The 288358-nt window shown below is 41.4% G+C and overlaps 2 protein-coding genes and 3 long non-coding RNA genes across 10 annotated transcripts in view; 3 read left to right on the forward strand and 2 right to left on the reverse strand.

Annotated features, from left to right (window-relative positions):
• Positions 1 to 27031: 27031 nt before the first annotated feature.
• LOC308353233 lies at positions 27032 to 52545 on the forward strand. Its single transcript, XR_013967771.1, has 3 exons — positions 27032 to 27125; positions 29380 to 29435; positions 50818 to 52545. It is a non-coding gene; the product is annotated as an uncharacterized lncRNA (long non-coding RNA).
• Positions 52546 to 66020: 13475 nt separating this feature from the next.
• On the reverse strand, positions 66021 to 78172 carry ZFAND5 (zinc finger AN1-type containing 5). Of its 3 annotated transcripts, none has more exons than XM_080820081.1 (6): positions 78015 to 78172; positions 72620 to 72779; positions 72100 to 72211; positions 71360 to 71463; positions 68381 to 68506; positions 66021 to 67662 (listed from the first exon to the last, which is right to left on the reverse strand). In XM_080820081.1, exons 2-6 carry the CDS (start codon positions 72768 to 72770, stop codon positions 67514 to 67516), a joined length of 642 nt encoding a protein of 213 aa, XP_080676207.1. In that variant the 5' UTR covers positions 72771 to 72779; positions 78015 to 78172; the 3' UTR covers positions 66021 to 67513. The 3 variants fall into 3 exon arrangements, with proteins under 3 accessions (XP_080676207.1, XP_080676206.1, XP_080676208.1); XM_080820080.1 differs by lacking the exon at positions 78015 to 78172 and adding an exon at positions 77013 to 77765; XM_080820082.1 differs by lacking the exon at positions 78015 to 78172 and adding an exon at positions 77013 to 77196 and having other exon boundaries at positions 72620 to 72776.
• Positions 78163 to 147689, forward strand: LOC308353232. Of its 4 annotated transcripts, none has more exons than XR_013967767.1 (5): positions 78163 to 78433; positions 110406 to 110524; positions 116797 to 117043; positions 145396 to 145578; positions 147149 to 147689. It is a non-coding gene; the product is annotated as an uncharacterized lncRNA (long non-coding RNA). The 4 variants fall into 4 exon arrangements; XR_013967768.1 differs by having other exon boundaries at positions 78173 to 78433; positions 145437 to 145578; XR_013967769.1 differs by lacking the exon at positions 78163 to 78433 and adding an exon at positions 102735 to 102990.
• Positions 147690 to 156860: 9171 nt separating this feature from the next.
• On the reverse strand, positions 156861 to 183944 carry LOC308353674. The gene is made up of 3 exons (XR_013967799.1): positions 183603 to 183944; positions 176125 to 176190; positions 156861 to 159862 (listed from the first exon to the last, which is right to left on the reverse strand). It is a non-coding gene; the product is annotated as an uncharacterized lncRNA (long non-coding RNA).
• Positions 183945 to 248903: 64959 nt separating this feature from the next.
• Positions 248904 to 288358, forward strand: part of TMC1 (transmembrane channel like 1) — a 206495-nt gene continuing 167040 nt past the window's right edge. Inside the window, exon 1 of the mRNA XM_080820083.1 lies at positions 248904 to 248992. The gene's annotated coding sequence lies outside the window, so the exon portion shown is untranslated. The remainder of the gene's footprint in view (positions 248993 to 288358) is intronic.

Consider the following 288358-nt stretch of genomic DNA (forward strand, 5'->3'; position numbering starts at 1 on the left):
TCAGAAAGGAATCATGCATGTGGAAATACTTCAGAATGACGAATTTCCATGGGTATGTTAAATGTGGCTTAAGAAGTGAGAATGCAGTGCAAACTGTCTTACATATTCACCAAGTATGAAATTCAACAATACCGCTTGTGGTTTGGTCAATTATTTTCAATTTCTGCAGATACATGCATGATTCAAATACGGCTTACTCTAGCTTATGCAAACCAATTACCAACTAGCAGGCACCGTGTCCTCTGCTAGGATTAGACAGTCCAGTGAAATCATTAGCAGGGAAATTGGGACGTTGGTGTTGTCATAGTCCAATGAAGAATGTCAAGTCTTAGAAATCTTGAATCTCAGCTTGGAAGGGCGTTCAGTCTGGCCAGCTGGCTGATGCTTGAATCCCTTCTTTAAAATCTCCACCAATGAATATTCAACCTCCTTTAAGCCTGTGGAGTGATAGGGAGCTCAAGGCTATGTCCCAAAGCTCTTTCCATTCTCAGACCACAATTTAAGAAGTCTGGCTAAAAAGACCTATTAAAGAGACCATGTGGAATGACCATATGGAGAAGGCACGTGGAGATGAAAAAGGTCTGAGGTTGTATGGAGACAGAGACTCAGCTTTTCCAGCATCTCAACTGAGTCTGGCCTTCTAGTCATCTCTGGGTGATGTAACATATGAAGGGAAACCACCTTGGCTCTTCTAGCCCAGCTGAGCCTCCAGAAGACCACAGCCCCAGAGGTCATAATGTGGAGTACAAGAATGGCCCAGCTGGCCCCAGGAATCCGCGGACCCATGAGAAAAAATTACACAGTGGTTATTTTAAAGCACTCAACTTAGGGATTTTTTTTTCTAGTCCAACAGTTAGACTCAAATGGTTGGAGCAATATGCACAGTGTTATGGAAGTTATTAATTTTTTTAAAAAGATTTTAACTTATTTATTATAACAAGAGTAAGAGCATGAGCTGGGGGAGAAGCAGAGGGAGAGGGACAAGCAGACTCCACACAGAATGCAGAGCCTGACCTGGGGCCCCATCCCCATCCCATGACCCTGAGATCATGACCTGAGCTGAGCAAGAGTCGGATGCTTAAATGACTGAGCCACCTAGGCACCCCAGCAGTTTTCAATTTATCACCTCTTAATTTCAAATTCATGCTTTGTTACCTTATCTATGAGAAAGTGACCCGGTCCCTTTAAATGTTCTTCCCTTTTCTGGCACAATGTTAAGCTTCATCCTTAGAGGGCGCTGGAAACACAGTCCGAGAGGAAGGGTTCCAGGGGGCTCTGCACTAGGTTGGGGAAAGCAACTCCTTTCCAGTGCTTGGATGATTGCTAGAGGCCTGTGGGACACAGCTTTCTTCACATTTGGGCACCGTATATATTAAATACATATGTAGAAATTACAAAATATATATAAAATATATATACTTAATATTTTCTTCAATATTGGAGGGAAGAAAGGTTGGTCATGGAATTGTACTTCTCTACTGTTTGAACTCCTGGTTGGCAACAGTGAATTCCCTATGATTTGGCCTTCAAACTGACCCACAATTTGCCTTTGACACTGACACACATTCCTGTAAATTTTTGTTTTGATGCTCATATATAAGTTGTTCACCAGGAGAACAAATAATCCACATCCTCTCACCGAATCAGACACATGCATAACCCTCCATAGATACTAGCCGAACAGTAGAGAGAGTGCGGAGTCAAACTTGATGATGCTGCTCAGATGCTGTTCCTTGGAAAGGAGGAGCAGCTAGAATAGCTGGGACCAACATTCTTTCAGCCAACCTAGGCAGACCACAGTTAAAAGGGTTTGATACTCAGTTGTCTAGGTTGATGGTGATTTGTTACTGCCCTTTGAATCAAGTCATTCAGCTGGTAATGAATGTGATTAATGTCCTTTCTAAGAAATGACTGACATGAGCGCCTGGGTGGCTCAGTTGGTTAAGCGACTGCCTTCAGCTCAGGTCATGATCCCGGGGTCCTGGGATCGAGCCCCACATCAGGCTCCCTGCTCAGTGGAGAACCTGCTTCTCCCTCTCCCTCTGCTTGTTGCTCTCCCTACTTGTGCTCTGTCAAATAAATAAATAATATCTTAAAAAAAAAAAAAAGAAATGACTGACACAATCACAGTGCTAAATAATGATGGGAAGAAGGCAGAATTGGAAAGTATGTTAATGGTCAAAAATGCAAACCAGAGCCCATCTGATGTTTTATTCAAATGAGATATAACCCAGTGCCCAACCCAGGAAGTGAATAAGGCATATTAAATTGATTTGCCTCTGTAAATTCTAACGTGTGTGACTGGATGTGTACATATCCAAAGAGTCATTAACAGTGCCACTCAATCCAATTACACGAATTTTATAGGCATCTTGCTGTGACAATAATTGAAAACAATGTCAACTGTTTTGCTTTTCTCAAATTGCTTTATCTTCAGGTCAGTAAAAATGTTTTCACGTTTGCTAATTAATTGATCTTTTTCCTATCCATCAAAAGAAGAGTTTGATACATATCCTATCCACTTACTATAATGGAAATGTTCATTACATTTTGAGGACTGATCATCTTGGAAACAATTTGTCTTTCAGGGGAAAAAAATGTGCTTGATCTTTGTTTTAAGACTTTGAGAACAGATCTGGACTAGCCTGGAGACATAGAAATCTACAACTTCTGGGTGGGAAAGAGGCCATAGCATTTGTATTGATCAGGTTTCTTGATTGTAAACAACAGAATGACCCCAACTAATTGAAGGATAGCTGTTGACAAATTCATCACAGAGCCTGTAGGATCAGCCTTAGAAATTAGGCATGATCCAATGTGAAGCTGACTGACTGGAACCACAGTGAAGATCGGGCTACAGGAATGGTGTGCTCAGGGCTCTGCGGACACCACTTTCAGGGGACACTGCCAGTGTGACCACCAGGGCCATCAGAGAACACCGCCTTGGGGAATGATTCTAATTGCCATTCCACTTTGGTTCCTGGCCATCTGATGACCCAGCGGGCATCCTGGGCCCCTGGATTCCATGAAACAGGAAGACCCCATCCAGACATTCCTCAGGGATGGGGTGGGGTACCACATTCTATGGACACCTCACAGAGTGGAGTATTCCTGAAAATTAAAAAAAGTGGTGTGTCAGAGGACAGTCAGGATAAAGATAACAACTGTTTACAATGTTCATCCCTAGGGTGCAGGTAGATTCTGACTTGTAGGTCCCATGACAGTTCCTCTCACGTCCCAGATCAACACTTGTGTTCCTTACATCCTCTCTGCACGCGTCCCATTATTTCGTCCCAGTGCTCCTGATCCATCAGTGGGGGATGCTCCCCACTGCCATCCCCCCCCTTCCCATTGGCTGTTTCCCTCCAAGTCTGAGAGCCAGGCATGGCTGGTGTTTGAAGAAGGAAGCCCAAGATGGGAGGAGGAGGAGGCAGAAGGCCATCAGCAGAGGAAACTTTTTGTTCTCACTGTCAAGGCTGCAGCAAGAGTGCTCTGTGTTCTGATACCCACGGTTAGAAGTCTGGATGCAGAGATGAGCTCTGTATATTGGACTGTTAGACCAGAGCCTGCCGACAAGAACCTCGAATCCTTACACAGCCAGTTGCTTTAAATACAGCCCAAACAAGTATATTTTTAGGATCTAGAGCCTGGCAGGTGTGCCTACCTCAGGGAACTGCACCCAGCAACAGCAAGCCATGTGCAAGATAAACCCCACAGGCTATGCAAGACCCCAAATTGCTGCTGCCCTCCAGGACTCTGAATCAGAGCCTCCCACCTTACAGCTGAATGGCATTGCCTAGGCACACAGCCGCTTCTCCCAGTTCCCTGCTTCCCTGAGAGTTCCCTGGCCTTAACTACCCTTGCGGGCGGCCCTTCCCCACAGTATCTGGAAGATCTGCAGAGAGGGACGTCCTTTCTCAAGCAAGCCCATCCTACCACTGCCCGAGAAGCATGCTGTGCCATACTGCCATCTCCTGGTCCATTTTTTTCCTGTATCAGCCCTGAAATTCTCCAATGCACCATGGCCCCTTGCCTTATCTCTTTCTTTTCTTTCCTTTTTATTAACATAATGTATTATTTGTTTCAGGGCTACAGGTTTGTGATTCATCAGTCTTACACAATTCGCAGCGCTCACCATAGCACATACCCTCCCGAACGGGCCATCACCCAGTCACGCCATCCCTCCCACCCCCACTCCCCAGCAACCCTCAGTTTGTTTTCTGAGATGAAAGGTATTAAGGAGGGCACGTATTGCATGGAGCACTGGGTGTGGTACATAAACAATCTTGCAACACTGAAAAAATAAATTAAAAAAAAGTCTCTTATGGTTTGTCTCCCTCTCTGGTTTCGTCTTATTTTTCCATCCCTTCCCCTATGATCCTCTGTCTTGTTTCTCAAACTCCTCGTATCAGTGAGATCATATGATAAATGTCTTTCTCTGATGACTTATTTCGCTCAGCATAATACCCTCTACTTCCATCCACATTGTTGCAAATGGCAAGAGTTCGGGATTTTTTGTTTGTTTGTTTGTTTGATGTGCCTTGCCTTATCTTGTCCATTATTCAGAACTTACTCACGATCAGGACTAAATTTCAGCCAGACCAAGGGTTGAACAGGCTTCTGTGAATGAACCCGAAACATAACCATCTGAAATAAGTAGGGTGACCTTCTGTCTTGGTTTGCCAGGTCTGTTGGTTTTCTGGGCTGAGGGTGTTTCTGGGATGTTGAACGATCAGTGCTGGAACTGGAAAAGTCCTCAGTAACCACGGTGAGTTGATTACATTAGGCATAACTGTTCTGTGGGGAAATAACATTCTTCACTCCAAACAATTGATTTCAAGTCAACTCAGGGATTACAATCTCTGGAGACATCCTGTTGGAAAGTATTTGACACACCTGCTCAGTGGGATCTGGCTTGTAAGTCGGCAGATGTAGGGATGTTAATATGATTTTCTGACGGCTTCACCGGACTCTTAATGTTCAGGAACATTTTATATAGACTAAACCTAGGATACCGAAGATATTAAGAGAATATGTGTGTCTTGGCTGAGTCAAAGAAATATTTTATAGTGGCCCACGAAAAGAGCCAAGCCGTGACTAGAGTTTTTCTTTAGAGATTTCTCATGAAACATTTGATGATTTCTGGTTCGTGGTCAAAATTCACTCCAGGCAGGCCGGTGAGACCATGCTGGCCAGGAGCCCGGTCGGCAGGGCAGCTGCCCTTGGAATCTTGTGGGAAATGTTGTCACCAACAACATTTCAAGGTCAGCTCTGCAGATGGGTAAGGCTCAGGGTTGAAAATTATGGACATTAATGAAACAAAACTCGAAGTCCTTTGAGTCCTGCAAGTCAATTTGAGCGAAGCTCTCTACTTTCAGGAATTCCTGAATCTATTTTCTTGGGAACCAGAAAAACAAAAAAACAATCTTTTGTGAGGGTGGCATGAACTTGTTCTTTAAACTCCTTTCCCAATACATTTTTAATAGAACATCATTTGGACTTGTGAAAAAGCCCACTTAGCATGATGTTTGTGTTCACTTGGGATCTCCCTAAAAACATAGCCTGAGAGAAGAACTTGAATGTAGGTAGTTTTTTGAAAAGTGGTCCCCACAGGCAAGAGTGAGGGGCCCAAGAGTGTGAGTGAGAGAGATGGAGAGGGAAGAAAAGCCAGTATAAAGGTATACTATCAAGGTTATGGCCGTGAGCTCATTCCTGCTGGGAACACTGAAAAGTATACAGTTTCTGTGGATCAGGAATTTGGGAAGAGCTTGGCTTGGCAGTTCTGGCTTGGGGGTCTTTCATAAGGTTGCCAGTAGACCTTCCCTTGAAGCGTAGTCATCCAAAGGCTTGTCTAGGGCTGGAGGATCTTTCTCTAAGGGGACTGACTCACTCTCAAGTGGCAAGTTAGCCTCAGCTCCCTTCATACAGCCCTCACAGCACGGAAGCTAGCTTCCCCAAATCAAGTGATCCAAAAGGCCAAGATGGAATGTGCGTTGCGTTTCATTATGTCGCCTTGAGAGTCAACACAGTTTCTTCCTCTGTGTGCTGTTGGTGCACAGACCAGTCCTGATTCAATGTAGGAAAGTCTGCATGAGGGGAATTCCAGGGGGAGGATTATTGGAGGTCATCTGGAAACCGACTTTCACTTAGCCTCAGTTTCTTTATCAATGGAAATCATTATAGGACTATCTCATAGGGTTGTTGAGAACAGTAAACTAGATAATGCGTATGAAGTTCTTAATATTTTGCCTGGAATAGTAAATGCTCAACAAATACTAGTTACTCCTATTATTATGAACTTCTTTCTTCCTTTTTCTTCCTTCTACTCAATAGCAGACCATCTTCATAGCAGCTGTGTACTTAAAAAAAAAGATTTTATTTATTTATTTGACAGAGAGAGAGGGAGAAGCAGACACCCCACTGAGCAGGAACCCCAATGTGGGACTCGATCCCAGGACCCCGGGATCATGACCTGAGCTAAAGGCAGACGCTTAACTGACTGAGCCACCCAGGCGCCCCCCGTAGCAGTTGTATACTTATAATTTATCTTTATTAGGGGCCGTGTTATGGAAAGAGTTTGAGACGGCTCTCTACCTGAATTGAATAACCAATGCAAAAGGTTACCTGAAACCCCGAGAGAGTTCTCCCAGCTTAAGAGCCATAAAGTATGATTATCACTCGGTTCATAGCCTGCCATCCAGTTCACACCACCCCTGCCCCCGAGGGCTTAGCTACACCTTCCGCCTCTCCTCGCATCCCCCTGGTCATGCTAAGTAGTGGGTCACCTGAGAGCTGCTGGAGCTTGTGAAAACTCGCCTGTGTCCATCATGCTGGGGGATGCATTTCCTTATGCGGCCTAAATTCCCCTCCCCACACCCCCAGCTGCTTCCTGGCTTTTTCCCAATCAGAATAGCATCCTGATGATCCGGCGTGTTTCCTTTCGATTTGTCTTGATTCCTATTCTTTGGGGACAGCTCTGTGGATAGATTTTACTACCTTATGTCCCCCAAAGCTGCTCTAATCCTCACCTGGGTCACATGTTAATGTATCCTCCTTTGTCCCATCCAGTGACACAGTGATCTATGAATAAACCCAACATCTTTGGCCAGAGAAAAACTCCGATGGGTAGAGAGAGGCTCACAATATCTCCCTTTCCTGTTGTTCTTTTGGGGGAGAAAACTCAATAGCTCTACTGTTTCCTGCTTTTCTTCCCCAGATTGCCTTTTGCGGATTGTATTTGCTTTTCTGTTACTGGGTCATGGCCAAGCTTGTTTCGACATCCAGTAAAAGCCTGAAGCTTAGAGCAGCAGTCCTCAACCTCTGCTGTTCGTTAGGATTGCCTGAGATCTTTTTAAATTCCCAATACCTTGGCCACACACCAGACTAATTGCATAAGGATTTCTGGGCATAGAACCCAGGCATCAATATTTGTTTCAAGCTTCCTAGGCTGATTCCAGCATACAGCCAAGGTTGAGAGCAGGGTTCCCAAGTGTTTCAACCTTAGAAGCTTATCATTCTTCAGAATTATTGGGGACCCCGAAGAGTTTCTGTTTACGTGCATCATCTCTATAGACACTTAGTAGATGAGCTGTCAAAACAGAAAAAGAATTATTAATTCACTTAAAAACAGTGGTAATAAACCCATTGTATATTAATATAAATAATTTTGTGAAAAACAGCTATATTTTTTCAAAATAAAAAATTTAGAAAAGTGGCATTGTTTTACATACATTTTCCAATCTCTTTAATGTCTGGCTTAATGAAAGACATTTGGATTCTTAAAGCTGCGTCTACAGGCGATCTCTTGTGATTCCAGCATGTCTTGTGGCTTCTGAAAATCTCTTCATAGCCATGCGAGAATGAGAATAAAAAGGGCAAATTTTTGTACTATTATGAAACTAGTTTTGACTTGGTAGACCCCCTGGGGGTCCCTGGGCCACACTTTGAGAACTGTTGTGGTAGAAGGCTGTAGAGGATGTGAGTGCCAGATGGGTTAGTTATGGTTAGTTATGAACCTCTCCAGGGTTTCGCCCTCTGTTGCAAGCTCTTTCAGTTACCTGTCTTCTCCCTGCCCTTATGCCAATTGGCCTCTAGAGGGAGCCGAGGCCCTTGATGCCAACCCAGACAGGTGTGCTGACCCTGGGTCAAGTTTAAGCAGTAAGATTAGGGCAGGGAGATCTTGGGCTATAAGAAAAAGAGTTTGAGGGACACCTGGGTGGCTCAGTGGGTTAAGCCGCTGCCTTTGGCTTGGGTCATGATCCCAGAGTCCTGGGATCGAGCCCTGCGTCAGGCTCCTTGCTCGGAAAGGAGCCTGCTTCTCTCTCTGCCTGCTTGTGCTCTCTCTCTCTCCTTCTCTCTGACAAATAAATAAATAAAATCTTAAAAAAAAAAAGGGAGTTCAAGTTTTGACTTCTGTCACAGTCTCTCCCAGTCTCTCTCTCAGAAGGCTTGTAGTGTTTGACCTTTTTCTTTGGAGACTTGCCCTTTGTTTTTTTCTGTCAGTTGGTGCAACAAAGAGCCATCAGGGTAGGGCCTGGAGCAATGGTTTTCAAACTTTCATGCTCATCAGAATCAGCTGGACAATTGGTTTAAAACGCAGCTTCCTGGGCCCCTACCCCAAAAACATTGATTTCGTAGGGCGCAGATGAGGCATATGAATCAGCATATTGAAACAGGCCCCTGAGAGGTCATTCTAATCCAGGTGTTCTGAGGACATTGCTTTGAGAAACCATGACCTGGTCTGGGCCCGAGTATTCCAGGCAAAAAGATCTCAGGCTAAACCTCCTACAGGAGAGGAGAGTGCGGACCCCAGCTCATTGCGCTGCTTGCTTTATTTATTCTGTGCTGTGGTTATGCTTTTGCTAAGGGCTCTCGCTCAGTGCCACCGTAGCCCTCTGGGGTTCAGCAGGGTATCACTCGTGGCTAGAAAATTGCCTTCAGTGGGGTGCCTGGCTGGCTCTGTCAGTTAAGTGGCTGCCTTTGGCTCAGGTCATGATCTCCAGGTCCTGGGATCAAGCCCCACGTCAGGCTCCCAGCTCAGTGGGGAGTCTGCTTCTCTGCCTCTGCCTCTCCCCCTGCTCATGCTCTCACTCTCTCTCTCTCAAATGAATAAATAAAATCTTTTTAAAAAATTGCCTTCTACTCTCACTTTTCTTCCCTCTTCCAGAATTTCTTCTTTTGTTATTTTACACGGACTCTGTCATTGTTTCCAAAAGGAAACACACTGGAGAATGTTCAGTGGAATCATCCAAGAATCAACTAAAATCAAACAGCATGGCCCAAAAGCACCAAGTGAAAAAACTGAATATGTTCTAACGCAGAGAAGGGGACATTTGACACAGATGAGGGAGCTGTCTCTGCATGTATGAAGACTTGTTTTAAATGACTTTACAAGTAAAATTCAGACAGTGGTTGGAAACTCAGAGACAAAATATTTTGGTTCATTCTGCAGAATTTTCTAAAATCAGAGCTGCCCTGAGGGGAAGTAGACTGTGTTGGAAGTGGTGAGCTTGCCATCACTAGAAGTATCCAAATATAGCTCAGACAGTAATTTGGTAGGGATGACATGGAGTGGGTTCGGCCACAGGTTGGGTGATTGGAGAGGACTGTGAAGGTCCTTGCCAACCTAGAGGTCTTGACTTAGGAACCGAACAAACAGAATGCTTTTGTTCTTGTAGTGCCCTGCTTACTTCTTAGTGAAGACCTCCTACATAAGAAACACACAAGACAAGACCAACCTGTACCTCTTCATAAGGAGCAAGAGCTATACATGTGCTTTGATTTGCAGGCAGTGAGGGCTTCTGAGAGTTCATGCACATGCTGGCTGCTCTGTGCTGTTTTCCATCTCTACACACGCCGAGTGCTTCAGAGCCTTGTGCTTTGGAGCACGGTCCCAGGACCAGCAGTAGTGACCTTACCTGGGATCTTCCTGCAAATCCAGACTCTCAAGCCTCATCTCAGACCTCCTGCATCGGCCTCTGAAATTTAACATCCACCATTGACATTAGAAGCAAAAAAACCATGTTTCTAACACCAAGTAATCTATACATGGAAGTCTCCATAAGGAGAGGGACAGTGGTTTGTTCATTTCTGAGGGCTTTGCACAGAGCCGACTCTCCGTATGTGCTGATTTGAGGTGGTTTATAAAACGAGATAGTGAAAGAAGGGTGGGAGCCGTGCTGCGGGGAGATGTCAGGATGGGGGTCCTGGAGGGGGAGTTATAAATCAGTAGGAAGATTCTAAAGATAGTTTTGGGAAAAAAACTGATCTACTTCCCTATTTTGTCCTGAGCTCATCAGGGTCTCCAATTAACTAATTAATTAATTAATTAATGTTGACAGTAATGTCAACATTACTGCTTACGGCTGGCTGTTGCAAGGCTGCCCCAGAAGAGGGCACTTCCTCAGTTTGCCTGGCTGTGGGCTGGGTCAGTAGCCACCATGTGGCAGGGAGAGAACGTGCTCCCTCTGCTGGCTGGTATCTCTCCTGTACCCAGAGCTACTGCCCGTTTTTTTGACTCTGTATTTGCTAGCTACTACAGCGTGACAAATTAACTCAAAATTTAGTGGCCTAAAACACTAATAAACACTTGTTCTCTCACATACTTTCTGTGGATCAGGAATCCAAGAGCAGCTTAGCTGAGTGATTTTAGTTTGGGTGACTTCAGAATGTCTGCCAGGGCTATCATTGTCTTGGCCGGAGCTGGAAGATCTGCTTTCAAGATGTTCCCCCTCATGCTGTTGCCCCCTTTTCAAGTGCCCTGAGCCTGGGCAGATGCAGCTTATTCCATATATGACTTGTGACTTTTTCAGGCCCCAGCATTTGCCCTAGCCTCCTGATGCTACAGACCTCCTTCTCCTGGCACTCCAATCAGAGAGGCCCAAGATGACCTTTTTCCAGCTCCACGTGCTACATGGCCCACCTCTGGCCTACAGAAGGCACCCATTTATCCACTGACCCAAGAAACTGAAAATGTTTGGCGTTCCCAACCAGAACTTCAGATTTCTCCCGGCATGGTCATCAAAGCAGTTAAGCAATTTTTCTCTCACCCACTGAATGACCCAGGCAAGAGTCAGACTCTCAACTCCCCAGAGAAGCATCTCAGACCTTCTGAGATTTTCCACTGAAGAATCCAGTCCCACACTAGATTGGTGAGGAAATGGGACTCCTAGTCCAGCTCTCTCCAAAGAGAGCATCTTCACCTAATCCCTTCCCCACTATCCTCGGGCCTTTTATATACCCTTTGCATCCTTAGAGTGGCGTGAGATTGTAATGATCATGCAGCAAGTTCCTACTCATTGCCTTTAAGATTCTGTACATGGTGATTTAGTGCCTCACACTGGACATTCAAAGCTACTACATCTTAACGTCTTTTGCAATTTGAATTTTAACCTCCCACTACACATGTGTGCATGAACTTCAGTTGTGGGAAAGTTCATGTCCTTCCCCTGGGACTGTTGGACCTCAGCCAAACAGGGGTATTTAAGTAGCCTCTTCGAGGGTTGGATGGGCAAGGAGAAGTAGAAGAGTAATGAACAGGAAAGGTCTTCCATGAACAAGGACTGTATTTTAAGGGGTTCCCCCAAACTTCCCCAGACTTAGAGAAGGTTTGATCAACCCAAGATACACATAACATCTTGGGAGAGCTGGGAATGGGGGAATGGGGTAGAGTTGCCCTTTCTGAGACTCAGCTTTACTCTAGCTAAGTCACATTCTAATGGGTGTCTCAGCATTCAAACCTCCCCCCACCCCCCACCCCCCAGCCAAACACTGAATGAGTCCTCACTAAATGCCAGGCATGTGTCTGATACTGGGGCTACCAAAGCATAGACTCCATTTCCAAGTGCAGCCCTCGGGCCAGGTGTGAGTTTAAACTACTTAGTGGAGGAGCCATGAACAAAATTCTTTCAACTATGCCTGACCTCCAGATTATTTTTCAAAGTAGCTGCACCATTTTACATTCCCACCAGCAATGTACAAAAGTTTCTGTTTCTCCACATCTTCACCAATGCTTGCTGTAGTCTTCTTCTTCTAGCTACCCTACAGGCATGAGATGGTATCTTGTGTGTCTTTCTCTCTCTCTCTCTTTTTTAAAACTAATCTCTACACCCAATGGGGGGCTCAAACTCAAAACCCTGAGATCAAGAGTCACATGCTCTACAGACTGAGTCAACCAGGTGCTCTTCATTGTGTTTTTTTTTTTTTTTAAAGATTTTACTTATTTATTTGACAGAGAGAGAGAGATCATAAGTAGGCAGTGAGGCAGGCAGAGAAAGAGGGGGAAGCAGGCTCCCTGCTGAGCAGAGAGCCTGATGCAGGGCTCGATCCCAGGACCCTGAGGTCATTAACTGAGCTGAAGGCAGAGGCTAAACCCACTGAGCCACCCAGGCGCCCCCCTCATTGTGGTTTTGATATGTATTTCCTTATTAACGAATGATGTTGAGTATTGTTTTATGTTCTTATTGGCCATTTGTATACCTTTTTTGGAGAAAGTCCTATTCAAATCCCTTGTCCCTTTTAAAACTGGTTATTTATGTTCTTATTGTTTAATTGTAAGTATATATTCTAAGTACAAATCCTTTATGATACATTCTAGATCTAAGCCCCTTATGACTTGTAAATATTTTCTCCCATTCTATGGATTGTCTTTTCACTTTTTTGATGGTGTCCTTTGAAACACAAGAAATTTTAATTTATACAAAGTCCACTTTGTTTATTTTTCTTTTATTACTTGTGATTTAGGCGTTGTAACTAAGAAACCATTGTGTAATCCAACAGCAATTTACTTCTATATTTTCTTCCTAAAGTTTTACAGTTTTAGCATTTTCATTTTGGTCCTGGATCCATTTTGAGTTAATTTTTGTATGTGGTGTAAAGTAGAGGCTCCAAATTCATTGTTTTGTGTGCGTTTATCCAGTTGTTCCAGGACCATTTGTTGAAGAGATTATCTTTTCTCCAGTGAATGGTCTTGGCACCCTGGTCAAAAAGCAATTGACCGTAAGTGGGATGGTTTATTTCTGGATTTTCAATCCTGTTCCATTGATCCGTTTTGTCAGCCCTTATGCTAGGCCCATACTGTAGTTTGATAGTGGGTTTTGAAACAACAAAGTCTGAGTTCTCCAGCTTTGTCCTTCTGTTGCAAGATCGTTTTGACTAGTGTGGGTCCCTTGAATATCCATATGAATTTTGGGATCAGTTTGCCAGTGTCTACAAAAAGAGGATCGTATTATTTTCTGACTTTCATTAGAGCAATATGGTATATTATGAGATTGATTTTCAGATGTTGAATCAATCATGCATTCCTAGAAAAAAATCACATTTAGTCATGATATATAATCCTTTTTATTTGTTGCTGGTTTCAGTTTGCTTGTATTTTGTTGAGGATCGCACGTAGTGTCTTTGACAAATATTTGTTGAATGAATGCATGAATTATGCATGCATGAATGTTTACAGAGGGAAGGCCTCTCTTCTACAGGCAGACCTTAAATATATGCATACAGATTTTGCACATAATTTTAGGAAATTCAAGGACATGAAATTAAGTACCCCTGAAGAGCTTGGCAGGATGTATTATTGTGGGATCATGTAGAGAGGCGGTGGTTGTGTTGAAGCAGAAAGAACACTGATTGGAATCAAAAGACAGGGATAATAGCTTTAATTTGCTAATTCCTGGGTGAGAGAATGGGTGTAGTTATCTTATTTTGATAGAATGATACTTGATAGACTCTGTTTCTTCATCTAGATAATGAAAATGGGAGGGAAAGCTTGGGGAAGATGTATATTTTAATGAGTAAACTCTCAGATACTTTCTCATTCTAATAATCCATAATTTTCTAAAATACTGCGTGAAATTCAGTTGTAAGGAGAACTCTTTATATAATTTTTGTAGTTCTTGTTTAATGTCTCTGGAGTTGCTTTGGGGAGAAAGATACATAAACGATTTCCCTCTAGTATGATAAATGCAAAATTTATTTATAGGAGCACAGAAAAGAAAATGGCTAATCCTCTTTAAGAGGGTACGATTAAGCTTACAAAGAAGACTACACGTGAGCTGGGTCTTGAGAGAGACATAGGAGTTCACGAGCTACAGAAGGCAGAGTAGGAAGATGATATTTTTCAATATTTCAGCTAGTAGGCTTTCTGTTTCTAAATGTTATTTAAAATTTTTCAAGAGGTAAATTTTTTATTTGCTTCTAAAGTGTTCTCATAAATAGTATGTGAAAGAAAAATCCCTTGGTCTAATACGGACTTTTCTATCTACAGAGGACTCAGCAGTGTGTTATCTTACTCTTGAACTTTGAATTTTCTGGACTGAGATTGTGACTGAGGTTTATTGGAACAGGCAGCAAGACTCTAATTTTAGGGGTCTTTAAATGATAGTGGAACCTTCTGGGTGTCTAATTAGATCTTCAATATGACTGCACGGTTCTTTGGTTCTTTCTAATTTTGTTCCTTTCCAGATGTCATGTCCCCACTTCTCCAGCAGGGGGCGTGCTTTTAAAATTCTGTTCCTTCACGAATAAGATGTCACATCCTTTTTACTTTTGGTTCGTGAACTTTCATTTTTGTGCATTTGTCTCTTCTGTAATTTGCTTAGGGTGCAGGAAATAGGAAATATTTAAAACGAGGTTCATTTCAGATCACAAACAAGAAGTCAAAAAACATTGTACTCATCAGAAAAAAACTAGGTGGTAATGAGCGCTTTGCTTTAAGGAAGTGCGACAAAGCCCATGTTCAAGCTTGTAAGGTCAAGTGAAGAGGAGGAGCTACCCAGAAAGCCGAGACGAAAGTAACGCGTTTTGAAAACATCTCTGGGATATTTATGTTCAATTGAAAGTGATTTGACTTAGTCCAAACAATTGTTTAAATTGGCTTTTTTTTTTTTTTTTTTTTTGCGTTTACACATCTTTCGGTTGTTAAACAATCAATGAGCCACCTGTTCGTTTTGACTACATGCATACATCTTGGGGAGGGCAGTAGGTCAGGAGACCAGGATTCAAGGGCCCAACTTCCAAAAAGATAGAGAAAATATCATTTGCCTGCCTCCCTGTGTTGTTGAGCTAATCAAGTGAGATATCCCATGTAAAAGAGGCTTTGAAAATAATTAAGCTGCAGACACCTAAGTTATTTTTTAAATGGGAGACACTTGGTCCTGCAGCTCTTCTCCCCCTGGTTGGAGACCCTATACTCAAAGGGCAAAGTCTTTGGTGAATCGTAGAGCATTACCTTTCTTGGAGGGAGGCCAGATTCACTCAAACCTCAAATGTAAGACACCTTAGTCATTAAGGCACAGAGTCTTAGACTAACAAAAGACTTCTCCTTGGAATAGAAAGCCGGGGCCTCATTCGTGATTCTCCTAAATACAAGTTTTCTGTGGAAACTAGCCCCCCAAATTACAGCAGTAATCTAGATATGCATATTAATTCGTTTTGTTCAACAAATAGTTGTTGAACATTTGCTCTGTGCCGGACACTGGGTATATACACAAGGGATATTTCAGTGAATAAAGTACACAAAAATCTGTCCCATTGGACCTTCCATTTTTGTGTGAGGCAGTAATTACTAGGGTTTTTTGTTTGTTCATTTAATAGGATATAGAAATGCTGCAGGGAAGTGTGCCTTTGCTACGCTAACATGTTTACTGAGAAATAATGAGCAAATCTCTGGGTCCTTAAATAAAAATATTGTCTTTTTAAATTCCATCTGACTCTTGAGGGGCATTTCATTAAGAATTCGGTTTTGCCCGTTGTCAATACTATTTATTCAGAATAGATAGAAGAAAGAGAAAGAGAATGGGATTGGTGATAGATACAGGTCTCATAGATCCCCATTCATGCCACGGACTTCCTAGCCCAGGGTTCAGGGACCCAGAATTTCTATGTTCTTTTCCTTTTTCTGCTTTCTGTAAGATTCCCTTGTATGTCCTGGGTCCATCACCAACATTTGTGGGGCCCAGGGCAAGGATACCAAGGTGATCCACATACCTTAAGTTATAAAAGAAGTAGACAATCTGAGAAGTGGTACACTTTGACATATGTACCATTATAATGACCTAGAGGGCTAGGTTTGAATTTAGAATTTTCAGACTGTCCCAAGTACCATGTTGGAACATGGTGGATAGGGAGACCTGAGCCCTAACTCTTGCTCACCCCTCTTACCCCAGCCCTGTTCTCAGTCATGAGGAGCTTTAATGCAAGGGGTATAAACACCCCAGACTGCCCCTATGAGCAGCAGATCTTTGGTCACTTTATGGCTGGAGATTATCACCCCACTGGTGAAGTCTACTGTCCTCGACCTTACGGACAAGGTCTGCAGAAGACCTCAAAAAGGAAGACATTTGGTTGAGATAGAGGAAGGGACTGCTGTATTCCACATCCCTTTGGCCCCATGACTTCCTTGCCCATAAGGAGGGATGTTGTTTGTAGAAGGCTGTAAAAGAACCCTTAAAACCATATGTCCCAGGACAGGAGCCCTCCTGCCTGGATCTAAAAGTAAGACCACTGTGTCCTGATGTCCACTCCAATTTTCTAATCATGCACAGTGCCTGGCATGTTCTCTTTCAAAAAGCCTTGGAGGCAGGAGCTGATGTGCTGTCACCCATGCATGTCCTGTCCTGCTGTCTCGGGTGGACTGTGCTAGGAAAGCATTTCATACATAAAACCCAGTTCCCAGCATTCTGTGTGGCCAGACATCACTAAATAAAATTGCTTTTTATTGTCATTATTACTCTTTGATTTTTGTGGTCAAATGTTGAAAATCAAGCACCATGAAGTCTTCATTTGTTTTCGTTCATCATAGCTGGCTTTCTTTTGTCTCAGTTTTAAGCCCTCAGTCTGGCTTCATCACTGGGTTTATGTCAAATTAATTGCACAATTTCTCTGTTTGCTTTGGTAACATGTAGCTTATCGTTTTTAGACACTTTTGGGTTATAATTACATAAAAACACACTGAGAAACATTGGTACATTTCTATTCTCCTCAAGTATTTTTTAAAGCTGTTTAGAACAGTGCTTGGAACCAAGATACTTATTTCTTTCAGTCCTCAGGCAGCTGGCGAGGCCTGGGTTGGCTCAGCTCTGTGGCTCCTGGATGATACTTTCTGGAAGCTTCATTTCTTTACCCCAATATGCCCTGAAGCTAAAGAGGTTAGGGAGCTTGGCAGAAGTAGTTTTGCTTCCAATGTCTTGGGGATCCACGCATTTAGGGTCATTCTAAGTTATGAATCTAAACAATATTGGTATTTCCTCCAATTTCGCAGTTTATTTGCTCCCCTCAATCTTCCAAAATGCCTTTCCTTCCTCCTCCTAATTTCTCCAGGTTCTACTTACTCTTTCAATGCCTGCCTAATTTTAGTCAACCATCAAACAGGTACAAAGCTCCTTTGTTCCAGACATCATGCCCACCTTCTTCATGAAGCCTCCCTTGACCATAGTGGTTGGCCATGGGCTCATAGTGTGTTTCATTCCCACCCCCCCTTTTTTTAAGATTGATTTATTTAATTTTATTAAAGATTTATGTATTTATTTTAGAGAGAGTGCATGCAAGCTGGGGGAGGGGCAGAGAGTGAGGGAGAGGGAGAGAGAAACTCAAGCAGACTCAGTGTGGAGCACGATGTGGGGCTCAATCTCACCACCCTGAGATCACAACTGGAGCCGAAATCAAGTGTGGGTTGCTTGACCGACTGAGCCACGCTTTTGTTCCCAGGTTTTGTCTGCACACAGTGCCATGTCATTTCAGTTCTGGTTTCACTAGAAACCATAGCTCAATGAGATTATAGATCCCAATGAAGTTATAAATCTTTGAAAGAAAATGCTGCTTCTTATAAACCCTTGTGTTTCTCACTCCACCTACTGAAGTGCACCTAACATCTATATAAAATCTGTTGACTAATTGATCATGACTGTAGTCACAATAAATACCATTTCCTGAGTACAGTGCTGAGAGCAGTCAGTCCGGAGTCACACCGAACTGGACTGAATCCTGACAGTGCAGCTGGTCAACCTGCTATCAGGGCCACTGATGTCACCAGTTCCTCACCTGTAAAATCGAGATCAGGATGGCAGCTCCCTCCTGGGATTCTTTGAGAATTCAGTGAGCGGATCACTGAAAGAACTAAGTGAAAGAGTCACCATTCAGAGAGTGTTAGGTGGGAATGATAATAAGCATGACGTCCCAGGCAAAGGAGGCGTTCTTTTCCGTGTATTACCATTAACTCTTACTACAGTTCTACAAAGTAGGAACTCTCCTTAGACATATTTTATAGACAAGTAAGCTGAAGCTTAAGGAAGGGAGGTCTCTGGCCCATGATCACAGAACAGGATTGGAGCCCTGGCAGGCCAGCTGCAGAGCACCCCCCCCTTTTATTCCATTTTATTTTATTTTATTTCTTTGCAGTGTTCCAAAATTCATTGTTTATGCACCACACCCAGTGCTCCTTGCAATACATGTCCTCCTTAATACCCACCACCAGGTCACCCAACCCCACCCCCTCCCTTCCAAAACCCTCAGGTTGCTTCTCAGAGTCCACAGTCTCTCATGGTTCATCTCCCCCTCCGATTTCCCCCAACCCACTTCTCCTCTCCATCTCCCCATGTCCTCCGTGTTATTCCTTATGCTCCACAAGTAAGTGAAATCATATGATAATTGACTTTCTCTGCTTGACTTATTTCACTCAGCATAATCTCTTCCAGTCCCGTTCATGTTGATAGAAAAGTTGGGTATTAATCCTTTCTGATGGAGACATAATACTCCATTGTATATGTGGACCACATCTTCTTTATCCATCCGTCCATCGAAGGGCATCTTGGTTCTTTCCACAGTTTGGTTACTGTGGCCATTGCTGCTATGAACATTGGGGTACAGATGGCCCTTCTTTTCACTACATCTGTATCCTTGGGGTAAATACCCAGTAGTGGTATAGAGTAGGGAAGCTCTTTATTTTTAATTTTTTGAGGACTCCCCACACTTTTCCAAAGTGGCTGCACCAACTTGCATTCCCACCAACAGTGTAAGAGGGTTCCCCTTTCTCCACTTCCTCTCCAGCACTTGTAGTTTACTGTCTTGTTGATTTTGGCCATTCTAACTGGTGTAAGATTGTATCTCCATGTGGTTTTGATTTGAATCTCCCTGATGGCTAATGATGATGAACATTTTTTCATGTGTCTGTTAGCCATTTATATGTCTTCATTGAGAAGTGTCTGTTCATGTCTTCTGCCCATTTTTTGACGTGATTATCTGTTTTGTGTGTGTTGAGTTTGAGGAGTTCTTTATAGATCTTGGATACCAGCCCTTTGTCTGTAGTGTCATTTGCGAATATCTTCTCCCTTTCCATGGGTTGCCTCTTTGTTTTGTTGACTGTTTCCTTTGCTGTACAGAAGCTTTTGATCTTGATGAAGTCCCAAAAGTTCATTTTCGCTTTTGTTTCCTTTGCCTTTGGAGACATATCTTGAAAGAAGTTGCTGTGGCCGATGTCGAAGAGGTTACTGCCTATGTTCTCCTCTAGGATTTTGATAGATTCCTGCCTCATGTTGAGGTCCTTTATCCATTTCAAGTTTATCTTTGTGTATGGTGTAAGAGAACGGTTGAGTTTCATTTCTCTACATGTAGCTGTCCAATTTTCCCAGCACCATTTATTGAGGAGACTTTTTTCCACTGTATATTTTTTCCTGCTTTGTGGAATATTATTTGACCATAGAGTTGAGGGTCCACATCTGGGCTCTCTACTCTGTTCCACTGGTCAGTGTGTCTGTTTTTGTGCCAGTACCATGATGTCTTGGTGATCACAGCTTTATAGTAAAGCTTGAAATCAGGCAACATGATGCCCCCAGTTTTGTTTTTCTTTTTCAACATTTCCTTAGCAATTCAGGGTCTCTTCTGATTCCATACAAATTTTAGGATTGTTTGTTCCAGCTCTTTGAAAAATGCTCTTGGAATTTTGATCGGGATGGCATTGAAAGTATAGATTGCTCTGGGCAGTATAGACATTTTAACAATATTTATTCTTCTGATCCATGAGCATGAGAATGCAGAGCCCCCCTTTTTAACCACTACAAGATGCCAAGTAGCAAAGAACCTGTCGAGACCCCTGTTAAAGAAACATGCAGGGAAGGTGCAGAGGTTTCTAGGTAAAGAAGACCTGCCCTAAACCGAAATGGGGGTTCTGATTTGTCTGAGCATGTGCACGACCTGGTAGCAAGTTTGGGGGAAGTCAATGAAGGGGGGTGGCACAGGGCGTGTCCTGGTGCCCGATGTGGAGAAAGGAAGGTAAGGAACAGAGTATGGCATTCGGTTCTATACTCTCGGAGTCCTCTAGGGCCAGAGGCGGCAGACAGATGATAAAGCAATTGTTTTCATGAGGGATGCTGAGACACAGAGGGAGAGGCAGCCTGGCTGGAGCCCCAGCAATGGACTGTGACGTGGAGCCCAGCGAGCAGCATCAGCTGGGCTTGCGTGATTGTGGTGCAGGGTAGGTGTGCCGCCATGCCTGGCCACCCTCCGCTCTAGGCAGGGCACCCTGGGTGCAGACGTTTGTGTTCTCACTGAGGACTCCAGCAGGAACAGTGAGGCAGGGGGGCCCCAAAGTGGCTTCCTGGGCAGAGCAAGAGTAGAAGCCCTTGAAAAGCCCTGGAGGCACCTGGAGGACACCTTCTGGGACTCATACTGAGCTGTGGTTGTGCATCATGCAAATGAACGCAAGAGTGAAGGTCAGGTGCTTACTTCTTATGGACCGAATTGTATCCCTCCAAATTCATATGTTGAGGTCTGACTCCCAGTTCGTCGGAATTCGGAGATGACGCCTTTAAAGAGGTGATTAAGTGAAAGTGGAGCTGTTAGGGTGGGCGCCAATCCAACACGACTGGTGGCCTTACAAGGAGAGGAAAAGATGCCAGGCGCAGGTGCACAGGGGGCGGGGCAGCCCATACGGAGGCAAGAAGACAGCCATCTGCGTGGCAAGGCCAGAGGCTTTTCCCAGGACTCTGATCTTGGACTTCTGGCTCCTGGAGCTCTAAGAAAATAAATTTTTACTGTTTAAACCACCTTATCTGTGGTATTTTTTATGGCAGCCCTAGCAAACTAGTACACTATTCTTTTTTTTTTTTTTAAAGATTTTATTTATTTATTTGGCAGACAGAGATGAGAAGTAGGCAGAGAGGCAGGCAGAGAGAGAGAGGGGGAAGCAGGCTCCCCGCTGAGCAGAGAGCCTGATGCGGGGCTCAATCCCAGGACTCTGGGATCATGACCTGAGCCGAAGGCAGAGGCTTTAACCCACTGAGCCACCCAGGCGTCCCTAGTACACCAATCTTAAAGAAGATCCTCTTCATGCCTCTAGGCTGGTGAGGCCTGGGGCAACTTGGGGGCGACTCACATTTAACTCTTACTCTCTGTGTTTTAAGGCAGGAAGGATTCATTTTACAGACTAGGAAAGCAAGGTCAGGGAAGGAAAATAGCTTGCCCAAGATCACACAGCAACTAAATAACGGAGGATTCAAATACAGGTCTTTGTGACTCCCCAGTTCATACTCCATGGGACACCGCGCACCTTCTCCCACACCACCGCCAGTGATGTATTTTATCCACATACTAATCAGTCATTCAGTGATTAACGAGACCAGCACATGTCCTTACTGCCCTGATGATCCAAGAAAGTGGTTCTTCATTTATGAATTGAGTACAATTGACTGTGAGGTAGCATCAAATCCACAAACACGGGCTGACAAGGGAAAATTCGATTTCTCTCTCTCTTTTTTTAAAGATTTTGTTCATATTTGAGAGAGAGAGAGAGAGAGAGCACGTGTGGGAGCACACAAGTTGGGGGGCAGGGGCAGAGAGAGAGGAAGCATGCTCCCCATTGAGCAGGGAGCCTGATGAGGGACTCGATCCCAGAACCCTGAGATCATGACCTGAGCCGAAGGCAGCCACTTAACCAACTGAGCCACCCAGGCGCCCCAGAAAATCCAGTTTCTTAAAATCATTTAAAAAATATTTCTAAACCCTTACTACTCAAGGCCATAACATGATCTTAGTAAGATGATGTATAGGGAGGCTCAGGTCTATGCCTGAGTAAATGTATATTGGAAAAGTAGGGGAAGGAAGGAAGAGGGGACAGGGAGGAGAGGAGACAGGGACTTCTCTCCATTTCGCAAAGTCAAAGTCTATGTTCTCATCATTGCTGTGTGCTCCCCGCCACCCACTCCCCCCCAGCTGGGGGCTTCGGGCACTGGGATCCATGGGCTTGCCATGTATACTTCTCGATTGGCCAACTGAGCAAACAATGGATTCCATCCTCTAATGAGAAGAAAAAAAAATCCTTGGGCCTTTTCAATGACCTAAATTCGTCAAAGTATTTTGGGCTTTTCCTAATTTGCTTTCTGTTTCATTTAAACAAATGAGGTGGAACTGAAGGGGAAGTAGAGAATGAACTGAAGAATTAAGCCACAGACCAGAGCAGAGCAGAAAGGGGTTCTTGCCTGAATATTTGAATAGGATTAATGAAAATGTGTCTCCCTTTACAGTTCTCATGGAAATCCGCTCCGTCCACTGCCTCAGGTGAGCTGGGAATGTATTTGTTTCAGGTGGCTAGGATATTCTTGACCTCTATATGGTGAGCCCCCAGCAGAAATGCTGACAGCTCAGAAGACAATAAACAACAGTGGTAAATATAGGCAGAAATCTAAATCTTGTGAGCTAGGTAGACTTTTTTTTTTTTTTTCAGGCTGCTGATTTTTAAGAACTGTCTTCAGAGCTCATCTGTTATTTTAATTATGCTCAAAATAATTATCTAAAGGCAGAGCACAGAGGATTTCTAGGGCAGTGACACTGTTCTGTATGATGCTAGAACAGTGGGTACGTGTCATTGTGCATTTGTCCAAACCCACAGCATGTACAGCACCAAGGGTGAACCTTAACGGAGAAGATGAACTTTAGGTGATAATGATCTGTCAGTGGAGGTTCATCAACTGTTACAAATGCGCCAGTCTGGTGGGAGATGGTGGTACGGGGGTTGGGGGGGCTCTCTGGGAAAGCTCTGTACTTTCGGCTCAATTTTGCCATGAACCTAAAAATGCTTTAAAAAACGAAGTCTACAAAAAAAAATTATCTACTGAAAAAAATAATGTAATAAGGCCCCTTCCTCATTAAGAAAAATGGCTCATCAGGTTATGAACAAGGCAAAACAGAGCAAGATGTCCGGATAGTTTTCAAGGACTATTCTAAAACCAATGCTCTACTGTAGTACACTTTACTATAATAAAATGTAAAAATTCCTCAGCACACTATTCAGATTTTGATAAAGCACTGTGGGAAAAAAGGGAGTATTTTCTCACTTTACCTTGGCTTATTACAATTATTAGTGTAGTAACTATGGTATCTTCATTTTCTTAGGTGCTACTTTTCAGTTAGTCTCAAGACTAATAAATTAGGGTGAGTTACTCTGTGTCGGTCTCCCAGTATTTCCTCGGGGACAGGCAAAGTTCTAACAGCTGAAGAATTTTTACAAATATTTTCCCATTTTTTCCCAATAAACTCATCGTTATTAATTTCTAACTCTATCTGTAGAAATTTTAATGGGCTTTCAATTACCATGTTTCCTTGCAAATGGAAGCTACCTCCATCCTACTGTCTGCTATTATTATAAACACAGCTTCGAGTCTGAACAATCCAATGCTGATTAGAGGTCTTCAGCATTAAACATTGGTCTCATTTCTAAAGTTTAACAAATAACACAATACATAATTCTCTGGCACGTCCAGTCCCTTTATGTCATGCCGTTGAAGCTCCCTCTACTCGTGTGACAAGCAACCAGAATGCATGCTATAATCAACTGAGCAGGCTATGATTAACTTTGCACAGAGCTGTCCCCAAACTCTGTACAAACGCCATGGTGCTTCTTAGATAAAAACATGTCAAGGCATATTTCTCTAATGAAGAGAAAATTTCCAATTAAGAGCATCTGATATGTCTTATATTTTTTAGGTGATGATGAATCAAATTAGCACAGGGCCTGGCCAAACCGTCTCTCGTATTATTTTCACTTGCTTCTGCTACACTAAGCCAATCATTTGCAAGGTGCTGGTCTTTATAATGTGGTTGGGACCATTATATGAATGAATTAATTGAACAATAATGCACTGAGCTCGTTCCCATTATCCTGAAATGGGGCATGTTCCAGCCACATCTGTGAAATAAGTAGATGCAGCGTTATTCCCATGTTTCTTAAGTGTCTGCACATAGTCCTGTCTGAATAATGAAGGAAAGAATTTGCATTTCTTTTTCTTCCATGTTACTGGACAATACTTAGCACAGCAGAAATTTACCTTTGGGATTCTTGTGGAACATTCTTGACAGGACAGGATCCTCAATTTCTTAGAGGATAATTTTATTATTTCTTTTTGGGTGAGAGCTCAGAAAGACCTCATTTGATTGTCCTGTGTCACTTCCCAGGCACTAATAATGTGCTTGAAAATAATGTGTAAAGTCAGAGCTGGTAGCTAATAGCTCTGAACTCGAGGCATCTCCACAAGCCTGATTTTTTGCTCTCTTTATGGACAGCAGAGGTTTAAGTTGCAAATAGTAAGAACTGAGCTGCGTCCCAGCTGCCTTCCCATGACAGACATTGTCAACCATCTGGTGCCCCCCATACAGACAAAGGTCTAAGTGAATTTATTTGCAAAGCACTCAGACCACTCCAGTGAAAGGACTGACATTCTGTCTGACTCCAGAACCAATTTGGAACCACTTTGCTCTAATATGAATAATTTCATTATTATCCCAAGTAAGGTGACTAACATCTTTCTCAGTCTGGGAAAATTTTCTCACCAACTAGGCTAATAAGGTGGCTATGTATGGAGAGAGTACCTGCTCACAGCCAATCTGTCTAGAAAAGTCACTCTGAACTCCCAAAAGACTCGGGGGGCTAATATGTCTAGAGCATCACTAGATTATATTGAATTCCAAAACCTTAAATAATTTCTGGGGGTGCCGATGGCAGGTGCCCTGCCACTCAGGTCCCTCTGTCAGGACTGGAGAATTTATTCCTCCAGCTGTTTCTGGGAAGGATGTCCACTGACTATCCTCAGAACTGTTCTAGCCAATGTCACAGCCCTTCCTGGGGCAGCCAGCTTCCAATAATTGGTCTGGGCTTCGCCCTCCCAACTAAGAGCAACCCCAAAAGGCCATCCCAGCTTCAGTGCTCCTCATCGGGCCACCTCAGGCCTTGATTTATGCCACTACTTTTTCCCCCTCTCTGCCCCACCCTGCTTTCTTCTCTCTCCTTCCTTCCCATCCATGGGTTTTCATCCCAAGGGCACTTCCTAATAAAGTATTTTCATCTCAGGGTCTGTTTCCTGGGGAACCCAACCTATAATCTCCCACTTCCTCTTTGCCTTAGCTTTTAAATACTACTGCTCTCTTGTAAGTGGAACAAGCCTGTGGAGAATGTCTTGAATGAATATATATATATATATACATATATATATATAAAATAATTTTTTTTTGGTCTGCATGAAATTTCTGAGGGTGTAAACTATGCCTACTTTATAGTCTATACCCACAGAACATCTAGTGCAGTTAGGATATAATAAATGTTAACTGAACAGACAAAGCCCCAGGGTGGGGTAGAGTGGTGAGTATCATTACTCTAAAGTGCTAAATATTTTATCTGGGGCTAACTAGTAACTTCAGAGGACTGCAAGTAAGTGAAGTTCACGTGGGCCTACCATTACCACTTGGGCAGCAACATTAAACACTGGAAAGTGCATGCATTTTGTTTTCCTTTGGATATATTTGAGGATGGGGAAACTGGCCTCTTGCAACGCAGTAAACTGAAATTGCTTGTTAACTGTCAAGTTTCTTATTTCGAGACACTTTTGGAAAACATCTTGCCATTGCTGTTTTTCTTTTCAGCTCTGCATATAGTTTTTTGTTGGCCTTTTTGTTTCCTTTAACGGATCTAAATTTAGGATTGATTGAGAGAATGCTTACTAGCAAGTAATGTCATTGTCGAACAAGTAGACTTAGAAATAACGTAAGCCATGGTTGGGATTATTCGACCCCCCCTTACGACCTACAGGAGATAGCCTCAATCCTCCATCCCATGATTTGTGGAAAGTTGAAGGAATTTCTTAATGATTCTATGAATTTCTAGAGGGCTTATATTCTTGTGGCCAGCTTTGACCCCAAGCTCCTATTCTGCTAAATTCGTTGAGTTTAGGGATGGTCTTTTCCTAACCTATTGCTTTCTTTATTCTGTATTATGTCAGTACAGCACAGAACCCAGTCTTCCTTCCCTGCCCCCCCCCCCTTACACAGACACATGCACACCCAGAAATGCACACCAGTCACAAGAGGTATTCTTAGATGAAGCCAGATTTACTAAAGTTTTGGGAAGGTGAAAGTTATGTAACACACAATACAAAAAGCATGATTACAATATTAATCATCTTTGTCCTCAAAAACCAAGGCTTTCGTCCTTATCTGCAACAATTTGACAGCTTCTCTCTATTCCTCCCTATGCGCCCACTTCTTAAAAAAAAAAAAAAAATCTCCCTCATTCTCTTAGAGAGAATGACTTAGCCCTTTCAGACACTTATCAGTCCGGTCATTTTGACAGCATGTGACAGAAAACCCAGTTCAAACTTGTTTCCGTTAAGAGTTTCCAGGAGTCTGATAACTGCAATATCGAGGGCTGGATCTTATTTCAGGAATGGTGGATAAGGGACTCCGCCGTGTCAGCAGATCAGCTTCCCTTCTCTCCGTCTGTTGGCTCTGCTCTCGCTGATACTGGCTCCCTCGCAAACGGCCTTTGCCCGCTTGACACACAACTTCCAGAGCTTCACACCAACTGAAGGAAGGGGCTGGGCCTGGTCTCAGTCTCGGCAGTCTGGCGGGATTGCATTGGCTGCAAGTGGGTCACATGCCTATGCCTCAGCCTATCGCGGTGCGCAAAGGAATGCAGCGTGTTCATTGGCTCAGGCCCAGTTCCTGTCCTCCGTGGCTGCAACTGATGGGGGTGGGATGAGGCTGAGTCAAACCACGTGGAAGGGTGGAGTGGCTACTCAGAGGGAAACCAGCTGGGAGTGGCGCAGGATGGTGACGTGTCACAGAGCAACAGCCCAGACCGGCAGTAGCAGGTACAAGCTTAACCAAGTCGCGTACTTACCGTGGGGCCTCCCTCTGAATAGTTAACTCCCTGAAGTCTTAATTGCTTGAACGTGTCTGTCCAATTAAGTCTGGAGCCAAAAACCATCTTCCTACACATTGACAGCTTAGAGAAGGGAAGTTTTTGTTTGTTTGTTTTTAAGATTTTATTCATTTCTCGGAGAGAGAGAGCACAAGCAGGACGAGTGGCAGGCAGAGGGAGAAGCAGGCTCGCCGCCGAGCCAAGGAGCCGGAGCGGGACTGGATCCCAGGACCTTGGGATCATGACCAGAGCTGAAGGCAGAGGCTTAAAGGACTGAGCCACCCAGGCATCCCTGGGAAGTTCATTTTTATAGATACTCGTGCGGGTGCCAAGAATGTTCCATAGCTTGGTAGTAGTGGTTATATGGGTTATATGGGTTATATGGGTGTATACATGTGTAAACATTCATCAAGCTGTACACTTTAAGATGTATGTATTTTACTCTGTGTTATTGTTTCAGTTAGTTTTATTTTTTTAATATCCTGCAAGATGACCAACACATGTCTCTGTGATTCTGAGTGTGATCATCAAGCCTGTTATCCTCAATCTGCTTTTCTACTAAGTCTTAGTTACCCAAAGTTGAAGTTAGAGCCTGGTTGAGGTCCTGAGGGTAGAAAACCCAATATGAGTTTGGGGTCAAGTCCTCATTGGTATTAATATGGGCGTATTTGGGGTGCCTGGGTGGCTCGGTGGTTTAGGTGTCTGCCTTCTCAGGTCATGATCCTGGAGTCCTGGGATGGAGCCGCCCTGTATCTGGCTGTCTGCTCAGTGGGGATCCTGCTTCTCCTTGTCTCTCTGTGCTCTCTCTCTCTCAAGTAATTAAAATCTTAAAAAAAAAAAAATATGGGTATATGTGCCTGAGGTGTCTTCTGGGACATATACATTCCTCAGAGACTTAGTATGTTGACATAAGAAACATTTAGAGACAGGATAACCTGAAAGACAGTGACTATAATCAAGGCTTCTAAACATTTCTCCATACTATTCAGGTGAACATAGTCAAGGCAGAAAGATAGTCCACCTTCTGTCATAAATAAAGCTAATGAAAGTCATTAGTCCTCAGTGGAACCGCCACATCTGATGTTCCTTTAGAGAAGGGTTATAATGAACTTAAAATTGGAGATCTGTGTTCAAGTTCTTTTACTCTGACTGGGGGGACGTCACTTACCCATGCCTGAGCTTCAGTTCCACATCTGTAAAATAATGATAGTGAGATTCCCCTCTTTCAGGGCTGCTCTGAGAAACAGATGACAGGCTCAAACAGCCTTTGGGACATGGTGAAGTTTCATTATTATTCTGGTCCCCCTCCTATTTCCTATTAATCACTTTTTCTTTCTTTCTTTCTTTCTTTCTTTTTTTTTTTTTTTGTATGCCTCTTTAGAACTTATCTCCTTAGACACCCTCCTGAGTGGATCTTTTTCTTTGTAATTACTTCCAAGGTTAACTGACTACCAGGAGTTGGTCCACCAGCCCCTTCCATTTTGCTAGTACATCAGAACAGCTTCATCTTAGATTTTTCCCAGTTCTGTAACCATATACAGCTTCTTCTTGTCTTTCTGGCTCTTTTGCCATTCAGTCTTCTAATTCAGTGTGTTTACAATATTATTCCTCTTTGAAATCTCATTATCAACTGTGGCCAACCTGGAGACAGGACAGAATTTCTTGATTTCTCTTCATCTTGTTCAATTATTGTATACTCCTTGGCTAGATAAGTAAGATGAATAAGAAGTCATTGTTGATGGTACAGAGAAAGCAAAGTTTTCTTTTTGAAAGGTACTATTATTCTTATGTAAGGAAAGTTTGATGTTTTTCTTTTTTTTTTTTTAAAGATTTATTTATTTATTTGACATAGAGAGAGAGAAATCACAAGTAGGCAGAGAGGCAGACAGAGAGAGAGGAGGAAGCGGGCTCCCCGCTGAGCAGAGAGCCCGATGTGGGGCTCGATCCCGGGACCCTGAGATCATGACCTGAGCCAAAGGCAGAGGCCTTAACCCACTAAGCCACCCAGGCGCCCCTGTTTTAGGTTTTTATATTTCTAATCTAATTTAATCCTTATCACCGTTCTACAGGTTAGCTATTGTTTTTTCCCTTTTACAAATGTTGAGACAGAGGTTAGCTTGTACAAAGTCACACAGTAGGTTACATGGAAGAGATGTATTGGATGCAGCTACATCTAAATATAAAACCTGTGCTTTTTCCAAAAGGTGTTCTTCAGTGGTCCATATCTTGTAGAATTTGGTGAATCTACAACCAGGTAAAGGTAAGAAATAAGCTTTGATAATAGAATACTGCCTTGCTAGCCAATGACTTGTGTCCAGGATATAGTTCCTTTTTATTAGAGTATAAATCAGGAAAGAAGGAGGGAAGGACGGAGGGAAGGAAGGTAGGGAAAAAATGGTCCTTTTTCTCTGCTTCTACTGAAGGCTCTTCCAAAATAATAATAATTAAAAAAAATACTGGTCTTACATTACTTTGGTAGAAAGTTCTATTACTTTTAAAGAAGGTATTTCAGAAAATGGGTCATTAAATGTAGGGATGGACCACCAAGCAATTAATAGAATTAATCTTAATGAAAATTATGATGTCTAAGGTGTACCTAAGACCAATGATCGCCAACTTCTAGGATAGTAGAGATCTCAACTCAGAAGCCTTTGGGGAAACTATAATTTTATAATGTGATTACTTCCTTTAGTATTAATTTAAATGTATCCAAATTGAAAGCTTTGAGAAGACCATCTAACTATGTCCCCATGGGGACACCTCTTTTTCATAAGTTTGCAGACCCAAATGGCTAGCATGATAGAGTTATCAGCATTTAAAGACACTAACATGAACATGAGGACTATTACTGAGATGTTGAGATATATACAGGTACTTGTTTATTAAATTGGTATATTGCTAGGAAAAATGTATAATTAAAAGTAAACAAGAGGACGATACAACTTTATTCATTCTTTTGGAAAAACAGACATTGTTATTCACTATGAAGCAGAAAATGATCCTTTTCCTAGAGTCAGGGGCTCTGATGGAGCATTACTAGGTCAGAGAGTGACTCAGATTTGTAGTCCAAACAAGTTCCTGTTCTGAGCGGCGCTATACAGTGACTTTTGGCCCTGCTGGTGAATCATAGCAGCTGCCACCACATTTCTGGCAGCGTTTTCAGCCCCTCTCAGCTGTAATTCCCCAGATCCATTGCTCAAGATTAACAAAATATAACACACAAAGATTAGAGGTCAGCTTTGAAATACAAAAGCATCATGCCCAAATGGTAAAAACAAGGTCAGCAATAAATCATGTTGGAAAGAAGCCGAATGTCATAAACACAAGACAAGAGATTATAAATCATAATTCACAGCATAGAGCTCCACCACCCTAAGAGAATGAACTAAAAAGTAGTGACAATAGCTAAGACAATGACAACAAATAATATAGGTCAGGAATCTGAAATTTAGAAGGAGAAGACCGCAAGTGTTCCAAGGATCCAGAGAGCAAGGTGAAGGGCACAAGCCTAGACAGACTAACTAGGTATCAAAACAGTGTTTGCTGGCTTGTTCATTGTTTTTCATCCTAGGAAGTGCCAAACTTACAATTATTGGACTTTGTGTTTGGTTGGAAAACTCATAATTAATAGAACTTCTTGTTTGGCTCTTAGAGGTCACTTTAGAAGTAGGGTATCAGTTATTTAGAGAACTCTGATTAAAATCTCATGTAATTAAAGACATCCCTAATATTTCAGAGGCAGAATTACTTAGGAAGAGTGAACTTAACATCACATTCTTCTGGTTATCACTTGGCAATGCTAAAATATCATCCAGACTTTTTTTTCAGTATGTAAGAGCATACCCCTGACACAAAAAGAAGAATGATTTATTGTAAGTTAGAGATAAATGAGAGCCACAAATCTTACTGTCAGCTTTCTTGGTCAGTTGCAAAGCTAACAATGGTTTAAAACTACTAATGACCATACATCATCTTTTTCTTGCGATGAAACATAATTACGATGTGTTAGTATTTATGAACCACATTGAGTTCTCTGGATGAAGTGAAGTGAAATGCAAATAAATAATATTACATAAACAACTAATTATATAAGCAATGAGTGCCTCTCAAATTGTGGATTATAAATTTGAAACACTAATTGCCTTAGAGGATGGAGACCCACAGATAACATGGAAGGGGCCACTGTTTAGAAAAAAATCAACTCTGATCTTTCAGACCAAGTGAAACAGAAGAAAACAAAGCTCCAATCTATTTAATTTTTTTACATACTGCTGGAGACATTCTGTATACGCAGTATTAGTTGAATATAGTTGATATAGGGACACAGGCAATAAATGGTATGATCTTTTTCATGGTCATATACAGTCAGTGCATGAAAACAACTTTTCAATAGATTTAAAATATCTGATGGCCGGAACAGTAAGAAAGAATAACTCAGTCTTTGAATCACGTTCAGATGAGATATAAATAGTGAATATTGCAGATAGCCTCATGAGATTATGGAAAACTCAATTTTTGTAATTTTCTTTTTTTAGATATAATATTTTAATCTTTCATGACTAGGAAGGAAAGTGGACAGAAATGGAGAGTGGGAAATCACATTTCTAGTTACTTAGGCTTTTAAAACCACAGCTTTGGAAACCCAAGACTCTAGATCAAAGAACCAGCTCCTAGTTTTGTTGATTTGTTCTATTGTTTTTTTTTAGTTTCTATTTCATTGATTTCTGCTCTGATCTTTATGATTTCTCTTCTCCTGCTGGGTTTAGGTTTTCTTTGTTGTTCTCTCTCCAGCTCCTTTAGGTGTAGGGTTAGGTTGTGTATTTGAGACCTTTCTTGTTTCTTGAGAAAGGCTTGCACCGCTATATATTTTCCTCTCAGGACTGCCTTTGTTGTGTCCCACAAATTTTGAACCGTTGTGTTTTCATTATCATTTGTTTCCATGAATTTTTTCAATTCTTCTTTAATTTCCTGGTTGACCCATTCATTTCCAAGACTCTAGATCATGTTGGAAGTTTTAAGTGTTAAGGCAAGAATCCAGTTTGCCGTGCAATACAAAGCATTTGGGAATGTCAGAAACTTACTGCTCCTCCATTCAACAATTCTCCAGAGACTCATCTGTAACAATTAGAAGCAGGGAAATTTTTCTTTTTTTCCACATTTGACTGCTTTAAAATGACTTAAGGTAAAATACCTTGAAATTGCCCTAGAATCAAAGAGGTTTTCTTCATAGATCTTCACAGAAATAACTGCACAGGTATTATTCAAAGCCAAACGAGCTTTGAATCTGGGCCCAGATCACACACTAAGAAATTCAGCCCTATTTTATTGGCTTCTTTAGACTCTACTCTATTTTCTGAATTTCCTACAATGGATGTATATCACTTTTATAATCAGAAAAAGAAAATCCCATAAAGAAGTTTAGTTCAGATCTAAAATATGCTCAGGGCCAATAGAAATGAGAAAATAGGCTGGAGCCCAGGGCGTGAGTGCTTACAAGCACCACCGTGGGAGTCTGTGCACAGTTTTCAAGAACTGTTCCTTATGTTTGGTAGCAAACATTTGGATAATGTAAATGGACACTGTTACTCCTACCTCCCCATCACACCCCCCACTGACTGATGAGCAATGAAGGATGTGTACACTTACATAATTTTCTTCTCCATGGAGGTTAAAAAATAAATGATCCAGTAGCATTACAAACAATGTGAAGACTGCTTTAAATAAATCAAGCTGAGTTTGCTCTGGACAGTGTTAAGCCATCTGAGATTTTTACTAGGGAGAGACTGTCAGGTCCTTCAAAGGGCGCAAGGATGAACTTCTCAACTGAAAATTATTGTTCTCAGGAGTGTAAAGAGCGGCCACACAGCCTCATAAAATTTTGGAGAGATCAAAGCAGCATCATGCAGGAGGCTCGAGATTTACCACCAGCTCCGATATTTACAAGCTCTGTAACCCCAGGCCATTTACCTAACCTCTCTGAGCCTCTGTTTTCATTTATAAACTGGCAGGGATAATAATAGTAACCTATCTGGAGGGTTATTGGAAGGATTAGACCAGGTAAATTGTTTATAGGACATCTACTAGCACATGGAAAGTGCTCCAATGAATGTTAACTTTTATGGAAACCTATATGGTCTGCCCCCCTGATAGGACAGTGGTATTAAAATAAAGAGCAGAGTCTGAATGTTTTAAAATACATTTATTACACAGTAACCTAGGTTGGGCACACCAGTTCCCTTACCTTCATGATAAGAGTATTATCTATGATTAGAACCTTCAACCTGGTCCCCAAACGATGCCACCTAAATAGTGGCTTATCCCAGATGTAGTGTGTAGAAATTCCTTGTACAAGATCAGAGAGAGTTTATGTTTGTATTCAAGGTCCCAGAAGGATTCCTAGAGGGAAATTGTGCCACTGGCAGATACGAATCTGTTTATATTATATATGACAAGCCATTCCCAAATGGTCACTTGGAGTGAGAGCGTTACTAACAAGCTGCCCCTCCTGGATTTCTCACGACCACTCTATGCCGCAGGTACTGTTTTAATCTCTAGGAAAAAGAACTGAAGCTCAGAGACGTTAATGACTTTCCCACTGTCACACAGTAAATAAACAGTAGCCTGGGCCCTCCAGTGTCTGACCATAAATGGGAACATCCATTTATCTGAGGAAAAAAAAAAACGTTAACCTCACCCCTTTTAGAGATGATAGTGGTGGGGAAGAAGAGAGAAGCAAGAACAAAAATTCCAGCCATCAGTCTCTTTTGTCGGAGGGCGGAACTAACCACAATTACCCCAGAAACAAAATCAGACACCGGGGTGAAAAGACAACCTTTCAGAGAATCTAAGGACAAGTTAAGCTTTCAACGGTGTGAACCTTGGCTGGTTGGTTTTTTTTTTTTTGGTTCGTATGTTTGTTTTTCTCCCTTCTCCATTCTAACCTGTTTGTCGCTGGGAAATGAAACAGTTTTGGTTTGCAAGCTGTCTCCAGGGAGTGGAGCAAGACTTTGTGTAATAAACAAGAGCCACTGCCAGAGCCCCCCGCTAGCCTCTCCAAGGCCACACTGCCAAGGAAACCTGGCATTGTGACAACAAGGTCCATTCAGCACGACCGGTGGTCACTGAGGAGCGACTCTGGGAAGGACGGCCAGGTGGGGCACCCCCAAGCTCGGCCCTGGAAGAGAGCAGCCTCCCGGGAGCGAGCTGTACAGTCTCTTAAAATCCCTCTGGCCTGGAATGCCAGCCATGTACAGTTGTGTGCATGGGTGTGTGTGTGTGTATGTGCACACACATGCACAGAGTTTTCTAGAAAAAAAGGTTTAGAACTTTCAGCAAATTCCTAAGAGCCTGCGACCCTCTCGGGAGAAACCACAATTGGGAGAAACACGTACTCTGATCTTCCAGAAAAGAACACCGAGCTCACCACTTTTATTTCTGGAGCAACTGAGCCCAGGCTGTCAGCCCACTTTCCTCTTACAAAACCCTAAGGCACTTAAAAGAGACCACAGGGGGAAAAAAAATAACTCAACCCCCTTTCTAATCTTAACCTAATCCTCCTTAAACCTCGCCTGACCCAGGCTACCAGGAACCCTGCCAGTGCCAAATGATACGATGTTTATTCAGCTCAGGTCTTAGCCTGCTGCTCCTGGGCCACAAAATCAAAGAGGAACATGTCAGCCACCACCTGCTGATGAATGAGTAAACAAAGGGCCAGTCAAGAAAGAGGAGGACCAGTGTTTGAGGACAATGCCTTTGTGTAGTTCTGGCTCAAATAAGGACACGGCTCATAAGGAACAGTCTTGAGACATGCACCAACGCGGTGCCAAGTGGTTCAGAAGCCCGGGTACAGCTGTTCCTCAGACGCCCTTTGGCCCCAGCTGCCCCCCTGAAACCACACTAGGGTGCCCATGACACGGTGCCCCCTTTCCCAGAAGAGGTTGGCAGAATGACAGTTTGTGAACCCGTTAGGTTTGTGTGGGAAGAGTGCTTTCCAAAGTGTTCTCAGAGAAGTAAGAGTGTCGTGGAGCTCAGAAGGCACGGCCTGACCCCCATTTTACCAGGGCAGCTGTTTTGATCTATTTTCTATCTGGGGGATCTGAATGAGATTTCAGGGCAGGGAGTTAGTCCTGTTACTAAAAACGGAATGCTCGCAAAATGCTCTTGAAATAGCAGCTTTGGCCTCTCCTTACCTGAGAGGGGCTTACGTGGAGTAAGTCTCCCAGATCCCGAGATGTAGCAAGCCAGGTTTATTCTCTATGTTCTCTGCTTCCCTTCTCTCAACAAATGCCTCCTCACAGCTCTTTCTGTGTGTGTTTGAATCGGCTTCGTCCCCTCGGGAATAACTGAGAGGGGTGGCTAACAGTTTTTCAGGTTCTTTTGTGTGCCGTGCGAGGCACTGGGTTTTAATGGACCCCTGGCAGCCCTTTGTGGACACTCTCCTCAGTTCAGGTGAAAACAATGAAACAGAAACACAACAACAACATCTACCAGGGCAGTGTGCCCGGCTTCTAAGTGACGGATGGGACAGACGGTCGCCCAGATAGGGGCTCAGAGCCCGTGTTCTTACTCAGTGTATAATGTCGCCTCTCATGTTAGAGCAAGATATGTGTGTGTGTGTGTAAATCAGCTATATGTTATTTTTACACGTTAAAAATAAATAGAATCTGATGGTAAAAATAGGAAGACAAAATCGCCCGTCATTCCACCATTCGAAGACCACCAACTGTTCCTGTTTGGGCATATTTCCTTCCAATCTATTTTTATGCATCATTTTTAGCTCTCCACATTTAAAACAGCTGTGATTATCGATGCATATTTTATTTCTTTTTTGTCACTTAATATGACAACATAACACGATGATGTCTTTAATAACATTGCAAATTCTCTATCATTTTTGCAGGCTAAATAATGGTCTCCTGGGTAGAGCAACTCAGTTTAACAAACATTATTGAGCATGTAATTATGTCCCAGACCCTACGCTAGTCCCTGGGAATGCTGTTTTCTTCAAGGAACTAGCAGTCTACTGTGGGGCCAATAAGATACGTAGATAACTGTATAGTTGTAATAATTGCTCACACTACACCACACTGCAGGCCCCATTCACATGAATGAACTCACTGGATGTTCACAGCAACCTTATGTGCAGGGATGATCTCTGCTCTTTTGACAGATGTCGAGGCTGAGGGGTATCTTGCTAACAAGATGGCGCTTCCAGATGGGGTAGGTGGAGGGTGCTCGAAGATGTCCACCTCCTGATCCCCAGAATTTGTGACTATTACTCTACATGGAAATTACCTGTAGGGTAAAATAGTGAAATGTAACATTACCTTAATTGTGAAAGGGACTTCGCCTCTGTGATTGTTAAGGATTTTGAGAGGGGAAGATCCTCCTGGATTATCTGGGTGGGTCCGATGTCCTCACAAGGGTCTTTGTAAGAGGGAGACTGACAATATCAGAGTCAGAGGAGATGTAACAATGAAACCAGAGGTGGGAGTGTGTGTGTATGTGTGTGTGTGTGTGTGAGAGAGAGAGAGAGAAGGAGGGATGGAGGGGGAGAGACAGACTGGAAGAGGCTACACCACCGATCCTGAAGATGAGGAAGGGGCCATGAACCAAGGAAGGCAGGAGGCTTTCAGAAGCTGGAAAGGCAAGGAAATAGATTCTTTCCTGGAACCTTCAGAAGGAACACAGCCCTGCTGAGACCTTGATTTTAGTACTTTTGACTTCTGCAGCTGTATGATAGAAAAATTTATGTTGTTTTAAGCCACCAAATCTGTGATAATTTGTTACAGCAGCTGTAGGAAACCCACACTCTAGGATTCAAACCCAAGCAGCTGGACTGCAGGGCCATTATTCTTAACTATGGTCATATGTGCTAGGCAAGCTAGTTAATATGCCCAGCATAGAGAAGGACACTCAGCAGAGCGTTAGGGAAGGACAGGAGGATGACAACCTGACTCTGAAACTGAGCATGAATTGTGAAGACAGGGAAGGCTGAGAAATTGAATTGATGTGGGAAGATATCTGTGATATCATAAGTGAAAACAATTCTAATACTATGTATAATAATTTTCCCATTTCTTTTTAAAAATAAATAGGAGCATATATTTATAATCATATGTGCCAATGATACAGTCCCATGGTTCTCTCTGGGGAGTGCATTTGTGGGTAAATGTAAGAGGGGATTTTCACCTTTTGCTTCCATATCTTCGTATTATTTGAAAATGTCACCAGACGTGTATTTTGGGTTATTTATTTATTTATTTTTTTGTAAAATAAAGTATATATAATATACCCTTTTTTTTAAGCCGAAGAGAATAATATGCCTCAGTGGGACATAAATCTTTTTTGCATAAAGCTTTGTGCTTTTCTAGGATAATTTCCTTAGTATGGAAAATTTCTGGAGGTAGAGTTGCTGAATCAATGGATAGAGACATTTGGAAAATACGTGTATTAAAAAATAACGGAAATGGTACTCGACCAGTCAGTGAACCAAAATGAAACATAGGAGAGGAGAGCGAATATTTAACCTGGTGAGCAGAAGATATGATGGTTTTCTACTCGTATGTGCAGGCTGATACGTTATATACTAGTTCCCTATGGCTGCCATAGCAAAATACCACAGACTAGGTGGCTGAAATAGCAAAACTTTATGTTCTCATAATTCTAGAAGCTAGATGTCCAAGATCAAGGCGTCAGCACGGTTGGTTCTTCTTGAGACTGCGCTCCTTGACTTGTAGATGCTCTTCTTCCTGTGTCTTCATAGGATGTTTTTTTCTCTGTATGTCTGTGTCCTAATTTCCTCTTCTTCTAAGGACATCAGACAGCTTGGATTAGGATCCACCCTAATGACCACATTTTAACCCAATTACCTCTTTAAAGACCCTATCTTCAAGAATGATACTGTACTCTGAGGGTGCCTGGGTGGCTTAGGTGGCTAAGCAACTGCCTTCAGCTCAGGTCGTGATCCCGGAGTCCCGGGATCCAATCCGGCATTGGGGTCCCAGCTCCATAGGGAATCTGCTTCTCCCTCTGACCTTCTCCCCTTTCATGCGCGCGCGCTCTCTCTCTCAAATAAATAAATAAAAGCTTAAAAAAAAAAGAATGATACTGTATTCTGAGATACAGGAAATTAAGACTTCAATTATTTGAATGGGGGGGGTGACATAATTAAGCCCATAACACATGGAAAAAAAAGTTCTAGAAGACTGCAACCCCAATGCATAGAATTTCTGTTCCGCGTGAGAAGCATTAGTTTGTAATATCTTAACATTTTCCATAATGGAATAGAGCTAAAGAGTGAACACCATGGTTATGCTGGTTTTGGCTCACTTTTCCCCCCAGTCCTGTCTCAGTGCCTGTCCTGGTCAGCTGGGCTGAATGCAAACTGATTAGACTCTTCTCCGACTTTTTCTCTTTGGAAACTGAATCTGCTCTGACAACTGCATGACTTTTTCTGAGTACCACTGTGGTACCACTTCGCCCCTGCAATCTATCTCCAAAGACAGCATGAGAAGGGGGAGAATAAATCATGAATAGGAAGAGAGTTTGGCTCCCTTCCCCCCCAACAAAATGTCACTGCAGCTTCTATATGCCCTTTGTCTGTCTTTGATTCAGATCATAAATATCTCCTCTTGGAGTGCGAAAAGAGGGTGAGGGTGGGATCCTGAGCTTTTTCATGAGGTTAGAGTACATCACCAGTAAAGAGGTTTGTAGAGTCTAGATCAGAAGTTAGAAACCATTTTAGTAAAAAGCCCAATAGAAAACGTTTTAGCATTGCAGGCCACAGGATTTGCTATTATTAATACTCAGCTCTGTCGTGTAGCACCAAAGCAGCCACAGGAAAACATTATTTAAAAAAAAGCATTGTCATGTTCTAATAAACTTTATTTATAAAATAAACAGTGGGCCAGTTTTAATCTATGGTTTGTAGTTTACTAGGTTGTAGTTTACTAAAGGCTGAACAAAAAGTGTGTAGTGAGCCCAGACTGATCGACTATGAATTGTAAACATTTATTTCTTGATGTATTTAATAAATTACATATTTCTGGGGTACCTGGGTGACTCATTCGGTTAAGCAGCTGCCTTCAGCTCAGGTCATGATCCCAAGGGTCCTGGGATGGAGCCCGCATTGGGCTCCCTGCTCAGTGGAGAGCCTGCTTCTCCCTCTCCCTGTCGCTCTGCCTACTTGTGCTCTCTATCTCTCTGTCAAATAAATAAATAAATAAATCTTTAAAAAAAATAGATTACATATTTCTGAGTATGAAGCATAGTCTGATTTTTGCTCAACACACTTTGTTCATTTTTTTAAAAAGATTTTATTTATTCATTAGATCACAAATAGGCAGAGAGGCAGGCAGAGAGCCCGATGCGGGGCTCGATCCCAGGACCCTGAGATCACGACCTGAGCCGAAGGCAGAGGCTTAATCCACTGAGCCACCTAGGCACCCCCACTTTGTTCAATTTTATTATAAAGCAGAAAGCTTTGAAAATTAGTTTAATAATAGCATATTTCTGAACCTGAAATGTAATTTTCTTTAAAGATTTTATTTATTTATTTGAGAGAAAGAGAAAGCACTCACAAGGAGAAGCAGATTCCCCACCTGAGCTCAATCCCAGGACCCTGGGATTGTGACTTGAGCTGAAGGCAGACCCTTACCTGACTGAGCTACCCAGGTGCCCTGAAATTTAATTTAAAAAGTTTTTTTTTTTTTTTTTTTGCCACATAATTCTTGGGTTAAACCTGACACAGTCACCATGCTATACTTACAAAACAAGGAGCAGAGATAAAGGTCAGAATAAGTGCCAATGACTTGGTGTTTCATTCAGTCTTTCATTGAAGCAATATTTGCATATAGGTTGTGTGCAAGTCACTAGAGTGAGTCCTCTGGAGAAGTCTTCAAAGTCACCAATGTTTCTCTCCAAGCCAAGTGAGAAAAGATCACTCTGGCCATGAGTGTGATTAGTCTGGGGGAGATCACGTGACCACATTAGAACAAGCAAACTATTCCTGTGGAATTTGAATCTAAAATGGAATACCATGGCTGGAAGAGCATAGAGCTATTTCATCAAGAAGATAGTTCATTTGTTCCTGCCACTGGGGCTACATGGGGGTGCTCCCTCTTCAAGGTTGTTTGGTTTGTAAAGGAGACTAATAAGAAACAATATTGAGGGATGCCTGGGGTGGCTCAGTCGGTTAAGCATTTGCCTTCAACTCAGGTCGTGATCCTGGGATCCTTGGATCAAGCCCCACATCAGGTTCCCTACTCCACCAGGAGCCTGCTTCTCCCTCTCCCTCTGCCTGCCTCCCTCCCTGCTTGTGCTCACGTGCACGCGTGCCCTCTCTTTCTCTGTCAAATAAATAAAATCTTAAAAAAAATATATTGAAAACATAGTTTGGGGTCAGCTGTGGTGAACCTTCAAACCCAGAGGGAGGAGCCTGAACTATACTCTATAGATAAAAAATGTCCTTTGATACCGTGACTGATTTGAGTGAGTTAACAATAAACCAGGCAAATACAACGTCCGCATCAAGGAAGTGCTCAGTATCTGGTTGAGTTGTGCTCGATGAATGGAAAACTCAAAATCAGAAATGTTTGCCGTTCCCTGAAGACCTACCAGTTCCAGTTGCTAAAGCAAGAATTCTCAGCCTCAGCACTAGTGACATTTGGGCTGAAGAGTTCCTTGTGCGTGTGTTGGGCTGGGGGTGGGGGGCGGGGGCTGTCCTGTGCATTGGATGGCATTTAGCAGCATCTCTGGCTTCTACCCACTAGATATTACCCAGTTGAGATAGAAATAATAGATAGAAATGTCATTTATCTAGACATTGCCGTATGTCCCCTGGAGGACTGTATTAGTTCCCTATTGCCGCTGTAACAAATTACAAGAAGATTAGTGGCTTAAAACAATTCAAATTTATTCTGTTACAATTCTGGAGAAGTCCAAAATGAGTCTTATAGGGCTAAAATCAAGTTGTTGGCAGGCCTAGTTCCTTCTGGGGCCTCTGAGGAGAGAATCTGTTTCTCTCCTTTTAAGATTAGTGGCTTAAAACAGTTGCCTATTGCCGCTGTAACAAATTACAAGAAGATTAGTGGCTTAAAACAATTCAAATTTATTCTGTTACAATTCTGGAGAAGTCCAAAATGAGTCTTATAGGGCTAAAATCAAGTTGTTGGCAGGCCTAGTTCCTTCTGGGGCCTCTGAGGAGAGAATCTGTTTCTTGGTCCTTTTTTGGCTTCTAGGGGCCATCTATATCCCTTGGCTAGTGGCCCCTTCCTCCAACTTCAAAACACAACACTCCAATCTTGGCTTCTGCCTTCCCATGACCTTCTCCTCCACTCTGACTCTCCTGTCTCCCTCTTAAAAGGATCTTGTAAGGATCCGTTGGGCAACCTGGATTATGTAAATTAATCTCCCCATCTCAGGATCCTTAATCTCATTTGCCAAGTCTCTCTTACCACATAAAGTAATGTTTGTAAGTTCTGGGGCTTAGGACATAGATGTATTTGGGGGCCCATTATTCAGCCTACCGGAGGAGCAAAATCGCTCTGTGTTGAGAACTACTTCTCCAAAAGAATAGGGTCATATGACCTTGATTTGAGTCCCAGGTCCTCCCTACCTACCAGCTATGTGGCATTGTCTCCTCATCTGTAAATGGGGCCGGTAGTAGTACTTAACCCATAAGTTTAGTAATACAAGAACTGAATCACATAAAGCAGTTATCAAAGTTTTGGGCATATGGTGCTCAGTACACATTAGTTATTAAAAGCAGAAGTAAGTTTCAACCTGAGATTTATAAATACGAGGATCATTTTCATGAACAGAAAGAAAATGAGGGTTGTCTCTAAGGAACACGTCCCTGCATAATTTGGAATGTGCTGGCATAATTATAACTCATTTGGGGCGCTTGGGCGGCTCAGTTGGTTAGGTGTCTGCTTTGGCTCAGGTCATGATCCTGGAGTCCTGGAATTGAGCCCCTCTTGGGGTTCCCAGCTCAGTGGGGAGTTTGCTTCTCCTCCTGCCCCTCACTCTACTCATGTTCTCTCTCAAATAAATAAAATCTTTAAACAGTATAACTCAGTTAAATATGACATTTCCTGATGCTCAGATCATTCTTAAGAGGTACATGAAGGCACATAGAATTTCTCCAACAAGTGCTTATATTTATTGAAATGTGCTGCAGGCCAGTCTCTGTTCTGTTTATTTAATGCTCACAACTACTCCAAGACGTAGGTAATGGTATTATTCCCATTTTACAGATGAAGAAACTAGGTTATGGAGAGATTAAGATCCCATCCAAGTTTACAGTGTTACTGAGAGAGGTGAGCTTCAGTCAAGCAGCCTCTGTCCAGAGTTCCCGTTTGAATCTCCATTTATACTGCCTGTGTGTGTGTGTGTGTGTGTGTTTTAATTGTGGTAAACACATGCACACACACATACACATACACACACGCAAGATCTGTCCTCTTAACAAATATTTACGTGAACAGTGCATTATGGTTAACTATAAGCACATCTCTAGAGCTTTTTCGTCTTCCATGACTGAAACTTTACACACTGAACAGCAACTCCCCATCTCTCCCTCTCGCTCCCCTCAACCACCACCGTTCTACTTTTGGATTTCTATGCGTTTGACTATGTTAGATATTACAGAAGTGGAATCATGCAGAATTTGTCTCCTGCGGCAGGCTTTTTCACTTAGTGTAATGTTTTGTTTGTTTGTTTTTAAAGATTTATTTATTTATTTTAGAGAGAGTGAGTGTGGGGGTGGTGGTGAGGGGGCAGAGGGAGAGAGAAACTAAAAGAGATTCCCTGCTGAGTGCAGAGGCAGACGTGGGGCTCGATCTCATGGTCCTGAGATCACCACCCAAGCTGAAACCGAGAGTCGGTCACTCAGCTAAGACTGCACTATCCCGGTGCCCCCACTCAGCGTAATGTTTTTAAGGTTCATCTCCGCTGTCACATATGGCAGAAATTCGCTCCTTTTAAGGCTGAGTAATACTCCATTGTATTGTATAAAGACCAGCCTTCAAAGACCAGCCCTTTTCCCAAATCTAGTTATTTCTTACTTAGATTAGGGACCAATAAAGGTAGTTAAACAGAACGTGAGAATAGGAAAGTTTTCAGAGCGATGTCCCTGTCTATATTCTTGTGTTATGCCCGAGTATATCTGTAACTATCATGACTGAGGGATTCTCGGACCAGGTGAAGAACAAAATATCCAAGATTCATTTGTGGGATGCAGTTTGGATCCTCCCATTTCCTCTTCCTTTTTAACTCATTGCTGCAGAGTCCTGAGTTCCGCTGAAGGCCCAAAGATTCCCTGGGGAAGACACGAGAGAAAATGCATTTTAACAGGCTCCCCTGGCAATTCTTCCCCATGCTGAAGTTTGAGAACGCTGCTTCTACCATTTCTAATCTCAGCTCCGGTTCATCAGGGAGCTGCTTTCTCCTTCATGGAAAAATCACCATCTTAATGATCGCTACCAGGGCTGCCTTATTAACTAAAGGGGGCACAGAGACACAACTCTCAATGGTTGACAATTACTGCATGGTAATTCCTGCCATTTTTGCTTCCCCCAAGGAGCAGTTAAGCAGCAAATGGCTATTACCTTAACCAATCGAAAAGAAAATAACAAAACTAACAGTCAACTAAATCTGTTTTTGGTTGGTAGAAGAATTGGCTGCCTATGTGGTGCATCATGAAGGGTCAAGAAAGACCCATGTTTGCAAATAAATCCCCTCTGTCCCACCAGTCTCCGGGGAGGGGGGCAGTTTTGCATTTTGGAGTCTCCCAAATTCCAAATACATTACCTAGAGGGTATAATAAGTTACGCATTAAACTGCTGTGATTCAACCACAGCTTAAAGAGGATTGCAAAATCAGCCATGAGGTAATTTAGCAAACAACCAAAGAAAGCCTTGAGAGAGTTAGAATAGTATATTTAGGTGAGCAGGAAAAAATGAGGCAAATTTGAGAACAGAGACTATTACAAAAGGCTGAGTGAGTAGAGGGAACCAGCACATTGTCTTTTCCCTTACTTGCCTTTATGCACCTTACACTTCTTCTAAAGAAAGAGCACACTTTTTCTGTGAGGACTCCCATACCAAATGGTCAGGCTCTTTAGCCTCTACTCAGCTCGGCCATTGTCATACAAAAGCAGCCATAGAGGATACGTAAATGAATGAGGGTAGTTGGATTGCAATAAACCTTTAGGTATGGTCCCTGAAATTTAAGTTTTGTATAACTTTCACATGTTCCAAACTTCTCGTTATCCTTTGGGTATTTTCCAACCGTTAAAAAATATGTAAAACATCATTCGTTCAGAGCCAGCCAAAAACAGAGGGATGGACAGGTCATAGTTTGCAGACCCTTGTTCTAAAGCAAAAACCCTTTGCTATTTTAAATACATACCCCATGCTCTTCCACTTCTCTGCGTCTGTTCTGCTGTTTCTTCTACGTGGAATGTTTATTTTCCCGTCCCTGTACCTTCACATGGTGCGCACCGCCTGGTTCAGTTACCGTCTCCCTTACAAAATGGCCTCTCCTCCTCCAGGGTCTCCATCTGCGCCTCTCTCACAGCTGCCGTTGTTTCTGATTTGCATTACTTTGTGGGTTAAGCTCTTTTATTTTTATATCTGCCATGGCCCAAGTGTTTCTTGGGTCAAGGCCAGCCCTTCAGCATTTAGGAAACAGTATAAGATAAGAATAAGAATAAAACTGAAAGAGACGTGGAACGACATGCCAGACACCTGTAGCCAATTGAATGGTGGCCCCTGAAAAGATGTGTCCACCTTCTAATACCCTGGCCTTGTGAATGGGAACTTACTTGGAAAAAGAGTCTTTGCAGGTGGAATTAAGTTAAAGATCTTTTTTTTTTTTTAATTTATTTGTCAGAGAGAGAGAGCACACATAAGCAGGCAGAGTGGCAGGCAGAGGCAGAGAGAGAAGCAGGCTCCCTGCGGGGCAAGGAGCCTGGTGCGGGACTTGATCCCAGGACGCTGGGATCATGGCCTGAGCCGAAGGCAGAGGCTTAACTGACTGAGCCACCCAGGCGTCCCTAAGTTAAAGATCTTGAGATGAGGTCATTCTGGATTACCCACATGGGCCTTAAGACCAATGACATGAGTCTTTATAAGAGACAGAGAAGAGGACACGTAGAGTAGTGGACCATTGAGGTCAACCCAGAGTTGGAGTGATGTAGCCAGAAGCTGGAAGAGACAAGCAAGGAGTCTACCTTAGAGCCCTCAGAGGAAGTAGAGCCCCGCTAACACCTTGATTTGGGATTTCTGACTCCGGAACCGTGAGAAAATCCCTATTGTTTTGGAACACTTGGTGTGTGCTAACTGCTGTGTTAAGGCTAAGAAACCATCCTGTAAGTTAAATATTAATATAGTAATCGCTGATATTTATTTAGCATTTATCTTGTGCAGCTTTACATAGATGATTGTATTAAATTTTCACAACAATCTAATGAATTTGGAACCATGCTTATGCCTCATTCGGACGGGGAAACCGACACTCAGAGGAGCTGAGTAACCTGCACAAAGATTCAATCCACTAGTAAGTGATGGAAGCAGAATTGAAGCCAGGTGATCTGACCGAAGAGTCCCCTGCTTTTAGTCAACGTTATCTGTTCAGAGTCTTTTTCATTATTCATCTGGCATTTTACATGCCCTAAAAAAGATGGGGAAAATGTTGGGCAATGACTTCCATCTTTGGGGGCTGAAATTCCTCGAATTGGATTTCTACTATTCTGACAGCCCTTCTTTCTTGTCTCCCTTTTTTGCCTGCATTAAATAATTTATCATCTCACTTGTGATAAGAAATTCCAGACACTTCCACGAAAATAAAATATATATTCTACTTTCACAAAAAATTTTTTTCTTGTTAAGAGTATTAAAAATTAAAGACATATTTATCCACTGAATTTCAAGAAAAAAATTCACCCACCAAATCTTAAGAAAAAATTTTTTAGTATTTCTAGCAACCTATTCTTGATGAACAAGGATAGATTAGTTTGCTGCTCAGATCAAGACAATAGAATCTCTCTCTCCTTTCTCTATCAGAAAAAAAAGAAAGAAAAGGTTTCTGATTGCTTTTTAAGCCTTCACAGAAGTCCGTTTCCCTGAGCAGCCCTAATATTTTTAAAAGATTTTATTTATGTATTTATTTAATTTTTTAAAAATTTGTTTGAAAGAGAGCACGGGCACAGAGGGACAGAGAGAAGCCAACTCCCTGCTGAGTAGAGAACCCAACATGGGGCTCGATCCCAGGACCCAGAGATCATGACCTGAGCAGAATGCAGATGCTTGACCAACTGAGCCACCCAGGCACCCCTGAGCAGCTCTAATTTGAATACATATAACAACCTTAGCTTCTAGTTTCCATTAAGGAAAATAAATAAGAATTGCAACTCCAGGCAGCAGCGGGCAGATGTCAGCAATGGAAACATGGCCTGTTGGTGGGTGAGTCATGGAGAACAAAGTGTCCAGTTGCCATTGGACCCCTCCATAGGGGAAGGCTCCGTGGACCAAATGCTGGTCATACAAAGCCACCCACAGTTAGGGCCCACCAGGAAGCCAGACAGCACAATATTAGGAGCGTGAATACACTGGGTCTAGGTTTGAATATGCTGGCTTTGCCATGTCCTATCTGGGTGTCCTGGGCCAGTTAACCTTGATGATAGTACCTATTTCATAGGATTATTTATGTAAAACACTGGCGTATGTTAGCGCTCAGTATGATCAAAGTGTCAGCTTTTAAATTGTTTATATTCAGGGCTTGAAGGACTGAAGGCTATCTTGACGTGCTCCTGTTCCTTCCACCTCCCACCCCTCTCTCAACGATTTCTTTGTTACTAGGAATAACTTTGCCACTTCATTAACTTTTGAGTAGCTATCTGAAGGCCAAAAATAAGTTGGAAAGAAATAAAAACGAGAATTCCCAAAGCTCACACAAACCCGCCTTTAAAAAGTAATTACAAAATAAAAGATGCTTTCAGGGAGGAGAGGTCTCACATGACCGACATAGGGATCTTTACCCAGTGTTCTAACCTGACCAATTCAGACTGTTGCATAACTCCATTACAGGAAAACCTAATTAGGGCCATTTTCATCACTTCATTCCTCTCCTCCCCCATGCTTGCTGCCTCATAGAAGCATTCATTATCTCGAGATAATCACTGATTATTGAGACATTATTATTCTGCTGCTTCTCCTGTGACCTCTTCATTTCTGAAATCACTCCTTTGCTTCCAAGATGACATGCTGGTAAGAGTACTGTGTTCCCCCTCTGCCTGCATTCACCAGGTCCCATAGTCCCAGCATTTGAACTCTGAAGACCAGAATGGATAATGTCATTAGTAGGCAGTGGCACGTAGTAGCAGTAGACGCAACACTCATTTTGCTAATAACACTCAGCATTTCCTGACTGCTGTCTTCATATCATTTACTTTCAAAGCATCTTCTTGATATAGGTTATGCATGTATGAATTGCTACACACATTTATTATTATTATTATTTGAGAGAGAGAGAGAGAGAGCATGAGAGGGAGAAGGTCAGAGGGAGCAGCAGACTCCCTGCAGAGCTGGGACCCTATGTGAGACTCGAGCCCAGGACTTTGGGATTATGACCTGAGCCAAAGGCAGTTTCTTAATCAACTGAGCCACCCAGGTGCCCTACACATGTATTTCTTTCTTTCTTCTTCTTCTTCTTTTTTTTTAAGATTTTATTTATTTATTTGACAGAGAGAGAGAGATCACAAGTAGGCAGAGAGGGGTGGGGAGGAAGCAGGCTCCCCGCTGAGCAGAGAGCCCGATGCGGGGCTCGATCCCAGGACCCTGAGATCATGACCTGAGCTGAAGGCAGAGACTTTAACCCACTGAGCCACCCAGGTGCCCCCACATGTATTTCTTGTGGCAATTGTTATGGAATATAATATTATACCCTCTTTATATGTGGTATTATTTGTTGATGGAGTGAGGCCCAAGGTCAAGTCCTTAACTGATAACCCAGCATAGTGAATTCATGGCAGAACTATAAATCCAGAGGCTAGGTCTGTAGTCCTCAGAAGCCCCAAGTTTGTGCGTTTTTGAGATAGTGGTAGAGCCATATGCCTTTACCCTTCCAACCAATGTTCGATACCGCAGTAACTGTGTTTCCCGAGTCTGCTGACTTCTGCCCCATCCTACAGAGCTTTACCTGGATCTGCCTTGTCCTTTCTCCTTCCTGAGGAACTTCCCTTCCTGCCTTCTTCATTCTTAGGTAGCTGGAACCTGATTCCAACCTCAGCCACTCTACTGACCATTGTATCTTCAAGGTCACTGATTTAGTTAACTTAGTTTTGGGCAAATGGGAAGATATTATGTGCCACTTCTGAGTTAGGCTGCACTGTTCCCTTTGTCACCAGCACCTAAAGGTAACTGTTAAATCTGAGTGCAGATAGCTCCTACTTTGGTGGGATCCAAAATTTGTGACTTAGTTATTTGGAGGGTTTTGTTTTGTTTTGTTTCTACTTTGGGGGCTGAAATTGTGGGAAATGGTGGTCCAGTCCTTGCAATAGCACTCAAAAGATAATTTTACATAACAAAATATACCCATGATATTATAAGTCCCAAACAGCACTTAGGAGTTTCTCTGTGAGAAACTTTCCTTTACAAAAACTTGAGAAATGTGTGGACGAGTAGATGGAGTTTATTTTCCATGTTAAGATGTTGTCCTTCATCACTTTTCTGCCTAGAGGTAAACACAGTCTTCTGAGCTTCAAGGACAAGCTCCTTTCTTAATGGGGAACTACATAATGAAAACTTAGGAGGGAGGTTGGAGTGTCCCCGGTCTTGGGTCACTACCCGGAAAAAGGGAGCACTCAAGAAAACCTTCAGGGATGTGATGATGGTCAGTACGTTGGAGAAAAATGCCATGCTATGGGTCTTAGAGCTCCTCTCTTTCCCGGCTAATCCTTTTTTGTCATTCTTTGCTACCTCAGTTGCCTTTCCCCTTTAACAATGATTGCAGTATCCCTCAGGCCCAGGAAGAGTCTCTTCCTTTGGAGCAGAAGTAGCAATTACTTTGTCAGAGCAATGGCGTGTGAGGCGAGAGAACCAGGTTTCAACCTTGGGCGCCTCTCCTTCCAGCTACTGCACACCCTCATTCCTTATGAAAGGATTATTCTTGCTCCTCAAGGTCTCTAGGGTCAGATGCTCAGTGTAGGAGAGCAATTCGAGGGAGGGAGAGAAAAAGAGAGAGAGAGAGAGAGAGAGGGAGGGAGGGAGATTATTAACTTATGCGGGCATGGCTTGCCCCTGTTCAGGATTCTAATGGAATCCAGGTTTCCCCACCCGGCTCTGTGTATGTATGTTCTCCATCATAACCATTCTGCAGAGCCATATGAAGGAGCATGGGCATCACTATTATTGAAAGCCACATGAAGAATTACTCTCCTTTTACAGCTTTTCCCTAAATCCAAGTGTGAGTGCTTATACCTGAGTGTGTTGTGACTTAGCTCAGACACCCGCCCAGGCAAGGTGTTTTCTTCCTTCTGAGCTAGACCTCTCTCTCCCACCATACCTGGAATCATCTTCACTCTCATTTTTCTTTCTTTTTTTTTTTTTATTTTTTAAAAATTTATTTATTTGTTAGAGAGCGAGCGAGCACAGGGCAGACAGAGTGGCAGGCAGAGGCAGAGGGAGAAACAGGCTCCCCGCTGAGCAAGGAGCCCGATGTGGGACTCGATCCCAGGACGCTGGGATCATGACCTGAGCCGAAGGCAGCCGCTTAACCAACTGAGCCACCCAGGCGTCCCTCATTTTTCTTTCTTTTTTTTCACTCTCATTTTTCTTAAATGATCATAAAACACCCAGGGTTTCTTGCCTTACTGGTAATTTGTCTTTTGACTTCTTTGTCATCTGTTGATTAAGGTTGGAAGCTATTGGTCTCAGTGATATTCTCCCTGCTTTGCTCTAACACTTAGCACAAACTCTCTTCACTCACAGAATCATAACCCCCTCTGGCCGAACTTGTTCTAGATACCAACCTGTGCTTTCTAGCCAGTGTAAGATCTAAAGACATGTTTTTAGTCACATGTATAGTCCCTGTTTATCAACTTTAAACAATTAATTTCAGTAATGTATTTCCTTTAGTTTTCCATCCTCTATAAAAATGTCAACAAATAATACGGGAAGACAGCTTTTCTGGAGTTTGTTTATTGGAATGTCCTTAGTAGCCCCATTTTCTTATATATCACTAAGCTTCAAATGCAGTCAAATCAGCATTGACTAAAACACGCAAGGCACTCCCGGAAGTGTAAATAAAATGAAATGGAGAGGGTCTTAGCATTTTGCAGGGTGGGCTCACTTAAAAGGAAAGGCATGTTCTCTGACTTGGAAATCAGAAAGGAGATGCTTTTTCTAGTTAAAAGCAAGGAAATATGAAACCACCGATTTTCCAAGAGAAAGCTTTTTCCAGCCCCTCTGAGGGTTAACTTTATGACAAAATGGAAGATTATCCTCTGCCATCTGTCACTGAAACCCAGTCTCCGTTCTATATCCAGGCCTCAGAGCAGAGGGGAAGCAAAGGGAATCAAGAGACTTCAATGCACCAGGCGCTATTTCATGACGAGCTTATTTCTCATTTGTCTTCATCAGGATTTCAAGATTGGAATGTTGAATGGACCGCTCACTGACGACTGATGGGAAGATTAGTGATCAAAGGTGGAAGCTATTTGGAAAGGGGATGTGCTCTGCTATGGGGGCTGGTGGAGAAATGAAGAGGGAACTCCAGGCCCTCAAAGAGATGTGATTTAAGCTAAAAGCTCAAGAAGCTGCTGGGGGGGAAGGAGAACAATGGCTTCCATCACCTTACGGAGGCTGCATCCCGCTTCCATCCGGGCAAGTGCAGGCGGCCCTCTTCAGAAATGTGGAGTAGCCAAGTGGTGCTCTTGAGTAGCCAAGTGGTGCCAGTTGCGGGAGGCTTCTCACGTTTTAGCTCAGCTCTGTCTGAGGAGAGAGAACATTTGTCAGCGAAACTAACCGTGTGAGGAAGTCATGGCCTTTGTGAAGAGACTGAGCGTTCAAAACGTGATTCCTCTGGTTCTGTCATCAACATTTGCCAGAAGTTTGTTTCGTGGACATGTTTTTCTAGCCTCAACGAATTCAGGCCTTTCTGTCGAGTTTCAGTCGAGAAGTGAGGATTATGGAGATTTTTGGCTTCTCAGTTCATACACTACGCACGAGGCCGATGAAGATATTAATTCCACTTACATGCATTTATCACTCCCTTGTCTTCTCAGCCTCCTCCCTCAGAGTCTACTGTTTCGTTCCAGAAACAAGAGTATAGACATTGTCAGATTCTATACTTGAATTTGAACTGTCCCACAGTTAGGCTTGAAGGAACCTGAAAGTCTCTTGTTGGTGGATAGTGCTGGAGAAGTCTAAACAGAGATGTCTGTGGCCAGGAAGAACGCCTCATGGGGACACTTTGGAAGACCAGCATATGTTCAGACAAAATGAGGAGCGCTTCACTGGAGAGAGCCACTGACTGAGCCTCTAACTTTGAGTTCTAATTCTGTCCTCCTATTTAAGATGAAATGAGGCTCTGAATAAGAATCCTCCTCTTCTGGAATCTCAAAATACTAAAGCAGATAAGAACCTGAATGCTGTCTAAAGCAGCCCTTTCATTGTACGGGTCAGGAACACGGAAGATCCCAGCGGTACAGTGACTTGCCTGCAGTCACAGAGCTGCGTTAGGACAGATGCGGAAGCAGCCTTAGATTCTGCTGACACCCAGGTCACTTCTATCTGGTGACAAAGATTCTCTCCTTGACCAAACTTTACACAGGCTCCTCTGACCTCTGTTCTCAAGTAGATCTTCACTTTTGGGCTTCCGTGTTTGTTTCTGCTTGTCCAGTTTTAGTGAGAAATCCTGCTAAGTTGGTTTGCACAGACTCCCCCACTCTCGATGTATGATCGCCCTTGATACCTGGTCAGATCACCTGCAGGTGCTGGCTGGTCAACCTGGCCTTCCTGTCTTCAGCAACACTCTTGTCAGGTTGGTTTTGCCAGTATCCTTCATGACCCCTCTTAGGGAGGTTTTTTCTTAGTAATTTTTTTTTCTTTTAAAGTAGGCTCTATGCCCAAGGTAGAATTCAACACAGAACTTGAACTCACGGCCCTGAGATCAAGACCTAAGTTGAGATCAGGAGTTGGACACTTGAGCGACTGACCCCACCAGGCACCCACCTTCTTAGTAATTTTCTACCCACTGACCCTTTCCCTGCTTCTTTGCTTTAAATTCCCACTTCTTGTTTTTTTGAGTTGAGTACATTGTGGTGGTCTATATGATGGTTCTGAATAAAGCCTGCCCTTCCATTCTTGAACAGGTGTTGCAAATACTTTTCTTCCTTAGCAGTGGTCTGGGAAGGCATTTATTTTCTAATCATGAAGGGGGGCAAAATAAGGATTTGCCACTCTTTGTTCATATTATTATAAGCAGGGGGGAAAGAGGACTGAAATCCTTAACTAAAATGAAGTAAGATTTTAGATTCCTTAAAAAAAAAATCTTGATTACTGACTGGAAAGTTTCCTTCTTTTTAAGAAAATTCTCTTATTTCTAGAAGATGGACCAACATGGTACCTAGACCTTTAGATGCTGCCCCCACTCCCGTGATCCACCCCCAGTTACCATTGAAATTTCCCAATTCTGGTAATACTATTTTTCAGTGCCAGGGACGTGCACATTAATTTTTTAAAATTTACACATTTAGTGAAATATTATTAAAGCCCAAATGATTAAAACTTCATCAGTTTGTTTAAATAGGAAAAAAGGCAAATCCAAGTTACGAATATTTTGAAAGAAGTTGACTTAATAGCAGTTTACTAAAGTAAAAAAAGAATACTCAATTTACTAAGATAAAAAAATAAGATGTTGGGGAGCTGGATAAGAATGGGCTATAATCTGTTAGTGAGAATGCAAACTTATGCAGTTACTCTGGAAAAGTGTGGAAGTTCCTCAGAAAGCTAAAAATAGAGCTATCCTATGACCCAGCAACTGCACTGCCAGGTATTTATCCAAAGGATATAAACATAGTGATTCAGAGGGACACCTGCACCCCAATTTTATAGCAGCAATGTCCTCAATAGCCAAACTGTGGAAAGAGCCCAGATGTCCACTGATAGGTGAATGGATAAAGAAGATGTGAGATATATATATATATATATGTATATATACACACACACACACACACACACACACACACACACAATGGACTATTACTCAGCCATCAAAAAGAATGAAATCTTACCGTTTGCAATGATGTGGATGGAACTAGAGGGTATTATGCTAAGTGAAATAAGTCAGGCAGAGAAAGACAAATAACATGACTTCACTCATATGTGGAATTTAAGAAACAAAATAGATGAACATAGGGGAAGGGAAGGAACAGTAAAATAAGAGGAAAACAGGGGGAGGCAAACCATAAGAGACTCTTAACTAAAGGGAACAAACTGAGGGTTACTGGAGGGGAGGTGGATGGGGGAATGGGGTAACTGGATGATGGACATTAAGGAGGACACGTGATGTTATGAGCACTGGGTGTTGTATGCAACTGATGAATCACTGATTCTACCTCTGAAACTAACAATTAACACTTTATGTTAATTGAATTGAAATAATTTTTTAAAAAAATGAGCCATAATCAGCATAGGAGTTCTTTTGTATATTTCCAAAGGAATTTGCAGAATTTGTTTGCAGAGGGAGCGGTCTCTAAAACCTTTGCCACACACTTAGCAAACAAACCATTCTCACCTCCACCAACTCTGGACTGACACTTGGGGGGATTTACCAAACTCTCTAAGCATCTTCACTTCAAGAATATGAACATGAAGTTTTATTTTTATCCTCAATTTATTGAAGCGTTTGAAAGGTAAAACATACATAAAACAATAATTTGCTAAATGCATGAACCCCCCGGGGGCCACATCAACAGTTGTGTTGATCTGGATGCCAGAAGCCTTCCTTTTGTTGTCACTTCCAGAATTCTTGTCAAAGTTGTCATCAGACTGAAGGTCTGACTCATTTTTAGCTTATCGGAGCAGGCTGTTCGGATCTGTTGTGATTGTTCTTCCTACTTTTCTAGTCATTTTGGTTAAAATTCCTCGGTCTGCACAGCCCACCAAACCTCCTCCCCCAGTTGTCCCGACTGTCGCAACTAGATTCGGTATTTGTGAACATGTCGGATTGTAAACTCTCCTGCTTCATTCTGGGTCTGGCTGGTCCTGGAACAGCCGCTGCTCTCCAGTGGGGGTAGGGCAACTGAAGCCTTTCCCTTTTAAGAATATTTATGAATTGCTGAGGTTTCGTAGGTGACTTTTTCTATATGTTGGTAAACTTTTTATGAATAAAATAAGTAACCGATTGGTAGATATTGCAGGCTGGTTTGATGTCTTTGTTGGCTGTTTCCCCAAATCTGGAGGGTACGATCATTATCTTTTCCTCTAAAGCCAATACTTTCTACCTGCTCAATAGCAGAGAGCTTGACCCATGGGAGACTCTCATTGTTTTTACTGTTGCTTATCTTTCTCTTTTATTTAGTTAAAAAATAAGAGGCAAAATAATGAGTTTTCATTATGAGGAGTATGACGGCTGAAAAAAAAATGGGGATACGGATTTTAGAAGGAACTCAGTTCCTGATATAAAGAAAAACATCACGAGGAACAAGACACTGGGAATCATGGTGCAGGGGCAAAGATCAATACATCACAGCCAGTCTTTGTATTCTAGGGACTTTAAATACACATAACGCTTTTTCCTTCCAGTTGGGTGATGTTACAAACGTGCGCGATGCAGAGCTTGTGTGAGTACGCTGGGCTCCGAGGCAGTAACACAAAGCACCTTCATTCCTCCCTCAGGTCACCTTGCAGGATGGCCAGGTAGCCCTTCTCCATTTGGTAATTACGCCACGGGAAAATGTGGTCCCAGAGTCACACTAGCAGGGAAGGGGGTGAAGGAGACTTAAGCAGAATGTTTCCAAGGGTCAAATTAGATGTGGTTTACATCAGTTCTGCCTACAGTTCATTGTTCAGAGTCTGGCACCTGGCTGAGTGCAAGGAACCCTGGGAATAGTTGTCTTCCTGTGTGTGTGTGGGGGCGGGGGGCAGGAGGATCTGGGCGGGGTGGTGAGTGAGTCCTCAGCATTGTTTCTGCCACATAGTCAGAGATCACTTTCCTCTGAATTTTTTCAAAACACATAACAACATTGGCGCGTCTGGGTGGCTCAGTGGGTTAAGCCGCTGCCTTCGGCTCAGGTCATGATCCCAGGGTCCTGGGATCGAGTCCCGCGTCAGGCTCTCTGCTCAGCAGGGAGCCTGCTTCCCCTCCTCTCTCTGTGCCTGCCTCTCTGCCTACTTGTGATCTCTCTCTCTGTGAAATAAATACATAAAATCTTAAAAAAAAACGAACACATAACAACATGAAAATAAATGCCCACATACATGTCTTAGAGTCATAAGAAAATAAATGTTTTTACAATCATCATGGTACCTCTCAGAGAACACTATGTGTTTCTTTACTGAATCTGTTTTATTAAGGAAATAGCATGCATCAACATAACTTTTATCTGTGGAAAGACTGTTAATAAAGCCTTGGTAACTATTCACGTAAAAACACATCTGGATTGTAATCAACATAACTGGTTTTTCTACATCATATTATAAAAGTTAAAGCAAGACTCCTTGGGCACATGATCCAGTCTTCATTATATCCTTTATGTAGTGAGTTGAATTATGTCTTCCAAAAAGATGCATTCAAGTCCTAATCCCTTGTGCCTGTGAATGTGACCTTATTTAGAAACAGGGCCTTTGCAAATGTAATCAATTAAGATGAGGTCATACTGGATTAGGATGGGCTCTAAATTCAATGCCTGTCATCTTAAGAGAAAGGAGAGGGCAGTGTGGATATAGAGACACATAGACGCATAGAAGGGAAAAAGCCATGTGAAGTCTGAGGCAGAGACTGGAGCGATGCAACTACAAGCCAAGGAATGTCAAGGATGTTTGGCAACTATCAGAAGCTAGAAGAGAAGCATGGAATGGATTTTCCTTCACCTCCAAAAGGAGTCAATCCTGTTGATACCTTGATTTCAGATTCCTCAAGAGCAGTGGGAGAATATACTTCTATTGTTTTAAGGCAGTGAGTTTGTGATGATTTGTTACAGTAGCCCTAGGAAACTGGTACACTTGACTTACAGAGAACCCGGACTTTAAGAGACGATACCATCTTTAGGCTTCTACTGTGTGCAAGGCACCACTAGACATGAGTGATACAAAGGAGGGCACAAGAGGCTTGCAAATGAATGGAGGTGGAAGACATGTAAATAGATATATTTGAATTCAACTGAGGGGGCATTCTGTCCTTTGACTCCCCAACTCAAAAAGAAAACAAATATTACATCAAAAATTATGTTTTATATTATCACTTCTTATTCTTCCTCTAATAATCAGTTCATTTCAACAAATAGGCTCAACAATGATCTTTCAAGACATTAAGATATCATTGATACTATATAACATTATGGTGCAGGAGACATCCCATTTGTTTTCCCCAACGTGTCAAGGAAAAGATCATTGATGTATTGGTATTTGTTAAGATCTAATTGTGTACGTGCTGCCGAAGCGAGCACTGTTAAGATCTAATTGTTTTAGAATGTTGCTACAGGCTCAAAAGCATACAACAGCCCCCAATTCTTGGAAATCACTACATACCAGGGAAACATGGGCAAGTCAAAACCAGTTCTCCATGATGCAAATTGGATTTTGAAATAAAAGGGTTATTTTGTGCTGGAGCTGGGATGTCCGACTTGGAATGCCACTAACTAGAAGCCATTTCATGAGGAACAGCAACTGTCAGCAGCTGGGTAGATGCAGGAAAATCCAATCAGATAAAGAATACTGATAATTGCCTGACTGTTTTCGGAATTGTCCCTTTGGTTACATCTGCTAAGTATGAGACCAGATCACTGTCAGCTCACTCCAGAAGAACCATGGTGATACTCCATGACTGTGTGACTCATGGCTTTTTAAAGTTTCATTATTGACCCAACTTTGTTAAGCAAATGACTAACTGCTGATTTCCAATCATAGGATTCTCATAATGGACAAATTCAGTGAAGCTCATTCACTCAATTTTTGCAGTACTGGTGGAAAATGCCACATTAAATTTGTCATGTTCAAATATTTATGCACTGTGATACATTTCCCTAACAGAGAAAAGATGAGGAATTTTTTTTTTAACAAATTGGTCCTGGTTTGGCACATAAAGTCAAATCTAGTTCAGTCCCATTCACGGGAGTATGGGAATCGTCTCCGGGTAATTTACAAAAACAGGTTACTCTGAAGTTGAATCATTGGTCACTATGGAGGGGCTGTGGCCAAATTACAAGATGGCCCAGCACATAGCAAATACTCAGGTCAAAAGGCACCAAGAAGAGAAAACTGTAACTCAGCTAATAGGCTACTATCTGAAGGCGGCCATGTCAGCTGTACATAGCTCATCCCCACCTAAGAAGGTCCCCCAAATCATTACATTTCCCATTTCAAGGAGAACTCTATTGCCTTGTGTGTGGTCATTCAGCCTACTCTGCATTTGCCACTATGTGCACCACTTCCCAAAGTCTGCTGCTCTCCATAGCAGGGACCTCATGGATCCTTCTAAACACCTACCAGAGGTCTGCATCTCCCCTGGACCCCCAACTCCACCCATCTGGAGCTGTAACCGATGACCTTCTTGCAACCAGGTAATCTGGCTTAGATAAATATTAATCTGAGGGTCTTCACTGCTAGCATTCGTGATTATAGCCCTTTCCCTTCCACAGGAGGGAGATGAACCATCCTATTTATTCAATAATTACTGAGAGTTCAACATCGATGTCTCCTCTACTTCCATCTAGCTCAGATCTTCCTTCACTTGGCCAGTGTGTGTGTTTGTGTGTGTGGAGGCAGGTGGGAGAGGTGAGGTGAGATGGCAAAGAGTGTGCAAGTATTTTTAAACATCAGCACCAACTCTGTGTTAAATGCTATAATCAGTTCTTTGGATGTTGTTTCATTTAATTGGGACAAGAATCCTGTAAAGTCATCTTGTTAGATCCACTTGAGAAAACAGAGGGACTAAATAACTCGCCTCAAACCACATTGCTAGGAAGAACTGAAGCAAAGACTTGAGCCCACATCTATCCATTCTCAAGGTCCTCCATATTTTCTACTATATTCCTTTTTGAGACACAGTTACTTAAGGATGCCATACTTTTTCATTTAAGGTCACCTCTGTCTCCCTTGGGCCATGGTTCCCTTCCTCTGTTCCTGGGAAGATGTTGAGGCCCACTTCTCTGAATGACTCAGTCCCATCTGTTTGGGGATCAAAAAGCCGTTCCAATAATTCTTCCACATTCCACAGCATAGTTCATGCAGCCCTGGGTCGCATTGGCAGAGATGAAACCAAGACTCGGTGACAACTGCATATTCACATCTATCTTTTCGTTATATGCTTACTTTTAAATAAATGGGTGTCTACTGTTCTGAAAATGCTTTTGAACGAGATTCTGACTTTGTGCCAGAAAACTGACAGTGGGTATACTGTTAGCTATCTGATTTCCTAGTCCTGGATTCTTGCTCACCTTTTCTAGATAATAAAGAGGAAGAAAGATCCTTTATTCCCACCACCTTTCCTTAACCCTCCTCCAGAGCTGGGGAAGTGTGACTACAGATTTAAATAGCTTCTTTTCAAGGCTGGTAAATAAAAAGGTATCAATGCATAAGTAAGTAAAATGGGTAGAGCACCCAGGCAGAGAAGCTGCAGAAAAGTGAGCAAGTGCCATGAATGAATTTGAAAGTGAGGTTGGAATAAGCTCTGAAGCTTAAAGGAACAGTATTTACTGTTTGGGTTTTATTGTCGAGTTCCACTGAATTCCAAAGAACAATGTTAAGTGGTTACTTTTTGGAAGGATTTTCCAGGTGAAATGTCTGAGTTATATATTGAGATACCATTAGATTACAACCAAAATGGCATTGCTCTTATGTTAGCATTCTGCAAATACTCTCGCATGGTATTAGAAGACATGGATACAAAACAATACATAAAAGAGTTCTAACAAGAGACCATGTATACTGGCACTTTAAAATGGGGATAATGCATAGATATAGAAAGCTACATTTACAATAATTCAAATAAGTGAGGCCCTGGACTGCCCAAGTTCACCCATATGCTGTATGGGGCTAGTTTGTGGGAGAGGAGTTGTATATTCTTTTTTTTTTTTTTTTTTAATTTGACACAGAGAAAGAGATCACAAGTAGGCAGGAGGTGGGGGGAAGCAGGCTCCCTGCTGAGCAGAGAGCCCGATGCGGGGCTCGATCCCAGGACCCTGAGATCATGACCTGAGCCGAAGGCAGAGGCTTAACCCACTGAGCCACCCAGGCGCCCCAGGAGGTGTATATTCTGAACAGTGTTTTCCATCTGGTTGACAAAATCTGTCAAAAAATACAGATTCTCTCAGATAGTCTCAGTGGAAATGAAATGAGACTCAAGAATGTGTAAATATATATATTTTTAACTTTCCAGTTGATTTTGGTGGTCCATAGGTTTGGGAATGATTCTGCTAAAAGATTTAGGCCACGTTGCCACTCTTAGGCATGAATTAGGCAAATCTCATCCATTTTTAGTGTCAGGATCAATGCACTGGTAAGGACTGTAAGCATTGGAAGAGGTTCAAAATGGATTCCAAGATATCCCTTCAGGAATAGCATACTGGACTACAAGTTCAGGGAGAAAGTTTGCGTCAGTAATAAAGTGATATTGTACTGAACTGACTTAGAGTAAAATTTCAAGCTCTGTTCTATTTTAGCCTTGGAAATAACACTGTAGACATGGTTTTGTTTCTCTTCACCACACAGAACAGTACCCTGACAATTCAGGCAGTGCTGTGAGAGGACATTTGGACTAAGGGGGTTAAGACAATCATTATGTAAGACAACACACTTGAAACTCACATTTCTTGGCTTGCAAGCATGTTTAGCATGCAAAGCATGATGTCTTAAGACCCTGGTCTGGCTTTGAGAGGGGTATCAGAGAAAAGCAAATTAAAATGGCAAGGCAAGATTATTTTTACAAGGACTGGAGGACTGTATTTGTGACTCACCAATTCATTTCCTCTCTCAGTCGATGGAAACATTGTTGATGCTTCTAACAGTAGGAGAAAAGGTACTGCTTTTCCTTGAAATACTGTCTGAGAGAGGCAGCAGGTGAACCAGGCAGATCTAGTATCTCTAGCTTGTAAACAGCTAGGTCCCTCTTAAAATACTCAAATATCTTCCCAGGAAGGCCATTTAGATCCAGAATCTTGAGTCATGGATCTGTTTGAAAATTCTACCAAGAGACACGGACACCAAGTTTTGCATGCAATTTCAGGAACTTATGGATCCTGGCTTAAGCGTTGTTGGCCTTGCAGAGAGGAACCAGCAGTGGGATTTCGTTTGCGCTCCACCAAATTAATTTTAATTGATTGCAAAATGACTGATGGTTATACTGCACAGATCAGAATCTGGCTGCTTAAACATCTGTGAGCATGGTCTCTGGCAGGGGTTATTAGCTGCATTGGTAATATTAAAACATTTACTCTATTGCTTTCCCACCTTGAAATGAAAAATTTACTCTCTCCTGCAATGGTGGCAAATTTTGTAAGGTGTATTATTCTTGGGAGAAGAGGCTTCAAGTAACTATCTATATCTGGTGATGTCCAACACTAATTCTGACCACACATCCTCCCAAAAATCAAATAAAAGAAATTTACTTTCTCAATTCTAGAATCCACATGGCCACTTAAGCAATTCAGAAGATCATTGTACTAGCTCATGATCTCCTTGAAAACCAGAACCATGTCTGCCTCACTTTTTGGGCTTAGACTCAGCATGCCCTGGCCACGGGGGAAGCTCAGGGTCAAATAGATAAATCTGTTCACTCCTCTCAGTTTTCAGTGGAGGCTAACATAACCTCAATAGATGCAAACCATGAGGAGCCTCTTGTATCAACTTTAATAGGCCTGTTTAATCTGGTTTCTCTTACATGTTATCCATCTAGCTTATTTTAAAAAGCAGCCATTGATCCTTAGCTCTACAAATGCATGCCACTGAACAAGTAACTTCAGTATAAAGTCTGAAATGCTGTAATTCAGTGCTACATTCAATCCAGTTTGGCTTTCTGTGTGAGGGCTGTACATTACCGGGAAGATTCGATCACTGGTTAGCTAGGACAACTGACTAGGGTCCTCAAAGATGCCTTTTTTAGTTCAAAAATTCTTGGTCCCAATTAACCAAGTAAAAAACTGTTACCTTGTTTAAAAGACTCAGTTTCTTTTAATCAAAGACCCAAAGAAACCTGCCTAGCGCTTGAATACTGAAGGGCGATGCCTGAATATAAACACGTATTTTGATACTTATTGATTGCACTTTTTTTTTAAAGACTTTATTTTATTTTATTTGACAGAGAGAGGTCACAAGTAGGCAGAGAGGCAGGCAGAGAGAGAGGGGGAAGCAGGCTCCCCGCCAAGCAGAGAGCCTGATTCGGGGCTCAATCCCAGGACCCTGAGATCATGACCTGAGCTGAAGGTAGAGGCTTAACCCACTGAGCCACCCACGTACTCCGATACTGCACTTTTTCTAACAAGAGTCATTATTTATGAAATCTCTGAAGTCTCGTTTTTGTAACCTGCAATTATCTAGCCCCTGAAAAAACTGGGTTATGCTGGTCCAGATATTCAAACCAATCTAATTTTCATGCCGACCAAATAGATAAACTGCAGAATAGCTGAAAATGAAACTTGTTTAAGCATATGTAATTTTAGCAGACATTTAAATATAACACAGATGGTAAAGGCTAATGGATGGGGTGGCAGATTAACTATTTGTATTTAAGTATTATAATATTTATAGCAGAATCACTTTTACAATGGCAATTATTAGTGCAAGACATTAGAGACCAAGTATTTTAATATGTGGGTGATACTGCTAAGCACATGGGGTACGTCTAGAGGAGGGGTACCTTAAGAAACAGCACCCAAGTAAGGAAATACTTTTCTCCTAATAGTGGATGTGGAACCGTAACACTAGGGCTAGTCTTCTGCAAAGAAATGCTTTTTTCTTTTTCTTTTCTTTTTTTTTTTTTTTTTTATTATCAGTCCTTGCATTTCTATAAAAGAGCAGATGTAGTGCCACACAACAGAAAATCTAAATCATATTTATTTGCATGGTATTCTAATTTGCATGCTTGAACACATTTTTAGTGACAGGGAGGAGAGAGGGCAGACACATATTACGTAGCAAGGATCAACTACCATTTGTTAATTTGCCATGGATTATACAAAGGGTCAATCTGAGAAATTTACACAAACACTAGTGTTTGAATTGAGCTCATCTGGGTTAGTTTATATTTTTTTCTAGCTGACTCTTGAGTTCTAACGCTATTTAGTGAACAGATCTACTCAACTAAAGTTTAAGAATGTGTTAGGTTTCCTGTTAACTTTTGAGTAAACTAATCCATTACCCTAATTCCTGAACAGCCAAGGTTACATTATCAATCATTTCAGATATATGCAACCTGAGGTTCTGTGATCATTTAAGTCAAAACCATCAGGAAAAAAATTTATTCACGACAGATTAACCAACCGGAAAGCAACCTCTAAATTCTATCATCTGCTGTTAATTTAAATATAACATGAGGTCTGACTTTGTAAAGTCTGTATCTAAGCTAATAAAGTAGTACTTTGTTGCGGACAAAATGGAGTCCTACAGTTATGTCACAAAATGGTCTAACTTTCACTTCTAGGGTAAGAACAGAAATGTGCTCTGCGGGGAAACACACTAACAGTGCTCTTCGGTTTTGTATGAATTTAAAGTTTGTATATGGAAATAGCTATGGGTATCAAGTGGCAATTTTGTAATATTGTTCATGTATGTTTGTTTTAAAGAAGACTACAGACACAAGAAACTGTCTTGTCAAATGTCAAGTTACTTTCCATACCAGCTGCTTCCCCCACAGACACCCTTCTATGAGTTTAAGACTACACAATCTTACTGTTAACAACCAGCAACTACACCCATCAGTATCTCCAAAATTATAAGCTAATATTAATGGACAAAAATCACTGTAAGAACTTTGCAAACAATTAAGCAAACAGGAGTTAAATTAAGTCTCTGCGCACAGTATTTACATGATGTGGAAGAGATAAAACAGCCTTTCCAAGTTTTGACAGTTACCTAAAATGTACATGTGTCTTTGAAGTGGCCAGTATGGGACAAGATGTGCAAGGCTTTGCAGTATTGATAAATCAGGTTCTGAACTATGTTACTAACTCCAAAAAATACAATTGTAACACTGTATTTTCACAATGCTTAACATGTTGCCATTACATTACTTAGTAGACCTCTACCCATTTTTAGTTACTTGCAAAGAATTTCAATTCAATTGACTTTCCAAGTTTTGGAAGTCATTATTCTAGGGCATTAAAACTAGTAATAGCTCAAGAAAATGAGAAGACAAGTTACAGACTGGGAGAAAATATTTGCAGAAGACATGTCTGATAAAGGACTGTTGTTCAAAACAGAGAAAGAACTCTTAAAATGTAACAGTAAAACTCATTAAAAATTGGCCAAAGACCTCAAGGAAGATACACAGATGTCAAAAAGCATACAGAAAGATGATCCACATCATACGTCGTCAGAGAAATACAAATTAAAATGAGATACTACTGCACTTGTTAGAACACGGACCAACACCAAGTATCGGTGAAGATGTGAAGCAGTGGGATCATTCACACTGCTGGTAGGAATGCAAAATGGTGCACCGCTTTGGAATTACAGAACTAAATATTCGTACCACACAACCCAGCAATCACACTTGGTATTTACCCGGAAGAGTTGAAAATTTATGTTCACACAAAACTTGCACACTGTAAAGCAGATTTATTCATAATTGCCAAAACTTAGAAGCAACCAAGATATCCTTCAGTAGATGAATGGATAAACTGTGGCATTTCCAGGCAACATGTTATTACTCAGCCCTAAAAAGAAATGAGCCACCAAACCATGAAAGGCATGGAGGGGACTTACGCATGTATTCCTAAGAAGTGAGAGAAGCCAATCTGAAAGGTTACATACTGCATGATTCCAACCATAGGACATTCTGGAAAAGGCAAAATTAAGAGTAAAGATCAGTAGTTGCCAGGGCTTAGGGTGAGGCTGAGGAATAGGCAGATTTTTAGGGCAGTGAAAATACTCCGTATACTATAGTGATGGATACAGTTGACCATACATTTGTCCAGGCTCATAAAGTGTGCAACGCCCAGGGTGAACTGTCAACTACTAATCATGTGTTAACGTAGGTTCAACAGTTTTAACAAATATAACACGCTGGTGACAAATGCCAGCAGAGGTGGCTATGCACAGGTTGGGGGCAGGGGAGACGGTATCTGGGGTTATGTCTGTACTTTCAATTTTTCTGTCCATCTAAAAGCCACTATAAAAAGATAGCCTTTAAAGTTTAATAGGGCATACTTACTTTGTGCCAGCCACTGTTACCATCCTTATTCACAGATCCTGATTCCAGATCCGTTATCTTAACCATTATGACATACTACTCAAAAAAGTTCTTTCCTTCACAAATTCTGCAAATTTTGCAGAAGTCCACCTTAGTTCAAACTGGAAACTCTAGTTTTACAGAAAAGGCCCACTGAATAGATTGGATGAAAGGACTAGCCTAAGGTCATAGTTAATTCTTACTATGATCTGTCCCAGCAAAACATTTTGGAGTGGGAGTGTGCAGACATGTATATTCTTCAAATGTTTAAGATCTCAATGTACATTCCAGTCAATGTCCACTCCGTCTTGCCCAAAGAACACTCGGGTCTGAATCAAGTCTAGGTGGCATTGAATCTTCCCAGCTGCCTTACACTTTCTCCGCCATCAGTTGATGCTCCTGACAAATTAACCTCAAGTCCAAATCTGTTCTAAATATTGCTTAAAAAAATTATGGAAACATTACCACCATCTCATGCTGCACAAAGTTACAGTCCAATGAAGGACCCATCATCTTACTAAGTCTTCTTTATCCCCCAGGTACCACCTTGATTCGGATTTAAAATATATCAAGCAAATGTTGACAAGAGTGAAGCACTGAGGGGAAATAAATGTTAAACTTTGAAAAAAAAATTACTGGCCTTCTTAATACTGTAATTTTCACCTCAATTGTGGTTCTTCAGTATGTTCTTATTTCTGGGTATTATCTCATGGATTTCCCCCACTTGAAGCAAAAGTACCAGCACCTAATGGACTGGTGCAGATGATCACAAACCAGGGTATTTCCATTTCAAAGTCCATCACTTGAAAGTCATGTTTCATGGGCCCATCTCTATATTGAAACCAAACCCAAAACACAACTATGCCTGTTTTTGTACACAAACTGTCATGTCTAAAGTGTCACCTGTAAAGCAAAAGAATGGAAAAGGGAGATAGGCAATGGTAACTAAAATACCATTCCTTTCTCCTAAGTTCTAAGATGGTTGTGATCCTAGAAAGTGCCTATTCATTTCTTCAAAAATAAACTGCCCACCACGTACCATACTTGATGTTTCACAAAATTCAATGTATGGTTCTCACTTGAACATATCCTATTCAGGGACAGCAATTCAAAAAATTCACAATATAGCCATGCAAAGTCTACAAATGCAACTACAAAGGCTGAAACAATTTCTGACTATTCCCCTTTATGACTTCTAACTATGGCTTAAAAACCCAATGGACAAGTGGAAGCTTCCCTCTGTACATGGCTTTTATTATTTACATAATACAATATAGCATCAATGCTGAATAGCATGATTATGTGCAATACATAAATATGAACTATCTGTACACATCTGCAGATCTAACTCAGAACTAAGGTACATAAAATTGAAAGCAAAACCGAATGCTTTAATTAAAGTAAAAACTAGGACCGAACACTGCAATAAATCAGAAGTAGTGCCTCGTGTACATACTTAACTATTTACAGATGAAAACAGGCATTACCACAATACTAATCTAACTATACTCATTTATATATAAAAAACACAAGTTTCATACATCACAAAAACCTTCCATTATAACACAGAAGTGATATTACCAGACAAGCATCAGTGAAGTATACTGCCTCTTCTAGTTGTTATTGTACAATGCTGTAGATAATGCAGCCCATGCAATACACCCAAGAACACTAGAGTCCTACACCCAAGTACAATTAATATGATAAAGCGGCCCTCTGCACGTGGTGCTGGATACCACTAAGAAGTCTACTGCAGCCGTGTTGGTTAGGGTTCTCCATGCAGAAGGGTACAATTACATTAAGAACTGAAGTCTTTAAAAAAGCTTTAAACATTCTTTCTTGAACCAAAACATTCAACAAAAGATGCACATGAAAAATTAACTTTTCAGATACCTTTGCAACTTAAAATTCAGATGCATGTTATTCAATAGAGCTGCTGTATGTAAAAACCAAATGTAGTTTTAATTTCTTCTTGTAAACAAATTAATCCCAGTGCAGTTCTGTGCTACACATTTTTAGCAATGAGAGTAATGCAGACATCTTCTGGTGCAGGCTAGCACAATAAGCTTCAAAGATCACTCAAGACCCTGTGGGCCTGATGGCTTTACTCATGATAACCAGTTGCGATGTTTACCTTTCACAGAATGTCTTATTTGACAGCTTTTAGAAGACAAATTAACCAGGTCTACATATGGCACCAAATACTGGTTTCATGGAAAAGGTCTGATCCTCTTTATAGTTTTCCTCCTGCTTCCAAAGAACATGTTGTGGAAATTAACAGGGTGAAGTTTAACTATGGTAGAAGTAGACTGCCAGTCCTTTTCTGGTGTACCATTTTTTAAAAAAATACAGGCACATAACACTAGCCAAAGATTATACCTTGATTACATTCCCAAAAGGCAGATATGCTGCAAACATGCAGAGATTTCATGTATTACGTTTGGCACATGGGAACTAAATTTTGTCCCTATCTGTGTATTTTCAATTTGCTGTGCAGATTTCCATCCAATTTTATTCAGGGGAGGGCATATACATTTTGTAGGGCTGTATCTATCCATTTCTGCCTGTAACAAACACCCAAACATCCTAAAATTTCAATTATAAGACAGACAAGTGTAAAGTAAAACTCTGGAGAACATCAAAGGAAAATGGCCATGCATCTGCTCTTTAATGTTTTCCTACGATATATTAAAATAAAAACAAAGTTTCAGTCTCTTCACAAGTAGTAATTTATATTCTCTGGATTTTTTCAGCCACAACAACTGGATTCTCTTTTCTGATTTTTGCTGCAGCTTCTGCTTTGTAATCATAAGGACAGTTGTGCTTGTCAGAATAACGGTGAAGTCCACAAAACAAATTTCCACATCGGCAGTCAAACCCTGTACACACAAGAGGAAGTAGAGTCACTTGGGAATTCGCAGTAATTAAAAGGAAAGGGGAAAAAAAGCCTCAGTCACTACAGAAAAGGAACCAGATTTTCATGGTTCTCTGCAATATTAAAGAGCCTGCCACTTTAGATTGTGAAAGAGCTTTCAGCCTCTTTTGACATAGTAAGAAATTCAAATAACTACCCTTCCATAAACTCCCATAGATACCACAGAGTAGAAATCACACAGGCTCTGGAGCCAGACTGACCTGGATGCAAATCCTCCTCCTACCACATATAAACTGGGTAAGGCATCCTCAAGAGAAAAACAGGGAAAGAGAACCATGGGGTTCTGAGATTTAAAGGGAACAGTTAAGTATTTTAACATTTTCTGGCTGGCTCAAAGATGATGCTTATTGTTTAGTTCAGCTACCTTCCCCCCAGGAGAACAAAGGAAGAATCAAAAAGGATGAATTTGTATCAGTCCAATAAAGCAAAATAATTCAGAAGGCCTCAAGCTAGTAACAGGTTTTAGAGAATTAGAGACACAAAATGGAAATCAAACACAACTTCTCCCCACTTTCCTGCCCCCTTTCTAGTCCACTCTGGAAACTTTCAGTTCCTGAAAGTCAGGCATTTTGTTATAGGTGTTAAGACCAACCAGTCTCTTAGGGAGCTCCCTGTTAAATCCTAGCAATAAAATACGCATTGTCTTCTATGTTCTGTAGTACCTGTAAGGCCAACTTTCTTTCTGCACATAAAACATCTGTTCTTCTTTGGTTTGGGCAACTCAGGAGCTTTTTCTTCACCTTGAGAAGTACTGGGCTGAGAAACTGATGGACTGGGCTGAGTGACAACTGAAAAACAAGGGTGAAAAATGAGGTATCCGTCAAGAGTTCACACTCACAATTATTTAAGTCAAAAAAAAAAAAAAGAGACAGCAAGATTTTTAGTGAAAACATTTACTAAGCCTTTCTTTAAAAATGTGCTCTATACAGAATCTTCTACTTTAATATCAGAACTTCTTTCCAATCTGAGAATTTCTTGCCAATCAACACATACTCACTCCTCTAAATGTTGTAAAATGATTACTACACTCAAATTCCTTTTAAGTCACTCTTAACAGCTAGTACTAGGGAACAATCCTAAGTTTTAAAGATCTGGGAGATGTTGGTCAAATGCCTAGTTTTTCCATACTGCACTTGCCTAAGGGCAAATTTCCTAATTAGGGCAGTTCACATTCATTATTACTGAGTAAATAAGGTTGCCAACTCCTAAGGTACTTGACTATAATAAAGTCAGTTTTATACTGATACAAAAGACAGACTATATAGATAAATCCAGCAAATTGCAACAAATAAAACCTAAATCATTAAACCTTAATTAACTTCAGATCCCAACATTTTACAATAATCATTTTGCCATTGTAATAAATGCTTTATATGGTAGAAGATCTGAACAGTTCTTAAAAAACTTTTCGAAAGATCAACAAAGTCTTTAGGACTGTTAAGTACTTGTGAAATTTTGACCATTAAGGAGTCCACAGGCAAAACAAGAATTTAAAAACAATAAAATTTTTTTTTTATTTACTTATTTGACAGACAGATCACAAGTAGGCAGAGAGGCAGGCAGAGAGAGAGGAGGAAGCAGGCTCCCCACTGAGCAGAGAGCCCGATGTGGGGCTCGATCCCAGGATGCTGGGATCATGACCCGAGCCGAAGGCAGAGGCTCAAACCACTGAGCCACCCAGGCGCCCCCAAAACAAGAATTTTTAAAGCACAGCTTTTATTTACTTTGTAATACTTATCTAAACCCGGTGTGGAACTTAGACAATGAGATAGACATTCTACTTTTTTTTTTTTTAAAGATTTTATTTGTTTATTAGTCAGAGAGAGAGAGCGAGCAAGCACAGGCAGAGTGGCAGGCAGAGGCAGAGGGCGAAGCAGGCTCCCCACCAAGCAAGAAGCCCGATGTGGGACTCGATCCCAGGTTGCTGGGATCATGACCTGAGCCAAAGGCAGCTGCCTAACCAACTGAGCCACCCAAGCGTCCCTACATTCTACTTTTAAAAAGTCTGTTTCTCCACCTAAAAGGGCTTTAAATTTTAATTCATACAGGACATAAATAAAACTTGTCAATATGAAGATAAAATTACAGTTCACCACATTACCACTAGTTATTTAAAACAAAATACCAAATTTAATTCTACTTTTATAAAATTCAACTATACCAGAAGCAATGAATTTTAGTATTAATCCAAACCCAAAGAATAGCAAAGTAATGTATGCAATGCTAAAATTACTGCTTAAACAAAAGACCAGCACTAATGGTATAAGCATAAATCCAAACTCTAGAGCAAGCTGATAGGTTTCAGGGCAGCTCACTCTAAAATTCTCCCCAAATGTATAACTCATTTGCATTAGTAACATACTCAGTTAGACTAATAGCTTAATATTAGACTAAAAGAATAATATTCTACCTACTATTTATCCTAATAATCTTCTAAGACAACCTTAATATAGTTTTCCCTGATGGTATGATGGTAAAGAATCTATGGGACTAGTTGGGGGTGGGTGGGTGACAGCCGTGGCTACATCAGAAAACTGAAGAGTGATTCCTGGGACAAGTTAACAAGGGGGAAATGATTCAGTAAAGGCAAGGAAGAACAAACTACAGAATGCTTACTAAGAATAATAGCAGAGACTAGCTACAAATATAAACCGTGAGTACTGTTCCAAGGTCAAAGTAATTTTGTGTTAAACCCAAACCGAAGAAAAGCCTCACAAACACACTAATGTGGTCAGCTTTTTCAGAAGGATTGAACTCATTTCAAAATATTAAATATGGATTCACCTGAACTTAAGAATTTTTACCTTAACTTTACAGATTTAACACTGCTATAATTCACATAAGCTTTGTGATGGGATGTTAGCAAAAGCCAGCCTCCAAAGCAGATTACAAATCCACAAATACTATTCCCTCACAATAAAATTTCATAATGTGCTCAGTCCACGCTGTGTACAGGAAAAAAAGAGCCGTGTGCCCTGAAGAGCACAGAGCTGCCTATTCCAGGGCCCAATACAGGTAAGTCAGAGCGAGCCAATCTCTGGCAGCACCAGTGCACTTCCCACTGTGCCACAGAAGCAGAGATGCGAAGCCACTCAATGAAACAAAATGCTCTTCCATAATGAGTTTTCAACTCCTACAAAATCTGACAGGGATCCTACTCTTCTTCAATTTCAAAGTTTCTTAGTGTTCAACATGTTCTTTGTCCTCAGTACTTTCTACAATATTGACAATATCAAGACTGATACTGCTTTTGATATAAAATTTTCTTCATGGCTTTGAAATTTAATCTATATAATTACCCGCTTATGAATAATACTTTCTTCAGTGATTTAAAGATCTTTAAAATATATTGGTAAACTACCTTTTAAGTTCATTACATTCTTAACAGCTCCAGTCCCCAGATTATAAATTTTGCTGATCTGTGGAGTGGGGTTAGGGAAGGGGCATGGGCAGAGAAGAAAGAAGAATAAAGAATGACCTGTTACACTTGAGGGACTTTCAAGATACTGGTTCTTGCTTGGCCTGTATTTTACAGCTTTCTCTCCAATTTAATCCTTCAACGGGAAGGAAATAATGCCCCCACCAACACTTCCTCATACTACTAAATCCAGAATGGAACTAGTATTAAACAAAAAGCATACCTGGCTCTGACACCTCTGTTTTCGGGGTAGTTATTTTGTCCTCTCTCGAAATGCTCATTTCTGTCATTTGCTGAGTTACAGGCAAGGCAGCCACAGGCACATTTCTATTTGAGTTCAAGCAAACATTTTTAAAGATGTTAAGGGTACTTCTTTGCAAGATAAGTTGTCAGTTCAACTTTAAATTATGTATTATTTCCAACATGATCAATGGAGCTAAATACTCTAAAAATTTTAAAGAGTGTTGATGCCCAGCACACATGGTTGAGAATAAAGAAAACAATTTGATAAATGGCTCATCGATTCAAGATTGCACACTTGGATGGGTTACAATGTTCTACTATAGCCAACTGGGAACTTTTAGCTATGCCTGTAATTTAAGGGCAAAAGGGGCGGCTTTGTCGGAATGTCACATGTAGCATTCGAATAGAGTCTGCAGAGCTGTACTCTCTACAATCTCTAAACCTCAATTACAAGAAAATAAAAGCACAGCATTCTCAACACAGAATCCTGAAAGAGTATCACAGAGTGTGTTACAATATACATCTTTATTCAATGACCTATAAGATCATGTATTAAAAGGATCCCGGAATCCCAGACTGTGCAACACAAGCAAAGCCAAGGGCATCTGATAAATTAACATCCTTATACAAGAACACTCATAATTAGCACAGTATGGATAGCAGAGATATCTTTAGTTCCTCCCTGCATTATTATAAAAAGCCTGAAATGGTCAATCTTACCTTGATTTTTCAGATGTGCTGCCAGCAGCACCTTCACAGTTGTTTAAACTAGTGTCTGCTCTCTGTACAGATGCAGAATCTGAGGTAGGACTGTTGGAACCACTAGCTGTTCCTATTTTAAAAAAGGATTTGTAAGAAAGAGCAAGACTACAAACACTCAGTATCAAGACTATTAATAAGTAACAAATACTTGCATTTAATTAGATTAGTGATTTAAGCACTTTCACTGCGCTGCAGAATCCTATAATTAAGTGAGTATCCAAACAAAAGCATATATGAAAAAGTCACATCCAGTGAACCTAAGTATGAAACAAAAAAGCTAGAAGATGCTTGCAGACAGATAGTCATTCATTCCTGATGCAGTCGTGGCAAGTACTTGGGCTGTTGCTTTAATTTCAAGCTTTTCTCAGGTCTTCTCCCCTTGGGCTCTCAGCACTGATTCTCAGTCTTAGGCCCCAATTCTTGGTTCTATATTTTCTGTCCACCAGTTCTTCAAATGGGTTTTTCCTTGGAAACTTACCCATTGGGCTCATTCTGCCACTATTCTGCTGCCTCTGAAGATGTTCTTTGTAGCAAACGGAACACATTCCATTTGTCCTAGGATTCCCATAAAAGCCACATCCTGTACTACACAGCATGGGCCCTGGAGTCTGGTTAGTCTCCTGAGCCATATTTTTCTGCTATAAACAAAACAAAAACAAAATTTTATTCATTAGCATGTTACCAAAGTAAAATCACTAAATTAGCATGATAGCCACCAGTGCACCTTTGTTACTTCTAAACACCAAGCGTTATTTCTAACAAAGGCCCAAATTATGTTAATCATTAAAGAGCAGTCCAAGAAAATTATGACTGTTTTGTTTTTAAAGAACAATGGGCATTAAATAAACTGTCTTTTAACATGATAAAACAGGAACTATAAGGACTTCACATTCTTTAGAACAAAATTTTTTTTTAGCATTAAAACATTAAAATGTATTACTTCACCTATCACCATGATCTTTGTTTCAATTTCTGAAAAGTACTCTGCCAGATCTTGGAATTACATTTAGACCAATCTGGGCAATTGGCATTCTTAAAGTCACTTTCTGCTTTCCTGTACTACAGACAGACCATATCAAATGATGTTTTTTGCTAAAAATATATAAAATGGAACTTTCAAATGAAAAAAATCTACAAAGATCATAAGTATCAACTCTTGATAGCTACTGGTGATTCTTTAAACTGGTCACATAGTGGATGCAGCTCTAAAGCATTCTTAAAATACCTTATAACATACTTGGGCCTCAGCATAATTCAACAATTCTGCTATAGGGCAGAACAACTGTACTTTAAAAAATGTTGCAACACCTTTACAGAACACTGGAAAGACAGCTGGTAGGTCACCTAGCCTTTCCTGTTACCTCAGCACCAACAAGCAAAGCTCTTTAAGAATTTAGAGGTCAGCCACTTATGAAATTCCTTTTAACTTCTGCATTTGAGGTGTGAAATCTGGGTCTGAACACTTTAAAGTCAGTGCCCAGAAACCTGCAAATGCACAAATTATCAGCTACAGATTTCTCCAGCCAAAGGCTCTATTAGAACTTTTCACAAGTGCTTGTCTTCCTCACATCAGGAAATGAAACCTTTGAAAGCTGTTTCAATATGGCAAAATAAAGCAATGTGAACACACAACCCTTGGTAATTAATATTCATTGATTGCTAGGTTACCAAAAAGAACTTTGTACAGCAAGCTACCTTGCTTTTCCAGAAGTTTTAGCACAAATATAGTAACGCCATGCTAAATTTAGTAGATTTTCCCAAGTGAAAACACACAATGAAAAATTTAAACTGTGGAGAAGTTTCCATATCACCTTAAAATATCTATGTACAAAAAGTGTATTTTAGAGCATTTTATCAAAGGGAGATTGTGTAACTTGTGGTCACTGTCATTTAAATATGCCTTAATGCTGACAATGGAGGATACTTATGATTTGTTAAGCTAAAAACATTTCAAATAAGTGCACGAAAATACTTCAAGCTGGAGCTTGTCATCTCCTAGAATTTCATATGGCTTTGCCCAACTATCACACACACTAGAATACATTCTTTAGTAAGTTACTAAAAGTAAGTTTTAACAAGTATTTAACACTTTTTACCAAGACTATAAAAAAGGATTGGAGGACTAATCAATAGTGACCTGGCCAGAATCCTGCCAATATTTCCCCAAGGGCTAAATGATAGTAATCTTTCCTTTTGTTAGCAAAAAGAAATATTTCAAGGCAATCAAGCTTATATGGAGGGTGATGGAGAACCACAACTTACTTCAAACAATAGTACTAATTTAGTAGACATGGTCTCTTTAAATAGTAAGTGGAATTTAGCTGACTCATTTTGGAGCACGGTAGTGTAAACATTTCAACATCACTTATGAAGTTTATTAATAAATATTTTTAGCTTGGTTTAAAAATTTTTAATATGTGCAAAAATGCTTCAAATAATAAATTATGTATTCATTTGCATGCCCCCCCATGTGTGGTTATCTGCCCTATGCAAAAAGTTCATTTCTGGAAGCCAGTTTAATTATGCTAGCTCAGTTTCTATACTAACTTCCAGGGTCACCTGACAGTGGCTTTTTAATAGCAAACTGGTCTAAATTTGAGTCAACCCACGTTAACATTAGCGAATCCAATTCTTAAAAATCTTTTCCTTTATATTAAAAAGGGGGGGGGGAATCTCATCAATGATTTTACCCACTTCGACTTGCAAAGTGTCCCACCTTTTCTTCTTCTGAAAACTACTTTGAATTCACTATAAATAGCTTGCAACTGAAACCCAAGAGACACCAGGACATTAGTCTTCCACACAGCTTCCCATCTTGTATATTTCCCCCCCCTAGAAAGCCAGCTTTTAAACGCCATCACATGTGCAAAGCTTGCCTTAATATTTCTCAGAAGCTTAGATCACATGGGCGGGCGCTTCAGCCTGTCACAAGGCTGCAATGTGACAGGCTGAGCTGGATGGAGGCTCTCACATAAAGCCTAGTCAACAGGGGCCTCTGAAATCAGCTTCTATTTATATCTTAGAGCCTGCCAACTCCTACACAACCCCAAGAACTAAGGATGCTGCGTTCATATATCTAATATAATGAGGAAACAAGACAAAAAGATGCGAGTAAGGCCTCTGCAATGTTTTTTCTTAACATAGGGAGGGCTAGCAAACAATCTCAATTTCAACTAAGATGCATCATTAATCACTCATGAAGCCAAAATGGTCAGGCTTGTTTATAAAAACCAAGCACAGTAGAGAGAGCACCGAGGCAGAAAGAATCCTCGTGTTTAAATCCTTCTGCTCAGCAGCAATTTGAGGGAGGGACGTTTGCCATTAAGTGCTGTTTCCCTCCTGCTTGGCACCATTTTAGAAAAATACAGTATCATTACTATTTAGTAACTTTAAAGTTTTGTTGTTAGAAACTTGTGCATTCCTGGGCCAGCTCTATCAGGTAGAGAGGAAATGTTTATTTTTATATTTTGTATAGCTTCTGAAATGTGTATTTTTACAGTTTGTGGCTTCCTCTAACTTGTAAAGAAAACTAAAACCTGGACATGTAACAGAAAAACTCACCAGCCTCAAATATGAATTAAAAAAAAAAGGCTTTTACACCTTCCTTATTTAGTTTTAGGTGCACATGTTAGAGGATGTTAAGAATGCCTACTCACCTGGACTTGAGATCTGAGTTCTAGTCTCTAATTTACTTCTGACTAAATCAGTGACCTTGGGCAAGTCCTTACTTTCCAGATCTCCCTTCTCTGTTTGCCAAGAGGAGACTACTCTGATTTTTAAAGTCTCCTTTCTAGGCTTAAACCGGGCCTGAGACAAAAAATAGGGGAAAACTACAATAAATTCTTTACTGGGAAACAGTAGGAAACAAAACAAAAAACATGTAAGATAAAAACTGCAATATTTTCATCCATTAAGTTCTGAAATCCTACTTTAAAAAGCTAAAGAATAAAATGAAATTTGTTTTAGTATTTTTTTTAAGTCTGTAAATTACCTGAATGCCAGGTTTAAAAACCAGGAGTTCTGTGACCTATATACACTACTTTACCCTAACGTCCTTAGACCAGATTCTTAGGAGGCATCAATAAACACAGGCCTTTCCTCAAAACACAGCTCCACGGAGAGCGTGGAAGCAAGAATTTCGTTCACCAGCCTAAATGCACGAAACAAAGGGGAAGGTGCTCCATTTCCTTCATGAAAGGGATCTTGGGCGAATAACGCGGCGACGCTGGCAAAACTAATACACGACGAGAGAAGAGCCCCCCTCACCCACGTTCCAGCGGATTTCCGAACAAGTCCGGGTCCCACTGGTTCCCCCCCCCCACCCTCCCCCCCCATGCCCCTACGCCGAGGCCTTGCTCAGGAGAGCCCAGCAGGGCCTTCTCCAAAAACCACTGAGTCATGCAGAACAGCAGCTCCGCAGGCCAAGCCGGCCCCGCGCCGACCCCCGGCCTTGACCGGCTCCCCCTCCGAGGCGGCAGCTAACTGGAGAAGGGGGGGGGGGGCGTGCGGCGAGCAGGGGTTGGGGGCGCGGCCGCCAAGGCGGCCCCTTTGTCTCTCCAGGTTCGGCTGCCCAAGCCGGGCGCCGCGCCGAAGGCTGCCGGGACGGACCCGAGGGAGGCCCGGAGCCCACACGCCAGGCATTGTTCTCCCGACCGTGCGAGTGCAGGAGAGCCGGGGGCGCGGGGTGCCGGACCTTGGGCCACGACGACAGGATGACGCCTCCGTCTTTGTGCTTCCTGAGCAGGCGGGCGGGCTCCCCTCCCCCGGAGGCCACCGCTCGGGCTCCGCCAGAGGCCCGCGGCGGCCCGGCCCCCCCCCCCCCGTCCGGGCACGAGCCGCCGGGCGCCCTCCCCCAGCTCCGCACCACTCACCCTGCGGGGGCAGGAGTGCAGGAGCCGGGCTCGCGCGCGACGCCGACGCGGTGGGGCCGGGCCCAGGCCTCCGGGAGGGGCGAGCCGGGCGCCCTGGAGCGGCCGCCGCGGGCCGGGAGCGGGTCGGTGGCGGAGGTGGCGCTGCCGCCGCCGCGGGGTCCTCCTTTGTTCCTGCAGTAGCACCGAGCGTGGCCGGGACACGCCGGAGCTCGGGAAGTGGGAGGAGGGAAGCGAGGGAGGGCAGAGGAGGAGGCGGAGGGAGGACCGGAGGCCGCGGCGGCTAACGCTGCTAGCGGCACTCGCCCGTCGTCACCTCACGCCTCCAGCGGCGGCGGGTTAGGCCGACTCCGAGGGCGACCGGGACGCGCGCAAGGAAGGCCTGGGCGCCGCGAGGGCCCGCCGGTGGTGTTCTCCGTCGCCTCAGCTACGGCCGCGAAAGTTGCGTGGCTCCCGGGAGCGAGCGAGCTAGCGAGCGAGCCCCAAGTCCAGGCGCACACAGGTCCGCGCTCCGGCCGACTGACGCTCTCTATCCGCCCGGCACTCGGGCAGTGAGGGAAAGAGGGAGGGGGGCGGGGTCTGTGCGTCAGCGAAAACCCCGACGGCGGCGACGAGGAGCGCGGTGACGTCGCGAGCCCGGCGCCCCGCCCCCGGGCCCAGTTCCCGGGTCCGGGAGGCGGGGTCGAGCTCGGCCCGGCTGCTGTCGCGCGGAGCCGAGTCACTGGCCCGCCTGTCGGCACCAGGGTGGAGCTGGAAGGAGCGAGTCCTGTGGAGACTGCGTTTCTATTTTTAACCCGATTGTCCGCCCTCAGCCTTCCTCCTTCCGATTTTCTCGCTCAAGCCCGCTTCTCGCCATCTGAGTTCTCACGCTTTGTCTCGAGCTCTTGGCAGACATTTCCCTTTCCTCCTTATTCCTCTAACCGCCGCCCTCCTCCGCCCCCCAACCACCCCCCCCGGGGGTTAGTAAGGGGGATTCGCCTAGAGAAAAAGAAAATAACTACTCGCCTGCTTGAGAAGCCTCCCCTGCCCCGTTTCCGTGAACCCCCTTTCCGTTCTAAAGTCCAGTCAGAGAGCATCGCCCGGACGCCGCCGAGAAGCAGCGGGGCAGGCGGCGCTCGCTCGCTCGCTCACCCGCCCGCCCGCCCGCCCGCTCGCCCAAGGTCAGGGGTGGTTGTGCAGAGTCAGGAAACTTGGGCCGATTGGCTGCCAGTCCCGGCCCCGGCGGCTCCGGCGTCGCTGTTCGGAACAAACTGTTTTGGCCAGCCTGTAAAATCCCTGGAAATCGACTATTCCAGCAAAGCGTCCTGAACTAGGAAAGCACCAAATGTTCTGCTCAAGACATGGAGTTGCGGGACAAACAAGCTAGACCTGAGGCCAAGACCAGAAAGAGGACACGTTGCAGGAGGAAGTTCATCAGAAGGGAGGTATGAGGCAATTGAGAAGTGAGGCCCAGGGCCTGACCAGTTAGCAACTGGCGGCGAGTGAACCCAAAACACCGAGAACCTTTCCAAAGCACCACCAGGCCCAGAATACCCTGCTTAGAGCTGACCTTTCCAGGTGACTTAAGTTCAATTCAATTAGCAATAATCGCGCCTCGGATAAACCTCATTGGCTACGATACTGCCACTGCGCAAAAGTTCAATTCAAAAGAACAAAACACTAAGACAAATTTTGTAGTAAACCGTGGCCTACTGAATAAACAGAAATGATGTTTAGGGCTTACACCGAGTCACCTTTAGAATGGAGTGAGAGGTCCTTTCAGTATTTCCCAAACTTCCTGGTCAGAGAAATCACCTGGGGTGATGATTTAAACCATTCCCAGGCCTCTCCCCTGGCGATGCTATGCGTTCTTCTGGGGTGGAGCTCGGGAATCGGTATTTTTAAGTAGCTCTCCAGGTGGTTCTTCTTTGTGATTTTTGTATAGTTCGCGAGACTGCTCTCCTGGTGCCCTGTGCCAAAATTTCCAAATCAAACACTTTTGTGCTCCAGTAAGCGCAATACCTAGAGCAACACTGAACATTCCTTTTACGAATTAGGGCTATTGTGTTAGAGATGGGTTGGTTTCAGTCACAGTTCCCCTGACCATTGGACTTTATTTCCTTGAATGAGTAAAGGAACTGGTAAAAACATAGCCACTACCGTTTACTCACTGTTGTCGGTGCTGAATTTTCTCCATTTAGGGTCTCATTTAATCTTCGCAGCAAGTCACTGAGATAGGTTCTATTTTATCCATTTTTACAGATAATGATTTAAAGGAATAAGTGAATTGCTTGAGGAGCTGAGGGACAGGGAAGCCAAAGAGAGGTGATTTTTACTGAGAACAAAAATAACTTCAAGATTTCTGCCCTCCACCCCCTGAATTTTAGTTATTAAAAAAATGAAACAAGATAATTCCTGAAGAAGCATAGCTAGGAAAAAAACAAACAACAACAACAAAAACCAACCAAAGAGTAATAAGGCAAGCTGGTTAATTAATAATGTATTGCCTAATATATGTTATGTAGCCCCTTCTGCTAATTCATCCTCTCCATCCACGCGTTTATAATTTTCTCTGCGAAAATGTTTCAACCAAGAATGTGGCTGGTATTGAACCTAATTTTAACAAGATTCCCTTCCAGCAACTACTCTAGTTGCTCTCGAAGTGTGATCTCCAGACCAGCAGCATCAGCAAAACCTGTGTAGGTGTGAGAAATGCAAATTCTCAGATCCCCACACCAGACCTATGGAATGAAAAACTCTGTGGATTTGTCTAGCGATCTGTGTTTTAAGTCCTCTGTGTGATTCTGAAGCACACTCAAGTTTGAGAACCACTTATCCCTATCAGATGACCTGTCTTTCAGATACTCATACCACGTGAAGAGAAAGGGTTCAAAAAAACCTGTTTTTTTCCCTCATATTATTAGCATAACAGATTAGGGGATATGCTTCTAAGAAGTTTTGTTGTTGTTGTTCTAAATGTTCAGGTGGACTTCTAAAGACAAATGACAAAACTCAAAATATTTAATAGAATCTTCCTAATATAAGTGTGCAAAAGGGCTATCACTCTGTGGTCATCAGAGAAGGCTGAAACCAGCCTCTGGAAACAAAATATCAGGGAAAATGGGCATGCTCAAAATGTGGTGTAATCAACTAATTGTTCAAAATGCCTTTTGTAGAATTTTGTTACATAGGACATACCAAGTGACTGATACTGATCCATTCCCAAGGACTCTTTGAAAATTATTTATTTAACTTATTTCTTTCCATAAAAGTGTTTTTTTTGTACATGTACTGCATTTTAGACATCCACTGACTGGGTGCTGAAATATACGCTGGTAGGAAAAGTTGATCTTACCCTTGTTCTCATGGACCTGTCATGTTGGGAAGAAAGACATTAACAATATTATCATATAAATACATAACTATGAACTGGTAAATATTGGGAAAGAAAGATACATAATGGTATAGGAGCATATAACCAATGACAACGAATACTGAAACTTCCTCTGGTCTGAATTTCATCACCGCTCATCCCCATCGCCAGTGGAGCCAGGCTTATTTCCTTAAAGGAGTTAACTATAGTAAACTGGTATGTCCTGTGAGAAAGTTAGAACATTTAGTATTCTGCTTAAGAATTCAGGTAAAGTCATTGTAAGTTCACTTAGATTTTTCTTTATAATATAGGCATGGACCAAAAGAGGGGATTGATGATGATTGGAGAAGAGCAAATGTAATTAAATTTCTTAAAAAGTAGAAAATGACATCCCTTAAAAACAGTAATAAAAGTTATTAGTCCTAAAATATAAAAGACATGGATATTTTAGCTTGACATGTAAGCTATTATGGAGACAGGAATTGCTTCTATGGCATTATTGTAATACCCTGTCATGGGTAACTTCGTTTTCTCTCTGTGCTTCAGTCGAGCTTGGTGAAGCACAAAGTCTTTGCTAGGGTTTTAAAAATTGGTGCGTATCATTTGATGTTCACATAGTGACCTTCCTCCCTTTCCTTCTGCAGCCCCTTCCAAAATCTCAAAGATCAAAGTAAAGAGACTCAATTTTATTTTTATTATTTTCAAAATGATTGGGGGAAAGGATTACAATATAGTATTTAGAGAAAATCAACTAATTAAAAAATTCAGAGTATAACACATTATTTAATTATGATTTTTCCTCTTTAATCATTGATAATTAAATCATAATTAAAATATTAGTGAATCCAATAATAGATGGGTTTTTAACCCAGACCAACAAATGGTTGGCTAACTTTTTCCCTTAAGGAATGGATAAAGCAAGTAGCAATTTAATTATTGTGAAGCACTTTTGGTAATTTAAAAACTGTACTTATTTTCAGTGAAAACAGCTAGATCAAAGAATCTTCAAATAAGTAGCATGGATATCTTACCTGATTAGAGAAGACTTTCAGACACAATCCAGATACTGTTAGCATAGTCATAAACAATTTTAAAACTATTTAAATAAACAGAAGTCTTTATTATTTAAGTAAATCAAGAACTGAAGGTGAAGGAAATTGATGAATTAATACATATATATATTTTGCTGTAGATACCACCTTTTAAGATACACACAAGGCGCTTTGGTCTCAAGATTTCAAGAAATCTTTTGTGAGTGAACAGACTATGGATGGATGTTAACTGTGAATCTCCGTAATAAACTCTGGGGTTGGCTTTGAAACAACACTTTGAAGCAGATCATAACTTGGGCTCATGGGTGGTAGGTGGGCCAGAAAGTCAGGAACAGGGTGGGTAATTTGGCGAGAGCCCAGCAACTGGGATGTGTAAAGTTCTGGCAATGGGCAGTTGGCGCTAAGGTCCTAGATATCACACAACAGGAGACGATCACAGAAAGCAGGTGGATATCATCAGAGAGGTCAGTCTTCAGGCAGAAGACTAACAAAAGAGATGTGGGTAGGGTGGGCTCTTGTCCTGGAGGAATTAAAGTACTAGGCAGAGAGCCAAGGCAAGTGTCTTATGTTTGTGTTATGTTTTTCCATGTATTTATAATGTATGTTCGAGTATATTAATATGATAAATTCTCACAAGAGTCCACTGATCTACGTATTCTTGTCTTTCCTTTTGCAAAGGAGTTCACTGAGGCTTAGGCCAAAGTCATGTGTCCTGTTCAATGTCATGTACCTAGTAACAGAGCTGGGGAATTTAATCCTTGCCTCTGTCTTCTGGTTCAGTGTTCTGTGGCCTCTCTAGGAGCATTTCCCCTTTTAATTTATGTCATAATTATATTTCCCCTTATAATGTGAACCACCCTTTTACATGTTGTACATCACTCATCTCAGAATTATGAGCTTAATAGAAACTCTGATTAGGTGGTGTCTTCCTACCTAACAGGCCACTCCCTCCAAATCTGTTTGGTTCCGTCTTCTCTAACCAACTTCTAAATGTGACATTCCTTAAGTCTACTTACTTCTTGAGCACTCTTTGTTTCTCTGTTGAACATACTCTTGGAGTGGTTTCACTCAGTTCCATAGATTTAAATGATATATGTACTCATTCCTTGGCTTACAGATGCTTGATTTATGAATTTTTTACTTATAAAGATATTTATATCTCCTTTTAAATTTTGTATGTAAACACTTCTCAATTTAACCAAGGACAGTTCTTTTTCCAAACTAAAGATATGCTATGTCATTGGAAGAGAAATTCATAACTAGCCACTACTATTGTTGAGTCATGAATAAATGGGAGGACCTAGGCATAGAGATGGGTGTGTATTTATTCCTTGTGAATCTTGTTTCCAGAGTGGCCAAGATAAAGTTAGATCCTTAGAGTCCCAGAGCAGGTGCTTTGGTTATTGATATATGTCTGATTTAAGTCCTTTCTGTACTGTATTTTACAACATAGTGATAAGCTTTAAATGTGAAACATATAAATATGTAGAGAAAAATCTTCTGTTTTATTGTAAAATTAAAAGTGATGAAACAAATTGAAGCAGGATAGAGAAATTTAAAAAACATTGCTTTTTTTGTCCATAATATAATAATATAAATAATTATATTTAATTATATATGCTAATTATATATAATAATATAAAATCAGAAAAGAATCTGAAATTGTTAATTCTTAATAGCACACTATCACCGAAATGTGTCTAAGGCTACATACAAATTGATTCCTGAAGCTTTTGATGCTGGATAAAATGCTGCTTTGAGCTTCCTAATTATATAGCAGAAGGTAATGTCTTTGAAGTCCTCAAGAAGGCTATTGAAGAGGGAGTCCAGGGGACAAAAGAATAGGAATAGAGTTCAGTGGGCATCCCAGAAGGTTTCAGAGATTTGAGAAAAGTTTAGTCTTAGAGTAAATTCTAGACTGCAACTATGGTCCAGGAGTTGGTTAGCAATGACACAGAGGAACTCCAGAAGAAACTCAGCACGCATTATTATTGTCATCTTTTAAGGAGGTTGAGCTCTCGGGAAAACGATTCCCCTAAAATCCAATGCTCTCTTGTACATTTCATTGACTGTAGAATGAGGTTCTAGATCTGTCTTCCTCAGCTCTCTGAAGATCAAAGAGTAGATTGCTTTGTAAGCAACCGCCTGCAGAGAGCTGAAGAGTGCCTGGGCAATGGTTCTGGTGGGAAGAGGTACTCCTACTCTAGGGGCACTTGTGGCTTCTCCTCTTGTCCAGTTCCTTCCTTTCTAAAAGACTTCTCTGGGGGCACCTGGGTGGCACAGTCAGTTAAGTGTCCAACTCTTCTTCCAGTTCAGGTCATGATCTTGAGTTCTTGATCAGGCTTCTTGCTTAGTATGAAGTCTGCCTGAGATTCTCTCTCCTTCTCCCTCTGCCCCTTCCCGCCAAATAAATTAATCAGTCTTAAACAAAAAAGACTTCTCTTCCCTCATCCTTTTCTAGCTCAGAGGTTAAGAAGAATGCTCCATTTTTAGCAGCCTTCAGAAGGAGAAGATGAAATGAGTTCCTACAGTAGGGGTTTAGATTCAACCAGATGACTTCTACAGCCCCTGGCAATGAAAAGACCCCATGATTTCTCTGAGTACATATTTGAATGAATAGGTTTCTGTTCATTAAATATTTTTAAAAGTTCTATTCTTTTGTAATTACTTGACCTTTACAGTTAAAGTAGAATTTTTAAAAAGAATAAAAAGCCAGAAATTCAAAATAAGTTAATTTTAAAAAATGAAAACCAATACAGCAAGGTAACTGCGTAAGGTTTAAAGGAACTATATAAGTTGCAGGCAAGTAATACTTAATATTTATTTTGTACTTACTTCGTGTTTTTCTATAACTTATATTTAATCCTTGTGATAATCCTTTGAAGTAGTGATGATTATGTTCTTAGAGACAGAGTGGGGAATAAGGAAGTAAGTAATATATCTAAAATCACATGTTTTATTGAGGAGTGAAGTCAAGTCTGCTCAGTCTGATTCCAAAATTTGAGTTCTTTCCAGTGCAGCAAGTGCCTTTCCTAACTAGTCATAGTTACTTGGAATGAAACCTAGAGGGTCCTGTTGAGCTCTCTACCCAGCATATTCTAGACAGCATTTTCACCATTCAGGTTCTGTGATTATATTGACAATAGAAAAGTCTCTATATATGTGCTCACAAGATAGCCCATTCCAACCTCCCTAGAATCGTGATACAGGATTTAAACCAGATTATTACCATTATCTAGTTTGCAAAGACCTCAAAAAAATGTAACTTTAGTGTTCTATTAAAACATATTCCCTAAAGAAAAAAAAAATCCCTGATTATTAAGATGACGTGGCTAAAAACCAAGTGATTAAAAACAGCTAACAACTTTTTTTTTTTTTTAAGAACTTATTGACAAATCATGTTCAACAGTGTGGCTATTTCTTTCATTTGTCCTCGGGTGCAACACTTTGGACTCTTTACCATAGTCAGCGCTCATGATCAGTTATTGAATTATTGCCATACACCTCACGTACAATAATCTGGGTATTTTGCCATGTGCAACAAATTTGTTTTCCTGTTTTGGAAGGATGTTGGTGATGAGGGAGAAGGAGGAGGGACAAAACAGTAGCAAAATAATTTGGGGGTGGAGTTTTTTCCTATAGCTGTTCATTATGCTATTTTTAAAAATTTGTAAGTATTAATAATATATGGATATATTCTCTTTGTATAAAGTTTAAGCAACATATGATTTTAATCTAAAAGTGAGTTTCCTATTCAAGTCACCCCAAACTGTTCTCTGCTTTCCAGAGATAATCCTTAGGTACTTATGCATTTACCCCTAAAAACCTTGTTTTTAATGCATGTATGTCCTTATGCCTATATAGAGACATATCTGTGATTTGTTTACATACATGGAATTATGCTATATATATGTATAGTATGCCTTGGGGATCTTTTCATGTCAGTGCATAAGAATCTACCTTATTCATTTTAACAAATTGCTGAGTAGGAGCGCAACCCAAGTATGTTAATCATTATCCCATTGGTGGATATTCAGGTCGTTTGCATTTCTTAACTATGATAAATAATGTCGATAAGAGCAGTAACTTATTTTGAAAATGCAGTATATTAATACTAATTACTTGCATTTTGAAGACATTTTTATATGAACTTTGACTATGATCAAATGTCAGTTCTTGTGGGTAGAATTAATTTTTAAGAAAGTAGATAAATCTTATTAACTGATGATCATGTGTCCTTTCTTTCTCTTTTTCTCCCTCCCTCCTGCTCTCCCTCCCTTTCTCTTTCCTTTTCTCTAACTTTGGGAAAGATAGGTGTAAGGTGTTAAGATTCACTAGGAGAGCAACTATGATGTGAAGTTCTGCATCATTTTCCCTTAAGCATTAGCTAACTATCATAATGATAATAGGTAACATTTCTTAGGCACTGATAAAGTACCAGGTTTTGTTGTAGGCACTTTATACACATTAATATTAACTTATCTGGTTCTCATAGAAGAAGTAAGAAGTAGGCACAATTATGCCCATTTTGCTAATATGGACACTGTTAGAGGTTATCCTGGTACCAGACAAATGAGAGAATATCTACATGGTCACTTCCAAGGCCTGGACAGGGAGGCCTTATCCCTGGTGGTAAAAGACAGCGGTGCAGTTCCTGTAGGCCCAGTGACCACAGCCACAGTCAAGAGCTGCTCCATACTCTCTGGGGGTCCAAGTTAAGGTGATCCATTCTTCTACTTTGCCTGACACTTTCCCCATTTTAGCATGAAAGTTCTATGTCCCAGTCAACCCCTCAGTGCCCTGGGCAAACCTAGATGGTTTAGTCACCCTAGTCTGAGTAGTATCTGTTTTGAGGAAAAGCTGAGGAGAATATACCTGGAGCAGGTAGAGTAGCCAGTACTGGAGTAGCCCAGTTTCTTCGTCAAACAGGAGTTTGACAGGACTTCCACTGTAAACCACGGACAGTGAACATCTTTTTATAAACTCAGGTGTGTAAATGGTAGAGTCAAGAAGCTTGCTAAGTTTCTCTCTCCATATGGTCCCTCCTGTGTCTCAAACAAAAGGATAAGAAAAGAGGAAGAGACTTACTACCTGGGTTGCATTCTAATATATGAGAGCACAAAGGATGCTGAAGAGGGACCAAACTACACAAACCCCCCAAGAGTAAAACAAAAACAAAAACAAAAACAAAATAGCAACCAGTAGAACTCCCTCTTCTTTTTGAGTTTTATTTATTTATTTTTTAAAGATTTTATTTATTTATTTGACAGACAGAGATCACAAATAGGTGGGGAGGCAGGCAGAGAGAGAGGAGGGAAGCAGGCTCCCTGCCGAGCAGAGAGCCCAATGCAAGGTTTGATCCCAGGACCTGGAGATCTCAACCTGAGCCGAAGGCAGAGGCCCAACCCACTGAGCCACCCAGGTGTCCCTCTTTTTGACTTTTAATATGAGGTGATATAAATGCAATATCCTGTCTTTACCCATACTAGGCCTACAAAATATCGTATTCTTCCTTGTTTCAACTGCAGTAAACAGTCTTAGCTACGGCATTACCTATGTTGCAAAGATTTAGGGCCTGTGTGTGTGTGTGTGTGTGTGTGTGAGAGAGACCTGGAATTAACCTCATCATAACAAAGATTAAATGTCCCTTTAAGAAAAGATTTTCAAAGCAAAGATTGCATTTTCCCCCCTTGAACAGTCTGACAATCTTGATATATTTAGAGTTGCAAACAGAATGACTTTTTTTGTTGTTAACTCAGTCACAAATTGCAAAGGGGATCAGAAAACCAGGAATCAGTCATGTTTCTTGGCAGATGGTGGGTGCCAAGAGAGGGAATGATGGGACTCTGGCCATTCTTACAAAAAGAAACACAAGACATAGGCCGATTTGGTAAGATTGTATAAAGTCTGCCATAAAAACCACCTCATTTGAAAATTGCTTTACCTAAGAAATTATGCTAAAAATGAGATACAAACAAAATACAAATAAAAGAGTCAGCCAATTTTCACCCTCTTAACACCAGTCTAGCTCTGGAATTGTGCTTAACACTGCATGAAGTGGCTGGGTAAGTGACATCATTGACCAAAACTGTACCTGACACAAACTCACAGGTACAGTGGGAGGCCATCAATTTTGCAACAATTTGTTTCTTTCCTGATTTAAAACAAAAAGTGGTTTTTATGCATCAAGGATTCTAACCTATTAACAACATTTCTCCTTTGCCAGTCACCACTCTCCTTTGAAAATGCCAAACTATGTAATCTGAGTAACGAGAACATCAGAAACAGACTTTGGGGGATGTGGTGAGAGATGTGGCCCTGAAAACACTGGGGACACTTTGTCCCCAAGGCCGGGGTCACTAGGGAGGGAAACGATGCTCTGCCTAAAGGCAGGATGTTCTGAACGCTTATCAAACAAAAAATTACAAAATTTGCCACCTCAGACTTTCTGATGGGAGAACGAAGAAATCATTCCCTTTAATGTGTTCTTTTTACTAAAACAGTGAACTTTCTGATCCTCTCCCACATATATTTATTGAACCTCTATCTCCTCCCCAACAGGCAGCTGGCCCCCACGGAACAAAGTGAAAGGCGAGCTGGTCTTGTCCCCAGAGGAGCAGGCATCTCCCTGACCTCGTCTTCTCCTGCTCTCGCTCTCATTACTGTTCGGGCTACTCTGGCTTCCTTGCTCTTCCTCAAGCATGGTGAGCACTGGCTTGCCCCAGAACCTTCCCACCTACTGCTTCTTCTGTCTGAACAGCTCTTGTCCCAGACATCTCACTTTATTCGCTCCCTGATTAAAAGTCATCCTCATGAGGAAGGGTCTCTGTGACCCAGCACATGAGAGAGCGTGCGTGCGCGTGCGCACGCGCACGCGCGCGCACACACGTATATATACCCTTTTACTATTTCCTTATCGTATCTTACTTTTCCTCAGACCCTTTTCTTATCCTATCAAAACTATACATATTTTTGTTTCTTTATGTCTTTATTAAGTGTCTTCCCTTGTTATCAGAGAAGCTCTGTGAAAGCAGAAATTAGTCTCTTTTGTTTACTGCTATAGCCCTGGCACTTCCCCCAGCATCTGGCATCTCCTAGATACGCAGTGAATAATTGTGGACTGATGATTGAGTGAGGTAGTCAAATAGGCTGCTCTATTATTCACACCCAGGAGCCTGGTCTAACTCAGTGGTTTTCTTATGCTTTGATATCCTGAAGATCATGAATCACATTCTGAGTTACTTCAGAGATCTTCAAGGTCAATAGTTTTATTCTGTGTCCAGCAAAAGACTGAGAGCAGGAGGGAGGGCAAATGATGAGGCCTCTGTGTCTCCCCCACCCCATCTCCTGTCTCCTTCAATTACGAACCTGCATTTAGCAGTTTTAGACAGTGAGCTTTCACAAATTTTTCTTGTAAAGATAGGATCTCCTAAGTGAAAAAATAGCAAACAAACACCAGAAAACAACAACAACAACAAAAGAAAACGGTCACTTGAGGGAATTAGGGTGAGGGATGTTCATTCTCTGCCTCTATACTTCTGTATGTATTCCTTAGGAACCCGGAAGAAGGGTCTAGGATCTTGGTGAGTGAGTCAGCTGGAGTCTTACGGAGGCTCCACTTACCCCAAGACAGAACCTGGAGAGGGCCCTAAAAGAAACGTGGAGTTTCATGTTTTAACTCTTTTAGAAAATAACCTTGAAAGGCAGTATGATGTTAGGTAATTTTTTCTCTTCGTTTTCTATTTCAGGGTTAGAGAAGTTAAATGCAAGTCTTTGTTAACACAGGCAAGGTCTTTCCTGAAGAATCCTTATTTTGAGAGAAGAATTTGCATCGTTCTCAGGGAAGCTGTTAGAAAAACAACAGTAAACAATAAAAAATTGTTTGGATTCTTACCAGTTGTCCACTGTTGACTGTTGAAATGGACAGCTGTGAGCTCCGTGCTCAGAGTTTTCACATGGCTTACAGGTCCTTGGGGGGAATCCTGCAGTTGTCATTTAAACAAACATATCTTTGTCGTGTTGAGAGAGGGATCTAATTTCATTCTGTTGGAGTGATGTGATCTTGGGTTTGTGCTAGGCCATTGGGAGTACTTAATAGAGTTCAGACACTGAGGGATGGAGATTCTCACTGTCTTTGGCAAGTAGTGTCCATAACTGGCTGAAGGGAAGTGAATGCATCCGCCACCTATTTGGCAACACCGTGTGCCTAGCACTGTGGGCTCAGTACTCTGGGGAGACTTCGAAGAATCCTGTTGCTGTTACCTTCATTACAGAATCAAACTTGCTAGAAGAGAGGCCTGTTCATTTGTTTTTAATTACTTTGCTAAACACTGATTCCTGAACTCCAACTCTGTCTCATAGATCGGTTTTCTCTAGGAGCTGCACTACTCCTTCAGAATCTCTCTTTAGTGTATTTTTAAAAGATTTTTTTTTATTTATGAGAGAGAGAGAGAGAGAGAGCGAGAGAGCGAGGGAGTGCACTAGCAGGGGGAGGGGCAAAGGGAGAGGGAGAAACAGACTCTCCACTGAGCAGGGAGCCTGATGCAGGGCTCAGTCCCAGGACTCCGGGATCATGACCTGAGCCAAAGGCAGATGCTTATGAGCCATCCAGGCATTCCTTTAGTGTATTTTTTTTAAAGATTTTATTTTGATTCATTTATTTGAGATGGGAAGGAGGGAAGAAAGGGGGAGAGAGAGAATCTCACGCAGACTCCCTGCTAAGGGCAGAGCCCGACATGGGACTCAGTCTTACAACCCTGAGATGATGACCTGAGTTGAAATCAGTCGCTTAACCGACTGAGCCACCCAGGTGCCCCTCTCTTTAGTGTATTTTGTGCACGCCATCAACCTACTCTTCCTACAATAGAAATAGATTTCCAGCTGACTGGACTGGACTCAAGGTCTGGTTTAGAGTTTATTCTACTGACAAATAGTACTAACACTTCTGCCATAGAATTGTGGTGGGGATCAAATTTTCTTATTTTACCTATTTTATTATGTACCCCTCTCAATAATGAAATAGATTTTCAATAATGAATACCTTTAAAGACTACCTCTTGCCTATGGAATAAAGCCCGCAGCATTCAGTCTCTTGTAAGAGGCCATCTCTTATGTGGCCTTTCCCCGCGTCTGCCGTGTAGAACCTCTTTTCAGGCAACCCAGCCTATTCACAATTCCTGGAACAAAGCCTTACTTTGCATATCTGTAACCTTCATGAAGGCAGTTGCCTTTTCTAGGAATGCCCTTCCACTTATCTTAGGCAGCTGAAACCCTACTCATTTTTCAAGACTCAACTGAGTACTGTTTCTCATTAGTTGGCATCAGGCTTGTCCCTGGTTATAGCCAATAGCATATTGTGGTTATATGGGTAGCTGTATGATCTCCAAACAGGAGCCTTCCGAGTGAAAGGACTAGATCTAATTGATGTTTTTTAATCCTTTAAAGTGCTTTGAATATCATCAGCATTGAATGTGTATTTGCTGAAGGCGAGGATAAGTGAATAAACTCAGAATTAGGAACTTGTCTTACCTACCTTTTTTGAAGTTTCATGATTTTGTTTCTCTATCTGGTGGAAGCCTTGGGAAATTCAGGTGATTTCGTGTGATTTTTTTTTTCCTTATCCTTGTCTGAAAAAAGATGGTCATGAGATGTAAGCTTCCCCCCAACCCTCCCTGAAGAATTCACAAGCCTCCCCTGGAGAATGTCATCATTTGGAGAAAGTATTTTATTTTCTATTTACTTTACAATCTAGAATGTTCTTTCATGACTGTTCTTTCTTTTCAGTCTCATGACAGTGGTGAGACACGTGTTTTCTTTCTGCTTATAGATGAGAGACTTATGACTCAGACAAGTTTAGTAACTCAATCAAGTTAGGGGGACAACAAAAGCAGAGCCAGCATCAAACCCAGGTCTTCTGATGCCAAAGCCAGTGTTCTTTCTTCTATACCACCGCTGCCATCTGGAATCTGGCAAGAGTTTGTACTTATTTCTATTGTTTCTCTTCAGAAAAGAACAGCTTTGAAAATACATTTTAAAAATAAAGTCACTGAAGTAATTTTTTTCTTTTCACTATGTCATAACTTGATACCTTGTGTATGTCATTTGGCAAAGGAAGGAGTGTCATAGAAGGCTCTATGTCTGTAATTCTCCTAAGATGCTCTTGTCTTAAATTATGTAATCGAGGGTCAGGAAATGCATGTATTGCTGGTTCTCGTGCCACTGATGTAGTGATGGGAAATATACTGTGACAATAAAGCCACCCGCCTTTAAACCTTTCAAATTCATAAAGGTAGCTTCAAGTTCAAGATATCAAGGCAAGCACACTTATTTCTTTCTCCTTCATAGGACTAACTTAAAATAATATTAGAAGAATAAAAAATATGCAGAGTCCACAAATGGAGAGAATTGTAGGTAGTCATGAGCAGATGAGAAGAGGGGAAACAGATGCTCTAAGAGGTTTATAAGTGGAGCAAAGAGGAGGAAACAGCATTCTAGACTATCAGAGAAGGGAACTGCGAGGATAGACGTCACCAAGTTGTCTTGAGAAGCTTTGGACTCAGAACTGGAGCATTAGTCCAAGATGTCCAACAGCCAAGGAGTAGGTGTTCTAGAAAGACAAAGCAGTCACGGTAGAGGGAAAGGCATTGTTAAAGAAATAACATCTCCAGAGCTAAAGGGAGATTTTCCAATTCAAAGGGTCCATTAGAACCAAGTCAGGTAAATGAAAAAAGGCCCATATTTATGGGTTTTGTGAAATGTCAGATCACTAAGATTTAAAGTGGGAATTTACACCCACGCATCTTGAGGATGTCTCCAGTAAAAAGAGGGTGAAAATCAAGAAAAAGGAAGATGTGGGATTGTGTGGTAAAGAATTTAACCTTGCCCCACAAGAGGTCTGGCCTTGGCCTTTAGTTTCTGAGAGATGAGCTGTAAGCTTCTGCAGTATCATACTTCTTAGGAGTGTCTTTGCCTGAGGGGCTTTGGGTCACTAGAGACTGGAAACTAAAATTAAGCATGGGGACAATCAGTCACACCTATGTAATGGAGCATCCATAAAAATTCTGAGTATCAAGGCTCTGCTGGCTTCCCTGATTGGTCTCTGCTTATTATCGCAAGTCAGTGTTGGAAAAGTAATGTGTCCTGGCTCTATAGGAAGAGGCCAAAGAAGTTCTGCATTGGGTACTTCCCTAGACTCTGGCCCACGTACTTCTTCCCTTGGCTGACTGTGATCTCTATTCTTTCTCAGCCCTAACTCTTAACCATGAGTATAATAGCTTTCAGTTGAGTTCTGTGAGGTCTTCTAGTGAATTATCAAACCTGGGCCTGGTATGTAGAACCCCTCAAACTTGCAATTGATGTCGCAAGTGAGGGTGGCCTTAGATGGGCTGTGTTCCCTCTATCCTTGCAGGCGTTCTGCCTCTTCCCAGGGGTACACAAACAGGACTTGTTTAGGGGAATAATGAAACAGATCCAAGGATGCCAATTATGTAGTAGGCCGAAGGAGGAAATCAGTGTAATTTACAACAGAGATAGGCAGGCTTGTAGAAAAATATTTCCAAGGAAAAGAATGAAATTTATTTCAGGTAATAGCTGCTGCTAATAAGAAGTTGCAAAGAATTGCACGGTGGGAAAACCTGTGAATCTTATCCTAACAAGGTAAAAAAAGAAGAACCAGAAAAATCTCAGTAGATTGAACACTTCACCAGGATGTCATGTTCCAAATACAAAACAATTTAACACCTAGTTATTTTTCAGTGATTGGTAAAACGTAAGAGAGGAGACTATATTGCACCTTGGTGCTAGTACATTTTCCTCTGAGTGGTGAAAGGACTGTGACATCAGAAATGTATGCAAGAAATGTAATTATTAACATTTTCTGACTCTGACGGATAATGTGATGAATAGTCATAATAATGTAAAATTTGCTTATTGGTTATCAGCTTTTATTTTATTTTATTTAGTTTTTTAAAGTTTTTATTTATTTATTTGACAGAGAGACAGAGATCACAAGTAGGCAGAGCAGCAGGCAGAGAGAGAGGGGGAAGCAGGCTCCCCGCTGAGCAGAGAGCCAAATGCAGGGCTTTATCCCAGGACCCTGAGATCATGACCTAAGCCAAAGGCAGAGTCTTAACTCACTGAGCCATCCAGGCGCCCCAGTTACCAGCTTTTAAAATAAACCTGTGCACAAAGCATAGACGAATTAATCATGATTAAGAACAGACAGGAACCCTCTCGCTTTGATGATGTTCAAGTAGAGCTGTAGGTGACAGATGTTAGGAGATGAAAGGTGGGCAGGAGAGGAGGAGGCAGTGGTAAGGGTACAAACACCCTCATTTTACAAAGTGAGGCATCAAGAAAATCTGCTGAAAATTGATGAAAAATGACATAGTGATGACAAAAGTGACAGAGCAGAGCATTGGGTTAGAGAACGTGCTACCTGGAAAAGTCCAACAACTCGACCCACTCACATCATCAACAAAAATACCAATTCTAGGTAAATTGTAGATGCTTTACTATGAAAGGCTAAACAATAAGGCTGTAGAAGATAATATAGGAAAATAAATTCATGATCTCAATAGGAAGGAATGATTTTTAAAAATACTGAACATGAAGATGCACCAGTCTTCGAGGTAAGGATTGATGAACTTGACCACAGTAAAATTAAGAATATTAAAAATAATTAAAATAGTAAAAAGGCAGGTCACAGATACAGAGCTATTAGGAGCATGCATAATTACCAAAGTGTCTATATCCAGAATATGTGAAGAACTATGACTCAATAAGAAAAGGCAGTCTAATTGAACAGAACAATGGGCAAATAGACTGAAAAGCCACTTTAAAACAGGATATATATAATTGGTCAATACATATAACAGAAGGTGTTCAATCTCATTGGTCCTCAGAGAAATGCAAGTTAAAAGTTCAAGGAGATGCTGCTACACATCCATCCAAATTTTTGATTGATGAAATTAAAAATTTAGACAAAAAATTAAAAATTTAGGCAAAATAGCAAGGATTTCCAGGGATATGGAGCACCTGGAACTCTCATCCAACTGCTGGTGGGAATGGAAACTAGTTTCAAACCAATTTGGAAAGCAGTTGACTTTATTTACTAAAATTAAAGACACTGTACCTCATGACCTAGCAATTTCTCTCTTAGGCATATATCCAAGGAAATCTGTGCCCATGTGTAACAGGAAACATGTATAAGAAAGCTTATAGAGTATGCTTTATTTATAAGTCTAAACATAGCAATAATCTAAATGTCCATCTACAGGAGAATGGATTAGTAAATGTAGATATAGTTACACTGTGGAATACTGCATAGCTATGGATATGAGCTACAACCGAATGCTATAATATGAATGAATCTTATAAATATAATATTGAGCTAGAAAAAGCTGATACAGAGGACTATATATTGCATGATTCCATTTACATAAAATTCAAAAACAGGCAAAACTGTAAGGTTGAGTGATGCATTCTTGGATGGCAAAAAGTATAAAGAAAAGCCAAGAGTTACAGTTAAGGAAAGGGAGTGATTTGACTCAGGCTGTAGGGAACTTCTGGGGGCTGGCACTGATCTATTTGGTCTGAGTTGCCCATCCAGGGATGTTTTTTCAGATATCTGTGTTTTATGTCCTTTCTGACATGTGATATATTTTATGCACCAACTCTAGCTAACTTCTGGAGTCACAGGGAGTCAATAAGAAAATCTCCAAATGATAGGGACGCCTGGGTGGCACAGTTGGTTAAGCGGCTGCCTTCAGCTCAGGTCATGATCCCAGCATCCTGGCATCGAGTCCCACATCGGGCTTCTTGCTTGGCAGGGAGCCTGCTTCTCCCTCTGCCTCTGCCTACCACTCTGTGTGCCTGTGCTCACTCTCTCTCTCTCTCTCTAACAAATAAATAAATTTAAAAAAAAAAGAAAAATCTCCAAATGATAAACATATTATTTAGAAATAAGAACCAAAGTAAACTGTGAAAGTATTGTATTTTTCTTGGTTAAATAATGCATACTTATTCATTTCATAACCAAGAAAAACCATCACACTGTATTTACATTTTTATATTTCAAAACATCTATATGAGTGGATACTCATTATAAACAAATAAATTTGTTGGCTGAATTAACTTAGTTTGAGGAGTTCTAATTTTGGGATGAGTTATTTTGCATTGCCCTATATATTTATGAAAATTCTTTTATGCATTCAATAATAATGTCAAAATCCTTTCTTTCTTCTGTGTAACTTTCCAGGCAACTTTTGAGTACTTTGAATAGGATAGAAATAAGGAGTAAAGGGTTTTTTGTTTCAGTAACAACATCTTTTTTTTTACAGTTATTGAGGACTGTGACCACAAGGAAAGTTTGTAGTCGTAAGTTGGCCTTTTATCTTTCCTGACTTCATTGCCTTTTAAAGGTTTTTATTTTTATTATTTTTTTAAGATTTTATTTATTTATTTGTCAGAGAGAGAGAGGGAGAGAGAGAGAGCGAGCACAGGCAGAGGCAGAGGGAGAAGCAGGCTCCCCGCCAAGCAAGGAGCACGATGTGGGACTCGATCCCAGGACGCCGGGATCATGACCTGGGCCGAAGGCAGCTGCTTAACCAACTGAGCCACCCAGGCGTCCCGCCTTTTAAAGGTTTTTATATTAAAAAATAGGAATGCTCGGGGCACTTGGGTGGCTCAGTGAGTTAAGACTCTGCCTTCAGCTCAGGTCATGATCTCAGGGTCTTGGGATCCAGTCCTGCATTGGGCTCCCTGCTCAGCAGGGAGCCTACTTCCCCCTCTCTCTGCCTACTTGTGATCTCTCTCTCTGTGTCAAATACATAAATAAAAATCTTAAAAAAAAAGAAAAAAGAAATAGCAATGCTCATACATAATGACCACTACCATCACCAGACAAAAAACCAACCAAACAAAAGAAAATATCTGACCCCCTACAAAAACCCAGCATTATGACGCTTTTTAAAAAAGGTTTTTCTTTTATTAACATATAATGTATTATTTGTTTCAGGGGTACAGGTCTGTCAATCATCAGTGTTACACAATTCGCAGTGCCTACCATAGCACGTACCCTCCTCAATGTCCGTCTCCCAGTCACTCTATCCCTCTCCTCAACACCCAGCAACCCTCAGTTTGTTTCCTGATATTGAGAGTCCCTTATGGTTTGTCTCCATCCCCAGACCCATCTTGTTTCATTTTTTCCCTCCCTTCCCCCAACGACCCCCTGCCCTGCCTCTCAAATTCCACATATCAGAGAGATCGTATGATAATTGTCGTTCTCTGATTGACTTATTTGGCTCAGCATAATACCCTTTGCTTCCATCCAACACATTGCAAATGGCAAGATTTCATTTTGTTGGCTGCATAGTATTCCATTATATATATACACCACATCTTCTTTATCCATTCATCTGTCGATGGACATCTAAGTTCTTTCCATTGTTTGGCTATTGTGGACATTGCTGCCATAAACATTCAGGTGCACGTGCCCCTTTGGATCACTACATTTGTATCTGTAGGGTGAATACCCAGTAGTGCAATTGCTGGGTCACCGGGTAGCTCTATTTTCAACTTTTTGAGAAATCCGCCTTACTGTTTTCCAGAGTGGCTGCACCAACTTGCATTCCCACCAACAGTGTATGAGGGTTCCCCTTTCTCCTCATCCTCACCAACATCTGTCATTTCTTAACTTGCTATTTTTAGCCATTCTGACTGGTGTGAGGTGGTATCTCACTGTGGTTTCGATTTGTATTTCCCTGATGGCGAGTGATGTGGAGCACTTTTTCATGTGTCTGTTGGCCATCTGGATGTCTTCTTTGGAAAAATGTCTGTTCATGTCTTCTGCCCATTTCTTGATTGGATTATGTGTTCTTTGGGTGTTGAGTTTGATAAGTTCTTTGTAGATTTTTGGATACTTTTCCATTTATCTGATATGTCATTTGCAAATATTTTTTCCCGTTCTGTCAGTTGTCTTTGGTTTTGTTGACTTGTTGACCGTTTCCTGTGCAAAAGTTTTTATCTTTTTTTTTTTTTAAGATTTTATTTATTTATTTGACAGACAGAGATCACAAGTAAGCAGAGAGGCAGGCGGTGGGGTGGGGAACAGGCTCCCCGCCAAGCAGAGGGCCCAATGTAGGGCTTGATCCCAGGACCCTGGGATCATGACCTGAACCGAAGGCAGAGGCCTTAACCCACTGACCCACCCAGACACCCCCAAAAGCTTTTTATCTTGATGAAGTCCCAATAGTTCATTTTTGCCCTTGCTTCCCTTGCTTTTGGTGATGTTTCTAGGAAGAAGTTGCTGTGGCTGAGGTTGAAGAGGTTGCTGCCTGTGTTCTCCTCAAGAATTTTGATAGATTTTTCTTTCACATTGAGGTCTTTCATCCATTTTGAGTCTATTTTTGTGCGCGGTGTAAGGAAATGGTCCAGTTCTTCTGCATGTGGCTGTCCAGTTTTCCCAACACCATTTGTTGAAGAGACTGTCTTTTTTCCATTGGACATTCTTTCCTGCTTTGTCGAAGATTGGTTGACCATAGAATTGAGGGTCCATTTCTGGGCTCTCTTCTATTCCATTGATCTGTGTGTCCATTTTTGTGCCAGTACCATACTGCCTTGATGATTATAACTTTGTGATAGAGCTTGAAGTCTGGAATTGTGATGCCACCAACTTTGGTTTTCTTTTTCAACATTCCTCTGACTATTTGGGGTCTTTTCTGGTTCCATATAAATTTTAGGATTATTTGTTCCATTTCTTTGAAAAAAATTGATGATATTTTGATAGGGGTTGCGTAAAATGTGTAGATTACTTTAGGTAGCATAGACTTTTTCACAATATTTGTTCTTCCAATCCATGAGCGTGGGACGTTTTTCCATTTCTTTGTGTCTTTCTCAATTTCTTTCAGGAATACTTTATAGTGTTCTAAGTACAGATTCTTTGCCTCTTTGGTTATATTTATTCCTAGGTATCTTACGGTTTTGGGTGCAGTTGTAAATGGGATCGACTCCTTGATTTTTCTTTCTTCTGTCTTGTTGTTGCTGTATAGAAATGCAACTGATTTCTGTGCATTGATTTTATATCCTGACATTTAGTGAATTCCTGTATGAGTGCTAGCAGTTTTGGAGTGCAGTCTTTTCTGTTTTCCACTTAAAGTATCTTATCACCTGCAAACAGCAAGAGTTTGACTACTTCTTTGCCAATTTGGATGCCTTTTATATCTTTTTGTTGTCTGATTGCTGAGGCTAGGACTTCTAGTGCTATGTTGAATAGCAGTGGTAATAGTAGACATCCCTGCCATGTTCCTGACCTTAAGGGAAAAGCTCACCATTTTCCCCCATTGAGGACGATACTCGCTGTGGGTTTTTCACAGGTGACTTTTATGATATTGAGGTATGTACCCTTTATGCCTACACTGTGAAGAGTTTTGATCAAGAAAGGATGCTGTACTTTGTCAAATGCTTTTTCAGCATCTATTGAGAGTATCATATGGTTCTTATTCTTTCTTTTATTAATGTATTGTATCACATTGATTGATATGCAGATGTTAAACCAAACTTGCAGCCCAGGAATAAATCCCTCTTGGTTGTGGTGAATAATCCTTTTAATGTACTGTTGGATCCTATTGGCTAGTATTTTGGTGAGAATTTTTGCATCTGTGTTCATCAAGGATATTGGTCTGTAATTCTCCTTTTTGATGGGGTCTTCATCTGGTTTTGGAATCAAGGTGATGCTGACCTCCTAAAATGAGTTTGGAAGTTTCCCTTCCATTTCTATTTTTTGGAACAGCTTCAGCACAATAGGTATTAATTCTTCTTTAAATGTTTGGTAGAATTCTCCTGGGAAGCCGTCTAGCCCTGAGCTCTTGTTTGTTGGGAGATTTTTGATTACTGCTTCAGTCTCCTTACTGGTTATGGTTCTGTTCAGTTTTGGTAGGTTTTTTGTCTCTAGGAATGCATCTATTTCTTCCAGATTATCAAATTTGCTGGTGTATAGTTGCTCATAATTATGTTCTTATAATTGTTTGTGTTTCTTTGGTATTGGTTGTGAAATCTCCTCTTTCCTTCATGATTATTAATTTAGGTCCTTTCTCTTTTCTTTTTGATAAGTCTGGCCTGGGTTTATCAATCTTATTGATTCTTTCAAAGAACTAGCTCCTAGTTTCGTTGATTTTTTCTACTGTTCTTTTGGTTTCTATCTCATTGATTTCTGCACTAATCTTTATTATTTCTCTTCTCCTGCTAGGGTTTGGCTTTCTTTGCTATTCTTTCTCCAGCTCCTTTAGGTGTATTGTTAGGTTGTATAATTGAGACCTTTCTTGTTTCTTGAGAAAGGCTTGAAATGCTATATACTTGCCTCTGGGGACTGCCTTTATTGTGTCCCAAAGATTTTGAAGAGTTGTGTTTTCATTTTCATTTGTTTCCATGAATTTCTTCAATTCTTCTTTACTTTCCTGGTTGACCCATTCATTCTTTAGTAGGATGCTCTTTAGCCTCCATGTGTTTGAGCTCTTTCTTTTTTTTTTTTTGTTTTATTTTTGTTTGAGCTCTTTCTATCTTTTCTCTTGTGATTGAGTTCTAGTTTCAAAGCACTGTGGTCTGAAAATATGCAGGGAATGATCCATGTGTTTTGGTACCAGTTGAGACCTGCTTTGTGACCCAGGATGTGATCTATTCTCCAGAGGGAATGTTCCATGTGCACTAGAGAAGAATGTTGCTTTGGGATGGAATGTTCTGAATATATCTGTGATGTCTATCTGGTCCAGTGTGTCATTTAAAGTCTTATTTCCTTGTTGATCTTTTGCTTAAATGATCTGTCCATTTCAGTGAGGAGGGTGTTTAAAGTCCCCTACTATTACTGTATTATTGTCGATGTGTTTCTTTGATTTTGTTATTAATTGGTTGATATAATTGGCTGTTCCCATGTTAGGGGCATAGATATTTAAAATTATTAGATCATCTTGTTGGGCAGACCCTTTAAATATGATATAGCATCCTTCCTCATTTCAGATTATAGTCTTCGGCATAAAATCTAATTTATCTGATATAAGGATTGCCACCCCAGCTTTCTTTTGATGTCCATTAGCATGGTAAATTGTTTTCCACCACCTCACTTTAAATCTGGAGGTGTCTTTGGGTCTAAAATGAGTTTCTTGCAGACAGCATATCAGTGGATCTTGTTTTTTAAAATCCATTCTGATACTGTGTGTCTTTTGTTTGTGGCATTTAGCCCATTTACATACAGGTCAACTACTGAAAGATATGAATTTAGTGCCATTGTATTGCCTTTAAGGGGACGGTTACTGTATACTGTCTGTATTCCTTTCTGGTCTGTTACTTTTAGACTCTCTCTTTGCTTAGAGGACCCCTTTTGATACATCCTGTAGGGATAGTTTGGTGCTTGCAAATTCTTTTAGTTTTTGTCCTGGAAGCTTTTTATCTCTCCTTCTATTTTCAATGGCAGCCAAGCTGGATATAATATTCTTGGCTGCATAATTTTCTCACTTAGTGCTCTGAATATATCATGATAGTCCTTTCTGGCCTGCCAGGTCCCTGTGGATAGGACTGCTGCCAATCTAATATTTCTGCTGTTGTATGTTATAGACCTCTTGGCCCAAGCTGCTTTCAGGATTTTCTCTTTGTCATTAAGACTCGTAAGTATTACTATTAGGTGATGCGGTGTGGACCTATTTTTATTATTTTTGAGGGAGGTTCTCTGTGCCTCCTGGATTTTGTTGCGTGTTCCCTTTGCCAAATTAAGGAAATCTCCTGGTATAATTTGTTCTAATACATCTTCTGCCCCTCTCTCTCTTTCTTATTCTTCTGGAATCCCAATTATTCTAATATTGTTTCATCTTATGGTATTACTTATCTTTCGAATTCTCTCCTCGTGGTCCAGTATCTTTCTTTTTCTCAGCTTCTTTATTCTCAATTATTTGGTCTTCTATATCACTAATTCTCTCTTCTGCCTCATGTGTCCTAGCAGTAAGAGCCTCCATTTTTAATTGTACCTCATTAATAGATTTTTTTATTTCAACTTGGTTAGATTTTAGTTCTTTTTTTTCTCCAGAAAGGGATTTTATTTGTCCAGAAAGGGATTGTCTAGTATCTTCCATGCTTTTTTTGAGCCCAGCTGGCACCTTGATAATTGTCATTCTAAACTCTAGTTCTGACATCTTACTAATCTCTGTATTGATTAGGTCCCTAGCCATTGGTACTACCTCTTGTTCTTCTTTTGAGGTGAGTCTTTCCTCCTTGTCATTTTATCCAGATAAGAATAGATGAATGAGAGAACAAAATACTAAAAGGGTAGCAATGACCCCAGAAAAATATACACTAACCAAATTGGAAACCCGGGGGGTTGGAGATAGATATCTGTCTATCTATCTATATGTATCTGTATGTGTATACATCTGTATAAATATACATTTATACATATATCTCTATCTATCTATCTATATATCTCTATCTATCTATCTATATAGATAGAGATAGATATGACTGGTGAATAGAACAGAGCCACAAACTTGATTTTGGTGTATTTTTGTCTATTAGAAGAAACTGTCTCCCAAAATTTTTAAAGAAATTAAAACATATATATACACAAAAATAAGGGTAAACACAATAAAGAGATGGAATATGACTGTAAAGATGAAAATTTTAAAAGATTCTAAAAAAGGAATTGATAAGATAAGAAGTTGGTTGAAAAAAGAGAAAAGAAAAAGAGGAAAGAATGTGATAAGGCTGGAGACTAGAACAAAGCCATGTGCTAGATTTAGGGTATATTTTGATTTGTTAGAAGAAAGTGTATCCCAGAATTTTAAGAAAGAAAAACATATATATATATATATATATATATATACACACACACACACACATACATACACACACACACACAAAATAAGATTAAATAAAATGAAAGGATAGAATATGACTATAACAATGAAAATTAAGATTTTTTTAAAAAGTATTGATAAGATAAAATAGTTTAAAAGCGTTAAAATAGGAAAGAGGAAAAATTTTTAAAATTGAATAAGAAAGAAAATTTTAAAAAGTTAATTTTGAAAGACTTAAGAATCATGGGAAAAAAGCCATGAATACTATGTGTTGCATTCCCCTAGCTCTGGAGGTCTGCAGTTCTCGTTGATTGGTGATCTTGATCTTGGTGGATGTTCTTGCTGATCTTCTGGGGGAGGGGCCTGTTGCAGTGATTCTCAAATGTCTTTGCCCGAGGCGGAATTGTACTGCCCTTGCCAGGGGCCAGGTTAAGTAATCTGCTTGGGTTCATGCTCGGGAGCTTTTGTTCCCTCAACGCTTTCCGTAGAGCTTTGGAGGACTGGAATGAAGATGGTGGCCTCCCAATCTCTGGCCCAAGGAGCCAAGAGTTCAGGGCCCCATTCCTCAGTGCACCCTCAGAGAAAAGCAGTGAATCCCTCCCGTCTCCCTGGTCTCTGGCCACAATCCAAGCTTACCCAGCCTGTGACTCAGCGTTTCTCTCTCTCTGGCGCATGGCTCTGTTTGGAGTCTCCAAACCCAGCAGATTCCTGCCGTGCACTTCTGTGCCACTTGTCCGAGGAAGGTGAGTCTCCCCGGATCTGCCAGTTGTGGGGTCCCTACTTGAAGCGCAGTGGCCCGACTCTGCCTCAGATCATGGTTTAAGGTAACCCCGAGCTGAGAGCACACTACTCAGCTCCGTCTCTGTAACCAGCTTCCTCACTCTGATACCTGGGAGCTCTGTCACACTCAGAAACCCCTGGTCTTTTTGTGACCCTGTGGGTCCTGTGACCACAGTGTCCCCGCAAGGGCTCCACCCCCCTGCTTAGCCTCTGGAGCGACGTCCCTCAGTGGAGCTGACTTCTAAAAGTTCCAATTTTGTGCTTCTCTGCTCTAGGACTTGTGGGGAGCCAGCCTTTCCCACCCCACCTACCCCCACAGTCTACCTTCCCAATATTGCCTCAGATTCACTTCTCTGCACATCCTACCTTCCAGAAAGTGGTCAATTTTCTGTTCCTAGAATTGCTGATCTTCTCTTTGATCTCCTGTTGAGTTTGTAGGTGTTCAGAATGGTTTGATAAGTACCTAGCTGAACTCCTGGGACCCAAGGATATTTCAGTCTCCTATTCCTCTGCCATCTTGCTCCTTCCCCCCTTTTTAAAGATTTTATTTATTTATTTGAGAGAGAGAGTGTGTGTGCAGAAGTGGGGGAAGGCGCAGAGGGAGAGGGAGAAGCAGATTCCCTACTAAGCAGGGAGCCTCATTCAGGGCTCTGTCCCTGGACCCCGAAGTCATGGCCTAAGCCAAAGTCAGACGCTTAACTGATTGAGCCACCCAGGTGTCCCTGAAGCTTCTAAGAGCTAACCTAAAGAAACAATGTCCTCAGTACCCACCATTTCAGGGATGTTGCAGTGTATCTAAGTGCAAAGCACAGCTTTTAATATCACACATTCTCATTGTATTTTATCCCAGGACTTCTCACCATCAAGGCAGGATGCTTATAGATCATTTTAATTGCCAATTTAAGTGCATTCTGAGTTCACTGATAAACCATACAAGAGAAATGTTGCTTTTCAAATACTGAAGGTATCTCCTTTTTAATTCTTTGTTTGCATTTACTTCTTTTGGATTAGTTTTTATTGAAAAGAGTTACATTTATTGTGGTGAGTATTTCATGATGTTTATAATTGTAGAATGACTTATATTGTATGCCTGAGAGTAATATGTCAGCTACACTCCAATTAAAAAGGAAAAAAAAGAAAAGAGAAGTATAGTTAGCCTGAAAAAGGTATGTGAAATATTCTTTCCAAAAAGGCTTCTTCAAAACAAGCAAACAAACTCTTAGAAATTAGTATAAAAAAGACAAATATTCTTCCAATATTAAAAGAAAGGAAATTTGAAAGTCAAGGTTTTACTCTATTAAATTAACTTCTAAAAATATGATGGATTAAACTCCCAGACTCTTGGACGGGGTTACCATAACATCTATGATGAAATCAGAAATTTTTATAAAGGGAAAAATAGTCCTGGTTCCAACTCGGTAGCTCTCTTTGACTTTCTAGCTAACATAGAGAAGTAAATATGACTGATTTCTCTGAGGAATCTGTTGTCTCAAGTCAGCTAAGAAGCACATCAATCAATTATTCTTGTATGTTTTAAAAAACATGTGCTTTAAACCCACTTTTTAAGGAAATATATTGAGACATCTGGATTCCTTCGCCTTTAGATTTGGCAACTATTTTGGTCTCTTTTCACTTGAAAAACTATTCATCTGATCATAATGTCTCAGTACTTTTGAGTGTTTACAATTAAAATAATTGACACCAATTGCACCCCTTTCTGACAGGGATGGGAGCCACCCAGATGGCCACCCCCAAGTCAGGCAGGTCACCTTGCCTCTGCCTTTGTGTTGTGTTGCAGCTGGGCGAGCTCAGTAGTGTCTATTTCCAAGGAATGGTCATCCTAATCCATCTATGCTAAAAGCATCGATTAGATCTTCCTTCTCTAAGAAGGTTGCCTTTCAGGTACAGGAGTGAGAAGATAAGTGGTTATAGGCATAAAGGTCAACAAATCTGTTTTTAAAACAGGACTGACAACCAGCTGCAAGCAGTAAGTTCAACCTACACGTGTGTACTCTAAAATCAGTTCTGACTCATTCGTTCTGTCTGCTTGGCACCCCTGTTTACAGGACGCCTTGAGCCTGCTTCTGGAGCAATGGTTTTGGTAAATAGCTTACCGTTTTCGACAGGGTGGATGAAAAAGGACGGCCTGATCCTCGTTGATAAAATGTGTACCGTACTAAAGGCATATTTTGTAAAGTCTTGAGCAATTATTTAATGTGTGTGTGTGTGTGTGTGTGTGTGTGTGTGTGTATGCGTGCGCGCGCGTGAGCTCACTTTCTGTGCTAGGTAATGATTCATGTTCTGAGGGTGTGTTTTTCTCTCTTAAAGAGCTGGCAGCCAGCCGCCCTCTCAGAAATGGGAAATTTCTTGAGCTAATTTGGACATGCAGGCTACGTTTTTTAACACCACAAAGCTGTAACTCTTTGTCCAGACAGCGCCGCCAATTATCTGTGCATATCCCTATTCAGGAGAGACTTAAAAAACCAAAGACACAAAAAAGCTGGATCTTTTTGCCTGTTTTGCATACAAACATTCAGGGTGATTGTATTTTAACATCTACTTCTGAAGCAGAAAGGAGTTATTTAAAGGGATGACCTGATTCTCTTAGTAAAGAAAATACAGCTATCATCCATTTTCTGAAAATTTGCCCTTGGGTTCAAGTGCAGGCTGGAAGGTGAGAACTTTTGGTTTAAACCCAGTGTAATAAGGTTTCTGCCAAAGAATCCATTCTTTCTATATCTTAGTTTTTCCAATCTGTCCAACAGGCATTTACTTCCTGCCTTACAGGAAAATAAAGCCTCGGTAATTGGTTTGGAGATACACACCCAGACACATGCATTTGTGCTGTTCAAGGGGCTAAGCTCTGGGGCACCATGTTGCTGTGGACCCTTTTCTTCGCCACCAATGTCCTTATTCCCTTGTGGTCCCCACACTTCTTACTGGCCCAAAAAAGATCCTGTCTCTGTGGTGAGCATCCAGGGGAAAATTGTATGGCACATCCAACTGATTTCACCAGGAAACAGGCAAAAATGAAGGCAGGTTTTGTGAAAGTTTCGTTCTGTATTTTCTGCACTACGAGAAGGCAGAATTTTCTCCGAGGGAAGAAAGATGCAGGATTGAGCCTAGAGTGACCTGTTAGAAGAATCTCAAATAGAAGAGGTAGAGAGGTGTTAGCATTCACTCTTCTGAGGGTCTTTAAAGCAGTCAGGCAAATAAAACAAGGAAAAAATGTGGCTCCCAAATAGAGGCTTGAGGATTGGTCTTGTCACTTTTTTAGAGGTCCTTTTAATTTACAGCATGCTGGCACGAGGTATTCGGTCTGCCACCAATTAACTTGGAGTGTCAACCTACATGCCAAGCTGTGTAGCATGTGTTGGGAACTCAAAAGTGTATAAGAAACAATTTTTGTTCTCAAGGTCTTCTTAACCTCCCCGGGGGAGAAATACATACAAATAATTACAATACTATGTGATAAGTGCTAGACTAGCAGCAAAAAAACAAAAAACAAAAAGCAGAAAACAAGCCCTGTGTGCTATGATTACAAATTTTGCCTGAGGTGGTTGGCACTGGAGAAATAATACCTGCACTTGACCTTGAAGACCGAGCAGGAGTGAGGCAGGGGAGGCCATTCTAGGCAGAGGGGAGAGAGCATGGACCAAAGCCTGAAAGAGAGGCTGTCAGTGGAGGATGAGGAGTATTTTAGAGAGGACAGAGTAACTTTTGAGGTTCAGACAGCCCCCGGTTTCTAACCCTGCTCGGTCTGTGGCTGTTAATTGGATGTGTGATTTGGGGCACGTTACTTAGCCTCTGTGAGCCTCACTTTCTAAATCTGTAATGTGGTGGCATGATGATCTCTCCTCTGGCAGGGCTGTTGTGAGAATTAGAACAACCAATCCAAAGGGCTTGGAACAGTGTGAGGACAGAGTAAATATGCAGTAAATGGTCACTGTTATCCTGTCTTCTTGAACAGGCTGCCATTGTGGCTTTGGACCTACAGATCATTCAGAATGTCATGATCTGATCCTGGGAGGGGTTTCTCAATATCAACCATCTGTAAAATGGAAGGAGCACCTACTTTCAGAGTTGTTTTGAGATTAGAGCTAATGTTAAACATAGGCACAATTAGGGGCCTTGATTCTGAAGCTGGGTGTATATAGAAGTGTACCTTCTGCTAAAGCAGAGGCTAAATCAGAAAATCACATTTGAAAGTATGGTATCTCTCCCCCCAAGGGTGATGTGTCACATTAATGAATGTGTTTTGGTGTGAGTTGGTATAAATAGTCACCCAAGCATGTTTGTTTTTCCACTTCTGTGTCCTGTGCCAAGCACCGTACTGGGCACCCAGGAGATGTTTAAAGAAATACTTGCCACGTGAATAAATGTGTAACTCTCTAGCTGGTTTGGTCAAACACATTTTTTTGTTTTTAAAGAAGGGAAACAATTTTAGATCCTGAAATTGCTTTTTTAAAAAAACCAAGTTCCTAAACCATTTGAACAATTGAACATGTACAGATTCATGTGGTATCAGCTTGTGGGGAGGATCATGCTGTTCTAAAAGCTTTGTTTGCTGGGAGGATGCATTGGTCCAACCAGTCATTATAATTGCAAACAGTTATTATGTCTATGATTATTATTATGGCATTTCTAATAAGTATTATTGTAGAGGTCAGCCTAATGTTATGTCAATAAACCAGGACTAGAATATCTTACATGTTCACTTCATACTTTTTCTTCCTGAACTATATTTAGATACTAGAAATGGTAGAAACTCCAGTATTTTTTATTTTCCCAAAGAAACCTCTTTACCTTTTACCCCTGCCCAATTGTATCATGCCTCTGAGAGGTCACATTGCCACTGTTTTTCCAGTTTTAATTATGCATAATAATAAGGAAAATAGTTACGTGTAGGCTGGTTCAAGCTTGTGAAAGTTGCACTCACTCTCTGACTGCAAAATGCTGGATGTCAGAGAGAAAAATCAGCCTGGATGCACTTGTACCTTCTTATCACATAATGCAGCCACAACCTCAGAGTAAACGTGCTCTCTCCCGTCTGCTTCCAAGCAGAACCGGACCCAAGGTATGCCACACAAAATCACTGCTTTCTTATTTTTGAAGTAGGGCAGGAAGAGAATTCACAACTTGGCTTGAGAATGTATCTGTTCTTCCTTTTTAAAAAAGATTATTTATTTATTTGAGAGAGAAAGAGAGAGAGTGGGAGAAAGAGAGAGAATGAGCAGGGGGAGGGACTGAGGGAGAGGGAGAAGCAGGCTCTGTGCTAAGCAAGGAGCCTGATGTGGGATTCTATCCCAGGACCCTGGGATCAGGGGCTGAGCCGAAGGCAGATGCTTAACCAACTGAGCCACCCAGGTGTCCCAAAAATGCATCTGTTTTTTAAGAACTTATTTTCTGGTTCACATTTTTTTTGAGAGATTTTATTTATTTATTTGAGAAAGAGAGAGAGTGTACATGAGTGGGAGTGGAAGGGCAGAGGGAGAGGGAGAAGCAGACTCCCTGCTGAGCAGGGAGCCCAACATTGGGCTCAATCCCAGGACCCTGAGATCATGACCAGAGCCAAAGGCAGACGTTTAACCAACTGAGCCACCTGCATGCCCCTCTGGTTCACATTTTAAGTAAAAATTTCTAATATGACACATTTAATTTAGTTCCTCTTATTTGTTTCTCAGGAGAAAAGGAAAGAAAATATACCCAACCAACACTCTTTTTGTTCTTACCAGTTATTTGGTCTAGATTTAGAATCCTTTAGTTAATGGAGACTTTGAAAACCCATTCCTTTATAGATTTGAAAACTAGGGAGGTTAGGGGGGAATTGACCCACTAAATTGAGTTTTGGTTTTTTTAAAAAAAAGTTTTTATTTATTTATTTGACAGAGAGAGACACAATGAGAGAGGGAACACAAGCAGGGGGAGAGGCAGGCAGAGGGAGAAGCAGGCTTCCCACAGAACAGGGAGCCTCATGTGGGGCGCAATCCCAGGACCCCGGGATCATGACCTGAGCTGAAGGCAGACGCTTAACGACTGAGCCACCCAGGCACCCCACTAAATTGAGTTTTAAGAGGCCCTTGGCTTATTCTCAAACTTGTACCTTCTTTTATTGAGACCTTTGATATTTTAGGTGCTGCCTTTCAGGTTCATAGTCATCACTGTTCCAAGCTGACATGCTCACTCATGCATTTCACCATTGTCATTGATTCACTGAGCACCTACAATTAGGTTGAACATATAAAAGTACTATTTTTGTGGATTTAAAAAAAAGGACAACTCAATGTTCAATCTCATAAATATTTATTGAGGACCTACCACGTGAGAAACGATTAAGGTTCAGTTTGTAGGGAACCTAATGCAAGAGACTCCAGTAGAATACCAAACAACAGCTTTTAGAGATTCACTCTACCGATTTGGTACAATTGTCTATTTGCAAACAGTGTTTTATATGGCACTTAATTTTTTTGAAAAATTGCCAGGTTTGCCAGTCTTGCAGTTAATTTGCCTGGTCAGCAGAATTGAACAAAATTATTCTTAAGTTTTTCTGGTTATAAAGGAAAAAAGGTGTACATGATTATTGAAAACAAATGGTTGAATAATATGGAAATCTATAAAATAAAAACTGAAAGTTCTTCCCTTACAGCCTGGAGTAAACTGTGCTAACAACTTCTATTTTATTCCAGATCACTCTCTCTCTTTTTTCTCTTTCTTTCTTTATTTTACATATGAAATGAAATCTGTAGCTTTTTTTTATCACTCCGAATGATATCATGACAGTTCTCCATACAGAGCACTTCACTTCTGAAATCAAGACAAGTCATCATGTCTGCTCAATAATCTTTTTAATAGTCACTTCCCACATTTAATTGCTTTTTAATTGAGTACTTTTCAAAATTCATTTTGATTGTGGTGATTGCTCAAAAACATTAAAAGAAGGCTTATAGTCTGCAAACACTTTCATTTAAAACCATCTTTTAAAGGAACATAAGGTACATGCAGCAACCACATGATTTTAGCACAGTGGGTTGAAAACAATACAAAAATAGTCATTCAAATGTCTTATCTCTAACCAACTTAGAATCCTCAAAAAAAAAAAAAAAAAGGAAAGAAAAGAAAAAGAAAGAAAGAAAGAAAAAAAAGCAATAACAACAACACCCAAAACCCAAAACGAAACTAGGCTTCCTTGGGGGGGTGGGGGTAGGGAGCGTGGGGTGGGGGTGGGAGGAGGGGAGGGGAGATGTGCCGGGGAAGACATAAAATGATGTTGGTGTTTTCATTTTTCTTTTATTGAGATATAGCTGATATATAACATTATATTAATTGCTAGTGTGCAACATAATGATTTGGCATTTGTATTGTCTCATCTTAATTTTAGAAATGAAGACAATGAACTTTGAATTTCTACATGGAAGTTCACAGTCTCCAAATTTTTCTTAAACCTCTGCCATCTTACACCACTTACTTGCTGATGAATGTGGGAGATCAAATGAGAAGGTAGTGTACAAATGTTAACAGAATATCTCTGAAATAATGTATTATGCTTAATTTAACCAACTTTTCCCCCTCTGGACATAGTTGTAGCTGAATATAACACGCATATATGGAATAGAATCATATTTTCTGTTAGTAAAAGTTCTGGCTCCTGGGGCAGGCATAAATATGTCAGCATTTTAATAGGTTTCTACAAAAAACATTGACTTCCACGGGTTCCACCAGCTAACCCGCTGGAGAATACTGGCACAGTTGCAAGGATTTTGTGCCACAGTCAAAAGGTTTGCTGTTTCCTCTGAAATGAAGAAAGAGATTGGACTGGGTGATCCTGAAGGGTTTCTTTTCAAGAACATTTAGTTCTTGGGCTTATTTGCAAAGCTTTCAGTATCCCATACCCCAGAGACAGAAAGAGCAAAATCTACCCCTACAAATACCAGTTTACTGAGATACCCAAGTATTGATGCCATTGCTAGTAAGGTGCTTTTTTGGGCATGGGGGACATATCTATTTTGCATCTTCCAAACTACAGATGTATTCCTACTTAAGGGAAAAATAGTGTGCACTTGTTCTTTTCAACTTGAACTACAAAAACATTTACTCCTTTATTTCTTTTATATTGCAAGCTCTACTAGTGAACCTAAAATGTTATGGAATTCGATTTAGTGAAACAATAACACAGATAAGGAGCTATGCATTTTGTACCAGATTTGCACCAAATCGTGCATCTGTACCAAAAATTACAAATTATGAATACTATCTGCCTAGAGAAAGGCAGGCTTTGTTTTCTTGGGGCATGGAACATGAACATGAAAGTCTCAGGAAAATACAGGGTTTTGTTCTTTCTCCACCTCCACATTGTATGTTAAAAGTGAAGTATAAATCATTCAGGACAGATCGATATGTGTGGAAATCTTACTTTCTTATCTATTGAAAATGATCAATGAAAATGCTTTAAAGTTACCTAAGACAAAATGATTTTTTTTAAATGCATAATTTCTTTGGCGGTATAATATTAGGAGCTGGCTGTAGCCCTATTCTGTTTTCCTGTCTTTTGGCTTTTTTTTTTTTTTCCTTTTTTTCTTTTATGTGCCTGGGAGAAGGAGAAGTTAAGAAATCATTACCCTTAACATTGCTAGAGTGGTCAAGTGTTGTCATGTTTTGCAGATAGAAATCTGAGTGGAAGATTCTAGGTGCTCAGCTTGAATTACTCTTAAGTCATTTTATACTGATGAGTGATTTTTATATGGGAGGGCCTCAGACTGCATTATGTCTGCATTTCTACCTCTGGAAAATATTTAGATGATTGCCTGAAATGGTTTAAAAAAAAAAAAAAAGGTCTTTTATTTGTAGATCTGAGAAAATTAAACCAAGACAGGATGATCAGACTATTTCTTTATAAAAGGTATGAGGCACATTCCTTTATTATTAGCACATAGCATTTCTTTGCAAAAAGAATGCCTGTATTTATTGTAGAAAAATCCCAAACCCCAAAATAACCCATAACCAACGGCTAGAGGCACTGGGAAAGATTACCATAATAACATTTTAGAATCTAGTCTTCCAGTCTTCTGAGTCCAAGTGAATGTATGCAGCAGAATGCTTAGAAAGTCAACTAGTGAAGAACCTCCTCTCCTGGGAGGGTTCATTGCCTTTAAGACCTGAAAAGAGAAGTTGCCAGGTCTGAGCTACCTGTGGGCAATTCCTAAACCCATCTACTGTGCTTAGAGGATTAGTTCAGTTTGCGCCTCCCTACTTTATGTCCCAGAAGGTAAAATCAACTGTTCCTTATTGGAGAGAGTAAAAGGAAGAGTGGCTGAGCCCTGAAGCGGAAAGAGGAGGCCGGGAAGTGGCTGTGTGCCCAAGGAAATCAGAAGAGCTCGGGTCTGGTCATCAGGAAGACTGAATTTAGATACTGAGCACTGTGTGACCCTGGTTGCATTGCCAACTTCTCTGGGTACCAGTTTTCCCATTTATGAAATGAAGGGATAGCAGCTAAGGGAGAATGGAATGTGGGAGAGAGACGATAGAAATATCTAAGGTAGGGGTGCCTGGGTGGCTCAGTTGGTAAAGCAGCTGACTCTTGACTTTGGCTCAGGTCATGATCTCAGGGTCCGGAAATTAAGCCCAGTCTCAGGCTCCACGCTCAGCAAGGAGTCTTCTTGAAGAGTCTCCCTCTCCCTCTACTTCTACCCCCATCCCCCTCATGCACACACACTTTCTCTGTCAAATAAATGAATAAATCTTTTTAAAAACTAAGGCGTATTTCCTAGTTAATTGGAAAGATTGGCCTGAGAAAGAACTATATTTCTAAGTTGATGTGGTGGCAGGTAAGTGGGAAGAGATGAGGAAGGAGAATATCTTAATAGAAGGTTTGGATAAAATTTGGATCTCATTTAATGTCTTCATTCAAGATCTAGATCTGGGCTGTCCAATATGGAGGCCTCTAGCCATGTGCAATGACTGAACACACAAAACATGACTAGTCTGAATTGAGATGGGCCGTAAGTGTAAAAGACATGCTGGACTTTGAAAATTTTGTACCAAAAATGTAAAATATACCCTTAACAATTTTAAAATATTGATCCAGTGTTGAAATGATAGTATTTTAGCTATATCATGTTAAAAAAAATACTAAGAAAATTTATTTTACCTGTTTCTTTTAAAAAATTTTTTAATGTGGCAACTGGGAAGTTTTAAATTACATATGGGGCTTGTATTCTATTTCTATTGGACAGTGCTCATCAAAGATGTTAAGCTAATGGAATGCACTTTGGGAAAATGTGCGATCGCTAACCTGTACGTGGATATAGGAGATGTTTCAGTTGTAAGAATGGTCTACTAGAGTGAGTGTCATTAGAAACCTAGATATTTTGGGATGCCTGGGTGGCTAGTCGTTGAAGGGGTTGCCTTTGGTTGGGGTCATGATCCCGATTAAGTCCTGCATCCGGGTCCTTGCTCCTCGGGGAGGCTGCTTCTCTCTCTGCCTGCTCTGCCTGCTGCTTCCCCTGCTTGTGCTCTATCTGACAAATAAATAGATAAATAAATAAAATCTTAAAAAAAGAAAAGAAAAGATACTTCACAGATAAGAGAAAAGCAGGAAAATGGGAATAAGTAAACACTTGAAGGGGAATAATGGTAACAGGTTTACAACTCTGAATGTAAACTCCTGAATAACAAAAAGCATTTGGAGGTAATCTGCAGGGAAACTTGCTGGAACTGCACCCCTTTTGTAGTGACTATTTTATCTGTGCCTTTTGTCGACTCTCTGAAATAGAGTTAGGCAAGAGGATGGGGTGTGAGAGGGGAAGAAATGGGAACTGGTTTACAAAGCAGGTTTATAGACTTCCACGCCGCAGAAAGGAGTTAGTATGTGTCAATAAGTGATTACAACTTCTCTGACAAGCTGAAGGCATTTGTTAAGTCACAACTCATATTCCTGGAAAATGTTCTTTACTTTGTACGGATGAATCATTTACTTCCAGAAAATAGTACACTTACTGTACATCCCCTCAGTTCAGTCCTACTAATTAATTCAGGTAGCCAAGTAGGGTCAGATTTCATGGTAACACGATGCCCTAAAAGGACACCAAAAATGTCCTAAAAACCATATCCAATGGCTTGTGGAGTCTTCATAAATTGCAGAGCCCCACTTGTCAGAAATAACCTTCCCTTTGACATTTTCTTCTCTATCCCCTCCTGGGTGCGACGTCAGAGTCTGGTCATGGTTCTGACCCGTCTTGGCAGGGAGGGAGCTCAGAGTCAGTTGAAGAGCCAAGGTTCAAGTGCATAGTAATAAGTGAGAGGTAGTGTGTCTTTTTCCTGAATATTTTCCTTCACCCAAAACCTAAATTAAAGCTTTCTCCTCTCCATGTGCCATAGGATCGTATCTACCGCTTTAGTGATAGAAAACCACGAGTGCCACACCTGAACTCTTCTTCGGAGGTACAGTGTAATCACTGTGGATGTTCTCCTGGCCTGGGATTCTGGATAACACACAGATGATTCTTTGTCCCATATCTTCCTCTGAGACCTCATGTCCCCTCTCCATTTTTGCCAGGCCAGCTTCACAGATGTGTGCCTGGGTCTTCATACCACCTGTCCTTACAGGCTTGCCCACCCCAGTGTTCCAGGAACACTCAGAGGCCACAACGCTAACAAATCCCAACTCTGGATTAGTTTGGGTTTGTCTGGGAGTTCTGGGAGACCACGAAAGTTTGATGACCAGATAAAGATAACTTTCCTTTTTTTTTTTTTTTTTTTTTTTAAAGAGATTGCTTTACTGGGCCCCCTGGGTGGCGTGGTAGGTTAAGTCAGACTCTTGGTCTCTGCACAGGTGGTGATGTCAGGGTCATGAGATTGAGCCCAGAGTTGGGCTCTGCACTCATCTTGGAGTCTGGTTGAGACTCTCTCTCTCTCTCCCTCTGTCCCTTCCCTACATGCTCTCTCTCTCACTGTCTCTAAAATAAATAAATAAATCTTAAAAATAAGTTAATAAATAAAGACTACTCTACTGAGGCATGATTGACCTACAAAGCTGCACATATTTGTTGTATACTACTTTCTGTAATCAACAAAAGAGCGAGAGAGGTTATGTTGATAGTCTTTAGCTTTGGGTCTTTTTGGAGGTCATGTCACCTCCATGACTCGGTTCCTTCATCTGTAGGATGAGTGATCTGGACTTGATCTCTAAACTTTCCAGCACTTAGATACTGAGCTTCTAGAATGCAATAGGCATGGAGAGGAAAGCATGGGCTCATAACATTCTTCTAAGTTTTCAAGTGGAACAGTGTTGCTTGAAACAGGATGGTGGGAATGGATTAGCTTTCTCAGAAAGTTCACATTAAGGGTAAATTTCAATAGCTGTAACAAATCGATACCAGGTGAGCAAAAGCTTGCCATCCCTGACACTTCTGTGTATTTGTTCCTATTTTTGCTACTGAACTGATTATTTATCATAAATCATGTGATTTATTAATCATAAAAATCTTGCTGATTTTAAATTTTATCTATTAACCAAAAAAGCTTTATCTGCTTGTTAAGAATTAAACAAATCCTTAATATATGCCCATCGTAAAAAAAAATTCAAACAATGGAGAAAATGAAAGGAATCCAGGAAGAACCAAATGACCCAAATCGTGATCCTCCAGAAATAATACTTTTTAGAATTTTGTTTAGGATCCTACTGTGTTTCACCTTCCCTAAATGAGACCAAACTATAATGTTCTTTTGTAACCTGCTCTAAAAAAAATCTTAAATATATTGTAGATATCTTTGTTCAATAATGACTGTTGATCTAGAATAATCTTTTGTAATGGCCATATTCCATTGTATTGCTATATTACAATACATTATTTATTCCTGTCATGATGGACATTTAAGCTATCTTTAATTTCCTACTATTATAGACAGGACTGTGATGAATGTCAAGCCATACCTAATCTTACAAACGTATTCAAACACACTCAGATACAAAGAACAGACTCATTTTTTTAAACAGGTAATTAGGAGGCAGCCTGTAAATACAATTTGATAATCAGCTTGTCACTGAAATGCCACAATTCCTGATTTGCAAAAGATTAATGCATTGTAACCATCATTTTCCTGAAGGGTGGAAACTTACCCTTAATCACTGGATCTAAAAATTCATTTCATGCTATTAGAGATCGGAAGGTAATCTACAGTATCCTTTCCCCAGCTGACATGATTATGGTTATTTCTAATTAAACCATCCCTGACGAACATGATAAAACATGTCCTAGCTTCTCATTTCATTTTATTTGAAGGTTCACTGTCATTCATGTTAAAAGCTCTTTGTTTTATTTAAGTCAAAAATACCTTTGACTTGGTCTGACACCATCTCTTCTTGATAATCATTGAAGGGCATGGGTTGGATGAGTAAAAACAAAAGCCAACCATTCCTACAAATTGAGAATTTTTAACTTAAAAAAAAATCTGACATCTCAAGCAGATTAAAGCAGTGTGTATGAAGTCATTTAAAAAGAATTTTTTGAGAACATTTCCTCTTCAACCCTGTACCTCATCCAGTGTCTGGGACATAATGTGCACTCATTTGTTGCTGAAGAAATGAATGTATGAACGAATGAAGCCACTTGTGGTTTGTAACTTAAATATTGGCAAATATCTGAACTGGTAGAGCCGCTTATATCTATAATTAGAATAATCCATATACATTACCATACAATTGTGTTTTCTATACTTACGCATGGGGCGAATGTTTTCCACTAAACATAACTCACTGGTTTTATCATTTTCAGGATCTGTGGTTTATGGAAAGCATGAGCAAGCTGTGTTCTCTGGGCCAAACCTAGTCTGCTGCCTGCATTAGTATAGCCCATGAGATGAGAATGACTTTAAAAACATTTTAAAATGTTTTAAGACAACCAAAGGAAGAATGATGCTTTATGACAGGTGAAAATCACCTAAGATTTGAATTTCATCGAAAGAAAATTTCACCGTGACATTTTGTAATGTATCATGGTTACTTTTGTGCTACCTATAAAGGTGAGTGGTCCATAAAGCCTAAAATAATTACTATTTGGCCCTTTACCAAAAATTTTGCTACTCCTAGTTTAGGTCTGTCTTAGGTTGGGCTGCTGCAAGAGAATATCATAAACTGGGTGGCTTATAACAATAGACATTGATTTTGCACAGTTCTGGAGGCTGGGATGTTCAGGAGACCCAGTTTGCAACTGCTCGAGCAGTTTCAATGTTTGGCGAGGGTGGGCTTTCTGGTTTGTAGATGGCTGTCTTGTCTCTGTGTCCTTACAAGGCAGAAGGGTGGAGGGAACGTTCTGGAAGCTCTTTTATAAGGGCACTAATCCCACTCATGAGTGCTCCACTATCAGGACCTGATCAGCTCCCCAAAACCCCACCTTCTAACACCTTCACACTGGAGGTTAGGACTTCATCATATGAAGCTTGGGACACAGGAACATTCAGTATAGAGCAAGGGTTACTAGCCTTATGGAATGTTAGGGCAATGTACTAAAATGACAGGTAACTAGGCAAAGACAAGTCATGAGGCAGTATGCCTATTTTGTCAACAATTTGAAAATAATGGTGGTAGCATGTTTTCTTTTCTCTTTAACCCTCTCTAATTGAGGAGGCCAATCTCATGCAGTGCAAAATGTTATTTGAGAATACATCAATACAACAGAGTTTCTAATGGCAGGATTGCTTAGAACGGCCTTAGATAGGGCCTAATGGTTCACTTGTGACTCTTCTGGCCTTCATCTGCCCCCCTGGTCTTACAGGCTAGGGACACTAATGGTTCTTCAAATAGCCTGAGGCGTGATTTTAACATTTGTACTCTCTTGAACTTCTGTGGAATATCAAAGGGGTTTAATCTGTACTCTAATGTAGGAAATTATTGAATTCTTCTACGTGTTTTAGGTTTGAGATTTTATTTTTATTACTTTCTTTTTCTTCTATAGCCAAAACACTCATTTGTATCAGGCTCCTGAGTGAAACCAAGGATTTCACTAGGAAGTGAATAGTTCAATTATTGTTATTGGCGTAACTCTGATTATAAAAGAAAGAGAGGGATGCCTGGGTGGCTCAGTCAATTAAGCCACTGCCTTTGGCTCAGGTCATGATCCCAGGGTCCTGGGATCGAGTCCTACATTGGGCTCCCTGCACAGCGGGGAGCCTGTTCTCCCTCTGCCTGCTGCTCCCCTGCTTGTGCTCGCTGGCTCTTTCTCTCTCTCTGACAAATAAATAAATACAATCTTTAAAAAATTTTTTTAAAAAATAAAAGAAAGAGAAATGATCTTATATTCACATATATCCTCTATCCTTGAGTTTCCTTCACTTATTTTTAATACAATATCAAGTTCCTCTCAACTTTAACATGGATCTTTTTTTTTAGAGAAACAACTAGTAAACTGATCAATGTATCTATGTATCTATGTATGCATCTATGTATGTATGTAGGTATGTATGTATCTATTATCTATTCATGATCTATCTCTTTATTTTAAGGACTTGACTTACGAGTTGTGGGGGCTGGCAAGGCTAGAAGTCCAGTAGAATTTGGTGTTAGAGTCTTTAATCTGAAGGGAGTCTGGAGACAGAATTCTCTTTTTCTTGGGGGACCTCAGTCCTTGCTTTTAAGGCCTTCAATTGTTTGGATGAGTCTTACCTACATTAGGAAGATAATTTGCTTTACTCAAAGTCTATTGATTTAAACAAGCATCTAAAAAAATACCTTCACCTCAATATCTAGACTGGTGTTTGACCAAAGAACTAGGTACTGTAACAGCCAAACTGACATGTAAAATTAACCATTACAACTATGTAAATGAAATAAATGGAAATAGATGTGTTATGCAAATATATATAAATAAGTATAAGTGTACATATGATACATGTAACACCTTTCTCTTTGATTAATTATGCCAATTTCAGTTTTAAATTTAAAGGCAGCTTGACTTTAAAATCCTGAGAGTGTACAGCACTCTGTGATACTGAATCTTGACTCCTTAGGTTTTTTTCCAGTTTGGGTTTATTTGCTTGTCCAGATTCTATAAATTTATGGTTGATATGGTAGTGTGGTGGACAGAATAATGATCCCTAAGGATGTCCACATTCTAATCCTGGAACCTGTGAATATGTTACCATCCAGGGCAAGAGAGAGTTGAGGTCACAGATGAAATTAAGGTTGTTTGTCAGCTGACCGTAGAATAAGGAGATCATCTATATTGTCTCAGTGAGTCCACTGTAATCACAAGCCCTTAAATGTGGGAGAGAGAAGCAGAAGAGGATGTCAGAGTGATAGGGTATACTGTGGACTAAAGCGAGTGCCCCCAAATTTATATGTTGGAACTCTACCCCACCCAGTGTGGTGGCATTTGGAGATGGGGCCTTTGGGAGGTAAGTAGGGTTAGAGTTCAGGAGGGTAGGGCCCTCATGATGGAATTAGTGTCCTTATGAGAAGAGACACCAGGGAGCTTGGTCTCTCTCTTTCCACCATGTATGGAAACATTGAGAAGGTGGTTATCTCCAAGCCAGGAAAAGAGCTCTCACCCATCCCTGCTGGTACTCTGATCTGGAATTTCCAATCTCCAGAACTGTGAACAAGTACACATATATTGTTAAGACACTCAGTGTAGTATTTCACTGTAGCACCTGAACTGACCAAGATGGGATGTGAGAAGAACTTGACCTGTTGTTGCTGCCTTTGAAGACAAAGGAAGGGGACCATGAGCTTAAAAAAAAAAAATCAGGCAGTTCTGGGAGCTGGAAAAGTCAAGGAAGCAGATTTTCCCCAGATCCTCCAGAAAGGAACTCAGTCCACTAGCCCCTTTATGTTCACCCTGGAAGACCCATTTCTGACTTCTGACCTAGAGACCTATACAATACTAGATTTGTGTTGTTTTAAGCCACTAAATTTGTAGTAATTTGATATAGCAGCCATAGAAAACTAATGTTGATACTAAGGATCAGATAGGCAGGGTTGAGTACTTAATATTTCAACAAGTTCAAGTATATCAAAATTCAGGCCATTGTTGGGGCGCCTGGGTGACTCAGTCAGTTAAGTGTCTGCCTTTGGCTCAGGTCATGATCCTGAGGTCCTGGGATTGAGCCCCACATTGGGTTCCCTGCTCAGCAGGGAGCCTGCTTCTCCCTCTCCCTCTGCAGCTCCCCCTGCTTGTGCACTGTCTCTCTCTGTCAAATAAATAAAATCTTAAAAAAAAAAAAAAAATCAGGCCATAGTTACTAGAACTAGAGGTAAAGATGCTTTAGGAATTTTGTAAGCAGGGCACCTGGGTGGTTCAGTCCGTTAAGTGTATGCCTTTGGCTCAGGTCATGGTGCAGGGTCCTGGGATCAAGTCCCCCATCAGCCTCCCTGCTCAATGGGGAGTCTGCTTCTCCCTCTACCCCTCCCCACTGCTCCTGATCTCTCTCTCTTTTGCTTTCTATCAAATAAATACATAAAATCTTAAAAAAAAAAAACACCAGAATTTTGCAAGCAAATATCTTATCAAAAGCACTTAAGACTCCCATGATTTTGTTCTGTTGTTCAGGACATGTATTTTAAATGTCATTAAGGGAATCTCATGGGGACTTTTATTTTAGTATTATCAAATAACTTACAAAGATAAGATCAAGAGTTTATTTGCAACTAATTTCCACCTGCAGATTTCAGAGAAATATATTGACTGCTGTGATCCTGATATAATTAATTTTTGAGAAGTCCTACCTTTGCCATAGTTTCTAAAAACAAAGGAAATAATTGTATACAACTCAGTTATTTGGTAACATTGTAATAACCATGCTTACTTTATGCTAAGGTTACATTATTTAATTTAATTCTTCTAATCACTCTGTGAAATAGGGATTCTGAAAGGGGGCACAGTGTCCCCAGTGTCCAAAGTGCCACAGGGTATGGTGGCATCTGAACACAGGCAATCAGAGTCCTCAGACTGTGATTTAAACCATTTTATACAGTTACAGGGACTGTAACTACACCCTACACTTAATTGTAGGCTTAGTATCTAGTACAGTAAAAAGTAAATAGGATTTTAAAACAGGTAAGATGGGGTTCTCAGCAGGATTCTAAAATTTATCTGTCTATCTATCATCTTTTTATCTATCAATCAGTCTTTTTTAGTCTGAGTTGGAGAAGAAGATTCTGAAATCAGATAGGCTGGGATTAGAAATCATAAAGGAAGGAGACAGAGACCTTGCTTTCCTTCTATAATATATCTTGCTTTTTCCCAGGGGAACCTTAAGAAAATGGGTTTTATTCACTGGCTTAAGGTATGCTTTTATTATTTACCTCCTCTCCTCCTGCTGTCCACAATGAAGAAACTGTGGTTAGTGACGACAGGCCCTTTGCCCCACCCCGGAAGGAGCATGCAGTATAAGGACAAATTCTCTGAAACAGGATTGAGAAGACTTGTGTTCTAATCCTGGCATGGACATACAATTAAATCTCTCCCCTCTCAGTTTTCTTGTCTACTTATACTCCACTTTTCTGGATGGTTTTAAGTATTAAATAACATAGTTAAAGCATTTAGCACAGAGTAGGTACTCAATAAACTTAGGAGAATGGTTTTTTGCCCTTCCTCTCCCCCTGCTATAGAGCCTTTCACCTCTTTCCCTGTGTTGGAGACCTAGAGCTGCCACATCCTAGTTTTGTGGTCTAGGGCAAGTTCGTTAATCTCTGTGACCTGTTAATTTCTTTTATCTATAAAATGAGGAACAAAAATATTGGCTCTGGCAGCCTAGAGCAGCTTTTCACCTCTTTCTTTCTTTCTTTCTTACTTTCTTTCTTTCTTTCTTTCTTTCTCTTCCTTCCTTCCTTCCTTCCTTCCTTCCTTCCTTCCTTCCTTTCTTGCTTTCTTTCACTTTCCTTTTTTCAAATCAGAAGAAAGTATATCTATAGATTCCTTGACTAAGTCACTCTTCAGTTATGAATGAGAATGCTAATAAACAACTTGGAAGTTGTTATAAAATTAATAGCAAAACACTGTACATATGTTGCCATGGGGCATATAAGAGTCCTAGATTTAAATTTCTTCTTGTCTTGCTCCTGATTAAAACCTATGAGTGGCTTCCCATTGACCTTAGAATGAACTCTAAATTCCTTAGCAAGCATTCACGTAAGTCCCACCTATGTCTACAGTGTCCTCCGAAATGCCTCTTTCTCTACTGTTGTTCTTCTTAGTATTTCATGTATATACACTGCATTTCTTTCTCTGCAAAGGTCTTGGCTTGTGCTATCAACCTTTCTTTCCTTTCCCACCTCTCCTGTCTTGACCATTTCTCCAGTCTTCAAATTTCATCTTAAAAGTCACTTCCTTTAGAGAAAGGCCTCTGTCCTTCTGATCATTTTCCATCCAACTAGATCAGTTACCATCTCATCTACACTTGATAGTTGTTCATTACTTTTTTCTTCATAGCATTTGAGTCAATTTCAATTAAATCCTCTTTTGGGGATGCCTGGGTGGCTCAGTTGGTTAAGCCGCTGCCTTCGCCTCAGGTCATGATCCCAGGGTCCTGAGATCGAGTCCCGCATCGGGCTCCTTGCTCAGCAGGGAGCCTGCTTCTCTCGCTGCCTCTGCCTGCCTCTCTGCCTGCTTGTGTGTACTCTCTCTCTCTCTCTGGAAAATAAATAAAATCTTAAAAAAAAAATCTTTAAATCCTCTTTTGTATAATTATTTGTTTGATTTTTATTCCCTTGAAAGGCGTAAGGCTTGTTCACCCACATACAGGCTTGGAACATATGATTTACTCAGTACATAGGTATTGAATGAACACCAAAGATGTTTTTATGGATGATAAAGCTAAGACATAGAGAGGTCAACTAATACATTCAGGCTCAAACAGATGACCAAGGGCAAAGGCAGCCCTTGGATCTAAGTTCATTTGATGCCTAGGCTCCTGCTTCAGTATCTTCCTTTTTGTTTGTGAGAAGAATTGATTTGTTTGAAAAGTCTAATAAAATGATAATTGAGACAAATGACATCTTTAAGCATTATCAAAAAGTGATTCCTGCCTATATCCTCTTATGAAACTGCCCCAACAAGGAGACTATATTAAAAAAAAACTTTTTTAGAAGGTTGCCAATATAGTGATGGTTCATAAACTGTTATCAGGGGGCGCCTGGGTGGCTCAGTGGGTTGGGGCCTCCACCTTCGGCTCAGGTCATGGTCCCAGGGTCCTGGGATCAAGCCCCGCATGGGGCCCTCTGCTCAGAAGGGAGCCTGCTTCCTCCTCTCTCTCTGCCTGTTTCTCTGTGATCTCCATCTGTCAAATAAATAAATAAAATCTTTGAAAAAAATAAATAAAATTAAAAAAAAAACTGTTATCAGAGGAATATGGACAAAAGAAAACAGAAAAAAATCCGATCTAATAAAATTGCCTAATAAAATTGAGGAGATCCATAACAGTTATTTCTGTTGTGGGAAGTAGATAAATGGGATCATTAAATAATTCCCTGATTATAAAACCAATATTGTAGTCAGCTATGGCTTCAAAGGCTTGTTCTTAGAAATTCTGTAGTAAGAATTTTGTATGGAGAATATTGCATTAGAATACGCATAATAAATCATCCTGGGAAATCAGTGGTGGCCTCTCCACCCGGATCCAGCTTCCAAGTTTCAGTTCTTACCTCATCAATTGTGATTGTGATCAAGGGTGATTACATTCATTTGTCAATAGGGCTGCCATAAACAAGTGTCACAGACTGCATGACTTAAATAAAATAAATTTATTTTATCATGGTCCTAGAGGCTAGAAGACTGAGATCAAGGTATTAGCAGGATTACACTTTTCTGAGACCTCTGCCCTTGGCTTGTAGATAACCATCTTTTCCCTGTATCTTCACATGGTCTTTCCTGTGTGTGTGAGCATGTGTGTGTGTGTGTGTGTGTGGCTTACTGTCCTTTTATTTTTTTAATAATGACTCCAGTCATACTGGAGTAGGACCTACTTACATGACCTCATTTTGCTTTAATTACCTTTTAAATTATAATTTAATAATAATTAAATAATTTAATATCTCCCCAAATAGTCACATTCTGAGATACTGGGAGTTAGGGCTTCAACATATGAATTTTGGGGAGAAAATCCAGCCCATAATAGTGATATTCAGAATATTTAACCCATGGGACACAGGTACAGACCTATTGGAAGAGATGCTGGGCATAGTTTGGGCAAGGTACTGAGGGCCCTCAGCTGTACTTTAGTTGCAGGAATGTAAGACATGAGGGGACATGACCCACTGTGGAAAGAGACCTGGGAGATTAGGAGTAGTGGCTATTTAACAACCAGTAGAGACATATCTCAATGTTTTAACACCAAATATGGCATTTTGGGACCAATCAACTGAATGTCTGTCTTGGACACATAGAAGACATTTCACCATCCATTTTGAGTGCATTAAGTACAGTCTTACTTTCTTGGAATCATTGCTAAAATTGAGCCTCTACATTAAGCAGGATGGGGAAGAGATCCCAGATGTGTGATACATTCCAATTATGAGCAGGAAGAGTGTGGGGGCTTCTCTTCAACTTACCAAGGTTTTAATTATGTTCTTTTAGACAATACTAGGTGGTAGATGGGGTAGGGCTGAGAGAAATGGTCATTGAAAGGCAATGAGCAGGGGAGTGACCTCAAAGGAGCTTGCAGAAAACTGGGATGTGTGGACAAGGTGGAAGAGGCAGGAGACTGGGACCCAGTTCACCAGTTAAGATGCTCTAACAAGGACCCAGGCATGGGTGGGTAAAGGCCTTAATTAGAGAGGGTGCAGTGGGAATGGAAAGAAAGATGGGTTGGAGAGAGGGAGAATGTAGAGAGTTTGTGAGAAGTGTAAGTCATTCCAGTGCCCACTTTCAGCTCTCCTGGTAGAGGGAAGAGCTTCCCACTGCTGGTTCTCAGGTAGTCCCAGCAGCTACAACTACCAATACTGTACTTTTCCTTGTCTCAGTTTAATGAGGGGAGACTGATGTCAAGGCTTGTTTGGCCTTTCCAAGGCCCAGCAAGGGAGAAGATGCTTCATAGAGAGCCTTGAAAGTGACAGAAGCATGAAAGAGACTTCTTTCTTATGTTAGTTGTTTTTTAGACAAGATTGGATGTGTTCAGGGTGATGTGGCCCTAAACTGTTAGTTGGTTTCAAGTCTGAGAGTTATAAATGGGTTTAGGAAGTTAAGGCTGGTGCCACAGGGGGAGATGGTCAAATTCTGAACTAGGCAGGGACTCTGGGTCAGCATCTGTATGCTGATATAAGGTCCATATGGACAAACATTTAAAAAACATTGTTATCTAGTGTCATATGCATCAAAATGAATTAAAGGAAAATGTAAGGTAAACTGTACAGGCAATACATAGACATGGCAAAATCTTGAAGATGGTATGCAAATCACTGAAGTTTGGGAAACACTGATGTGGAGGAATGACTATCAAATAAATTTGGCAGGACTTGGAGTCGGGAAATCTGGATTCAGATCATGACCATGCCATTTACCAATGGTTAAGTGTTTACCTCGGTGGTAAAAAGGGAAAAGCCATCCCAAATCAGCTTATCTTCTAGTCTTGCCATGAGTCCTCATTGACTCTTATTTGTTTACTCATTCAACAACTTGATCAGATTTGTACTACATGGAGGTAAAGAAAAAAAAAACAACACTGTGTAGTTAAAATCAGTTATTGCTAGAGGGAGAAATAAGCTTTTGAATTTTTTGCATGGTGATCTGGCGTTTAAATTTAAACTCTCAAGGGCAGCCCTCTTTCATCTCAAAAGATCACTAGATTAGGTTTAAAATGAGAGGGGCACCTAGGTGGCTCAGTCGGTTAAGCATCTGTCTTCCGCTTGTGTCACGGTCCCAGGGTTCCGGGGTGGAGCCCCACACTGGGCTCCCTGCTCAGTGTGGAGTCTGCTTCTTCTCTTCCTTCTCACTCACTTATGCTCTCTCTCTCTCTGTGTCTCTCTCAAATAAATAAATAAAATATTTTAAAAAATTAAAATGAGATATTTCCTGTCTCCACAAATATGACAATAAAGTGAGTGTTAATGGGTGAGAACATTAAAATCAGAAACAGAAGTTACCAGTTTTCATTTAGCAACTTGAACACATAGAAAATCCACCTTTAACCCGCTCTTACTGTTTATACAGTGCTGGGAATACACGTGACACCTTGCAAAGTGAAAGTAGAAATGACAAGGTCCTTTCCCCGAGGAGCTCAGACCTAAACACCGTTGAACAAGTCGACACAGCACTGTAGTGGAGTGCATAACTGATATGATGGGAGAAGTCAGGCTAGGGCTCTGGGCTGAAGATGTAGGAAATGAGTCATTCAAAGCCAAGGGGTTTGGGGCTGAGAAAACAGAAGGAAAAGTTGCTCCAGATATTTCAGTGGATTGAAATAATAAATGTGGGGCAAAAGGACTCACATAGAAGTGTCAAGTGTGCTCACCAACAAGTGGCCCAAAAAGAATCCGCTGAATATAATTTCTTTTATTCCTTGTCATTTGCCAGTAGCTCTTGGAATTGTCTCTTCCTGATCTGCCCCAGTGAACACACTGTTTTGTCTTTGTCTATGTACAGACAAAGGATGAGATGGGCAGCTGGCTATACTTTCAGGGACGTGGGGTCAATTTGACAGTAGAGACCATAATGAGGGGGGGTAGAGTTCAAGATCATCCCAGTGTTGGCTGTGAATCAACAAGTGTTATAAAAAACAAAAAGTTATCTAAATCCCATGATTGTTCATGACATTGACCATGCAGCCTGGCATACTAATGGGGCTGTCACCATGGACCCTGTCTATACCACCTTCACTCTGTGTTCACCCTGCTGGGACCGGAGACGGTAGTGAAATCATCATGGCGTCCTTTCTGCTAGGGCTCTGGCTCTTCTAGCTTTCTGCTACTTTGAGTCATAATAATCACCCTCAAAGTTAATATTTGAGGAGCATCTAGTCTTTGCCAGGCACTGTTTGAAGCACTTCACGTTTAATACCTCCTTGGTCCCTCCTAACCAGTAGTAGCAGAAAACTCCACTTTACCGCTGAGGAAGTGGAGACTCAGAAAAGTGAAGTAGTTTCCTCAAGATCACTTAGCTAGTAAGTGGTAGAGGAGGGATTCGAACCCAGGTTTTCTTGCCCTGGCCCTCCTTCTTAACCACTTCACCACTACCACTTCCCAGCAGGCCTCACTGAAGCTGGGAGAAGGTGAGAGGGTGGGAATCAGGATCATAGAAAGAAACTCCTAGACTCATCCCCTCTCAGCCCCCATCTCCAGAAAGAATCCCGTGAATGTCCTCCTGACAAGTTGTTCCTTTGCTTCTCCTCAGACGCTACCAGTGACCTGGAAGTTGGTGCCACAGGAGGCATCCTCGTCCATTTTTAGATGGCTCTAATTGTTACCTAGCTATTCCATAGTTTGAGCGTAAATAATTTCTCTTCTTACCTTCACCTACTTGTCCTAGTTCTGTTTTCTGGAGCTCCACCAAGTTAAGAGTGTTCTTTCTTCTGATGGACAAACCCTTAAATATTTGAAGATCTGAGGGATCTGGGAACCGTCTCCTGCTCCACCCCAACCCTCTCTTCCTACTTGCAGCAGAAATGCAGGATTTTATTCTCTAAATGTGACAGACCTTTGCGTTCCTTTGTGTGAGTAGCTAATTATTTGTCCTCTTCATCCAGAAGGATTTGGTCATACACATGAAAGTCTAGCTCTGGGTTAGAGTTTGTTTGACTGGAACAGCTGCCGCACCTCTTGCATTTTTCATACTTTATTATTCGGCCTCATTCACTCAGCACACCGGCTTCTTGCATGGCCCTGGCCAGGCCTTGGTGTTAAACCATTAAGACAAATCATTGATCTCTTCACAACTTAACAATAGGAGAGAAACACATGATAGTGTGTTCTGTGAAGATGGAGGGCTACCATGTAGAGAAAAAAAGAAGACATGAGTTGATTTGAGGTATCAGGAGGGAGGACCTTGAAAGAGTTGAAGAGCTTCCTGGTGTGGATTAGGTGAGGAGTGAAGTGCTGGGTACTTGTAAGGACAGATTGGCCGGTGGCAGAATAATAAACAAAAATAACTTTGGCAGTGACTTATGGTATTTCTGGTTCCATTTGAGGAAGGTAAAGATTACAGAGTTTATAGGATGACATGATTATTTTTTTTAAATTAGGAATTATAACTGGCTATACAAAATGTGAGTTTGGCAGTTGTCTGTATAATATTACATTTTTGGTAGAAATTTCCGGGGGACCTAAGGACTTCTGTGTTTCAGTGAAACCGTTGAATTTTATAAAGAATATTGCCTCTTTAGGAAAGCTTTGTTACTGGAACTGATACCCTTTGGCTTGAGAACAAGGCTCCTCCCCTTCCACTGGGGAGTCTCTGTTGCGTGTTGGAACGTGAATTGGCCCAGCTTGCGTAGGTCACTAAGCTGTTACATGACTGTGGGGAAGACTTCCTCTTTTAAGACCTCTGTTTCCTCATCTGTGAAGTGAGGGAGGTAGACTAAGGTTCTTTCCAGCTCAGAGGATCCGAAGTTCTTATTTTAATGTAGTGGTTTCCTGATATATAAAGGTCTAGTATGGGCATAAATCACCCATTTCTCCTTGTGACATCCACTGTGTTACTGATTAAATTATCCATTGCAATTTTCATGCCCTTTGCCAGAGGAATTATACATTCATATCCTTGCTGGGCCCTTAGGGTGGACAAAGTATATTTCCCTGCCCCTTGGCTTTGGGTTTGGTCTAGTGCTTTGACTAGTGAATTGTTAGCAGACATGACTAAGCAAAGGTTTGAAATATGCCTGCATATGTCTTGGGTGCTGGTCCAAGAGGGATGTGGGAAATTGATCCTAGACAGACCAGCCTTAGACAAATGCACAGCTTAGAGCCAGCCCAGCGTACATCAGCTAAATCCTTAACAGGTGTTAAATGCTTTATGATTTGTTTGTTTGTTTGTTTTGCTGCTGAGATTTTGTAGTTGCTTGTTTTGCAGGGTTAATTAATCATGAACGTAAGACATACTCAACGTGTGACCTGACCTAAATCTTTGTTCTCAAAGGACATCACACACTTGCTCCTTCCAAATCTTGTTGAATGTTGATATTCTTTAATTTATGTGTGTGGTCTATGATTTATTTGTATACATTTTCATCAAGGCCTTAATGCTCTTTAGTGGCCAACTTTTTAGGTTGGTTTGGATTTTTGCTTCACAGAGATGTCTGTCATTCCAGATGGTTTTGTCATTCAACCTATTTATTATACTTATGAGGGGAAACCCAAGCCTCAGAGTTGAACTGACCCTTATTATTCTCGTCAGCTACCTGAATGCGGGATTATGATTGAAATACACACAAGGAGTCAGAGCCATTGAACTGTGGACTCCTTGCTCTCAAGACAGACTCCTCGTTTTCATCCACCAACTTCGTCTGAAATGCTTAACTAGCTGGCATTTATTTACTGCTGCCCATCCCGGGGCGGGGGGTGGTGGCGGGGGAAGGACCCCAGCACAGAAACAGTGGTGTCAGCAGTCTTTGGGGGCTTAAGAGTCTTGAGAATTAATGGATTCTTTTCTACCATGCTGTGTTCCAAAATTAATCTGGTTTCTGCCTGCCATGAACTGACACAGATTGTTGTTATATGGTTATTTAAGGCACAGAATTTACCCTCCACAATTAGGCTTTCGCCCGCTCTTCCATTATAAGATCAAACAAAGCAATCCCCTGTTTATATCCTCGAAAGCTGTGGGCTGAGATACCCATTAGCCCTCTCATACTCGCTTTTCTGCCCAACTGCTACGGGCTCTTTTGGAATTTGATGGATTCACACTGTGTCCCCAACACATCATTATGCTTGCTTAAGGAGAAGTGAATTAAATTTAAACACAGTCTCATATAACTTGAAGAACGAAAATTCACGCTGTGGTCATCTCTAGTTCTTTTAGAAGAACTCCGTTGCATCACATCTGTCATGTTATGTGATCACTTTCCCTTGTCACTATTCTGCAAGCTTTCCAAGCTCAAACCCAGAGCATTTAGTCTATAAAGTCATCGTGGTTGAGGTAACCAAAAAAAAAAAAAAAAAAAAAAAAAAAAAAAGCAAGAACAAAACCCCAAAAGACAAAAACGGGGATGGTAGGGACTTTATGGTGAAACTAATCAAGGAAAAAGCATTTTGGTCAAACATAACTTTTGAGCTTGTGTTTTCTTTGATAAGAAGAAAGAGATTTTTACTCTGTAGGTGGTAGTGATGCTGTCTCTTTCCCAGGTATGACAGGACATTTCTTGTGTACGTAGGGAGTAGTTCCTGATGGAAAGCGGGAGAGAAACGAGGCACTTAGCCCTTTTCAGGGAGTAGAGGAACACTTGTCCAGATCACTTTGGGGTTCACGTACATTGAGTGAGTCTCTTGCAACACCATCTGTTGTTGGAATGACACAGCGAATGTTCTAGTCAAATAATGCAACAGAAACAGAAAACCTGCCTCGTGGAAATGGGACTATAGTATGGAATCTTCAAAACCCGTTTTACAGTTTATTAGGCACTCTCACATACATTAGCGTATTCATTTCTCAAAATAATCCTGTAAGTATAGTTATTATTATACCCACATATCAAGCATCGTGTTCTTGGTTAGTTGTATCTCATGATTAATCTTTACTCCGCATCTATATGTCTTTCTGCTATCAGATCAGAAGCTCCTTAGAGGACAGAGTTTTAGGTTTTAATTTTTTAGATATCCCTGTGCAGGGCCTATCACATTATGATGATGAAGACATTCTAGCTCAAAGGTTAAGGGATTTGCCAAGATCCACAAATGGTGAATGGCAGACTCAGAGATTCAGATACTTGCTAATTGCCCAGGCTGATACTCTTTCCACTACATGATAACCATTTTCCTATGCTACTTGTAAACTCCTACATTTTTTTTGCATTCTGCCTAGCATTTTATGTTTCTTGTATGTTCTATTATACTCTATGATTTATATTATATTCATGTATGTAGCATGTAGCTACCTTAGTAATTTGGCCTGAAGATTTTAGCAATGTTCCATTTGTCCCTGTGTAGGCCCTCCCTCGGTATATAAAGGAAACAAAGGAACCCTTAGGATCTTCCTATCAGGTTGGGGAAAGACAAAGAGTAGAGAAGATTCCTATGTGTGTGATCCTTTAGCTTAAGTGTTCTGAGCATTCTCAATATTACGCAGCTGTAACTGAAACAAGATTCCCTTGTCTTCTCCTTCCAAGTTCCCCCAAAGCAGTGTTTTCAGGTATCACTCTGCCTGTTGTCTCCTGTTCCCAGGCATTGTGTTGTGGGGGGCTGAGTGAAGGAGCCCTTCCAGCGTGAAGAGTTTTGCCAATGAAGTTCTTTCCCTAAATTTTGCAAAGGAAAACAATAGGGAAGATTTCCTAATCTGGCTCTCGTTTCTCTCCTAAATGGGGAACTGAATCATTCTAAGTAGTATATAAAATTAATTACAGTTGGCAGAGTGTCGCCAAGCTTGTGGAGTCTCAGGGACTGGTGGGGGGGGGGGTTAGTTTTTGCCTTCTGCAGTCATATTTTTCCACAAATATGTGTAAAAAATACCCATGAGCTATTTTTGTTCTCACTCAGCATGGCTTTGGTGTGGGACCCAAGGAAACTGACTTTACTAGGACTGATTTTCCCTATAATGAATGCAGCTATAAATGCTGATAGATCTCAGCTAATGCTGCATTTGAGATCCTGATACCAGAGAGGAATATCTAATTTAAAGTCCATTTACCCTTATTTCAAAAACATTCTTTTAGTGGTTCTTTTAAATAGCAATCTTTCCTAGTATATGTCAGCCTTTGCTGAGAGAGAGAGAGATGTTATGGAGGAATTATCCATAATTATGTCACTATTTATCTGCCAAGTATCTGTCAACAAGTGAACTTAAGAATTAAGAACGGTTGGCAACAAAAGGTGTTGTGAAAATGTGAAATCATCTATGAAAATGTATTTGTCTAGCACGATCTATGATTTAACTTACCAGTATTTGATTTATACTTAACACCTCAAGAATACTTACTTAAATACAAGCTTAATGATAAAGGGTTGGACTTTTGGGGTTGGATGATATTATGCAAAGTCACAGTATGTAAGAATATTTAATATTACGGGAATAGGAATGGAGAATTTTCAGTATGTGCTTCCCAGTCTGTCAATGTCTTATCTGTAGAGGCTGGAGTGTGGTACAGTATTGACGAGCCTGGGCGCTGAGCCAGCTTGGTGAGCTTGTGTTCTGCTTTTTACTCCTCTGAGTAGCTGTGTGAACTTTGGTCAACTTGCTTAACTCCCCTTGCCTCAGTAAAATAGGGATCTCATTAATATCTACCCTTAGAATTATTCTGATGATCTAAAAAAGTAATGCATGTAGAACAGTGCCTGGCATAGACTGATAGCCCAATAATTCCAACTATTTTGTATATTTATAGATAATTTAACTAAAAGGGAAATATTTGGTCTCCAAAAGACCAAAGGTCTTTACCTATTTGTTTACTGAAATATACTAGGAATGGTTCTATCTAGTATCTCAGAAGGAAGATGGCCCAGCTGACAGCTTGAATTTGGACTTCTGGTCTTTAGAACTGGGAGACAATACCTTTATGTTATTTTACTGTATTCAGTTCATGGTGCTTGCGATGGCAGCTCTAGGAAACTAATACACCAGTTACTTGGTTATATGGAAATGCCATAGCAATTGTGTTTGGTTGGATTATTTGCCTTGACACATAAATAATAATAGCAAGTCTATATTGAGCTTTTCCTATGTGCCAGGCAATTTGCTAAGAAGTTAATGTATACGGTCTCATGAAATCCTTACATCGCCTCCGTGAGGTACATATTATGTAGGTGAGGAAGCAGAAAGCTTTCAAATTACTTGCTTAAAGCACAGCTAGTTGGTAGGAGAGCTGGGATTCCAGATCTGTTTGTTCAACTATTAGCCACTAAACTATCCAGCTTCTTAACTATAAAATGACAACAATATTACTTATGTGTGATCCTCACAGGGACAGGGATCTTGGTCTCTTTGTGTGTATTCTGTCAGTGTGTATGATTTTTTTGTGTGTATGTGTACGACAGTGTTAATTCTGATCCTGTTAGTAGGGCGCAGACTTGGGATGCCCACTTAGATTTACATTCTTATCCCACAACTTACCAGCGGCATGATCCATTCAGCAAGTAATTCGTCCTCTCACGTTCATTTCCCAATCTAGAAAATGGGGATGCTGTCATCAATTTCTCAAGATGTTATGACTTATTATGATGGGAAACCACCTTGGCACAGTTCCCGGCCAATAGGAGGGCGATCAACAGTTTTCCTTCTTTCTTTTTTCACTCTTATTAGCCTTGACTGAATAACTGAGTCATTTTAAAGCATTGATTTTCAGTCAGGGGTGATTTTGCTCCCCAGGGGACATTTGTCACTGTCTAAAGAAAACATTTTGCTGCAACTGGGGGAGGGAGGGGTGGTGATACTGACATCTATTGAATGGAAGCCAGGGATGCTGCTAAATGAGCTACCTTATAGGACCCAGTGCCCCACAAGAAATAATTATTCAGACCAAAACATCAGTAGTGACAAGGTTGAAAAACCACTCTTTTAAGTAATCACAGTGTTACTTTATTAGTATATGTGCTGCCGAAGCGAGCACACAGTGTTACTTTATTATGGAGATGCTACGTGAATCGGTTGTCATTGGCTCCCTGGCTCAAGAATGGGTAGACTGTTCAGGTTTTCTCTTTCCCAGATGACAGGGGCTAAATTGTGGCTCCCCCCCTCCCCCATTCGTATGTTGAAGCTCTAACCTCCAGGACCTCAGAATGTGACTGTGCTTGGAGATAGGGCCCTTAAAGAGATAATTAAATTACATGAGGTCCCTAGGGTAGGCCCTAATTCAATCTGATTGGTGTCGTTTAGAGAAGAAGAGATTAGGACACATGGGGATATCGGGGATGTGTGAATACAGAGGAACCACCATGTGAGAACATACCCAGAAAGTGGCTGGCCATATATGAGCTAAGGATAGAAGCCTAAGAAGAAACAAAACACGATGACATCTTAATTGTGATCTTCTAGCCTCCAGAACTGTGGAAAATAAATTTCTTTCATTTAAGCCACCCAGTTTGTGATATGTTGTTGTGATTGCCCTAGCAAGCTAATAGATTAGATGTCAATTTGGGTGTGTGTATGCATATTTATTGATAAGGAAGATTTATTCAAGTTAGGATTTGGCCTGCTTTCCAGCCTCATCTTTTCCAGTGTACTATTACTCACCTGAAGTGGGATTCACTTCCCTGAGAAATGTAATGCGTAAGAAATAAGAAAACTTGAGAAGTTTGATTTTTTAACATATTTTTCTTAATATTTTCTGTTTATACTTGGTTTGACCTAAAATACTTAAACCAATAGATTTTAAAATTCAGACTGATACTTGGAAGCATCTAAAGTAAATAATATGTCACAAATTTTCATCTGAAATGGGATGTAGATACAAAATTTGAAGAGACAAGGGGCACCTGGGTGGCTCAGTGGGTTAAAGCCTCTGCCTTCGGCTCAGGTCATGATCCCAGGGTCCTGGGATGGAGCCCCACATTGGGCTCTCTGCTGAGTGGGGAGCCTGCTTCCCCTTCTCCCTCTGCCTGTCTCTCTGCCTACTTGTGATCTCTCTCTCTCTGTGTCAAATAAATAAAATCTTAAAAAAAAAGATGTAAAAAAATTTGAAGAGACAAATACTTTTTTAAAGATTTATTTATTTGAGAGAGAGAGAAAGTGCGCCAGCAAGTGGGGGAGGGATTAGAGCGGGAGGGAGAGGGACAAGCAGACTCCATGCTGAGCACTGAGCCCCATGAGATCATAAGATCATGACCTGAGCCGAAACCAAGAGTCAGATGCTTAAGCAACTGAGCCATCCAGGTGCCCCAAGAGATGAATATTTTTCATAAAATATCAGATGATTAAGTGAATTTATTAGATAATTCAGTGAGGAAGCCTGTTTGGAATGGAGCATAATTTAGAGCATTATTGCTGGTTATTTGTTACATTCTGTCTTTAAAGATAAGAATTAAGGGGCGCCTGGGTGGCTCAGTGGGTTAAAGCCTCTGCCTTCGGCTCAGGTCATGATCCCAGAGTCCTGGGATCGAGCCCCGCATCGGGCTCTCTGCTCCGCGGGCGAGCCTGCTTCCTCCTCTGTCTCTGCCTGCCTCTCTGCCCACTTGCGATCTCTATCAAATAAATAAATAAAATCTAAAAAAAAAAAAAAAAAAAAAAAGAATTAAACCAAAAGTGGCTTCTAGGAGAGGCTTTTTTATTTTAAGTTTTTAAAAAGATGTTATTTATTAATTTGAGAAAGAAAGTGAGACGGCGCACAGTAGGGGGAGGGGCAGAGGGAGAGGAGGAAGCAGACCTCCTGCTGAGCAGGAAGCCGATGTGGGACTCAATCCCACCCCAGCACGTGGGATCATAACCTGAGCTAAAGGCAGACGCTTAACCCACTGAGCCATGGGGCGGGGGCGGGGGCGGGGGCGGGGGCGGGGGGGGGGAAGGGGGCGGTGCTAGGAGAGGCTTTTTAAATGGAAAAGGCCAGGTGAGGTGGCCTAACAATAGAGACTCATCCTACTGCTTTCATTTTAAAGATATGAAATATCCATGCTCCCTGTCTGCTAATCTTCCTCTCCAGTAGGATCTCCATCTCTCTTTTTCTCAGCAAAACCGTGATAGGTGAAGACCTCCATTGTGGATCTAAGCATGGCCTATGTAGAAACTTATAACCAGTTGAGCATTTATTTACTTTAGGAGCAATTTAGGCAGTTCTGAGCAACTCCCTTCAGGGCACTGCTTTGATAAGTAAAAATTTCCGTTACATCACTGGACATTTTTTTCCCATCGTAATGTTACAACCAGCTACTTTCTTTAAAGTTTAACAATTTATTTTTTATTTTAAATGTAATGCATGCTTATTATTAAAAAATAGAAAATTCAAAATAATATTAGATAGGAGGAGGACAGATCCACACATAATTTAATTATTCATAGTAAATTTTCTTCCCGTGATTTTTTTTTTTCTTCCCATGATTTTTTCCTCTTTTGTTTTCCTCTTCTAGTTTTTCTTTATCTTATAAAAGGTTTTTTGAGGAGTTACTGTTGAATCTCTTGGCCTTTCTGCGAGGACCCATTGTAACAAATGTTTACTTGTATCTGTAATACTTGGCTTGGATTCAGGTGTGTTGCTGTTTTTATGCCCCATCTCCCTGCCTTGACTCTGTGAAGGTTTCTGATAAAGGCTGAGAACATTAGATTCTGGAATAAATGACGGTGTTTACGGATCCCAGACATTGGTTCTAGGTGAGAAGCTCTTCTGATCACCTGTTTGCTCTGGTGCTCTCTAAGAAGCTCAGTGGTGAAGCTTTTGCATAGAAGACAATGGGCTGTCACCACTAGACCCTTCTAACTACCGGCAATGATGTCCAGCTAGCTTCCTTCCCTGTGACATTCTGCCTCTAACTGCGATGCGCAGATCATTTAATGTGGCTGTAGAGTCTAACATTTTAATTTTTAAACTCAGTGATAGAACTGTCAAGTGGTTAATGAACTGAAACTCGGTGTCGTTTGGGCCTGTCATTAAGCCCCAGGTTATCACGTTAACCAGCTGAGTAATCTCAAAGAAGACACTTTACCTTTCTAAGACATAGCCTGACTTTTTTTTAAAAAATGAGGATTATAATATAGGATTCTAACAATCATAGGTCATGTCGTAAAGATTCCATGAAACAATGTTGGAGCATTTATAACCACAGGCTCTGGAACCACCTGTTGGGATGCAAGTTCTACCCCTGCTACTGATGGGTAGTGTGGTCTGGAGTGTGATTTTTAGCTTCTCCGTGCTTCTGGTTCTCCCATGGTTAAATGAGGATAATCACAGTTCCTATTTTGTAAAGTTGTTGTGATAGTTAAATAAGTGAATACATAGAAAGCACTCATAATAGTGACTAGCACATGATAAGTACATGATAGATGCTAGTTGACATTATTATTGTTATTATTATTGGCTTTTATAAAGCCTGGTCCAGAGTGAGCCCTTGCTAGGTTGTTTGTTCTTATGATTCTTCTCTGGGTTGGTCCTTGTTCTTTCTCCCCAATTTTTCTATGCTTAACTTTTGAGATGGATAAACAGGAATGTGCCTTATGTGAAGGTCAGTAACCTTTGAAATGAGCATGCAGAGAAGAGTGGCTGTCATGAACAGCACTCACTAGAACACATGGATTTTCTCTTTTTTGCCACCCGTTCTCCATCCACTAGAAAAAGAAGGGTGTGCTCCTCCCATGTCCACACAGCAACAGAGAGCCATTATCCTGGAGAGGCCTTTCAGAAATAACTATTCTCATGTACGCCCAGTTGGCAAAAGGAGGGCTACCACCCTGGCAATGTTGCTGAAATATGACATGCCTTTCACAACAGTGAAAAGGAAATTTATTTGGCTTCGCTTCTCAGTAAGGTGAGGCACACCCATGCCTCCCAGCAGGATGACAGCCTGCACAACAAGACCCAGAAGGATCCTTAACCTCCTTATTTCTACGCATGTATTGTACAAGATTCAACCTTCAGTGTTAGATTTTTCTTTAACCTCTGAAAAAGAGAGTTTAGAATCTTTGGAAATTCCAATTTGAGAAATTTTTGTGTGTAAAGAAAACATTTTCTGCTTGAGTCTCCATCATAAGGACAACACTTGCTAAAAAAACAAAACAAAACAAACAAACAAAAAAACTACATCGAGGGGCACCTGGGTGGCTCAGTCGGTTAAGGGGCTGCCTTTGACTCAGGTCATGATCCCAGGGTCCTATGATTGAGTTCCGCATCCAGCTGTCTGCTCAGCGGGAAGCCTGCTTCTACCTCTGCCCTTTCTGCCTACTCATGTTCTTTCTCCCTCTCTCTCTCTCTCAAATAAATAAATGAAATCCTAAAAAAACAACTATACTGAGTGCTAAAATGTACATCTGAGACTCAGTTACCTCTGTGCTCAAGAAAGCACTGAGAGCATATGATGGTAACAGAAGTTACCATTTGGGGCCAAAGAATTCTGTTTTGTTTTATTTTTCTATAGATTTATAGGATATTGATATTTAACAAAAGGAATAAAGAATATGGTAGATCATCATCGTTAATGTCATTGATTTGTATCTATGCTGCTATCATGTACTGACACAAAAGAGACAGTCACAGCTAGCCAAAATGTATCAGAGGACTCCTAGGCCCTAGAGTGTAGAGGTTTTTGTTTTGTTTTGTTTTTTTACCTCTGAAGCAGTGTCAAAAAGGATTTCATTGTATTTGGTTTGAGAAATAGAATTTGTGATGGGTTGGACAAGTGCTCGGCTGAAGTTTTTGTGTTTCTTTTAAAATAACTTCTATTCAGTGTCTCCCATGTGCCAGCTGCTCTTATGAATGTCATTTTGCTGCATAACCTACAAAAGAAAGAGTTTGGCATGCAAATTAATAATATAAAAATAAATGTAGGGAAAATATTTAAGTCTCTGCCAGAAGGTATATTACTCTCATATTATTTTTTTTAAAAAACCATGCTTCTTTAAATATAATTGAAGTTCAGAATTCTGCAATTCACACAGGTCTTCCTCAGTTGGTTGTATTACTGGGACTGGACTTTAATAAGATAATGATTGAGAATAGCTGTTTTATAGCAATACACATGCTAGATTTGGATGTGTTCCAAGCGCAAGTTCAAGCCTCAATTCTCCCACTTACTCACAATGCCTCACTTAGACCAAAACAATAATATCTGCGGTTAAGCTTGTCAATTTCATGGTACCGTGACATACAGAAACCATTATGGAAGGTGACACGCAAATGTTGGGTATTAATAACAACTAAAGATTTCAAATATCACTATCTTGAGTCAGCTGTTCAAATCGAATATGTCTAATCTACCTTTGATTTTACTTACAAACTGAATGTGTACCAAGGACCCATGTATTTCATAGAGCGTGGAGTTCCCATCAACAGTAAGTGCCTCTCTCCGGGTTGACCTTTTGGTAAGAAGAAGAGTACTGTGCATGTAGATATTTAGACTAATACTAACATGGGAGATTACATTTGGTAATAATAAATGGTAAGAGAAAAATAGAAAGAAGAAGATATTACAAGGACTTGTTCTAAATCTACTCTGGCTCAGCACCCCAAAGGGCTTTAAAATGGTATTTTATTTCATTTTCTTCTTTGCAACTGGGAGATGAGGTCCAGGCCATCTCTATATAGGGATGACAGTGCTGAGGGGAACAAGGAAGTCTCTGGAATTACAATTAAATTCAGCTATCTTCGGTGAGACACTTGCTGGGAGAGGCGGTAGAGCAGAATGGCTTAGCTTGTGGGCTCTGGATCTTGACCATCTGGAATCAGGTTGTGTCTTACTAACCTTGGGCAAATTACTTTGTCTGTAAGGTGGGAAAGATGTGTGGCATCATCTTCCTAGGATGAAGGCAAGGATTAAATAACAGCTGTAGTTTTCAAACTTTAATATGCTCCTAAGTAGCTGGGGATCCTGTTAAAACTAGGGTTCTGATTCAGTAGATCTATGTGGGGGCTGAGAATCTACATGTCTAACAATCTCCCAGGTGATGGCCAGGGTACATCATATTTTCAGTAGCAGGGAGGCAAAGCACACAGAATGGTTCTTTCTTTTCTTTCTTTCAGAGAGAGAGAGCACAGGCACATGTGAGCAGGGGGAGGGGGGCAGAGGGAGAGAGAGAGAGAGAGAATCTCAAGCAGACTCCCCACAGAGTGCAGAGCCTGAGGTGGGGCTTGATCTCATGACCTATGAGATCATGACTTGAGCCGAAACCAAGGGCTGGACACTTAACTGACTGAGCCACTCAGGTGGGTGCTGGGAAATTCTAAACACTCCATGTATGTTGGCTATTATTATCCATCTGGTATGATGCTACGTGTTTTCACAGACATTGTTATGGTTAATCTTTGCAATAGCCTTACATTAGATATTATTGTATCTTCACTTCCTAAATGAGGAAACACATCTAGAAAGACTGATGGTGATTGTCAACATTGTTTTTGAACCCCGTTTTTTTGATTCTAAGAACTGTCCTCTTTTCCACACTTGAAACTCTTTCTGATTGTGGGTCAGGCAAAAACAAACCAACCAAAGATGAAACAACAGTGAACCTAAAGCCTTTCTTTCCTGATCTCTGACTTTGGAGGGAGAAGGTGTTTCTCCCATGCAGGTTGCAGGAAAAATACACAGGGAGGCAAGTGGCTTCCAGGTCCATTACATGATTTCTATGTTGTCCATATATTAAAATATTTATCTTGATTATATTTGTGAAGAAAAATCAAACAATACAGATTGATATAAAAAATAAACTAAATAGCACCCCTCAAAAATCTCATTGTCCAGAAGCAACAATAACATATAGATTATGTTATGATATATAGATATATGTATATATTTATTTATATTTTAATATATGTAAAATCTCACATCATGTATGTACACACACACACACACACACACATGCATACACTATCTGTAGGTTTCAGGGAAAAATCCACTCCCAGGCTCTTTTGGATTGCTGGCATAATATATATCCTTACAGTTATAAGACTGTAAGACTGAGGTTTTTTGCTGACCACTGGCTGGGGGTCACTCAGCTCTTAGAGGTGATGTTAGATCCTTTCCATGTGGTCCCCTCTGTCTTGAAGCCTGAGTAAGAACACACTGAGTCCTTCTTGTGTTTTGAATTTTTGAGTACCCCGTATGCCATTAGCCCTACTATTCAAGGGTCGGGCCCAACTGAATGATCTCCTTTTTGATTGGTTCAAAGTCGATTGATAAGTAATCTTAATGACATCAGTGAAATCCCTTTTTCCCTGTAATATAACATGATCACAGGTGTAAAAGCCAAGACAAAGGTTCTGGGGCACATCTTAGAATTCTGCCTATTGCACTAGGCAGAAAAACACTTTTTTTTTTTTTAAAGGAAATTACACAATATTTATGCCTCTGCAAAGTTTTCTACTCTTCCATGAAAGCTTTGAAGATATTTCTCAGTTAAGTATAGCCCGGCCTTTTAAATTGCTAAATAATACTCTTTTCAAAAGGATTTATCATAATTTAACAATTTCTCTGTGGGTTAGATTGTTTCCATTTTGCAAATGTAAACATTGCAGTCATGAAAACGTTAATGCTGTTCCTTGGCTAATTAATTACCACTTTAAGGTAAATTGCTAGTTATGAAATTGCTGATCAAAGAGTATCCATGCTTAAATGTTGTTATGCATTTCCAGTCTGCCTTCTCGAAAAGTTGCATCAACATATATGCTCCTTCACATTAATGATTTATTAAATTGCTTGTTTTCCCACACCTTTGCCAACAGTGGATTGCAATAATTCTTTTAATCATTGCTAATCTACTAGTAAAAAAGTGTATTTTGTTCTCTTTATTTATTCTTTCTTGATCTTTAGTGAAGTTGAACATCTTTCTCTGTGTTTTTCCCATATATCTTGCTTCACTTAGGAACTGTCAGTTGATTTCCTCTATTTAATCAATTTCCTCTATTAATCAGGGACCTTTAACAGCAAGCTGTAAAAGTCAATTCTAGTTGAGGGTGCCTGGCTGGCTCAGTCCAAGAAGTGTGCAACTCTTGATCTTGAGGTTGTGAGTTTGAGCCCCATATTTGGTGTAAAGATTACTTAAGTAAATAAAACTTTTTAAAAAGTTAATTCTGGTTAGCCTAGATAGGAATCGATTTAGCTAGAAGGATATGGAGGACCTTAGAGAAGCAGTGAGGTGATTGGAGAACCAGGCTTAGCACTGTTAATACTTGTCTGCATTAGGTGGATATTCAAATGCTGTGTAGACCCCTCCCCCCAAAAGAACAGATGTCCTTCCTTTGTTTTTTCAGTTGCATATTTTTTTTATTTTTTAGAGCACTTTTTACATTATGGGCATTAATACTTTATACTTGTGTTGCATATATTGTTCCTTTTTTCTGTTTTTTTTTTTCTTTTTCAAATATTGTGGCAAAGTAACCTTTTAAGAATGATGACTGTAATCATTTCTTTCCGGTAGAATCTGTTACGATTGATATAGCATTATTTCTTAATCAAATAGCCCCTTCTGTCCCAGGTCACAGGGAATTTTTTTTTTTTTAAGATTTTATTTATTTATTTATTTGACAGAGAGGGAGAGAGATCACAAATAGGCAGAGAGGCAGGCAGAGAGAGAGGGGGAAGCAGGCTCCCTGCCGAGCAGAGAGCCCGATGCGGGGCTCGATCTCAGGACCCTGAGATCATGACCTGAGCTGAAGGCAGAGGCCCAACCCACTGAGCCACCCAGGTGCCCCGGCCACAGGGAATTTAACTAGGGAGTCAATATGTGGAGGAAGTTGGTTTGTTACATGGAGATTATCTTTGCCTTTTCTCTACATAACAAGGTTACTTCATATCTAGTGCTGGAAAATTCATCCACATTCTTTCTGGGGAAATTAAAAATGTTTTGTTAATTGAACAAAAGAAGATGGATCATTTATTTATATTTGGGTTGCTGTCTGGCACATTAGGTTACCCCTTCAAAGCTCCTGGGTGCCAGTCACATACCAGAATCAGACGAGCTTGGACTGAGGGTGGCCATGTGCTTAATGCGTGATTTCTTGTTGGAGCCTACATTCCTATGTATCTTCGCAATAAACCTCTCTCATAGAGATGGTTTCAGTGTGGCTTTTTTTCCTCATATAGTTTAGGACTTTTATCATTATAAACTTTTTACCACTTAAATAGTTTAAAAAATGGTGATCTCACAGATAATTTTTTTTTTTTAAACATCACTTGTGGTCAGTATTCCTTGGTAGTGTCAGAATTTATGAGGCATTGTATCTGTCAAAAGAGTTCTCCTCAATGCATACCTTACCATTCTCTTGTTTAACTAGTTCCCTTTTGCTCCAAGGAAAACCCCTGTTTTATGCTAAACTGACCCACAGTCCATCTTACTAAACAGCCTTCCCCGCATGGAGTTAAAGTTCTTCCTTCTCCAGAAAGCCTCAGTAGGATATTTACAAAACTCTGGAGAGATGTAGTCGAATCTTGTGTATGCTTTCAATAAGGAAATGAATATAATGGTAAAAGAAATTAACTTCCATATAAAGTCAGGAAGACAGGCTAGGATCATGAAAAGAACCAGAACATGTTTTCCAAAAGACTCTATGGGCAAATAAATCCATATTTCCAAATCAATGCTTTCCAAAGCTCAGGGAGAAAAATAATGGTTTCAGGGCAACATGGCTTTCCAAATTTACCACCTACAATTAAATCTGTAAGTACTCCCCAATGGTGCTTCAAAAAATGCCTGAATGTGCTCTTGTCAGCTTTATTCTCAACTCCTGGGGTACAGCATTATTTTCTTCTCTATTTTTGTCAGGAGATACACATGACTAGAACATTCTCTCCTGACACTTTTTGTGAATTGGAAAGATAAACTTCTGAATGCTGGATGAACAATCTGAACAGACCTTTTCCTCACCAGTGGGTTGAGCTCTATAATATGAAGCTACAATTCCCTGTTGGGTACTATATTGATGAAATATGCAGAGAAGGGCCATCAGTGTGTACCCAACAGACATTTTGAAAATATGTGTCCTCATCTAGCCTAAAATTGGATTTGTGTTTTTCTTTCTTTTTTTTTTTTTTAGATTTATTTATTTTGAGAGAGAGAGAGAGAAGAGAGAGCATGCATGCACGCACACGTGAGTGGTTATGGGGGTGGGGCCGGGGGCAGAGGGAAAGAGAGAAAATCTCAAGCAAACTCTCCACCAAGCGTAGAGCTTGACTCAGGGACTCAGGATTCAATCTCACCACCCTGAGACCATGACCTGAGTTGAAACCAAGAGTCAGACACTCAACCAGCTGAGCCACACAGGAGCCCCGGATTTGTCTTTTTAGTGGATCGATAGTGAAATACTGTTTCCAAGATCAAGGCTCCTAGGGATGGTGTGTAGATGTGTGTGTTTGTGTGTGTGAGTGTGTGTGTGTGTGTGTGTGTGTGTGTGTGTGTGTGTGTGTGTGTGTATACATGAGGGCAAGTGTGTATGTGCAGAATTTTTCATGCTGTGAATTAATTCTGGAATGATTTCTCAGAGTTACTGTAGTCGGTTTCTGCCACACAAGGAGAACAATTGGACACTCTGTTCAGTTGACTGTTTCCCCTGAGAAAATGAGGCCGGGAGGGTGGAGGAGTAATTTCAGAAGGATTCAGAAGGAATTCACGAAAATGGACAAAAGGAAACAATTTTAACTGTGAAAAGGAATAGAACTCAACTGTCCTCTATGTAACAAGTTTGGGAAGGTGACTCCTAGTGCAGTTACAAGTTATCCACTACAAGTTACAGATTCTCTCCTGCAGTGGCCATGCTGAGCCTGTGGGTTAGCTGAGACCTGTGTGTAGAAGTCAGCAGGAAATGGCACATTTGATTGGTTTTTCTCTGGTCTCTCTCTCTCTCTTTTGTCTACAACCAGCCAAAGCCAAAATGATTCTATATGGACCAAGTGTGATATGACCCATAATTTTGCTATCTTGTCTTCCCATCTCCTTTGCCCCTTTTCAGTAGCTATTTTCATGTACATTTCCCATAAAATTGTCCTGATTTATGTGGTCCTGGTTATGTTATTTCTCTGTCTACTTGCTCAGACTCCTACCCTTCCCTTTAGCTCCTTCCTTCTGTTGCCTTCCTGATCTCTTCTTTCCCTCTGCTTCTTTCCCCATCTCCTTTCACTACTCTCTCTTTATTATTATTTTTAAAGATTTTATTTATTTACTTGACAGAGAGAGAGATCACAAGTAGGCAGAGCAGCAGACACAGAGAGAGAGGGAAGCAGGCTTCCCGCTAAGCAGAGAGCCCGATGCGGGGCTCAATCTCAGGACCCTGAGATCACTACCCAAGCCGAAGGCAGAGGCCCAACCCACTGAGCCACACAGGCACCCCTCTAGTCTCTCTTTAAAGGCAGGTCTAATCCTGGGCAAAGTTATGACATTCCAGTCATTCAACCTTTCAGACCGGAATGGTTTCCTCTCTTCAATGGTGTCTGCTTTTCTATTGTTCCGTGTTATTATGTCCTTTTTCCATCCAAAAAAAAAAAAAAAAAGTTTGGAACTGATGTACTCCAAATATTATTTTTCTGGGATGAATCTCAGCTTAATAGCTACCAAAGTATTTAGACAAAGGGATGAAATACCAAAGTGGAATTTCTGGGGGAGACTGGCTGGGATTCTGGGGGACTTCCATGTGTCCTACTGTCCTGCTCCCTTTGTCTTTCATGCAATTTCTTACAACAGTGGGAATGCAGCTTTGAGAAGCACTTTACTTCCTCTCTCAGGGCCTTGGAGTGCTAAGGAAGGAAGCATCTGAATGGTAAATATTGGAAATGAGCCTCCAGAAGCAGGAAACTGAACCAGAAGTCCAAGGAGACCCAAAGAACTGGGAGAGGGCTGACAGCTGGAACAGAGTTGCTTCCACAGGTATGGAGAGACTTGGGTGTGAAGATTGTTCTCAAACTGGGACCCCCAGACCTGGGACGCAGGTGCCGTTGTCTAAAAATCAGGATTTAGGCTGTTGTTCAGGAACCTGACAGACATTGTTCAGATAGTGTGAATATCCATCAGCTGTTTGGAGTCCCCATCACAGGAAGATTGCTCCAACCACACCCATCACCCCTGGATGCTCTCGATGCTCTCCACAAACCCTCTCATTCAGATTTGGCCTTTAAAACTCACCTTAGGTTCCCTACTCTGGAAAGCTGTCCCTGACTTCTCAGTCAGCAGGACAGTGCCTTTCCAGATGCTTCCATAGACCTTGTTTTCGTGAATGCTCTCACCACTTTTCACCTGACTTTCCCTCTAGGTGGTTAGCAAGATGAGGGCAGAGTGTACGTGAAACTGTCCATCGTGCTGAGCGCGTGGCTGACCCAGAATGGATGCTTAGCAAATGCTTGGGGAACGAATGAATGCACAGATGATGTCTGTAAGGACAACAGACAAAGGACTTCTTAAGTTTTTGCAACACCAGGCCCAGAGCAAACTTCTTCTCCCAAGATGAAAAAATGTGCCTTTGGGTTCAAATGGTGTTCGAGGTTCTTCTTTGCCTTAAAGGGAGTCAGTGAGGTTGTAGAGAGTTGCCGTAGAAGTGGATGGGAAGTAAAGGAGGAGGGAGAAACTGACTCATTCCCTTGAACTGGCAAAATATACAGTATGCACCAGACAATGGGGAGAAACCATCCATCCACCCATAGAAATCAGTGAAACAAAAGGGGGCTGGGTAGGTCCCCTCCCTTCCCTCCTGCGCCTGCTCTGGGCCTCCCTCTATTTGTTTTCACCAAAGCTCTATATCTCAGGGCCTTTATGTTTGGCTCTTCCCACTTTTGCTGGGATAATAAAACCAGGGGAGGAATCTTGGGACAGGTTCCAGCCTGTGCGGTTCTGTGAGAGCTAGGGGAGGGCATAGGGCATTTGCAAGTTTACAGAGGTCGAGTGCAAAGTATGGAGAATTGAAATCGGGAGGGGTAGGGGGCCGGCCAGGTGACTACTGCTTTTTCTTATAAGCCCTTCTGTATTATAGCCATTTCTAAAATTATCTGCATGCATTACTTTGATAAACTAGTAAAATTACTTGTTTTTCCAAACAAATAAGAGGAGGATGGAGAAAGCAGTCCCGAGGCATGCAGGGCAGTTGGGGGGAAGGCATGAGTAATCATCACACTTTGGAGAAAGGCTGGTTTCATGCCTGGCTTGGCTCCTGCTCGCCACCGATACTCTGGTGAGATGAGCTGCGTTCCAGAAGGGAATACTTGGTCAGTGTTCCTGGATTTGGCTCTCTCTGCTCTGCACCTTAGTCACCCTTTGCCCCTCAGCTCTGGTAGCTGCTGACTCTGGGGCCCACTTCCCTTCTTTATGATGTGTGTGCTTACCTTCTGACCTCAGTTTCCTTTCCAGTAACATTTCATTTCTTGCCCTAGATCCGAAATTATTGACGGTCGGCTGCTCAAGTAATAGCTTTCCTGACTTGCCTTGGTTTCTCGGTTGTCTGTTCCAGATGCTTCCCCATGAGGAAGCCCCCTCCTTAGTTTGTCCCAGTCACGTGGCAGTACCTACATGGACAGAAGAACCAGAGCAAGGGCAGAGGAGCGTTGATGACCGGCAGTCGAACCAAAGGACTCAATCTCTGTAGTCATCCCAACCTTGCTTTCAAGGCCTGTCTCCTTCCATGTGCGACCTGTGTGCTGCTGTGTAAATCACATGAGCTTCGTGAGCCTTCATTTCTTCATTGGCGTATGGAGGATATGGAGCATACTTACTGCTTAATAAAATCTCAACATCTCCAGGGCAGTAAGGGTGTGATTTCATCTACATTGTTCTTAAATGTGCAAAAACAGCAAACTATGGCTCCTTTCCTCTGTAATTGGTCTGTCCTCGCCAAAGAGCTCCCTCCCTCTAGCCCCTCTGCCCAAGCCAGCCAAGCCTAGGGAATAAGGGCAGTTTCAGTCCCACCAGATGAATTTCATTCAATTCTATAAAGAAAACCATTTCTTTAGGTGAATTCTTATCTCTGTTGGATAAAGTGCTCACTTTTTCAGATTTCTGCTTCCTCCCTCTGTTTCTTTCCAAGATGGCATCTGAATGTGAGACTTAAGTGATCTCATGGTGGCAGAGGGAGGTTGGGTGTCCTTGGTGTCCTTTGAATTCTTGGTGATCTCTGCTGTGTCATGGCTGGTCTGGGCTGCTCCCTGCACTGCTGATCACTAAGGGGGACTGGCGTGTTCTGCTGATGTCTGAGTCTAAAGTCTGTAGCTGGTGTAACTCATGGACCATCTCCATTTTGTTGACTGGGTCCTGCCTTATCACCACTGCAGAGGGCTGGTGTGACTGCTCTAGATGCTCAGGCAGGCAGTCTCCCCTGCCGTGTGGCCCGTAGGCCGTGGTGCGTCACACGATGACTAGCAGTTACTGCTGGAGGGGGAGAGCCCTGGTTGGTAGCATTTGCAGACTTGTATAGTTTAAATACTCCAGTCCTGGCATAGCAAGCTACTGAGATGGTGTCACTGAATGCAGATTGGGAAGAGATGTGCAATACAGATACAATCGATATAAATAATCTCAAGAGCAAGATAATAGTAAGAGGCAGTAAAATAACTATGGAATGATAATTTTGAATATTTCATTATCTTAATTTTTAGTGGAATCTATTTAACTGTAAGTTCGAACAATTTATTTCTTAATAACTTCTGTGTCCAACAACTGGCTTGCAAAATTTCTGACAATGAAACGGTCACCTCACTGTTCAGGGAACCAGCTCTGGTCCACCTCTGGCCAGTTACTTCCTCTGCTTCATCAGGATAGCTGCCAACATGCTCCCAGTCAAGCCTTCAACCAAGTTCCATATCCCCTTTCCAGGGCAGCTTGGGAGAGCTAAATTTAGGCCCACCCTCTGCTATCCGCAAGCTGATGCAGAAGCAACCAATGACGCAATATCTTCCCGAACACTAAAAAGGAAGCAGAGTAGAAGCTCCTCTGCCCGTGGCATTCAACTTGACCCACATAACTCACGTCCCCTGTGACAGAATCGGTCAAACCAGCAGAAAGTCAAATTCCCCTAGACTCTTGAAGCAAATCCACTCAATGGCCAATTCCCAGAAACTCTTTTCACCGAATGAGAAATGCAACAAATTTATTTTTATTTTATTTTAATTGACTGTTTTTCCGAAGAACATCTTAAGGAAGAATGCTAGACCTGGTCTCTCTCAGTAGCTGGAAGGAGGAGGCTTGGAGAGGCCGTTGTGTCAAGTTTGACCCGAGCTCACCCTGACATCTCCTTCCTGCTGCTCATCTGCTAGGTGTTCTTTCTCTGCTCAGGATCGCCCTTCCTTTCTCCAAAGTCCTAGTCACTTCTTCTCCCCTTTGCAGATCCCACAGCCCCACCTCTTCTCGGGAGCTCTCAGGGGTCATGAAGGAGAAGGCCACTGCTCTAACTTTCCCACCGGGTGTCTGCTCAAACAAAACAAACTCTAAAGCCATTGGCAAAGCTAACAAGCCCACGAGAGCCCTGGAGAGGGAAGTTAGCACAGAGCGTTCCTCACAGCACTGATCTGTTTATATCATGATCTCACAGTCTCTTTTTCAACCACTCAGGCATTTTTAAACGTCGGGCTCAAGCATCAGGGTATGAGGCATTGAGAAGCCACCGCAGGCTTTAGCAGAAGACCCACAAGATGTGATCCGCTTTAGAAACTTGACTACAGTAGCCACATGTGAGAAGGACCAAAAGGTGGAATTTGGGAGCAGGGAACTTGTTTCGAGTTCCTCAGAAGCCAGGCACAAGATGACAGCCTGGAGTCTGGGATTGGAGGGGATGGAATTGGAAGAGCCCTTTCCTGGGTACTCTTACTTGGTGGACCTCCCCCCCTTTTATTCTCTCACTGTGCCCCATTTGTTTCCTTCCTAGCATCTGTGGAAATTTGTAATGTTATATTCATCGTTCACTTACCCTCTGCTCTTCCACTAGCCTGGGCACTCCATGGAGGGAGGCCTCTTTCAGGCCCCGAAGTAGTCCCTCCATTGGGTACAGAGTTGGGTTCATACTAGGTGCTCCACAAATGTCTGTGGAAGAGGGAATGGGACTGAGAAGAAAGCAAGGGTCGTGGGAGAAGCTTAGCTATGATTCAGGTAAGGGAAAGGTGCTCACAGAGAAGAGATGAGAGAGATGGCCCAGATTCCAGAAAAACAGGACAGAAAGTGAAAGTAGAGGCATTAGCTTTGCCTGGGAGAAGGGCTGTGCCCCTGACCTAGGAGGAAAGGAAGAATGCGCGCGTGTTGACTGGATTTATAAGACCAGTGGTCTGTGTTCCCTGGAGAAATGGTAGGCCTAATTATCAGCTAAGAAAGAGAGAGAAAGAGAGGGAGAATAGGAATAAGAATAAGGAGGAGAAGAAAAGAAGGAGAAGGTGAAGGAGGATGAGGGAGAGGAGGGAGAGGGGAAGGAGAGAGAGATGGGGAGGAGGAAAAGAGGAAGGGAACTGAGCGTTTAAGGAGGTGGTGAGAAATTTTAACAGAGTGACTCCAAGGAAAGGAAGAATTCGATGACCAGCAATGCCTAAAAAGATTTCTGAGGGAGGGCTCAGCTGAGAAATAATGTGACCAAATTAGCCGGGCCTCAAATCTCCCAGGTGAGAGGCGGGGAAGCGGAACAGGAAGGGGGGGGTTGGTGTTGGCTGTGGTCAGGATCTGCAGGATGCCATCTCTCTTCCCAGTTAATCTTGTGTCTAGCTCCAACAAAGAGAAAGGTTTCGTGACTCCCGAAATGGGTTCAGATGAAGCATTCATCTCTCCAGATATTAAAAGTTTTGAATGTGTTAGATAGGACACAGACATCAGAAAGAGGCTCTCAGCAGTGTGCTTCTCTGGAGAAGGCCTCACCAAGGGGTGGGAGCTTGCCTGGTCCTGCCGAATCCTCGATCTGTGCGCTAACTCACTTGCCCTGGGCTGTAACTTCCTCTGGCAGGAAGGCAGCTTTTATCTTAGAAATCATACTGATATCCAAATATCCTTTGCCCTTAGGTGACCGCCTGCTCGAAGGGAAAGTGCATGGATTTAGACTTTGATAGACCTGGGTTTGATTCCTGGCACATAGGACCTTTGTGATCTTGAATAAATTGCCTACCTTTTCAAGCCCCATTGTTCAGACGAAAAAGGAGGAAATCGCTGGAAAGACAGAAGGTTGAAATGAGATAGTATATGTGAATCATCCTGCAGAATGGACAGCACTAAGTAGACACTCAATAAATATTTTGTCACACCCCCCACCCCCTGACTGCCCAGGTCCTTTCCCCTCCCTCTCCTGCCCTCTTTGTCTCCTTTCCTTCCTCCCTCCCTTACATTTTAGTTACCAGTTTTCTGTACTGGACTCCTCATGGCAGGCAGGAATGACATCTTAGTCACTTAAAAATAACTCTTATTTTTATTCAAGTAATACTTGCACTTGCTAGCTAAAAATCTCCAATAATATCAAAGAGCAATGGCCTTAGCCTTTCCCCCACCCCTGACTTATCCTCCAAAGAAAATTGTGTCTAATTCTTAATACTTTCGGATTTTAATTATTCTGGAGTCATTTCAATTGATCTAAAAGTATGCTTTTACTGTTATTTCCTGATTTGTCAGCTTTAAAGATTATTTGTGTTCCTATATAACAGAAGAGGATTTAGTGTTCTTAGGCTACCATCCCATCTCTGCTTCCCAAATAATTGTGCCTCCTTCTAATTCCTCTATTGGTTAACTTTATAATTTTAATCAGTAAATAAATATTTTTTTTTTTCTATCCATTGTACGTACCATCTCTTGTTTTCCTGCACTGAAAGACTGGGCCGTTATCACACATACTCTTCTCTTCAGCTCTCCTTCTTTTACTTTCTAACTTCTGTTATCTATACCTTTTCTTTTATATGATTAAGGTTGGTAACATTTGCTTTCTCTTTTGGAATTGTAATTAAGTCTCTGTGCCTTGTTGATAGGTAGATTCTAAAGGATAAATGCCAGTAAATAGTGCCTGCATTGTTATGATTATGTTAATATTGTTTGTGGTCTAATTAAACATATTTACTTTCTTGTTTAGAATTTTGTTTTTCCTACGGTTTCTAAATTGCCTTTCTTTTACTTCCGTTGTTTGCTTTTTATCGTATCTTTAACTCTTCTGACAGGAATCAAATATATGGATTTCTTTTCTTGAGTACCTCCTCCCTGGAATCCTCCTGTGTCAACATGGGCTAGTTGCTAGCTAGAATGGCTGCAAACCTGTTGTCTGAGACTTTCATTCATTACTTACTGAGTTGAATCTACCCTGTCCAAGATCCACGGACTTCGTCCTTTTAGGTTAATTAATTCATTTTACAGAAACATGACAAAAAGTTAAAAATCTAAGAAAGGTACATGGGAGGTAAACTTTCTAAGTTGCCCTTATATTTATGAGTAGTTTGGTTTGATTCAAATTTCTAGGATTAAAAATTTTACTTGAGTATTCATCTTCTAGTGTTCAGTGAAATTGTGGACAATCAAATGATCTTTTCATTGTAAGTGACCTAGTTTGTCTATCTATCTCTTCATGGAAGCTTTTAAACTCTTACCTTTTAACTTTAATGTTCTGATATTTTAAAATTATATGAGTGAATATAAATTTTATTTCCCTCCATATAATATGCTACATACTTAATGGGCCTTTTCAATTTCAGGTCTCACTAGTACTAGAAAATTCTCTACTATTTTTAGTTTGATAATTGTCAATTCTATTATCTCTTTCCTCTTTCTGAAATACCTTTTGTTGAACACTGGACATTATGTCTAGATGTTCCATGGCTCTTACTACTACTATTTTTCTCTCATATTTTCTATCTTTGTGTTTTTTCTTAATTTTTCAAATATTTTATTGCCTTAACTTTCCAATTAAAAAATACTTTAATAGACTTTCAATATTAAAATACTTTTAGATTAATGGAAAAACTACAAATATTTTATAAAGAGAACGTGGGCTCTGCACATCATTTCCCCTATTAACATCTTACGTTAGTATGGTACATTTGGTACAATTAATGAACCAATATTGATACATTTATATTAACTGAAGCCCATCTTTTTTTTTTTTTTCCCCCCCAGATTTCCTTAGTCTTTATCTAATGTCATTTTTCTGTTTTGGGATCCCATCTGGGTACCACATTATATTTAGAAGTCATGCCTCCTTAGGGTCCTCTTGGCTGTGATAGCTTCTTAAACTTTTCTTGTTTTTGATCTCCTTAACAGTTTTAAAGAGCACTTATCAGGTATTTTGTAGAATGTCCCTCAGTTGGGATTTGTCTGATGTCTTTCTCATGATTTGACTGGGGTTATGGGTTTTCGAGAGGAGGCACAGAAGTAAAGAGCCACTTCTGTTACATTATATGTAGGGTATATGCTATTAACATGACATCACTTTTCATGCTAACCTTGATCACCTGACTGAGATAGTATATCTTATGTTTCTGTACTGGAAAATTACTATTTTATTGCTTTCCCATATTGTATTCTTTCAAAAGACATCAGTATGCGCAGCTCACACACAGGTGGGCAGTTGTAACTCTGCTTCATTGAGGGCAGAGTATCTACATAAATTATTTGGAATTTTTCGGCATGGGAAATTTTTCTCTACTCTCTTATTTATGTTCAGTTATTTATTGATAGCATTATGGACTCAGATACTTACTTTATACTTTGGGTTGTAATCAAATACTTTTTGTTGTTCATATTGTTCCGGCTTTGGTAATTGGGAGGTTTCAGTTGATGCATTTGTCCCTTTGATATACCTCCAAAGTTGTATTTATTTCTTTATTTTTGAGCATTTCCTTATTTTCTATCACTGTAAGATGTTCCTGGCTTACTTTGTATATTTCTCACCCCAGTGCTAGAATTAGACATTTCTCCAAGGATACCTGGTTCCATTTACTGGAGAATTTTTTTTTTTTAAGATTTTATTTATTCATTTGATAGAGAGAAAAAGCACAAGCCAGGGGATCAGCAGAGGGAGAGGGAGAAGCAGGCTCCCCATTGACTTGGGAGCCTGATGTGGCACTCGATCCCGGAATCCTGGTATCACGACGTGAGCCAAAGGCAGACACTTAATGGACTGAGCCACCAAGGCATCCCTGGAGAATGGTATTAGGAACCAAAATCTGTGTGTTTGTTGCTACTGGAGTATTGTTGCTTTTGGCTCCTTCAGCTGACATAGCAAGAAAATGTGTGTATATCAACTCCTGTATATACATGTATCTATAAGTATTTCTCTAAGTTACATCTGCATCTATATTAAGGCAAACATAAGTTCGTACTGATATCTCCATATCTAATCCATTACGATGTGGATCATTCCAGCCACTTTCCCTCATTTTTCTGTAAATTCCTACTCCAACAGAAAGAAACCTACCTCCTCCAGTCCACCATCTACCTACTGGATTGTTCAATTTCAGTATATACATATCACAGTATCATAGTTGTTAACTGGCATCCTAAAGGAAACAACTTTATCAACTAGTGACCAGTATAGTTCCTTTTGCCTTTAGTCTTAGAGACTCCATTTGTTTGCACTTGTTTGCAGTGCTGCTGAGGTCGGCACCTTTTCCCCTCATTCCCCTTGGGTGAGGTTGTTTCCAAATATTTAGAATACCATTAGATTGTTCTGTCACATTCCGCATTCATTCTGGGATCTCTCAGCCTCATAATATTCTTGAAGATTTCCTTAATATTCCTTTTCAAAACCTCTATTGACTTTTTTCCCACTGCTATCAAATTTTCTTTTCTATTTATTTATTTTTTAAAGTTCCCATTTATTTACTTGACAGAGAGAGACACAGCAAGAGAGGGAACACAAGGGAGTGGGAGAGGGAGAAGCAAGCTCCCTGCTGAGCAGGGAGCGTGATGCAGGGCTGGATCCCAGGACCCTGGGATCATTACCTGAGCTGAAGGCAGACGCTTAACAACTGAGCCATCCAGGTGCCCTGTATTTTCTTTTCCAAAAGTTCTTTTTACCCTCAGAAATTTTAAGATTTATTTATTTATTTGAGAGAGAGAGAGTGCACACATAGACGTGCGTGTGTGGCTCATGTGAATTGGGGGAGGGACAGAGGGAGGAATCTCCACACTTGATCTTAGCCAAAAGGCTGAGAAGTGATTAGAGGGAGAGAATCTCAAGCAGACTCCCCGCCAATTGCAGAGCCCAAAGGGGGAGCTTAATCTCATAACCCAGGAAATCATGACCTGACCTGAAATCAAGAGTTGGCCATTCAACTGACTGAGCCACTCAGGTGCCCCCAGAATTCTTTTTTCTGTCATCTTATTTTCTTTTTCATTGTTGGTAGTTAGCTGGTAGCAATCTGCATCTATAAAAATCCTCTTTCTGGGAACATAAATGAGAATTTTTTTGAAATTTCCTTCTCTCCATTTAGCCTGTTTTTTGCAAGGTTTTCATTTTGTTTATTCTCACTTCAGTGTTCCATATTAGGATTTTTTTTCTTCTTATTTCTGGTAATCTTTGCTTGACTGCTCTTGATTCAGAGTGGGGGAATCTGATTTCCTATTTGGAATCTCTGGAATCTCTGCGGGTGTGAGTGTGTCCTGTTAATACTGAGTTTCCCTATAATTTGGTCTCTTGTTGGAGGAACCCCTGATACTCATGTTAAATCTTCCCACTTGGGTTGATTACGTAGAGAAATATCATCCAGTATTCTGCCAGAAATGTAAGGCCTATCTGCTAGCAAGCTGGTAGCCAGGTAATTATTCACTTAACCCACACATTTTCAGGATGAAATTGACATCCTCAACTATGCTTGGCTTCCCCCAGAGTAGAGACCTTGTAACCTTTCTGATCTCATTGTTGGGAAGGGGACTAACTCAAATACATATAATAGCCAAAAGAATCTAGGGAGAGAGATCCAATGAGTCATTGAAGCCTCCAACCAATCTTTTTTCTTTTGGCTCTTTACTTACCTCCTCTTAATACCCAAGTGAGAAATATGTGATGCTGCTAATTTCTGAGACTGATGGTTTTTGAAATGAAGATTAGGTCAGTTTTTAGCTTTCCTTATTGCTGGTTAGTTTTGGCCTCTTGGGCCTACAAGGCCCTTTGGTTAATACTCATCAGTCTGCTTTCTTGACTTTCTAAAACTGTGCTGTTGTATTATCTCCACTTATCCTTGAATATATACCTTTAAAAATCTATCTGTCTCTCTATCTATCTCTCTATCTATCCCCTCCTTTACTTGATTTTACAGGGGTTTCTAGTGAGAGCAAAGTTAGATTCTTGTGTTTATTTCACAACCCCTCTTTCCCAAATCCAGTTGATAACTTTTTATCCCCTTGATATAATGCATTCCAGATACTAACTGCTTGATAAGTGTTAGTGAAATTAAAATATATAGAACCTGGAAAATCTCCATTGCATTGTGCTCTTCAGTTGACTGAACACTAATAGTATACTGAAAATATACACGATGCTTCAAACATATTTATCTTTGTAGTCCCTTTCTGCTTTCCCAACTAAATTCAGAACAACTAGAATCTTTATAACTAGTCCCTTTGGTTTCACATCTAAACAAGCCTCCAGGGAAGAACAGCCAAACGAATTTATTATGGCTTGTAAATCAGCAATATTAAAACTGGTATTAGCTGTTAACACTTAAAGCGTTGGGTGAGTGGGATTCAGCAGGGGTCCCTGCTTTCTCAGTATGGTCCTCAGTTAAAATAGATGAAGATGTAAATAATTAACTTTATCAATGATTACTTGTTCATGTAGCATTGTTCTCCCATTCCAAACACATTTGGCTGGATATTGATTATGTGGTTGAACATTCTTGGACAACTGCTTTTGCTTTGGGTTATGATGAGTTACATTGGATTAAAACTGTCTCTTACCAAATGTAGCTTCCTACACTAATTAAATATAATTTGTTCATGTGCTAACCTAATGCTGGACACTCAGAGAACTGAGTTTTAGTCCTAGCTGTGCTCCTTCCAAAGTATAAGATTCTTGCTTAGTCCTCTCAGCTTCCCCAATTGCTCTGACTTTCCATTTACAAAACGGAATTGGTGTCACTCAGTGACTGATCAATAATGGGCACAATACTAATCCTTGTTGAAGTGAGGACAAAATGAGCTAATGATGAAAAAATTCTGCTAGACCCATTTAGTTGTATAAAGAAATACTATTATAAAATTTTGAACACTGTGTTAAAGCAAGACTCATTTAACTAAAATATTTAATGAGGGTAATGTACTTTTTAAAAAAATTTCTTTTCAGCGTAACAGAATTCATTGTTTATGCACCACACCGAGTGCTCCATGCAATACGTGCCCTCCGTAATACCCACCACCTGGCTCCCCCAACCTCCCACCTCCCGCCCCTTCGAAACCCTCAGATTGTTTTTTAGAGTCCATGGTCTCTCATGGTTCATCTCCCTTTCCAATTTCCCTCAGCTCCCTTCTCCTCTCCATCTCCCCATGTCCTCCATATTATTTGTTATGCTCCACAAATAAGTGAAACCATATGATACTTGACTCTCTCTGCTTGACTTATTTCACTCAGCATAACCTCTTCCAGTCCCATCCATGTTGATACAAAAGTTGGGTATTCATCGTTTCTAATGGAGGCATAATACTGCATAGTGTATATGGACCACATCTTCCTTATCCATTCGTCTGTAGAAGGGCATCTTGGTTCTTTCCACAGTTTGGCGACCGTGGCCATTGCTGCTATAAACATTGGGGTACAGATGGCCCTTCTTTTCACTACATCTGTATCTTTAGGGTAAATACCCAGTAGTGCAATTGCAGGGTCATAGGGAAGCTCTATTTTTAATTTCTTGAGGAATGTCCACACTGTTCTCCAAAGTGGCTGCAGCAACTTGCATTCCCACCAACAGTGTAAGAGGGTTCCCCTTTCTCCACATCCTCTCCAACACACGTTGTTTCCTGTCTTGCTAATTTTGGAAGGGTAATGTACTTTTAAAAAGTAGCAGAGACAAAGATTCCTGAGTCCTTTGCCTCTCAAGCAGTGTATGGATTAGAAGCAACACAGAGATTAGATCTTTTGATCATACCAACTCTCCTTCTACATAGTCTGACTTTGCTTTTACTTTCCTCCAAAGAACGTGGAACAGCTGAGGTCTTAACCCATTGTAAGCACTAATCTTTCAAAGGTCCCTGTATTTTCCTTGGCTTCTCTCCTGACCTTGAAGTTAAATGTAAGTTCCAGGATCGATCTCCCTGCTCATCTTATAAAATTATTTTGTAAAACAATAAGTAAGATTAAGATTGGGAGGTTGTCTCCATTTGTCTGCCTCAGCATTCAAAATCTCATTGATGCCAGCATTTTTTTCTCTATAATGTCAAGGGCTCTCAGTCACCTTAGCCAAATGTCATTCATTGCTTTTGAGGAGAAAATGCAAGTCTGTGTTTTACTTGTCTTCTCTGGACTTGGATTCCTGACATTGAAGAGGTTTCACACGTACTATCAGTGACAGTCAATTGGAAGACAGACACAAAGCCATTCTCAAGGATTTCTTCTTTTATTTCCAAAATATCTTTTGACCACTGGAAAGGGGGTTGATCCTTCCCTTTTGTTTCTTTTAGTATGTTCACGGTGACACAGAAAAGGAGAGAGAGCATTGCACACAGGGAGCTCTCTCTTTTTTTCTTCCACATGAAAGACTTCATTGTTCCCCCTCCACAGTTGACTGCAGGCCTTGGAGAAAGTAGCAAAAGATCAAGAAGGACAGAAGAATGATTACTGACGTATTTTCAGAGTGGGAGGCTCTGACTAAATAGAAATACATTGATTTGTGAAAGAGGATCCTTTTATATTTTAACACACTATTGGGGCTTGCTTTATCATTAGTGACTTGAGGACTGCTTGTACTTGATTTAATCAGGAATGCAGCCTTTAAGCTGACTTTTTAAACCCACAACACAATAGTTAGTTGTCAGCTGTGATTAGATTTCATTAGTGTAAGTGGAAAATGAATTAATACTTTTTCACCTTTTCCCCCTAATCCATCCCTTCCCTTCCTTTTTATTTTGAGAAAACTTCCCCTCTCCCCCACCTCCCAAGCCTTTCCCTCTTTTCCTATTTCTTATTGCTGGAGAATAAAAATATAATTATGTACCTACATACTCAGTTGTTTGATTTTTGTATTCGTAGAAAAGCACAAGCACTCTGTGGTGCTGGTACTTTTGTGTAGCTGTATATTAACAAGATTACCCAATTTGGGAATTTTCAATGTATATGCCAGTCTGCTGAGAGCTTTAGTTGGAAGAAAAAACAGGCATGATAGAGCCAAACATGGTGGTGATGATAGTGTTATACAGTACTTAGGGAGAGCTACTCGTGGATTCATTCATCACTGTACCTTTGGTAACTCTTAAGTACAATAATTTATTAATTTAAAGAAGACTAGTGTCATCTTGAGATTCCGTAGTTACCCTCCTAGTCAAAATCCAAATTCACACACACACACACACACACACACAAAATCCAAATTCACTGGTAAAAATCCAATTGAAGAATTATCACTAGAATTTTCTCAGAAGTTTCTGCCTTGGGGAATTGTTTTTTCTAGAGAGCGAAAGAACACAGGAGGCAGAACAGTTGTGAGAGAGCAACACATCCCATGTTCAGTCTTCCATAAGTGGAATTTGAATTGTCCAAGGGCTATTGGGTAGAGCTGTCCGAGAAGGCTTCACGTGGCTCTCATTTGCCCAGCTCTGGTAGTCCCTAGAGCATAATCGTCAAGACGCTGAGAGAGAATGAAATCATTTAGGAGACTAGGTGACTAGGAAGAACAGTGGGCCAACTCTGGAACCTTGGGGAATCCTAATATTTCACAACAAAATGAAAGAAAAATATCTGTGAGGAAACAGAAAATCAGAAGGGTTTGAAAAGAACCAGTGGAATCCAGTATCACGGAAACTTCAGAGTAAATTAGAATAATCACCCAAGTGACCCCGAGGCCAGCTCCAGTCTGACCCTCTTCATGCAGGGTGAGGATTTGCAGCAAGAAGGGAGCAGCAGTGCTCCCCCACAGGTGATTGTAAGCACCCACCATTTCTCTTTGGGGGAAGCAACCATGAGGCTTGGCACTAAAAAGGAGCTTGTTATTACTGGAAGGTTGGGGCCCAACTTGAAGGTGGAGTTCATAAGGTACACACTTATTTGTGCCAAATCGATTCTTTATAGATGTTTTTTCTAGAAGAAAAAAAAATACATTTTAAGAATAGGAGAATATGGAATCTGGTTCTAATTCCCCAGTTCCTTTTTTAGACTTTTATTACATTATATTTTGACCCATTTTTATAAATATACATGAGCACACATTGTACGAGCCTTGTACTTTCTGCAAAGAAAATATTACAATTTCTGATATATTTCTATGGTTAGATATTTTTGATGGTATTACATGAGAACTATTTACCAGTGACCCTAGGCATCTTGGCAACATATCTGGAAAAGTCAGTTGCAAGGTTGGTTTCTTGTTTATTTATTCAGTCTTTCTAGTATTTCAGTCCCTCCCCCACCTTCAAGCTATTTTCTAGTCACTGACCAATGTCCAAATGTGAGTTGCTGTGAATTCAGTGGGTTCTATCTATATTTATATATATATTTTTCATATATATGAAAAATCAGTCCTGAGCTTCCATGTTTTGGAAGAGACAAACAGTAATGTTATATGTTTGACATTGAAATCTCAAAAAAAGAGAAAATTCATGTAATTCACAATGAAAACTCAAAAAAAAAGACTAGTCTTTTTTTAATTGAAAACCTCAAGGTAGAACATTTCTAATATTTGGGGTAATAAAAATATTAGTCTCAGGTGAGAGAATTTTTTCTTTGCACTTTATTTGAAAAACAGAGGACTAGAGAAAAGAAAAAATTCAGCCATTTCAGTAAGTCTCTCAAGTAGTGACAAAATGAAACATTCTAATGTGGGAGGGAACACTGAACAAATGTCAAATCTGATCCTCTTCCTGCTAATGAAGTGATTTGGGGAAGATATACCCAAGGTCTGGATTTTCTCATCTGTTAAATGATTGGATTATGCTAGCTATTTTTTGTTAATGCCCTTTACAGTTTCTGTGTTCTCCAGTTCCCGATAAGATTTTGTTACCAGACATCAATAATCTATACCATTGATGTTCAGTTAATCAATCCATTTAACTGACCCACTAGAATAACTGCACTGTCCATTCCTAGGAAAAACATGCTGGACGATGACCATCACAGAGTACTGGGAGCCAGAAGACTGTTCAACATGTCCATGCATTTCTGCCCCCATTGGTTGAGTTTTGTGTGCACCAAGAGTCAGCTAAATTTGTTCCCAAATCTGCTTATGCCAGTTGTGTTTGTTATTGAAATTACATAATTTGTCAAATAGTATGAAAACCAAAGAAATATGAAGTGTGAAAAGAGAGCTATTTCCATGAGAACTAAAACAATTGCTCTGGGTAGAATCTATGGGGGAGAGTTGTGTAGTAAAATACATTATAAAATATTAGAAAACTCATAAATATCTAGAGAGGTCGATTTTCATCTTTCTTTGCGGTTGACCTTATTTTTAAATGTCATCTGAAAGAAGCTGAAACTGGAGATCAAAGTTGATGCTTTATGCAAGAAAGTAACAGAACTCCAATCAGACTGTAAGACAATGTTGTACAACAAAAGATTGATGAATGAATGCACAAAGAAATGATTGAAGCAAAAGCGAGCTATTTAGATATGCATGTATAATTTCTTATCTTTTTTCACTGTAGCTTTTATTTCATTTCATTTCATTTTTTTTATTTGCCCAGTGACTACCCGTTCCAACTCTGTCCGATTAGACAGCATTTACTCCCGTTTATCATATTGAAGTCAGCATCAGGCTCAAATTTCCAAGTTTCCTTTGTTCTTTCAATATTAACAGGATATACTATACTAATGAATAATATGAGTAAGATCCCACAGAGCACTTTTCTTTTCCAGGCTTTTGAGATATAAACATTTATTTCAAAGCTAATTACATATTATATAGTAGAACCAATTCCTGGGATTGAAGCCTACCTCCTGTTCTTTCTAAGAACTTAATGTCATCAAGGCATAGTTTTTACCACTGAGGCATCACAATAACACACTAGTTCACTGGGCTGCGAGGATGAACCAATCATGCACAGAGAGCATAGCACCTGGTATATAGTGGAAACCCAAGATAGGACATCTATTATCCCTTAGAGTAGGTTTCAAGCACTTCTAATGACCAATTGACTTTTAATGTTGTAACGAACTCTGGAAGTTGTTGGATGAAAAAGATTGAACGTTAGGCACCTTTTCGGGGGGAGCTGAAGCAAATCTGAAAGAACCAAAGGATGCCTGGGACCATATAATTAGATTGCACGGTGGCCAGAGGTCAAAACTAAGCAGCAAGTTAGAACCTTCAGTTAGGGGTCAGTGATCAAGAGCGAGAGGAGATTAGCGTTTGCAGCAGCTGCTCCCAAGCGAAATGTTCCCTCAGTTGCTGGAGGTAATGAATTATGCCCCATGATTACTGCTGGTATGAGCTCTGCTTCCTCTCCTACAGTTTACTCTTAACACAGCAGCTAGGGTGAGCACCAATGAGATCACGTCACTCCTGTGCTCAAAGCTGCATGCAAAGCTGCTCATTTCCCTAAGAGAAAGGCCAAAGTCCTTACAATAAATGGGCTGCAAGGCTCTCCAGTGATCTGGGCCCCTCAATAATGACCTCTTTGCTTTCAACTCTAATTATTCTTACACTTGCTGTCTTCCAGCCAATTCCTCCTCGGCACTTTTTTTTTTTTTTTTAAGAAGTTGGCAGTCTCCTGTCCTAAGATCTCTTTGTTCTCTCTTTCGAACATTCTATCATTCGGGAACATTCTATCACCCCAGTGGCTGGCACAGCTCCCTCCCTCCCTTCAGGTCTTTGTGTAGTAGGTTTTACTTTCCCAGAGAAGCTGACCTTTACCACCTCTCACATCCCACCCTCTCCTTTCCCCCCCTTAAGTTCCCTTTTATATATCATCACTTAGTCATCACGCCTGGGTTTTTTTTGCCTCTCTGTGCTAGAATGAGAGTTCTACCAGGAGAGGTCCTTTATCCAGAGTTTTGTTTCTTTCATGTACTCAAGTACCTAGAACCATGCTTGCTACACTGTCAGAGCTCCTTAAATACTGATTGAATGAATGAATGAATGGATGGATGAACCAGGACGGGCCAGAACATAGTCCACAGGCTTCTCTGCCCAAGGGCAAAGCAAAGGGCAGAACAACCAAGATCTGGGAGTCTATCGAGGAGAGCAATGATCTCTTCAGACTGGAATGGCTCCCTGACTTCAGCTACAGTTTGCAAATCTCCCTTTTCCCTGAGACCCACTTGCTTTCTTGATTTTATTACCTAGAATTCAGGTTTACTCAGGCAAAAAGAGTCAGAGAAGTGTGGCCAGGACCCGGATGATCCGGAAATAAACATGTCTTTGCCTCAATTTTGTGACATATGAGCAAGTAGCTATGAAGGCCTTTTTTCCCCTCTTTCCTTCATTGCTTGTCTCTAGATTGGTTTAATGATTACCTGATGATTCAGCAGTTATGACTTTTCTTTCTTTCTTTCTTTCTTTTTTTTTAAACTCTTACAGTTTCTTACCCTCTCATACAGCATCCATATTTGGTACTGAAGATTTGTAAATTCCCTCGCTTCCTTTCTCACTCAATTGTCATTTACATGCTTTCAGTTTTCACAGCTGTCTTTATGGATACAGTAATAATCATAATGCAATGCCAATTATACTGTAATAATAATTATCAAATTTTTTCGATCTACTGAGCCGGTACTGCCATGTTCTGATTTAGGAGATTTCCTTAATTTTCTTGTCTATTCAAGTAAAAGAATATGACATGACTCAAAAGTCAGAGATGTAAAATTATAGACCCATATCATTATATTCAAATCAGAGGAAAAGTGAAGCAATTGTTGAGATGTGGGGTTGAAGGACAGGTCCACAGACCAAATTCTTCCTGTGACCTATCTTTGTAAATAAAGTTTTATTGGCTCACAGCCAAACACACTCTTTTACATTTTGTCTATGGCTGCCTTCATGCTGCAGTGAATGGCAGAGTTGAATATTTGCAACAACAACCACAGGTATGGACAACAAAGCCCAAAATATTTATCATCTGGTCTTTTCCAGAAAAAGTTTCAGGTCTCTGGTCTAGATTATTTAGAGATTATTCATTTTGGTCCTAAAATATTCACATTTTTTATATAAAATTTGAAAGTGGGGAGATAATAGAATCTCAATAAATATCTATGGACTAAATGAATGATGATAATTTTCAGTTGCACTCTCCACAAAAAAGAAATTAACTCAGGGACCTGAAGTCACTAGAAATATTAGCAATTGTTAACCTGTAACCCCACCCCCAGAATTAGTCCATGGGCTGTAGAGCACATATTTACCTACTCCTTAGGGAGAGAGGAAACAAATCTTTATGAAAAGACATTCATTTCAAAGTGGAGGACATGCTCACCAGGGTGTGAACAAGACCATTCATTGGTGTATGGAAAAAGAGATTATAATTTATGGCTTCAAGTTAATATAGAGAAAAGAAAGTAAGCTTCACTGATATTTAATATAAAGATTGGCCCCAGTCCCTGCACGACTACAATCAGACAGGTATTTGAGATTTCTTAAGCGAAGTGTAGCAGTTAATCAGTCCCAAAGGACTGGCTATGGCGATCTCTCTTGTCTGATTTCTGTGTAATCACACACATTGAAGTGTGCATGTGCCTGGTTAAGTAGAGTTAGGGATTTCATTATCTACTTCATAAAATGAACAAATGGATACAAAGATTCCTGTAAAAACATCTGACATTGAAGATAATAATTCATGCACTGCTTAATAGTGGAGAAAAAATGGCAGAGTTTACATTTCTCTTAATCCTATAGAATCAGTCCTTCAGCAACCAAAGAAGTAAAAGTGTAATTCATAAATTCTGATGAACTTTGAAGTGATGGGATAATATATTGAATACAGATTTACTTCCCCTATCATTATAGACCTCACCCTAGTTGAATACTGTGTCAAATTTAAACAAAACTTTTGCATAATTGGTGGCTTGGGTGAAAAAATGAGTGCCATGATTTAGTAGGCAAGATAATGAGGTCCATTTTCTTTTCACATCCTTCTATCATTGGAAATTAACTTTTTGGCTATGGCAGTCATTAAAATCAAGTACAGAAATAATGCATGTAAAGTTGGTCTGAATCACAAATGATAACCAGGATTTTCAAAAAATAACCAAATCTATCAAATCACACTATTTACACAAAATTTAGTGACGTTAATGATTTTTAAAGGTGAGAACAAAAATATTTTCTTCTAAATTAATAAAGTAAAACAAACCATTATTTATGTTACCTTTATCTCATTGTGTTACAATTTCTATTTTGTGTATGTTTTTATGTATACAATGTTAGTACAATAGTATATGCATATAATTTTAATATATTTACATATTTAAGTATATACAATATATAATAATATATACATATATAACATGTAATAATACATACATATATATCATATATACACATATGTGTATGCTTAAATTTTGTATTATTCATTGGTGCATGGGATTAAAAAGTTTAGAAGTCCTTGATTTAGACAATAATATATGGGTTCAGCCTTCCTACAGGAGTTATGTTAGGTTTTAGCTCTTCCTGAACTTGCCTTTGACTGGACTTCCCTCACCTGCTGAAGGCTTGCTAGAAGGCCATGACTTGTAATAATTCATCTCCATGCACTTTTGTGTAAATATTTATCCCATACTGTCACATACTTGTTTGTATATTTTACATTTGTCGACATTAGTGTTGTCTTTCATTAGTTCTGGCTATTTAAATACTAAAGATATTACTGATTCAACTTGCTTTTTATAGTACTTTCCATAGGCAGTTAGCCAACTGACATGCTTGATGCTGTTTCCCTCTGTTCCTGGAGAAATTATTGTATCATTACAGATTGTATTGAATCTTATTGATTCTTAGATAAATAATAGGTGTGCTTTACAGGTGTTGGTGTGTTTGGAAATGGCAGTTTTCCTGGGGCCAAGAGGGGTTTGAAGATATTGACTTTGTTCACTTCAGGTCGAAACAATAAATCACTCTCCTTGGGAAAAAAATTCTGCTTCAATCACTTAAATTTCTTTTATATTTCTGGAGATACAAAGAACCCACCTTCATACCATGAACTGTGTGAAATGAGATACCTCCTCTATGTCTTTTCTGGCCAAAACAAATCCACAATTTCACATCTCCGTAGTTACGTCCATTTAAATTTTTTGTCATCTGGGAACAATCATGGTTTCTGAAACAGCACCTGCCATTGTCAAAGCTCTGTCTAATCCTTCTTCATGAGACTGCAATATTTCTTCTATTTATATTTGACTCCAGTAGTTCTTTTTTTCCCCTCTATCAACTTTAACCCAACTGTGGAAGTTCTGACTTTTGTATTTGTTCAAGGAGAAAACCTAGAACTTGATGTCTGCTCTTAGACAGGCCAGAAAGTCCGGTCTCTCATTAGCTTCTTCTACATCAGGAAGCCAGTCTGGAAAGCAAGTCTCACAGTTTCTAGGGGATCTGCAAGTGTCAAAATGCCCCTTCTGTTCCCAGTACAACTTTCACGCCCCTCTGCTCTGTGTTGCCAGTTAGAACTGAAATTCACGAAAACAGATTTGGTGCTTGAGACATGGATGGAAGCAATTTGTGGGGAAGGCATAAAATGCCAGGCGTACCCCTCTCACGTTTACGGTCAGCTACCCTATAAAGGTTTCGCTTTTGAGTGAGACCAACTTTATTTCCATAATGCTCAGTTTGAATACTTTATGGAGGAATTCACAATAACCGCAGACTGAGCTCTAGTCTTCTGACTGAAGAAGTCTTATTTCTTCTCCGAGCGAATGGCTATCTGTGGCAGGTCCGTATTGAAAACTAATAGCATGGGGGTGAAGAATGGAAAATAGAGGAAAAAGAATTTTTTGCAGTGTATTAGATTTGGAACAGTTTAGGAAATGAGAACTCACTAATTGGTATTTCAGTCAAGTGTTTTGTGGGGATAGAGCTGTCAGTGAGTTTCGCACGTGAGCAGTTCTCCTCCGAGTACTCAAGCCTGTAAATCCCGGGCAGGAAAGAATAGCTACCCAAATGACACATTTTCTATTTATATTTCATGTCCCTAAGCCAGCCATTTATTTATGCTTCCAATGTGCCAAGTATATACTAGGCCCTTTACATGAATAATTTTAGCACTTCTTAATGTATCTTCTACCCTTATACATCTGAAGGCTATGCCCCATTGTCATTAGAAGCAGTAGCTCTTAAACAGTGGCATAGTGACCCTTTCTCCTTGGTTTGGAAGCAGCTGGTTGTGGGAAACATGAGAATTTGGTGGAGAAACCAGAATTTAAGCTTAACCCTGGTGTCTGAGCTCTCGTTGTAAGCCACTATGGCCTGATAGCCCCTATCTTTTTGCTCCTTCACTGCATGTTGTTACCGTCTTTCCCAAATTCACACATCAAACTCTTACTTCCCAAGATAATGATATTAGGAGGTGGGTGGTGATTGGGTTAAGAAGGTGAAGTCCTTGTGAATGGGATTTGTGCCCTTAGAAAAAGGACCCTCCACTGGGCTCCTGCCATGTGAAGACAACAGTGAAAAGTTAGCAGTCTGCGGGTGTGCGCCCTCACCAGATGCTGAATCTGCTAGGGCTTCCAGACTGTGAGAAAGAAATGTTTGTTGTTTGAAACAGTCTGTGGTATTTTGTTATAGCAGCTCCACCTAAGATACTACCTGAAGTAGCTACCAAGACTATTCAGTAAATATGAGTTAAGCTAAATTACGGCCTGTTCAGAGGTCATACTAAGAAAGGGGTAAATGAGTGGAATCCAGGTGTGTCATAGACCCATGAATATTTCCTGCCAGTTTTCTTTCTCTACCTAATAATGTTAGACAGCTCCTGCAACCCCCAACCCGATTTGTTCAAGAGGCCCAAGAGAGTGAACCTGTATGGTTCCACAGAGATGGGGGGCATGGAGGTGGGGAGGGATAGGGGTAAAGGTGACTGCTGGGTAGTTGCCTGGGGGTGAAGTTCCTGTAAATGGGGTCAAGCGGAGGTTGGAGAACTAGGAAAGAGGAGAACGAGCTGCCGACTGTCTGATTCAGTGGAACAGAATCTCACCGACATGCTCCTGGTGGGAAGTTGGGTTGGCTGGTGGTGTTTCCATTAAAGGATTGGCCTTGGGAGAAAAAGCAAACTCCTTCCCACGCATCAAGACTCAAATCAAACGTCACTCCTTTTGGAAACCCTCCAGACTCCCCCTGGACGAGTTAGGGCCTCGCTCTGCTATGCTCCTGTAGCTCACTTTTACTATCTCATTATAGGTTTTACCTCATTGTATTAGATTAAGTACTCTCTCCAGGGTGGTTAGCGTCACCAGCTTGTTGAGAACACAGAGAGCCTTTGAATTTATTTTTTTCTCCTAATTAGCTGCTGATTGAGTCAAGAATTGATTAAATGAATTCTAACATATTTGTGAAACCTCAAATCTAACTGTCTTGGTTTATATAACGGGTATGAAGTACTTCATGGCCTCGGATTAGCACCAGGCTCTATTTTCTTACTTTCCAGATTGAAGCAGAACTGGCTCTAGGCACCCCCTGCCACAAATGAGGAGACCCAGTATCACACTACTCCTTTCCTGTTGTAGACTGAATGTTGGGGAATACCCACCTCCCCCATTCATAGGTCGAAACCTAACGCCAACATGTTGGCATTAGGAGGTGGGGCCTTTGATGGGTGGTTAGATCATAACGGTGGAGCCCTCAGGAATGGGACTCATGCCCTTATAAAAGAGAGACTCTCGGAGAGCTCCCTCACCCCTACCACCATGTGAGGACACAGTGAAAACACTAAATCAGGGCAAGTGTCCTCATCAGATACTGAATATGCTGGCAACTTGTTCTTGGACTTCCCAGATTCCAGAGTGATGAGGAATAAATTTCTGTTACTTATCAGAAAGCCAGTTGATGATCTTTTTGTTACTGCAGCCCAAACAGACTGAGACATTTCCCAACCCCTTCTGGATCATCCCCAGGCACTTAAGCAACAACACGTAGTCTGCTAGAATCCTGTTCTTTGGTGATCAGGGGCCCTGATGAGTATCTGTTCTCTGCTGTCTTCCCTGTCTAGGCTCTGCTAGGACCACCAATTTTCCACTGTATGTCTGGTTCTGCTGCTTCAGGCATTAGCAACACACAAGTTTATGCAGTTTCCTGCCAAGCAGCATGGCCCTTGAGGAAGGATGGCACCAAAGGATAAGACGACTTGCTCTCTGATCCTTTAGAACCCTTTGCTCAGGCCCCAAGGCTACCAAAGGACACTGATGTCATTTCTAAGAGCCTGCATAACCGTAGTCCCACAAGGTCTTTCACCTGACCAAAGCATATGAAGACATCTTCTTGTCTTTGAAATGACAATCAGTCATGTTTTTTTGAGTCCTAGAATCCTTTCAGGAGGCAGGCTTCTTTCCTTCTTCATCTTCCTAAAATATAAATGGTACCTTCTCCTCCTTCCTACAATAAAATTTAAAGGACCATTAAGAAGAACTTGGGCCTCAGAAATACAGGAATCTGCCCACTACCTTTCTTGGGGAGGGGGATAAAATACCTTTTATTCCATCCACTGCATGGATGGGAGACTTTTTCATATAGAATTAAAAAATTCCAATACAAGTTAAATTATCACCTGCAGGTCACTCTGCTATATTGAAGACTCATAGAGCAAGAAGGCATGCTTTTGTTAATTTTCTTCTTTCATAGTAAGAGGATTTTATCTTTAGTTATGACCTAAAAATAAAAATCTATGTCATAATGTTTTAACCTTTATAATTTATTTTTTAACTGTTGCTAAAAAAAAAAAAAAAAAAAAAAAAGTCTTGGTAGACAGTCCAGAAAGGAAACATTGCCAAACTCGCTGCCAAGAGCTTCCCAGAGAGACAACTGAAGAAGCCAATCTCATAGGGGTTCTGTTGAAAACAAGCAGCCTTTTATGGTCCCCCAATATCCTCACTTCGATGGTTTGGCAGTAATTTCTCAGGACCAGTGTGCAGGAGAGGGAGGTAGAAAAGTCTCCCTGTAGTGTTACACTTGGCTATACTTGCAACATATCATTTTATGCCTGGTAAGTCAATGAGACAGCTTGCTATTATATTAACAGGCATAGCTGCTCATAAAAGCATATCCATAGTACTGGAGACTTAGGCCAGGAGAGATTGTTTATCTCAATTATATACAGGGTCCAGAGCTCTCCTGGGGATTATTTAGGTAATGACATTAGACCAGACCACTGGCCAATTGTTCTCCTCTCTTAATGTAAATGCCCCCTTTGGGAGAGCATCCTTGGGGCCCTTCCCTGTCATGGATCTCAGGACTGTTAAATAATGGTGAAAGTCATTAGGGTTTGAAGATTTTCTTTTTCTGGAGACTCCTTGGCCTCTAGACACAGGCATTTACTCCCTACTTAGCTTTCTTTGAGTTGAATATGCAAAGATGTTATGAGTGTGGGGTACTTCCTCAAGCCACAAACATAATCTGGCCTGTGATAATACCCTCCCACACGCTTATCTTGCTGTGACATGGTATGATTCAAGTCCTAATCCTATTCCCCTTGGAACTAGAATTAAGTGATTTCAGTCTATTAAAAGCATCATCCTTAAATGAAACTCACAAGGGCACCTACACATCATAGGGACTAGCCTAACACAGATCTCTTACTCTGAAGCTGAGCTTCGAAAAAAAACCCATAGCTCAGAATTTGACCTCGTCGCATCAGGAAGTTGGACTTAAAAATCTGTCTCTAGTGTTCTGTGTCCTTTTTCTTTATCATCAGGTTTTTCTGACTTTGACTTGGGGATCAGAGAGGTAATTGGCTCATTGAAACCAACCCCAAACAACTTTTTTTTTTTTTAAATTTTTGTTCTTTCTTCTTCACATTTGTGTGTGTGTGTGTGTGTGTGTGTGTGTGTGTGTGTGTGTGTGAGAATAACTTGTTTTGGAAGGAACTCAATGTGAAAAATAACACAGGCGTGGGCCTCCACATACCAAAGCCTCAAGGAATTCATTAACAGCATGTTTAAATCTCAACCGAGGCCTCTGAATTCCACCCCGTACAGGTGGAAGCATGAGCAGAGTACATGTGATTGGAACTGAGTTGAGTCTTGGGTTAGGGAAGGAGGAAGAGAGAATCTAAACAACCTAGAAACCTGTTTGGATCGTGACAGGTGGCTGTTGATTAGGACAGGCATATAACTCACCTGGGTGCCTTAGTGGAAATGTCATGCCTTATTTTAGAAGGAAATTAGATTCAGTGACAGGAGACACATGCTAGGGACTAAATAACATTCTAATAACATATTTTAAGTGTGCCACTTACTAACAAGATCGATTTTCAAATTTGCTTTTGACAAAGATTAAAGGAAAAATAAAGGCAGGGAGTAAGATGGCAAATCAGTGAAAATGAATGTGTAAAAACACACAAAGCACAATGGAGGGTTATATGAGATCCTCCTCTCCTGCTCCCCCTAAATTCTGTGAAATGCTAGTTTATTTTTAAGGACCATTTGAAAATGACTTTTATAATTGAATCAGATGCTAGAAAATCTGTAAAGACAGAAAACAGATCAGTGGTTGCCTCAGGCAGGGGATAGGACCAGGGATTAAGTATAAGCTGGCATGAGGGACATTTCCAGAGTAGTGAAAATGTTCTATTTTTTTCAAAGATTTTATTTATTTATTTGACAGAGAGAGAGCAAGAGAGCACAAGTGGGGGAGCGGCAGGTAGAGGGAGAAGCAGGCTCCCCATTGAGCAGGGAGCCAGACTCGGGGCTCGATCCCAGGACCCTGGGATCATGACCTGAGCTGAAGGCACACCCTTAACAAACCGAGCGCCCTGGTGAAAATGTTCTAGAACTGAACTGTGATGATGGTTGCACAAGGATTTAAGTTTAAAAGAGATCATTGAACTTGTGATGGCCGAATTTTGTGATATATAAGTTAAACTTCAGAAGGTTTCTTTTTTTTTTAATTAACAAGGTACAGCTTCATGACGTTAGATTTGGCAACAATTTCTTGGCCATGACACCAAAAGTATAGGCAACAAAAGAAAAAACAGAAACACTGGACTACATTAAAATGTAAAATTTCTGTGTATCAAAGGACACAACCAACAGAGTGAAAGGGGAGCCTACGGAATGGGAGAAAATATTTTAGAATTATATATCTGAAAAGGGGTTAATATCCAGAATATATAAAGACCTCTTAAAACTCAACCACGAAACAACCTTTTTACAAAATGGGCTAAGGCCTTGAAAAGAAATTCTCCAAAGAGGATATACATATGGCTAAGAAGCACATGAAAAGATGTTCAACATCACTAGTCATCAGGGAAAAGCAAATAAAAAACCAGAGATAACTCCTCACACCCATTAGAATAGCTGCTTTCAGAAAATGAGGAAATAACAAGTGCTGGTGAAAATGTGAAAAAATTGGAACTTTTGTGCGTTGTTGGTGGGAGTGGAAAATGATGCACCTGTTTAGGAAATCAGTCTGAAGTTCTTAGGGAAATTAAAAATGAAATTGCCATATGACCCAGTAATTCCACTTCTGAGTGTATACCTAAAAGAACTGGAAACAAGTTCTTAAAGAGACATTTGTACACTCCTGTTCATAGCAGCATTATTCCCGAGCAACCGAGTATCCATCAATAAGAGGAATGAATAAACAAAACATGTTCTACCCATACATTGGAATATTATTCAGCCTGTAAAAGGAGGGGAATTCTGACAGGTGCTACAACAGATGTGAATCTCAAGGACATTATGTTAAAAGAAATAAGCAAGTCCCAAAAAGAACTACTGTATGATTCCATTTACATGAGGCTCCTAGAATAGTCAAATTTCAAGAGACAGAAAACAGAATGATGGTTGCTAGGGACTGGAGGGATGAGGAGAGAGTGGGGGGTTATAGTTTAACGGGTGCGAAGTTTTAATTTTCCAAGATAGAGTTCTGGAGATGAATGTTGGTGATGACTGCACAATAATGTGAACATAATACCACTTAACTGTACACTTTAAGATGTTTACAATGGTAAATTTTATGCTATGTGTATTTTGTCACAATTAAACATGTAAAAAGGGCTAAAAAAATTTAACCAGGTGTGCTTGTCGGTTCTAAAAACTGAAAAATTGGCTTTATCTTCTGTGGTCCTGGAATACCATAAATCATCAGTAAATTGGTGTAGATGTAAATGTACCCAAGATTGTGCGATCAGTTCCGACTTTACCTCTGATATTCCTTTGGTTAGTTTATCTGTTGTCATGAAATTAAATCTTACTTTTGCATGGATAATCTTTCCCAAACCAACTTTACAAGTTCTAGTCCTTCAGCTCTAACTTTTTGACAGTATTTCTACTGGAGCATCATCAAATTACCCCAGACTCATCATGGGGAAGGGATTACGCATATTCTTTGTCTTTACATAGTATCTGCCTCTTAAATTTTCTGGGTCTTCCAGTGGTCTCAGTCATTCTTCTAGTTATTGTGGCTTAGATCTGTGGAGTCATTTTGGATGTTCCCTGTTTCTCAGTGACAATCATTAGTTTTCCTGTTTCCATCTTTCTTATATATAAACACACTGTACAACCTTGACAGGTAAGTTTAAATCTTAAAATATTGAGACTCTCCACAGTTAATCCTAACCCAGCTACCCCAGGTTATCTCTGAGTATTATCATGATCAATCCTCTACTTCTCCCAGTGTGGTCTACTTAACATCCACATCCTTATTTTCATGTTTTTTATCCTCTTCCTTCCTAGATGCAATGTCATCCCCCTCTTTTCTACTCAAGGGTCTCTTCCCATTCAACTTCCCTCAACCAGGAACCTTTCCCGATTACTGAATCCTGTGGTCCTCTCAACCTTTTCTGAATAACTGCCTTGATACTGACTGTCTCTTCCGGGCCGCACAGTGGGTGTGGGCTCTATAAACTGTTAGCACCAGGCAAGAACAACAAAAGCAAACCCAGGATAGACCTGATGCCAAGAGAACATTGACAGGAGGCGATGAGTTTGAGATGGGATTGTGGTCAGACTCAAAAGGAGAATTAGCACCATAGAATACACAAATGTGAGTAAAAGGAGTATGAGAATCCAAGTCTATGGAAAAGTCTGAGAAACAATCAGGAATATGAATTGGAGTAAATCCCAAGCTTTCAATAAGAGCTCCAGTCACTGTATCTAGACTAGTGAACAGTCCTAGGCAACAGACTGATTTAGGGAAAATGGTACAGGTTGTGCTCCTGAAAGACACGAATCCTAATCCCAGTCCCCCTCCCCCGCCACTTATTATCTGTGTGATCTTGGGCAAGTTACTTGAACTTTCTAAGCCTTGCTGTGTTCATCTCTAAAATGGGGATAATAACACAAAAATTATAGGGCTGTCGTGATGATCAGCTAAAATTAAACAATGTAGATAAAGCTCCTGGTAGATGCTCAGCAGTGGTAGGTATGAAACCTTTATTCTGGCTGAGGTTAATTGCTCTGTATGTTGAATAATAATCACTGTCTCTATGAGGTATAAAGATAAATAATCACTGTATTATTGTGTAAATCGTTGATCAATGTCAGCCCACATCTTAATTATGTAAGAACTATTGCCTCCTTTCTTTTCTCCTTTCTACCTTCCTTTCTTCTTTCTTTCTTTCTTTTTTTTTCCTTTTTCCTTTCTACTTAATTTTAACTCTGATATGGACTGGTGGGAAACTCAATCTAAGGGATTCTTGTCCCTCCTCCTTCAGTTTTGGGCCAAGTGGACAGCCTCTTACTCATTGGCCTCTGTCTATCCTGAATCCTGCTGATATGTTCACCAATTCGAGGACTACTTTAGATCTCCTGCCACATTTGGGCCCTAGGGATCTCTGGTCAATCTGAGAATACTAGGTCAAAGTCTTAGAAAGGAAGGAAAGAGGGAAGAAGAGAAAAAAGATAGGAAGGAAGACAAGATGAAAGAAAGAAGGCATTAATCCCCAGATACTTGAGTTTGCTTGTTAAACAATAAATTATCAAAATAAAGTCTTGTATGCCTTCTGGGCAGAAATGAAACTATCTAGAATAAAGCAGAGTGGAGAAGGACTAAAGAACTAAAGTCATGGAAAACCTAAAGTCCGAAGTATTGCAGAGATTTTTTTTTTTTTTATATGCAACTTGAATTTTCTCTTCCTCTGGTAGTAGAGACATATAATGTCCAAAGGGTATTTCCAGTTGACTCAGACAAAGAAAATCTACTGTTTGCATGAAGCAGGAGGAACACCACTGATGTCTTCTTGTTTTGACCTTACCCTAACTTGGTTACTTAACTCCATCTTTGGGGGCCCAAATTTCTTCATCTGTAAAATGAAGGTATTCTAGCCACAAACTGTTAAAAATATAGTTAAGGGGCACCTGGGTGGCCCAGTCAGTTAAATGTCTGACTCTTGATCTTGGCTCAGGTCATGATCTCAGTGTCCTGGGATAGAGCCCCATGTGGGTCTCCATGCTCAGTGTGGAGTTGGCTTGAGCATTCCCTCTCTCCCTCCCCTCCTGCCCCTCCCCCTGCTCTTTCTCTCTCTCTCAAATAAATAGATGAATAAAATCTAAAAAATATATAGTTGAATTCTAAAATTCTCTAGGTTATCTGATTGAGAAAAAATTATTTTGGGGGGTGGGCTTTGTCATCGTTTTCAGAGTCATGGCTATAAAAGGGAACAATTCAGAGGCAAAATAACCTTCTCTTCCTCCTCCCAACTGTCCTTGCTCTTTAGCTCCATCTGTATTATTGCCTGGATGACTTTCTGTTCTGATTTATAGTCATTTGCTGTCAAGTCTTATCTCCTCGTTTACAACTGGAGTTTAAATTCTTTAAGGAACGGATTCAGCTATCCAGACAGCTCCCTTTTCCTCCCTTCTCTTCTCCCTTCCCCCTCAGACAGATTCTTCTGGATCATAGTAAGCACTAACAAGAATTATTTAATTGGAAATAACCAACTTTAAGAACTGAAGAATGTCCTCCAAAGGTTATTTATTGACCTCTCCTGGAAGGTTATTTCTGTTGCCTACAGCCAAAAAACCGAAAGTGCTTTTGTCCTAAAATACTTATTTTAAAGGGGTGTCTGGGTGGCTCAGTTGGTTAAGTGTCTGCCTTCGGCTCAGGTCATGGTTCCAGGGTCCTGGGATCGAGCCCCACATTAAGCCCCATATCGGGCTCCCTGCTCAGCGGGGAACCTGCTTCTCCCTCTCCCTCTGTCTGCCTCTCTGCCTACCTGTGCTATCTATTTCTCTGTCAAATAAATAAATAAATCTCTTAAAAAAATACTTACCTTAAAAATTTTTGTTATTATGCTTCACTCTTTACAGGCATTTTCTCTTTTAATCTCACCACAAGCCTGAAAAATAGATATTAATATCACTTTCCAGATAGAGCAACAAAGGCTCGGAGGGATTAAGGGGTTTGCCCAGGAGCACTCAGCTACTAAGCGGCAGGAGCAAGATGTGATTCCTTAGCTTTCAGATTCCAAAACCCACCCCCATATAGTAGAGATGTTTTCTAAATTCTTTAAACAGAGCAGGTAGTAATTGCTTGACAGTCAAAGAGGCAAACTGGTTTATGGATATTCACAGAAGAACAATTGTGAATTTGGAAAGAAAACTTTCTCTTCACAGTTCAGTCCAGACAGAGGTCTCTGATTTTAAGCAGGATTTTTTCTGATACATAGCACTGGAATCCCAGTCTTGAATCTACAAAAAGGGTGCTCACACAGGTTTGCCAGGAGTTTGCAAACGCCATTACTCTGCTCTTAAGCAACAGAAGATTTCAGTGAGAGAAAAGGAAAACATTTTCAATGCAGAGATCTAGGAATGAAGCGGATTGACCCAATCCCATTAGAACGATTTAGACTGGAAATAATAGCCTTTCGCTTTCAGCTTGTTCTGAGTAAGCAACTATTTTCAATGTGCATCCCATAATGATTCCCAATTCTCTGAACACTGAAAACCTTTTCAACAATCTCCACAGGAAAACGAAGGCTACTATTTGCGGGGGGAGGAAAAAGATATCAGTATTGCATACTGACTGTTCAATTCTATAACAGACATTCCATGGAATGTCTCTTGCATGTATATTTTATGCTCAATCCGCAGTGAACATGTATTTGAACATGAGATTTGTGATTTTTTTCCCCCAAAGAACAACTCTCTGTAGATATTTTTGTTTAATCAAGAACCAGGACAGAACTTACTTGTCTGTGCTTGAAAGTTATTTTGCCTTAAAAATCCCTTCTTTATCGTCTAGTTGTTCAGTAAGGGCTTTATTGACTACTGAGGCCTTTTAGCTTGACTGTTTTATGACAATATTTAATATGATATATGAAAGTTTTAATATGCCATATAATATAGAAGTCAACCCATCTATTCCGCTCCCATTTATACCTTGAAAAAAATTCACTGTAGAAGAATACACATCTAGAAGTTTGTCATCATGGATACACCCTAGTAATTGTCTGTTGTTGACTAACTACTTACCTCACGCAGGTGTGAACACTGACCTCTCTCAGTGTTATTTCAGGCTCTCTGACTCAAAGTCACTCACTAGTAATTATTGAGAATAAACAAAATTTTGGATGACAGAACATTAATTTTTTTTTTACTTTTTGTTGAGTATATCAGTTTTTGCCTGTATTTACATTACATTACATTACAGTTTTATTTATTTGTATATAAATAAAATATATAATTCACATACTTTTAAACATACATAATTTTTTAAATAATTTTTTTTAAAAAAGATTTTATTTATTTCTTTGACAGACAGAGATCACAACTAGGCAGAGAGGCAGGCAGAGAGAGAGGGGGAAGCAGGGTCCCTGCTGAGCAGAGAGCCCGATGACCTGAGCGGAAGGCAGACCCACTGAGCCACCCAGGCGCCCCTACATACATAATTTTTTAGTCTTTAAATAGAATTTTCTTATTGGAGTTCCTAGTTAAGTAAATGAATGAGAATCTCATTTTAAAAATCTATGTACTTATTGTACTTATGCTCAGTGGGTTTCTATAAACTATAATAAAATCTTTTTACTGGCAAATATCTACCCAATAATAAACTGATAAATGAATGAAAGATAGGACTGTTACACAATTTGTTTCCAAACAAGTTGTTTGGAAACACAAGCTGTTTTCAAGGATGATTAATGTCTGACCAGTTCAACTCCCAAGATCCATCACTTCTGAGGCTGAGACCTGTTTGTGGGTTGGGTGAGTATGCACGTGTGTCGACATGTGCAGAATATGACGCTAAAAGTCACAAGTCACAAACTGTTGGTTATTCTCACACATGTGCTTTGATTTCTCAGCACGATGTTTTGCAAACTTGAACTTACTACAAACATTTACAGGTTGGCAAATATCAACAAAGGCAGATTTCTTAAAAATGAGAAAATGGGGCAAAATCAGTCCTATAATTTCTCATAGCAAACGTTGGCTGGAAGTCACTGGGGCCATCCTTTCCAGCTGTCCCCTCCCCCACCATTGCTATGCACTATCTACCCTGTGGGTGTTTGGGTCTGAGACCCTTGCTCTGAAGAAAATTCTCTAGCACTTCCTCTTAACATGGTTGGATTAGTCACGACTTTGTGTGTGGTGACTCAGAGTAAAGAAGAATTGGAGCAGTCTCAGGTCAGCTCAGTGCCAGGTGTAACTGAAGGACACCTGTTCAGGAGCTCATGGGGATATGAAGAGCCATAGGAAGAGGTGAGAACACCTTCTCAAATCCTTCCATAGATGGGAAGGAGGAAATTTTCCAAACTTCAGCCATTACCAGAAGTAGCTTAAAATTGTGTAGTAGTCCTAAATTTATTTACCAGCTTATTTAGTCAATATTCACCAGTAAAAAGATGTTATTATAATATATAGAAACTTCTGAATATAAGTACAAGGACATAGATTTTTTTTTAAGATTTTATTTATGTATTTGACAGAGATCACAAGTAGGCAGAGAGGCAGGCAGAGAGAGAGAGAGAGAGAGGAGGAAGCAGGTTCCCTGCTGAGCAGAGAGCCCAATGCGGGGCTCGATCGCAGGACTCTGGGATCATGACCTGAGCCGAAGGCAGAGGTTTAACCCACTGAGCCACCCAGGCGCCCCAGGACATAGATTTTTAAATAAAACTTTTAAATAAAGTTTTCATTTATTTACATTAGATTAGAAACGTAGCCCTTGGTTTCTCTGGCAATAAATTTCTGACTATAAATTTGTCCTCAGAACATGCTTGTTTATTAATCCAAGGATATATGCATGTAGAGTTCATGTAAGCCAGCAGGCTTGGTTTACATGGGATGGAGCAAAACTAAGGGGATGTCTGGCAATTACCCTGGTAATTACCTTGGTAAAAACAGCAGATCTATTTCTGTTCCGTGATGGATATTTCAGTTTTAAATTAGTTCCATTACTACAAGGCCTGAATTAATTACCTAAGGTGATTTGCAAACTGGCAAAAGTCTCCTTCAGGATGAAACAGGTATTGCTTGCTTATGCCTCTATTGCTAGGTAGCTTTTACGTGGATTCATTTTGGAAAGCTCAGACCGTGAGGTTCCTTACCGGCAGTCCTTTTGATCTGTCATGAAAGTCACCGCTTGAGAGAACTGGGATCCTGTGTGTGAGCCACTCCTCTGACCCCCAGGAGAGTGTATGTGTAAGAGAGAACGATCCAGACACAGAGACATGCATGGTGCTGAAGATGAGATCACACAGCAGGGGCCATGTCTCTTGAATGGAGCTCCTCAGCTCCCCTGCTGCCCTCTGCCTCAGTTTGGGTTCTGAGTTTGTTGGCAGGCCAGGATGGCTTTTAGGAGGTGCCAGTCCCACTTGCAAATATTGTTGCTCTCATTCTGCCTAAGTTGCAATTTCTGGTCTGAGGTCATGACCCCAAACAGGAAGTGCCTCTGAGTTTCTCCAAACAGGGTATGTGGATGAGGGGCGGAGTTTAGCACATAAACACCCAGCTGCCAGCTTTTCATGTTTACAAGGGATCAAGAATAGGACACTTAAGGTCAAGAATATATCCTTTCTTCTTCCTCCAAAGGAGCAAATAGTGTTGTCTTACAGTCTAGGTGAAATCCAGACTTTAATGCCAGAGCTATATTTGGTTTGGAGTTTTTCTTTAATGCCACCCAGACTCATTTGATAACTATTATGGGCCTCAAAAAACTGCATGAATAAAAAGTGACTTCAAATTAACTTGTATGCACATCTGATCCATTTTGGCAGGGTTGGGGGGTGGGTATAAAACCAAAACACTGGGGAATGGGGAAGGGGGAGGGAAAACCTCTCCATCTCTGAGGTACAACTAAAATTAAGCTATAAATTAGCGTTTGAGTAGAATGGTAGAAAAACAAGAAAACGGGGTTGGAAGTGTCTCAGAGGTCATGTCCAACCCTCTTCCTGAGGATGCGTGAATCACCAGCCCCCTCCCATTCCTTCTCTCTGAACTGTGTCATTTTTTTTTTTTTTTCAGGTTTTAGCTACTTCAGGAAACCACAGTTGTTGGCTGATAGAAAAATTATAGCAATGCCAAAGAGAGAGCTATTTCTGCACCCCCCCACCCCAGTCAGTGAAGTGTTAATAGTACATAGTATGTATTAGACCTTGTACTGAAAAAAATGCTCTTCTTAGCTGGCCAACAAGACATTTTAAAAAACAAGGCCTCTACCTGTGATTTTTGAGCTTTCTACTCTCAGGTTTCCTGCATATTCAGGGATACCAATAATGTTCCTCCAATGAACAGACTTGGAAGCAGCAAAATGCCTTCTTTACAACATTATCATTTCCATTAATTTGAGCAAGTGTTGATCAGCATAAATTATTTATGTGAGCACTGGGAGCCACCTCCCTAGGTGCAAGGCAATCTGTTAAAGATTTGCTATCATGCTACTGAATGGGGGTGGGGTGGGGAGATATACATTTTATGAGTCATAAAGTTTTAGGAATATTAGTCCTGGTGTTTACATTTGGAAATGAACTCTTGATAAAATGCACTGTAAAACAAACAAACAAACCTCCCCCAAACCCCAAACAACAGCATGGAAATTTAAATTCACTAAGGGCATAAGTCAAAATAAAGGGGGGAAAAATCCCAAACCTTGGTAGTATGCCAAATATCATGATCAAATGGAAGATTAGATATGGTCGTTAAAGCAGAAGGACTTAAACTGTAAGATTGGCTGGCTCATGACTTAATTTGAGTTCTAAGAAAATGTGTCTTTTTGTCGTAGCTTCTTTGAGGGACGGGAGAAAGTGAGAAAGGAAAAGAAGGTGGACAAAGAACCAGCACTCACTGTGCTTTTGCCTATACTTATTGATGTCACTGAATCTTGTAGTTGTCTGTAGGCAAGGCCTAGCTTCCAGGGATAGCCAGATGGTTCCTCTCCTGCAAGTAATTGACAATCAAAACAGTTATTCTAACTTCTCCATGTATGTTAATGCATTTAATGCTTGCAGCAAGTCTGTGAGGTAGGTACCATCACTAAGCCTATTCTACAGTACGGGAAACTGAGACTCAGTGAGGTCAAGTGCCCTGTACAAGGTCACACAGTCAGAAGAACCAAGAATTTAACTAGGCAACTGAGTTCTAGACATCGTACTCTTAGTCATTGTGCTAAATGACTTCTCAAAGATTTAGTTCTGTGTTTAACAAAGTCTATTCTGAAATTCATCTGCATCAGACTTTCCTAGGGTGCCTCTTAGAAGTTTTCTAGGCCAGTATATCAGAATCCCTGGGAGTTGAGGCTGAGAATTTTTATTTAAGAACTCTCTTTTGCACACTAATGTTTGAAGATCACTGATCTAGGGAATGAGGGAGAGAGAGAGTGAGAAACCCCCTTTGGATTTTAGAACTCAGAAGGACACACTATGAAACTCTCCAGACTTTGTATATAAGATCATGTCATCTGCAAATAGAAATAGTTTTTTTTTTTTTTTTAAGATTTTGTTATTTATTTATTTGACAGATAGAGGTCACAAGTAGGCAGAGAGGCAGGCAGAGAGAGAAGGGGAAGCAGGCTTCCCGCTGAGCAGAGAGCCTGATGCGGGGCTCGATCCCAGGACCCTGGGACCATGACCTGAGCTGAAGGCAGAGGCTTTAACCAACTGAGCCACCCAGGCGCCCCAATAGAAATAGTTTTACTTCTATTCCAATCTGTAGGACTGTTACATCTTTTTCTTGCTTAATTGCCTTAGCGAGAATCTCTAGTACATTGCACAGTAGAAGTGGCAAGAGTGAACATCACATCCTTGTCTTATTCCTAGCTCTCTAGATTTTGAAGGAAAGAAGTGACAGTTTAAGGCCAATGTTTTAGAAATTTACTACTGGAAGCTGTAGTTTGGTATTTTCTGTTCCTGACTGGATTCTATCAAGAGAAGCTTAGATGCTAGAAATATCAAATGTACTTCTAATCCATTCCCACAATGGGAGTGTGGTCTTCCCATCAGGGTCCTTGGCTCTGTGAGCCAAGCACATAGAGATTCTTAGTAAACTCCTAATGAGTATGGATGAAGGTCTTCAGCTATCGCCCTCCAAATTCAGGGTGGGGGATAGGTATGTCCGTGGAGATGACACTTCTGAGACCATTATAATCCACCCTCTGGTTAAGAAACATTGCAGTGTAGAAGCCAAGCTTTAGAGATAATCCAATGTCATTTGATTCCTGTGAGAGTCCCCATGAACAGTACTCTCATAGAGGTAAGGAAATAAAGAGGCTGTTCTACTTACTAAGGCTGCCTAAATTACCTCCAAAGTAAATGGTATGAATCAACCATTGATGTTCACAGATTTTTGTTGGTCAGATTTGGAGTGGATCACTTACTCTGCACCATGATGTCTGAGACTTTGGGTGGGTGACTTGAAAGCTAGGGGCTGAGAATAGCTAAGACTGATTCACTAACATATCCCACAGTTGATACTGGTTGTCAGCTGAGACCTTCACTGGGCTGTCAGCTGGAATGCCTAGATGTGTGGCTTCTCCAGGGGTCCTGGGATTCCTCGCAGCAAGATGGCTGAGTTCCTAGGGCTAGAATTCCAACGAAGCAGAAACTATGTTTTCTTCTCTGACCTAGCCTTAGAAATCATGCAACATCACTTTTGTTGCCTTCTACTTATTAGAAGCAAGTCACTAAATTGGACCATATTCAAAGGAGATAAATTAGACTCCATTCTCTGTGGGAAAAGTGTTTAAGAAGTTGCAGATATATTTTAAAACTATCATAGGTGCTATGGAAAAAAAAAACAAAACAACCCAATGTAGTAATAATAATATCTAACATTACTGAGTTCTTATATGTCCGATCTTCTTCTAAATATTCCATGTAAATTACCCCAGTCCTCCCTCAACCCTGTAAGACAGGTAATATTGTAATCGTTATATTAAATATAAAGAATCTGAGATTGCATAACTTGCCTGAAGCGTAACTTGCTGGAAACTAATGGTCATGGGACTAAACTCCAGACAGCCTGGCTCCAGAAATATCTTCTTATTCAGTACTGAATACTATACTACAACTGAGAAAATGTGGGATCTAGCCCAAAGTACTAATTTAGAGAGGAATCTATTATGCTCCAAGTGTTTTCTATGCCCAGAGCCCCATTCTGAGGAAAGATGACCACTTAACAGTGTCTCTCTGTCCTATCTTGATTGCCTGACCGGGCAAGGGTATATCCCGACAGCCATCACCGGGAGTACCCCTAACATCTGGTGGGAGAGCTCTATAGAACTACTACTGCAGGGTTACTAAGTGAACCCATCAGATCCTACCTTTTGGCGGAACTTGAATAGAAGTCTATCCAAGGGTAGTTGACCGCGTGTAGATGGGCAAAAGGCAGGAGGTACATGGAAAATAAGTCAGAAACCCTCCGGAGGAACCAGAAGCCCTGGGATGCAGGAATTAAGAAGCAGAAAGTAGAACAGATAGCTAGCTACATGTTCCTGTGAACAAGAGCAGTAAAAGAAGAGGCAGAGAGTAGTTCGTGCCGATAATAGCAGAGGATTAGAGCAAGCAGATGCCCACATCGGAGTGCTTGCCAGAGCGAAAGTAGCAGACTGCGTGTTTACTAGAGCTACTCTTTTGTACCTTAAGCACCTGCTGTGTTTAGCACTGGGTGAAGTTCGGCTATGCTCCCTCCAACATTCCGCACCCTGTGCAGCCTTAAAACAAATCCATATTATCTGAGGTAACATGAGCCTCTGTCTTTCTATTCCTTATACTTGAGATGCTCTCGCCCACAGGGCCACTAGTGAATCATGTGGCCTGGGATAGGTCACTTCCTTATTGGCCCAGTTTTCTTGTTGGTAAGGTGTCAGTTGGACCAGATGATATCTAAATTCATTTCTAGCTCCGAGGTTTATTATCCTAGACTTTGGCGTGAAGGGCTTGGGGTCACAGTCCGATTGCAAAGTCATGGCAACCCCTCACCCTCTTTATCCCCAGCTCCCTCTCCGACCACAAAGTGACTGAAAGTTGAGATTTCTGTCTCACAAGGAATCGAAAGGCGGCACTGGCGTGCCAAGTAGCTCTATGGCCTTCTGGTAGCTCCCGCACAGGCCTCCCTGGGTTTGGGTGATGTGTTCTGCAGAGCCAGCAGGCCAGTGTGTGTGTGCTGACCTCACCTTCTCTCATTTCACAAGAGACCTTGTCTGCTGGAGAGAGATGAAAATAAATCATGAGAAGTTGCAAACGTACTGTTGGGAACTGAGGTAAAATGTGGAAAGGCTGCTGGGTTTGGTGTGGTCAGAGGTGACTGTAACAACTGTCCAGGAAGGAAATTGGGAAGGGATGGTTTTACAGATTCTGTTTCATCTTAAACTTAAAATTCAGTTTCATCTCAAGCAAGGTTTATAGGGAAACAGACCAATAATTGCATTTCAGAGACATGGAAAAAAAAAAAAAAGATGTAGAAATGTGGACCTGGAAAGGCCTACAAGGACTCCTGAGTTAACCTCTGCCCCCTCACACACTTCCATCCGCACCTTCCCTACATGAGTTTGGATTTGGAGGAAACCATCGGCAGAGTTCCAGATGGAACATTTGGAGACCTGAAAACAGTTTTGGCTCTGAGATCAGCTTATTGTGTGGCCGTAGGTAAAAACCTTCTAGGGGTTCTCAGTATTTCCATTTGTATACTAAAGACGATACTGTCTATTTTTGCCTATGTCACTAGGATTTTTTGCCAGTTAATGAGATATTAGGCTCTCTTCTCCCCAGTTTCTCAGTCAATCCCATGCACTAGTCCAAATGTTTAGGGAGGGACACGGGTTAACTCTTTCAAGCTGTCAGGGGATTGTTTTATGTATCACTAGTGTATTGAACTAAAGAGCATCCTTGTATGGTCCACTCAGAGAACAGAGCTGCAGAAGTGCCTTGAATGGTCTCAGTGGTACCCTAGGGGCCTGCAAGAGTTAATGGGCTTGCATCTGGTTTGGCTTATTGGATGGCAAGACATGACATAAGACACAGGAGAAAGAGAAGGCTAAAAAATCTTTACATAGGGGAACATTTAGAAATCCATTAGTAACAACTAAATGGCACTTCCCTTTCACTCCCTCTTCCCCTGACTGATCTCTCCTTCTCTCTCTCTCTCTCTTTCTCTCACACACACAAACACACACACACACATACCCATCTTGGTATTATAGTATTGCCTGGAATAGCAAATTCAAACTGAACAGAGTGGGAAAGGTGCTTCGAGTTCTTGTTGAAAGAAATAAATAGGGACGCCTGGGTGGCTCAGTCGGTTAAGCTGCTGCCTTCAGCTCAGGTCATGATGCCAGGGTCCTGTGATAGAGCCCCGCATCCGGGCTTCTTGCTCAGCGGGGAGCCTGCTTCTCTCTCTGCCTCTGCCTGCCACTCTGCCTGCTTGTGTGCTCTTTCTGTCTCTCTACATCCCCATCGACAAATAAATAAATAAAATCTTTAAAAAACAATGTTTAAAAAGAAAGAAAGAAAGAAAATATATCTCACCCTTGACCACCTCTTTTTATTCTAAATGTTCATTGGATGGGGGCATTTTTCTCCCTCTTCTTTTCTCCCCATATTTACAGAAGCCCAGTTACTCACCTGAGGGTCATGGTTATCTCAAACCTGGGGTGCAATGAAGAAACAGGGTCCTGTGAGTATGCTAAGAAACTCAGGACAGTAGGTAGTGAAACTCTACCGATTGCCCATCAGTAAGAGAATAATGTTAAAATTCCTCAGGTTGAACTTGAAGGACCTTCCTGGTTGGGTCCCAGCCTGTTTGCTATTAGAATGGAAGCTTGATAGGTAGCTTCCTTTGTCGACATTGCTCATTACAGCCAGGCATTTTGTGTCCATCATTTTGAACCTCAGAACATAGTGAACCGAGAGTGGTCTGATATATTTGAAAAGTTACCCGTTAATATGACAGAACAATGACAACCTCTTTCTCCACGTCCATGGAGACTTTTCCCTTTAATTGGCCAAATGAAGATTGCCACACAAAGTATTTTCTTGTTAAAAATTTTCAACACTGCTATAATTTGGACTTAACTGATTATATTAAAGTCCTGGGGATGAAAACAACAATAACAGTGTTCTTTTTTGTTTATTGGCATATCCCAACAAGACAAATAATTAGAATTTAATAAATATTTAAGGAATGAGTAAATGAACATTAGTTCTCATATTTCTCATTATTCCCATTTTCCCCTTCACAGATTGTGGGCCCAGCAGGCAAAGTAAATGAGTGAAGTCAGTGAGTCCAGATTTATGCATTTTGTTTGTGGTAGGAACTGTGTTGAACTGAAAAACACATGTCCTGGTTACAATGGGCAGCTCTTGCCTATTGTTGCCACATAGGAGTATTCGACTGGGCCTGCCAGATACTCTTATTTTCAAGAGAAGATGAAAGTCCTTATTGGTACATAAAATCTTCAGATTTTCAAATAATGGCAATATTTAAAGGTGTTCTGTGCAGTATTAAATGAATTAAAGTAATTCTAAATAAACAGAGAGATATACCATGTTCATGAATTAGAAGACTCAATATTATAAAGGTGCAAATTCTTCTCTAAAGTTAACCTGTCGATTCAATACTGTTTTAAATTTTATTTTGTATAGGTGAGAATGAGTCAATTCTAAAATACAAAGGACTAAGAATAGAGAAAGCAGTCATGAAGAAAAAGTACAAAGTTGAAGTACAAAGTTGAAGACTTACACACTGCCAGATGTAAAGTACATAAAGATAGACGAATAGAACAGAGTCCAAAAGCAAAAAACACATAGATTTTTCACTTGATTCATGACAAAGGTGACATTGTAGTACAGCAAGTAAAGATAATCTCTTAAATAAGTGATTCTGGGAAAACTGGATATTTTTTATGGGAAAAGATAAATCTTGATCTCCACCATAGACAATATATAAAAATCACTTCCAAATGGATTGTGTATGTAGTGTGAAACAAAACAATAACTCTAAGGAAGAGAGCATAGAAGATTATCTTCATGGCATTGGGGGAGGGAAAGATCTCTTAAACAGGATACAACAGATACTAGTCATAAGTTAAAAGTCAGAATTTCTGTTTATTAAAAGATACCAATAAAAGGGTGAAAAGGGTTGTTATATAAAATACATATTTTAGGGTGCCTCAGTGGCTCAGTGGGTTAAGCCTCTGCCTTCGGTTCAGGTCATGGTCTCAGGGTCCTGGGATCGAGGCCCACATCAGGCTCTCTGCTCAGCGGGGAGCTTGCTTCCCCCTCTCTCTCTACCTGCCTCTCTGCCTACTTGTGATCTCTCTCCCTCTGTCAAATAAATAAATAAAATCTTTTAAAAAATGCATATTTTACAAGTGCATCATCCCAGAATATATTTTTAAAATCTGTATATCAATAAGAAAGAAATATACAACCCAATAGAAAAATAGGCTTGAACTTCATAAAAGAGGATGTTTAAATGGCCAGTAAACAACCGAAAAATGTGGTCACCTCACTAATCATTAAGGGAATGTGTGTTACAACTACAGTAAGATACTGTCGGTGGGTGTATAAACAAGGACAACCACCTTGGAAACCCGCTCAGGAGTACCCAAAGCTGAGCATACACCTGTGCTGTGATCTAGCAATTCTGTTTCTGTTGGAAATGTACACAAAAAACATGTACCCAAATATTCAGAGGAGTTTCATTTATAAAACCTCCAAACTGGCAACAAAAACTTCCACCAACAACAGAGTGTATAAATAAAATGTGGTATATTCGTAAACAGACTACTATGTAGTGGTGAGAAGGAATGCATGATTGTTACAGAAGCAGCATGGATGAATCTCATTCACACACACACAGATACAAAATTATATACATTATATGATTCCATTTATATAAAGTCCAAACCAGGCAAAACCAATGCATGGTGATAGAAGTCAAGATAGTGATTACTTTGTGGGGGGGTAGTGACTGGCAGGGGCATGAGGGAGACTTATGGGCCTGCTTGTAGGTATTCTGTTTCTTGATCTGGGAGGAGTTACATGGCTGCATTCAAAATTCATAACAATTTTTCAAGCTGTACACACACAATTTGTGCATTTTTCTGAAAGTCAGTTGTATTTTTAAAAACTAGGTTGCTGGGGCACCTGGGCGGCTCAGTGGGTTAAAGCCTCTGCCTTCAGCTCAGGTCATGATCCCAGGGTTCTGCTCAGCAGGGAGCCTGCTTCCCCCTCTCTCTTCTGCCCGCCTCTCTGCCTACTTGTGATCTCTGTCTGTCAAATAAATAGATAAATAAAATCTTTAAAAAACAAAACAAAAGGGACGCCTGGGTGGCTCAGTGGATTGGGCCTCAGCCTTCGGCTCGGGTCATGATCTCAGGGTCTTGGGATCGTGTCCCGCGTCAGGCTCTCTGCTTGATGGGGAGCCTGCTTCCTCCTCTCTGTCTCTCTGCCTGCCTCTCTGCCTGCTTGTGATCTCTGTCTGTCAAATAAATAAATAAAACAAAAAACAAAACAAAACAAACAAAAAACAAAACAAAACAAAACTAGGTTGCTTTACAAAAAATACTGTTCAGGCCAGACAAAAACATAACTGTAAGTCTTGTAGAGTTCATGGGCCTATAGAGTTCATGGGCCTATAGTTTTACTATTTATTCTGGGTCAAATTTCTGATTGAGCCAAACTGGCATCTTCACCATTCATATACTTCTGTTATCTCCTTCCTTGGAGTTTTGCCTCTGTCCTGTGTTTGTCTGAAATCCTCTCCCCACTCCTTTCTACCATTCCGTCTTTTAGAGGCCACAGTGGGTCTGCTTCTTTAGCAATTATGATCTATACAGCTCACCTGAATCACAAATGGATTCATACTTCCATTATATTTTATAAGTATAGGGCTTTTCTCTTCAAAGTTGTTCTCTGGGTCCCAAATGCCAGTCTCTCTCTGTAGGTCCATACAAAATGACCACAATGAAGACAATGTAGCTCTTATCAAAAGGTAAATAGGTTGTATCTAACAGATCTTTATTTTGCAGTTAGTCAGCTTCTTTGTTCTTTTAGTACTAAGATAAATATCTTTCACAAAATGGTGGGATTAACTGATGTGAGTATAGTGGTTAAAGGTTTTGGGGGCCAGACTGGTTGTATTCAAATCCCAGCGTTGCTGAAGTTCCTGGCTTCTGTGGACCTCAGTTTCCTGAAAAGTGGGGGTAATAACTATATACACACATACACACATGTGCATTTGCACACATGCATACATACATATACGTATATAATGCTATGTATGGTATATATATATAAATAATGTATTGTATGTTATAATATGTTGATGACATTAATAATTACTCATGTTTTATGTATATTTATAAAATGTCAGGAGTTTATAAATAAAGCTCTTAGACCCGTGTCTGGCATATAGATTTCACGTTGTAAATGTTAGTCATTTTTATTGTTTAGCTAGACAGAAGAAAAAGTTGAAGTCTGTATCTTGTATGTCCCTCCCAGTTTTTTTTAATCTCTAGAAATGTTATTAGTCCCTGAAATTCAAAAGTCAGGTCCATTCAACTAGGTTATGTGGGTCTCCAAGAGCATGGCCCACACCCCATATTTCTTTTAAACATATAACAATATATAAATAGCTACTCTAATGCAGTATATGTTTCTGTTTATAGTCTCAATTTATTCTACGCCTGTTGGCATGCCTCTATGGTGAAATACAATGACATATATTTCTGTATATATTTTTGCTTAATACCATGTAGTAAATGTTAACCAAACATCAGCCTTCTCAAAATTTAAAACTTCTACTGTAAATTCTGTCTTTTTTTCAAAACACTTTCCTCAACAAACGATCAGGAGGAAAGCTCTAAGAATAACAGCAAAAATGCAAACTGGGGAAAAATTCCCCCCTGAGGTTCAGACAATCTGCTGTCTTCTGGTATAATTAACTTTGGGATAAGAAGATGTTAGGAAAATGCAGAATGAAGGACAGACACCAAACACTCAGCAAATACTCTGGCTGAGTTTAATTAGCAGTGATCTTCATGACACTGAGGTGATTGTTTGTTAAACAGAGCCGTCACTGACAATTGGCTGGGGTGAAGGAGGTGGCCAGTAATTGTCTGAAAGATAAGCATTATGACTTCAAGACAACACAACAGAAACTAAAGAAGGTACTTCATCAATCTTGAAACTGTTCCAGATAAAATTTGGAGCTGTAGGGGTTGAAAGGAGGGAACTGAGAGAAGGAATCAGGATGGGAAGTCTAGAAGAGTACCTTTGGGGAGAAGGAGGACATTTCTTCTTTTTCCACCCTTATAATCCTCAATTATAAATGCCTGCTTTGTATATGCAACTTATAGCTAAGAATCTACAGGGCTATATTTTTTTCAAGGCTAAAGTACAGGAGAAAATCTAATTTCTTGGGGAGATTTCAATTTAAACCACAGATATTAACCACAAGATGACTTAATGGGCACATTAGCTATATTTTAGGAATACTCCAAATGGCAGAATCTTGAGTGTCATCCTTATTTGAATCACAGAGCTTTTCTTTTATATTTCCTTTATAAGAAGCTTAAATTTCCCAAGTAGGGTGGCAGGGAGCATGAGGACACACTTTTGGAAATTTTATTAGGGTGGCATAGAGGCACAGGTGCATAGCATAATTATTCCATCTACACTCAATTTCATTGCCAAGTGGGACCAGTTGGTGCTTCTAAGGATTCCACTTGACTGACAGATCACAGAAACTTGAGCATTGAGGCATGAGGCATGATACAGCAACTGCTCATGTTTCCAAAATTTGAAGAAAGCCCTAATTTTCAAGCGAGGGAGAATGATTGAATTAACATTATCAGGGATGTGTCCATCCTCTAATAAAACTGCTGCCCAGGCTCCTCAGTTGACCTTCAATCTCAGATCTGTGGCATGACCTATAGTCATTATCATTCCATCATAGGCTTTACCCATATTTTGACTTAACAATAAGGAACTAGAGAAAGCCTATTATGGCAACTCTGGCAATAATTCACTATTAAAAGCTGCATTTCGAGAAGAGGAAATAACATTGCTACCTATCAAAATTATTCCTGTTTATATGATGCATACATATGGTGCATGACATATGGATTTTGAGCAAATGCATCTTTGTTTATGGTTCCTACTTTCCCTGGATTCTTTGTTAGTAGGAGGTAATCTTCAACTGATCCCTGGCAAAGATCTGAGCTACTCTCTTGTCTCTTCTGTTGAGGAAGGTAAACAATGGCCCTATGGTCATTTTAAGTCATAAACACAGCTTTAATTCACTCTTCACAATGTCCGGGGCCATGCGAAGTAAAAACTCCAGATATAATTTATTTATTTATTTATTTATTTATTTTTAATTTTTTTTTTTTTTTAAAAGAATTGTAGTGTAATACCGGAAAGAAATTGCAAATCCATGGTTGGCATTCCCACCCCTTTCTTTTTTTTTTTTTTTTTTTTTAAGATTTTATTTATTTATTTGACAGAAATCACAAGCAGGCAGAGAGGCAGGCAGAGAGAGAGGGGGAAGCAGGCTCCCCACTGAGCAGAGAGCCCGATGCGGGGCTCGATCCCAGGACCCTGAGACCATGACCCGAGCCGAAGGCAGAGGCTTTAACCCACCGAGCCACCCAGGCGCCCCAAAACTCCAGATATAATTTAACATCAAGTCTCTCCTGCCTCAAGTCTGAAATCTTAAAATCTCTCCTACTTCAGCCTGAAGTCTCTAGTAGGAGTGTGAGCAAGTTTGTCTCCTCTTCTCCCTGCATGTTCTCTGCTCACCTCCTCCCTAGGGTCAAATGCAGCGTGGGAGAAGGGAAAGAGAAACGCATAAGACCATTGTCTACTTGGCTAGGTGGCTTTGGCTCTCTGACTTGGCAGATGGTAAAAACAGCCTTTTTTGGAAATCTTGGCTGGCAGGGACTTAGGATAAAAATGGATTCTTTCTCCTGTGTGGCTGTCTCATGGACTCTTCCTTTCCTGGACTCCTTTCTTCTGTAGTTCGATTTACCTCCATGGATGTATCTGTATCCCAGGTGTTCACTAGCAACCCCTTGATCAGTTCTTGGATATGGAGTATGCATCCAGCCTTCTTCCACTAAGGTCACCTCATACCTCCACGTGGCCCAACTCAATAGGACCCAGGAGTAACAGAGGCGGTTCTTTCCTGAGTAGTTCATTCTGGCCAACAGGAAACATCTATATCTCTTGCTCAGGCAAATTCAGAGTGGTTAATGCAGTCCCAACACAGCAGCTCCCTGTCAGATCCACCACCAAAGCAATTAATTAGGTCCTCTCCTACCTCTACATTTCCCAAGGACCATCCACACTCCGCCTTAGTTGTCTTTAGTGTGGGTCAGGCAAGGGTCTTCTGCTGCTCCCAACTATTGGACAATGTATTTTGAGCTACATTTCTCTCCCTAGGTCTTGAGGCATGAAGGGGATGGAAGAGATTGACAGGTGGGAAGTAAAGATTCCTTTCTGTAGCATCCATCTTCCTGAGACATTCAGTTGCCATGCCATAGGTTCTTCAGAGGGCCATTTCCTTCCTAAAACTCTATTTGGAGTGGGGTGTCTCATTTTTGACCAGGATCGACTATATTAGAGTCCTAAGAACCCAGTTCTACCATCTTATTACTTGTGTTTAGTTTGCAAAGTGTGGAATCTTATTGTTTCATTTGTTTCTCATGGTAACAAGAATAAGCCCCAAGAAAGAGACATGTCACCCCCTTTTTGCTGGTGAAAAACAGAGCTTGGAAAGAATAAATGACATGCCCAAGTTCACATGGCTTTCACTGACACTATTTATTCATTTGAATGCTCCCTGGGCTAAGCTCCTTAGGGACCTTGTCTTCATGTTTGTGTCGTTGGCATCAAGGGCGTAGTAGGCAATTAATAAATATTTGTCTATGGAATGAATGCATCCAGGACTGCTAATGCCTAGTGAAGGGGTCAGAACATGCCACCCCCAAAGACACTAGTTTGGCATATTCATCTTTTTGAGGTAAAGGTGGTTGAGAAAGAGCAGATGCAGAAAGTACTCACGGATGTCCCCCTTTTTATCTAAAATCTGGTCACAGAATGTCTTATGAAGAAGGTGCCCTCCCTGTACCAAGAAGAACATTCTTATCACCAGAGACAGGAAGTCAACACTGGAGTGGGTCTGTACAAAGACACCTACTAAAATAACCCCCATCTCCCATCAGTCTCCCCATCTATTTCCTCTTTGCTGTCCCTCAAATTACTGCCTCAGCCCAAGTCCCTTTGTCTTGTCACATCCTCACACTTTATTGTTCTTTGTTTCAAAAAGTAGGTAAACTTTGGGGCCTATGGCATCTTTGAGTCTTCTTGTTCTGTTTGATGATTCCTGTGTACACATGAAAATACTGAACAGAATTTGCATGTTTTTCTCCCATTAATCTGTCTTATGTCAGTTTAATTCCTAGGCCTAGCCATGGAACCTAGGAGGACAGAAGGAACTTTTTCCTCCTCTGCACTAGGCAAGTCCTTTTCCCTCCGTACACCAACTTGCCCCCATGCAGGTCATGTGATTTCTACCTCCAAGTCAACTCAGCCCCTGAGATCCCCCAACAATCAGTTCAATCCAGTTCAACTTAAGGGCAATCCAGTATGCATGGGTTTAGATTTGGTAAATCAAAGATGTTCATAGCTCAGTGAGGGTTATGTCCATTCTAACCTTGTAAATATTTATTATATATTTTATTTTATAAATTCATACAAAAATACATAATTATATATTTTATTTTATAAATATAAATGCTAGAAATGTGGGTTTATTTTATTTATTTTTAAAGATTTACTTATTTGAGAGAGAGAGCATGAGCAGGAAGTGGGGACAGAGAGGGAGAGAGAATCTTAACCAGATTCCCCAGTGAGCACAGAGCCCCAGGCAGGGCTCCATGCAAGGCTCAAGCCCTCAACCCTGAGATCAGGACCTGAGCTGAAATCAAGAGTCAGATGCTCAACTGACTCTGCCACCCAGGCTCCCCTGGATTTATTTTAAATGTAAATTTTCAGGGCACCTGGGTGGCTCAGCGGGTTAAAACCTCTGCCTTTGGCTCAGGTCATGATGCCAGGGTCCTGGGATCGAGCCCCACATCAGGCTCTCTGCTCGGCAGGGAGTCTGCTTCCTCCTCTCTGCCTGCCTCCCTGCCTACTTGTGATCTCTGTCTGTCAAATAAATAAAATCTTAAAAAAAAAAAAAGAAAGTACCATGTTAGCCAAACAACATGCCTGTGGGTTGCCAGGATCTGCTTTGCCCTAAATTGATTCTGGAGCTATTTTCTTTTTCCTTATTTCACACCAACCTTCTCTTTTCTTGACACATGGCTCAGGACTGGAAGGGACTCTGGAGATAGGAATATCAGGTAAGGATCAGCCTACCCCCTTCCACCTGTTTTCATCAAAAACAGAGAACTCTCATTTCACAATCCTCAGGGAACAGGAGAACTCGTGTTTAGAACTATGTTTCACTTTTATTTAACTGGAAGATGAAATTCTTCCTTTATGCAACACTGCAAAGGGCTCCCCACCACAGTCTTATATGTATCTTATAGATATAGATATAGATATAGATATAGATATAGATATAGATATATCTCCATATATTACTATTGTTCATGTAAATCTGAAGTTTACTTGTGCTCTGAATGAGCAAGTTCCAGCTGGTTGTCATGTTCATGGCCATTAAGTGATGGCATGTTATAAGCCATGCTGAGAAGCAGTTGATAACAGATTATTTCTGGAAGGGCCATCTTTCCTCTGCTTTAGATTCCTAGTCCCACGCTGACCTCACAGATGTCAGAGGCTCTGACAGAGTATTTGTCTGCTATGGATTGTGTGATTCTTCCCCCTCACCCATTTGCTTGTGGTGGAGCCGTCTTGGGTCTGGATGCAAATATTCAGTCCCTTGAGTATTATAACCTAAGCATAATCTTTTAGCTTGCTTGAGGGGAGGTATAGATTTTCTGGAGCACCGAGCAATAAATTGTTTGTCTGTTTTTTAATTATCTGGGCTACAGCTTTGAGACTCCAGGAACTTTGATATCAGATATTAACAATAAAGAAATTTGCAAGGCTGGCTTTTTTGTGTGTGTGGCATTGTGGTTATTACAACATGCTTCATTTGATAAATATGTCAGTGTATGTCGCTTATGTGGCATGAATAGATGCACACATACATATCTTTTTATTATAAATAAAAGACATGGCATTTTAAGAGATCAACACTAACTGGCTAATGTAGTCCATAGACTGTAAAGAAATGAAGCTTTCATTAACTGCTTGCATTTATGATTCAGCTGGCACAGAGAGGTTTTCATTTCTGACCTAGATACTTCAAGTAGTTTCCTTCTGGGAAAAATAATAGGTAGTTAAGCAACAACAACAACAAAGACCCATGTCCTAATTAAAATCCCTAAAATGTTTCATTTCCTTATCCATTGTCTTGAAACTGTATCACTAGGTTAAGAAAATGGTTTTCTGGGTTAAATCAGAATTTAATTGCTAGTTAGGAAATGTCAGGTGTACATGTGTTGCATTTCACCTCAGCCAAAGTGTTTTAGGTTTTATTGCAATCCTAATAAATTGGAGACCCCAAGGTTTCGGTCTCTGAAAAAAAGTGCCATTCGAGAAGCACGGCTCAGTAGCCAATCTCATCTCTTCTCCCAAATCAAAAAGGAAATCTGTTCTTTGCTTGTATCTCTTGAAGGACATTCTAGGAATCCAAGTCATAGGCTTCATGCATCCTTTTCTCTCCTCTCTTCAATTCTTCCACATTTTATTATTTATGACTAACTGCCCCCTTCCCCTTTCCCATCCCCCCCCCCCCAACTTAGGCTCTCTCCCCATCTATGTGGCTTGTACTCTGTCTTCCCTCCTGCTCCCTTTCAGCCTCTTTCATTGTGATCCACCTTCTCCTCTTCCACAGATCCTTTCCCTCCTTTCCTATGGCTCCGGGAGATGGATGGGAACCCGAGCAGTACATAGGTCTGGTAACCACCTAAAGTTGGCCTTGGGGAGATTATGTAAATATCCCTCCTTCGATCATTTTTATCTCGTTGCATATGGCACTAAAGAGTTTAAAATCTGGCTTGTTTCGACAACATTGAACAAAATACGAAGAAATTGGTATATAATTGTTCAGAACCGAATATTCTGGAGAGAATGAGATTGGGCTCTTTAATCACTAAAGCGGTGTTATTCCCTGAAGTGTTCTCAGGACTAGAAGACTACTCCATTCTGTGCCTATTAGGGTAACAAGGCTGTCTAGGCTTGGTGTCTCCATATGTTGTCAACCTTTAAGAATGGCAAGAGGAGAATTTATCAGAGGCGCTTAAAGTAGTGCTCAGCCTTCAAACTGCTCCACAGTCTGGCACCAGTTTCAGTTTCTTAGCCATGTTCCTGTGCACAGTACATTATTTATATCTCTATTAATAGAGCAAGTTGTCTTGAATTATGGATATTCGTGTATACAGAGAGCTTTAATGGATGATCGGCCCAGCAGCGTCTTACACACAGCAGGGGCCAAATAAGTGATTGTTGGGCTAACTTGAACCAGGCACTGGGCAGGTTTGTGCCGTGACCTTGTTTTGTTCAAGGGCTAGCAGAGTAGCTGGACATGGTACATGTTTCTGGAAGAGAGGTAGAGCAGCAGTGGGGCTAACATCATCAGAATCTGTACATCTTCTTTCTACCAAACTCAGCAAGTATCTTCTGACCAAAGATGATGTGAAAGACACTGAATGAGGTACCCCGAGAGACCCAAACTTAAAAATGGCTCAGTGTTCATCATTGGGAATCTTACTGTCTTTGCACAAATATCATTCACACGGAACAGAAGGTGAAACAGAGAAAACCCATTATTTGCTGGCCTGTTAAAACATCTGTGGAGTGTGAATGCATATGTGTATTTGGAATATCTTCTACCTGGGTTCACCTCTTAGTCCTTTCCTGGCAATATTTCTCACTTATTTTCTAGAGGTTACCATGAAATCTATAAGTGCAATGATATAATTAATGCTTGGATGAGGAATCAAGGGTAGCCCTTCCTTAGGCAATTATTATTGAGGAAACCAGACCAGCCATTCCAGTGACATCTGATAAACAACTATTGCTGAGTCTTTGGTTCCAGAATGTTTTGTGTCCCTAAGCAGGATAACCCTCCTGTTTGTAGTCACAGGCAGTTTCAAACTCCCCTTGGCTAGACTATCTTGGTTTTTCCAAGTTTCCTAACTTCTCTATACTTTGGCATTTACTTTTGACCAAAATTCCTGTATCCTGAACTATTCTCCAATAGTGCTACAATGTGTTTCGTGAACTGACTCTGGCTGAGTTTGTATGCAATCTTGGTAGAAACTTTGAGCTTCCTGGTGCCATCGTACACAGAAAATTGAAATTGGGAGGTATTTTATAGAATAGTTAGAAATAGGAAGAAAATGATGAGGATCCAAGGAGCGTGATAGTTGTAGTGAGATTGTAGAGCTAGTAAAGTGTAGCAGTAATCAGAGGACTATGGGGTGAATGGTGTCCGCCCCCCCCAACTTAGATGTTGAAATTCTAACCCCCACTACCTCAAAATGTGACCAGATTTGGAGTTAAGGCCTTTAAAGAGGTAATTAGGTTAAAATGAGGCTGTTAAACTGAGTCCTAATTTAGTCTGACCAGTTTCCTTATAAGAAGAAGAAATTTGGACATATAGAGGGATATGAAGAATGTAAACATGGAAGAATGACCATGTGTGATGGTTAACTTTATGTATTTACCTGCCTAGGCCACAAGGAGTCTAGATACTTGGTCCAAATTATGTTGTATCTTTCTATAAGAGTCTTTTTGAAGGAGATTTACATTTAAATCTTGGAATAAAGCAGATTGCTCTCCATGATGTGGGTGGGCCTCCCCTAATCAGTTGAGAGCCTGAATAGAACAAAAGTGGATGTCCCCCACACCAGAGGGAATGGTGCCCACAGACCACCTGTGGACTTCATGTGCAACATTGATTCTTTCCAGTTCACCAGCAGACTACCTTTGGACTCAAAACCATAACTCTTTTCCTGGGTCTCCAGCCTGCTGGCCTTCCCCATCAGATTTTAGACTTGCAAGAGCAGGGGGAGGAGCAGAGGGAGAGGGAGAGAGACAAGCAGACTCCGTGCTGAGCATGGAGCCCTACATGGAGCTCAATCCCAGACACGAGATCCCGATCTGAGCTGAAATCAAGAGTTGGATACTTGACCAACTGAGCCACCCTGGTGCCCCTCCCCTTTTTGAAATCTTAAAACAAACATATTTGGGTGAAAATTGTTTTATAGTAGAATGAAGGAAGGGGATGCCATGTGAGGGAACAATACAGAAATGTCTACATGCTTGTGAAATTCAAACATACTGCTGGTCCTTTTCTTCCCTTTGCGCGCACACGCGCGTGCGCGCGCACACACACGTTTATTACGAAGTTACAGTGATTGTTAAGCTAAAAATTCAGTTTGATCAACACATGCTATGGCTGAAAACAGGATCACAGGGGCGCCTGGCTGTTTCAGTTGGTGGAGCATGTGACTCTTGATCTCAGGGTTGTGAGTTTGAGCCCCATGCTGGGTGTAAAGATTACTTAAAAAATAAAATCTTTAAGAAAAGGAAATAAGATCACAAACAGTTTCTCTCCGTGAATCTATTAAAGAACAAACTGTGTCAATGTACATGTTAAGAAAACAAGGAAGTTTTATTTAAAGTTCTGTTGAGACGCATGATGCCCTGTCAGTCACCTTAGATCAGAACATCTGGTGGCTTATAGGTAGCTGTCAAAATGCTTAACAACAAAACCAAATAATTACCAGATGCTTAGTAAACTCAAGGCACTGTGCTAATCTGCAACAAGACAAAGGCAAACATGGGTTCACATATTCAGAAGCTCATGAAATGCCAAAATATGAAATCTAAACATATTTGTGGAATTATATTTTCAATTACTCTTGGGTATTAATACCATCAATAAAGGTAAGAGTTTTTTAAATGGACCATCATGGTATCTCAGAGAAATTTCTTGGCCTATGAATTTTTCCTGTTCCAAACATTAATCGCCACTTCTGTTTTGGTTGTGAGATATATAGGTAATTTCATGTAAAGGCTGTGTGCAGTCTTCACAGAGATGTGAATGTGTACTTAGATCTAGAGTAAGCAGCCTCCTGAGAGAACTGTCTCAGTCTGCCCCTCTGTTATGCTTATTGCCCTCTGACATATACCCGATGAGAAAAATATAAATGCTACAAGTGCCAGAAACAGGGTAGGTGGAAAGTCACATGAGTTGGAAAGAGGTAAAATAATGTGGCAGGGATGCCTGGGGAGGTCCCTTGGTTAAGCATCTACCTTCCTCTCGGGTCATGATCCCAGGGTCCTGGGATTGAATCCCGCATTGGGCTCCTTTTCAGTGGGAGGCTGCTTCTCCCTCTGCCTGTTGCTCGCCCTGCTTGTGCTCTCTCTCTCTCTCTGACAAATAAATAAATAAAATCTTAAAAAAAAAAAAAATAATGATGTGGTAAAAACAACACGGGCCCGGAAGGCAGGCATGCCGGCCTTTCCACCCACTAGCTGGCTGGCTTTAGTCATCACCTGGCCTTGGGGAGGCTCGATTTTCTCCTGTTGTGTAACAGGAGTCGAGCAGTTTCTCTTCTATCTCGTTGGGTTGTGTCAGGCTCAGGCAGGAAATCTCCCCAAGTCCCACAGTACCACACAAATGTGACTCACTGCCGTGAAATAACGTCACCGGTTAGATTAACTACACTGGAAAATTGTCAAAGTTGTTGCTCTTACTCTCCAGAAGTCTGAGTAGACAGAGAGAGCATTCACCTGCTTTTATCTGTCAGATGGGTGTGGAGATGAGGTGGGCCAGAGCTGGAAGAGGACCTAAGAGTCCGGTTCACTCTCATATAACATTTAAAGCACACGAAAAATGCAGTGAACTAAAGGACTTTGAAGGGACTGACTACTTTTTTTTTTTTCTTAGTCCCATAGTTCATAACATGCTTGCAATGGATTTCTTCAAATTTTCCCCCAAAGCAAGTGAGAGCACTGGATGATCCAACTGGATTTGAAAAATCACCTCTAAATTTTTTTTTTTTTTAATGCATTAACGGCTGGTCCTTAGAAAGGAAATTTAATACAAAGCAGACAATCACCGTTTATTTCCCTTCCCTTAAAACAGAGAGATAGTGATTATTCCTTAACTTCAACCTTCAGAGTAACCTTAGCTGATTAGTAGCTTTGGAGAAAAACTGAATAAACTAAAATGTACTGTGCTCCTTCCTCTCTCCCACCATGAACTTGAGAGTCTGAGTCATAAAATACAGGCCTTGGCCACTAGTTAGAATGTAAGACTTGTCATTTCTGTGGAGGCAATTCATTTTTTTTTTTTAAAAGATTCTATTTATTTATTTGAGAAAGAGACACAGAGATAGTGGCAGAGATAGTGAGAGAGAGCACTGGTGGGGAGGGAGAAGGAGAAGCAGGCTCCCTGCCGAGCAAGGAACTTGACATGGGGCTCAATCCCAGGACCCCGGGATTATGACCTGAGCTGAAGGCAAATGCTTAACCAACTGAGCCACCCAGGCACCTCTCCAAAACCCAACAACAAAAAACAAAATCTCTAGACATTTAATGCTTGATGTTTTTGAGGAGACAGATAGGGAATGTGTGTATGTGTGTGTGTGTGTGTGTGTGTGTGTGTGTGTGTGTATTCTTACATGGGCTGAGGCTGTGTTTTTGGTGATTCTCACTTTAAAAACATTTCAATCTTACCAAAGTCACCACTCTACTATTTTCTGGCCTTGCTAAGAGAGGTAAAACTAGAAAAACAAGTTATTTTTGTTTCTGTGTTCTGTCTTAGCCCCAGAGTCTTTACTTCCTTGGCTAGTGGCTGGATTTTATTTACATGGCAAGGAAAAGTCAAACATTACAAAAGTTTAATTAAAAGTCATCGGAGAAGATATTTATATTCTGAATTATAGTGTAAATGTAGCTCTTTTAGTTCTTTTACTAACCATAGTCATCTGAGGTACTTGACTTTCTGTGTGAGACCCTTAAGCTTTCCTATGCTAACCCCCATAAGAATCTTATTTCTTCTTGTGACTCCCCTCCCTCAAATAGTCTAAGAATCTCAGATAAAGATGGAGATGATGATGACTATGATGGTGTGAGGTCTGACCATACCGCTGTTGCTTCTTGCTGTTTAACATCATGGGTGAAGACTGGTCCTGCACAGTTTGATAAACCCTACATCGCCACTGGGATGGTCTGGTTGGCCTGCATCTTTGACTGGACTCATCTTGGGGCCTTGGGTTAAAAAAGGGTTCAGTTCCTAATTCCAGTGTGTATGTGAGGGGGTTTTCCCACACCACTAAGTGATTCTCTGATGTGAGCTGGGTGTCCTACAATTTCACTCAATTTTGACGCTGTCTACCCAGAGAAAGCATCAGATTACACAGGTTAAGAGCTCAGTCCTCCACTCTGTTCCTCCTCCATTTCAGACACCAGATCCAAGTCCAGACTGTCACCTGAGCTTCTGCAGATCAGTTGTTCCCACATCCCCCTCCTTGGGTTCCGTCAATTTGTGAGAGGCACTCATAGGACTCAGAGAAACAATTTACTTACTAGATTACTGTTTTTTTGTAAATTAGGCTGTGGGTCAGGAACATCCAGATGAAGACTTCCATGTTCCCTCTGAAGGCCACTCTCCCCAACTCTCCAAATGCTCACCACTCAGATAGCGCCCCCCAACACTGCCCTATGGGCTTTTATGGAGGCTTCCTTACATAGGAATGTTTGGTTAAATCATTGGCCATTGGAGATTGGTTAAATTTCCAATTCCTTCCAGTCCCATGGAGGACAGGGGGGTGGGATTGAAACTTCCAACCCTCCAATTACAGGGTTTGTTTCCCTGGTGACCAGACCACATCCTTTTGGTCACCTGGGGGCATTCCAACAGTTGCCTCATTAACATAACAAAAGACACACGTCTCTCTCACCACTTAGGAAGTTCCAAGGGCTTTAGAATTTCTGTGCTAGACAGGGAGGAGTCAAGATGGCGAAGAAGTAGCAGGCTGAGACGACATCAGGTAGAATTTCTGTGCTAGAAATGGGACAGATATCAAATATGTATTTCTTATTGTAAGTCACCATATCACACAGAGGAACCACAAATTTCAGTTCACACTTTCATGCTCATTGACTGTTCTCCAAAGCACGACCGCTGTATTCAGGTGCCAACGTTGGGCTCAGATCCTTATGCAAATTAGACAACCTCCGCCCCAAGGAAAATTTCTGCTTATGAGGACTTGGGTAGATTTCCCCAGCTACTGGGACAAAATCAAATGCTGTATACTCTTCCCCTAGGACAATATGTGCCATTCCCCTAGGACAATATGATACTGGCCCTGCATGGTTTTTGACTTGGGAGGGTAACTTAAGGGTGTGACCTTGAAGGTCAAAGATGATCAAACAAACAAAAAATTTCAGCCAGCTTTACCTCACATAACTGCAATATCTGGAAGCATTTAGAGCAGAGAGAGAACTACATACGCACTTAGGGCAACTGGCCTTCTATGGCTCTCATCTGCCATTTTGGTCTGACCTATAATGTCAGAGTATAACCATACAAAATAAATGATTCAATCACTGGAGATACCCCAACTGTATAACGAATAATATATTAGATACATTTTCTAGGAAATTGCTTTACTGCTTTTTCCACATTCAGTCATCTGAAATATCTGACCTTTGTCCAATACTTTGCTCAGAGATGAGCCACCGTGACATTGGGAGAGCAGAGAATTCAAACAGAGTGGTCAATAGCCTCTCCCTAATTTAGGAATGGACACACTCTGCTGTTTCTGACCTATGGAATTACAAAAATTCAGCAAACTATTTTTATCTTCAACAAAATCTTATTGGTGTAACTGACATTAAAATTAGCTCTTGCATTTAAGACCTGGGTTTGTGCAGTATGTTGCATCATTGTCAAAACTGACCTGTGGCCCAGTTGCAGAAGGAAATTACTCAAACCAAAGCCGACCATCAGAAAAAGGGAGGTTCCTGGTCATAACTATATTATGCCAATAGGATTTGCCAAGTCAAAGAAGAGAGTTGTGTTTCCCTGTGTAAAGAAAAACTAATGTGTTTCCTACCATTTAATTTTTCAATGGCTATCCAGTTCAAATTCCAGCTATTTTTTTTATGGTCGTCATTTTCAGCAATACTCACTCTAGAAGTTTGAATTGAGTGAGCTTGGATTTCCCCAAAGTTTCAAATGCCAATAATTAAAGCATTTCTTATAATGATGGTTGCCGTCATGAAGAAGTCATCTCTGATTCAAGCCTGAGTTTTGGGTACTTTGGTGACATGAAGTTAGGTGACACTCCTGTTCCTCTTCCCTAGGAGTCTGTCTTTGTAATTACTGATCCCCAAAGGTATTGAGAAACTTCCCGATAGAAAAGAACAAACAATACAGGCGTTTCGTCGTTGGAGGTCAGATTTCACAGGTCTCGTGGATTTGAGGTTGGAAGTTGGAATGCGCAAGTGTTGGAGATGGGGCCACAAGGCGACAAGTTTTATGAAAGTAGGTGGAGTCCTTGATAAGGAATGCACAGTAAGGAAAATGTTCTGCTGAAAAAGTCGAACTGAGGTGCAGACCAAAGGTTGGAAGGTTTATGAGGGGAAAGGGATGTTAAAGTGTAGCGACTGATACTAGAAATCAGTTCTAGGGAAAACCACCCTGTGTGTCAGTTGAAGGCGAAAGAAAAGAAAAAACACCTGCCTCACCATCCTTGTAACCCAGAGCCCAAAGTCCCTGCTGCTCTTCACCTCTGCCCACTGCCACCCCGTATTTCTGAGAGTCCCCAAGGAGAACATCACAAATACAGCATATTGTCCCCCTGGCCACTCTCTTACTGGCTGTGGACAATCTTAGAGTGATACCAAACAGCGGGAGGAACACAATCTGCAGAAATCCAGGTGTGGCCAACAATGCCGCCAACGTGGGGATCCATGTGCAATGACCGGGAGTGATTTCTAAGAGCTTCCTGAGCGATTCTGACATCGAGGGCAATGGGGGAAGGAGGGAACATTCTGAAAAGGTCTGAAATTCCTTCCCCAGTATGTCTGAGTATAACTGATGATGTGAAATTCTTTGTAGCCACAAGCTAGAAAAGTCAAGAGACATTTGGATCAATGTTATTTATTATCATTTTATTGATAGTTTTATACAATCTTTGAAGGACAGGTCTCGATAACCAAGACCTGACTCAAATTTATCTTCAGCTCATGTCTCCATTCCAAATTATGCAGTAGCATGCGTGCAACACACACACACACACACACACACACACACACACTGATTCTATAACTTTTGGACAGCTCTCTTCTTAAGTGAAGTGAGATATTTCCATGGACTGTGTCCTTTCGCGGACCATTGTGGTGGTGTACAATAAAGCCAGGGGAATACTTATAAGAGAGACCATACCCAGTAGAAAAGCAAGGAGTTTTGAGGTAGGCAAGATACAAGGTAGGGAAAGTATACATATAGACATTGTAAGAAGATCATTTTAAATAAAAATTATAGCTATTAACATATAGTTATTAAATATATATCTTATGTCAACTTAGGATTCCACAGCTATGCAACAGTTAACATTATCAAAACCTACCATATGCCTAAAACTGTGCCAGGGCCTAGGATACAAAGATATTTAAGACATAGCCTCTGCCTTAAAGGATTTCCCAACTTAAAAGGGAACAAATAGCTACAATAAATAACATAATAGCAGGGCACCTGCCTGGCTCAGTTGGTAGAGCATGCAACTCTTAATCTTGGAGTCATGAGTTTGAGCCCTACACTGGGGCTATTTACTATTTTTTAAAAAATAGTAAAATCTAAAATAATAATAATAATGTAATAGCAATACTGTGTGATATTGAGGAAAGAGGGAGTAACTGCATTTAGTAAGTGGTTTGGGGGAAGCCTGGGTGGTTCAGTCCGTTAAGCATCTGTCTTCTGCTCAGGTCATGATCCCAGGATCCTCAGATTGAGCCCCTCGTCAGGCTCTCTGCTCAGCGGGGAGTCTGCCTCTCCCCCTCCCTCTGCCTCTGCTTGTACTCTCTCTCTGTCAAATAAATAAATAAAATCTTAAAAAAAAAAAAAAAAAAGGAAAAAGGAAGGTGGTTTGGGACAGCTTCTCAAAGAAGGGCTCTGTTGGCCTGGATTTGGAAGGTGAGTCAGGTAAGGAAGGAGGGAACATGTCATTGAGGGGAGCCTGTGTGTAAAAGCAAGGATGCCTAGACAAATTTCTCTGTTTGCTGGATGGAAGTCTTGCAGTTTTCCCCATGGGCTATTCAGAGAGCCCCTGAAGCTAGGATGACAAGAATTTAGGGAGTGTTTTGGGGAGTGCCAAGGATTAAACTTAGAGAGGTGAGTTTCAGTCACATCACTGAGGGCTGTGGTAAGGGGGCTAGATTTTATATTGTGGATAATGGGAACACTTGAGGTGTTTAAGAATGACGTAGAATGACATATTCAGAGTCATGAATCAGAAAATTAAAAAGAGCGCCATCAAGCATCCTTATAAGTGACTGCTCTTTCCCATGTTGGTCCCTCTTCTTTGAGGAGCCCTTTCTCGTATTCTCATTTGGACGGTGCATGGCCATCTGTTCTAAGATTTGTCATCATCTTAGTCCTTTGCTATCATAGGTGTTGATTGTTGAAAAATAGATTTCATTTCTTGAGTCCATTCTTTTATTATGTTGCTATAATGATTTGTGCCAGGATAAAAATGTTTTGAAGTTGAGAAACTACATATAGATTCTCATTTCCAAGACCATTTTATTCTGTGACAGTGGGAATGTGTCTTGCCAATAAAATTAAGTGGTTCATTATTTGTGTCAGTAAATGTGATCTCTTGGTTTGTCAAATACACTGAGGACTATTTGGAAGGGGAAGGGTTTTAGAGTTTTCCATTATAGGAGGAAGATTCTAGATCTGAGTGAGTTTACTGTGACATGTGGGAATCCATAGCCCATTTTGGTTTTAGTATATTTTTAAACATACTAAATTCAGAAAACAATGTTAAAGACTATGTTTTTGCAGAAGACATAGCTTGCTTTATATTTAAAACACTGAATAGCAGAAATAAATGGGTACTTGTTGTAAATTAGCCTAGAATCACAAATTCCTAAGCTAATTTAGAACGTTTCTGATTTAGAGGAAAGTAAGCTTGTAATATATGGTTACATTCACTACCATTTTTTATCCTGACCACAGTTTGAATAGTTATGCAGGAATTTTTGCCAGCATTGTGAACAAATCAAGCCTTCAAAATACATCATGGGCAGTTAATATCCACTATTGTAAATAAGAGATCTATATTTTCCTAACACTCTTCATAATCCATAATCAGACCTCTCAGTGCCTCTAGAACTCATTTGATTGCACATTTAGTTCAACAAACATTTACCCAGCACCTACCCTGTGCAAGGCACCACGACATATGCAAAGATCTTATGAGTCAGCCCTGGTTGTATTATTCTGACTGTATAGGTTTTAGTTGCTTAATATGTGAGTCCAGAGTCTTTCCTTATCAGAAAAAAAAAAAAAAAGCTCATTTTTTTCTCATCCTCTTCCTTTTCTCCCCTACACCATCTTTTAACAAATTCTAGTATACTAAATTCTAATCCCATATCAGCAAATTGCAAATCATTTTAACACTGAGAAACCAGAAGTGACTAGAGGACAGGAAGAGGGATATGAGGAGAGATGAATGGTAGTCCAGTTCAGTGGCCAAGAACTCTGGGTTCTTGGGCCAGGTTCACACTGCCTCAGACTTGGGTTCAAATCCTCCCCTTATGTATTTGCTTCATCAGCACATATGCACATCCTCCCCTTATCACTCACTAGTTGTGTGACTTTGGATGAGGTTCTAAACCTCTAGAAACCTCCATCTCCTTAGCCATAATAAGATAAGGATATTACTAACATCCATCTCATAAAGTGGCTTTTAAGTGTTACATGAAATAATGCATATAAAACTTAGCACATGGTTATCACATGATCAGTGCTGGTGATTGCTAAATATAGAAATGAATGTAGAAGGAGATCTTTCTAGTAAAACTTGGGAAGAGGTAAAGAAAGTTGATGAATAAACTCTTGCCTTCACACCACATTAATTTCTTTCTTAAGATGGTAAGAACTCAGTTGTGTTTCAGAAGGTCCTTTGGCCAGAATAACTTCTGGAAAGATCCCATGACTAATAACATGTATATTAGAAAAAGGTTTAAAAAATAAACTCCTTATTGTGCAAAACTAGGCCAGTGTTTGGAGTGCCTTTTTAACATCTACTCTTAAATCTTAAAATCCTTGAAATCACAGTATAAACTGAGATGATAGGAGTTAAAACTCTTAAGTCATGAAAATCAGAAAGGACCAGACACATTGAAACAATGTCACTTATAAGCATGCAAGCTATTTGCAATAAAGCTAATCTTACAATCTTATAATCATAGTTTTGTAGCTTATATGGTCTAAATTTAAAATTGTAGTTTATATTTTTCTTATTGAAACTTAGAATAAATGGTCTTCTGGAAAGCTCTGAGCGAGTGAGAAAATGAAAAAGGGAAATTATTTATACAGTATTCAGTGATATTAATCTAAGATTTTAAATGGCATCAATAATTTATTTCATGTGCCTATTTTAGTAATGGTTTTAAAAAAGCCTATGAGAGCTTTCTTAGAGTTATTCATTAGCTCATGTTCCTTATAGATACATTTCTCAATAAGGCCTCAATTTCCTCCTTTTACTACATTCTTTTGTGAAGGAAGCTACAGAAATTAATTCTTGTCCGATGTGGAAGAGGACCCTATGCTTTCTATAGGAGGTCCTATTAAGTGTATTTGAGTACATTTCCCAAATAGGCATGTGTGGCCTCATCATGCACATACGTGAATGCCCTGTGATCCCTTGAAAACCACACCTACATGCTCCTAATGGCTGCTAACATTAACAAACGGGAGATACAAAGAAGCTGTGTACAAAAAAAAAAAAAACCAAAAAACAAAAAACAGGCACTTCCGCGTTTATTTCATCTGCTTGAAATTGATCCTAGGGGCGCCTGAGTGGCTCAGTGGGTTGAGGCCTCTGCCTTTGGCTCAGGTCATGATCCCAGGGTCCTGGGATCGAGCCCCGCATTGGGCTCTCTGCTCAGCGGGGAGCCTGCTTCCTCCCCTCTCTCTCTCTGCCTGCCTCTCTGCCTACTTGTGATCTCTGTCTGTCAAATAAAGAAATAAAATCTTAATTTAAAAAAAAGAAAGAAATTGATCCTAGCATATCTATGACATACAGCTTGAACATGTCAACTATTCTGAACTTAATATCGTACATAATATACTCACAAGCATTATAGTCTTTTAGCACTTATTTTCAGATCAAAGGCTAAACGTTTTAAGATGCATAAAAATGGTTCACCTTGTGTAGTAAGTCTTAGAAGTGATTGAAGACATGCCAGTGAAAGACTGGATGTGAGCGCAAACAGCCCAGGAGAAACCAGAATTACAAAATGACATAGACAAAGGGCATAGAAGAAAGAGAAGATTGATTGAGAATGGGGGGGGGGGGGGGAGGAAAACAACCTAGGAATTATTAAACGGAAGCATCAGATTCCAGTAACCAAAAACTATAATCCAAGTACATGTTGACAGCATTGCAAATATGTTATTATGCCTGTGACAAGGGTAAGTCTACATGTTAGGGCCCTGAGTTGAACACATAAACAAATACAGTATTTTATTCCTCTTATAAAGATCTTCAAGAATGTTATGTTAGTTCTGATATATTTCCAAAAAACAATTACATTCCCCCAGGGCACTGGGTACAATGGGCGTGGTTCTGACGAGTAACTTGCCTTTGAAAACCTAGCCCTTCCTTAGTTATAGGAATAGACTGGAATGTGTTTCTCCACTCCTGCTTGCTGAAAACTGCAAGTTGTTTTCTTTGCGAACGCTAGGAATTTATCATTTCAGCCAAATGAAGAACCTACATTTTCAGGCAAGGGAATGAGTTTCAGGGAATTTCAGGCAGGAAATACCTGGCTGATTATCCCAAAACAGCGGTCCTCAAAGTCTGGTCAAAAGGCCAGCAGCAGCAGCCGCCATAGCCTTATCTGAGAACCTGCTAGAAATACAAATCCTGGGGCTCCACCCATGTCCTACTGAATCACAAACTCTGAGGTGTGGCGCCTAACCAGAATTTTCTGAATCACTGTCCAGAGGCGGCACTTAGAACTCTGCAGGTCAGGTGTCAGATACGGAAAGACCACATGATCACAGATGAGTGGCATATTTAAAGCACTTTATGAAACATGTGGAGACCTCAATCAAAGTCCTCCTCCTCTATGAAGCATCCCATGATGGATTCATGAAAATGAAACTGTTATTTCCTGTATTCCACTGCTCCTGAAATTTCCCGGGGTGGGGAGAGGCTTTGTTCCTTATTCATCAGGTTTTTTTCTGCAGTGTCCAGCATGCATGCCACGCAATAACTGACCTGTTTAAATATTAAAATTAAATTGAACAACAACAAAAAATTAAATTGAACAAATGCCTACAATAAATACATGTGCAACAATGGATTGCACTATGTGCGAATGAATTCCTGCTTAACAGTGGCATTCACACATGACGGTAGAGAGGGAAGAGAGTGCAGATGCATAAAAGGGAGACGGGGTGATGTTGGAGAGAGCTGGATGGGAGGAAGTGTCAGGGAAAGACTGGGGGTGTCACCTGTCTTTATCCTGAGTGTGGATTTTTCTTTAACTTGAGGTACATACTCAGTTATTAGTTATCTCATAGAACCATACATAGGAAGATTTTTTTCCATGACATTTTCAAGGTGAATTTTATTTAATTTTACAATGGTTTGCATTCCCTGCTGAGCACCGGACACTCTTGGAGCTGATGGAAGAGGCCTCCAAGAATCTCCTGCTTTAAAGGAATTTAGAGCCCAGGGCAGCTTCTCAAACCTCTGCACAACTGACATTTGGGGCTGGATAGTCCTTTGCTGTGGCCACTGCCCTGTGAATTGTAGGATGGTCCCTGGGCTCTACCTAGTAAATGCCAATAGCACCATCTTCTTCCCAGCCCCCCCCCCAGCCCACCGCCCCCCCCCCACCAAATTGTGACAATGAAAAATGTCACCTGACACTGTCAAATGCCCTGGAGGGACAAAACCTACTCCGGCTGGAACCACTGTGCTTATGAAAGAAACAAAGTATAGAAGTTTCTCCTACACAGCGATAAGTGCTATGACACCCCAGGGCTGACGAATTGCTGGGTAAGGGCACCTCATGGAGACTGGGGGATGGGTGGTTGGCATGAGGGGTGGGTGGAGAGAGAGATTAGGAGACTCTGGGCAGGAAAAGAAGTGGAGTGGCATCTTGAATACTGAGTAGCAGCCTGTGGGAGACTTGAAAGAAAAGGGAGGAGGAGGAGGAAGAAAGGAGGGAGGAGTGATGGGGAATTACTTGTTCCGGGGATGAGGCCGGGAATGCGAAAATGCAGTGGCCTGACCCAGCAGGTTACATTCAAGGACTGAGAAGCGGGTAAGTGGCGTGTCACCCAAGCGTAAAGTGCAAAGGGGGGCAGTGGGCTTTGCAGCCGCAAGGCCACCAAACACATTGTTCATAGCCCAAGGTCAGACTTCTATTATCCTCTACGGTGAGGTTATCATCCATTTGTCTCTCGTCACTGCTGGGGAGCCCATTAATGATTTGCCCCTGTACTTGGTGCCAACAGTTAATAGACTGTAGCCTCTCGTATTTCTTCACCTGGTGCTGAAATCAGCTAAGCTTTTGCAGAATCTCAGGTGTTTTCCTTCAGCTTTGGGGCAGGGACATTTAAAAAAGAAAAAAAAAATAATGCTTGAAAATCAGGAGAAAAGAGCTCTGACCATTTGTTCCTTTATTCCATTTCAGACTTTTCATAAAGGTAGAAAACAATTGTAAGGATAAAAATTGTCGTCCTTTTACTGGACTCTTGGCTGCCTGTGAGCTCTGGAAAAACAGGGTCAGTGTCTTCTTAAGGTTGACCACGATGTCTGATGTATAGACCATGCTTGACCAATGGTTCTTGGGTAAATAGATTTACATTTATTATTAGCATCAACATTTCATCTTACTCCATCAAGGCCACTGTAACAAAATTCCATGGACTGGGTGGTTCATAAACAATACAGATTTATTTTTCACGGTTCTGGAGACCAGCAAGTGCAAGATCAGGGTGCTATCCCGCTTTCTGGTTCACAGACAGCCAACTTTTTGCCATAACTTCACGTGGTAGATAGGGCAAGGGACCTCAGGGGTCTCTTTCATAAGGGTGCTAATCCCATTCAGGAAGGCTCTGCCCTCAAGAACTAAGCCCCTTCCAAAGGCCCACCTCCTAACACCATCACATTCAGGATTGGGTTTCAACATAAGAAGTCTGAGGGAACATTTCCAGAGAGTACAATACATGGTCAGCTTCTGTAGGATGTGATCTCATTGGATGACTACCGCCACCCAATGAGGTAAATAAGGAAATGTTTTTAACCCCATTACAAGTTGCATCTTACCCTCGACCCATTATTAACCATGATATACTCTCCTATTTCTATAGTGGAAGAAAACTGTTAACAGGAACATTTTGTATCTTGTAAAAGTACTTATTCTTTTGGTAGGTAGATAATGGAGACGGTGGGCAGTAGAGGTATGTAATTTTAACTCTTTAAGAGTCTATAAAAAGAATAAAGGCAGGAGGAGCTTCAAAGTCAAGCTTCTCGATTTCACAGATAAGGAAACCAAGGCCGCATAGCTATATAGTATAGAGCCAGGACTGTAACCTCTGGACCTCTGGGCCTCTGGACATCTATGTTTGCGAGGATACCTGGGAATTTCCCAACTGGTGTGCACACCTAAAAATTCCATATCTTTCTAAGTGGTAGACCTCACACATCTGTGCAGCTGAAGCTCTTGTATAACTTGTCTTTTCTAAATAGGTATGTTCCAGGAGAAGGCCATTGTCAAGGTCATAAGAAACAGCACATTCAAACAAATACACATATGCCTCTTTTTTTCACACCATTATTGAACAATGCTATCCAGGTGTCCAAACAGAATAACCTGTCTGTTTTATTTTTCCCAGAAGAGGAAGCAATGGCCCAGAGAGTTTTAAATATTGCATGGGATTGTGTTAGCCAAGTCAACATCTGTTTGCTTCTTAACAATGAGTCATCTCTATTCCCTATAAGTAGGGCAGGAGGGCAGCTGGAACTTTCCAGCTCACAACTTGGTCACTGCATCCCGTTTCTGCTGTTTCTGTCCTCCATGGCACAGCTTCATTGGCAAAAAAGTGAAACAGATACTACCCCAGGGGTAAGTGTCTGCACTGAATCAGATGTCTTAGATTTGTGTTATGGTAAACTTAGGGCAAAACGTAGGTTGATCTTTAGCAACAGTGTGAATAATTGAATCTCTTCCCCAAGTTTTATTGCTCAATATCCCCCCCAGAAAAGAACACCGAGCACACTTAGCCTGTCAGAGTCCATCGGCGGGTGTCGGATGCCGAGTGTGTCATCAGTGAGTAGGCTCCATGGATGGGTCATCACTGAAAGAAAGAAAAACACCTGAAAATGTTGTGCCTGAAAAAACAGACAGACAACCAAAAAGCAAAAACAATCCTTAAAAGCAGAGACTAAAGAAATGTTGACACACAAAGTATCATTCACTCATCTTGTTTGTTCCTGACCCTCGAAAGCAGAGGGATCTCATGTAGACAGGCTGGTGGAGTGTGTGTGTCTGACCCCCTGGAGGTGGTAACTCAGAGAATCAAAAGAAGGGATCTTGTTAAAGATGCACTAAGTTCCTAGTGCTCTAGCACAGCTGGGCACTCGCTGTAGCCCTTAAAATAATATACTCCTTTACATGGCTGAGATGTTTGCCTCCCGTGTGTACAACTTGAATTATCCAATGGCCTGGCTCACGTCTCATTGATACTCTCACTGTCTAGGACAACGTGCAGCACAGAATAAATGTTCAACAGATACTACTTTAACTGAATGAAATAAAAGTTTTAGGATGCTGCTTAATATGAAAACCTTGTTCTCCAAGGCTTCATGTGCCAAGGGGAAAAAAATCAAGAGCTGGAAAAGTCACAGCGGGATTAAATTCCAGCATCCATTCATTTTATAATTGGCATTTGGACCCTAAGGGCTTTCATTCCCTCTCTGTTTCCTAAAAACAAAGTAAAGCAAGACAAAACAAAAACAAAAACCAAACTAAACAAAACTCCTATGACTTCAAAAAAGAGCCAAAAACAATGAGTAAGTGTCTGGTCTAGACCAGTAGATGTCCTTAACCTCTGTGGGCCCAGGTTACAAGTGTGGATGGAGGGAAAGAAGGAGGAGGCTCCCTTCTCTCTCCACTTCTGTCCTTGCCGCAGTGCCAGAGGCTTAGAGAACACATGTGGTCAGCCCAGCAGTCAAGTCCAAGGCCCATGCCCACCAAGCCCCTTGGCAAACACTCATTTTTAGAATGGGGTGCACCACACAGGGTCATTCACTGTGGAAGAACGGATGGGGGAAGACCAGGCCCTGGAATTGGTCCGGTGTCATTTGGGCACGGAAGGCAGGGTCTTGGACCCCAGCAGCACAGTCTGGGTGGAGGCGGGGTTCGTGTATGGATGGGTATGGGATGCTGCTGGGCGTGTTTCCTTGATCCCCAGGACACCTTGCACTGTGAGGAGCATGGCTGGCAGAGGCTTCTCTAAAACTAAGGGCCCAGGGCAGGATTCCCAGTGGCTCAGATCTATGGGCAATTACTGCTGGAAATCCACCCCAAGACGTTGTCTAAAATTCCAGTTCCTTGATTCCATTCCCAGATATTCTGAGGTAGCCGCTTTGTGGGCGGAGCCCAGGACTCGGCCTGTTCAATCAAGAGGTGGCTCTTCTGCTGTTTCCTGGTTTGGCTCTGCTCCTCTGGGGGATGTTTACCATCAGGAGAGAGGCCTCCTTCCTCCGTCCTCCTCCCCACACTGCCCTCCCGCGGGCCCTGAGTGACTCACTCACCTCCTGTCGCTTGCCTCTGTTTGTTGTGGTTGCCAACACCACCGCGGTGCTTTTTGCAGACATGCCTGATGCCTCTGTGTGCACCCAGGTTGGGGTCCCCCTGCCCCCCCCACTGCTGTTGTTTGTTCTGTCCCTCGCTTGGCCTAGGGGACCTTCTTATCGTTGGTGGTGTCCCCACAATCAGGCTGCCATGCCTGAAGTACAGCCCTCCATGCTCCACATTCTGTGTTCTCCCTCTATAAGCTTCCACTAAGTGGCTGTGGCACCGCGGGGGGCACCCACCCCTCCGCAGAGTTCCTGTTCTTGTTCTCTGAGACCCTAGTCGGGGCCCATGCTTTCCGGTATGCCCATCTTCTTAGGATCCATTTCCCCCAGAAGTTAGGGCAGCCCACCCCTCCTTCCAGAGTTTCTGAATCTGAGTACCCAAGACTTGGCTCCTAGCCCTAAAGCCCTTCTCTCTTTTTTCTTTTTTTTGCAGGGAGTCCACATTGCTGCCTACACTTCCTGGATTCCTGAAATAGGTAGGCCTATAAACTGGGCTTCACTATGAACTTTGGCACATTTACATGGGAGATTTCTCACAGGCTTAGATAAATAATTGCAAAATCACTCCCTACTATTTTGGTGATCTTATAAAAGACTGTTGAGAAGCATGAAGAGTGGACAAGGCCAAAAATTATGTAATTTGCAGAGGTTTACCAGACCAGTTTTAACATATTTTGCGTGTGTGTGAATATATACTCTATCTATCTATCTATGGTAGATATCTATATCTGTATCTGTATCTATATCTATATCTATATCTATATCATCTATATCTATATATAGATATATATAAATTTAGACTTCTGGCTTCATAAATTATAAAATAATTTGAGATATTTATTCAAGTCTGTTCCTGGGTTGGTTTCATTTCTTTTTCTTCATTCTGTTTGTTGGTTTGTTTGTTGGTTTATTTATTTATTTTAATTTTTTGTTGTTGTTTTTTTTTTCCTATGACTTTCATTGCTTCTTGGAAAAAGTGACCCAGAAGAACCACTTGACAGAGAATCAAATGTTTGTCCTTTGAGTGGAAGATCCACTGGTCTGGGCATAAGAAAATTTAGAATATAAATACCAGATTAAACCAGTTTCCCCACCTACAAGTGGAGAAGAGTTTCCAGGAGAAAGGAGAGAGGCAGGAGGGAATCAAGACTTGGACTCTTTGATAAGGGTTTTGCCCAGGTTCCATGAGAGATAGAGAGATAGAGAGATGAGAGTCACTTTCCCACCCCTCCCCACCATAGGTTTGAGAGTGAAGGTCAGAGAGGTCAACAATAGAGGTCTGGGGAGAAGGCAGAACTTGAGAATTTGTACAGGATCACCAGGTAGTCGAGATAAAGAAATACTGTTGAGGTGTATCTGGACCAATGGGCTTGAGACAACCTCATAATTTGTTCAAACCCCAGGGCAGCATAAGAGCCACAGAATATTTCATGTGGGCAAGCACTGCATAGTCATGGAAGAAATCTGCCAGACCAGGTGATCTTGCAGTAGACAATGAAGGATGCAGCAGGGAGAGTTGGTCCTGTGTGGAGGAACAGTGGACCACCAGATGGGGATGGGGATGTGGAAGAGGAGGCAGCCAGGATATGTGACTGACCACACCTGATACGTCTTCCTTCATTTTTAAAAAAAAATTTTTTTTAAACTTTTTAAGATTATTTATTTATTTATTTATTTGACAGAGAGAGAGAGAGAGAGAGATCACAAGTAGTCAGAGAGACAGGCAGAGAGAGGGGGGAAGCAGGCTCCCTGCTGAGCAGAGAGCCCCATGTGGGGCTCGATCCCAGGACCCTGGGATCATGTCCTGAGCTGAAGGCAGAGGCTTTAACCCACTGAGCCACCCAGGCACCCCATGTCTTCCTTCATTTTTAAGAATCATCTTGCTGGGTGTATTTCAGGGGTACAGTGTGATGAGTGGAGTATTTTTGTCAGTTCCAGAAGAACTCAGCTCTTGTCTCTTCAAATAACGCCTTTGTCCAATTATCTGTCCTTGTTCTGAGATCCCTGGTGAAATGCATGTAAGATCTTCCTGATGTATTCTCTATGCTTCTTACTTCCTCTCTTGTAGTTTTCATCCTTATATCTTTGTGTTTCATTCTGGATTAAATCACTCATTCTTTTATCAGCTATGCCTACTATACTGTTAAGTCTGTTGATTTACTTCCTTTTTTGTCTTTTAAGAGAGAGAGAGCACATGTATGAGTTGGGGAGGGGGGCTCTTGGGGAGGGACAGAGAGAAGGAGAGAGAATCTTAAGCAGTCTCCATGTCCAGCGTGGAACCTAACCCAGGACTTGATCTCATGACCCTGAGACTATGACCTGAGCCCAAGTCCAACACTTAAGGCACCCAGGTGCCCCTTTGATTGACTTTTTGGGTTCAAGTATCAAAATTTTCGTTTCTAAGATATTGAACTTGCCACTTGTTTCCTATTTTCTGCCAGAATGTTAAAGTTTGACTTTATCTTCTTGAATACAACCAACACAGTTGTTCATATTCTTTTTTAAAATTCCAATATCTGGGGAGCACCTGGGTGGCTCAATGGGTTAAAGCCTCTGCCTTTAGCTCGGGTCATGGTCCCTGGGATCGAGCCCCATGTCAGGTTCTCTGCTCCGCGGGGAGCCTGCTTCCTCCTCTCTCTCTCTGCCTGCCTCTCTGCCAACTTGTGATCTCTGTCTGTCAAATAAATAAATAAAATACTAAAAAAAAATAAAATTCCAATATCTGGGGCACCTGGGTGGCTCAGTTGGTTAAGCGACTATCTTCACCTCAGGTCATGATCCAGGATGAAGTCCAGCATCAGGCTCCCTACTCGGCGGGGAGTCTGCTTACTCTGACCCTTCCCTCTCTCATGCTCTCTCTCAAATAAATAGTAAAATCTTAAAAAATAATAAATGTAATAAAATTCCAATATCTGGAGCCTCTGTGGCCTATTTTGGTTGTCTGTGGATTATAATAACAGCGTCTAGTTTCTGTCAATGTCCAGATACTTTTGATTGCATGCAACACATGTTTTTTGGCAAATAATTTTTCTTTCTTTCTTTCTTTAAAGATTTTATTTATTTATTTGACAGAGAGAGACACAGTGAGAGAGGGAACACCAGCAGGGGTAGTGGGAGAGGGAGAAGCAGGCATCCTGCTAAGCAGAGAGCCCAGTGTGGGGCTCAATCCCAGGACCCTGAGATCATGACCTGAGCTGAAGGCAGACACTTAATGACTGAGCCACCCAGGCACCCCAGCAAATAATTTTTCAAACACAGAATGCACAAATAATATGAAGCCTAGCATGATGTTTTGTCCACCAAAAGGAATATATAATTTCTTTAGCCAAGTGCTTGGGGACACTAAGACTTCAGAACAAACTTCATTCAAGTTCCAGATTTGATATGTTCCAGGCCACTCAGTGTATCTGTAGTTCCTAAAAGGAATAGTTTATTTCTGGCTTATCCTTACTTCTAGGGCACAGCTCTTGGAGCTACCAGTCCATAGTGAGGGATAGTTTATGGAATTCCTATCTTGCCTGGCTCTGGACACTGGCTTTTTTTTCTTCCCAGCTCTGTAAAGGCATCAAAAGTATGGCTCAGTTTCTTGGGCACATTTCTTCCAGTTGGCAAATAACTCCAACCCCAAAATGGCTATAGTATCCAAGCTTACCTTTTTGGATTCCCATCCCTTCTATATCTGGGATTGGTAAATCATCATCATCCTGTTGGCCCTGTGATGCTTTCAAGATTTTTTGTCTCTGAAAATTTCATCCAGCTTTCTTAGTCATCACCTGTGAGAGGATTGGTTCACATTCCTTAGTCTTCCAACAGAAGCAGAAGTTTTTATTAAAAATGCTTTACCAGACTGAAAGCCAAGTCATCTTGAGGCTATGGCCATGACTGTGAAAAAAAAAAAAAAAAAAAATGGTGAGGTGAGATGAGACAGACTCTCGGGAGCCATGGTGATCTGGGGCTGTAGACTATGGCGAGACTTTAAAAAGAGAACTGTACTGTATTTTAATTTCCTTGGACAGATTCAAATGAATCTTCGGAAAGACACAATGCAAATGTGGTCTTGGTAGAGCTTGCTGATGAGACTGAGTTTTTCGAGTGTCTGAGGAATACCTAAGAAGGAAAAAAGGAAAGCCAGCTATTTTTAATGACCTCGTGGCTCTGAATTTCTCATGGGAGTCAGCCTACCCGTCTGGGCTTGGGCTCCTTGGCAGGGAGGATCCTGTTATTGTGACAAACTGGCTCATCCCTTAACCTGCCTTCACGTGGGAGTGGGGGTGAGGGTGAGAAGGGAGGGGCTACTGTGCTCTGTAGGAGGAAGCCGCGTTCTATAGAAAGGCCTATTTTGTCCCTCATCTTGGAGGGGAGATGCTTATGGAACAGCTGCTAGGACTGGCTGTGTTCCCCCTTCTTGCTTTGCCCATCAGAATCTGAGCATTTTGCCATGAAGCACACCCATGAAGGGAACCCCCACAGTTCATAATATGTGTGACTTGAGTTAGGCTTGAGAGATCTCAAGGGACCCACGAGAGAGCCCTCATTCTGCAAGAAACTTTGGGCAGCCAGATGATTTACTTTCCTCCAGACCAACAACTGGGAGGTACATTGGAAGAGGAAGAGGGCATGACGTGGCATTCGCCCAGCTCTTTCCTCTTTAAGGAAAGAGCGCTGCTGCCCTTCTTTTACCCTGGACACACTCTACCAGAGATGTCTCTCTCAGTGACCACCAGAGCTGTGGCTCGGTGTGCTTGGGCCACCCGATGAGGCTGGGGAGACACCAGCCACACAGCCTCGTGCTGCTGATAGCATTTCCCCAGGAAAGGTAGCAGGGATTTGGAGGGTGGTGTTGAACAGACATTATAAAAGGGTCCCACCAAAAAAAGCTCTTTGATATGATCCAGCTTGTTATATTTGTGAACATTCTGGAAAAATTCTTCGCTCATACAACTTGACAACTGGTAAACAATTCATTAAAAGATTGTATCTACAAAATAATTATGATTGATTGGATAATAACTAATGGATGTCAGTTACAGAATTTCTTAAATTTGTGTTCAGTATCTGAGTCTGTATGTTATTTTGGCATATATAGAAAAAAAAAATCCCAGCTATTTTCAAGAGCATCACCAGAAAAATATGTATGAAAACATTAGTGGAATCATATCTATTTAGTTCCTGGGAGGACATCCAATCTAATTTCCTATTTTACTGATGAAGGAACTGAGAATTTGAGTGATAGGATTGTAAAGATATTTTTAAAGCTACTTTTCGGGGCAGGAAAGGGGGGTTTACCTGGGTTGCTCGGTAAGCTTCTGACTTCTAATTTCAGGGTGGTAAGTTCAAGCCCCACGTTAGGCTCCACTCTGGGCATAAATGAATGAATGAATGAATAAATAAATAAATAAATAAAGTTACTTTTAGGTTTTCATCCTAAGTGCTTAAAAATATCTTTGAAAATAGTGGTTAAGAAATTTAAAAAAAAAAGACAAAAAATAAATAATGGAACAGATAGCCTGTTATAAGGAATTTGGGTATTTAAAGACTTGGTGAAAGAAGATTATTTAATTTTTTTTAATACCAGAGTAGAAATGGTTTATTTTCAGCAACAGTACTCTTGCTTCAGGTGTATATCTATTATCTGTTAGGCTGATCCTCGAAAATTGTCCCAATTCTTAGACAAAGGGAGTTGATTCATGGGTCTCTTAGAAAGAAAAACTAGTTGGGTGTGTTACAGCCCACATGAATCATGTGGGATACTGCTTAAAGCTATATTTATCATGGATGAAAGAATGTTTTTAAGGGAAACTATGATTCTACCTAAAATTACATGGTTCACCTCTGTTCACAGGGACTCATTTTTCCAGGATGTTGTTGAATGTGCAAAAGTACATCTAAACTGTTAGCATGGCAGGAAGACGCTCTCCCGGGGCTGCTACAAGTCATCCCTAGAAGCCGGGAAGCTCAGATTTCTTACCGTTTGTTTCAACTGCCTTCTCGAATACTCTGATACCAGATAACACGTCTTGCCTCAGTGGCATTGAAACATTTACCCTTGTCCCCTTTCTTTTTTCCCCTCTTATCTGACCTCTAAGCCACAGTCACGTGAGGGTCCTTGCTCTGCCCGTTGTGTCCTCTTCCTGTCTCAGGAAGCTTCGGAGGCTCCCTACGACCTCCAGGATTGAGTTCCAGCCACCCGTCCTGAACGTCAGTATTCTACACCCTGACACGTGTAGTTGACCGTGTTTCTTCATACTTTTTAATATTTGTTCTTTACCTCAGGAGGGAGAAAAGAAGATGAGGTTCAGAGTGTGCTCGAAGCATTTCATGCCCGGTCTCCACTCTAAAGTTTTACTCCGTTTATTGTCCATCTGGAGGCTGTTGTAACTCCTCCTGAAGATGCGGGGACAAAGGTCGCTGTCTGAGTGGTGAAATCCGGGGACAGCCAGACCAGCTTTCTGCCAGGACTCCCCCTCAGGGGAGGCTTATCATTGGCTGTGCTTGCCCTGCACCCTACAACTTTTTTTTCTTTTTCTTCTTTTAATCCCACCCTCTCCCTAAGCCAGGAGCTATTTCTTTCCAGACCTGTTCTCCACGTTCATTCCCTCTCTTCCTGTTTGGAGGCTGGCCCTCCAGCCTGCTTCTGTCCTTGCCATCTGACGCTGTCTCTGCTGTGACTCGTTGCTACTCATTTATTCTTGTGCCTCGTCGCGATTTCCAGACTTCGTGTTGGTCATCTCGCTGCCCCTCCCTCAGAGTGTCACAAACCACTAGCACTCATCCGAGAAGCCACATGCTGTGGTGGGTAAGAGAGCAGGCTCTGTAACAGAATCTTCCGGGTTTGCAGCCCAGCACTCCACAGTGCTGGTTGTGTGACTGAGGCAAGTCACATAAGCACTCTATGCCTCTTGTTTTCATCTGTAAAATGGAGCTAGTCCATTTTACAGATGAAAAATGGAGCTACTACGTCCTCATGAGGCTTACTTGAATTACTATAAGTACACTGATCAGTTGTTCTTCTCAGGTAAGCTGTTCTACCTCAGAGAAGTTTAGTTTCCAGAACCACTGCTCTTCATGAAAACTTCTGACTCCTTTTTGGGCTTGGCCAGGCCCCGAGCTGGATTGGCTTGTCTCAGTTAAAGTTTGCATCTGCCCTCCTTTTCTTCTTCTTCTTTTCTTTTCTTTCTTTTTTTAAAAAGTTGTATTTATTTGAGAGAGAGAGAGAACATGGCGGGGTGAGGGACAGAGGGAGAGAGAATCTTAAGCAGGCTCTGAGCTGAGTGGGGAGCCTGACATGGGGCTCAGTCTCATGACCCCGAGATCCTGACCTGAGCCGAAACCAAGAGTCAGACACTCAACCGATGGCACCACCAAGGCGCCTCCCTCCTTTTCTTCTCTTAAAACAAAACTGTTCTTTGATTTCCGCAGATCATGAGAACCCCATAATCTTTCATGTCTCTCACTCACTTGAATGGCCTTTTCTGAAATACCATCGTCTTCACTGGGTTAACCACCTATGTTGAGGTCAAATCTTGTACTGACCAGCACGGTCCCTTAACCAATTCTTAATCTTTGCAACCACACTGAAATTATTGAGGGATTAATAATCATCCTTTTGATTCATTCATAGCCTTCAGAACATTAGATATGGAATCAGTATTTGAATTATGAATCAGTATTTGAATATGACACTCTTCTTTAAGAGCCTAGAAGCCACCCAGAATGGCTTTAGGGGTATAGATTTGAGAGGAAAAGACCTGATGGGTGAACATGTCCTGATAGCCAACGTTCTTTGTGCGTCTCAGGATGATTGTCTGGCTCACCGGAAATATCTGAAGGCAGGAAGAACCATCGTTGTCCACGAGGGTGGGGGCGAGGGAGGTGGTGGGGGGAGCAGCCTCACGCTGCCCCCTATAAGAATCGAGCTCACAGGCTCCAGCAGGAGACGTGACCTAATAGCCGAATGAAGATATAGAGGAAAAGGGATTATCAAAAACAAAAACAAAAACAAAAAACAAAAAACTGGTAGTGTGAGAGCGAAGGAATCTGACCTGAAGGTGACTTCATGGGCTCTGACTTGATGGACAGGTTATCTTTCCCCTTTAAGCCTTAGCCAGCTAACAAGTGAGATGAAAGCACGGGCTGGATCTTGTCTTCATTTTCTCTGTATGACTATATATAGATATATTTTAACGAGGGCTTCTCTTTGTATTTTATGTTCATTTTGTTACTTGTGCTCGTGAAGTTGCCGTTGAGCCCTGAGACAGTGAATTTCCTCACTAAACCAATGTCCGTCTGAACACCGCCCCCCACCCCTCACCCAGCTCCAATCTCCCCAGTGACACCACCATCAGAAGTCTGGGACTTCTTTTTTTTTTTTTAGATTTTATTTATTTATTTATTTATTTGACACATAGAGAGATCACAGGTAAGCAGAGAGGCAGAGAGAGAGGGAGAAGCAGGCTCCCCGCGGAGCAGAGCCTGATGCGGGGCTCGATCCCAGGACCCCGAGACCATGACCTGAGCCGAAGGCAGAGGCTCAACCCACTGAGCCACCCAGGCGCCCCTAAGTCTGGGACTTCTTGATTTTTTCTCTGGCTCACTCCTCCCATCCTCTCAGGGAGCAAATCCTATCAGTTTTGCCACAAATGTAGATCCTAAAACGATCTGCCAGCTCTCAGGCCTATCCACTCTTCTCATCTCCTCTCTTTTACCATCGTCTGAATGCAAGCCCCAGCAACTGTTCCTTCAGATCACCCAGGTAACCTTCTTCCACTCTTGCCCTCCTTTAGCTTGTTTTCAGCACGGCAGCCCGAGTTTTTTTGTAAAACCATAAATTTGATCATACCCCTCTCCTGCTTAAGAAACTTCAGTATTTTCCTTTTGTGCTTAACATGAAATTTAATTCATTGCAGTAGCCTAGAGGGTGACAGGATCTGGCCCCTGCTTGCTTCTCTAAGCACAAACCAAGACTCTGTTTTGCACACGTCCTCCAGCTACATTTGCCTCCTTTTAATTTCTGAAACAATCCTTGTTCTTTCATGATTCAGGGTCTTTGCCGTTGTTGTTCCTCTTTCATAGAATGTCTTGGCCCTGGGTTTTGAATGGTAGGCTCTTCCTCATTGATCAGAGTTAGTACTTTGTGATGACATTAATGTGTATTTTTTTAAAAAGGAAAAAAAAGGCCCTTACACCTATATATTTGTCTGTCACAATAATGTGTCATGATACTACAGTTTCTGTTTTTAAAACCTTATTTGGCAAATTTGTCAGTTACTTCCTTAAAGTTGATCTTTTAATATTCAGGTTTAATAGAATTACCAGATTTGTCAACCTGTCTCCACTCACAGTGAATCAAAGAATAATTTTTATTGAGTTTAATTTTATAAAATCCCTCTTACATTGAGCAACAGATATAAAAATAATTCAGAAAATCTTAAACAAATGGATACATTTGGAAGAATCATGAAAATCCTACTGCACAGTAATTTCCAGAAATTATAAAATTGGCTGTATTCTTGTTTTTTTAAAGTGGCTTTCAAATTTTCAAATTTTTCTTCACTCAAAAAAATACTTCACTAAAGTATCTTCACTAGAAAATTTATCATGAATTTGTTGTATTTGGTAGAAAACTTCTAAAGACCTCTGCTGCAAAAGGCCAGACAAAAATCACGAAATGGCAGGAAACACTGACAATATTTGATCCATTGCTTTAGAATGAGTGTCCAATTCTTGGTAAAAATGATTGCGGCACTCAGACATTGTCCTTTTGGTTTTGTTGTTGCTGCTGGTCTTTTTCAAAATTTGATTTTTTTTCCTATGTAAACATCCGTTTTCTTACATTTGTTATATATTTATCGGTCATCTCCACACTTGGCGTATGCTGCTATTCAAGGAAAAAATTTAAATGCCTGGTGTTTCACACACATTGTTCAAAGCCACTTCTGTCTCTTTGCAAATCTGTTTGTCTGATTAACCTCATCGAAAGCTTCACTCCAGATAAAAAGTTAATTCAGAAAAGAAAAATAGTCTCAGCTGGGAGCAAAATCTTGACTGATCTTCTTGTGTCCACATTTTCTTTCGGATCTTAGAGGACTTCAAAGGTTCGGATTAACTTTTCAAAATTTGCCTTTACTCTGTGTACAGCTTCAAATGAATACTCCACTGTGTCCAGAAAAGCCTTTTCACTGTTATACCTACACTCTGCAGTGTTTCCCATCAATGAATCTTTTCAAAATGATGAAAAGAAGGAATACATTTTTTTCTGATTCCCCAAAATATCACACATGAAGAAAACCTTCCAAAATAGTGAACTCTTCAAAGGTTTGGAGGATGATTTGCACAAGGTACAGATAAGGATTTAGATTAATCTCTTGAATTTTTTTTCCCCCCAAACACTGGCGTGGGTAACAGCTGTCATTACAGCCTATCTATGTCCTTGACCATGAGAGAGGTTTATGTCCGGTCCTTCCCTACCCAGTTGTGTTGTGACTTTCATGTGTATTCAACAGCAGTTCTCCCAGAGATGGGAAAGAAACTCGAGAAGAAGTCTTTTCTCTCCAATTTGCCAGCCTCAATATGGACATCACTGAGTCCTTCACATTTGATCATGGTGTGGCACATGGCGAAGAGTAAATGATACCATTTACTCTTCTTTACTATCATTTGGAAAGAACCAAAGACTGGAAGCCTGAACAGAGACAAAAGTTAACCTGGATTATTCCACACCCCGTTGAACCTAATGTAGAAACAGATATAGGTCGCTGAGTGTGTACATCAATTCAGGTTGCTGTAACCAGATACCATTGACTGGGTGGTTTAAACAATAACCATTAATTCTCACAGTCTGAAGGCTGGGAAGTCCAAGATCAAGGTGCCGACAGATGGGAAAGCTGGGGAGAGCATGTTTGCTACTATGTATATGATCATCTTTTTGTGGCATCCCCACATGCTAAAGAATAGAGAGTGCAGGACAGGTCATCTCTCTTGTGTCTTTTCTTATAAGAACAAAAATCCCATTGTGAGGGTCCCACCCTCATGCCTACTTATCTCCCCAAGAGACACCACATTGGGGATTTAGGCGTCAACATATGGATTTGTGTGTGGGGGTGGGGGAAGCACAAACATTCAGACCACAGCACTGAGTCTTTGTACATTGGGAGCTGATTGATTAACTTCCATGTAGAAAACAGTGTGCCTTAAAGGAAAGGTAATAAAAATGTGCTAATTTGTAGTTTACGTGTATATTATCAAAACTCAAAACTCAATAGTAACTGTAGCAATTGTTTAGGACTCAGATCAACAAAAGATTTTTTTTTTTCCCCCCTGGGAGAGGTGTTTTATTAGTGACACTGTTTAGACTTGTCAGTGTATGATGATGACAAAAAGCAGGCTGATTTTAATCAGTTTTATTGCTGCTCCTCAACTTCCTAAATACAGTTTCCCAACTATGGGTACATACACCAGGAAGACTGGTCTTCCCTGGTTTGAATATGCATGCCCCCTCCATTTCATCTTCAGCTGCAAATGCTCTTTATCTCCTGTAGAACATTTGTAATATTTTGCAATTGTATATTTATTTGTTTGTTTATGTGAGGTGTCTGTCTCCTCCACTAGATTGTAGTTCCTATTCCTCGTGAAGGAAGAAACTATATCCCTCTGTTCACCTTTGCATTTAGTGCCTTCCACAGCCCCTGGCACATGTGGGCAGGCAGTAATATCTGCGGAATAAAGGAATGAAGGGAGATTTTACAATAGTTCATAAGGAACAAGAGATCCCTAGGGACTCGTGTTTCAAAGAAGCAATGTATTTATTATACATTGTATAATACAATGTATTTATTATACAATGTTTTATTACTCATCAGAAGTGCGTTGAGAGGTCTGTATTGCACACTCTTATATTCCCATCAAAAGAGATCATCAGAAACCGTATTTCATTAAGGAATTTAATTGTGCGGGCTCTTCTTTAGTAAGTCAGACTCTCAGCTTGAATTCACTGAGGGATGCAGGACATTTAGGCCCCATATCCAGACACGGAGGTGAAGCAAGGTCTTTTGTAACTTGTGGATTTGAAATGAAAGCTGCTCCAGTTTGAGAAAGCGGATGGAGAGTGAAAAATGGGAAAGGTGTAGGCAGAATAATGGCCTTCCTAAAATGTCAGCTTCTGAATCCCTGGAAACAATGAATATGTTAGGTTGAGTGGCAAAAGAACTTTGCAGATGTGACTAAATTAAGGATTCTGAGATGGGATGGGGAGATTATCCTGGATTATCTGGCTGGTCTTCATGTAAACACAAGGACCCTGATAAAGGAAAGAGGGAGGCAGGGAAGTCAGAGAAGAAGCAGTGATAGAAACTGAGGTTAGAATCAAATGTAAAGACACAGAGAGATTTAAAGATGCTACTGGCTTGGAATATAGGGGACGGGGCCCTGAGTTTAGGAATGCAGCAAAAGGCCTCTAAAATTTGGAGGGAGACTACAGAAAGAATGCGGTCCTGTTGACATCTTATTGTAGCCCAGTGACATTGACTCAGGACTTCTGACTTCTAGAACAGTAAGATAACAAATCTGGGTTATTTAAGCCACTTAATTTGTGGTAGTTTGTTACCTTAACGGAAAACAAGTACAACGGGCCTTGAAACCACTCGGCACAAGTTCTCCTGTGGCTGCTGTGTGCCTTAAGATGTGGCTTGTTGTCTGTTATCTGCAGTGAAAGAGTTGAAGAGGGTGTTGGGTGGGGAGGGGAGATGCTCTGAACTTGGGTCTGCTATTTGGTGAAACCAACCAACTAACCACCTATGTTGTTTGTACCAAGGTATAACAGTAACTAGATTTTGGTACATTGTGATTATTTCTGTTCTGATATATATGGTTGTTCTTTTTACCATATTGAAAAAAAGGGGTAGTGTCAGCAAATCTCAGTGCTCTTCTTTTTATATATGATGCAGATTTATTTTAAAATTTAAGTATTAAAAAATAAAATAAAATGTAAGTATTAAATATATGTATAAATATGCATACACACATATATACATACATAATTCTTAACATTGCATAGAATGTGCCTTTTAGGGTTCAGTTCTTCATGTTTTAAAATGTAAGTTTAGTGTTCCAGGATACAAAGCATAGCCACATATTATTTGCCATGTTATCGGGGTTTTTTGTTTATTTGTTTGTTTGTTTTTTGGCTGCTTTAACCACCTCAGGATGAAGAAAACTGAATGTAGAGTTAAACATTTCACTTAACTTCGACTGTTATGGAAGAAATCCATTTATTTATGTAATAGCCCAGCTATGGATTCTCTAGTCTTCTCTATTGCTACATTTTAGAAGGACGAGAAAAAAAAAAAAAAAGAATAAAATGAAGCATGAAATAGAAGAGAAAGTAGAATTCACACCACGATAGCGTGTTCGTATTTTATCAGCCTGCCTATACTTCTGCTGATACATTTTTCCCCCAGCTTGACATTTTAAAGGCTTATTTTAAATTTATCTCTTCTATATTAACAGGTAGAAGTAGCTGATTCAACGTATAGCAACTACTCTGGTTACTTTCATCTAGATTTTCTCTTATAGGTAATTGGGTTTCTGTAGCCTTAGACACATAATGATTGGAGATCATGGTACCAATTCTCATGTGGAGCCATCTCAATTTATCCTTCTTATGTCGTGTGTGTGTATGTACGTCTGTGTGTGTGTGTGTCTGTGTGTGTGTGTCTAAGCACTGCTTTAACCCTATAGCTTTGTAGAAACGAATTCTGTTTTTGAGCTAACGGAGCTTAACTTTTACAAATAGAAGTCCTTTAAAAATTTTATTGACAATTGCTCTGTATTCTCAAAAAGGGTAGAAAAGACCTAACTTAATATTTCTTCACAGTCCACAGCACACACTCTCTTGCCTTTTAATTCCTCAAGGTCTTGATATTTTATAAGCACTAGTTTCTATTCTCCCTTCTTCTTTTTTTTCTTCCTTGCAAGGAATTGACTGGCATCATTATACTGGGTGTTGTCTTTTGGTCTTCAGTTTTTCTTAGCTATGCTCACTTACTGCTCATTCAGTTGCTGAATAATTAAGGGCGGCTCTTTCCAGCCAAAAATACTTTTCAAGTCAACATTTTTTTTTTCCCTTAAATTTTGCCCCACGCTACTTATTTCTGCATCCAGTGCTGTTCCAGCTTGTGGAGCGTTCCAGACAGCTGGTATCCAAGTTAGCCAAGGCTTTGAAATGTTGACCACGCTGACCTGAATTCTTTCCAAATGCCTATTTGCATACCTTCAATGAGAGTGCTTATTTCTCACTAAAAGACCAAAATCTGGAACTATTAGGACAAAATGATGTGCTTTTTTCTTGGTGAGATCTTGATCTTAGCATTTTTACCACCTCCCCCTTCCTGGTTTGCAGCCTGACCTTTGGAAGGTAAAAGACAATAATAGAATAAAGGGCACGTGAATAACAACAGGCCCCATCACAGAACCATCTCTGGAGTGAAAGTAGGGGAAGCTGGCATTAGGCAGGCACTGACTACCTACAAGCCTGAAGGACTCTGGTGTGTGATTTTAGGGGTTTTACTTCCTCATCTATAAAATAAAGGGGTTAGAGCAGGTGATTAATAAGGGGCCTCCTTGCTCTCTGATGTTCTCTGTCCTATGACAACAGTTGAAGTCTGCCAGGAGTGAAGGAGGTAGAAATTCCTGAAATTTACTCTACTTCTTTATTCCTAAACATTCTTGAATTCTGACTTGGAATCTCTTGGGTGCCTTAAGCAACTAGATTTCCCTTGACTTATGAGAAATGCACAGAAGTTGACCTTTCTTAATAGAATTATTAGTAAAAAGCATATAAAGGAAAGGCAGAAAATCAATAGCTTCCTTTTCCCATGTAGGAATGTTTCCTATTAAGATTAACATGTTCTACTGATAATAGCTCATTTGTTGGTACAGCATCCGGGTGAGGTAGATGGTAATAGTAATCCCATGCAAATAAGTGAAGTTCACTAAGTAACTCTGTTTCCCAGGGTTCTTTTGGCTTTGGGCCTAACTACTAGATGATGTTACTCAGGTAAATGAATGCATGACTAGGTTAAAAAAAAAGGAAGCAGAACTCTTTGTGACATCTTGTGTCATTGGGAAATTTTATGAAGTCTAAGTGACTCACTTAGTGTCAGATAAGCCGTGGGTTATTAAATCAAAGTCACCAAGTGAACACTTCAAGGCTTTGGGTATGACTGCTGTATTAGGTAGCACAACGAAAACGGGGCAGGAAGTGAAGGGTGAATTTGAATGGGAAGGGTGATGGTGATTAGAAAAGGATGCCAAGGATCTTAAATTCTGTTTGCAGAATACATCTGTTGATGTATCACTCATTCATTTATTCAAAAATATTTATTGAGCACCCAAGGACTGACTGCTGGGTGGGTACTGGGAATAAGGATCCAGTAGTGAAGAAAACAGACACATTGTTGTGAGGAATAAGGAAAAGAAAGGTGATAATAAATAGGATTCTTCAGATGCAGCTATAACAATAAATACTAGGAAGGTCATGAAACTGATTACTATGTCCCAGAGTGACCGAGCTCCAGGCAGGGGTAAGTACATTAATAAGAGGGAAACTTCTCTGAAGAATTGACCTTGGAGATGAGGCGTCAGTGGTAAGAAGGAGGCAGTCACAGGAACACGGGGGAGAAGCATTCCAGGCAGAAGAAAGGGCAAGTGCAGAGACCCTGAGGTGGGCAGAGTTTGGAATGTCTGAGAACAACCACAAGGCCAGTGTCATTAGAGCAGAGGGGGTGGGGAGTTGGCAGGACATAAAGCCTTGTGGGCCAGGGCAAGGAATTTGTGTTTTAAATGTAACAGAAAGCCATGGGAGGATTCTAAGCAGAGCAGTGGCATAGTCTGATTTACATTAAAAAAAATAATAATAATAATAGCTCTGTGAAGGATGGATTATGGATTATAGCAGAACAAGGGTAAAAGCAAGAAGGTGATTCCCTCCATCCAGAGGGGAGATGATGGGGGTTTGAATTTGGCTGGAAGCAGGGGCTTTCTAGGAGAGATTAATGGGTCAGAACAAAGAGGGAAGACAATGTACCCTAAGTCACTGGATCATTGCCCTATGGAGATAGAAAACTAACGAGGAACAGAAAAGAAAACAAAAACAAAAACAGGGAGGCTACCAGACTCTGAAACACAAGAACTTGTGGGAATTTCTTGCATGCTCATGAGCAGAGGAACTGTAAATTAAGAAAGCTAGATTTCCTTTTAGTAAAACACAGTCTGCGTCACCATGCACCCCGTCACTGTCTGCAGGGGACAAGCGTGAAGAGCAGGGAAGGAGCACTTGGCACGTTAGAAATGATAACGCTCGGAGCTCAAGAGCAGCAAAGACCTCTGTGTTGATTGTGTCCCACCTGTCTGACACTCAGGCAAGGATACCACAGTTACACAAAGAGAAGAGTTAGAGAAATCAGTTGATCAGAAACTAAGTGGATCTGCCCCACGAATCCACTGGGCGACTTCACGCAAGTCACTCCTCTCAGCCTTCCTCCTTGGGAAATGAAGAGTGTGGACTGAGTTCTAGGTCAGGAATTTCCCAAAGTGCTTCCCTGTGTGAATCTCAAATCGACCCTGTTGCTCTGCAGAAATCGACCATCTAAAACAGTTGTTCTTCACGGGAGCAATTTTGCCCCCCAAGTGATCATTGAGAGCAGAGCCTCTGGAGGTGGAGCTGGGGGGGAATGCGGCTGGCACCCAGCCAGTGGAGGCTGGGGGGCACAGAACATCCTACAAGGCCTGGGACGGCCCCCACAAACAGGACGATGACTGAAACGGCCCAAAATGTCAACAGCACTGAGGCTCAGAAACCTCGGTGTAAGAAATGACAGAAGGGGGCTCACAGGTGGCGGTAATAGGATTCTGGGGGATGACTTCCCTGCTGGTATAAAAAACCTCCGGTCCTTTCCAAATGTTTGATACGGAGCCCTTGTTCTATCACCATGAAACAACCACCACCGAGAAAAACCACGCAAAACGAACGGGAAGAACTCAGAAGCCAACGATGCCACCGCCAGACAAGCGTCTCCCAGAGGCAGCAGGCGTTCGGGCCCTCTCCCGAGTGAGTCAGGGCTGGCCGCCGAAGGAGGGGCCTGGGCTGTTTGATCTGGGAAGCTGCAGAAGACCTTACTTAGCAAACATTCAAGATTTCCAGTGAGTCATTTGCCCGTGGCGGCTTTGCTCTGTTGGCTCAGGTCCTCCTGTGTTTTGGTTCGAGAGAGCCTGAAGAGGAAAAACAAGCTGCTTTGTTTCTCTTTAATTTGCACTGACATTGAGCGATACCTAGCACTTAGGCTAGTGCGCATGCCTCTGAGGGCCTCTACAGCTGGGCCAGTGTGGGGCAGGTCAGAACCCACGATGGTCCCTGGGAGCAGTTATTTTAATACGGCATGCGGTCATAAATTTGAATAGTAACTTATTTAAATATAAACATTAAATAACATTTCAGGTCCTATTCGGAGAGAGTACAGATGTTCCCCAGCACACCCCAGAGGTAGCCAAGAGTAAAATAAAGATGCCTCTTCAGTGAGGGGAATTGTCCAAACAGGAGACACAGGAAACACGGCTAACTTGCCTGTTTGTGTGGTGAAGACCTCCCTCTCCTCACGACCCCCATCCCTCTTGTGACTTATCTCAGCCCAATCGAATGTGAGAGGAGCAGGCCCACCTCAGGAAGGCTAAGGGGAATGTCCTGTGTGTGTGCCATCCTTCAGGTTACATTGTTTTTGAGATTCCAGGGTCACAGGGAAATTCTGACCTAAATTGTCTGGGTGAACTGTCACACTGTGCGCGGCCGTGTCTGTCAAAATTTGGCAGCTGCCGAGCTACCCTCCTCCAGTGGGTCGTCCTGGGTGCTGGCTCACCCAGCAAAATGGAGTTTCAGGCTCAGTGATTTCTAATCTGCTACCACTTGCCATTTTCTCTTGGAAGAGGGCAGATTGCTTCGCTGATCTCTATTTCATCTTTGGAAAAAACTGGGATGATAATGGTTATCTGGCTTACATGCTTGTCAGGAGGAGTTATTTTAAAGCACTTTGCAAATATAAAAATGTTCCACAAAATTGCAGAGTCATCCAGATGCCGTACCACCTGTCTCCTTTGGGGAAGCCATCCAAATCCACACCCCCCTGAGCCGACTTTTCTCCCAGCTCCTGTTCTTGCTTTTGTTGAGAGATATTTAGATCTCATTTTATTTTACTTTACTTTATTTTATTTTTTTAAAAGATTTTGTTTATTTATTTGACAGACAGAGAGAGATGACAAGTAGGCAGAGAGGCCGATGTAGAGCTCGATCCTAGGACCCTGAGATCATGACCTGAGCTGAAGGCAGAGGCTTAACCCACTGAGCGACCCAGGTGTCCCTTATTTTATTTTATTTACTTTTCAGATAGAAAAAGAGAGAGAGTGCAATAGTGGGGCCGGGAGGGGCAGAGGGAGAGAATCTTAAGCGGGGCTTGATTTCATGGCCCTGAGATCATGACCTGAACTGAGATCAAGAGTCAGATGCTTAACCCACTGAGCCACCCAGGTGCCCCTAGATCTCCTTTTAAAATTTTGTCATGCAAAAGAATTCTGTTAAATATTAGTATCTTGAAAACTGTGTTTATAAGTTAAACCTTTTGTTTTGAAAAGGTGTGTAATTTGTTTTTTCAACCACTCATTTGAATATAAGAAATGAAAATGAAGTGCACTTTTCTCCCCATATGGGAGCAAGTACTTGGCCATCACAAGAAATCTTGTTTGAAAAGCCAAAGGACTAAAGAGTAAGGGAACTGTTCCATTCAATACCTTATTGAATTCAAATGAGCACATGTACGGAATGAGCCGAGCATCCTTTCTTCTATAACTCTTTAAAATGGGCTTAATTGGGGTGCCTGGGTGGCTCAGTGGGTTGAAGCCTCTGCCTTCGGCTCGGGTCATGATCCTAGGGTCCTGGGATCAAGCCCCACATCGGGCTCTCTGCTCAGTGGGGGGCCTGCCTCCCCCTCTCTCTGCCTGCCTCTCTGCCTACTTGTGATCTCTCTCTCTGTCAAATAAATAAATAAAATCTTTAAAAAAAATAAATAAAAATTAAAAATTTTTTTAAAATGGGCTTAATTTTAGATTTGTGGCACTAACATGAAAACTAACTCTTTTCCTTTAGAGGAAATTATTTCCTTTATGAAGAGCAAGTTGAAACAGACAATAGAATGAGAGAGAAAATTTTCCACAAGCATAACTTCAATTTTATACCAGAAACTTTATGGTCCCCTTTTACCACATTCTTAAGGAATCAAATGAAATATCACATATTCCACAACAGCCTCTGTGATGAGCAGGTCCAACTCTGAGCTCCTTCCTCACCCAGTGCTTTTCACATAAGAAACCATAATAGTAATGGGTGATACTGTTCAGAAGCAGAGAATCCAGAAAGCAAAGAACAGGACCTAGAAAAGGAGCAAACTAAAATGGACAGACAAGGAAGAACCTACAAAGCAGACACCAAACCCAGAAAATATATCAGGAGATGGGGAGGGGTGTAGTGTGGGGGTTGGGGGGATGGGGAACTAGGTGATGGGGATGAAGGAGGGCACCTGATGTGATGGGCACTGGGTGTTGTATGGAAGCAATGAATCACTAAATCCTAGACCTGAAACTAATATACTCTATATGTTAACTAAGTGGAATTTATATAACTTGAAAGGAAAAAAAAATATGACATCATCGTGGCCACAAAATAAAGAATGATTAAATTTTGGAAAATTGAGATGAAGGAAAATTATTCATCCAAAGACCTGCCATCTAAATAAAACCACATTAAAAAAAAAAAAAAAAGCCAAGGGGTGGGGTGGTGCCTGGGTAGCTCAGGTGGTTAAGCGTCTGCCTTCGGCTCAGGTCATGATCTCAGGGTCCTGGGATCAAGTCCTGCATCGGGCTCCCTGCTCAGCGGGGAGCCTGCTTCTCCCTCTGCCTCTGCAGCAACCCCTGCTTGTGCTCTCTCTGTCAAGTAAATAAATAAAGAAGATCTTAAAAAAATACTAATACATAAATAAAATAAAATAATACTAAAGAAAGAGGGTAGTGGCCACCCATGTCAAATGCTGTGAGGAGTCCAGATGTGACGAAGGGGTCACTGATAATGGGTGCAAAAACCAGACCTTGAGGTGTGTAGGAGGCTTTTTATTTTGGAACATACTGATTTCAGACTGAATTGAGGGAAGAGTCCTTATTTGGCTAAGGAATATCAATTCATTCATAAATAGGTATGTTAGGAGGCCCTGGGCCTGAGGTATCCTTGATTACAGGAAAAGGAATAATAGTTGTGTCTGATAACCACTAGACACCATCCCTCATTTGTTTCTGGGTTTCCTCAATTGAAAACATTGTTGAAAACACTCATTATCACAGTATCCCCAAGAGGTAGGTGTTAATACCTGCCATCTGCAGCTGCCAAACTCTGATGATTGGATGAAAACAATTATGTCATGAGTCATAGGTTCATAGGTTACTACTACTTACTTTCAAGAGTCAGATTACACACATCTGATTGCAGAAGCAATGCAAGGATGTACTGTGGAATTCTATACGCGTATATAACTATTTCTCACCATTGATCTTTATTTAACCTTGGTCAGATAAAATTTAATGTTCTCCCATGTCCTTATATACCCTGAGTCAGCCTGAGCTTCCCCCTTATGTATTCTCAATTTGTAAGTATCTTTTTTTTCTCCCCTCTGGGTGTTTTTCTCCTGTCTGCTTCCCCAGGTGGTGTTTTGCAAGTTTCACCAGCTCTCCTCAACTAAACTTCACTTTACCATCCAAGAAAACTTGATAATTATTGTTTTATCTCTTTGATTGTACCAGTTTTCTGAAGGGACACCTATCAGCCAGAAATGCTTAGATTTTATTTTCCCAGAAAATAGGTATTTCTAATCAGATACAGGACTACATATTTGAACTTTTGTTCATAGAGGAGACATGAACTCAACTGTGTTTAGCTTTCTGCTCTTTTTCTCTGAATCATAGTAGATTTTCAGGGAAGGGGAAGAACCAGAACTAAGCAAGTTACACTAAAAAATTTAGGAAATCCCAGGGGTGCCTGGGTGGCTCAGTCAGTTAAGCCTCTGCCTTCAACCCTGGGTCCCTGGGTCGGGCTCCCTGTCCAGTTTCAAGACTGCTGCTTTCTCTCCCTCTGCACCGCCCCCCCCCCAACACTTGTGCATGTTCTCTCTCTCTCTCTCATAAATAAATAAACAAAATCTTTACAAATAATAAATTTAGGAGATCACAACAGTAGCAGGGAAAGCTGATGAAATGAAGTTAGCATTTTGGTCTCACTACAGACCATAGAAATAAATACACCATCACTGTCAACAGATAATAGTAGGTAACATTTACTAGGGCCTTACTCTGAGCCAGACTCTGTTTTCAACTTGATTACTTCCCACAATCTTATGAAGTAGGTCCTGTCTTGTCATAGAGATGGTCCAGTCTGAGGGCCAACAAGGCTAACATGACTTGGTAAATGTCAACAGAGGTAGTGAGTTCAGAGCTGGGATTGAAATCCAGGCTGTCAATTTCAAACTTATGTTCCACAATTCTGCCTCAATCATTTCTCTACCTTTTAGGCATGCTTTCAAATACAGGATGTTTTGACCACAGAATTGAAGATGTTGAAAGGTCCCAAAGAAGTTAGCGATATGGTCTAACAACATCTCACACTGCTAGAAGACACCTATAGTTGCAATTCTATGCCCTTGATTGCCCTTGAACATGGACTCCTCATTTAAGATGAATGCCTGCTCTGACAATAATACCCTCTTATATAGCAAGGCAAAAGCCTTGCAGGTTCTAATTTAAAAAACAAAAACAAAAACAAAAAAAAACACTTTTGTAGTTACTGGCTTTACATTACAGTTTACTTTTAAAGCTCTTATATGCACCAAGTTTATTCTATCCTGTGCTCAGTTTTATGATCCACTCAACTTGCTGCTTGAGAGATATGAGATATGCAGAAACCATACTCTTACATAATTTACATAATTTTATGCAATTTACATTTTATATAATTAGCAATACACCTTTTAGCCTTGAGAACCAATCTACTTTTCTCATAACTGGAAATTTAAGTGAGATTATACATGAAAATCACTCTCATTTATTATCACTCAGGAAGGGATAGATAGTTTGATTCACAAACATTTGAATCTTACTGTGTCGGACATTGTATTTGGACCTGGGGATACAAGGAGAATACAAACTAACTCATCAAAGAATTCCCTACCAAACAAATAGTTACAATACAACAGGATAATTGACATAATAATAGTTTATTAATTGTGGTATGGAAATATAGAGAAAGACCCAACTAAGTCTTTGGGGATTCTTAAAGAAAACTTGACAGATGTGGAATTTGAGTCTTTTAGGTTAAGAAAAAAGTTACCAGGTAGACAATGGGGATTCAAATGTAGCACTTACAAGCAGAGAGTACAGCATAAACAAAGGCATAGAGAACAATGAATACTTTGGGAATGATCAAAGCTTCAACTGCAAGGTCATGGTGATAGTTGCTCAAGAGAGGAGGTTGAAAAGTGGATTGGGTAGACTGAAAAAATTCTTTCAGACCAGATGAAAATTGTCCTTACTAGGCAACAAGGAGTCATAGAAAGTCTTAGACCATCATTAGCTTTACATTCTACAGTAGCAATTTGGGTACCATAAGAAATATAGATTAGACTCTAAGGGACCCATTCATCAAACCCTAGTGCCGATAGATCAAGAGATGGTGAAAGTCAGAATTAACATGGTGGCAGTGGATTCTGTGGTGACATTTCAGGGCTTTAAAAAAAGGATTTAAGAGACCATTTGGGATGGGAGAAAGATAAGAGAAGAAAGAAGGAGTTGATGTCTTCAAGGGTAGATGGTGCTTTTGTGATGATGAGGACTACTAGAAGGAGAATAAATTGGGGGAGGGGAGAAAAGTACCAGTTTAATTTAAATGTCTTGAGTGTGAGATGCCAGTAGGACATTCAAGAGCCTAGGCCCTCCTTGACGACAGTTGTTTAGGTGATCATATCAGAGTGCTGGTGATAACTTCTGTCACACATATCAGCTGTAGGAGAAGAAGAAAATTGAGTCTTGCCTATCAATCCTTTTCTGTGCCATTTAGAAACATTGCATTTTCACCAACGTCAGTTTTTTTGTGATTTGATGAGATCAACTGAAAACTTCCACTCTATTTTCCTGATCACGGTAACCTAGGGAAAGCATTAAATTGTGTTGATAAAATTGTTGGCAACAATCTGGCTCTAGTGATAATAGCTTAGAATCATGAAGCAGCAATATTTTAGCCCAAGAGAAAACAAACTTTATCCTGAGCACATGTGTTCTTTTGCCTTTCCCGTCTGATGTTGCTTGAAAATTTTATTTTTCCACTTTGAATAGTGGGTTCTGCCAACTGTTTTAAAAGCTTTTCTCCTTTTACGGGAGGAGGGGAACAGTTTTTCCTCCCTTCTGCCTGATAGCTGAGGAGTGAAGATTTAATCGGTGAGAAAAATATACACACTACAACCTCAGAATGTTCCCGCTGCTTTTAATGTTTGATGTACCTGACAGATTACCCTTTCAAAACAGAATAATAGGATAGGTGGTGCTGGAAAAAACCTTTTCCATCCAAGACAAAACCACATGGACATTGACTGTAACTGGCATTAGCCTAGACATTTGGAGGCGGGGGTTGGGGGTAGACATGTCCTTGGGGCACAGATTCTATAATAAAAGGTTTCCAACTCCTTAAACACATACTCCAGGCTCACTACAGAAGATGTAATGGAAAGAACATTGAGCAAGAATCAGGAGACTTGGCATCTGTTTCTGACTCTGCCACTTTGTGGGATGGGGAAAATCTTACCCCTCTCTGTGCTTCAGCATCGTCATGTGCAGAAATTAATGGTTGCATGAGATGAGTTCTGACTTTAATCAAAAATAAATACATATATTTTTGAACACCCATTATAATATGTCAGCTACTTTTACACGTATATTTGCACTCAATATAAATTGATTATGAAAAACAAACTGACCCATTATACCTATCATTTTAATTTTTTTTTTAAGATTTTATTTACTTATTTGACAGACAGAGATCATAGGCAGAGAGGCAGGCGGGGGGGAAGCAGGCTCCCCGCCGAGCAGAGAGCCTGATGCGGGGCTCGATCCCAGGACCCTGGGATCATGACCTGAGCTGAAGGCAGAGGCTTAACCCAATGAGCCACCCAGGCACCCCTCATTTTAATCTTTTTAAAAGATTTATTTGTTTTATTTTTAGAGAGAGAGTGTGTGGGAGCAGGGGGAGGGGCAGAGGGAGAAGGAGAATCCTTAAGGAGACTTCCCGCTGAGCATGGAGTCCAAAGCAGAGCTCTATTTCACGACCCTGAGATCATGACCTGATCTGAAATCAGGAGCTCGCTGCTTAACCGACTGAGCCACCCAGGTGTCCCACCTGCCATTTATTGATGAGGAAACTGAGGCTCAGAGAAAAAGTTCACTCAGTATTAGGAGGTTAGTGAACATTTTAAGGCAAGGTCTTACTTTAATGAGTGTCCTTTCCATAGTATTGCACTGCCACTAAGTAATTTCCATTATTGGCCAGAAGAGCACGGCCAATAGATACATCTAAAACAGTAAGACCAACCTACCATTCTTCATCCCAGACAGAAACAGAGGGTGAAAAGCAATTTGGAGGAAGAATTTCATAGGACACGAAATCCTGAAGTTTTTTGAATAGTGACAACGAGAAAAGTGACCAGGGAGGGTGTTATCCAGGTTTGGCAATGGGTCCTTTCTTATTGCGGCCAACATGAAAGAAGTTCCGCTCAAAAGCTGAGGAGTGAATAAAACACCGACTCTATTGTGTAAGAGAGGGGCCTTGCGAACTGTGAGGTCGTTAAGAAAATGTTGAGCTCTTCCCTTATCATTTCATAGAGTGTCTATCTTTGAGAACTAGGATTTGTCCTTTGGAGGTGGCTGTGTGGGTTTGAACACTTTGTGTGTCCATGAACTCACGTGCAATTATATCAGTAGTGACTGATGGATCATGGGGTGGGATAAATCAAGATACAGGACTGACTCCCAGTGGAGGTAAGATCTTAAAAGAGATCAGTTGCCTGGAAATCCCTCTTCCCCTCCTTAACTGCCCTTCATTCTTCTGAAGTTCCTGAGAAGTCAAGGGCTGTCATTGTTCTTTCTATGGAAGGCCTCAAGAAGCAACTCCATGAGGTGCCCCTTAGCTTTGAGCTGTGTGTAGGATGGGGGTGGGCAAGAAGGGGACCTGAGAGACCAATCATTTGGGTTGGAGGGGAAGATGGAGAGGGCAGCAGAGTTGTTAAAAGAATATCCCCTTTATGGAAAGGGGAGACTCAACAATGAGGGACATGAAGGAGAAACAGGTTGGAAACAGGAAGAACCCACAAGGAGATCCCACTGTGAATAGCTGGCCATTTTGCAGCCCTTGCACCCTGAAAAAGAGGCTTACTTAGTGTGTGGCTTTAGGTTCTCTTCCCTGCTCTTGTTGATTCTGCCACAGACCTATCTTTCGAATGGATTCCATTCACTTCTCGGTGATCTGCTGCTAGTATTTTAGTCTAGGACCACTCTCGACTCTCCCGAGGTTGCTCCACACAATCCCCCTCGAGCTCCCTATCCCAGGTGCCCAATCGATTTCAACTCTTAATACATTCTACACAATACAGCCATACAGACCATCCTGAAATACAAATCAGATCTTGTTGCTTCATCTCACCAAACGTTTTCCTTGCCCTCCACATCGCCCTCCTGGTCAAGTTCAAGCTCTCTAGTGTGAAGGCGTAAGTCCCTTTGTGGTTTTCCTGCTTATTTCTCCTGTTGCAGGTCTCACCACCCTCCGCCTCACAGATAATATCCCAGGCATAAGGTGGTCTTAGTAGGACTTTTTTTTACCTTTCTTTCCCTCTGACCTCAGGGCTGCTCCCTCTGCCATGAGATTCTCTTTCCCTTTTCTACCGTAACTTCCCCCAGACTTTATCATGGATAACATGCATTAATCTTTTCAATTTTAAAGAAACTCTCACTTCCCCTGGGAACACTTCCCTGACCCTTCACTGCAAGCGTGTGTTCCTCTTTATGTTCCCAGAATGCCAGGGGATCACCCTATTGTAGGACGACACATCACACCTTCTTGTAGTTGCCCTATTTACTTGTCTGTATTTGCCACTAGTCTTTAAATGTTTCGAGCACAGTCTTTTTTGTTCACTATTGTAACTTCTTCCTCAGAATAGTTTCAGATATTTGACCCAAGGCAAAAACTAGTCTTTCTTCCCCTCTGTGGAAGGAATAAATGGCTATTTAGCACCATCCACAAAATAGCTCTCCAGCTAAAGACAGCTAAGATACTATATACTCTTACTCTGTCTCAGATAAATGGCTGTGCCTCTTGATTCTTTGTTCATTAATCAAGACTTTACTCTGGGGCTCTCAAATGTGATTGTAATCTCCTGGACATTCCAGTCCTAGATTTTGTTTTATTATATACATTAAGTTTACACTTTGGCCAAATTTCCATATTTGTGGACTGTAAGCATTGAATTTGGGATTAAAAACCTATAAGTAGGTGGAAGTACGGGAGAGGAAGAAGAGGGTATGGGGTTCACATTGATTATTATTTCTTAGGGAATTCTGGGTAGAAAAGGAGAAAAGTTGAGGATGTCCAAGACACAAATGGTTTGGATTCTGTGGTCAATTCTTTTTCTCAAATTCACCGCTTGGTCCTCCGCCTCTTCTCAAACCTCCAAACTGAATTTCCCCCTTCAGTGTGTTCCCTTCTGTCCACGCTCAGTCACAAAGCTTCTCCTATCCAGCAAATATATTCCTCGACACAAGAGAAGTAGGAATTTCTACTCCACACATGTTTCTCGTACTTTTGTTTTGGTCTAATTTCTCTACCTCCCAGTTAAAAAGGAAGCTAGATTAGAGCCATATTCTAGTATAGATAGGATCACAGCAAGAGAAAGCCAGAGGATTGCTTCAAGAACTTCTGTTAATGTTGTGTTTATTCAACAACTCTTTATTGAGCCATGCTCTTGGTGAAGCACTGTGTTAGGCACTGTGGTTTAAAGATGTGGAGGTAGCCTCTTCCTTGAAAAAGCTTACCCTGCGGGCTTCAGAGTTAATATAAATAATTATTGCTTAACTACAATATTCTTGACTTACATTCTTAAATATTTTCGGTCTTGAGAAATTTGTCTGTTTGCCTATTCTTCATGATTAGGAAAGGTCTGTTGACTTAGTGGATTCTAGGGTGGTCAGCTGGTTTTCTGATCCAGGGTGGTGGACAGGACTTTTGTACATATGAATTGTGCTTACCCATACTTCCCTGAAATAAAAGTGTAGATATACAAAATGAAATCAACCTCTACACCAAAGAGAAAGAAAGGGACATTATCAGCAGATAAGATATTCTTTAAAAAAAAAATTAGAAATTGAAAGGCAAATTGAATAGTGGAATGTAGAATTATCAGACATGTTTGGGAAACCAGCAGCATGAATAAGGTAATCCAAGAAAAACAAATTGATCCTTGTGGAAATGGAATTTGAGAAATACAGACATCAACTAAAAACTACATAATTAAAACCAACAGCTTCTATTCAGTGTACTCAGAGACAATTGGAGAATTATTAAATCCATAAAACAAGAACAGGGAGGCAGTGGAAAGAGCTAAGCTCTGTGACCAGACGGACAGGTGAGTGTGCGTGTGCGTGTTTGTGTAAGAATCAGGAACATGTTCATAAGGAAAATGTTGGGCTGAGCTGACTGGTAAAGTTGATGTACTGCTCCTGGGTGGAGAGGGGTTATGGCATTCTAGGCAGGGAAGCCCTGCCATGGAGCGTTTAGGGAAGACATGGAGTGAAGCCCAGGAAACCATAGGTAACTACAGAGAAATTATAGGCTTGATGGGTGCTTGGAAAGAAGTCAGCCTGGAGGTAGGCAGGAGCTAGTCTTTAGGACTTCGAAGCTGTTGGCATTTTATCTTGTCAGTAATGAGAAACGTGGGTATGTTTTGTAGAGATAATTAATTAAGGAAGAGATTTATATGATCAAATAAAAGGGTGATTGACCTGAATACTGTTGGCCGGTTGGATTCCAAGGGTTAAGCCCTAAGTCAGGAGGAAAAGCCGATCAATGAGATGATTTGAACTAAAGTGGGGGAGTTGAGACAAGAGTGGGGGATGGGGCACAAAAGTTATTAAGGTGGTGGAGTTGATTGGACTTGGTGAGCCTAGTGGCGACATTCATCCAGACAGAGAATACAGGATGAGGAGCAGATTTCAGAGGAACATAATGAGCCCTTTTTTTAGCTCTTTGTGAATGTTCAGAAATGGCAGCTGGTGTTGCATAATTGCAAAATTGGGGTTTAGCTAGTTATTGGCTTCTAAGAATATAAACGCATTCCTTCTTTCCTCTGGCCTGCTCTTGGAAAAATGACACCAAGGGGTGGGGGGTCTAAGGGTGTTTTTTGAGTAAGGGCTTGTATGTAAATTTCTTCACATCTTTATCTTTTCTGCCCCTTTTCAACGTTTTGGTTGGCTGTTCTTATTACATAGGTAATCCACAATCGTGGCAAAAGTTCAAACAAAAGGAAAATTTAGCAAGTAGAGAATAAAACACTTAAAGACCTGTCCCAAAGATAACCAGTACTAATAGCTTGGTCTACAGTCTTCCATATTGTTTTAATGTTATATCCTTTTATTTAATCACTCATTATATTTTATGGGATCTTACTACAATACTGCTTTTTAATTCATTTACTCTATTTTTAATTTGGAAAATTTCAAATATTCATACAAGTAGAGAAAATAACATAACACCTAAATACTCAGCTCTTAGATTTAAGAGAAATTAGCATGCTGCCAAATCTCTTTTTTTTGTAAGTAAAATTTCAGTTACAGCCAAATCACCCAATTCCTATCACTTCTCTCTCCCTCCTACCCCTGCCCACACACTCTTTCTCTCTGCCTTTCTGTATTCCAGAGGTTTGCACTATCTTGAAGTTGGTGTGAATCAGCCCTATGCATGTTTGTTTTTGGAAATAATTTTCTCCATATGTATCTATCCAGGAAAAAATATATAGTAATATTTTCCATTAGTCTATCATTTTCATTAAATGTTTACACTCATGGTATCACACTGTACCTATCATTTTTCAGTTTTTGAGATTTATCGTATTGCTCCATGTAGATTGTTTACTTTTTGAAAATCTATGATACACAACCACATGTTTCTTAGTATTGTCAGTAGTGCTATAAAGTGAATCCTCGAACATCTGGCCTTGTATAAATATGAAAGTCTTTCATAAATGTGGGACTATGTGGTGTGCCCACACTCAACTTTACTAGAGATTGACAAATGGCTTTCCAAACAGGTGATACCATCTTATATTCCCACAAGCAATTTGTATACTCTTCTGATTCTTTTCACACTTTGCCAACGCTTACTTTTTTTACATGAAAAATTTGGAGTTTTGAAATAGTATCTGTGATGGTTAACTTTATGTGCTCACTTGACTGGGCCACGGGGTGCCCAGATATTTGGTTAGACATTATTCTGAATGTGTCTGGGAAAGTGTCTCTGGATGATATTAACATTTGATTTGATAGTAAATCAAATCCCCCTGCCGTGGGGTGGGCCTCATCCAATCCGTTGAGGAAAGAATAAGGGAGAATCCTCTTTCCATGCCTCACTGTCTTCCAATGGGGACCTGGGTCTTGTCTTGCCTTCACAATAGTACTTGGGCTAGAAGTTATACCACTGGTTCTCAGGCCTTCTGACTTGGACTGGAACTGACCATTAGCTCTTCTGGGTCTCTAGCCTGTTGACTACAGCACTTGGGACATCTCAGCCTCTACAACTATATGAACCAATTCCTATATAATGTGTTTATTTCCATGCCTAGCTACATATTTCTATAGGTTCTGTTTCTCCAGAAAACCCGGACTATTAGAGTATCTCATTATTGTTTAAGTAGACATTTCCCTTGATAACTAGTAGGGTTGAACATCTTTTCCACATGTTTACTAGCAGTTTGGATTTCTTCTCATGAATTTTCTGCTCATCATTTTTTACCCACTTTGTATGTGTCTAGTCATAGCCCCTCCAATCATTCTTTTTCTCAGATACTTCACTCTGGGGATATCTGTTACACCTTTAAATCCCTATGCCCAGAATTTTAAATGTCATATCTGTTTAAATATAAATTGCAGAAAATGAAGGCTAATTCAGAATAAAGAGGGGTTATGTAGACAGATGGGCAGTGTGTCCTTCTGTAAATAGGGCTTTTAGAGTAAGAGGAGGTAGAATGAATGCACCACCTTAAACTCTACCACCCACGGATGGTCTCATAGTACATGATGACACTGGCAGGCCTTGCCAGTGTTCCTACCCACCACAGGGACCCGGACTGAAGGACAAAGGGGAAGCTATTGCTAAGGCCTGTGTGTAGACCTTGGAAGAGAACATACCTCACTTAAAGCCATTAAGGAAGCAGGTAATAGCCTCCCGAAGTGGCTGGTCTTTTGCTCTTTTGTATGGTTCACAATGAACCTAAATATTTCTCAGGAAAAAAAAATGTCACTCATTTCAACTCTCTTTAATGAGGATTTCTGTTTCTGCAACATTTTAGTGGTATTTATGTTGAAAGCTTACTTTTCAGACCTTCCCTCTTCTTCTATTTCTCTCTCTTTCATTTTTTTTTTTTTTCCTGTTTTGATTTGGCTATCGTCATGCTCTGTGCTTCATCTGGGTGTTCCTTGGCTACAAGGCAATTCTGAGATGACAGATTGACGACCAGTTAGAGGAACAGGAAGAACTGTGAGCAGGGTCTTCTCCAGTACAGACGGTGGAAAAAAGGAGATAGGAGAGTGTGTTGAGAGATGTTCATTCCCTGGGTGCCCAAGCTGCTGAGTGCTCCAGCGTGAGCAGCCGTCCCAATGGACCCTTGGCTCAGAACCACCATGGCGCCAACAGAGATGCGGAGCAATGACCTGAGCATCGTCGCAGAGACAGCTCCCACCACAGAGGCCGCGGTCCTTTACACTGCTCTCCTGTTGAAAATTTTCCTTTGCCACGGGCTCAGTCAACCCAGATGTCGTTGACAAGCCATTTGCAAGCAATGGTTCTTTTAACAAAAACACTTTCGTGGGGTGCCTGGGTGGCTCAGTGGGTTAAAGCCTCTGCCTTTGGCTCAGGTCATGATCCCAGGGTCCTGGGATCAAGCCCCACATCGGGCTCTCTGCTCAGCAGGGAGCCTGCTTCCCCCTCTCTCTCTGCCTGCCTCTCTGCCTACTTGTGATCTCTGTCGAATAAATAAATAAAAAACAAAACAAAACAACAAAAACAAAACAAAACAACAACAAAAAAAACAAAACAACAAAAAAAAACCAAAACAAAACACTTTCGTATCACTCTTTCCTCCAAGGAAAAAGGAATCACTGATGAAACTCAACAGGAAATCTTACCCATTCACAGGTGGATTGTCAAAGGTCACTTGCTAACCGTACTGGTGCACAGTGCCAAGTGAATCCAAGGTAGAGCATGGTTATTTTCTCATCACTTTCTAGACCCATTCTTGCTCTGTGGTGGAAGTCATGAGACTCATGAGGGACACCAAAGGTGAAACTGTGTAAGTCATCTCCTCTGAGAAAGATTCTCTGACCACTCACCCTTGCTACAGTCCCTACATATTCTCCCAAGTCTTCCTATGTGTTAGTCAGGCTTTTCTGGAGAAATAGAACCAATAGGATATATTGAGATATATAAGAGAAGATTTATTATAAGAATTGGCTCATGCAACGACGGAGGCCAAGAAGTGAACCAAGAAAGCCAGTGGTGTAATTCGGTCAGAGTCTGAAGGCCTGAGAACCAGGAGAGCTGAGGTTTGAGGGCAGAAAATGGATATTTCAGCTCAAACAGACAAATCAAATTCACCCTTCCTCTGCTTTTTGTTCTACTGAGGCCTTCAACAGGTTGGATAATGCCCTTCCTGGGAAGGGCAGCATTCTTTACTCAATCTACCAATCTGCAATGAGCATATGCTGAGCTTTTCCAGAAACACCTCCACTGAATACCCAGAAATAACAATTTACCATCTCTGTGGGAATTTCGTAGCCCAGTCAAGTTCGTACATAGGATTAATGCTCACATTGTGTTCACCTCCCATTGCCGGAATTAACATGCTCACTGAGACTGTTCACTTATCTGTCTCCACCATAAAGCTTAGACCCCTAGAAAGATAGGACCAGTGCTGTTTGGTCCCTTCAAACTAGCACAGTGACCCGATGTACTTGTGGAACGATTTTAGTGGCTGGAGTTGGGTGTAGTGAAAGGAGCCACTGCCAACTGCGATGAGGCTCTAGAACTTCTTTGGGCCAGCCTCTCCCTCCCAGCCCCCACCCTGACCTCACTTTCACCTCCATCTCTTTACTTGGAAGGAGAGAAGTAATAACACACTTACACAATGGGTTTACATGCATTGTCTCGCTTACATTATTATTCCACAATAGTAGATGAGGTTTAAAAACTCAATACCATGCTCTTAAATTTGCAAATCTTTGGAACGAGAATTGGGAACAATGACAACATTCTGAGCTTCCCAGAAGGTAACAACGATGGGGATTTTTGTGGACATCTGAGAGAAGCACATGCACAGATGGTTTGCCTTTTATTGGCCCATTCTTGCCCAGAAGGCAACACTCACTGAAACAAAGGAGCCTTATATTAGAAGGGTGTGGGGGTCACAGCAGCCTTCAGGGTGGCCCTTGTCCTTGCTCTGGTCTCTTTCTGGCCTGTCCTGTATTGTTCATCTGGTTACTTCACCATCCACGGCTTGTGACATTTTTCTCCTCTAGAGTGGAAATGACGGAGCTATCAAACATGCGTTTCTGATTGGTATCTCTGAGTCAGGCAAGGGGGCGGAGGGGATTAAAACTGGACTCGCACGTCTCTTCCCATCAGCTAAACCAGAGTTTGGAAGGACAGAAAGAACTTGTTAGGGGACGGTTCCCAGGAAAATGCTTTTGGTGGAAAAGTCTGCGAAAGCAAGGCAGATTTTCCTTTGTGCCTAAAGAGAGGGCTTCCCTTGAGCAGGAGGCCTGCGGCAGAATCTCCGTTAAGACGTCAAAGCCGGCTGTATTAAATCACTTCTAGAAAGCATCTCAGAACCAGAAAAAAAGAAGTCCAATTTCATAAACCAAGAACTGCAATTGTATTAAGCTCCGACAACTGTAGTATTTGGCCAGGAGGGTAAAAATAACTGAACCTCTCAGAAGCCCCATAACTGTCGTGAATAATCCCAGCTTGGGTGCCAAATGTGTCATCTTTCCTTGCTCTCCTCTCTTTTTTTGCTCCTCCTCCCTTCCCTCTTTCCTCTCTGACCTCTTTCTCTAGACCCTCTTCATTCTGTTATTTCCCTTCCCTCCTGTCTTCTCAATCCTCCCTTCCCAGCTCCATCCAATGCTCAGTGCCCTTTGTGTCAACAAACATGTACAGATCTCTGATCCGGGCTAGACACTGTGCTAAGCACCACGGTGTCAAGATGAGTCAGTTCTGTTTCTTGTCCGGCACTAAGGGGTGTTTGTTGGGCTCTGCCAGGTTCTTCTTGCCCCTCCACGTGCTGCCTCCTGGAACATGCTCTATCTACTCAGGACCCTTGGTATTCTTTTTTTTTTTTTCCCCTTAAAGATTTTGTTTATTTATTTGAGAGAGAGAGAGAATTAGAGCATGAGCAAGGGGAAGGGCAGAGGGAGAAGCCGACTCTCCACTGAGCAGGGAGCCCGATGCGAGGCTGCATCCCAGGACCTGAGATCATGACCTGAGCCAACAGCAGACGCTTAACCAGTGGAGCCACCCAGGTGCCCCAGCCTTGGCATTCTTAATCTGTAATATGAGCAATTCTGATTTTTCTGAATTTTACCAAAATTATTCTCAGAGAAATTTTTTTTAATCCTCCTGTAGCACATCCTCTAAGGATAAACAATGTGCTTTTTAGGCCACCAACATTTCAAGTCCAGTCCCCCAGTACAGCCTCTGACTGCTCTCTTCCAGTAACACCTCTGCCTTTGTGTGCCTCCTCTTAGAAGTTCCAGAGCTGCCCTTGACCCTGCCCTCAAGTGACTTACCACCTAGGGGAGTCACATCTAGATTAATTGTTTTAAAATTCTTTAATCACTCGAGAAGTCGATTCGAAAAGTTGCACAACTGATTTGGAAACTCCCAGTTCAGCAGGTGGCGGGACCTGGGCCAGAGAGGATGGGTGGGGCAGAGGACAAGAAGCCAAAAGCTCTCAGGGCTCTCTGTGCAACTGCACAGAGGACCAAGGTTCCGATTAGCATGGGGACTAGCAGGACACTGTGTAATGCCTCCATGTCTGGTTAGATCAAGAACAGTTCACCCTGTACGTAAGTAATACTTTGTCTCTGTACCCACCTGATTGAAATCAGCTAACCTTGAGGCAAAGAGCCCCCACTTCCCTACTAAACCTTTTGGCAAACTTTTTTCAGCTTTGTGCAAGGGATTAGGTTAACTCTTGCAAAACTGGTTCACCAGGAACAATGACTAAGTGGATTTTTTTTTTTTTTCCGTATCCGGCATATTGTGTCTGAGCAGCTATAAATATATTTACAAGCTGAAATTCCAAGGAGGGGGTATTAGCTTGCTGGAAAACAAGCCAGCTGAATGACGGGCCATCACCCAGCCAGCATACTGTGGTTTCATATTCATCGCTTGCAATTTTATTTTCCTTCTCAAGGACTTTGACTGGGTCATTTTCTCTTTCACACTAAGAATTTCTCTCCACCCAGCTCCCATATGTGTGTGTGTGTGTGTGTGTGTGTGTTCTGATCTCCCTAGGGGGTGGAGAGTGCCAGGCAGGTGTGCCCCTGTTATGAAATGTACTATCTACTTGTTTAACCACTCCAGTGATGAAAGGCGACTGCCACACAGGCCACGCTGTGAATCGGAAAGCCCACAGACGTGTTCTTTCAAGCAGGAGGTGTTTGGGGAGCCTGAATGTCTCTGTCTTCGGACACCGCAGGTTCCAGTTCCGATCTTGGTGCTGGGGCAGGGAGAGGGTGTGGCAGGCAAGGACGTTGCCGTAGGGCAGTGTTTCCGACTGCGTGTTCCCCGGAATCGGCTACAGGAGGCACGCTGCGGAAGTGTTTAGTGAAATAAGGATTTCCAGTAAGGGAGCTTTCTGGAGGTACTAAGTATGTTAATATGTCTTGGGCATAGTCAAGGATGAGTTATAAGATGTGTCATTTTTCCTAGTTTTTCACTTAAGCCATGCCACCTGCAGCCTTCCCTGGCCTAGCATTCTGAGAAACACACTTGTGTGCTGCCTGAGGGCAGGGAAAGAGGAGAATGAGGGAGGTATCCCCGAAAAAAACTTCCTCTGCTCATAGTTCCTGTTGATGTGCCTCAGTGGATAACTTTCCACTTTGCACTGTTGGGACTGATCTGGGGAGAGTAGACCCAACCTGGGGACTGCTGTGTATGGATCTAGGGCTTCCGGCATTTTTCTCACTCCTCTTCACACCTTTGTCCTATCTTGGCCCCGCTGAGAAATCAACATAATCCATCTGGCCGCAGAGCGCAGCCTTTCTCCCAGGTGAGGGGCTGTCGTCACAGTATATTTAGGGGTTGTTTACGATCTGTGCATCTGTTCAACTCGGTTGGGTCACCTAAGCACACATGCAGAGGGCTCCTCTCCCAGCTCCCCTGTTTCCTCCGCAAGGCGCTTTCTCTGATGGAACCTAACCAACCCTTTTACGGCCCTCGCAGTCACCCTGCTGTCCTTCCAGATCCCTGTGCCACCAGTTGGTCTCTGCCGTCTAGGACTCTGCCTCAGAAATATCAGACTTTCCTGTCTGTATGCCACCGGGCTCGATCCTGGCCGCTCTCCGTCACCCAGGCACCACGCCAGCCCATTGACTCCACTCGGTCCTTTGACTGGAGGATGGGCCCGGAGATTTCCACTTCTCCATGGCACCCCCGTTGATTCTGATGCCTGCCCGGGATTGAGAAACACGGCTCTTGGTTCTGGGCACACAGAGCCCTGTCCTTTTTCCTGGAGCCCCGCCTGGGTCAGGATTCCAGTTCCCTGACCTCTGTCTTCAGAGAGGGGGGGAAACAGAAGTATTTGTAAGGTCCCTATTAGGTCTCAGTTGCTTTAAATATGTTCTTTCATTTCATCTTCACAACACGCTTATGCAGTACACATTGTTATCTTTATTTAGGGAGGGAAAACCAATATTCAGAGAGTCTGGATTATTTTCCCAAAGGCTCACAAGCCGGCGATGGCATCCCAGGGGTTCAGCCTCCAATCTGCCAGCGTCGAGAGCGCTCTTACTTGAAAAAGTGTGGTCCGTGGGCCAACAGAATCAGCCTGACCTGGGACCTGTTAGAAATGCAAGTACTTGGGGGGCACCTGGGTGGCTCAGTGGGTTAGGGCCTCTGCTTTCGGCTCAGGTCGTGATCCCAGGGTCCTGGGATCGAGTCCCGCATTGGGCTCTCTGCTCAGCGGGGAGCCTGCTTCCTCCCCTCTCTCTGCCTGTCTCTCTGCCTGCTTGTGATCTCTGTCTGTCAAATGAATAAATAAAATCTTAAAAAAAAAAAAAAGAAATGCAAGTACTTGGGTGTCATCTCAGACCTACCCAGTTTCTTTGGGGGTGGGGTCCAGAGATATTTTATCAAGTCCCCCCAGATGATTCTGAGGCACCCTGAAGACTAAGACTATGTATTTCCCTGCTATATTGTCTTGTCTCTTTTCCTTATGTTTTAGTTTGGAAGAATTGCCATATTTCTTCCCCAGAAACCCCACTATCAGCTCACTGTGCCGTTCCTCTCATATCTTTCTCAACCAGTAGTTTCATTATGCACACTCTCCTCATTTCCTTAGTGGCATTCATGGTATCTTCACGAGCAAGGGGCTCTAACCTAGCTTCAGGCTTTGCACCATCTTACCTCCATCTCTTAAATCTTCCTTTGCACATTTTAAGACACGGAAGACACTGACTTCCAGCCCCTTTTTAAACTTGGGAGTACACTTGTATGTGGCAGCCAAGGCGGGGGTAGGGGACAGAAGACACACACCCAGAGTGAAGTTTGATCACACCAGCTTCTTCATTACATGAAACCCACCAGGGCTTGCAAATCCCTTCCTGTGGTCTGCTCCGAGTTCGGATTCGCAGGTAAAGGAGTGCAAACATCCAGCAGCCTTGGGAAGTTTCATTTAACATCGAACTGTATCTCGTTAAGGTGAAGTAAGAGCGGGGAGCTTCTGGAATACGGATCTGCTTATTCAGGGTTGGATGATGTCCAAGTCAAACCAGAAACGCCCCCAGCCACTCTGCCAGAAGATTTGGGGTGGCCAACACCTCTCGCTGACTCTGCCTCTCTCTGGACATGCAGAAAGTCCGGGTTGTTCAGGGAAAACCTGATTACTCTGTACACCAGTTTGATCCTGCCTTCAAAAGAATGTTTCTGGGGACGCCTGGGTGGCTCAGATGGTTAAGCAGCTGCCTTCGGCTCAGGTCATGATCCCAGCGTCCTGGGATCGAGTCCCACATTGGGCTTCTTGCTTGGCGGGGAGCCTGCTTCTCCCTCTGCCTCTGCCTGTGCTCGCGCTCTCTCTCTCTCCCTCTCTCTCTCTGACAAATAAATGGGTGAAATCTTGAAAAAAAAAAAAAGAATGTTTCTGTTATTCGGGCGACATTTGAGAAATGAATTTATTCCATTATCTTACCTTCATACATAATGCGTAATGACTGGTGCAGGACTGGTGAAGGGTTAGCATTTTGGAGTTCAAAACACCAAAGTTTCTTTGGGTGGCCAAGGCATGGTTGTTAAATAGAATAAGGAGAAACAGAAGGTTGACAAGGGAAACTTAGTTTAGGGGTATTGATTGATTGATTGATTTTTTCCTATTACATTTAGCTTTCCTGATTTTTTTCTTCAATGCCCTCTATTACCAGAATATTCCATGAATAAATATTCGGTTCTATCCCTGGGCCATCTGTAGCGGTCATGTTATTCTGTTCCGTGGCACACTCATGGGATTGTAGCCTAACTGGAATTACAGTTGGTAGAGGGAGATGCATTGGGTCCATTTATATCTTTCATCCTCCTTTTCTAGATGTATTCTCCCTGGATTAGAGTTCCTAGCTGTGAGTACTCTTGGGTCAGCTAAATACCAAAAAAAGAATTATGGATTCACCGTATAGTGACCTTGCAAGAAGTATCAGGGCGGCTTAGTTTCAAATTCTGCTCGAATTTCCAATATATTCTTGATACATTTTGCTTGGCAGTTGATTTTCCTTCTCACCACCCCTGTTTTCCCGGAGTTACAGCGCAAAACTCTATCAATAGAAGCCAATAATGGGGAGTGACTCAAAAGTCTAGCTGTTTTCATTAGTAAACTATTTGGGGATAAACAGCCCACATTTTACATTCTCATGCTCACAACACTGTACATAAATCTGACTCCCCCCCACCCCTCGGGTTCAAGAGAATATTTTAGAGATGATTGGCAGAAAATAGAATTAGCAAAACAGTGCTATCAATTTTCATGTTGAAAAGATTCAGAAGGAATGATGGCATCTTATACTTAACAATGAACATACAGGGATTTCTAGAAGTTGGCAAACTGTAAGAAAAACACATTTAGAAAATTGTACTATGATTTAATGTTCTGGCTCTACAGCTGATTCACTTGCGTTTTTTGTTTTGTTTTGTTTTTTTGTTTTTGTTTTCCCCTAAATATTTAAAATGAAATTTAAAGCACAGTTGATCTTGGCTTGGATTGGCAGCCTGGATATTAACTGGGGATTTAGTTAATATCTAGAAGTTGGTCTACTTCTGATGGTGGGAGCCAAATAGCCCCCTTGGAAGTTTCCAAGGATGTTGACTGGTCTTTTTTAATCCCTCTTCCTGCCTTCCTATTAGTCTCTACCTGCTCTAGTTGTATGCTAATTTGCCACACAGGATTCTGATTTTATGGAATTGCTACATCAATGTATATGGGGAAAACAAAATTTAATAAAACCCTTGATTTTGAAAATCTTGAGTTTTTCATATTAGATTTTTGGAGGAGAAACATCATCTCAATTTATTTCTATTTTAATAATCTCCAAGGCTCGGGTACCTGGGTAGCTCAGTCGTTAAGCATCTGCCTTTGGCTCGGGTTATGATCTCAGGGTCCTGGGATCGACCCCATGTCGGGCTCACTGCCCGACATGGGGCTCGATCCCAGACTCAGTAAGCTCAAAGGCTCAGTAATTAAATATAAGTTATGGAATGCCCCTTTCCAATATCCTACTCATTAAACGCATGTTAAACCTCAAAAATATTGAGTCAGTAGTCTACAATTTCCCATTCAAAACCTCCATAAAGCAGAGATAGAAATGTCCTTATTGTTTTTACAAACAAACAGACAAAACCAGTAACAACAACAGAACAATTTTAACACTTATTGCTATGTTGGCCTTTGCGTGGGTTTTATTCATTAAACATGTTCTAATAATTTTTTTGTGTGTTTTTTTTAAGATTTTATTCATTTATTTGACAGAGAGAAATACAGCGAGAGAGGGAACACAAGCAGAGGTAGTGGGAGAGGGAGAAGCAGGCCTCCCGCTGAGCAGGGAGTCTGATTTGGGGTTTGATCCCAGGACCCCGGGATCACAACCTGAGTCGAAGGCAGACACCCAACCACTGAGCCACCCAGATACCCCATAATCTTTGTTTTTTAAAAGTAGATAAAATAGCTTCACCACTTGAACCCCTTTGCCTCTGCCTCTTGCCATAGGACCATTAGCAGTCCCAAGAACAAGGGATGCACCCCAAATTCCAACTGAGTCAATTGTTTGACTACTCAACATCCCCTATGAGAAGTCTTATACAAGAGCTTTTGTTTCAGAATGAAGTACTGGGAAAATTTTCCTTCCCCCAAGCAATGCTTTTTTTTCCCTCCCAGGCAATAAGAACCATATAATTGAACATATTTTCCTTTGTGTTTGGCTGCCAGGAATCCCAGAGCCAAACTTTCAGTCCAATTTTTTATGGCCCACATATCTGGGTTCTTCCTTTCTTCTTGATATAGATCTTTGATCCTGACTTTCATTTATAGAAAATATGCCATTATTAAAGAATTGCAGAAGTCTGAATAGGCTTCCTGAAATACTTATTGGTTATAAGTAAACCAATAAGTCAAATGTTCGAAAAACAATGCATTTTGGCCAGGAGATCACTTTGCAAATGGTCTTCGGCTCCCAACCCAACCCGCAGAAACCTCTTTCATTTCCGGACACCTTTCCTGTGCATTTCCCACGTGCCAGATAGACGTGCTCCAGGCAGGGAGGTTTGCAAGTATTAACAAGGCTCGGTCTCTCAAATTCGAATAATGCAAAACAAAATGAAATAAGCAGGTGAAGTGGCAATAAAAACGACTTGATGTGGGGGGAGACTGGGGAAGCAACGATTCACTCTGCAGAGGCTTGAGAGATAAAGCGGTTTTTCAAAGGCTGCCGTTGAGGGCAGGTCGTTCCAAGCCGAGGAGGCTTCATCAAGAAAGCATAATGTCGGGGCACCTGGGTGGCTCAGTGGGTTAAAGCCTCTGCCTTCGGCTCAGGTCATGATCTCAGGGTCCTGGGATGGAGCCCCGCATCCGCATCCGGCTCTCTGCTCAGCAGGGAGCCTGCTTCTCCCTCCCTCTCTGCCTGCCTCTCTGCCTGCCTCTATGCCTACTTGTAATCTATCTCTCTCTCTCTTTCAAATAAATAAATTAAAAATCTTGGGGAAAAAAATGAGATCAGTGTTGTCTGCTTCATAAAGCCGCCTCTGATTTCTGTTTAAAGAAAGCATAATGTCACTGAATTACGGTGAGAAGTGACGAAACAGTGCTGTCGCGGGGTTAGTAAGTAATAGATTATCATTAATATTGGTCCCCAAGGAAGACAGGTTTATCTAGAGGTGAGTAATATTTTTAAAAAGGGACTTGGGGGAATTTCAACTGTTAATTTTTTGAGGAGCCTCCATACTGTTTTCCACAGTGGCTGCACCAATTTCCACTCCCACCAACGATGCATGAGGGTTCTTCTTCCTCCACATCCTCACCATTTCTTAGTTTTTTTGATGCTCGCCATTCGGACAGGTGTGAGGTGATATCTCACTGTGGTTTTGATTTACATTTCCCTGATGAGCGACGCCGGTCACACCTTTTCATGTGTCTGTTGGCCATCTGGATGTCTTCCTGGGAAAAATATGCTTTTCCTTTTCCTGGATGGGAAAGTGTCATGGGGACTTCCTGAATGCCTCTGGATCATGAGTAGGGCTCTTTCTGACTTGGCAGTCAGAATGAAGAGAGGGAGCAAATGAGGAAAGGAGAAGACAAGACAAGAAGAAAAAGGAAGGAAAAAGTGATGGTGGGGATGAACTGTGTTTTCCTAAGGCGGAGAGCGTGCATGAGGGTAAAGCCTTCTCAAGGAAGAATTTCTCTGGATTAGATCTGACTGAAATTGGGGAGGGTGGCATGAATAAGGCATGGAAAGTTGTCAGTGGGGGAGCTCCTGGGTCAGACTGCTCTGCTGTTGGGCATTTGATGGGAACACAATTGGTACGATGAAGCCATCAAGCATTGTAACGTGTGTTGTGTAGGGATGGAGCGGGTGGGACGCAGGTGGACCGGGGGTGGGGTGGGGGGGTAGGGGGGATGGGAGGAGTCATGGCAGACCCTGGGGCTTGGCGGTATTGATGCTGGACTTCCACGCCACCACCCTGAACTGTTTGACTCTGGGAGCTAATTTACGACCTCAAGAAGAGCTGCTTGAGCAGAACCAGAGGGAAATTTCATAAACAGCGAAGGCAGTGATTCCTACTGGCTGTGTGCTTTTGGAAACAATTTACACAAGGGCTGATTTCAACATGCACTAATATATACAGTCTAGCTGGCGTTTTATATGGAAACTTGAATAAACGGTTCTAATTGGTGCTTCATTTACATAGATTAGAGAGTGCCACAGGCCCATGTATTAGGGCTTAGGGATTTGGGGTCATTTAATGGAGATGGGGCTTTATTCAGATAAATAACCAATTTTAGGGGGCACCTGGGTGGCTCAGTGGGTTAAGCTGCTGCCTTCGGCTCAGGTCATGATCTCGGGGTCCTGGGATCGAGCCCCGCATTGGGCTCTCTGCTCAGCAGGGAGCCTGCTTCCTCCCTCTCTCTCTGCCTGCCTCTCTGCCTGCTTGTGATCTCTGTCTGTCAAAGAAATAAATAAAATCTTAAAAAAAAAAAATAACCAATTGTAGGGAATCCTGGTCAAGTTAACCTGTTATGAAGTAAGCAGTTTTTTAAAAATTTTTACTCTTTTGTAAAAGTCTCTATTTAAGCAGTGATGTAATAGTAAGGCTTGGAGACAACTGAAATGCCCATTGGTAAGGAACAGATTATATAAAGTAGGTCTATCCATAAAATAGTGAGGCTTGTAATGCTAAGACACACTGCCTAAGGTGTATGTTTAAGCTCAGAAAGAAGATGTAAAACAATGTGCAAACATTGGTATACCAACATTTGTGTTTTTAAAAAAAGAGGGCGCTGGGGGGTGTCTGGTTCACTCAGTCGGTTAAGTGTCTGACTCTTGATTTTGGCTCAGGTCATGGTCTCAGGGTCACGAGATGGAGCCTTGCATGGGGCTTCGCCCTGGGCGTGGAACCTGATGTAAGAGTCTCTCTCTCCCCCTCTGCCACTCCCCCACCTCTCTTAAAAATAAGTAAATAAATAAAAAGAGAAGGAGTCCTATATACACATATCACTGAATATGCCCAGTGTTTCTCTGGAAGGCCACAGAAGAAGCCTGTGACAGTGGCTGGCCCTGGGGAGGGAATATCAGGGATCAGGAGTAGGAAGGAGACTTAATTTTTCACTGCATTTCTTTTTATTCTAGACAGTCTTACCTTGAGTTTCTTTCACTCTTGTCCAGTGGCTTGAACTCGCTTTCCATCTCTTTCCATGATTCAGGAAAAGAGAACCCCTGTGTCAACATCAGACGGGGGAGCTTGGATTTTCCTGTCCTATTTGATGTGGATTTATCCCAGATTCCCCCACAGCCTGGGTCAGGGCAGGCATTGACTGACCTTGGTATGAAGTTATGTTGTTGTTGTTGTTTTGTTTTGTTTTAAAGGCTCTTCCTTAAATAGATGAATGAGAAGAACTCCCTCCTTCTCTGTGAAAGTGGCGTAGTGAACACTGTGGGATGGATCTCATTCACCACTTATCCTTGTGGTTAGGTACTGTTGTGCAGTCTGTATACTGTGCAACCACTTGTGGTGGTCCTAAACTGGGTCAACTTGTTAGCAAGACTGTGAATTCCAAACCCCTCCTTTGGCATATCACTAACAGAAAGCTAAAGCTCTAGGTAGCTCTTCCCTACTTTTCCATCTGTCCTTACAGTCTTCAGGGTGACCAAGTCCAAGGAACTACTGTAAGTCAGTATGGCGAATGATAAGAGTATCATAGAGAAGTATGTATGAAAGACTTCCAAAGAACAAGGAGGAGGCCATTCACTCTGCATGGTGATGGCTGCAACAGGTGAAGTAGTCTATGTCAGCGGTTCTCAACTAGGGCCCTCTGAGGAAACTTGGGCAAAGCCTGGAGACCTTTATGGTTGCCTCAGATGGGAATGGTGGTGTTACTGGCATCTACTGGATGGAGACCAGGGATGCTGTTGAACACCCTAACTAGGCACAGGACATCGTGTCCCCCCCCAGCCCCCGCCCCACCCAAAGAATCATCTAGCTCCTGATGTCAGCAGTGCTGCTCTTGAGAAACCTGGTCATATGCTGTGGAGACAAATAACTTTTAAAAAATCCCAGTGGCTTCACCCAACAACTAATTAATCTGTCCAACATGGGTTAGCAATGCAGTCCTGCTCATCCTGGTCCCTTCAGGAACTCTGGCTGAGGGAAGATTCATTTCCAAGTGGGCTTCCACCATTTCTGTGACAGGGAAGGGAACTCAGCAGGTCACACAGTAGATCTTAAAGCTTCTGCCCAGAACTGGCACACACGTTTTCCAGTCACATTCCATTGGCCATGATCTAGACCATACACCATGCCTAAATTCAGGGCAGGTGGGACATGCATTTCCATCTTATTCCAGAAGGAGGAGAGAGGGGAAATAATTGTGAACTGCCCTCAGGACTCTCACACTGATGGTAGCGGTGCAGTGACCGGCGTGAGGATTCAAGGAAGGCTTCTTTTCTTGTCACCTGTTGCTGCCTAACGCATCACCCCAAACTTAGGCGCTGAGGACAACAATCCTTTAATTTACTCCTGGAGCTGAAATCAGGATGGGACTGGATGGGAACAGCTCATCTCTACACCAAGTGGTGTCATCAGGGGCAGCATGAAAAGTGGGGGCCAGGCATGTCTGGCAGTTGGTGCTGGCTGTGGACCATGACCTCAGCTGTGAATGTCAGCTGGACCACCTACACAGGCCCTCTACGTGCGGCTGTTTGGCTTCCTCACAACATGGTGGCTGGGCTCCAAGGCCGAGAGTCAACGCTGCCAGTTTCTTAGAGCCTGAGTCTGGCAACTGGCACAGTGTCACTTCATATTCTGTTCATCGAGGAGTTTCTAGAGCCCAAATTTGAGGAGAAGGAACACAGACCACGTTGCAACAGAAGGGAGGTCACAGAATCTGGGGGCCATGTTGCAAAGCCGCTTTCCAGGTCGGAGTCGGGGATGAAGAGATGGGAAGATTTCTTTAGGTGCAATTTGGGAAACAAGCATGAGCCCAGGCACATCAGAGCTGAATTTATTCAAGCTTTTCAGCTGGTCCTGCTTCATAGCTACTACACCTAGTGCTGACATCAACCTTGTAAAAACGTCTTGCTCCAACTCTGCCATATATCTCAAAAACGTGAAGGTGAACTGCAATCTGGGTTTATTCTGATTTAATTATCTATGATTAAACATCACTCATTGTCATGCAAACAAATTAAATTATTAAAAAAATAAGGCTCCCCAAATTGTCTTTTAGGTATTTGTTTCTGTAATAATAGTTTATTTAGTTTACCCCAGTTTGGGGAGTTAGTATATTAGTGGCATTGACTCTGCTTTGGATTCATTTTGCTTTGAACTTCATGGTTCCATGTGGATTTCAAAGCCAACTGGACCTGACCTGAAGCACTTCTTTCAGGAATAAGATGAGGTATGGGTGGAGGAGTAGCATGAAAGGGTCACGATCTTTCTGATGTTGAGAATGACTTCCAATAGCCACGTGTGTTCCTATCTCTCCCGAGTCAATCCTAACAGCATTTTGTCTTTCAAGGTCATCTAAGTTGAACTTCCTAATTTTGCCCAGGAGGAAAAGGAGAAAGAGAAAGTGACCTCTTGGGGTTTTGACTCACTCTGGATCAGTAGGAGGAAGGGCAGCTGGTGGAACTGGATGGGACCCACTGATAAACTACAGGGAATCTGATGTTTCCCCCGCCTTCCGGCCCGAGGGAGAAAAGCTTCTTAGCGTCTGCTGCTCTGCCTTCTCTTGTGACCTCTGTCGTAGCCCTGGGCTGCGTCTACTCCACGTCCCAAGGCCTGGACCATTCCATCTGGCCTCCGATTATGCACTGACAGCTGCCTTTCTCCTCATCCTTTGTTCTCACTCCTTTGAATCCAAGGGGGAGTTGACCCACTGATAGCATTTGAATTTAGCTCATGAAAAATTCTATAACAAGTGTACTTGACAGTTTGATCTCTGGCTTCTCCCACACATTTGCCCTTTATACCCTGAGAGCCATAAGCTTCATTTCCTTGGAGCAGATTGTGATTTCAATGGAAAGGAAATAACTGTGTGGCCTTCAAGCTGAGCCAGTTCTAACAAGGACCAAACAAAGCTTAATCCTGAGCGAGAAAGCTCACGCTTGGGATCCGGGACTAGGAATCTCTCCTGCTGAACGGCTTGGAGGTTAGAAAGTCCCTGACCAGCGTTCAAAACCCAGCCACGCCTTTTACCAGCTGTGTGAGCCGAACAAGATGCTTAAACTGTGTAGACTCAGTGTCCCCTTATATTAAGGAGAACATTCATTAGTGCCCACCTCAAAGAGTTGTCCCATCAGTTAGTAAATATTTGTTAGTGCATCCCGTGTGTACGACTTCTACAGTTTACAATGCAGGGAGGAAGAAAAACAGTAAATAATCACAAATAAGTATACAATGAAAGGTAAATAAATCCATGAGCCATAAACTCCTAGATCAGGACTTTCTGGAGTGAGATGAGACAAAATCAGTATCCAGTCCACCCCGCTCTTTCCATGACAAAGAGCTTGGGAAAGACTTCCCAAGCAAAGGGATGGACGCTGGAGCTCAGATTACATAATGATTATGAGGAAGGTTATGGAGCCAAGGGGTAACACAGAGCAATTTTGGGCAGGACAGCAAGAGGTGCAAACGAATATAAGGCAGGAGAAAGCCTGGGCCTGCCTCGGACTGAAGACGGACATCAGCGTGGTAGAACCCAGCGGGGAGTGAGTGAGGCTAAATTTAAACGCTGGGATGAGATCACAAGCTGGCCTCTTAGGTGGCAGGAATGTGGGCTTGACCCGGGCTGATTTTAGGTAATTGCAGGACCAGATTTGCATTTGAAAAGATCAGCCTGGCTGCGGGCCGGAATGGTTCTTAGTCTCGGCCTTGAAAGCGAAGCTCTCAAAGAATTAACCTGGTCCCACCCCCCCAGAGATTCTGCAGTCCTCGGTTTCCTGCGGATCCCAGTAGATTACAGTACTTGCCAGGGTTGAGATTCGTCCTGAAAGGAGGCTCTCATTGATGCGGGGAAGAAAAATTACAGAAGTGCCACAGCAGCCCAGATCAGAAGTGATGAAACAGGTTCCCGGCAGAGGCAGGGGGCTTGTGGGGTCTAGGACAGTGGTTCTTCAAGTGTGCTGGAGTTCCAGCCTCCCGGAGGGCTGGTTAACATGCAGATTTCTGGCCCACTGGATTCAGTAGGACTGCGACTGCGGTGAGGCCTGAGAATTTGCATTTCTGACAAGTTCCCTGGATATGCCTTTGAATGTGGCTAGTTTGGAGACCACACTGGAAGAATCACTGATCTAAAGAAAAAAGGTCCGATTTGGCGGATAAAATGAACAGGATTTGGTGGTAGATTGTTATGCAGTTAAGTGTAAAGGAGGATTCAGGACCTCTTTCCTGTTTTCTGAATTTTGCAATGGAACATATGGCCAAGTCCTGTTCACAGGCATTCAGGGAACAGGTGATCAAACCAGAGAAGACCATGAATTCAGCGCTGCATGTGTACTTGAGTGTGCCTTTGAAAGAACTGAGTGGATATATCCAGTAGGACATACATATGAAACTCAGAGGGAGGTGATTAGAGATATAAATTTGAGGGTCATTGTATAAATGCTTCTTGAAGCCAAGGACTTACCAATGGGATCATTCAGTTCTCTTCCTTTCTTTTGTTCTAATCCTCTGTTTGAAAGCTCTGGCTTCTCTTTTTCTTGGTCTTTCCTGAGTGCCATAATCCTTCCAGCCTCCACGCCTTCTTATCTGCTGTTCGTTCTGTCTGGGAGAATGCTTCCTCTTCCCCCTTCCGTAACTCTGCTCCTTTCCCTCCTTTCGATCCCACCCCCATCCCCCTCCCCAGCTTGGTCCTGTGTGGCATTAACAATCCGGAGCCTTTGTTTCTTTCTGAAGCATAAATCAGAGTTGGTGGCCGCGTGTTTATACGTGCGATTATTTGCTAAACGGTCATCTCTCCCACAACACTCTCAGACAACACCAGCGCTATCCGAGGGCTTGGCTCAATATCTTTCACTTAGGAAAACCCTCTGAGACACTTGATGAGTATCCGGCATCTCAGTCACGGAGACGGTAGCTGTTTTAAGCAGTGGCGATTTCTCAGGAAGAGGGAGAAACGGTGAGTTTTGTGAAGCTGTTTATTCTGTGGTAAGTTTTGCAGGACTCGGGGTGTGTGAACCGGCAACTGCGCCCTCTGGTGGAAGCAAGCGATGCAACAGCTATGATCTCACAGACGGGGCTCCTTGTTGCTTAAACAGTATTGCCCTGGGAGAAAAGACTCATTCCTTACACGTAAAAAATAAGACTAGGGGCGCCTGGGTGGCTCACTGGGTTAAGCCTCTGCCTTCGGTTCAGGTCATGATCCCAGGGTTCTGGGATCGAGCCCCGGGCTCTCTGCTCAGCAGGGAGCCTGCTTCCCCGCCCCCCCCGCCCCCCCCCGCCTGCCTCTCTGCCTACTAAGTAAATTTTACTAGAGGGAAGACAGACTCTCTTTCTCTTTGAGAGATCCAGTTGGAGAAAATTGGACATTATGGAAAATAGTGTTTATTTTTCAAGAAGAGAAGCATTGGAATCGAAAGTGGCTTATTGAAAGGACTCACGTGGAAATAAGGAAGTTAGAGGTCTCCGCCCAAAGTCAGAATCGGAGGAAAACAGGAACAGGCCTATAGCTGGGCTTCTCAGTCTGCTTTGCATTTTGTTACTGGCCTTTCAGTGAGGATATTGCTCATCTCTGGCCTTCTGTCTCGTAAGCCCTGCAGTGTCAGCCCTGGGTATCAGTTACTTTCTCCCCTCCTTGCTCACCATTGGGGCCCTTCCTCTGCAAGGGGCGAGGTGTCACTAACTGATGATGACAGTAATTCGGGCTGTGCAATTCGGTGGTCTGAGAATGTGCTTATTAATTTTCTTTGTTTCTAATTTCTCTTATAATGGGAAGTAGAGAAGGAGGGAGAGAATCTCAAGCTGACTCACTGAGGGTGGACCCTGACCCTGACCTTGATCCCACGACCCTGAGCTCAAGACCTGAGCCAAGATCAAGAACAGGGTACTTACTGGACCAAACCACCTGGGTGCCCCTAAGCCAACTCTTCTTGCCACTACCATTAGACTTACTGAAGGACATGAAGCCAAATGGGTTGATTCTAGTCAGTCACTTCCCTGGATATGATGTCCCTATTAGACAGAGCTTTTGTATCTGGCTACTTCATAGACCCCTGCCCAGACTGTATATTGTTTGCTCAAGAGTCTGGCGTCCACTCTTCTTCCACTCAGAAATGATCATTGTTGGGTCTCATATAGTACAGAACATAATCACTCTGTCAATTAAAGTGGCTTTCATTTGAATAGGCTTAAAGGGAATTTATTTCTTACAAACTGGAAAGTCCAGCATTAGAATAGCCCCTTCAGGTGAGGGTTGGAGCCAGTGGTCCAATGCTGTCAAACCCCCCCCCTTTTTTTTTTCACTTCACCTGATTTCTGCAAGGTTGGCTTCACCTTCTTTTTAAAAGATCTGTTTATTTGAAAGAGAGAAAAAGCATGAGCAGGGGAGGAGCAGAGAGAGAGCGAGACAAGACAAGCAGACTCCCCATTGAGCACAGAGCCTAACACAGGGCTTGATCCTAGGACCCTGAGATCATGACCTGAGCCAAATCAAAAGTTGGATGCTCAAGTGACTGCACTACCCAGGCTGTGGTGGCTTTGTCTTAAGTTTGCTCACCCTTTAGGCCCTCCTCCAGGCCTCCCTCTCTCCCTTTACCTAAAAACACATCAGTTTTTTCTCCATTTCTTCTTTTAAGGGCCCTGGGATGCTGATGACTCAAGGCCAAAGCTTGTAATTGCTTCTTTTTCAAGTCCCATCACCCCAGAAACCGGGTAATAGTTTTTCCAATCTCTAAAAGGAGATAGTGTTCCCATTGACTGAGTGCCATTGCTTTTTTGCACATAGAAGACCAGTTAAAGAGTGGATGCTAGAATTTTCAGGAATCTCTGAAGTGGGGGCATCTCACAGGGCCAAGGGAGGAGATGTGCATTGCATTTAATTATTCATGTAGGTGTTTATTTAATTTAATTTTGCCTGCTAAAGATGGAAGCTAGTTTATTTTAATGCAACATAACAGATGCAATGAAAAGCACAAATCTTAAGTGTATAGTTTGATGAGTTTTACCAGTGTGTACACCACTGTAACTAATATCCACACCAGATAAGAGAGCATTTTTAGCCCTTTAAGAAGCTCCCCATGCCTCTTCCTGGTCAGAACATCCTTCAAGGTATTTACTTTTGAAGAGAATGAGAACTGCATCAAAACAAAAGCATGGAGAACAACAAAATGTTCCCCAATGCATATTATCTTCCTTATATTTATCACCAAGACCCCATGATAATAAAGATTTTGCCACATAGTATTCATTGATTCCCCTTCCCTTGACGTGTGCATTAAGTATTTTAAGCAAATCCGAAATATCACATCATTCTATTCTGATATGCATCTCTGAAAACATGGAAACTTTCTTTCTTTTTTTTAAAGATTTTATTTATTTATTTGACAGAGAGAGAGAGAGAGCACAAGTAGGCAGAGCGGCAGGCAGAGAGAGAAGGGGAAGCAGGCTCTCTGCAGAGTAGGGAGCCTGATGTGGGACTTGATCCCAGAACCCTGGGATCATGACCTGAGCTGAAGGCAAATGCTTAACTGACTGAGCCACCCAGACGCCCATATGGAGACTTTCTTACATAGCTATAGGTACTACTAATATCCATGACTAAATGATAAGTCCTTGGAGTCCTTTAACACACAGTACATGTTCCAGTCTGTCCAATTGTCTTTGTATAACTTATTTGTTTGAACTGGAATTCGATCAAGATCCAAAGCAGTCATCTCCAATCTCTCTCTTTATCTGTGTTTCTCTCTTTTTCTCCTTGTCATTGACTTGTTGAAGATGCTGGTGAGTTGAGCTGTAGAATGTCTTACCTTCTGGATTTGTCTGTTTCCCAGAGCTGGTGTCTGACTTGGTCCACCAGCGGCCATTCACTTTATCAACCGGAAGTAAGCTCTAAAGGTTTAATCCAGTCCAGGTTCAGATTTTTGCAAGGATATGATGTTGTGTCTGTCACAGTGCGCCACTCCACGAGCTACATCATATCTGGCTGTTTCACTTTAATGATACTGACTCTTGAATTCAGGTATTCATCACCTGATCCCCATTTCCTTATCAACCTTTTATCGAATGGTTTCCACATTAGCTTTAAATATTTGCTCTACAAATATTTATCAGAGCTGCAACTGAGCACCTTTCCTGTATGAGATACTGGGGTTTAAAAAGGTGGGCAAAAGAAACTGATGGCTAACAAGTATAAAGACTGTTTGTGTATCCTCAGCCTATCAGTGTACCCCCCCAAATTGGGGGTGCCTAGTTTTGGAGATTTCCTCACCAGGGGAGAGCGGGAATGACAAATGCCATGGGAGCCCAGTGCTTCCCTCATGTCTAATTAATCCATTATCTTTCCTTCCTCTGTTTCTCATTCCACTCCTTTCCCTTCATTTTCTGATCACTTTGCCCTCATTCTGTGTCAGTTAGACCAAGGATCTGTGTTGGCGGTGTGGTGCGCTCCATTATCCGTGTTTGTGTACTGTGGTGCTTCATGGTGGCTCTGGCTTCATAGCAGATCATACAACAATCTAATTTTGTAAAAGAAAACTGAGTCGCAGAAACCAGGTTACTCATCTAATTCTGGCCTGAATAAGAAATGACCACTTCATTGAAAGTACTGAGTATCACAGCTTTGCCAAGCAGCAGAGATTCTTTTAGGAAGAAATTCAGAAACCCGTAGAGGAAATCTGTACCAAAGCCCACCTCATAAGGAATTGTTTACACTGTCTCCTCGGGGAAACTCGGGATAATATACATTTAACAAAGTCGTTTTGGGGCAGCTTGAAGCAGCTAAGAGCTGTATTTCTGTAGGTCTCCTTTGCAGAGTTCAAATGCTAAGGGCTTTCCTTCCACCTTGATACATTACTAACTGGAGAGAAATGACAGTTGAAATATTAGGGGGAAAAAAAAGAAGAAAGGAAAAACCACTACAGTCTCTGGAAGGCGCCGTGCGTGAGACAGCTGACTGTCTGGGGCTTGTAAGTGTACAGCATGGAAAGATCTCGTTCCTGCTTCATTTTGTGCGTGTGGAAGACACACCGGCCACCAGCAACCCTGGTAAATATTTGTGGTTTCGAATTTCACAAACTCCTACACCGTCAGCTTAGCTGCTCCTGTTACAGAACCTTGGTGACAAGGATCACAAAACTGCCATGTGGGAGCCTTCTCAGATGACAAGATTCCTAATCGGACAAGTTTATTAGCAAAGACTTTCGGCTGCTGCCTCTCTGGAGAAGCACGTTTTACATCTGTCACGGGCCAGGGTTCTGGCCACTGAGTTTTCTTCCTGCTCAGAGAAGGAGGGACAGCACAGTGGCCTTCACGTGGGGCAAGCGAAGTGTCCTGGCCAAGCAGGTCAGCGGGACACAAGAGTGCACTTCGGCTCAGAGAGACTCAACTCTGGAGTCCCCAAGCTCTGTGACAGATTTCCGTTTCTGGAAAGAGAAGGGCCACCTTGAGGGCATCTGCTGTTTCCCCTCCCGCAGATTAAGACTGAAGACTGGTAGTCGCCTTGTGTAGCAACCGCATAAACGGCCACCTTTTCCAAGCTTCGCCCCACGAGGCCCTGGGGATAAAGATGGGTTAGCACTTGGTATGGGCAGAGAGAGATAATGCACTGATGATGATGCCTAGATAGAGAGGCCACCGGGCTTCTGGTGTTATTGGGATCTGTGTTGGGTGGGTTCTGTTTGGCTCCCATCATGGGCATTAATGGTGATCACAATAGCATGAGTAGTGGGGCCCGGATGTCAGTGCAGAGCCTGTGTTTTCTGTCTTCTCCGGGATCTCTGCACTTTCCCGGGGATAAATGTCACTGCAGACCTGCCTCCTCCTTCATGCTATGGCGAGAACCCAGTCCGTGTTCCCAGCCTCTCATTTCTCTTCAAGGTCCCTTTTCTCTACTCCATGCTGAACCAAATGCCGTGCTCATCTCCCTTTCTTGGAATGACATGAAAATAACACCCTCATGGGGCATTTATGGGTAACAGGTTGGAGAGCACAGATGGGCTTTATATCCTAGCAGAGCAAACATCTTAAATGGAAAATGGAAACAAAACAAAACAAAATAATCCTCAGCCTAGGCCGGTGGTGTTGCTTTCTTATCTCTTTGTGCGCTCTTTGACGTCTATAGACTCCCCCTCGGAAATGCAAGTAAACTCCTCTGTTTGATCTCTGCTCTGGGGACTGTCCTCTTTTCCAAAGACAGGGGAGTGTGCTCTTTCTCCACGAAACCCTCTACTGTTGGTCCCCGTCTTGGTCTCCTTGTCCACCAGTCCCTGTGATTGAAAGGGGGCCCCTGAGGGACTTATTTTGCAGGGACATAAATTATTTCCTCTCTCTGTTCTTCCAACCTGGAAGATATATTCAACTGTCTTCTGACTGAATGAAAAACAAGTTTGTTTCCCACCCCCCCCACGATACTAGAAGAATAACGTAATGGAGCATTGTGAGGTGTTGATTGTTCTCTGTTATCTATTATTACTAATATCTTTGTCTGCCTCCCAAATGTTGCTGAAAAGTGTAGCAAATATAGTGGACACAGAGCTCTGATAATAGAATTACTGAACTCCTCAAGGCCTGGTTTTAGGCCATGAGATGAATCCTGGCCTTCTTATTGTTCAGAAGGTTGAATGGGTTTCAGGGTCTTCATCAATGAACCGTATAGAAGGGGTTCTGGGAGGGAAGAAGAGGAGGTCTTTTGGGGGAGAGCAGAATTCACAGTCTGGAAACTGTTCCTCCCTACTTTCTTCCCACGGGGGAGAGGACTTGGGTTTGTTCCTCTCCTTGTCCTGTACACTTGGGGATTCCAGATCCATGTTTCCTCCTCCCCGCTTCCTTGGGTTCTGACAACGATCTCCGTATAAAGTTGCTTACTGGTGGACCAGCATAGTGAGGGACACTGTTTGGGCAAGGAGAAAGGGACAGCAGAGACATGGCTCAAGTGGAAGAAGGAATACCAGAGGACACCCACCATTTCATTTGCAAAGATAATGGGATTTCCTCCATTACATGAATGCTGAAGAAGGTAGATGGGGTGAAAGCTTTTTCGCAGATATCTCCCCAAAATAGAGGACCCGTGGGTGTATGGATCTCAGTTTCAGAAACTCTGTAGATTAGGGGCACCTGGGTGGCTCAGTGGGTTGGGCATCTGCCTTCAGCTCAGGTCATGATCCCAGGGTCCTGGCATCAAGCCTCTTATCGGGCTCCATGTTTAATGGAGAGTCTGCTCTGCTTCTGAGTAAGGGACACTCAGTGTTCAGTAGGCAGAGAGAGAGAGAGCTCTGTGATCAGGCTCACAAAAACCCCCAAAATATGGAAGTGTAGGGAAACCAAATAGGGGAACAAACCCCTAGGTAGACCACCCTGCCTTAGGCATGTAGGTGGGTGGTTTTTTTATGATAATCACCTGTGACCGGCAGAGAGTTACCAGACCCTAAAAAGGAAGTAAGCCATTGAATGTGTTATCACTGGTCTTATCACTAATCCTTGCTCAATGGTGGTATCAACAGAGATGTTAGAAGGATTTCAGGTCCCGGGCTAGCTTTCTATAAAAGAGCGAACCTGAATGCTCGAGGTGGCAACCCCTCTCACTCTGAGAGCTCTTCCCGTATCTTCCCTTACTAAACGTCTATCACTTTACTCACTCTCTGTTGTCCGCAAGATTCATTTGACTCTGTGAGACAAGAACCTAGTTCTCCCGCTTCACTTCTGCCCTTCCTCGTGCCTTCTCTCTCAAATACAGAAAGAAAATCTCTAAAAAAAAATAAAGGAGGAGCCTCAGCCCTCTCAGAACCAGCAATAGGGAACTGTCGATAGATTCTTCAAGGCCGACAGTGAGGAGCTGGGTATTTAATGGGGATCAGGAAGAGTGAGGGGTGTCACTGTCATTCCATACACATCTATCCATTATTCCCATTCACTGAGACACTGGAAGTGTATCTCTTGGCCTAAGGGAAATGGCTGTAGACGCAAGATGATCCTAAACCACCGAACAAATAGGATATTCTCGAACAATTTGCAGTTAACTCAAGGTGTTGTGACTCCTAAGCATTAAGGCTCCAGGGAAGGAACTGGCTCAGATTGCCGGCCGGGGTGTTCCAGCCGCCCTGGGCCAAATGCTTCAGGCTGAATGATTTAGCAAGAAGAAAATCGCCGGGGCACAGAGCAAAAGCCAAGTCGAGAAGCGCAAGTGTCTTCTAAATGCCCATCTGAGAACTCGTGAAACAGTAGCAGGGCTGGGAGGGAAGTCAGATGGAGAGTGGGGGGCTGGGAAAGGAAAGTAGTTACCGCGACTCTGAATGCCGGGATCACTGCGTCCGCCGACAGAGGTGGGGTCAGCTGTTTTAAATTGCTCCACCCAGCTGATTTTGCCGCTTTGACTTCAATCTTGAAGCTATAAAGCTCACGACTTAGAGCCTGGGGTGAAAATTGGAGTTTCAATCTAATATCAGCTAAGTGATGTAGTAAGTTTGGGGTCAGAATATATAGATTTTTTTTCTTTTTTTTTTTTTAGAAAAAATTTTTAGAAAAAGGAAAGGGCAGAGGGAGAGGGAGAATCTTAAGCAGGGTCTGTGACTCTGAGATCCCAACCTGAGCCGAAACTTAAGGGTCAGGTACTTAACAGCCTGAGCAACTTGGACGGCCTGGGGTCAGGCTGTCTTAAAGAAACGCATTTTTGTGTCTGTCAGAAGACAGTGGTGACAAATAGGATGTTCTATCTTGGACATGGCTTCTGCTAGAAGAGGATGACACTGGAATCTTGGAAGTGGCAGAGATTCTGGAAATTCAGAGATGTGGGTGCTTCCACGGGTGGAGAGAAGCTCCATGAGATCGCTGGGCTTTCCTGGGCTGATCTCAGGCTCACACACAGATCTTGCATTTTAGACCCATGAGAAGTCTTAATTTACTAAGTATTTCTTTGGTGCTGGGCTTTACACCAACTGTTGGAAAAACAAAAATGAAAATGGGCTTCTCGGTGTCGGTGAAAGTGATGTACAAGTCCTGTGGAGATCCAGACATTCAAAGGATTATGAACATGATGTAGAAATGACCTCCAGAGGAAGCTCAGAGTCGGGAGGGGTTGACTTCCTGCTGATGGAGGGAGGGCTCCATGGAGGCGGTGTTAACTTCAGGATTGAAGTTCATGCCTCAGGTCGACCAGACGCCAGATTACAAAGGCTCTCACTTGCCAGGTTTAAGGGAGCCATTTAAGTCTTTTAAGCTGTATGGTGACATGATTAAATGGGCACTTTAAGGAAGTGTCTATGGCAGTACGCAGGGTGAAGTGACAAAATTCTACACTTTGGTACATTTAGTTCTAAGTAGTGATTTTACCTTTAATTGTATCTACACCTTCTTGACTCTCTTCAAGCAACAGAACTTACTATTGGGTCCATGGTCAAAGGAGTGAGACTGATACAAAGCGAAGGTCAAGCAAAGCTTTATTTCACGCCAAGCATTGAGAATCAAACTGGCCGGCCAAGGCTGTCTCTTGCAAAGAGGCGACCTCTCTCTGCCTTACAGACTAGCTTTTAAGGGCAAAGGCCATGTGGTTGGGCCTGGACACGCACAGGTGGCCAGTGAGATTGTAACACAGAGAAAGCTGCACAGTCCTGCTAGGTCACACATAAGTGACCAATTGAATTACAATTTATCCTATAGTAGATATTTGAACTGGCCTATCACCTTGGTCAGAATTGGCTCCCGAAAGGCACCCAAAGGGCGGGGCCCATACTCCTTGGTAGCTAGGGAGACAGTATGCGTCCCCACTGATTGAATACCTCCACCTGGCCTGACCTACCCTTGTATTTGGGCTTTGTTACCTGGGACTGGTTTCTGGGACTTGTTTTTAAGTAAGTACCCTGGGGGGAGAGGGGGCAGGGACAGTTTAAGTTTTACTGCATAAACAACAAAATCACTGTTTAACCGGATGTCATTGCTCTGGCTAAATAGGCCCTTACACTTACAGACTTAGAAACCCTGTTTTACACCCCAGCACCTGGCTCTGTCACTGACTCAGCGCATGCTTGTGCTCCAATCTTAGAGTCCTACAACACTGTTTACAGAAATAATTAAGACTAATGAATGAGGGGTGCCTGGGTGGCTCAGTGGGTTAAGCCTCTGCCTTCGGCTCGGGTCATGATCTCAGGGTCCTGGGATCAAGCCTTGCATCGGGCTGCCTGCTGAGCAGGGAGCCTGCTTCTCCCTTTCCCACTCCCCCTGCTTGTCTCTCTCTGTAAAATAAATCAATAAAGTCTTCAAAAAAAAAAAAAAAAAGACTAATGCAGTAGGCTATGTGCCAGTGTACAATCTCCCGACGACCACCAACACTGTAGGCTCTCCTTCCTTTATTTTTTTTAAGATTTTATTCATTTATTTGACAGAGAGAGAGAGATCACAAGCAGGCAGAGATGCAGGCAGGGGTGGGGGTGGGGGGGTGGGGGGAACAGGCTCCCTGCTGAGCAGAGAGCCCGATGCGGGGCTCCATCCCAGGACCCTGAGATCATGACCAGAGCCGAAGGCAGAAGCTTAACCCCTTGAGCCACCCAGGTGCCCTGCTCTCTGTTCTTTAAATGAGCTTTTCCACTGTATCTTGGGCCTTACAAAGTAGACACTTTAATACTAGATTTCCTGAAACACAGTTGTGTAGCATCACCTGTTCTGGCTAGCAAAATCAAAAAAGATGGAAAGAGCCATCCTACAGAAATCTTACTGTTCCAAGCCACTGCTGTAATTCTTTTTCCTGTCATTTAGAGAGAAAACAAAAAACAAAACCAAAAATCCAAGCACTTTCCTGCATCTAAATATTCACAAAAACCCAGAAGTTCTTAGTAATAAATTCTAGCAGAACCTATGTTTCGTCTTACCCTATATTCTGTAAGCATGGTTCTCGAACTTTGGTGTGTTACCAGAATCACTCACAGGGCTTCTTAAAACAGAGTGTTGGATCCTGCCCAAGAGTTTCTGATTCAGCTGGTCTGGGATAAGGCCCGCACATGTCCTATTTCTGCCCAGTTCCCAGGTGATGTTGCCACTGCTGGTGCAGCGACCCACATGGAAAACCATTGCTCAGAAATAGTAACGGCTAACTTTTACTGGGTACTTTCCATGTTCCAACTGCACTCTGTGAATCCCTTACTTGTATTAGCCTTTTTAATCCTCTTGGCAACCCCAGGATGCAGGCACTTTTGAAGGGTAGCTGAATTTGCCACCCCTAACTATGCCTCCTGGGCATACGTATTATTTTCAGCTGATTGAGAAGCAGCAGGCGCTGGAGAAGCTCTGAAGGCAGAGAAGTTACCCTTTTGTAAAAAAGAAATTTACGCTTATGAAGAAACTCTCCATTTATAAGAGGGTTTTCCTCTGGGAATCAGGAAGAGAAGGACAACGACTCAATTACGAGAGAATCTGATCAATGCGGAAGGGCACTAGGCTTAATTCTGCGTAATAGCTTTATCTGTGTTTATCATGCATTTTCTAATAGCTTCCCTGTAACTGGCCTCAACACACCTTTCTTTCGTTTGTCCGGAGCTGAAGATGGTATTGAAGTCAGAGTTCGGAGGGTTTCTAGAGTGACTCATTTTCCCTTGGGGATCTCTCATGCATCATGAGGCACACATGTGCATAAGCTTCTGTTTGTTTTTTCCCCCATTCATCTGTCTTTTCCTACAGGGGTCTGAGCTAGAACTCAGAAGACAGAGGAAACATTATTTTTCCTCCCCCGTGACATTATTACAAATGAAGAAACCGAGGGTTGAGAAAGTCAAGTCACTCAACTCAAGGTCACTCAGCCAATAAGCGATGGACTTAGATTGAACCCAGAAATTATATCCGATAATGATTCGCTGTGATTTTCCTGTTAGGGAATTTCTACCCACAAGCGCACCACTGTTCCAGAAACTACACTGACAGCACTTTGTTGGTGTGTTTTTTGACTAATGTTGCCCTGTTCTGATGTGAACATTGTTTTTTGTGAAAACATTCCTATCTTTATTTTATTTTATTTTTTAAAGACTTTATTTATTTATTTATTTGACAGACGGAGATCACAAGTAGGCAGAGAGGCAGGCAGAGAGAGCGGGGGAAGCAGGCTCCCCGCCGAGCAGAGATCCTGATGTGGGGCTCGGTCCCAGGACCCTGACATCGTGGCCTGAGCTGAAGGCAGAAGCCTAACCCACTGAGCTACCTAGGCATCCCTATTTTATTTTATTTTTTAAAAGATTTTATTAATTTATTTGACAGAGAGAGAGCACAAGTAAGCCGAACAGCAGGCAGAGGGAGAGAAAGAAGCAGGCTCTCCACTGAGCAGAGGGCTTAATGCAGAACTCAATCCCAGGACCCTGGAATCGTGACCTGAGCCAAAGGCAGTGACTTAACCAACTGAGCCACCCAGGTGCCCCAACATTCCTATCTTTTTTTTTTTTTTAATTTATTTATTTGTTAGAGAGAGAGTGAGCAAGCACAGGCAGACAGAGTGGTAGGCAGAGGCAGAGGGAGAAGCAGGCTCCCCGCTGAGCAAGGAGCCCGATATGGGACTCGATCCCAGGACGCTGGTATCATGACCTGAGCCGAAGGCAGCCGCTTAACCAACTGAGCCACCCAGGCGTCCCCCAACATTCCTATCTTTAGACAGAAATTTACTTTCTCCCCAATGAACATTTCTGATGATAGAGAAATTGCCAAATCTGCTGACTCATGACAAAACCAAAGAGCATCTACTATTTAGTCTAAGGCTTGTTGTTTTGGAAGGTGGTGGGAGGAAAGATAGATTGTCACTCACAATTGATCATTTTCACCTTTTTTATTCAGTAGCATTTATAGTACTGTGTATGGAGGTGGTCTTGATAATTTTTGGAGATCATTTCTTCAATTGTACAGATGGCTCTGCTCCATGTTTAAGACATCTTGGGGAACAAGGGTACAATCCTGATGCAAGGCTGTGCAAATCACTTTAAGTGCTTTGGCCTCTGACCATCTAAAATGGACACCCACTTTATTGGCTTATTAACTCATTTCTGTGGTCACTGAAGGCCCAAGCTACAACTTCATGCCTGACCACACACCAAGGATTTTTTATTGCTTGTTTTCCTGGCTTTTTGCCTGTTCTTTTCTCTCTGTCCATAACCATGTATGTATAATGTCCAGAATATTCTCTCTGTCTCTTTCTCTCTCACACACATGTACACACACGCACAGCATTTTTCCTGGATAAGTTAAGTCAGAAATATTTCTTTCTGGGGTGCCTGGGTGGCTCAGTGGGTTAAGCCTCTGCCTTCGGCTCAGGTCATGATCTCAGGGTCCTGGGATCGAGTCCCGCTTTGGGTTCTCTGCTCAGCAGGGAGCCTGCTTCCCCCTCTCTCTGCCTGCCTCTCTGCCTACTTGTGATCTCTGTCAAATAAATCAATAAAATCTTTTAAAAAAAAGAAGAAATTTTAAAGAAATTCTTTAAAAAAAAGAAATATTTCTTTCTTTTTTTAGAGGTTTTAAAAATTTATTTTAGAGAGAGAGCACAGGAGCAGGGGGAGAGAGAGAGAAAGAGTCCTCAAGGAGACTCCCCACTGAGCGTGCAGACTGACGCAGGCCTCCATCCGGGGACCCTGAGATCATGACGTGAGCCGAAATCATGAGTGAGAGGCTTAACCAACTGAGCCACCCAGGTACCCCTAGGTCTGAAATATTTCTATGTTCTGAAGCTAAGTATAAAACATCTCCTCCGACTATGGCCATGTCATGTTTCATTTTAAAGCTATCTTCCCAGAATATAATGGGAGGAAGGGCCATCATCACTTGGCAATAAAGTTTCCTGTAATTATAATCTCATTATCAAGGAGAAAACATTAATGCTCAATATGCTTTTAATTTAATGCCAATTTTCACACATGAAGACACATCAGTAGTTTTCTGGACAGTTCAGACAACAAGAGAAGACATTGCAATGTCTGAAATACTCACTGAGAAATTAAACTAACTTCAAGAAATTAATGGGACGCCTGGGTGGCTCAGTGGGTTAAGCCTCTGCCTTCGGCTCAGATCATGATCTCAGGGTCCTGGGATCGAGCCCCACATCGGGCTCTCTACTCAGCAAGGAGCCTGCTTCCTCCTCTCCTCTCTGTCTGCCTCTCTGCCTACTTGTGGTCTCTGTCAAATAAATAAATAAATAAAAATCTTAAAAAAAAAAAAAAGACTCATAGAAACTAGAATGGTGGTTGCCAGGAGCTAAGGACAGGGGAACTAGGGAGATGTTGGTCAAAGAGTACAAACTTGCACTTACAAGATAAATAAATTATGAGGGATATCATACACAGCATTTTGATTATAATGAACCAAACTGTATTCTGTATTTGTAAGTTGTGAAGAGACTGGATCTTAAATGTTCTTGTCACAGAAAAGGAATGATGATTATGTGACATGATGGTGGGGTTAGCCATGGTGGCGGTCATACGGCACTACGAGTGTATCAAATCAATACATGTACACCTTAAGCTTGCACAATGTTATATGTCAATTATAGATCAATTTAAAAAAAGAAAATAGGCAACAAGTGTTGAGGGAAAATTTTGTAAAAGAGATTATTTTTAAAGTACATATATTTTAATCATTATTTATATACTGTTTTCTTCCCTTTAAAATTAAATAATGTGGATGGAAACAACAGATTCCACAAACAAATAGTTTCTGGACAGTTCAGACAACAAGAGAATTATTTGTAACATATGCCAAAAACAATATAGCATTTAATCACAAAACAGATTTAGAAAGGCAAATCACTTGTCGCCCTATTGCAAGGAAGTCAAGTAATTAGGTAATGTATTACTTATCTATTGCTGACTAACAAATTACCCCCAAATTTAGCAGCTTAAGCCATCATTTATTACCTCACAGTTTTTGTAGGTCAGGAATCCAGGAGCAGCTTATCTGGGTGATTCTGGCTTGGGTCTCTGCACTCATTTGCGAAAGATGTCATAACAAAATACCACAGATTGAGTAGCTCAAATAATAGAAGCTTATTTTCTAATGGTTCTGGGGCCTAAAAGTCTAAGATCAAGGTGCTGACAGGGTTGGTTTTCTCTGAGGCCTTTCTCCTTCGCTTGTGGATGGCCACTGTTTCCATACTATTTCACATGGCCGCCCCCCGCGCACACCGACCTTGCTGTTTCTTTTTGAGCGCAAATCACCTCCTCTTATGAGGATACTACTGGGATTAGATTAGGTCCCACCCTAATGGCCTCATTTTAATTTAAGGGCCTCTTTGAAGGCCCTCTCCAAATGTAGTCACCTATTGAGGTAATGGGAATTAGGACTTAAGCGTATGAATTTTGAGGAGACACAATTAAGTCCACAACAGTCTTTCATGAGGTTGTAGGCAGCTGTTGACTGGGGCTGCGGTTGCATCTGACAGACTGGCTGGGTCCGGATGACCTTCCAAGCTCCCTCCTGTAGTTATTGGAAGGCCTCACAGTTCCTTGCTGGCTGATAGTTAGGGATTTCAGTTTCTGCCATGTGGGCTTCTCCGAAGGCAAGCCAACTGATGTCATGACATGGCCACTGGCTTCTCCCAGAGCTAGTGATCTGAGAGGGAAAGGGGGAGAGGGAGAAAGAGTACCCAAGATGGGATATTCAGTCTTTTTACAATCTAATTTTAGGACCATCACTTCTGCTTATTCTATTAGTCACACTGACCAACCCTGGTAAAATGTGGGAGAGGACCATACAAGAGTATGAATGCCAGGAGATGGAATCATTGGTGGTCATCTTTGAGGCTGGCTACCACAGTTGTACCAAAAATAAAAATTCATGTATTCTGAAAAAATTTATGTATTTATGTTACTTAAAATATTTTGATCAGTTCATGGATTATGACATTAAAGTATTTTTAGAGACTGTGATAAAGATTATGCTTTCTGGGGTTGAATTATTTTTACCAAAGAGACTTTTGAAGTTCTTTGTCAAACAAATTTGTAAATGTTGTGAAGATTAGTGCCCTCAGGTGCATCCTAAATAAAAAGCACCAGAAGTCAGCGTAGTAGTCAAGTCCAGCCTCTAATGCTAAAATGCCTAGGTTTTTTGTTTTGTTTTTTAGGTTTCAATAAATTTAAATCAACTTTATTGGGATATGATTTACATATAATAAACTCTACGTATTTAAAAGATTCCAACTACAACTACTTCCAACTACAAAATAAGTCACAGAGATTAAAAAGTGCAGAACAGGGAATTTTAAAACATAATACATTTAAAAAGATACACTTCAGTGAGTTTTAACAAGTGTATATTCTGTGAAACCACTACCATGATCAATATCCAGAACATTTCTGTCACCCCCCAAGAAGTTCTCTCTATCAGGCAAACACTGATCTGCTTTCTGTCAGTATAGTTTAGTTAATATTTTCTAGAATATCTTACTGGTTCTGTTTCTGTGGAGAACCCTGACTAATAGTCTTGAGTCTTAGTCCAATATTTTCAAAACCAAGTTTGAAATATCCAGCAGGGTATACTGTTAGAAGTTCTAACTCTGTAAGTGCCAAGTGGATTTTTTCCCCATTTTATTCATCCATCGACTTACTCAGTCAACAAGAACTTACAGGATGTCTATCATGTGCTAGGTAGGTATGCAAAGTGGGGTTCTGGCCTCAATTCACTGAGTAGTAGAGTCAACAGATACGGTACAAAAATTGAGCATCACCATTCCGTGACAAGAGTGTAGGGAAGAATGGTAGTTTAGAGGGCGTGGTGGTGCACTCTGCTGGGGTGAGAGTAGGGACCTCTATAGGGAAGACTTCCTGATCAGTAGGCTTGACAGGGAGGGGTTCACCAGGTGAGGTAAGAGGAGCCGTTGGGGGAAATATTTTCAGCAAAGCAAGAAACATGTACAAAAGAAGTACATGAAACAGTTGTGGTAATTAAAGTGGCTAGGTATTCAAAGACTGCAAAGGTTAATCATGAATTCCAAATATGACGAAACTACGTTATTAAGATTTCCAGTTTTCTCTCCCCGTGTGCCTGTTAAAAGAATTTTGGTACGACTCCTTTGTTCCTTTCCCTCTCCTGCCCTCCATGGAGATCTTTTTCTGTCTCTACAGTTGGAGATTAAAAGGGAGGGAGGGAGGGAGAGAGGGAGGGACGGACAGATGAATGGATGAATAATAATGAGGAGGAGGAGAAAGAATTAGTATTTTTTCAGCGTGCCCTTTGTGCCAGACCCTAGTCTAAGCATTTTATATGCACTGACTCATGTAATCTTCACGACCATGTGAAGCAGATGTTTTTCCCATTTTACATATGAGAAAGCAGAAGAACAGAGATTGAACCTCGTAACTTGTCAGTGCCAGAGTCAATATTCAAATTCAAGCAGCTTATACTGCTTATATATAAATCACACACACACACACACACACATACATACATATATATAGAGAGAGATGGTGATATAATTTAATATAAGGAATTGGCTCACATGATCATGGGGACTGATGAGTCCCAAGCTCTGCAGCTGGCAAGCTGGGGAGCCCAGGGATGGTGTATTTCCAGACTGAAGGCTGGCAGGTTCAAGGCTCAGAAAGGGCCAATGTTTCCCTTTGAGTCTGAAGGTGGCAAAAAAAAAACCATGTCTCAGCTTCAAGGTAGCCAGGCGGAAGGAATTCTCTCTTATTCAGCATTTTTTGTTCTGTTTAGGATTTTAACTGATGGGATGAGGCCCACCCATGTTAGGGAAGGCAACTGCTTTACTCAGTCTGTTGATTGAAAACATCAGAGACCAGAAACACCATCCAACACACCCCTGCTCATGTCTGACCAGTTGTGTAGGTGCCCGTGGCCCAGTCAAGCTGACAAAAAACTATCACAAGGACTAAAGCCTGTAGAGAACTGGTAGCACTTCATGGAGGAGAGAGTTAACACTACAAGATTTTGCAGGCCAAGTAGGAATGGCTAATAAAAGGGGGCTGGAGCGTTTCTTTAGAAGCCTTATCAAGGCAAAGGCCACGGGAAGTTAATCTGTAGAATGACAAAATTGAAGTAGATGACTTTGAAGCTTCTTCCAGGCCTCAAAGTTCCATTATTTCCTCAATCCGAGGTTTCAAATCTGAGTAAATGGGAGCATTAAGAGAAATGAGTAACATAAGAAGGTTTGGAGGGAAATGGTATCCTGTTATTTACTAGTTGTGTGGAAAACTACTTATTCACAAGATTTTTAATTCTCCAGGAAACGTTACTGGTATTCTACAAGACATAACCTTCTGAAACTGCTTATTTTATTTGCTTTCATTGTATTGTTGGGGGCATGATTTATTATTAGGTCCTTTGGAGAAAATTTTTTCCTTCAATCAGAAGTACGTGCAAAGGAGCTGCTGCAGCCACTCTGGAGGACAGTATGGTGGGTCCTCAAAAAGTAAACAATAGAGCTGCCCTACAACCCAGCAATTGCACTACTGGGGATTTACCCAAAGGATACATAGTGATCTGAGGGGACATCTGCGCCCCAACGTTTATAGCAGCAATGTCCACAGTAGTCAGACCATGGAAAGAGCCCAGATGTCCATTGACAGATGAATGAATAAAGAAGATGTGGTTCATATATACAATGGAATATTACTCAGCCATCAGGAAAATAAAATCTTACCATTTGCAATGACATAGATAGAACTAGAGGGTGTTTTCCCAATCAGAGAAAGATAATTATCATATGATTTCACTCAAATGTGCAATTTAAGAAACAAAACAGAGGATCATAGAGGAAGGAAAGGAAAAATAAAATAAGACGAAATCAGAGAGGCAGACAAACCATGAGAGACTCTTAACTACAGGAAACAAACTGAGGGTTGCCAGAGGGGAGGGGGTGGAGGAATGGGGTAACTGCATGATGGGCATTAAGGCAGGCACGTGATGTAATGAGCACTGGGTGTTATATGGAGCTGATGAATCACTGAACTCTACTTCTGAAACAATAATACACTATATGTTAATTAACTGAATTTAAATGAAAAAAAAAAAAAGAAAAAATGTACCTGCAAAGGATACAAAGAGGAGATGGTCAAGGTACGAGTTAAAAATCCTAGACTAGGGGGCACCTGGGTGGCTCCGTGGATTAAGCCTCTGCCTTCGGCTTGGGTCATGATCTCAGGGTCCTGGGATCGAGTCCCACATCGGGCTCTCTGCTCGGCAGGGAGACTGCTTCCTCCTCTCTCTGTCTCTGCCTGCCTCTCCGCCTACATGTAATCTCTCTCTGTCAAATAAATAAATAAAATCTTTTAAAAAAAAAGAAAATCCTAGACTAGGGGAGCCTGGGTTGCTCAGTGGGTTAAGCCTCTGCCTTCGGCTCAGGTCATGATCTCAGGGTCCTTGGATCGAGCCCCGCATCGGGCTCTCTGCTCAGTGGAGAACCTGCTTCTCCCTCTCTCTCTGTCTGCCTGTCTGCCTACCTGTGATCTCTGTCTGTCAAATAAATAAATAAAATCTTAAAAAAAAAATCCTAGACTAAAAAAAAAGAAAATCCTAGACTATACGGTGCTATGGACGCTGAAGGAAGTCAGTCAGGAACGAAAGGACGAGGGCAAGACTGTTCCAGAGAGGTTAAGGCTGATGAGATTGGGAAAAGCCTATCAGATTTGGTGATTAAGATACTGAGCTCGGTTTTTGTTGAGGACTGAAAGTCACAGGATGCTGAGCAAATGGACTCCTGTTGTTGCCCTGATACGATGATATTGATGTGGATTCAGAAATCAGGGTATTTAAAAATGTTTCTATCAATGTGCGGCAATTTGAGGACTGAGCAGAGAAGGTAGAGGGCTGGGAGGAATAGGAGGGGCCTGTCTGGTACTTGGGTTCGAAGGTTTCAATGGTGCCCGTGGGTTTAAGGATTGCAGCTTGTTAGGAAAAAACAGCATTGACATATCGGACTCTGGGATTTTGTTTCGGAAAGGAGGCAAATGAAGTGAGAAGGCCATCAGAGGATTCAGAAGAGGATTTTGAAAGTGTGATCCCTGTTTCAACTTGGTAAGTATGTCAGAGCCAGGCCAGTCTGTGCTGATCTTAATATCTTCCCCTACTAAAACATCATAGATACTTGACTTTGATCAGTTTCAGTCATTAGGGCTCTAGGAGCCCCCCGCCAGCTCCACTCTCCATCTGTGACCTGGGAGACTGACCTGTAAGGATCCCTTCAATGAGTTATCTTGTACTCTGGCTTCAGTTTGATTTGGCTGCTAGGGAACACACGTGTGAGATGGGAGGGAGGGAAAATGTGAGGGAGATGTTTATTCCTCTGGTTCCCTTCCTGCAGAGTCATCTTATTCTCTCCCCTTCCGGCCTCCAGGTGGTTAAGAACACCCAGCTCTCTTAGCCCTTTGTGATTTCTCTGGGCTGTGCCACACCTTTGAAATTGCCTGTGTAACTTACTCTGCATATGCTTTACTTCCTCAAATTACCCGAGTTGAATGTTCCATCTGGAGCCTGTCTGACACAAGTTTTATATAAGATTTCATTATAAAAAGTCGTCATCACTAAAAAGATGCTTGGAACCAGTAGACTAGGACAGAGGTTGGCAAACTTCCTCTAAAGAACCAGATAGTAAATATTTTTGGTTATGTAGGTCATACAGTATCACACAATGTCACCACTCCCACACTCTGCTGTTTTAGAGAGAAAGCACCCAGGGATGTTAAATAAATAAAGGAGCATGACTGTGTTTCAATAAAACTTTATTTACAAAGATCAGGATTTTTGGGTTTTCCCAAACCCAAAGTGGGTTTTCCTTCTGCCCTATAGAGGCTGCAGTTTGACTGATCCTAGATCTATAACAAGCAGTCTTTTGTCCAATCTATGAGAGTGGTTCTCAATCTGGGAAGATTTTGCCCCCTAGGGGATGTTTGGCAATGTCTGGGGACATTTTTGATTATCACAGCTGGAGGAAGGGGATACCACTAACTTTTCTGCACAGGGCCGCTCCCCACAACAAACAATTACTCTGCCTACAACACCAGCCCTCCTGAGGTTGAGAAATTTGGATTTGAAGATGTTAAGTTAGATTGTCAGTTTGCTTACCGTGTCATTGTGACTCAGTGAAAAGAATCACATAATGAATTCTATAGCTGTTTTTTTTTTTTTTTCCTGGCTCCAATTTCAACGTTCTTTTATAGTACTTCTTAGAAAACTGGGATATAATGCATTTAAAGGAAATGTGATGGTGTCCTCACCAGATTTTTCATCCCTCAAATCATTAGGCATATTAATCTACCTTAACTTACTCTTTTTGCTCCTAAGTGTCTTTTGGATAGATAGTGAAAGTGTTTATGCCTCTTTGAGCAAAATTGTATCTGTCTGTGTATCCTGAAGCTTTGTCTTGGATTTCCTTGGCTTGCAAGTTGAGTAAGGACTGCCTGGTGAAAGGGTTACATTTGGTCCAAAGGAATAATTATGAGCGTGGTGTAAGTTTGGCAGTAGGTGTGTGGAGGTCAGGCTGAACAGCGGAGCCTGAGAAAGAGGGTGTGTTGTCTTTGTGTGCAAGTCAGCGGGTGGGCTAGTGGAGAGAGAGGCCATTAATGAAGGTCTCAAGAGTTACGAGAGGTGGGACATTTTATTCACAGGGAAAGGGAAGGAAAATGACAGTTGGGGAAATGAATGGTTAGGAAAGGGATATCAGGGGAATGTAGCCCTGAGCTGGTTCTTATGATTATAATCATCCAGGCCTCTGTGTTTCAGACTGACCACCTTAACATTTCAAAAGGGGAAGCAGAGGGAAGGATAAATCTGACATGACTTATTGTACTGTGAGTTTTAAATGAACCTATATATGATCCCCAAACTACTAAACCAGAGCAAAATTGCAACATTTGTATTCCTTGAACTGAACTGATATTTCTTTTGGCTAATGTCCTTGTTTAATGACAGGAGAACACAAATTTTGCCTCCCCCCCATTGTCAATTAGTGGACAAGTTGAAGACAAGGACAATATGAGTTCTGTGTCTGGGTGACATCATAATTTTGATCAGCTGAACAGCCTGGCAGTGGCCTTGAAGAGATGCTTAACTTTTGGAAATCACTTTTTTATTGCAACCAAAGCTATTAGGTTTAAAGGTCCATAAAGATGAGATAAACAGTCATGAAGGCCTTTGAAATTCATACACAGTGTGTTAAAGGATTTAATCATTGTCCCTTAAATATGGTGATGGCAAAGCCATGTCCATACACTGGCAAAAATCAAATCATCATCTGCTTAATGGGGAACAAAAATTTGGAGAACAGTGGATGAGCTGTTACTTATATGTGATATCAGAGTTATTTTTGCAAACTCTTCAAGGGAACACCTTGACTTTAGCGTCCTGCAGTGGAAAACAGCCCTATATCTTTTTTATTCTTAAAATTAATTTTAGAGCTCCTGTTTTCCTGGTAAGCACTTTTATCATTGCCTAATTTGTAGATTGACAGTCCTTATAAGATTGTAAGATCAAACTGTAAGGCCAGTTTAGACTAATTCTGACCCTGAATATGAATGGAAGAGATACAAGCTCTCACTCAACCAAATTGAGCCAATGTATTAATACACAATTTAATATAAAATCCTGGCTGATATTGGTATCTCCTATGTGCCAGGCAATATACTAAACAGTTTACATGGTTTAGTATTTTAATTCTCCTGATTAGCCCAGGGGTATGTACAGTGATTGTCACCCTCATTTTACAGATGGAGAACCCTGAGGTATGAAGGCATTACATCATTATCTCAACATCACACAGGAAGTGTTGCTGTTGGAATTTGCACACTGGCAATTTAATTTCACAGCCTATACTTAACCACTTTTTTATACTGCTTTCCTCCTCTATCTTTTTGGCAGTGAATATGAGAAGGTAACTTTGAGGGCATTATGGTAAGTTAGATATTAATAATCCAGTAATAAATTATCTGTCTATAGTACAAACAAGCTCTTTGGTTTTGGGGAAATCATAGAAACTTGCATCGGTAAAATGAGGATTGTTCTGAGTGGTTTCTAAAGTGTCTTTACTCTTAGCAGAATTCCAAGATAGTGTGGTAGACTTTTAAAAATCACATCCTTCAATCAAATGGTCATCCTTTTGGTATTAAATTATTTGGAATAGACACTTTCCAAATTTGGAATAATTTCCCAGTTCTTCTTTGACTTCATTGGTTTAGATGTTTAGATGGAAATAGAAATTCCACAGCAAAAAGGGAGAATATTGTGTAAGTCATTCCTCTTTGTTAAAGGGGTGTTTGGCCGGTATAGACAATTAACAGAATTTTGGAACTGTAAAGGGCCATGATCTAACCCATTCACATGCCAGATGAGGAAGCTGAAATCCAGAGAGGTTCAGGGACATGTCCAAATTCACAAGGCCAGCTCAGAGTAGAGCTCGCTACACTTGTCTGGATCCAGATCTCAGGCCTCTCCTAGCACATCACAATCGATCACTTCTGCCTTCATTTCCCCAAGTTATGAAAAACCACAGCCTATTTTAATCTGGGTGTTTTAGTGGAACAGAGAAATCTGAGTTCTGAATCTCAGCTCCACTGCTTATTAGGTGTGAAACATTGGGGAAAGTTAAAATGAAAATGTGTGTGGGTGCATGTGTGTGCGCGCGCGTGGGTGTGTTTATATTTCTATTTCTATTTTTATATAATGCATAGGGTTTATATGTAATGTTTAGGATCATCAGACTGACCCTCAGAGCTGAGTATGGACATACAATGGGGGCTGCGTTAGTACTAAGCAATGTATCTGTAATTGTTGAATAAGAACATATGGGAAAAGAGGTCAACCTAGTTTGTAATTGAGACCAGATGATGGAATGAAGCTGGTCTGCTGCGGTTTTCAGTAAGTTGAATAGTGTTAAGTGGTGAGAAATCAAACCATAAGAAGGGCACAGGAGGGTAGGGGAACCAGAGTCCAAGGAACCTGTCCCCCTTCCTCCCAAATCAGTACAATGGTCACAATGAAGGGAATGGCGCCACTTTATGAAGGTCATTATTATTATCTGTCAAGTTAAATTACTGTTGTTGAATTCAGCGTTCTTAGCATCGTAAGCCTATTTGCTTTGAGTTTGTCAAGTTTTCTAGTTTTATCATATAAGAACTGCAGTCATAAGTAGCTTATGTCTCATTTTGTATTACATATTTAAACAACATTATATACAAGATTAAGCAAGAAATTAGAGAAATAGAGGGTGTTTTCTTTTTCAAGAACTATTCTTAACTTTTTTTTTCTGGGCATGAAAAATGCTTTCTTGTCCAGTATGAGTAAAGAAAAAGATAAAAATGTAAAATTAAAGAAATTAGTAAAAACTCCATTATCATAAGTTGGGATTTGAAACATCACCATAAATTCATAATGCTAGGGCACCTGGGTAGCTCATTCAGTTAAGCGTCTGCCTTCGGCTCAGTTCATGATCTCAGGGTCCCAGGTTCGAGTTCTGCATCGGGCTACTTGCTCAGCAGTGAGCCTGCTTCTCCCTCTGCCTGCTGCTCCTCCTGCTTGTGCTCTCTCTCTCTCAAACAAACAAATGAATAAAAGAAAATAAATTTATTTTAGAGAGAGACAGCATGAGAGAGCTAGGGGAGGGAGGGAAGAGGGAGAGAATCTTTTAAGCAGACCCCCCACTGAGTGTGGTGCCCCCTGAGGGGCTCAGTCTCACAACCCATGAGATCATGACCTGAACTGAAACCAAGAATCAGAGGCTCAACCAGCTGAACTACCCAGGGACCCCCAAAATAACAGTTCTTAATTCACAGTGATGTGAATGTAATCACATCATAGATGTTCATAGCAGCATTGTTAAAAATAATAAAATACTAGAAACCATCTAAATCTTAAAAAATAATATGTACTCACATGAGAGTGTCATTTAAACCTTGTAGAAAAATAATTCATGATTTAGAAAATGTTTAAGATACATGATTAAGTAAAAACACAGGTTATAAAATATCATGCCTATAGTATATTTCAGTTTGGCCAAAATAATATATGTATAAATACAGAGAGAAAGAAAAGTGGATGAACACACAGTGAAATCACTATATCTGTGTGGCAGGATTATAGGTGATTTTATTTATCTTTGCTTTGTTTTCCAATTTTCTATAGTTAGCATGAATAATTTTGTATTTCCTAAATATAAAAAAATATAATGTAACAAACTTTTAAAAAATTTTTATTTTTTAAATTTCTTTTCCAGAATTCATTGTTTATGCACCACACCCAGTGCTCCATGCAATACATGCCCTCCTTAATACCCACTACCAGGCTCACACAACCTCCCATGCCCTGCCCCTCCAAAACGCTCAGATTGTTTTTCAGAGTCCACAGTCTCTCATGGTTCGTCTCCCCCTCCAATTTCCCCCAACTCACTTCTCCTCTCCATCTCCCCATGTCCTCCGTGTTATTCCTTATGCTCCACAAATAAGCGAAACCATATGATAATGGACTCTCTCTGCTTGACTTATTTCACTCAGCATAACTTCCAGTCCCATCCATGTTGATACAAAAGTTGGGTATTCATCCTTTCTGATGGAGGCATAGTACTCCATAGTATATGTGGACCATACCTTTTTTATCCATTCATCCGTTGAAGGGCATCTTGGTTCTTTCCACAGTTCAGTAACTGTGGCCATTGCTGCTATGAACATTGGGGTACAGATGGCCCTTCTTTTCACTATGTCTGTATCTTTGGGGTAAATACCCGGTAGTGCAATTGCAGGGTCATAGGGTAGCTCTATTTTTAATTTTTTGAGGAATTTCCACACTGTTTTCCAAAGCAGCTGCACCAACTCGCATTCCCATCAACAGTGTAAGAGGGTTCCACTTTCTCCACATCCTCTCCAATACGTGTTGTTTACTGTCTTGTTAATTTTGGCCATTCTAACTGGTGTAAGATGGTATCTCCATGTGGCTTTGATTTAAATCTCATTGATGGCTAATGATGATGAACATTTTTTCATGTATCTGTTAGTCATTTGTATGTCTTCTTTGGAGAAGTGTCTGTTCATGTCTTCTGCCCATTTTTTGATGTGATTACCTGTTCTGTGTGTGTTGAGTTTGAGGAGTTCTTTATAGATCTTGGATATCAACCCTGTGTCTGTAGTGTCATTTGCAAATATCTTCTCCCATTCCAAGGGTTGCCTCTTTGTTTTGTTGACTGTTTTTGCTGTACAGAAGCTTTTGATCTTGATGAAGTCCCAAAAGTTCATTTTCACTGTATCTTGAAAGACTTTGCTGTGGCCGATGTTGAAGAGGTTACTGCCTGTGTTCTCCTCTAGGATTCTGATGGATTCCTGCCTCATGCTGAGGTCTTTTATCCATTTCGAGTTAATCTTTGTGTATGGTGTAAGAGATTGTCGAGTTTCATTCTTCTACATATAGCTGTCCAATTTTCCCAGCACCATTTATTGAAGAGACTGTCTTTTTTCCACTGTATATTTTTTCTTGCTTTGTTGAAGATTATTTGACCATGGAGTTGAGGGTCCATATCTGGGCTCTCTACTCTGTTCCACTGGTCTATGTGTCTGTTTTTATGCCAGTACCATGCTGTCTTGGTGATCACAGCTTTGTAGTAAAGCTTGAAATGAGGCAACATGATGCCCCCAGTTTTGTTTTTCTTTTTCAACATTTCCTTAGTAATTCGAGGTCTCTTCTGGTTCCATACAAATTTTAGGATTGTTTGTTCCAGCTCTTTGAAAAATGCAGATGGAATTTTGATTGGAATGGCATTGAAAGTGTAGATTGCTCTAGGCAGTAGAGACATTTTAACAATGTTTATTCTTCCAATCCATGAGCATGGGGGAAAAAATTCAAATATTTTAAAAAACAATAG

The sequence above is a fragment of the Martes martes genome, assembly GCF_963455335.1.
Source record: "Martes martes genome assembly, chromosome: 12".
In the NCBI taxonomy this organism is placed as follows: Eukaryota; Metazoa; Chordata; class Mammalia; order Carnivora; family Mustelidae; genus Martes; species Martes martes.

What these genes read in the sequence shown, in the direction of transcription:
- ZFAND5 (XM_080820081.1), bottom strand. Translation starts at nt 72,770, where the DNA reads ATGGCTCAGGAGACTAACCAGACTCCAGGGCCCATGCTGTGTAGTACA. An exon ending in AGCACATCTGAAAAATCAAG is followed by an intron (nt 71,464 to 72,099) that starts GTAAGATTGACC and finishes GAACTCAAATAG; the next exon opens with AAATGTGCCTGTGGCTGCCT. An exon ending in AAAGAAAGTTGGCCTTACAG is followed by an intron (nt 67,663 to 68,380) that starts GTACTACAGAAC and finishes TTGTGTGTACAG; the next exon opens with GGTTTGACTGCCGATGTGGA.